Source organism: Topomyia yanbarensis, chromosome 3 (genome assembly GCF_030247195.1).
Source record: "Topomyia yanbarensis strain Yona2022 chromosome 3, ASM3024719v1, whole genome shotgun sequence".
Classification (NCBI taxonomy): domain Eukaryota; kingdom Metazoa; phylum Arthropoda; class Insecta; order Diptera; family Culicidae; genus Topomyia; species Topomyia yanbarensis.
Genome location: NC_080672.1, coordinates 250,032,360 through 250,287,055, shown reverse-complemented (window position 1 = coordinate 250,287,055; position 254,696 = coordinate 250,032,360). Strand labels below are relative to the sequence as shown.

Sequence of the window (254,696 nt, the reverse complement as noted above, 5' to 3'; positions counted from 1 at the left end):
TTCCACTTTGTCCTTTTTTATTTTACTACTCTTTCCTATGGTTGGCAAGGCTGGGTTATCGTGCGATATGAGGCCAAACTATGTCGTCATTCACCTCTATCCCTTACCTCCCGCTGCACAGAGGAGTATTTGACCCAAAAAGTTTGCCAAAGCGAAATCTTCAAACTCGTTCAATAGCTTCTAATCCAACATGACTGGTTTCCTGGATAGTTACAATACAATTTGGAAGCCTTGTTTGATTTATTTAATTTATTTACAACTAGCATGATCCGTCAGAGTTAGAATAAAATAAAAGCGATGAATTCTCGTCAAAAAATTCAAGATATTTACTTTCATTTAACTAATAACCAGTATTATCTGTCGGTTAGTCCTAAAGTATCTGCTAATTCCATTGGTTTGTATATTCGAAAATCGAAATTAACCACATATTTCAATGAATATGACAGTTATAATCGAGCTGAATATATTGTGCAATATTTCCCAAATATTTTGGTATTATAAGGTGATATTTATTTATGTTCTCACCATTTCTCACCTCAAATTTCAATATCATTAGATAAATCAGTTTCTGAATATGTGAATCAAGAGCAAAATTGCTACCACTTTTTGCCATTATGTGTTTAATAGGCTTTTTTACAAAACGATATATTATTTAGCTTCCTACCATTTATGTTTTGAACGAAATAGACGGAACACGAATCACGCGCAGCAAAACGGTCTCCTTTGCTCGAAACGACGCTTTCGAATCATTCGGGCACTGTTTCAGAAAGTTGGAACCGCACATGAAAATGCATACAAACATAATTTCGTGTGAAAACTACTTAGCACATCTTATTACACTGGTTTCCATTTATTACCGGATCTTTTTCGAATAATAAATTATATTAATCCTTTGGCCAGTTATTTGATACGAATACTCTTCTGTGTGCTGTGCCAACCGGGGTACAGGCCACTTTATGCCGTTTTTGCTTAAACTCGGGACTGGATCGGCTTTTATCCCCAACCGCTGTAAGCTCATTCCCTTCGACATATTGTCGGATTGGAGCCTGTTTCAGTTTCGTTTCGAGCGGGAGTGGCATTAGTGAAGATCGCCTACGATCTGTGGTTGTATTCGTCATGCAGAGTGGATCTTTCGGTACAGTTAATATTTATTTTGGGCAGCTCAAAATTATTTCTTGATTTTGTTTTGTAGGTTCGGTTTGTGTACAGCCGTTGATTAATATTTTTTCGCTTTTTCTAGTTTTCTTTCCTTAAAAATATTAGAGAATAAGAAAAATTTAGCGAGGCATTTTCTCGTTTTTTACCGTAACGGTTTCAGTAATATTAGTAAGCCCAGATCAAAAACGAAATTGCAACTAAGGGCGATCGTCGGCTGTCTGGAGTTCAAGTTGCGCTATTAAAATTTGCGGAAATCGATCGCGAACGTCTTTCGTGCTCAGTCTGCCTCCTCATCTCGTATAGATCAGAAGCCAAATAGCGCATCGCTTGCGAACAGCACACAAACAAAAAATACTATCCGCGCCGCGCCGTTCAAACGTGTACGTGTAACATATAGACACAGGAAAGTTCCGTTGCATCTAACTTCGAGTGAACTGAGTGAACAACAAAATAAATTTCGCCCATTACGGGAGAACACAATCGCGATTGATTTTTCGCAAACCCGTCTTAGACCTTCAGTGCGCGAGGTGGAAAAGTTGGTCAAGGTGAAAATGGAACTTGATCTTACAGAGGTTTCACACGTCCAGCTTCACCACACCAGGAATGTAGTACTAATAACGTTCAACTCCTTAGCCGAGGCAGAAAGCTTCGTAGCAAAGAACAACATGCAACATGACGTCGAATATGAAAACGTCAAAACCAAGATCCCCGTGTATATGGATCTCGATCTAACTGAAATAAAACTCCATGATCTGGCACCTCGTACTGGCACGGAATATATTAAAAGATTCATGTCGAAGTATGGAGAAGTGGAATCAGTCTCTAACGACACATGGAGAAACTTTTTCCCTGGCATTCTTAACGGTGTTCGGGTTGTGCGAATGCGATTGAACTAACCCATACCGTCTTATTTAACTTTCGAGGCCAGATCATCGCAAGGTGTTAACTACATACAAAGAACCCTTTGCACATGCCCTGGACAGACGCCCACGTGCCAGTTTTGTAACAAAACGGCACATTACGGAAAGCCATGTGCCAAAACAACTAAAGAAATTTCATCTACTACAACACACACCACCAAACAGCCTTGGACATCTACTGATACACCACAGACAGCCGGTCAAAAAATGCATGCCGCACAAATAATATTCCACGGTATCCCAAAGCCAATAGTTAACGTACGCAAGAAAGAAATAAACAAGAAGGAAGACAGCTATACCAGAGTCACACGAAAACACAAATAGCAACAAGAATCTAACAGCGACGAACAAAGCTCCAACGATGAAGACATGGACGTAAACACGAGCGAGGGAGAGGGCAGACGGACTGAGCAGCAAGCGACAGTAGGTAAACCTGAACATTGCTCACCACCAAGAAAGAAGATAAACACGAGAAGCAGAAAGAAGTGCGCCCAGAAAGGCAGCAATAATATTGGATTATTTGTTTACTATTATTTTATGAATTGTAATCTATTATCTTTGAATTGTATACGAAACCAAAAAGGCGAATGACCCTTGGGGTTAAAACCTTAATAAACAAACGACTTTCGTGCATATAGTTAAAATCATATTGAGGTCCTACTACCCAATTCTCAAACGATTATAGATACCAGACTAGCTTATAGTTTTAGCAATACTATCACAGCCGGCTGTTTGGAGTTCAAATTGCTTCAATTGCTTACACATTAATTGAGCTCCCACACAGCCGAGTAATCAGTAAATGTTCATACTGATACCTCGGAAAGTCTTATTTGTTCGCTGATTTTCAAGGAAATATTACTCGAATCTTTGTGAACAATTGTGGCTTTTACTGAAAAATAAATTTTCCGACTGCTCGGCGGTTTAAATCTCATCAGAAGTTGCAAAAAATATTGAGATTCGGCAGAAAAAATAGGTGTCTAGGGAGAAAGGAAAGACCCACGATGGACGGCTATCCTGAATTTAACACTAAACATAACAAAATATCTTTTTGCTCTGAGCATACCTGTACTCGAAAACTAACCATCCCATCGCATAAAACATTTTATTTAGTGGTCGCATTGCCTGCTTGTGGCGAATCCTAGACCTATACCTGTCCTTCAATCCAACTCCGTCATACCTATGGAAGCGTCACTGAGTCGGTAGCCTTCCTTAAGTAGGCATTACACCAACATTTCTTACCCTATCCTAAGTATCGGTGAAGCCGGTCGTAGCCGGCAATGACGATTCTCATGCTATTGGTTTACTGAACTCAAAAGAGGCAAAGTTCATTCCCGATCACTTATCTAAAAATCAATTTGAGTTAAACTATCTATAGACAACATGATAATCGTTAGTTTGAAATCTACGAATAGCACCGTGCTTCGCAATTCTACGCAAATCTTCTCTTACTACTCTTTCCTATTTATTTTGCACATACAGGGTGTTTGGTTCATGAGTAAGAATCTCTCGAGTTGAATTCATCGAACATAGTTTGCCTCAATTAATAATAATAATGTTGATGCCTAAAATAATAAAGAATGCGATTTTACAGGACTGGTCATCTATTTACTGTCATATTTGGAGTAAAAAATCGTTATACACATACCATCAAATCTCAACCGTTACAAAGTTATTGAACTTTTTGTGTAAAAAACTTATCTATCTTAAAATATCTCTAGCTTTAAAAGTATACTTTGTATTTTAAATCTTTTAGTTCCATTCAAAAAGTAAGAAAATTTCCTATTGAATGGTGTTCTCATATCTTTTAGTTATTTAGTTTTAATTACTTTTTAGTTGTAAAGTAGTTAAAAGTTAATGTTTTTGATGAGGTTTTTGTTAATTTTCTCAGAATAATGAATTATGATTGTAGCAATATCTATTATCCGAAAGTTGGGTTTGAGGACGGTTCATAATTTGTTCTTCTACATAATATTCCTATCTTATCTCCTTTCCTTGTTATTTCTCTTCTAAACTTTTCCTGTATCTGACTTGCAAGTTCTTAAAGGACTCTAATCTAAAAAATATGCTTTATATCGCCATTACCAGGGCTTCATTGGAAATCTTAGAAAATTTCCTTTCGATGTATGTACAGATATCTTTTAGTTAAGTGTACTACATGACTTTTCACTAGTAAAATAACTCAAAATTTGTGTTTTTTGGTGATTTTTGTAATTATTGTAATTATTAATCACCTAAATTTATCGTCACTATTGTTCATTTGGTGCCCCTTAATATTCTCTACAATTTGTTATTTAACACTTTATCCCTACCGCTTTTCATTTCGCTGCAATTTAATAGTTAACACAGTATGACCTCATCACAAATGCAGTGGGTTCGAAATCGTTGTTTTTGCATATGAAACAAGAAGATAAAAATAATTTTACTTCGAAACTAAAAGAGATAATTGAATGGAGTCAAAGGAAGAATTGTAGAACTTGCTGCGATGTATTAATTCCATGATAATAATGGTGAAGTTTACTATTTATTATTTCAAGAAAATAACGAAAATGCTAATAATAACACTAACTTTAAACTAATTAACTTCTAAAAGAATACTAAATTCACTTAACTGAAAGGTATTAATACATTTTTCTCTGCAAAATTTTCCTGGTTTTCGAATAAAAATAAGAAAAGGTACAATAAGTACCATACTTTTTCAATAAGAGCTAGTATTAGTGAATATGAGATTAAAATATCCAAGTTCAATAACCCAAACACATGAAAACAAGACAAGATAAGTGTATCATGTCAAAGAACAAATTATACAACTTTTCAAGACTAACAATTTGAATTATTAAAATAGCTTAACTATTAAGATTTTCGCGAAATGAACGAAAAGTCGATCAAAATTGTTAAATTTTAAATAAATTACTGTGAAAAGATTAATTAACCTCACTAGCTGAAACATTTGAGGATATTTTTCAGTAGAAAATTTTCTCACTTATCCAATGGATCCAAAAGATATGAAATACAAAGTATATTTTTTAAGTTAGAGCTATTTTAAGACAAATAAGTTTTTAACACAAAAAGTTCAATAACTTAGTAACGGTTGAGATTTCATGGTATGTGTAGAACAATTTGTTTCTCTAAATATGACAGTCAATCATCCCTCGAGAGGTTCTTAACCATGAACCAAACACCCTGTATAATAATTTTTATTCTCATATTCAGTTTTCGTCAACTTACGCTCTGTTTGCCGTCTGACAGGGAATGACGAAAGATTTCTTTAGTTTTACCGTCTGCCGTCCTTAACTACCAAATGTTGCCCACAAACCCTATCCCCTGAAATTCAAATACTCCAACGCTACCACATTTATTTCATCCCGCCTATGTACCTCTACATAACTGACCCTTCATCCATCCCTTTGACTACTTCCTGGTGCAACTACTACGATTTAGTCCGCTTTCTCTCTAGTTGTTTCATTGGTGTGAGGGCCGTGGGATGCCCATCTGGGAAAGATAAGTCATCTGAATTCCAGAGAAGCCATGCCTTACACCCACTACTCCACTCTAGCATCGGATAACCGCGTTTTCCTTAACCGATTGCTGCTGCACAATTACCACAGTTTTTTTCTAATGTATAATCACGCAGTACTTCATTAGATACCTATTTATGATACACTAAATCACCTCCGCTGAATCGATTCAATTGACAGACCGCGTATGTATTCGTACTTTGGAGACATTTCTTCGGCATTACAATATCTTTTTCATCTCATCGTACTGCCTACCGTGTGAACTAGACATGGGCAAAACGATTTAGTTTGGAGAGTGGAGATTCACTCACTAAACGGAATCGACGCTTTTGATAGATTCAGTGAATTGTTTCAAAACTTTGCAAAATGTTTGAGATGAAACGGGAAAAATGTATTTATTAGGCGTTTTGGGGGAGGGCGGGGGTGTTAAGGGTTTCAGCATGAAGAAAACACTTTATTTGCGATTTTTTATAGCAAATTGATCAAAAAGTACATTATAATGTATCATTTCAATTATATTACGTAATTTTTCTATGTAAAAATATCGACAAGCGACTCTGTGATGAAGCTTTTTGTAGAATACCTCTGGAAAAACACGGTGTTAACTGTCATTCAAAAACTACTGAACCGATTTATTTCAAACTTTGTACACACCTTCTATGTATGAGATATCTAATTGCTATTTTTCACGAAAAATTCCGCCATTTTCAGGATTGGTTTCTTCCTCGAAATTCCAACTATTATTAAATTTAAATTAGTTATGAGTTGACATTTTCTTCCGTGTAGACAAACAGAGCTCACGTGTTCATCGTGTTTGTTTATTTTAGTGTAATTCATAATCATAGCAAATTCATTCGGTCCTTTTTGGAGCTCGTTGAGTTTATAATAAATTGTCACTCCTTCAGTGAATCGCAGCTCTTTAAAAAAGAATTGCGATTCATTCGCTCTTTCTGAAGAGTCGATTCTTTTGACCGATTCACGATTCATTCGCCCATTTCTAGTGCGAACCTTTTCTTCTTGTATGTGTGATGTAATTTTTGAATGGCCTTATAAAAGGGTTTTATAGTCGTTTTTTGAATAAATGTTTGTGCATGCAAGATACAGCATGCGACAAATGGTTATCTCTGTATTTGATAGCGTTTGCTTTATAGATTCGAATGAATATGGCTTTGTCTGCGGAAATTTGCGGATTGAATTATTTCATACCAAAATGATGCTTTTTTGGCACTAAAACTTTCGATAACTCCACAGATATAAGAGATAGAAATAAACATGTGTAACAAAAATTGTGTATTTTCTTATGCCAAACAAAATCTTAGAGCATTTTGAAATTCTAAAAAATCACCCAGAAAAGCTATTTTGAAAAAACTGATTTTCAGGGGTGTATCATGGAAAACTCCACGAAAGTGTATTAAAATCGTAAGATAGATACATAGTGGCTTCAGCAAAGTTGTTTCCTATTATATCCCCTACAACTGAATACAGTTTTTTTTATTATTTTCAAAAATGACCAAACAAAAATTTGCTTCTCAGTTTTAGGGGGATTAATCACCAAACTAATACTTCAATAAGATGGGGAATACTTTATAGACAAACTTTGCTGAAGACACACTATAGCTCAAAAATCTTTTTTTCGTGGTCAAAACAATTTCGATCACGTTTTTGTCTATTTGGAAACACTGTGCGATGGAGCATAAAATTTAAATTTAATATAAATTTAGTAAAATGTGACTTATTTAGTATATTTTTCATATATAGTGCGACGGAATAACGAACAACGGTAAAAATAGAAGTGGAATGCACTGGGTATAATTGTAAAATAGTATTTATAAGAGCGGAAAATCCTTGTTTCACGGACCACGATAATTACTTTATTTATTTATTTATTTCCTTATCTTCGGTATACACCGTCCAGACGCATTTTAAAACTATATATTTCTTATTAATATCTTATATCTATGCTTGGAAACGTTAAAATCATACACTGAAGAAGCTTCGTTAAATCTGCGGCAACATCTTTCCAGTGGATTATTTTGTCCATATGAAGTACGGTGTCTAGGGATCCACAACAGAGTGGGGTTACGGAGAACACGAGGAGGCGCATACAAATTAACGCCCGAGAGAAGATCGGGACTGTCGATATTACCTGACAGCAAGTCGGAAACAAAAACTCTTTGCAGGAAGATACGGCGAGTCGCCAGAGTCTGCAGACCGAGTAGCATACATCTATCGGCATAAGGAGGCAACACAACTGGATCATTCCATGGAAGTTTTCTGAGGGCGAATCGCACAAAACATCTTTGTATACGCTCTAGTCGGTCAATTTGAACGGCATGGTATGGTGCCCACACTTGCACAGCATACTCCAGAACACTTCTGATCAGGGCACAGTAGAGTGCTTTTAGTGCGTAGAAATCATCGAAGTCCGCCGTGTTCCGCTTTAAAAAGCCCAGCATTCCGAAAGCCTTAGCAGTTGTCGCGGTGATATGGTCGGAAAAGCTCAACTTCCTATCGAAGAGCACTCCTAAGTCACGGATCGAGTCGACGCTTTCAATTGTTCTTCCTTTTAGGCTGTATTCATAACGTCCTGGAGTAAGCAAGCGTCCGAAACTGATTACTTTGCATTTATTAACGTTGACTTCCATTCCGTTAAGCGTGCACCATTCTTGAATAGTACAGATATCTTCTTGAAGCACAACGGCGTCAAGTGCAGAAGCGATAGTTCGGAAGATTTTGAGATCGTCCGCGTACAGCAATTTCCCTGACTTGATCCGACTACAGATATGTTGATACAGTGTTGATACACCGAGATAATGTGGGATGCAGCTGCATACGTGACGTTGTAGACCAGCTTTTCGAGAACTTTGGAGAGACAGTTTAATAATGAGATACCTCTGTAATTACATGAGAAGAGCACGTTATTGTTTATTTCTCAAGCTGCTATTGATAAACGGTTATCAAACTTTGACAGTGTATGTTTATTATGGCGGACTTCCGGCTAGTATTACCCTTTTCTACATATTTTCAGCAATTTTCGATATAAACAACGGGTGCATTTTGCCCCGAGGGTGCGTTTTACCCCATCTTCCCCTAATCCTATTACAAACTCGAATATGGTTGTTTTGATTGTAAAAATAAAATTTGTGTTGTTTGTGAGTGGGTCAAAGTTGTTTGAAAAATTGCAAAGAACGGAATTTCAACCCTTGCACCTGAAAATGACAGTTTAGGCGGCCAATAAGCTTCCCTAAAAATTTCAACTCATTTGGTACACTGGAAGTGGTTCCGCAAACGGCTCAAAGTTTGTATGGGAAAAATTGACCAAATGTATGGAGAAACGCATCGGTTTCACATCTTCAGATCTAGGTGGCGCTGTAATCGATCAATGTTTTCCGTGAGAAAAATTAAGAATCCAGTGACAGTGACAGTAAAATGCTCTGCAAACACCTTCTAGAGGAAAAGAGAATCTATTAATTTCAGCTACAATCTCTTAGGTCTGCTTATTCCGTGAGAATGTTCCGTGAAGGATTTTGGAGAGATGTGAAATTCTAAACTCACTTTCAAGCAACATTTTAAAATCCAAAACTTCCGGCTTAGATAAATTCTCTATAATATCAACAATATGGGTATTTTCAGAACGGAGTCGACGTGTGCATGACGGAAATCAACATCTGAAGCCATTTTCAGTGGCGGATCCAGGGGGAGGGTACTGGGGGTCCGGACTCCTCCACCACCGAAATTTTTTAACTTCTTGAGAAATTTTAAAATAGTTTCTATTTTAAATTTGTTCTAAATTCAAAATCATTCCAGACCAGATTCGACCACCAAAACTAATTTTAATTTAATGATGGGACCACATCCGAATTTTTTTTCTGGATCCGCTCCTGGCCATTTTAAAATCCAAGATGGCGACTTCCTGTTTATAAAAATTCTCTCTATTTTTCGGAAGATTTTGCGCCGCCAACTGTTCAAGATCACGTAGAATAACCTAATAAAAGCAGAATACATCAGTTTTATATACCTGAGCGCTACAGGGGAAAATTTTTGAATAAAACTGTTCTCCGTTGCAGAGCCCTTGATTATATAGTCTACTTTTCCGAAGACTTTATTTCGTTATGTGTTTCCACTCACGAGATATGACCCAATATCAAATTATAGGAAATTCTCCGGCACTCTAGCGCCACTCAGTGAAAGAAGTCTAAATTAAAATGTACTCCATCGGAAAGCCCTGGATCTTAAAATTTACTTTGTCGAAGCGTCCACCCCACTAAGTGTTTCCGATCATGAGATATGACCCAATATATAAGTTAACTATAGGTTATTTGCATATTCCCTAGCGCCACCTAATGGGATAATTCTGCATTGGTATGTTCTTAATCGGAAATCTCTTGACACTCTGATCCAGTTTGCCCTTCCAAATGGTCAGCATTTCGTGTTATTAAAAGTTTGAAATTTATGTGGTCATGTACCTCATGCAAATCGTGCGTTCATCGCAAGCCGCTTTTTTCACTTTCGACAGAGCCACCCTAACTACAACCCATGACACCCTCAACTGAGCGCTCTTATAACTTTGTCAGTTTTTGTTGGATTGACTTGCAGTCTTCTCGAGTCGATTTGTTGTTACAAGAGGATTGTTATTTTTCTCACGGAAAACATTGATCGATTACAGCGCCACCTAGATCTGAATATGTCAAACCGATGCGTTTCTCCATACATTTGGTCAATTTTTCCCACACAAACTTTGAGCCGTTTGCGGAACCACTTCCGGTGTACTAAGTGAGCTTAAATTTTCAGGAAAGCTTATCGGCCACCTAAACTGTCATTTTCAGGTGCAAGGTTTTGATTTCGAGATTTAAGGTATTTTGGGCCATGCTAATGAACATACTAAAGCATATTTTCGTATTTATAATAAAACTGAAAAAATTAAACAACGCAGGCTTGTAATTGTTCTTGGAAACCGTGAGCTGTATGAGAAGATAGCAGATGTGCAATGAAGTTTCCACTAGGGTTTATGCTATTTTTGTCCTCCTAATGATAAAAGTGAAGTGCGACGGATGATTCGAACTTTTGTTTCGTGGTACTGTTCGTATTTAGGTTGCGTTTTTTGCCCATTTGGATACATTTCCCCACGCGCTACGGTTTGTGACAGCAATCTTCTATCGTTTGTTGAGCTATTCTTGTCTATTATCTAGAATGTAGAAGCTATGAATAGCACGCGATTTTCTCGCTTGACCAAAATAAGCTTACATTGTGTGATTTAATAACAATTTTACTTAAATAAACAATCTCTAACCCATTAAAAGCGGCTAATTGATACCCTGTCTACAGAATATCTGAATATTTCATTCTAAGCATATCCCTTTTTATAAACTATGGTGAAGTGTGCATAACTTAATCGCGAAACGAAACTAATAATAAATATTATTTAATAATTAAATATGTTACATAGTTTAAGCATTACATGATTTATTATTCAAGTCATCATTTTGCACATATTCTCAATAGATGAATGAACATTAGCTTCGCATTTCTCTAAACTGGCGAAAGTGTCCCTTAGGGCAACAAGATTGTTATACTAATTTTTGCATAATTCACGTCTTCACGTGATTCTACTGTATTCACGGTTTGTGCTCGTGATAGCATCCATTTATACCATTGTTTCGGAATATCTTTCTGTGGTGAAAAATATATCATAAAAGGTACATGTACAAATAAAGCTTCAAATCATAAAACACCGTAGTTATCGTCTCTAGCAATCGACAGAGGTTGTTGTTCTCACGGCGACCGACGCGGCGGTTTCCTACCAACGAGCTCAAGGACTTTTCGGAATCGATTTGTTTCATTGGGAAAAGGTGCTTGCTGCTGTGATAATCGTCGCAAATAAATAATCACAGAAATTTGAACCTGGAAAATATATCTTTTCATATTATGCTTATCCTTCATTGAAAAACATCAGCAAGTTGCCAATCGATTTTCGGCTGGCTTTCATCGTTTATCAAACTTAAAACCTGTTTTTGTTGTTGAGGGTGCGTCAATGGAAAAACTATGTTGCTCAACATACACGTTCCACAGCAAAGTATCCTGACGTTTCGTTCAGAGCAGTGAGCACCCAAAATAACATTGTATAAAAGCTCACATGGTGATAAGCATTTTGCTTGAACTGCACAAGTTTTGTAACTTGTTTTAAAACTTTATCTTTTACTTGAATCTTGAATTGAGCAGTTTTTTTTTCTTCTGATTGCTACCCCACTAGACAGATTATGATTCGTTCTCCTAATCGTTATTTCTCAACTTGATTTATTTCCATGAGTTTAGCACCGTTATCGTGCTAGAAACTTAGACAAGATATACATTAGCAGAAATCCCATTTTGGCTAATGTCACGGATGAGTGTGTTCGGTATTGGTGACAAAGGACCACGTAACTTTCGTTGCTCCATTCACTGAGTAAGATGTAATAATCTATAAATGATACGACGAAATATGGAACAAGCATAGATTATCTTGATTTGTTATGCAAATTACATACGTTTTCCACTTCGCTGGATTATATCCTTGCCTGAGGCATCGGAATATAGCAGCATCATAAACTAAGAAGAGCTGAATCCCCAAACATTTCCAGTATACCAGCAGATTAGTCCAACAGTGATAATATGTAAATGTTGAAGTGGAATGATTCGTACAACGCTAATGGTTATTGCTCATATGCCGTTGTCCACATTGCGTCTTGGTGTCATTGTTAAGCGCACAGCTTAACTAATTATCTTTCTGCTGGTGGAGATTGACGTTTTCGTAATGATAGCATCTTCAGACATTTTAAAGGTAATGAGCAACCATACTATGTGGTAAATTGACCCCATCAACAAATAAGGGGAACACTCGTGATTTTACTTTCGGCTGTCGACAACATAGCTGATAACTACAATGTACCTAATAGTAAATATCATTTTGAAATTTATTCCAGTTTGAAGTCTAAAGGCAGAATATGATTTGTGAGTTTTCATCGGGACGGTATATTATCGTTTCTTTACGTGTGTCCAGCATTTTTATGCACTAGACTTGAGTCGATTATCTAGGGTCAATTGTACAAATAGTCGAATACTTCAGGAAAACGTTTGTTAAAAAATCGATGAAAAGATATACGGCGACGTTAATGTGTTAAGCGGAAGCTTTTAATCCTTATTTGATAGAAACAATACCAAGGTTGCTAATTAACAAATTTATTTATTTAAATCTGCTTTTACCACTATAGAAACACATGAACAAATAGCGGCGCAATTTCTAGTTTTGGTTCCTATTGTAGCAAATCCCATTGATTTCTTATGAGATGTGCAATTAAAGTGTGTCCCACATTTATACGTTCGCCTTACTTTTTCAAGATAACATTTTTCTATTTAAGCAAGCTACACCAAATTTTCAGCGTTTGTTTTAAAGCTTAAACAACGATGTTTTTCGAAATTTGGAAGTCCTGGTGCGTTTTGTTGGTTTGTTCCGGCAGTTTAAGTGAAAAAATACATTTATATGTTAACTCCACTTTTTTGGATAACTTTTTTTTATTCAAATATACTGCACCAGATTTTCAGCGTTTGTTTTAAAGCATAATGAAAAAAAAGTTATTCGAGCTGTCAAAAAATGGGTATTTTTTTGTTTCTAACAATGAGTACTTTTTATCCATTTCACAACTACTCGATGAGGTAATGTCAATGGGTATATTGATCTTGATAATGTGTGAAAAATCCTTAAGCATTATTTCAAGCGAGTTAACCTGCAAACTAAGGATCGTAGTGAAACCTGCAAATTATCGCCCTGCATCGGAGTCCGTGGCGGAAACGGAACATTTCAGCAATGCTCTGAAAACAACGTCTGTTTAGACTACTGAGGATGTTGAAAATATGCGCCAGTTCGGCATTTTTAGAGCAGCCAAAAGATCCAACCATCAAAAATATATCCAGTTGGTGGTTTTATTATGTTAAGTAGTTTTAGAATAGGATTTCTATCGAGATTCCCATACTTTTATGAGGAAACAATAATGTGATATGAATGTTATTTTGTTTTTTTTTTTAATTCAGAAATAATTCTATTGGCAGTATTTTTCATTCTGGCGCGAATTTCATGAATGGGTATTTTTTATGCATTTTGTTGTAACAGTTCTGCGAAAAATAATGGGTGAAATATACCCTGGTTGACGTACAAGGTCTGTACTCATTTATGGATACAAACGCTTTACCCATTTAATGGGTTATTCCACTTTTATTGAAAATGAGTAGTTTTCTACGCATTAATGGGTACTTGATTTTATCAGTGTATGTTGTACAGAGTACAACATACGTTGTACAGTTAACTCTCTCTATATCGATATTGAAGGGACCATCGACATAGGGACAGATCGACATATAGAACACAATGATTTTCTTTGAGACAACTTTTCCTTCAGGACATCATAATGCATACCGGGAAACAAAGATAGATGCTCGTATTGGGAGGAGTAGGGTAGTAGACGACGAGGTAAAGTGCACTCGGACTGCAAAACATCAAGTTTGCTGTTTGAGAAGGAATCCCTTATTTGCAGTTTATCATTCTGCCCCACATGTAGGGGAACATGGGGAGACTTGACCAAGTTTTCAGCTAAATCTGCATAAATCTCTAAAAGTTTTCAATCCTTCCAAAGTCATTGAGATATCATGTAAAAAGGTATTATTCGTGTTCATAATTTTTTGCGAAATTTTTAATTTACTTTTTCAAAAGTTATAAGAGTTTATCTGAGAAATCTTTTTTTTTTTTTGGTAAAGACTTGACCAAGGTCTGGGGAGACTTGACCAAGAGAATTTTGAAAAATCAGAACAAAAAATTATGACAAATAATACTGTAATCCTTTTTTTCCATATTGTCGAGGTCATCAGGTAGCAGTTAAAAATATAAAAGGGTTGCATTTCATAAATTTCGACTGTGTTTAATGCATTTCCTTTTAAGGATTAACTGTACTGCTTACATTGCATATTAACACGTCACGAAATCAGCCATATTACTACTAACTTTGTTCACTAGTACAAAAAGATATAGACTGTTGTTTGATGTGATTTTGTGTGACGTGATTACAACACTAACAGTAGGTACGACAGCATAGTAAATATCAGAAATTTATCTTTCTTCGGCTTATTGCCACTTGGTCATGTCCCCCCATAAAATCTTGGTCAAGTCTTCCCAACATTAGTTATTGCGTTCAATCCCGTGCAAATTTTAGTAATAACTATTTTAATGTTCCGATTTATGTAAAATCATTTCACTAAACATAAAGTAGTAAAAAATTATGTATGAGTACTTTAGAAGTAGTTATTAGGCGAGTAGATATGTCCATACACAGTTTGATACAAAATTACACCATTTAACGCAAATTTATTGAATACGGAATCTTTTCTATAAGGAAAGCATTTTTCATTCCAAACTTAAAATTAATACAAAAATATTTTTGAAATTTTTTTAAGGACCTAATAGAACACGTCATACCCAATAATAGAATTCTGCGCTTGGTCAAGTCTCTCCATGTTCCCCTAATTGAAATTGTTTTGACCACGAAAGAATGATTTCCGTGCCACAGATGGCTGCATTTAAAATATTTTTATAGGACGTTAAAGTTAAAATTTTGGACCTAAAAATGCATAATTTCTAGACAACCTCAATATATGCAGATTAAGATGAATTCGTTTTACAAAGTCTCGTAGGAAAACATATTGAATATCCACTTTACCTCAAATCATGTCTTTACTGCCCCTACATGCAGAATATTGTTATAGGATTTAGCGTCCTGATCTCCAATTTTCATTTCATTATGTATATGCTTTGAGATGTCGCGAGAGAAAAAAACACATCGAAATAGAGAGAGAATAATGCAGGCAAATATAAAGCTAGGTACATCGAGATAGGGAGATATCGAGATAGAGAAAATATCGACATAGAGAAGTTTTTGTACGTGCGATCTGAAGGGATCTACGAAATAATCGAGATAGAGAAAAATATCGACATAGAGAATATCGACATAGAGAGAGTTAACTGTATAACATTCCACTGACACAAACTTGAGGAGCTGGTGTTTCAGTTCGGTAACACAAAGTTCTTTCGTGAAATTTGAGGGTCGGCGTAATATTCCAATGCAATCGAATGTTTCCTCATTTGTAGTTAATCACATTAATTGTTTTGCTAACAAAACAGTTTCGGTTAAAAATCGTCGGGAATGTCACCCCTTTTGGACCCCAGACTTACCACATGTTCGCATTGCTATCATTTGATATTTATATTTCAATTTATTATATCTCGCGTGATTTCTGTCTCTGCTTTCGTATTCTTTAAGTTTTCACCGTGCGCCAGGCTCTAGGCCCGGGCATAAATAAACTTTCCTGAAAAGACCCAGCTTTCGACTTCCCGTTTAAAAACAATGATTGAACTATATGAGCTTCTTTCGGAACAAAGATAATCCGCTAAGTATTGTAAAGATTTTGAAAGAACTAACGCAGGCGTATCCAACAGTGACAGATATCCCGAAAGTTTATCTGGATGAATTCAGAATTGTGATATTCTGTCTAAAGCAAGCAAATGATGTTGTGGCGGCAAGACTTGTATGGAAAACTACCGTGTCTACATGCCCGCTCACAAAGTTGAGATGTAGGACGGTGGGGTCGCCGATTCGAAATTGTGCGTGGTTCTACTGAAGCAAGGGGCTGGCTGTTTCAAGGTTCCTTTTCTTCATTGAGCGAAAGTTGTTGAATGGGAATCGCACTGGATGGGACAACATGGGGTGTCCCTTCAAATTCGTATCGTGACCTTTGGTGTTTAATTACGTCTTCTTCGGCAGGAATCTTCTGCATGTTCGGCTATTTGAACCGAGAATCATGAGGATGACTTGCATTGCTGGGTGAGTCCATATGATCTATTCACATGCCCCGTGTACATGCAGCACCCTAGGAATCTATAGCGTTCCCTTTAAAGACGCACTAAGCACTCTTGCAAAAAAAAAACGAAGAAGAGCTACGTCGCCCACCACGACAAGTTATTATGCCCTCTTGGAAGAGAATTATTCTGACGATCCCCATGTGAGCATCAGTCAGTTCAAACAGCAGTTGGGGTTAGAAGCTTCCAAACAGATTTTTTTAACCCGAAAAAGTGGCAAATGACCCTAAGGATAAAACCTCTATAGTCAAAATAACAAAAAAAGATTTGACTATGCATAACTATGACTATGTATGAACTGGTAAAATTTTAAATATCGCTGTTTATTAACGTGTGATTTAACGTTGCCCAGAACTGCAGATATTGCTCAATGAATCAAAGTATTTACATTTGATTAGAGTTAGGTGTCGCGCTTTACTAATCAACTGGCCGAACGAAATGTTTGGTTTAGGTATTAATTTTTACATTGCGACGGAGTAATTTTTAAGACAAATCTTCATCCCGTATTGCGTCGATGTCGTGTCAATTTCGTAACTAGGTACATTCGTTCTGAAAACATTCCAATGTTATGCAGAATACATAGATACAAGGTTAGAAGTAAATTAATTGCGATGCATTCGAGAAGGATTGGAAAGATTGTGTACATCTTATCGAAGAGTATCATTCTTTTATAATACATGTATTTTTGTCCGGTTTATAATTGATTCCTTATTCCTTTGCATTGTTTTATTAATGTAGAACAGTTCATCAGTCATCATTTATCGGAGTAATAAGAAATCCTGCTGAAAAATAAATCTCTATTACTGTTACGTGTCCAGAGTCACATTAGCGCGCCTTTACTGTTACTTGTCCACGTTAGCACGCCTCTACTGTATGCAAGCCCCGACTGTTGCGCAACCCTGCAGATCGTGCGTAGCCTAGGTTGACAGTTGGTCATTGTCATAAAGCTGATGAGTCAGGAGGTACAAAAATCCGTGAGTAAGATTACGATAGGGTGTGAAGCAAGATAATATAAGATTATATGGAATTAATTACGCAATTAAGTATTGTAAGCCAGTGCACACAATTACAAGCAGTTCTAACCTGTAAGCCAGTGCACACAATTACAAGCAGTTCTAACCTAAATTACACAGCCAGATCGTGTTTCGCAGAGAACACACGCCATTGCAGATCAGTCAGCCTATTCACACGTTTTCAGATTTCGGATTCAGATTATTCACAAGCAGGGCACTAAACGAAAATAATAACGCGCTGCAACAGAAAACCCAACAGTTCGGTCGTTTTATTACTGCGTTATTATTTCGGAAAACCCACTTTTTTCCCCCGTTGGCAATTTCCAACATATTATTATTTTCGTTTATATACGATCAGTCAGAATAATCGGTCATGCCAAGTAAAACCTTACGGTCAAAACGGTCCGGCAAATCCGTGAAAGTGGTCGGTCCGAAAGATACAATCGGTGGTGTGCAAGCGGCGGTCACGGAAGATCCCGAAGAGTCCAATCCAGGTCGAACGTGTCAAGTGTGCCGTGGGGAAGATACGGATAGTGTGGTGAGGTGTGATGATTGCTTGAAATGGCATCATTTTGAATGTGTTGGTGTTACGCAGGAGATCGAGAATTACCCATGGAGTTGTGCCAAATGCGAAGCAGCAAAAGGAATCCAGGATACAAATTCGACTGACAGCGTCCCTCTTCACAGAGATGGTAATTCTACAAAGCAATTGTCCGAGCCGACTACAAAAACGTGTCTTTCAACGACTTCTCCAAAGCAGCATCTTTTATATAACGTCAAATCAGTTGACACCCTATTACCAGTTCAATCATCCGGAACAGTTAAATCGAGCTACCAGAGCAAGGAGAACCCATTTGCATCCGTAACATCGTTACAATGGGTGGTATCCAAGAACAACCCCCCGGAGAAAAATGCATCGAAAGCTCCATCAGTTGCATCTAGTCGTTCATCTCAAGCCTTGGCAAGATTGCAGCTACAGAAACTGGAAGATTTTCGAAATATCGAGCGACGTGAAGCAGAACAGCAACGAGTAATTGCAGCGGAAGAAATAAGAAAGGAAAAGGCATTCTTGGAACAGAAGTATCAATTGCTAGAGAAAGCGATGAATGACAACAGTTCAGTTAGCAGTGTTTCGGAAGATAAGGTAAAGAACTGGTTGGCAATTCCAAGTGAGCATGAGTACTCGTCAGATCCGGAAGTTGAAGAACAATTCAATCCGGACAGGCATTCTAGCAAGATACAACAAAGAAGTCTACCGAACTCGCGGATCGACAGCCACCACTCGTCGCTGTCAGAACCGAATCCTCCGGAACCATTTCCAGAACCGAGATCATTGTCATCGTATTCTATTGACCGGGAGGATGCATCGAATTTGACTTTCAAGCTAGATCATGGTTCGATCCCAAATGGTTTGACATCGGTTCCGATCATAGGACCCCCACGCAAAGTTTCGATTGCACGACACCCACGTTCGCATGTAAATTCGAAAGCTCTATTACCAGTACCAGGCGTGAATCCAACTCAGGAGAGTTTCTTCCCTCGATCTTCTCAACCATCACCAGCTTTTGTAACACAGACTGCCTTACCGATACCAGATCGTCAATTTCCACGATTCGATCCAAACCATGCTTACTCAGGTAAAAGGGATCCACAATCGATGCCGCAAAGGAATCAATTGAATTCAACCCCTCTGCAGTTCAGTGATGTCTACGACCATGAACAAGACGAACTTGATCCATTTTCAATTTCCCGGAAGCAATTAGTCGCTCGTCAAGCCATATCGAAAGACCTGCCACTGTTCTCTGGAAATCCCGAAGAATGGCCACTTTTTCTCTCCTCCTTTAACAGTACGACTGCCATGTGTGGATTTACTAACGAAGAAAACATCGTTCGTCTGCAACGAAGTCTAAAAGGCTGTGCCTATGAGGCGGTTAGATGTAGACTAATGCATCCGTCCAATGTCAACGGAATTATGTCTATGCTAAAGATGTTGTTCGGGCAACCGGAGGTGATCGTGAATTCGATGATGTCAAAGATTAACTCCCTTCCTGCGTTGAAAGAGGACAAATTGGAAACTCTTGTAGATTTCGCCGTTAGCGTAGAGAACTTTTGTGCGACAGTGGAAGCGTGTGGGCTCGAAGAATACTTTTACAATGTAACGTTTCTTCACCAACTCGTCAGCAAGCTGCCGTCATCAATAAAGCTTAACTGGGCACAATACAGACAGTCACTTCCGATGGTTAATCTACCATCCTTCAGCAGTTGGTTGTACTCGCTGGCAGAAGCTGCTAGTGCTGTCACCTTTCCAAGCTTCGGTTCTGAACCCAAATACGTTCGAAATGAGTCACGTGCAACCAAGAAAGGGAATCTGTACCTCAACACACATTCCGAAGGACACTCTGTAGAATATCGCTCAGCAGTGCCATCGAACGCGAAGATGGTATCCGAGAGCTGCCTGGTATGCAAAGGGAGTTGCAAATCAATCGCTAAATGCAATCGCTTCTTAGAGTTCTCTCGTGATTCGCGTTGGGCGACCGTTCGAGATCTAGGGTTATGTCGCAGATGTCTACGCCAACACAAAGGAGTATGTCAAGCCAAGTTATGCGGAAGAAATGGTTGCGAGCTCAAACACCACGAAACACTGCACAAGGACCAGAAGAGCGTCCCTTCAGATGCTTCTGCTAGTAACATGAACAAAACTCCGCCGACTCCGCATCATGTTTCACCGGAACAGAAACCTAGTTCATCGGAGCATGGATGTCACAGTCATCAAATTACATCTAGCCAGGTTCTATTTCGCTACTTACCGATCGTACTTCATGGAAAGTATGGTTCTATTCAAACGTTCGCCTTCTTGGATGACGGATCGGAACTCACACTACTCGACAATGAACTGGCAGATGAATTGCAACTCGAAGGAGAAATAACGCCATTGTGCTTACATTGGACGGGCGGAGAAAAACGTAGTGAAGATTGCTCAAGGAGCGTCGGGCTGGAAGTTTCAGCGAAACACAATCGTTTAAAAAAGTACAGTCTACAAGGTGTACGTACCGTAAAGGGGCTACTTCTCCCGCCACAAACACTCAACGTAGACGAACTTGTTTCACTGTATCCGCATCTTAAGGGTCTGCCAATCACTTCATATTATAAAATTCGACCAAGGATCATGATTGGCATAAAGGACCAACACCTGAGCTTGGTACAAAAGAGTCGTGAAGGTGCACTACACCAACCAATAGCTGTTAAAACCCGTCTGGGGTGGACAGTCTGCGGAGGAGGTAACCAAGAAAACACCGCAAACATGGTGCATTCAGTTTTCCACGTGTCCGCCCGTGAATCATCGACAGACGAGGAGCTACACAAAGCGATGAAGGAATACTTTACATTAGAAAGTTTGGGAGTTCCACAGCCAAAGAAGACTCTCCTCTCAATGGAAGAAGAGCGAGCTAAGTTCCTGCTTGAAACCCGCACAGTTTTCAAGGGAGACCGATACGAAACGGGTCTGCTGTGGCGCTACGAGAATGCTCGTCTACCAGATATCTATCCCATGGCTCTGCGCCGGCTGCAATACCTTAAAAGGCGAATGGAGAAGAATCCCCAACTCGCCGAAGCTCTCAATCAGAAGATTATCGATCTCGTTACAAAAGGATATGCCAGGATACTCTCAGATGTAGAGCTGAAAAAATCTTTTCCTCGGGTATGGTATTTGCCTATATTCCCGGTCACAAATATAAACAAACCCGGAAAAATTCGAATGGTTTGGGATGCGGCTGCAGCATCATACGGCGTCTCACTCAATTCATTCTTGTTGAAAGGTCCCGATCAGCTTAGTGATCTGTTCAACATATTGATCCAATTTCGTGAAGGAAGGATCGCACTCACGGCAGACGTGCGTGAAATGTTCCTGCAAGTACGCATGCGAGACGACGACCAACAATGCCAGCGTTTCCTTTGGTACCACGAGGTTGGGAAAATCGTTGTGTACGTTCTTCAGGTGATGACGTTTGGAGCTTGTTGCTCTCCTAGCAGTGCCCAGTTCATAAAGAACCTGAACGCCGAGCGTTTTAGGGCAGAGTATCCAGTTGCAGTTGAGGTGATCCAGAAGCGCCACTACGTCAACGATATGCTAGTTAGTGTTTGCACAGAACAGGAGGCGATTCAGCTCGCACAGCAAGTGAAACGAGTACATGCTGAGGGAGGATTCGAGATCCGCAATTGGATTAGTAACTCTAAACAGGTCGTGCATGCTTTAGAAGAGAAACAAACGGAAGAAAAGAACCTAGATCTGTCACCAGAGCTATCTACAGAAAAAGTGCTTGGTATGTGGTGGTGTACTGATTCGGATACTTTTACCTACAAAGATGGATGGAGTCGCTACGGTCGAGCGCTGTTGGAAGGTGAACTTCGTCCAACAAAAAGACAAATGCTACGCGTTCTCATGTCCATATACGATCCGCTTGGATTGATCGCCCATTTTCTCATGTACCTGAAAGTTCTGCTTCAAGAGGTCTGGCGCTCCGGAATCGACTGGGATGACCAAATCGATGATGTACTTCTCAAGAAATGGCACACGTGGCTACGAGTACTTCCACAAGTTGAACGAATCAGCCTTCCTAGGTGCTATCTGAGCCGAATTCCTTCTAGAAATGATGATGTCCAGCTCCACACCTTCGTAGACGCAGGAGATAACGGAATCGCAGCAGCCTGTTACTTACGTTTCCAAGGCAAAGACGGCGTTGTCGAATGCAAATTAGTCGCTGCAAAGACCAGGGTAGCACCATTAAAATATCTTTCAACTCCTAAACTAGAGCTCCAGGCAGCGCTAGTTGGAGCTCGACTCGCTCGCTCAGTTTTCGAAACCCTTGCGCTCCGGATCTCACGAAAAATCTTCTGGTCAGATTCACAGGATGTGCTTTGTTGGATCAAATCAGATCATCGCCGTTATTCGCAGTTTGTTTCATTTCGAGTCAGCGAGATCCTGGAAACAACAGAGATGAGTGAATGGAGATACGTCCCTACGGACTTGAACGTAGCAGACGACGGAACAAAATGGAAAGGTGTTCCCGATCTGACAGCTCAAGCAAGATGGTTCAACAGTCCCAAGTTTCTGTATCTGACGGAAAAATGTTGGCCGAATATTGTCAAAGGTCCGAAAATTACGGACCTAGAACTACGCCCGAGTGTGCTGACACACTTCGTCGGAACAGTGCCAGTGGTACAAGTTAAAGACTTCTCTACCTGGAACCGATTAGTCAAGGTTGTCGCTCTAGTTCACCGGTTTGCAAACAACTGCAAACTAAAGATGCAGAAAAAGTCAATCGCAACTGGACCCCTTTCCAATACCGAAATATTGTTCGCTTCATCTTTTGTAATTTGCCAAGCGCAGCAGGAATCCTTTCCTGATGAAATAGCTCTGCTTAGAGAAACGCGGCTGAAACCGGACCAGTTTTCAATGCCGATTCCTAAAACAAGTCCTATTCACCAAAAATCACCGTGGTTGGACCAGCACGCGATACTGAGGATGCGTGGCCGCATTGCCGCCTGTGAATATGCAACCGAAGACGCAAAACACCCAATTATACTTCCCCGTGACCACCATACCACCAGATTGATTATTGCACATTACCACCAAAAGTACCACCACCAAAATCACGAGACCGTTATCAACGAAGTTCGCCAGAAATATAGTGTTCCTAGGCTTCGAATGACCTATGCCAGAGTGAGGAAAGACTGTCAGCGCTGTAAGAACGATCGAACAGCTCCACGAGTGCCAATCATGGCTGACCTGCCACCAGCACGGCTGAATGCCTTCACACGCCCCTTCACGCATGTTGGCGTCGACTTTTTCGGCCCGTACGAGATCGTTGTCGGGCGAAGAGTGGAGAAGCGTTGGGGGATGCTCGCCACTTGCCTTACAATCCGTGCGATTCACATCGAAGTTGTGAGCTCTCTCAATACAGATTCGTGCATTATGGCACTGCGGAATTTCATCTCACGCAGGGGTCAACCTAGAACCTTCTACAGTGATCGTGGTACCAACTTCATTGGTGCAAGGCGTATAGTCAAGGAAGCAGAGCAGGATGTTGACGAATGTGAACTGATGAAGGAATTCACGGATGCGGAAACTAGTTGGGTATTCTTGCCGCCCTCTTCACCACACATGGGCGGGAGCTGGGAGCGCTTGATCGGCAGTGTCAAGAAAAATTTGATGATGACCCTTCAGAATCGGAAGTTAACGGACGAGGTACTTCGGAACCTGTTGGCAGAAGTCGAAAGCACAATCAATTCTCGACCTTTGACACATGTTCCCATAGACGATGATTCAGCGCCCGCCCTAACCCCCAACCACTTTTTGCTTGGTTCGTCCAACGGAGTAAAACCTCTTTGCACCATAGACGATACCGGGACCGTACTCCGCCAAAGCTGGCTGTTATCCCAGGTTCAAGCCAACAGATTTTGGAATCGGTGGATTACCGACTATCTACCAGAGATAACCCGCCGCACCAAGTGGTTCATTCAGACGAAACCGATCGAGATTGACGATGTGATAGTTATCGTGGACCCGAAGTCACCAAGGAATTGTTGGCCGAAAGGTAGAGTAATTAACGTTCAGCCGGGAAGAGATGGTCAACCCAGATCAGCAACAGTGAGGACCCCAACCGGCATTTATGAGCGTCCGGTGGCCAAGTTGGCCGTGCTAGACGTACGGCGCGGAGACGTGTAAACCGACCCGAAGGCAGCGTACCTGGGGGGACTGTTACGTGTCCAGAGTCACATTAGCGCGCCTTTACTGTTACTTGTCCACGTTAGCACGCCTCTACTGTATGCAAGCCCCGACTGTTGCGCAACCCTGCAGATCGTGCGTAGCCTAGGTTGACAGTTGGTCATTGTCATAAAGCTGATGAGTCAGGAGGTACAAAAATCCGTGAGTAAGATTACGATAGGGTGTGAAGCAAGATAATATAAGATTATATGGAATTAATTACGCAATTAAGTATTGTAAGCCAGTGCACACAATTACAAGCAGTTCTAACCTGTAAGCCAGTGCACACAATTACAAGCAGTTCTAACCTAAATTACACAGCCAGATCGTGTTTCGCAGAGAACACACGCCATTGCAGATCAGTCAGCCTATTCACACGTTTTCAGATTTCGGATTCAGATTATTCACAAGCAGGGCACTAAACGAAAATAATAACGCGCTGCAACAGAAAACCCAACAGTTCCGTCGTTTTATTACTGCGTTATTATTTCGGAAAATCCACTTTTTTCCCCCGTTGGCAATTTCCAACAATTACTATAAAAATAAATCTCTATTCTATCTATTACTATTTATGAATTCAGTTTTTAATTATTCCTAGCTTATCATTTGATGGGATGGAATGGAATAAAGCGGTGCAATTGTAGCTAGCTCCATAATTTCAAATAGATCCGATTCTTTTTTAGACTTTCTGATTAGCACTGCATGCCACTGAATTGAATATCCCAACCCAGTCAGGACAAATTGGAATAGTCAGCTAGTTCGACAGTGTCAAACTTCACTCAAAACAAAACAAATTGTTCTCAACAGGCACTCGAAAATTGCGGGCCGTGCTAATGAATTCAACTCCTAATTGTATTCGTATTTTTCCAAATTTATTTTTTTATAGGAATTTTCGAAATTCGGGTGTAAACAAACTACACTTTTTCAGTTGTGTTTGCTTTGATAGATTTCAGTTGCTCAGTTATTCTCTGTCAAATCATTGAGCAAATCAAGCAAAATACACATGGAAATGAGCTACAAAGGTAAGAAAATTTAAAAATGCGAACAATTTTACAATAAATGCTACCTTGCATAATTATCTGTATTTTGGAGCGAAAAAAAATGTAGCGTTGATAGATATGATACTTCTACAGCGAACTTAGAAATGCTCCATTAATTTAGTGAAGAGAAAAAAGTGTAGTAGCGATTTGAACTCAGCCAGGATTTTTGATGGGTTAAAACCCTACTGCTGCCTTAAGTGAAGAATGTATCCCACGTTCATCCGCTCGCCTTATTTTCTCAGAATAACGTTTTTTTCAAACATATCGCGCCAAATTTTCTGAGTTTATTTTAAAGCCGAGATTTCTCAAAATTTGGATACACAAATGCGTTTTGTTCGCTTGTAATGGAAAGTGAAAACGTTGTTTAGGTTTGGTACCTGTTGGGGAAGAAAATTACTTTTAGTTGGGGTTAGGTATGTTTTACATAAAATGTGTATGCAAAGTTTGAAAGAAATCGGTTAAGTAGTTTTTGAAGGGCAGGTAACACCGCAAATCAAGTTTTTTCAAGAGACGTTCTACAAAAAGCTACGTCACCGAGTCGTTTGTCGATATTTTTGCATAGAAAAATTACAGCGTGTTATTGAAATGATGCGCTAAAATGTAAAAAAGTTTTGAAAAATTTGCTTCACGCAAAGTTCTAAAAAAAGTGTTTTTTATGCTGAAACCTTTACCACCCTCTTAAAAATTACTTCAGTTTAAAATAAAAAACCACACTCTAGGAACAAAATTTAAAATACAATTAAAATAGTTAAGTTGTTGCTGTCAGCTTACATAAAATACTGTGACTGTCGGAGTCGCACAGGGAATGGAAAAGGAAAATGCGGAAAAAGAATAAAAGGGAATAAAAAAAGAAAAAAAAAACGAAGAGCTACTGAGTTCTGAGAGATAGGAAAGGTCTATTCCGGTGCAATCATTCGACGAAGCACATCATCAAAGTTTTTTTTGACAAAGTTTTTTAAAAGTGAGGGTTTACACAACAGTTATTCACCACGGATTAACCTTCCAACGATTCGGTGGAAAATAGAGACGAATCAGGTACGTTGGGTCGAATAAGACCAACCCAGACTTACAACAGCTAAAACAAAGTAGCAAGCTAACCTTCCTTTCCGCCACACCGTAGATCACTTCCTGCCTTCAATATCACCATCACGAGCAGCATCAACAGCAGTCGGCCGGCCGATATTCCCACTGTAAGTCGTTAGGGAATATATGATGATGTCCTGTGGGACTCCAGGATTGTTCGTAAACTGAGAAGAGACACAAGAGCCAAGCTACATACGTAGGACTCTATCACGTAAGTAAAAACTCAGGCATTTAACATAATTGTGCGGCGCACCCAACCTGGACATTTTCTTTAAAAGTATTCGATTAAGGGGTTATATACAAAGTTGGAACTCAAAAAATCGAAAATTATTTCATTGAATATTCTGAAAGTACATACTTTTGAAAATATCTGTGCGAAATTTCATCCAGATCGGAGCACTAGATTTTAAATTACAGCCGTTTGCAGCGCGCTGATTCTTCTACGAATGAAGTGGACACAAAACTTTAAACGCAATTATCTCGTAATGAAGTTTTTTGAAAAGTGCCGTTGCGGTGAACGTATCTCAAAAACTATTCATCCGATTTTCAAAACATTTTTTTTTAATTGTTTGAAATTACATTCTCGTGTACTTGAACGGTTCCTTTTTCATCAAAAATTTTTCGATTCCTTACAGTGAATTTTTGTTTAAAATTTTGAACACCACAAAACTCAATTTTTTGGTCAACATTTTTTTGCAAGAAAATTTTTTTTATTGGGAAACCAAGTTCAAGTACACCAAAATTTATTTTTCTTCAATAATTTTTTTAGTTTTTGGATTTCTGTTGAGCGGTTCGGCTGGGAGAGCGTTCACCGCAAACCAAAGAAACATGCTTCGGGCGATGAGCTATAACTCCGACAACCTTGAATATTTTTTAATTAAACTTGTTTTTTTTTCTATCTTTGATAGTGCTACCAACGAACAGTATTTTGCTTTTTCTAATAAAATTTGCATAAAACACTTTAAAAAAATCACGAACTTAGCTGAATATTTCACCACAACTTTGTATATAACCCCTTAATCGTTTCGGTCAAACGCGCTTTTAAGTCGGTATACACTGCATCAATTTGTGCACGTATCATGATATGACCCCCTGTCGTCACAAATCATGACAATATACAAATTTCCCCCATTTCTGGTTCAATTCCAATAATATTATCATCTTGGAGTAAGTATCGCAATAAGAAAATATCTACAAAGAGTTGCCATCTATGATCGAATAAATAAAATAAATACAACTTGTGTAAACATTTGCGTTGGAAACCTTGGGCCAACTTACCCGCATGTTCCAACTAGAGGTCTAGTGCAGACCATTTTTAAATCTCTGTTTGCTCAGTTGTAGATATAATTAAACTCAGCAGCACCCCCTGGTGGTTATATTTCAGTTTGTTTGATACTACTTTAACGCTCCATACGGACGTCTGTTCTCCATGGTTTGGCTATAACTACACAAAATTAACTCGGATCATTAACTGGAATAATTACAGCACAACATCACCTAAAATCAATGTCAAAAGTTTTGTTTAACGCATACATACGTTAGAGGCATTACCATCAAATAACAACCACCATGTTCGCTCATAACATGAGCTCACATTTAACAACACTTACTATTCGCTTCCGGTCAATGGCTAAGATAATCGCCGTGCAAATGTATTCAAAGTGCAAAATAACACATCCGTTGCACGTACCAGGATTGCAGAGTCATTTCGCATTCCATTAAGTGTAAGAGCATGTTTGATCATTATGCTGTTATGTTTCATTTAAACGACATTGAACTAAATGAGGACTAATATTCAGCATGTGCAAGGCACCAAAAGATGTTAGCAATATACTTGTTATTTATAATATGATTTGATAATAACCCAAATAAATATTTTTCGGATTCAATATGCATAGTTTTTTTTTGGTTCGAAACGAAGATGTTATCAATCCATGCTATATTTTCGTCACAATTTTCTTATCGTGCACCCGATTTTCGGGTTTGTGCGAAAAAATGACACACTTTCTCCCAAACAGTAACCGTTTTCTGGCATATTGATAACATAAATCTGCGGAAATTGCAGTCGTTTATTCAAATATCCCGAAGAAGCAATACTTAACTAGCCTTCCGGAAACTTTTCGCTTGCCGACCGACTGGTGCGAAAAAAGGAAGATGAAACATTTTCAACTTTCTCAGAAATCTGAACGGTTTCAGAACTACTCTTTTGGCACATCATCTGCTCAGTCTAGGGGAGTTTGTTTTGGGGACAGTTGAAGAAAGATAAGTGTACAATAAATTTCTATGAAATTGGGTAAGTTTCTCTTGGCCGCATAAATGAATGGATCTGTTTCCTCCACTCCCGCTATTAATACGTAGTCTAAGTAATCCAACCAGAAAATATAAGAAAAGGTACTCCTGTGCTGTCGTCGTAAAATTCCCTATATAACACAGGTTTCCAAAATTTTCCAACAATTCTGCCGAATCTTTCCGTTTTGCCTGGAAGAGAGCTCCATTAGTGTGACAACGCTTTAACAGAATATTTATTCAATATATGCTTATCGTAGAACCCCACAGGGCGACATAGAGTAGGTATACATTTCTTAGTCAGCGTTGTTTTTGTATGATGTTGAAATTGAAAACGAATTGAATCAGTTTCTGCTTACTGGAAACATCATTTAACGAGTTAAACAAAAGAGAGGTTAAGGGGTTTCAGGTGAGCAATATAGAGAAGTGTTCGAAATATACACACTAAAAAATCTGAATTTTATCATTGACCGTCAATATCAAGTCAATGATTGACGTAATTCCAAACTTGCCACAATCTAACAAACCGTAATTGACGAAATGACGAAATATAACCATCTTCTGTTTAATTTTACATTAATGTGCCATAAATTAACACCCTTCAACTTTTCAAACAAACGCCACATGTAGAGTAAAATTACGTGACTCGCAAAATTCTACGACATGTAAAACTAAAATCAAACGTAAAACTGTCATTTTTGATGCTCCTATATGTCATGGTCAGGAGATGTAAATTTAAACGATTTTTTATAGGTTTGTTAAATTGTAGGAACATGTTGGTCTGCAGAGTTGAATTTGACATTTATGTCGTATGTGCGCGCTCCGAGAGGAAAAGTTATATGGCTGCAGTCTATGGAAGCTTTGCACAGAATTGTTATTAATTAAAATCTAATTCAGTACATCGGAGATTTGATTTTGGTCTAATGTTTACAGAACTAATTTTGGTCCTATAAGGGTGGGTACCCTGCCTAAAATAGATGGGATGCGTATAAATTAGCATCAGAATTTTTGCTTTGTTTCGAAGAATGGTAAAATACTTCTGATTGAGCGCAACGCATTGAAGGCACTACAATTTGAGCTAATACGTTGAACAAAGAAGGCAAACACTGCTCTAATCAATGGTTTCAGATGGGTATCGCAGATTTTCTGCCAAGTGAGAATATGTCCACTTTGCTGTAAATTGGCACCGATTTACAGTAACGTGTGAATATTTCTTTGATTTACTATTGAGAATAGGGTTCCTAAAATCTAACAGCTATCGGATTCGAAGAAAATTGCATCACCAAGAAGATGTTAATTCCAAAAGCCCGTGAGACCTCGAAATAGAAGAAAAAAGTCTTCTTAGGGCCGATTTCTTCAAGCCACGTTTAATCGTACTGGTTAACCTGGCTCAAAAGTTAAGCGAGGGTGAAGAAATCGGCCATTAATGTGAGATACTGTTTTGAAGTTAATGCCATCAGAATTCTTGTTTGGCATATAAGACTTCTATTTCTCCCTAAGAAGAAAACCCTATGGTTAAAACCTCTGCAATAAGAAAAATGGATTAAGTAATTTCATGTTGCAGCTAGTTCTTGCGACGTCAACTGAAGCTGGGGTACTGAGTTTATAGGAGGCGGTGAGCTGTTGGTTAAAAAAATTCGAAGCTAGTGAACTCTTCGAGGATAGACCCATCAGAATAAAACATCTTACAGCAGTTGACTTCTCGGAATTTATTGTAACAAAAAATTGGAATCACTTGCGGGCGTGTGTGGTGCGGTATTCCACGAATCTCACCTTTCATGGATGTGTCGAAGAAAACAGTAGATTCGGATGTATCTACTAAATCAGAACGCTTGGGATTGTGAGAATTGCTGCATGTAGTCAAAATATAAGGACATAAAACGGGTCGGAGAATTAAGATCGACTAGCCCCTCAAAATTTTCAATCGCCAATATGTTCAAAATTTTGCATCGAATAAGCAATCGCTGTAGGAGCTCCCAAAATAGGTTTTTCAGTAGTAGAACACTCGACAGTGGATCGAGTGCATGCACCCCAAGCTTGTTCACACAATGTGCACAAAGAGCGAAATACACCGATGAAAGTAGAGCAGCACAAAAACGCTGCGATGTGCAGATCATTCACACAAAGAGAAACTTGAAAACGAAAACTAGAAAGATCTGTGCACCAATAGATGCACAATTTCACAAAAGGGTCACTTTGAAGAGACACTTTTTTGTGCCTCACCTCACTATCAAACAGGGAGGAAGGCGAATCAAACTACAATTCTCGACAAACATATGATTAGGGCTCAAAAGCCAACTGTCATAATTCACTTTGGGGAGAAATATCAGACGAACCGCCCAGCACAGCCGTTGATAGCAAATAAAAGACTCGTTGACTGCTATGCACCCAGTTTGGCTAATAACATTTTCTCCCGAATTTCTCCTCAAAGTGAATTCTGACATTTCGCTTCTGAGCCTTAGTCATATCGTACGAGAATTCAGATGAAGTTTGAACTGGTGATGAAATGAACACATTAAGGCTCAAGTTTTTTTTTCTTTGAGCAAGTGTTAGAATTGAACGCTTGGTAGTATGCGTAGGAAAAAATGTGTACAGCGGTGTGTGTATCCTATAAAGCATTCATTAAACTTTAAAAGAAGAAAATCAGTCGATTTATTAGATTATCAGGATTCAAATCATGCAAAATAGTTTGTGTAAAAACAATTGACCGGGCGGGATGGTGCTTTTGAAAAGTGGTTGTGGTTTTTCAGTGCGCAGTTGTGTTGCGTGCCCCGGGACAGTGTGGCGGTGTGACGAAAAATCACCGCCACTTTTTCAAAAGCACCATTCCACCCGGTCAATTGTTTTTCCACCAACTATTTTGCATGATTTGAATCCCGATAATCTAATAAATCGACTGATTTTTTTCTTTTGGAGTTTAATAAATGCTTTGTATGGATAAACCGGTGACAAAGTTGAACGCATTATTTCCAACGTATACTATCAAGCGTTCAATTCGCGTAGACGATCATCGAAAGTTCTTTGAACCTTAAGGTTCAAGTTACCTTTTTTGAGCATGTGTTAGATTTGAACGCTGGGTAGTATGGGTAGGAAAAATTGTGTTCAGCTTTGCCACCGGATTATCCATTTAAACCTTTTCAAAACTCTAAAAGAAGAATATCAGCCGATTTAATAGATCACAACGATTCAAATCATACAAAATAACTGCTGAAAAAACTATCGGTTTCGCTAAATGGCGCTTTTGAAAAAGTGGCTGTGATTTTTTGTCACACTACTACACCGTACTGGGGTACGCAACACAACTGCGCAATGAAAAAACCATAGCCACATTTTCAAAAGCACCATTCAGCTAAGCAGATAGTTTTTCCTGCAGGTATTTTGCATGAATTGAATCGTGATGATCTAATAAATCGACTGATATTCTTCTTTTAGAGTTTTGGAAAGGTTTAAATGGATAATCTGGTGGCAAAGCTGAACACAATTTTTCTTACGCACACTACCAAGCCTTGAGGTAACTTGAGCCTTAAGCAAAGTCATTATTTTCTAACTAATAAGTGATTGAGATACTACAATAACCTTATATGTTTCTTGTTAGGCATGTTTTGTGCATATTTGGTCAAAATACTTCGACATCAGTTCACATCGTGTCGCGATTGCAATCGGACGTCTTTTATTCCGTTACGTGTACACCGCGCATTGTAGATGAAATAGAAGAGAATATAAATGGTCCCAATTAGTATCATAATGTGTTGAAGTTTTGGGAAGTGAGTGAAGTGCTATGTGTAGTCCAAGTGATTTTGATGCTGGAAAAAATGAAGACAATATGAATTGTGCAAAGCGGATTTTCGGATGGCAATGCCCGGGCGAAGAGAAATTTCAACCCGAGCAGGAGTCATGGCTGGCTGTGGAGAGCGATACAAATACTATCGCAGACCTGGGTGAGCTTGTTCTGAGGGGAAGGGGTTTTCTCTTATTAAATAGGTTTCAACCACATGTAGCCTATATGTGTTAGTCAGGGATCAGGTTGTTTTTCAGTGCAGCCATCCCTGTATTTGTGCTAATATAAAGGGTGAATGTGTAGAGCCGTCGGCGTCGAAGCGTCGGAGAACGCACAAAACACAATGTAAAGTGATCGAACGTGTTCGCAGACGCTTCAGTTTGTCATCAGCCTAGTTTAATGTGCGTTGATAGGCGCGTATATAATTCACCTTAGTCATAACATTTTTAGTGTGCAGGTTTTCGATGTGAACAAATGTAATCCAAGACAACATAGCAAGAAGAGGAATTCATCCATCAAAATTCGCATGATTTATTTATCATGCGATCACACATAGATAGAACAGCAACACCTATTCCAGTTATATGTACTACTGGAAAACGCATACAGATAATTTTACATTGAGTTTCCAACTAGGTTTCTATTCATTTGTGTGTAAAGGCAAGAGATGCCAGGCTTTCGGGTTAGGTGGTCTTCGTTATAATACAACATTCAATTCTTCGATTTCTGATTGGATTTATTTAGAAGTCAACAAAACTGCAAGTTTACATATAGCAACAAAGTATGTACATTGTATTTATATTTTATATATGTATATTCTTCAGCAGTCTTACCGTGAGCATGAATAGGTTTATGCATTTGCGCGTATCGGTGTATACCTCAAACAGTAGGCCGGACGAACGGCGTGCAATTCAAGTATGCGGGTATGTATACATTGTACGGATGTGCTCGTGGTGAGATTTATCGTTGCCGGTGGAGATGGTGGGAGGGTGGTAGAAGACTGGTGCCATAGACCTATGTGTGCGTGCATACACGAGCGCAAAGCAGGAGGGAGCATGGTATTCGGTGTTTAATTAGGAAGACTGATCATCATCATAAAACAGTATGATTTCTCATATTATTGCATATGTATTTTGTTCTATAGCGGTATACGTGCACCGTACAGGAATGTAGCATCGATGTATTTTTTCCTTGCCATGGTATCGCTAGCGTTGACACATTTTGCCTTGCGCGTGTCTTTCGTCCGTGCTGGATGAGCGCGGTTAGCTTGGGTTCGGGTTTCTTCGTTTCCATGCATATACCTATACATTACAGCCACTATATTGCATGAGATACTGCGAAAGCCTGTTTTTATCAGCTCCTTTGGATGATAAAATGGCGATATTGACAGTAATATTCTATCGTATTATATTGTGTTGTATTATGTTATATTAAATTATACTGTGTTCTGTTATATTATATTATATGGTAGTTGATTACTTTGGGTGCTTCTTCCCTTGTAGATGGAGGATATGTTTTTCTTTTAGAAATATGTTGATTTAATGATGTAGATTCATAAAAAGTGGGCGGATGGAGGGAATTTCGGTGGTTCATTGGTTAGCTTAGGGAGTGCGTTGTGCCTGCTAGCCTTGCTCATAGAGTTGTTGTGCTCCCCAAGGTGGGGTTTTGGGTGGAGCTGGCTGATGCGGCTGTGCTGCAGAGACGAGTCCAGGAGTCCGGGGCGGCGGTGACAGAGGGTCCGCCGGACGAGTTGGCCGCGTGCTCGTCATCGGAAGCGCAATCCACACTGTGATCAACTCGTTTGCAGGACAAGTTCGTGGCCGCCTCGTCTGGCGGATCTGAACGGGGGAGGGGGGTGTGGGGGTGCCTGGAGTGAGCAATTGCCTATTATATTATATTATATTATATTATATTATATTATATTATATTATATTATATTATATTATATTATATTATATTATATTATATTATATTATATTATATTATATTGTATTATATTATGTTATATTATATTATATTATATTATATTATATTATATTATATTATATTATATTATATTATATTATATTATATTATATTATATTATATTATATTATATTATATTATATTATATTATATTATATTATATTATATTATATTATATTATATTATATTATATTATATTATATTATATTATATTATATTATATTATATTATATTATATTATATTATATTATATTATATTATATTATATTATATTATATTATATTATATTATATTATATTATATTATATTATATTATATTATATTATATTATAGTATATTGTATTATATTATATTATATTATATTATATTATATTATATTATATTATATTATATTATGTTATATTATGTTATATTATATTATATTATATTATAATGAAGAAATTATGTGAAGTTCTCTAGTAGTGTCTCGGCCAGTGATGCTTTACGCAAAGTAGTCAAGTATATTAAAGGTGGAGCCATTGGGCGACTAATTATGTTATTCTTTCCCAATAGTCCCATTACTGTTGCATAAATAAATTGTAATATATTATATCAATATATGTTGATGCATAAATAAGATTTTTTATATTACACTAACAACATATTTTTTCAGCTAAAGCGGTACCGTAATTTACAATATCTACATATACAGATCTTATTGATTACGTTGTATTATTATTCATATATGCAATCATAATTTTATGTTATGTAACCACATGCTAGATATATAAAATGTATAGAAATTGGGAGTTGATTCGCTTCAATCAGGACAGGAAGAGTGGAGTAGCCAGTCATGCTTGATCAAATTGTTGTGCTAGGACTGCTCAGTGCTATGGGCGGTGGTCCTGATACAATAGGTGGTAGTAACATACATCACATCACCATGGATCACATATATACAAACATTGACCTTTATATATACACAGATATTATTATATTACATCTATTACATATTATGTTGTGTTGTATTATATTGTATTATGTCATATTACATTGAATTATATTACATTAAGCTATATTATATTATATTATATTGTATTATATTATATTACATTGTATATTGATTGATATATATTGACATTATATGCATATGAAGTAAGGGGTGAGGAGGGTGCATCAGGGCATCATTGAAGTTACAACTGGACAATGAAGTGGAAGCCAATCAGAGTCAAGGAGGAAAAGTGTCCGTCGTTCGCGACAGATAAATTTCTCTCCAACAGTTGTAAACAATTTGACGCGCTCTTCTACAACAAACCATCTCGTGGAAAGCTTGACAAGTATTGCAAAATTCGTTATTCAATCTGCTGGATCTTACTGTTGTAAGGAGATTCTTTGATGCCCGCGGATACTGAGTAGGTGTATTTGCCTACGGGTCCGCCACCCCCCTTTGGCCCTTTATACAGCGGTATGCTGAACGCAGAATGGTAACGAAATTTGAGCGTACTGTTAAGTGGAGCCGCATGCAGAGCAAGGCTCAAGCTGGGATGGTGGCTACCTACATACATACATACATTTGGTCAAAATACTTCGACATAATCACATTTTTTCAAACATTATTCTTGAGTTTTAAACATGTCCAAAATGAGACATGTTAATAGCGTGTGGGTAAAATGAACAAGTGGTGATGGTAAAATGAACATCCTTTAGTGACCTGCGAAATGTCATGTATGTATGCAATGCTTACACGGTTAAATAAAACAACCTGCAGAATAAGTTCTTTTAACTTACTTTTGAGTTGTGTGGCTCTTTCGGACATATTAGTGTTGCCAAAAACAAAACGAGAGATTCGACTCAGTCGAGGTCTTCCGTGGAGGAAGGTACTTTTGAGTTGTTTGGGGTATACTTAAAATTAGGTAAATTCAACTTAAATTTGAGTATAAAAAACCTATCAATGAGTTGTAATTTTTGCCGTTGTTAAATGGAAACTACCTTCAACACGGTTTACCTAATTTTAAGTTCCCCCACGATACCACGAGATTGAGTTTAAGGAACTCAATTTTAGGTAGTTTTTCGTTTCCGTGTAGCGTTGGAAAGCATTTTCCGAGAAAAGCTGATGGCCCAGCGGATCATGAGCATTGCATACACACAGGGAATTTTGTAGGCAAAAAAACTTTCACGGAAAAATGGAATTTTCGTGACGTAATATTAAACAATTTACAATGCTGTGGCATCGAAAAACATCTACAAACATGGGGTTATCCTTGTGTGATTTAGCTTTTATGATCTGCTAGAGTCAGTGATGTACCAAATCGGGTTTTTATAATTTTGGGGAAAAAACCCAAGGTTTTTTCCCGGTTAAAACGTTTTTTTCGCGGGAAGATTGGGTTTTTTGCAATTTTTTGATATTTTGGTAATTGAACATTAATGTATTGTTATCCAAACATTTTTATTTTATTTATGAGCATTATTGTCATCAAGTTTTGCATGTATATGAATTTTGAATGGTTTTCCTCGATTGAATCATTGTTATAGCGGTGATCCAACATTTCTTTACAAATATTGTGGTTAAATAAGTGATGGTGCGAATGCACCTAAACGTACTAACTTTTTTCTACTGTTGCTGATGTAGTTGATGCCGAAAGAATTTGGATTGCGATTTGTAAGATTTCTGATTACTGTTCATACGATTGTCAAGGCCACTCCCTTTTTTGCATATTACTCACTTTTACTTTTCACCGAACTTAAAAAGTATTTTCTAAATTTTGTATGAATACCTACCTTATTTCGCTAAAAGTTTAGCAACCCTTAAAATGAGTAACAAGCAGAATAAAAGTAGTTTTGGCATCACACGATTATTCTAATTTTCACTAGTCAGAGTAACAATGACTATTGTTCCCAGTATTATATGAAACAAGTTGGAATATGAAATGGACCGAAATTAAAGTCGTAAAACCCGTTATAAATATACTAGAATGTGAAAATTGGATTTGAACTTCAAGTTTCAAAATCGGGCAGGAGCTTTTCGATTATGTCATATAGAATAAAAACCGTTAAAAAGTATATCCGGTTCTTACAAAGGACTTTTCTTTATCCAACTTTTAATCTTGAATCTAACGTTGTACGGAATTTCCTGTGAGCGAATTATACTGGAGGTTCATACTTGCCGACTTTTTCGGGTGAGAATATTCTAATCGATTCTCATGTTCAAGGATCTCTGTCCGATTTTTACGCTTGATGTTTAAATTCGATCTTTACATGCTAAGGTATCTGGAGTGGGTTCTACAAAGTATGTTTTATCCTTGCGACTTTTATTTTCGGTCTCTCAAATGTAAATGCAAGATTCTTTAACCATCCGGAAGTCGCGCTTATGGCCCACTGAACGAGCTGCCGCTGGTGCCCTAAGACGATTTCGCTAGATTTTCAGAGCAGCGTGCACTCAGTGCACTAGCGCAACTGCCCGGGTTAAAATGATTTGGGAAAAACCCGGTTAAAACCCAAAAATAAAAACCCGGGAAGATGGAATTTTTCCCATCGGTACATCACTGGCTGGAGTACAGTGAAGATATAGCAACTTGCGGTTTGCGTTCAATTATATAAGAATACAAAAGTTGGCTGAAAATTCTAACTGTCAACCTCGGCCTAAGGTATTCGATCCTAAGAGTCATTAAAAAAATTTTACCAAACAAAACCGCAATGATTTACTTACAAAACAGAAACCTAAATAGTGGTCGCAGGGGCAATGTTTCCTCAAACAAAAAAGCATTTGCAAGCATGGAACTTCAGTGCTTCTATTCAAGAACAATTTTTTTAAAAAATTTGTCACTGGTCGTATTGATGTTCTTCGATTTTGATGAAAATTTCAGCATTTGTTTGTGCATGTGGTCATATATGATCAAATATAAGAATCCGATTTTGTGGGGAAGTGGGGTAAAATGGACATTGAAAATGGAACGAATAAATAGGTCGAAATTTCAAAATCTCGATAACTCTGGTTTAACTCGGTGAAATCTATTTCTGTTTAGCTTTGCTGAACGGGGCTTTGGAATGGGTTGAAAATAGGATGTACCTTTTTGATATGTAATCGATACTTTGAATAGAATTCATATTTTACCTTCAAAAATGACTTTTTATAGCTCTTTGCAACAACCTAATTGAAGGTAGGTTTGTATAGATGTTTTTATAGTAAACTTAACACTATAAGCTGATTTTAAGATGTAATTTTATCGCAGTTCCTTTCCAACCAATTTTTCATCCAAAATTCTATCATTTTCAGATTCCTCAGATAATTCTACTCTATTTTGATGTATTATACACTTCTATTCAAAAACGCATTAGAGCACGCGATACAGAGCAACTTTAATTCAAGTCATAATTTTTTGACAAAACTCGTTCATTCTGTCTTCTTATTATTTCTGAAGCTATTGTTATGTGATTAAAATAGTTTTGGATAAACAAAATACAATGTGAAAAAATAGTTTGGTCAAATATCGCTCTTCAAAGGGGAATTTTCCGATCGCGCGAAATCCCAGATTTTTGGACAAAATATATAACTATAATACATCAACTTGGGATAGTCATCGGAAAAAAATTGAAAATGATAGAATTTTGTATGAAAAATTGGTTGGAAAGGAACCCCGATTAAAAATATATTTAAAAAACACGAAAAGTCCGAAAAAATATAGTATTTCGCAAAGTTCAAGTCACCCCAAAGAGTTATTACCACAAGCCTAAGTTTACTCTAAAATGTATCCATACAAACCTACTCTCAGTTGGGTTGTTGCAAAAAGCAGTATGGTTTTCAAAATTGTCATCTTTCGCGGTAGATAAATGAAGGCTTTTCAATGTATTGATTACATATCAAAAATGTTTATATTATTTTCAACCCCGACCAAAGCCCAGAAAAGCTAAACAGAAATAGATTTCATCAATTTATCAGGAATCAGGAATCAGAATATATTGGCTCAAATGGCACGTTCCCCGGACATAGTCGGGGATTTGTGCCTTGCCGTGTGTTTTCATCATTTCCTGAGCGGAAGGAAAGGACAAGGAGGTGTGGGGAAGTAGAATTGGAAGGGTGGGAAAAATAACAGCACAAAACAAAAATAAACAACAGGTAAGTTAAACTCACAAGTAGTTCAACTTGCCTGCGAATAAGCCTAAAGCTCTTTACCACATTGGATAAGAAACTTTAATATCTCTCTGAGTTTCAGTTGACCAAACATGGTTTCGTCTATATAAGGACGGCTGAAGACTCGAAATCGCAATTGCGCTACCGCTGGACAGTTGCATATCAGATGATATGAGGTTCCGTAGTCGGATTCACAAAGATCACATGAAAAAGACTCAGCGCGCTGAATAGTTGCCATGTGATAATTGAGTTTGCAGTGGCCGGTTAAAGCCCTGGTCAGCATGCCGCAGTGGAGCTTCGAAAAATGTAAGAGATTTTTCGAAACCACTGGGCATGGTTGTTCTAGAAACGCCTTTGTTTGGCGACACGTTTGTAGATTTCTCCAATAATTTCGGTGCTCGGACGAAGCCCAGGACCGTATTTTTTCCCTTATCCAACTTGTCGAAATTGGCAGCGCGGGCTCAGGACCAACGAAGTCAATCGCTGAACCTGCCCTGGCCAATTCGTCAGCCCATTCATTTCCAGTAATACCGCAATGTCCGGGCACCCAGACAAGGTAGATAGTGTTGACAATGCTTAGTTCTTCGATTTGGGTTCGGCACGCGATCACTAGCTTGGACCGGGATTTGTCTGAGCTAAGGGCCTTGATTGCAGCCTGACTATCGGAGCAGAAGTTTATAACTCTGCCGGACAAACTCAGTTGAAGGGCCGAGTTCCAATCTCATTTCACGACAGTAGACACCAGCACCGGCACGTCCCTCCATCAGAGAACCGTCAGTGTAACAAACCACTTGCGTTTGTTGTTGTCTTTCCATAAAGCCAGACAACCACTCCTCTCGAGAGGGAATCTTCACATGGAATGTCCTGTAAGGAAAACTACAAGTGAGTGTAATATTGCTGGGAGCAAGAATATCTTCACCCCATGTAACCATTTGTGACCACAATCGTGTATGACTGGTAGCAAGATCAACATGATTACTGTTCCAAAGCCCAGTAACCTGCAGTCTGTATGCACATGATAGTGCTTCTTGTTTTAAGTGTATGTGTAATGGTTTGATATTTAGAAGTGCCTCAAGAGCAGCAGTCGGAGTCGTGGTGAAAGCACCAGTCAACGCCATGAGCGCCATTCTTTGCAGATGGTTTAGCTTTGACTGGACTGTCACCACCTCTCCCCTCTGCCACCACACAAGGCATCCGTATGACAGTATTGGACGTACAATTGTCGTGTAAATCCAATAGATGTATTTAGGTTTGAGACCCCAGGTCTTTCCAAAAGTTCGTCTGCACTGCCCGAAGGCCATGCACGCTTTCTTGACTCTGAACTCAATGTGAGCAGACCAATTCAGTTTGGAATCCAATATGACTCCAACGTATTTGACTTGACCTGCACACAGTAGCTCAGAATCAAAGAACTGCAAGGGACGAACCCCGGTTGTTATTCGTTTCTTCGTGAAAAGAACCATTGAAGTTTTGCTTGGGTTAACTGAACTATCTTAACTTGTCGACACCACTGTTCGACAGCTCTTAATGCCTGTTGCATTAAGTCAAAGATTGTTCCGATGCAAAATCCAGTAATTAGTATTTGGTAATCGTCAGCAAACCCGTAGGTTGGAAATCCAAGCTCATTGAGTTTCTTCAACAAGCCGTCAGCTACTAAGTTCCATAACAAAGGTGACAGAACGCCGCCCTGAGGACAACCGCAAATACTCAACTTCCGTATCTCAGCCTGTCGCAGTGACGAGCAAAGTATGCGGTTACTAAGCATTGCGTTTATCCAACCTGAGATACATGCAGGTATCCCATGACCGCGCGTCGCTTCCAGAATAGACTGGAAGGACACATTGTCAAAAGCACCCTCAATATCTAGGAATACACCCAAGCTAGATTGCTTGAGCGAGAAGGCTTTCTCAATGTTGTAAACAACATCGTGAAGCAGAGTTATCGTGGATTTCCCACACTGATATGCATGTTGCATTTTGTGCAGTTGATATTCAACTAAACTAACGTTCCTGATGTGATGATCGATTATCCGTTCCAAAGCTTTCAGAAGAAAAGAACTTAAGCTGATTGGCCTAACACTCTTGGCTTCTTCATAGCTTGAGCGCCCCCCTTTGGGAATAAATCTAACAGTTATTTCTCGCCATGCTTTCGGGATATACCCGGTAGCAAGACTGGAAAGCAAAATCTTTTTCAAGACATGTTTAAGAATATCAAATCCCTTTTGCAGTAGCACGGGAAGTATTCCATCTTTTCCGGGTGATTTGTATGGAGCAAAGCTGTCAACTGCCCACTTGACCGATTCAGTGGAAACCAATGTGCGTGCTAACGCCCACGAGTCCGAATCACCAGAATGAGATCTGTGAACATTGTTCAACTCCGGATCGATACAACCTGGAAAGTGTGTGTCGAAGAGACAATTAAGAACATCTTTTTCGTCCGTCACATAAACACCATCTCTGGTTTTCAAGGAGTTCATCCGAAAATCATTCGATTTGGAGAGAATTTTATTTAATCTGCTAGCCTCTTTCAGACTAGAGACATTAGTGCATAGGCTTTGCCAGCCAGCCCGTTCTGCAGATCTAAGACATTTCTTATATGCACTACGAGCTGACCTGAAAGCCCTGGAGTCATCACGCTGACGCCGGTTCCAGGCTCTTCTCATAACTTTCTTCATTCTTTCAAGCTCAGCCCTCCACCAAGGGGTTCCCCTAGTCGATTTAACAGTACGAAGTGGACAAGCTTCTTCGTAGGATGCTAATATGAATGAGTTTGTCGTACCCACGACGTCATCTAAGTCGTCTAATTGACTAATTGTTGGAAAATATCCATGAAATTTAGTCGCCAAGTTTTCCAAAAAGAGGTCCCAGTTTGTAGATTTAGGATTACGATATGTCACCACATTGAAGGTGACATCAAAATGATCGAAAAATATATATTTATGATCGGATAGAGACGGTTCAGTTTCATTTGGAACCTGCCAATTTCCCAGTTCATGCAAAATTCTATCAGAGCAAAGTGTTATGTCTAACACCTCCTCCCTCCCAGACCTCGCAAAAGTTGGTCGGTTTCCCACATTCAGAATATGGAGATTTGTACTACTTATGTACTCCATTAGTTCAGAGCCTCTCAGATTGATGTCTAAGCTGCCCCAAATGATGTGATGAGCATTCGCATCACTGCCGACAATGAGCGGAAGCCCATTTCTGCTACAATATGATACAACGCTTTTGAAATCATCAGAAGGAGATGATTCGTTATGCGGTAGGTATGCTGAACAATATATATATATATATATATATATATATATATATATATATATATATATATATATATATTGTCTACGTTTCCGACAGTCAATGTAACTGTGACAACACAGATATCGCGAGTTGTGAGCTCCGATATGAGACACGCGTCAATAGCCTTATTTGCAAGAATGCAAGCACGATGCATTTCACGTGGGTTAGTCATGCCTGTCTTGTTGTAAGCAATGAAGGCAGTGTTAAGTAACTTTCCAAAATAGAAGTTTCCTTTATGGAAATACGGTTCTTGAACCAATGCTATGGAAGCTTTACCTTCCTGCATGAGTCGAGATAAATTCATAGTTGCTGTACGTTTATGTTGGAGATTGACTTGTGCTATTCTAACCATTGTTGATTAGAGAACCGTACATTTCATTTCCAAAACAAATTGCACAACAACTAGAGGACACCAAGCGAGTTGGGATGTTAACGCATTTAGCGAGCCATATCAGGTTTAAATGGGACATGATCATTTGATTCCCACGATTTGCGAAGAAAATAATGGTCCACTGTGTCAGAGATTCGCATAACACAGTAAGGGCAAAACCCAAAATGCTCCGTGCGCGACTGGCATATTTTAGACGTTCCAGTCATTAAGTCCTCGGCACGGAACTACACCTTGACTTAGGGTCTCCTACTTTCAGTCGCCTCCTACGACATGGCAGCAGGACTCCAGTGGCTCAATTCTAGGCCGGATACCACACGGCCTCTGGGCAGGTTCATCTGTACACATCGAAATTTGATAATCGAAACTCAAAAAAACTTCACCGAACTACCATCAGCCGAGAGTCTCAGCAAACCCCCAGCCAACAAAAATTCGGCAAAATTAAGTGGATCATCGGTGAAAAAATCGGTGTGTAGAGTGAACGTTCCGCTGCGTAATGCAGCATACTGGGGAGTTCGCCCGACTCTTCCCAGGCTCCGTTCGCCATTGAGAATGTTTTAAACCCCCTCAACAATTTCACCCATAGCACGGGTCGCATGACACTATGGAATTGGGGTTCCCTGTTTGGTAGATTTTTACCACTGAAACAGGTAGTCCGTAGTGTAATTCTTAGCCGGTTGAAACAACCACTACTGACACTACACGGCTTATCTAGGCTGTTCGATGAAAGAAGCTGACATTGAAGAACAGCTTCCATATTTAGATGGGCGACCAGCCGCAGAAGGAAGGAAGGAAGGATAACGGGAGGAGAGGGATTTGGGCTAAGCGCTTATTTAAAGGCGTCGCTGGCTCGCCTTGTCAGGGCTGCTTTAGGGCATGTGGTATTTAGGCCTAGAACGTATAGGGCCCACTACCTCGTCCTACCACACCCGCAGTCAGCCCCCGCTGCTGGTTCGGGTCGCGAATCACAACTAGTTGCTATCGCGATTAAGCATTATCCACCACCTATGACCCGCCCGGTTGCTTGCAGCTCAGCTTCCCATGTAGCGTTCCTCCACCACCACGGGGCCCGAACCCCGATTAAAAATATATTTAAAAAACACGAAAAGTCCGAAAAAATATAGTATTTCGCAAAGTTCAAGTCACCCCAAAGAGTTATTACCACAAGCCTAAGTTTACTCTAAAATGTATCCATACAAACCTACTCTCAGTTGGGTTGTTGCAAAAAGCAGTATGGTTTTCAAAATTGTCATCTTTCGCGGTAGATAAATGAAGGCTTTTCAATGTATTGATTACATATCAAAAATGTTTATATTATTTTCAACCCCGACCAAAGCCCAGAAAAGCTAAACAGAAATAGATTTCATCAATTTAAGCCAGAATTAAAGTGAATTTAAAATGTCGACTTATTTCTTCGGACTTATTTTCAATGCCCGTTTAGCCCCACTTTTCTTCTATCATCTATCAGTTAAAAGCGATTACAGTTACAAAATCGAATATAATTTATTTTCGAAACAGTTGCAAAACACTGCCTCACTGCCTGCCCAACACAACTTCGAATATTTGCAGATTGAACTATTCTCTGGCGACATCCTTTTGAAGAACGAATAATAATTTAAAAATGCTTCCTCGGTATTCCCGAATCCATGGATTGAAGAAACAAATTTCCAAGACGAGAAAAGCAGCAGATCCGGGATTCCCTGGAAATTAATTCCCGGGTTGGACACTCTATTGCGGATCAAGAAAGTTACTAATTACTATAACTTCTAGTAAATAAACTATTCATAATAAGGTTTCAAAGTAAAAAAAAATAGGTACGCTTTTATATGACAAATAATTGACCATCGTCCTAAATATAAATGTTATTTTTATCAAAGTTCTGGCCCAGCACCACATATAAGCCTCCTAAAGAATATTCAATTTTCCTTAAATAATGCATTGATTGATAAGCTTAGATATTTTATTTACAAAGTATTTGTATCTAATAATGCGATTGTCTGTCTGTCTAATGTGGAGTAGTATTCGCAATGTCCCCGAAATAACTCTGCTTTGAAGTACAATTTTCTTTAAAATTTTACAAGTTTGACTAATTGTACAAAGGTTTCTTTCAGAAAATACATAATATTACTGGATATGGTAAATTGCTACAAATCTCTTACAATCATTGTACCCTGTTGTATCCATGGCTCTGGTAGCTATGGATTTATTTAATATTAATCTCAGCAAACGAAAGAGAGTTATAAGAAACATCTTATCAGACTGCTAGGTGGATTAAAACGTTTTCAATACATTTTCTCTCTCAAAAAATTTAATATAATATTAATAAAACAAAATATTCATTTAACTAAACGTCAACGTCAAACTAGGTATTTCTTTGTACTATTGAATGTGAATCTAAGTTGTTGGATTTTAGTTGTCCAGCTGAACTTCTATCGTGGTGATCAACCTCTTCGGAAAATAGATTTCGAGGAAAGTGTCATAAATTTAAAAAACTGGTGAATGTTTTTTTGCTGAAAATTTTACAATTAAAATCTATATGATTAAAATCTATAACATTGATAACCTTTATGAAAATCCCAACTGAAGTTTTCTTAATTTTCCCAGACATATAACCCCTTAAGCAGTAATCAGAAGGAAATGAGTGCTCCTTGATTCTATTGGTTGATATTAAACAAACAAAAAAAATATTTTAACATAAAAAATGTAAGGATACCATTTTTGTGTTCAGTTTCAAATGGCGCATCGGTGGCCATCCTTATGTCGTCACGGATGTCAAAGTCCTTAATTTGTCACCAGGCGCATTTCTATTCTTTGATCTTGTATGAATCAGCTTGCGTTTGAATGACCTAGAATTACTACTCAACCTAGCCCTGTGATAATTTCAAAATTTCATCTGAAATATCTGAAATATAGATAGGAATCGCGAAACTTACAGTTTCAGATCAGAAGCGCCCAAACTAAGAATTGTTACAATCGTTTGAATTAAATTCATCGATTTTTGTTACTGTGGGAAATGAAAAGCAAACATCCTACAGTGGTACTTTTCGAATTGTCGAACCAGTCGGAACAAAGTGGAATTGAATGAAAATTGAAAAGGCGGGGCCGGCTGGACTTATTCTGCTCAGTTTTCTTAGGCCAGCGAAAAGGAAATGAAGAAGCGTACATTTTTAAACAGATACACGAAGAGCTTAAGATTTGTTGGCGGAATTTAATTCCGGGAAGCTATTTATTCAATGCTCGCAATAACTTATAATTCTGTTAAAATTTCGTAGGCCGATTAATCTAGGCTCAATTTTCCGGCAGTTATTTGGTGGAACCAATAAAATTTGAATGGAAGTAAATGGCATTACGCAAAGCAAATTACAATAGCACACGGGTCACGTGCTTCTCTCAAGATTAGTGATTGGTTGGTCTGTCTAGAATTTTAGAGAATAATTTTTAGAACGGTAAATATAACCTTTGCATCGTACCTGTAACTTTCGCTAAGTGATTTTCGATTATTTAAATACAATTACTTTTACGTTTTCGTTCCCTGCTAGCTTTAGGCGGTACATCGTTCGCATTGGAAGTTTTTTTTATTCCAGACGAGTTTTCTGTAGCGAGTTTCCTACAACTTAAGAAAGCTTTCAAGTAGCCCTTCGGGGTGAATAACAATGAGACTAGTGACAACATTAATTTTCATGAACAAATTTCGTGAGTTGAACAGTGCGGAATAATAATAGAGTGGACGTGCTAGAATCATAATTGAGGGCATAGGTCAATGATGCGACTTCGTAATTTGTCTGTTGGTCATTAAAAATCAATGAGCTTATTCCCACCGTATTCCTCCTATAGTCCTACCCTTTGGAAGCCATTGGTAATATTTCATCAAATCATCACTTTTTTGTTATGATATAGGAACGTCTTAGGAACGAAATACAGCTATTGGTACCAATTTAAAGGCATTACATTGGGTAAAGGGTGAGTAATTAACAAAATAGTGCGGTACCCTAGGTTAGCCTGGTGGGCTCACGCAAATTAACAAAGAAAATAAAGGGCGTTTTAAGAGTTTTTTTCAATTAGAGCTAGTTGACAAATGAGTTGACATACGATTGACGTTTTTTTTAATTATTTGAAAAGTACTTCTTAAAAAGCGATGCGCTTTGTACGCGAATAGATTTTTGACCCTATTACACATATAATGTTGGAGCCAACGTCGGGACACTGTCGAGAACTAGATATTCACAAACATTGTCATACATAATTCCTTTAATTTCAAAATAATGAAGTAAGTCATCCGGTTGTTGCATGATTGATGTTCGATAGACCAAGTTTAGTGTCAATCGACCGTCACTTGCGGTTTGATGCCTTGTAGCGATCATATCATAGGGAAATATTTTCATCAGTGGAAATTATTTGTATTGTTCTTGTCCGTCGTTTTTTCTATGCTCTCTATTATCGGTGGTAATATTTTCCAATTTATTGACGATGAAAAATTGTAGGGCTTTTGGTTCATCTGTTTGAATAATTAATTCACTTGAGTATCACAACTTTTGGGCACAACGTGAAAATATGGATTGGGTTGTATTCAGTTTTTTTATTTATTGACAGATTAAGGCCGAAGTGGCCTGTGCCGTATACAAAAGATTCCTCCATTCCACTCGGTCCATGGCCGCGCGTCGCCAGCCACGCAGTCTGCGAAGGGTCCGCAAGATTATCCTGCCACATCCTGCTAAGCCGAGCGATCTGCAGTTCCATGTTCCGAGTTTCCAATCGTGATCCTTTATTCGTCGCCTGGATCGTTGCCGATTGTTCTGGGTCGTATTCTCTTCTGTATTGTTCGTTATGTGGGTTTTTTAAGGGGCGGCTTATAGGGCCTACGCCAACCACCTGTCTCGCCGGTGGGCCATCGTGCCAGGACTGCTTAAGGTCCCACCTGGACACCAGGACAGGTTTACACCTTCCGAAGAAGGGTAACCCCCCCTTCCCTGTCAACATACGACCAAAGTTCCCACCGGGTTTGGTTACCCGATCTTCACTAAGGGTAGGCCAGGGCTAGGAGTTACTGGGCAGGAAGCTAAGGACCGCAAGTGGGGTCTATTTTATGCCTTCAGGTACAAGAGGCTTACGCACTGCCCAGTCATTGCCGACCGGGTTGTATTCAGTGGTCATATCATATTTGAAACCATTGAATTTTTTTTCATATTTGAAACCATTGAATTTTTAGTCGATCGGTTCTGGAGTTACAGGTTGAAGAGTGCGGTCACACCGCAAATTCTCATATAACCTGTTAACCATATGAAGTCCGAATGATGTATTACATATTCAGATACGTTCTACAATACTCAGATTTGCGAGGCTAGATCACTAATGACCAATCAAAGTAGATGTTGGACCCCCCCCCCCCATTTACTGCTCCCCTTTCCTCTCAACCCCTCCCAGTGTCACCGGCCCCCTCTTAAAGTAACCTCACAGCTGCATTCCCTTCATTCCCCCTCAAAATAATTTAGGTGGTTCGCGACGCATCCTCTTCCTCCCATTAATTATACCCCTTTCCTGCCCCACCACACTGCATTTCATAATATGACAACATTGAATTCACGTTGAATAGGCCAATTAAATATTATATTTTTGTTTATTTCTAGTGCCTCAGTGTAGACATGATTCTTATCAGATTCGTGACAGTCGTGCATTTATATATGGGGCATTCCACGCAAAATTTGCCACAATTTTTTTTTTGCCCGGATCAATTTTTTTCTTGGTTTAGTAGTCAAAAATATTCGCCACGTATTTTTTTTATTTCAACATAGTAGGCGAGACTTTCGAGATTTTTTGCGTTGAATTTCACCATTTGAAAAAAACCTACTTTTTTCAATCGCTCGTACTGTCAAAAGTAAATAAGATACCAAAAAGTGCCCAAGACACGAAATGTGCGCCTTTTTCCCCGCTTTCGGATGATGTATATAAAGACTTACTCAACGTATTAATTTCATGAACAATATTGAAAAGCTTAAACAAATAGGTTTTTTTCAAATTTGGACATGTTTTTTCTTTTTGCCTTTCTCATATAAAGAAAGGCTATGCAATCACTGTAAAAATCGACTTTTTAACCGAGGCCCGGAGGGCCGTGTATCATACACCATTCGATTCAGTTCGTCGAGATCGGCAAATGTCTGTGTGTGTGTATGTATGTGTGTGTATGTGTGTGTGTGTCATTTAAACTCACACAATTTTCTCAGAGATGGCTGAACCGATTTTCACAAACTTAGTTTCATCTGAAAGGTATAACGCTCCCATAAGCTGCTATTGAATTTTTAGTTGATCCGACTTCCGGTTCCGGAGTTACGGGTTGAAGAGTGCGGTCACACAGCAAATTCCCATATAAACTGGTACCACCATAATGTTCAAATGATGTAAAACATATTAAAATTGATGTAACATTACTTTAGTTTGCGGGTCTGGATCACTAATGATCAATCAAAGCAGCTTTGACCACATTGGCCACCTATGACGGTTCATGACGCCCTCGGGGAACCCGCCAAGTTCCTAAGCTAATATCACACCCATTCCACAATGAATTCTCTACCGATTTTTACGAACTTAATTTCAAATGAAAGATACAGTAATGCCATTGACTGCTGCTGAATTTCATTCGGTTCTGACTCTTGCTTCCGGAGTTACAGGGGTGTTAGTAAGGATACACTGGAATTTCCCATATAAATCGGTACAATCGTAATACCTCAGAGGCTAAAAACTATTGAAATGGTCACCAAATTACTTCTAATCGTAAATCTAGATAACTGATTGCCAATCAAACATTCTTTGAATATATTGTCCACTATCGACGATTCCGGAAGTCCGGAATTCCGGGCATATTCCACAATTAAAGTCACATCGGTTCATCGGTGATGACTGAACCGATTTTCTCAAACCAAGTCTCAAATAGAAGGCAAAATATGCAGTTGAGTATTGCGTAGCCGCCCCTTCTCCCCTCCCCCCCTCCCCGCCTTGCCCTTACACCTGCCTCCTTCATCACTCCCCTCTTCTTGGATCACCCTCACGCCCAGATTTCCTTCATCCACCCCGTATACCGAAATAAGATGAAGGATTTCTGACGCATCCTCCACTCCCACTCTACTAACTCCCCATTCCCTACACTTTCAAACCCTTTCCACCAACCTTTCCAAATTATAATCATATGAAGATAACATTGAACTCATGCTTATTAAGCTGATTAAATATTATTCTTTTGCCTTTCTTATATAGAAAGGTTATGCAATTGCTCCAAAAACCGACTTTCTAACCGAGGCCCGGAGGGCCGAGTCTCATATAACATTCGACTCAGTTCGCCGAGATCGCAAAATATCTGTGTGTATGTATGTGTGTATGTATGTGTGTATGTATGTATGTGTGTATGTGTATGTGTGTATGTATGTGTGTGTATGTGCGGATTTGTTAACAAAATGTCCACATCGGTTACTCGGAGATGGCTGAACCGATTTTTACAAACTAAGATTCAAATGAAATGTAATATTCCCATAGGTTGCTATTGAATTTCATTTTCAACCGACATCTTGTTCCGAATTACGAGTTGAAGAGTATGGTTACAAAACAAAATTTGTTGATTTTTCCAAATCAGTTTCTCGGAATTTTCTGAACCGATTTTGACAAACTTAATTTTAAATGAAAGGTCCATCAGCTGCTGTTGAATTTTGTGTGGATCCGAGTTCTGGTTCCTGAATTACAGGGTGATACGTACGATCACGCAGCAAATCCCGATTCTAACGAATTCTGCTATGAATGTAAAAAGGTGATTTTTTTCCAAAATGTAAACACAACTGTTGAATTTGTAGATCTAGGTCCCCAACAGTCATTCAAAGTCTCTTTGGCCACACTGGCCACCATCGACGGATCCGGAAGCATCCAAAGTCAGAATAACGGTTATATTGGTTTCTCGAAAATGGCTAGATTTGCTCAACTTAGTCTCAAATGAAAGGTGTTGCGTCCCCAGAAACTGGTATTAAATTCCATCTCCATCCGACTTCCAGCACCGGAGTTACGGGTTGTGGAGGTCGATCACATAGAAAACTCTGATTCAAACCGATACCGCGATGAATGCAAAAAGGTGCTCTTATATATACTTACCAAGTGTAATAAGAATGAAAGACATTTCCATAAAGTTATATTGTACGAACCAGCTATTAAATCATAGTTTGGAGAAATGAGAAAGGCACAATTGCACCTCTAGGTGGATTAAAACAGGTTTTTTTATTGTATAAAGTAGTAAAATCATTTTTCTTGATACCATAAAAATTTCGGAGTGGGCAATTAAATACTTACGGAGATATGAATGTTTCAATCGCGCCTTGCGCGCGAAAAACGTACCGTCACGGTCTTCGCTCGTACTCAGACTTGGCTGTATGAAGTTTTACACACCACTATTACTATTATTACTTTACTATTTATTGCATTTAGATGTATGCTTAATTCACTTTACTATTTATTGCATTTAAATGTATGTTTAATTTCAGATTTATATTGACTTAATCATTTAAAAGTGTCTTCGGAAGAAAAGATCTTCAAATTTAATTTGAAGTCCACGTTCGTATCAACATAGTGAAATGATTATGTTCCAGGTATGGTTTGGTATTTTTGGAAACAATTCTGTGGATTTTTCCCTGCTCTTGCATCAGAATAAATTGATTCGATTAGCACGTTTTCTGTGTTATTCTGAGATTTGAACTTGAAACATTGCGTAACAAAGAAGCTTTCCTTGCCACCTCGTACGACTTGCGGTCGAAATTTGATCATCATTGATCATTTGTAAACTTGCTCGACAAATAATGGCTTCGTCGCAAGCACCTTTTCCATGGGCTGTTGCGCGAAAATGCCACTGTGTGGGGTGAATGTAGTCAGATTTGTGGTGAAAAAAAAAATTAGTACAACATTTGACATTTTTAAAATGTTGACGAGCATCATCAGAAAAATAAATGCAAACTTTCAAGATTTTCAAAAAGAATGGAGTTAAGAGTACGACGCACAAACGACGCGTAACTAAACTGAAAACAAGATTTAAAAAGCGTCAGAAACTTAAAAAGCCTTCGTCCAACATTTTTGCGGAGCTGCAAGAATCTCTCTTCAGCAATCATTTATCGCCAGAATACAAATATCCCATATTAATCATTTTTAAAATTATCTCATACAACGACCCAACAACAATATTCCCAATCGTTTTATATTATAAAATCAACTACATAATTGAGTATAAAACAATGATAATCTTAAACAAACATAGCGCATTAGCTGTGCATGTTGTCCTTAAAGGGGGCGTCTGGTGTAAACTGCTTAAACCGAATGTGATTTTGGTTTACGATTTTGAAGGTAAGGCAACAATGGACCTCTTGTGTATTGTTAGGGTTTATTTATACATTCATTATGTACGAGAAAAATTGCAGTCACACAAAACCACACGAGCGTTCCAAGAGTAGACGTCCAACCATTTCCACGTCGAGGAACGCCATGGCGGATATGATAACTCTTGATAAAATTGTCTGAAACAGGAAATTCAATAAGATTTTTAAAATTTGGACTAGTAGTTACTCGATGAACCAAAAACAAAAAAATTATAAACTGGTTTGAATTTTGAAAAATAGCCTTATAAAATCCGAAAAATGTGATATTTTTAAGTAAAATTCACTCACTTTTCTTAAAAATTATGAGAGAAACTTTTTTTATTCAGTTTTCCGTGGTTCATCGACTGACTACACATATTATGTATCATCATAAAAAAAATCAAGTCAATCCGTTGAATAATTATTATTATTTATTTATATTTATTTCTAATAAATAATGAAGTTAATGCAAGTGCAAAATCTTATACAATCAACCCAAGTAGCAATTTTGGTTTTATAGCACACTACAAGTGCATTCTAAGCTTTAAGAAGGGCTTCAAAAGTATCATAAAACCTCAATTGTTACTAGGGAAGCCTGAGTACGAACGAAGTGCGTGGCGGTACGCTTTTCGCACGCAAGGCGCGATTTAAACATTCATATCTCCGTAAATATTGCCCACTCCCAAATTTTTATGGCATCAATAAAAATGATTTTACTACTTTATACAATAAAAAAAAGAAAAAAAATCATGTCCAAGTTTGAAAAAAACCTATTTGTTTTAAACTTTTCAATATTTTCCATGAAACCAATACGTTGAGTAAGCTGTAAAAAATGCACACATTTCATGTCTTGGGCACTTTTTGGTATCTTCTTTACTTTTGACAGTACGAGCGATTGAAAAAAGTAGGTTTTTTTTCAAATGATGAAATTCAACACAAAAAATCTCGAAAGTCTATTTTTGACTACTAAACCGAGAAAAATTGATCTGGGCAAAAAAAAATTGTGGCAAATTTTGCGTGGAATGCCCCATATGCTTATCTAGTGTAATAAGAATGTAAATTGAACGTAAATACCTGATTACGAATAAGTCATAGTTTGGATAAATGAGAAAGGCACAATTGCACCACTAGGTACATTAAAACAGCTTTTTCCTATGGGATAATACTTGTCCTAATCATAATATTGCACTTGAAGGTCGAAAAGTTGATTTAAAATCTAGATATGTTTGTAAGAGGAACATGGCGGCCTGTTGCACTGTTTGCTTTTGGAAGCAGTATGCGGTCATTCATGCAATGACGGTTGTTAATCTCTTAATGGTCGATTTCTTTATTCTCGCCGAGTTAAGCGAGGGTGAGTAAATGGACCCTAAATCGGATTAAACTAAAGCTCATATGTCGGGAAACTCGATTTATAATCGATTTCAAGTTGAATTGCATTGTACGTGGACATTTCGGCCAGAACAGTTGTCCCTGAAGGCGAGTGCCGCTCAAATACTTGCTATCAAATGCAGTGGCGGATCCAGGGGGAGGGTCCTGGAATCCGGACCCTCTCCCGAAATATTTTACATGTTGAGAAATTTTAAATTAGTTTCAAGTTTATATTAGTTTCAAACTCAAAATCATTCCAAGCCATATTTTAAAATCGAAATTTTGAACCCCTCCCGATTTTTTTTTCTGGATCCGCCCCTGATCAAATGACATTTTCTATCTAATTTATGTTTCTGAATTTTCGTTGAAAGTGCCATGTCTAGGCTAAGAAATATACGATTAAAAAGAAAACGGCGTACAGTGATGAAAAAACGAAAATCTTTGCACCAAGCATTTCAAAATTTAGAGCTATTACCAATTGCGCTCATTTCCACGAGACGGTGCAGGCGATGGCAAAACTACATTTTTTTTATTAAATTTATATTTGTGTCATTTGATTACACATTTCATTTTAATGAAAATCCCTAAATCGTTTTCAATTAAAATTTTGTTTCCTTGCCAAATGCTGCCTCCTGCATCCAAATTGTCTCACTGATATGTGTTTGTTGGTAACTGGTTTCAATGCGCAAAAGGCAAACACCAATATTTAAACACACTTCCAAAAATCAACATGAAGCATATATTATACCCACTCTGTAACATGTACTCATGTCCCCACAATTTGTTAAACTTTCTCGCCACTATGATTCCCTCAATCTACGGTTATTGTCGATGTTCTAGTTTAGGTGGGATGTTACCCTTCACATAAATTAATTATTTTGAACGCTAATTTGAATGCCATATCCACAATTCTACCGCAATGCTGTTGGATGTACGAGTAACATTGGCTTGCATTGAACGCTTTGGATTATTGGTAATTGATTTGGATTTGGTGGGTTAAGTGAGGTTGAATTGGAGCCTAATATTAGCTGGTAATATGCTGGTCACTCAATTAAATTTGGTAGAATTAAATAAATATTGTGTAATATTTTATATAGTTACAGTACGGTGTCTTTTATAAACAACTTTATTCGAAAATAATCGACATCTCTGAGACTTCGGGATATGAAAGAATGGGTTTTGCTCTTTCATAGGCGGTTAAGGGGGAGAGGGAGGGGGAGGGTTCCAGCGTGAAAAAAAAAACTTTTTTTGCGATTTTTTTAGAGCTTTGTTTTGTACATTATAGTGTATCATTTCAAAAACATGCTGTAATTTTTCTATGCAAAAATATCGACAAACGACTCGGTGACGAAGGTTTTTGTAGAACGTCTCTGGAAAAAACATGCTTTGCGGTGTTACCAGCCATTCAAAAACTACTTAACCGATTTCTTTCAAACTTTGCATGCACATTTTATGTTAAAAATACCTAATTCCTACGTTGAGTTTGTGAGGTAATTTTTCATTTAAGGGGGTGTTTACTTTTTGGAATGGCAGGTAATACCGCAAAACCATGTTTTCCAAAAGGTTCGTCACCGAGTCGTTTGTCGATATTTTTGCATAGAAAAAATACCGCATGTTATTGAAATGATACACCATAATTTACAAAAGTTTTGATCAATTTGCTTCAGACAAAATTCTAAAAAAATTTAAAAAAAAGTTTTTTTTTTCACGCTGAAACCCTTAACCGCTCCCCCTCCCACTTTCCTTAACTTGAAAGTAATTGGTCGTAGGGTTCAGAGCAACTTTTTTTTCTATGTCTACACAGCACATACCAAAAAAATCGGAATTTTATCTTTGACGTAATTCTAAACTTGGCACAAACCGTAATTGACGAAATTCAACCGTGTTCTGTTTAGATTTACAAGAAAGATGTTTTTTCCATGCGCAGTGTCATAAAAGTACACCCTTCAACATTTTAAACAAATGCCATATGTGGAGTAAAATTACGTGACTCATAAAATTCATCGACATGTTATCAATGCAAATGCATGCAAAATAAAATCAAATGTAAAACTATTTCATTTTTGATGCTAGTGTATATACACACACTCTTAGAAAAAATGAAAATTACATTTGACGTAAACAACGCAGCGACGTATTTTTCTGTCCGATAATAGGATTTTACATGCTATGAAATGTAAAATTGAATATTGTGACTCTTTAGATGTAAAACTCAGATTGAATGACCTAGAAAAAGCCGAACATCTCACATATTTACATGTAATAAAATGTTAATTTATGTGAATTGAGACGCTCCTTTTTTGCTGTGCATGCAAATCTGATGGATAATTTGGATATCTTCAACTTTGTTTACATCTACAAATTGTTCTGAAATTGTTCGGAAAAGTTGCTTTGAAATTTAACGAAACAATGTATGAGTTAGTTTCTCACGAGACCTAGTGGTTTGACAATCTATGTCCAGGCACTTATTTTATAGCTCTATGGAGTTGCGCAAACCGAATACGTACGATTACACTACTTAATGTGAAATATTTCATTTCTTAGTACATTAAATCAAATATATTTCTTTCGTACAGTTTAAGTATAACCAATTAATATCGAATGTTACACATTGAACCAAAGTGTCTTACTTATCAGGTGATTGTATTTGCAACGGGCGATCGAATCCGATTAAACGATGTTTGAGTATATCTAAAGAAAGGAGAAAACTAATAGCTGGGACTGTTTGAAATCTTTTTGGGGCAATATCAAACTTGCCAAATTTTAAAAACTTTTCGATTGTGTGCGTTAAAAATCCGGATCGGTGAAGAAAAATCAAGTTTTAGATAATATTGTCACATTTCTTGTATAGCACATGATTTCTAGTTTTATTTTGCCATTATTGAAACTTTCCTAAAGTTCATATATAAATATAGCGAATGCAGTGGTCTTAAGATAGGCTGAGTGGCAATGAATCACGTGGAATCAATAATCGTAAATAATAAATCTTCGTTCCGCTTTCTATCGATTCGCGTAAATTTGTTGCAAAGAAAGCTTTTGTCTTTGCGCAATGAAAGCACAGATTGATATCATGCAATCGCAAACATATTAGGTGTACAAATTCGCCTCAAACGTTGGACCTAAGCGAATGTTGTACAGTTCTTACAGAATCTAAATTAATACCTCACGCCAAAGTAACCTTGGGATAATTTGAAAATTATTTTAGGGTGCATAATTTGTTCATATACACCAACACCTGAACTATTTCCATTTCAAAGTTATGGGAACTTTTACATAAAACATAACTTTTTTAAACATTTTTATCTATGATTAGGGCACTTAACATTAAATACCGTTTCTGCCATATGACATATCACACTTTGTAGTGAAAATCACAAAAGAATGGCAAGTGCGATATTTTTTATACCATAAACATTTATTCAAAAAGTAATGTATTTTTAGAACACAGCATATATAATTTTCTAACGAACGAAGCGAGGGTCTGAAAGGTTTTTTTAAAGTTAAGTTAACGAAAAATCAAAATTTCTTATAAGATGAAAAGTACAAGACATTGAGCTCCAGTGAGGCTGACAAAATCGGGGGCTGATAAAATCGGGCCTTCACCGTATTGTAATAGATAGAGAGTATTCTAAGAAGTTTCTTATGGACGAGCCTAAAATGACTTTGTTTATACTTATTTGGAGTCAACGGGCGGCGTTGCCAGAAGTTCGGCTTGGTAGAAATCGAACTTACTCTCAAAATGATATCATATCGAAAGCGTCATCATTAAAGTTTTAAAATTTCGAAGAAGTTTTCCAACATAAAACAGCACATCTTCTGATACAATAATTCGACTAACTATTTCTCCTAGAAGTAATTATGGAGAATTAATACTTCAAAAACAAATATTAACAGGCTTCGTTTCTTTAGCAAATTTATTTATATTGTCATTTAGAACAACTTTGTTGAAGGTGTACTACGTGTAAGGAGTATATCAAGCTATTGAATGATATTTACGGAATATTCCTAAATCTAGTTTTTTAAATAACTTTTTAATTTTTTTAAATTTAACATGTAAATTATATAGTTTATGAATATTAGAAGAGATTGATAAACAGTAATATCATAATATTTTATTTTAAAAGTTTTTACAATAAAAACAATGCTAATTTGGAAATGCTGATTTTTTTCCATTTCCTGTAAAAAATGCAAAATGTGGGTTAGCCCCTTTTGGACGCCAGCCATTCATCTGTTAATATTTTAAATTAGTGTCAGTTTGAATGTCAAAGTGAATTTGACATGAGATTTTGACTTTCTGATGCTTTTTAGTAGAATAGCGGAAGTATTCGAGTTGTTATAAGTTGAAATGAAGGTTTTTCTCTAAAATAGCACATAAACCTCATAGACGTTTAAAAGCACATGCGCTAGTAGTGGTTCTTGACCGATAATCTAATCAACTTTGAAAGCCTTTCTTCGAAAATAAATAGGGCAGCACGGGCGGATATTTTTGTTTGCGTCGATCGTGGTTCTTTTATACGCTTTGGCTAGGGCATTTGACTACGGGTCAATGAGTTTGAAAAGATTCGCTAGCACTATTGATTGGGTTTGTTTTTCTTTTCAACTGTTTGTTCTTTCATTCGGACAAAGATAGTTTTCAAAAGCCAGCCGCATTTTGTGGACGGATTTATCTTTTTTCACAGACTAACAGACATAGCACTTAGCAAAAAGTCCTTAGTTTTATTCTGCTCATACTTGTACCAACTTTCACGGTATAAGACGGATATGGTGCTCAATATAATTGTTTTGCTTGATTATATATACGCCAACTTTGATACGTATTGACAGGCGAATCACGCTTTATTACAAAGTGTTCGCGACGTTTTTGGTCGTGATGGTGTAAGTAAGTTTCAATTTTTTGTAAGTGATAGGAAATGATAATACTACATCTGTTTGTCTGTATTTTTCATTAAGTTCGTTATAAATGAATATTGACAGAGAAAAAAAGAGGCCAACTTGATTTTCGTAGTCTGCTTTAGAGGTATGCCGCATTCGAATGCGCCCGATTTTTAATTTCTGTTTTCATCTAGCATTTAGTAAAAGGGGTTATATATCTATTTTGACAATAAAAATGCAATATTATTCCTTCTTTGATTCCAATGCATAAAATATTATTATCATCATCATCATCATCAATATCATATCATTGCTTCCAACCAAACATTTGCTCGTCGAATTCAGCAAAATTTTGCTGAATTTTTATCAGCTGAAAGGCTTAGCCATCCAGGTTAGCGAAAAGTTCAGAAATCTCAATTTCATTCACTTCACAGGTTGCCCGTACTGTTTATTGCACAGTTATAGGCGACATGCTAACGTATATGGTCAAGGCTTCTCTCTGTCACGTTACAAGTTTCCGCATATTTCATAAGATAAGTTTGCAAAAACGAAAAAATCAGATTTTATCACAATTGCTCATTATTAAAGTCTCTTAACCTCACATTTCTTCTGCAGAAAGTTATTTTCTATCGTGAACTGTTTTCGCTTTTAATACGTTTGTCACGTTAAGCAATTTTCGCAGTGAGTGTGGAGGTTGTGGTTGAGTGTGGAGTCTGTTCCGTTGGCCCCCAATTTTACGCGAACACAGTTTTAAGTTGAAGCTTGGAAAACAAAGAAGAGTTTGAAATATAGTTTTCCTGAATAATTTTTTTTCGATTTTATGGAGTATTATCAATAATCTGTCACGTTACAACCTACATCTGTCACGTAACAGTTGTGGATTTTTATTGAAACAAGAATATCGGTACAGTCGGAGACAAAACATCCTTGATCTGGGAACTGAGCTTTTATGGGAAATTTCATGTTTGTTTTGAAACACATATTTGTTTTTGATGAACAAACGTGAATCACTTATGAAAAGATCGTAATTTCGCGAAGTAACATTTTGTTTTAAAAGAAAATCCAAAATAACTTGAAAACAGTTACATTTTGAAGGACAATTTTTCATGCGTATTTTGAATTGAAAAAAACATTTTAAAATACATTCTATAACTAAATTATTTAAAGTTGTTGCAAATTAAATGAATTTTAGAAATATATTTAAAGTTTTTGTTATGAAATCTTTTGTAGCGATTTTCTACATAATGCAATTATATTTCAAACTGTTTTTATTTGAAATTGTATTTCGACTTGTTATGTTTTCGACGTTTGGTATTTGTGAATAGAAGAGCACATTTTCACTACTTGGTATTTTTGATGAAAGAAAAACAAAACATTTTGGAAAAAAAATTTCAGAGCATTTTGCTACGAAATGATATTTAGTATTAATATTATATAAGAAAATTATATTTATGACTGGAGAATTTATTAGTATTTAGAAGCATACTTTAAGTCGTTGTTAAAAATGCTTTCTTACTGATAGATTCATTATAATGCAATTACAGTTTTTACAGGCTTGCGTTAAAAAGAAAATCAATGTTTTTTTTTGTAATTGCATTGTTATACATTTTCATATTTATTTTTAATTGCCCACCACTTTCCCCCACACCAAAGAACTCATACAAGAGCCCCCTGGTAGTGGACGCAACTTGTCTCAGCCCATGAACAATGGCAACAAAAACAAACAAAACAAATAAAACAAACTGAGCTGAGACAGACATTTATTGATGTGCAATTAAGTTAAGATAATTAACTAATTAACTACTGTTTTTTTGAAAAAAATCATCAAAAATATGTATACAGAAGAATCAATTTCCTAGACCTCGCTATCGTATAGTTTCACTGTACAAATGGCGATATTCAAACAATATATTTTGAAAGTATTACATTCAAGATCTCACATGTCCTTATGAAATGTTACTCTCGAATAAAATGGTTTGTTTAACTGTGCAAAATACTTAGTCCCCCATACAGATGAAACGTAGAAAGTTTCATCAAAATCGAAAATGGTCAGCATTTTTGACGTTATTGAATCAATCTTGAGGGAATTGCTTTACAGCAGAAAATAACTGTCATGAACTTTACGGCTTTCGCAATACTGTTTCAAAACCAGACTCAAATTAGTAAGAAAAAAATGTAGGTTATGCATTGTATGCAAGCTGTTGAAGTTTTTCGAATTTTCGATCTGTCACGTATCTTCAGCAAAGTGGTAGAATATTATGTTTTGAATAACTTCGTCTAAGATACCACATACACCTAGACCTCATTTTTGCGACGAAAATGTTTTTTTTTGTTAATATAATCTAAAAATCAGTTTTTCGACATTTCCATGCTAAAAATCTTAATTGATTATTTTAATATGTTCGACAGACTGGCAGGTATCACTAAAATACAGCTTAGTGTTGAAGGAACTAATAACGTAGAATCAATATTTGAACTACTAAAACTATTTATCATAAAAATTTTTCCTGCTTTCATAATTTTTGTTTGTTTTTATAAGCACTTTCGAGCAGCCAAACTTTGACTATTCCGATACTTTATTATTTCAAGGATAAATTTAATATTATTATTGAGGGATTTCCCTTCCTATGATCATTCTCAGGGATAGACCGTTCCAACATCAAATTATGGTCTTGTCAAATTTTGGTCTTGTCAAACTGCAAATGACGTGAAAACCCAAGATGATACCTGATAAGGTATAAGCATACGTAAAGCGAGAGTTTTGGTTTTACAATTGGCAACATCTACATTGCGTAAATACTGATTCACTTCCCAAAAAAAGAGGTTATTAAAGCGAAATTAATTAAAACAATGTTTTGAATATAGAAACTAGTGCTTTCAGCCTTTTTGAGGTTCTCAAGGCGTTTGCCACCAATAATATTATTGTACGCACATGCATAAACCTTATGCAGATTATCTTGAATCTGTTTTGCGTTTGTCAAATCTGCCACTCTTCTTTTTCTTATCCGGACACGCTCTTCTTCCCTTTGGGGCAGACCCTCGAATATTACATAGAAACAAAATATTGTGGGACACATTGTTTGGGTGACCGTTCATGTACGACGGTTTATAACATAAAATGTGTTTATATTATTTTTAATTTATATACATTATTAGCTATTAACAAAATGTTATATTTTAAACGCATCTATAAGCATGTAGAACATACAAGAGTTGATCCATTACGGTTACAATATGGAAAAGTTAAAAATACAAATAATCTAATAAGCTTTTGGATATAAGGAAAATTTATTGCTAAATTGAATGTACTAACTCCAAGGCCAACTCTAAAGCTTCAGCGAGTTAAATCTTGAGGGTAATGGAATATATGTATGTATAAATTTGTAATCCTGCACTCGCCAGAAAGGGTCTAATTTGATTTAGGTCAAAATTAAAGCTTTGAAGAATTTAAAAGTAATGCGGATAGGTCTAGTCGCCTAAATGCTGTGTTTGCAGTTAGTTGTTTCTTCTATTTCTCTTCGGGTGAAGGCGATTTGCTACGAATGAAGCCAGCAAAATTATGTTTGTGTTTGCCAAAGGCATTAAGAAGCTTTTCCGGATGGTGGTTGAACTAAAAACAAGGCCATACTTTCCCTCAGGAGCACCTCTGATTGATTCGTTGAACAAGAAACCATGATAATGAAGATTGACGTTTTGCTGCGCATTTCCAGTTCCAAATTTATTCATTCACTAAAAGTTCGGTTCGAATGAATGACCTTCCCCATTTAGCTAATACAGAGCTTTTAAACAACAAATAAAACCGCCCTTTTCTACTGCCGCTGCAAGGATGAAGTTCCCCTAATATCCGAAAAGAAAAATTTAAATTTGAACATTTTTTTCAACCCATTGAAAGAGTTACTTACGGCTTTATTACAGCATTTTATTTTCTCTAAAAAAAATAAGAAGATTAATGCAAACAACTTTCACAAGTTTTAAGTTTAGGTTTAGGCGCGGTTGACGAGGTCAATTGAACCAATTCGTTATTGTATTTCTTGCTATCTTCGTTCCCTAGAAGCAAACAACAAAGTTATTGTCATGCTACAGTAGTGCTAGTCCTTCCGTTCGTTGATGTAGTAAACAACAGACAGAACACAATGAAATAGAAGAATATGAATTGTATTGACACAATCGGAACAGAGTTTAGGCCGTCGCCTACGAATACTCGTTTGCAACCCAGAGGGTGTGTCACTCATATCGTCAATGTTGAACTTTTCGAACATTTTTTGCCGCTTTGGGAAAGGCTTGATTGATACATAAAAGCGAATGTCGCGATGTTTTGTATATATAGGTGGTAAAAGTTGACGAGCGCTATCGTCTTACGATGAATAGTAGAACTGGTAACGCAGCCAACGCACAGTGTCGACAAGCTGGACAATATTTCAAAATTTGATTCCGGATTATTCATAATTCAATATCAATTCATCAAAAGGGCGAATGACATTTTTGTAAACAAACTTATTTCGCTCATCACTCCGCTGTCGAGTTGAATTTCATGAAAGATACACATGAATCAACATCTTTACCGTTGGTAGAATCATTTTCAAATATCTTCTGTATTGAAATTATAACCAATTAAGAGAAATCAGCAAAACAAAAGTTTGTTTACAAATCTTATTAGCTCTATTCAAAAGTTGATATGGAATTAAAATGTTATGTTTGTATACAAGTTGCTTAATCTTTTTTCATCAGAATATTATTTCTGTAACTGTTCAAAAGTGAAGTAGATAAGTAGACAATGAATCAACAAATGAAAAATAACTACTGTTATGCATAGGCGAATTTACATTTTCAGTAATGAATCATTCGGCAAATAGTTTCCGTTCGATTTATTCAACATGAGCCTTTATCATCACTCTGATGTGCACAATAAATAATAAAGTGTGAATGAATTTACATGTCCTAATGTAGTGAGTGTACGTTAGACTGGTTCAATTTTTGACTTTTAGCTCCACCAGACTCTACTGATTCCTGTTATGACCCTTAGTAATTGTACAAATTTTGGTGATCGGTTATGTCTACGGACCCTCCAAAAATTTCAAAGTTTATATGGAAATTAGTATGGAAAATAGGTTAAAATTGAAAATAAATTCTTAAAAAATCATCTTATCAATCAATTCATGGGAACACTATATATTTCTAAAGGTATTTTTTACTGAACACATTCGTGCAACATTGTAAGTTTGTGAAAATTCGCCGACAAAAGTTATTAAATAAAGAAGTAGTATGACTTCAAAACAAGTGGATTTTATTATTAATCATAGTAACCCTGTTTGAATAGCTCCATCGTAGTACAAGTGTAAACTAGACTTGCCAACCACTGCTCGCGTATGGTAGATGCAGCTATTCAAACAGGGTTGCTATGATTAATAATAAAATCCTCTTGTTTTGAAGTCATGCTGCTTCTTTAGTTAATAACTTTTTTAGCGAATTTTCAAAAACTCACAATGTTCCACGAATGTGTTCAGTAGAAGATTACCTTTAGAAATATATAGTGTTCTCATGAATTGATTGATGAGGTGATTTTTTAAGAATTTATTTTCATTAATTAAGATTTAATGACGTAGAGGTATTGTGTCATAAACGAGTTTACGATATTTTGACGGAGTTGCACTGCGTCATAACGTTTCAGTTTATAAGATCCCAAAAGGTGGTGCGTCCCTCTATGGCGGAATACCAAAACTCCCGCGGAATTTGACATGTAATTTTTTGCGGGATTTCACGTAAATTTAGGCGGAATTTCACGCGTAGTGTCACATGAAATTTAACGCGGAACTTCAAGTGAAATTTCACGCGTTTTTTCACATAAAATTTTACGTGAAATTTCACATGAAATTTCATGAGGAATTTTTTGTGAAATTTCATGAGGAAAATTAAAATTACTTGTGAAATTTTACGTGAAATTCCATGCGGAACTTGACGTGAAATTTTACGCACAATTTCACGTGAAATTTATCGCAGAATTTCACGTGAAATTTATCGCAGAATTTCACGTGAAATTTATCGCAGAATTTCACGTGAAATTTATCGCAGAATTTCACGTGAAATTTATCGCAGAATTTCACGTGAAATTTCACGCCGAAGTTCACGTTCAAGTTTACTAGAAATTAATTAGGGTAGCACCAGGTAATCTTAAACGGTGTCGCCAAGAAAAATAGAACGAGAACGAAAAAGGGAAAACAAAAAAGAATGAAAAGACTAGAAAGTGCATTGGACATTATAAGCCATTTTTCAAATAATGGGATTTTCTGAAACGATGGGTCTCAAATTCGCACAATTTGCGTTCTATATATTCATTTTTCAGTTCATTTCATAGATTTTATTCCATTTTATTTTATTTGGAAAATTGGACTCTAGTGAATGCTCAGTTCATTTCAATCAACATTCCGTTTATTCATTTTGTTTATTGAAGTTCATTTATCTATTTTATTCTATTCATTCTTTGGATTCATCCTGATAAGTTTATTTATTGTATCATTTTATTCATGTCATTCATTTAACTTATTTTATCCACTGTTGTCTTCTTATACATTTTATACATCATTTCATTATTCATTTTTTTCATTTTAATAATCTGACTAATTACTTTCAGCCATTATTTTTATTCATTTTATTAATTTTATTCCTCTCGTTTATTTTATTCATTTTATTCATTTAGTTATTTTAATTCAATTAATTCAATTTGTAAATATTATTAATTTTAAAATTTTGATGACTTTATTCATTTTATTCGTTTTGTTCATTTTATTCGTTGCATATATTTTTTTCATTTTATTAATTTTATTCGTTTTAATGGTTATGTTCAATCTTTCCTTGCATTTATTGCATCCGTGTGGTTAGTTTAAATATTCTATTAAGTTTATAACTTTTTTATAAATAGTGTTATTGTCAATTTGCTTCAAGGAGCTGAGCTAGTTCAATATATTTATTTAATGAATTTGATTTATTTGTTAATCATTCTACTCATTTCATTAATTTGATATTTTTGGCATATTAGTTTTTTGATTTAATTTGTTTTATTTATTTTTCGTAATTTATTCAGTTTATTCGAGGTTTTGTTTCATGTCACTGCTAGGTGGATTATGTCGATTTTAGAATATAACAGTGTAAAAAATTGATTTTTTGAATTCACATCTTTAACATGCTTGTCTTACCTCTCCCTCCCCTACCCTATGCTACCCGGATAGCATGCATGTAGCTTATAAGACCGGCATTTCAACCTGCTATCAATGTACATCCGATTGACTTATATCGTCTCTTTTTCCCAGGAAATTTTATTAGCATTTCACGTTTCACTCAAGCAGTAAAATTATAATTTTCGTGTAACATGCCCTTAGATAGCACATGACGCACAAAGCGATGGACGTGATGTTTTGTCAGAGAATATAAAAGAAAAACCTTATCCACCGCGGGGAGCATCTCAGTAAGAGGATGAAAATTAAATGTCGCTTTACCGGTTGGGATCCTGTTGTCTTAAGACAAGTGCCGGAATACCTATCCAATTTGTTTCCCTTGTTTACTTTAAATTACATAACGTGGATAATGGTGTATTACGACGCAATATTTACGGATGCAAGACGAGTTTCTTGACAAAATGTGTTTTTTTTTTAAATGAAGCCTAAGTTTTCTTCAGTGACGAGCCAGTCTGCCGCATTCTTGGGAAAAAATGAATGTAACGAAGCTGCCATCAGGGTTCGAAGAATGCATTTTGGCAGGCGATTGCGTTTTTGTGCCGCATGCTTTTTTGTTGGTGATAAGTTTTCTGTTTGTTGAATACAGTTGTTGAGCAAACTCTCAAATTTAAACTGGCAGACAGCAGGTTCCGAATAATAATACGAAAGTTGCTTCATTCATATCACGTTTACCCAGCTGAATCTGTTGGACTTGGAAATTATGGCTACGGCATTATTTTTCTGCTAACAACGTATTCATCTAACTTTGACCGCGGGATCCGCTGTGCCATATTTATACCTAAATGGTTTACATTGAAGCTTTTAACGTTGAATGAATCTGATAGTAGTATTTTGTACAGTCTATGTAATAATATTTGTAGTGAGGTAAGCTGAAAAAAGAAGGTGGTTAGTGAGCAATGAAGCTTTTTGTCTTTCTCATATAAAGAAAGGCTATGCAATCACTGTAAAAATCGACTTTTTAACCGAGACCCGGAGGGCCGAGTGTCATACACCATTTGATTCAGTTCGTCGAGATCGGCAAATGTCTGTGTGTGTATGTATGTGTGTGTGTATGTGTGTGTGTCATTTAAACTCACACAATTTCCTCAGAGATGGCTGAACCGATTTTCGCAAACTTAGTTTCATCTGAAAGGTATAACGCTCCCATAAGCTGCTATTGAATTTTTAGTTGATCCGACTTCCGGTTCCGGAGTTACGGGTTGAAGAGTGCGGTCACACAGCAAATTCCCATATAAAGAGGCACCACCATGATGTTCAAATGATGTAAAACATATTAAAATTGATGTAACATTACTCTAGTTTGCGGGTCTGGATCACTAATGATCAATCAAAGCAGCTTTGACCACATTGGCCACCTATGACGGTTCATGACGCCCCCGGGGAACCCGCCAAGTTCCTAAGCTAATATCACACCCATTCCACAACGAATTCTCTACCGATTTTTACAAACTTGATTTCAAATGAAAGATACAGTAATGCCATTGACTGCTGCTGAATTTCATTCGGTTCTGACTCTTGCTTCCGGAGTTACAGGGGTGTTAGTAAGGATACACTGGAATTTCCCATATAAATCGGTACAGTCGTAAAACCTCAGAGGCTAAAAACTATTGAAATGGTCACCAAATTACTTCTAATCGCAGATCTAGATAACTGATTGCCAATCAAACATTCTTTGAATATATTGTCCACTATCGACGATTCCGGAAGCCCGGAATTCCGGGCATATTCCACAATTAAAGTCACATCGGTTCATCGGTGATGACTGAACCGATTTTCTCAAATCAAGTCTCAAATGGAAGGCAAAATATGCAGTTGAGTATTGCGTCGCCGCCCCTTCCCCCCACCCTGCCTTGCCCTTACACAACCCTCCTTCATCAATCCCCTCCTCTTGGACCACCCTCACGCTCGCATTTCCTTCATCCACTCCGTATACCGAAATAAGATGAAGGATTTCTGACGCATCCTCCACTCCCACTCTACTAACTCCCCATTCCCTACACTTTCAAACCCTTTCCACCAACCTTTCCAAATTATAATCATATGAAGATAACATTGAACTCATGCTTATTAAGCTGATTAAATATTATTCTTTTGCCTTTCTTATATAGAAAGGGTATGCAATTGCTCCAAAAACCGACTTTCTAACCGAGGCCCGGAGGGCCGAGTCTCATATAACATTCGACTCAGTTTGCCGAGATCGCAAAATATCTGAGTATATGTATGTGTGTATGTATGTGTGTATGTGTGTATGTGTGTATGTGTGTATGTGAGGATTTGTTAACAAAATGTACACATCGGTTTCTCGAAGATGGCTGAACCGATTTTTACAAACTAAGATTCAAATGAAAGGTATAATATTGAATTTCATTTTCAACCGATATCTTGTTTCGGATTACGAGTTGAAGAGTATGGTTACAAAACAAAATTTGTTGATTTGTCCACATCGGTTTCTCGGAATTTTCTGAACTGATTTTGACAAACTTAATTTTAAATGAAAGTTCCATCAGCTGCTGTTGAATTTTGTGTGGATCCGAGTTCTGGTTCCTGAATTACAGGGTGATACGTACGATCACGCAGCAAATCCCGATTCTAACGAATTCTGCGATGAATGTAAAAAGGTGAAATTTTTTCCAAAATGTAAACACAACTGTTGAATTTGTAGATCTAGGTCACCAACAGTCATTCAAAGTCTCTTTGGCCACACTGGCCACCATCGACGGATCTGGAAGCATCCAAATTCAGAATAACAGTATATTGGTTTCTCGAAAATGGCTAGACCGATTTGATCAACTTAGTCTCAAATGAAAGGTGTTGCGTCCCCAGAAACTGATATTAAATTCCATCTCCATCCGACTTCCAGCTCCGGAGTTACGGGTTGTGGAGTGCGATCACATAGAAAACTCCGATTCAAACCGATACCGCGATGAATGCAAAAAGGTGCTCTTATATATACTTACCAAGTGTAATAAGAATGAAAGACATTTCCATAATGTTATATTGTACGAACCAGCTATTAAATCATAGTTTGGAGAAATGAGAAAGGCGCAATTGCACCTCTAGGTGGATTAAAACAGGTTTTCTTTTATCATATGGACAGGTTTGTTAAAATAATAAAGCTTTATAAATACTATATGCGCAAGTTGTTGATTCAACATCTTCTAGAAACATCCATTTCAGAGTATTATTTAACTCCAGAAATTTTGACGCGTTGAACGTGATTTTCGTACCCGCCAATCTTTTTGCGAAAGTTTACAATTTTAGTGCCTTTTTGTGTTAAATTAATTATTTTAGTGTATTCTGATAGATTCCTGGTTTTATTTTGAATGGGAAAGTGTTGTTAGTGTGTGCTAACAATATTGTAAGAAATAATAGTGAAACTAGTGTTTGCTAGCCGATCCGCATTTGAAGCATCAGTAAAGGTTTGACTGCAACGAACTCGGCTTATTGGAAACAGGTGAGACCGTTACCAACATTCTTTAGTTTTTGATAAAGTTGATTCATAACGTATGTAAAGGGATTTTTTTTTCTTTTGCGCAGAAAATATATGGTTTATCAAGCATGCAAACACTAAGTTTCAGCTTGATTGGAGAGGTTGGGCTTGTGCGACCAGCCCTGGCTGCTAATCCGTTATCGATCTGGACTAGCTGAAGTTACACAGGGAATCAGTAAATAATTATGCTTAGGGGGAGCGAAACATCTTTCAATGTGCAACTCCTGGTAATCCTAAAGCGTTTATTGATCAATACCGGCGATGGCAAGGCCCAAACGTCGATCGCGTAAGGAAACGGAAGGAATGTTAGTCCGATACTTTCATTTCAAGGAATTGATGCTTTTATTCAAAATGAATCTTTCAAGAACAAACCTAAGTTAGGGTGAAGTGCCTATTTTCACCATACTAAGGAGGGCGCCGCACTGATTTATTAATTACTCGGCCTACAAACTATGGAATGCGTACAAATTGGCTTCAACAGCTTTGCTTCGTTGTTAAGTACCATACATGCGCTGAAAACAGTGAAATTCTCGTGTTTATGCGCAAAGAAAACACGAATCGAGTGCTCCTATTGTTGCGCTACCATTTGACTCAATGCGTTAGACAAAGATGGCAGACACTGCTCTAACCAACGGCTTCAAATGGGTAGCGTGATAATAGAAACATAGCGATAATGGGCTCATCACCCTATCTAAATTTATTGTTGGGAGAAACAGTCAAAAACCGCTTTTAAGGAACCCCTACTAATTAATAGATGAATATCGCTTGTACAAACATATAGATAAATAGTACCTGTTTACGCACATTCAAGCGCTGTTGAGGTGTCGGATTTGTCTTTGTAGGGAAAACTGGTCGGTTGCGGCGGAGAAAAACGCGCGGGTTCGATTTTCACTATAACTACACGAATTACTAATTAACGACTGACATGTATATTAAGGTAAAGAACGTGCCTGAACTGCTGCGAGCTTCGGCTTTTATACTCCTGCTGTACCCTTTGATGACTGTAGATTGGTTCAACCGGAAATCCTTTTTTGGCCGGAAACACATACTGATGACGATGTATGACTGACAGAAAGGCAAATTATCATCACTACCACTATGCTACATCAATCTGATCTAAATGGCATGCCGATGGCGCTTATATTGTGGGTACAGTGAAACCCTATTACTGCGTTGATATGAAACTGGGCATAGGCGCAATCAGTATGCTTAATTAAGTTTTTCAAACTCAACCGTTACCCAAGGTTGCGGAAGAAAAACATTTTTGAAATGTTGAATAAAAAAATGTTTCTAGAAATGGTAGTACCCCCTTAAGAAAAGTGTAGGTGCTAGCCGATTTATAGGTATAATCAAACTTCAAGAAACTCAGCTGAACAACTAATCACAAAAACATCAACGAGAGTTAAAAATATTTGTATTCACCATTTTTCAGTTTGTGACAACGGTGCCTCTTACCCGCACATGCGGCATCTCTCCCGCAATGACCTTTTTTGAATGTTCGTGAAGATTTGATGATTTTTGTGTATTTTAGAAACTTGTCGCAATTGATAAAAATGATTTCATCAAATATTGAATAGTTTACTTTGATGCAGGATCGATTTTTAAAAATGTGCGGCATCTCTCCCCAAATTACCCTACTACTGTGCACTCCACAAGTATCACGGGAGGAGGAGACATTTGTTAGTAAGTCGTCGCTGTTGTGCTATCTTATGACAAGCGCCATTTTGCACATTTCGAGAAAAACGATTTTTAAAGTTTGAGATTCAATATCTTGAAGCCTATACAGTAATGTTTCGATTGTATCACTATGCGTTTATATCAATACTCGTTTATATCACCCTCGATTATATCACGGGTTTGTTTCGATTATATCACGCTTTTTGAAAAACAGACAAGGCACAATACTTTTTGATTCAATTAAGCCACATGCTGTGTCCTGGCACTTTTAGGATTTGTTTACAACTGATTTGCTTATTTACATGTAGGGTAATGAGCCAATTATTGGGTTTCGGACTATTTCGTTAAGGGTTTATATATGATGAGATCGGTCAAAAACTCTTAGTCTTATCTTAAAGTGTAGATTCATATGAATGCATCTGATATTTTTTTTAGAGGTCTAAGCAGTAGAAGCAAAGCTATAGCGCTGTTCATTCATGTCCCTTTACATGAACGGAGGGCGTTGCACGAAACTTTAAACGTGAATTATCTTGAAATCATGTTTTAACAAAAACGTTGTTGCAATGTCTAGGAGTGCCGAAATATCTTTCGGCCGATTCCAATTTTAGTTTTAAATTCCCATTTGCCGTGTCCTTGAGGAGCCGTCTGGTGTATTGGGTAAACAAATCGACATCTTTTTTATTCGGTTAATTGTTAGTTATCCGCAGGAAAATCTAACAAAATAATGAGAAAACCAAAATACGCACGATATGGTAGGTATGCCGAGATATGCATTTTCTGGTGAATTGATTACTTTTTCTTTTGAAAGGACAACATCAACAATTGGAGATGGGACTATTTCTATGGATGTGGAAACAACGGGAACTGAATCGTAGCCTCTTCGAATACACTGATTTTAATAGTCAATATTTGTCCAAAACCTTAACTTGCCAGATTCCTTCAAGTTTAACTTTGGGAGGTCCAACAACTTTATGAAACGGTAAAGTGAAGCTGTACGGGGAAAAATTATCCGCTTATGCCATATCGTTTGACCCAACGCGTTGAACAAAGATGACAGACGCTGTTCTAACCAACGGCTTCAAATGGGTAGTGTGATAATAGAAACATGGCAAAAATAGGCTCATTACCATACTATGATTTATTCTTTTTGACTAACTTTAACTTTTTATTACTTTTTGTTTATAGAAATACATGGGTTAATGCCTGAATGTAATTTTTTGTTTTGTTTTGAATATATCACGCTTCAAATATATCACGCCAAAATACAGACCGACCGTGATATAATCGAAACATTACTGTAAATGGTACAAACAATTCAAAGAAGACAATTAATGCTACAATATATTCTGTATTAATCTCTGAAATATTACGAAGATCGGTTGTCTATGTTGCGAGTTTTTACTATAAATGTAAACCAAAGTCGCACTCACACGTGTCATAAGCGTGTATTGATGACAAAATTTGTATGGCGTGTCATAATCGTGCATGGAAAATTTTCCATAGAAAAAAATCAACAATTATTAACTTTTATTGCATATTATAGGCGAACGTGTTCTATGCAATTTACCATAAAAACATGAAGCTGTTTGTCGAAGTGCGCTTGAATATTTCATTTTATACCACTGCGATGGCATATTGTATTGAACATAACACTCGGGGAGAATCGCGTCGACTAACAATCGAGCCACTATATGGAAGCAAAAAGCTATTATTTTCAGTATGTTACGATGTTGTTTGCTCCTTTTTGCTCCTTAACGAATTATTGAAGGTGGAAGTTACCCCAAAAAAAATCGTAAAATTTGGAATATCTTTTTAAATTCAACAGATAAGAATTAACTATGTTCGGCAAAAATATGTGTTTCGATACCGCAAACAACTTTGTGGAAGATTCCAAGAAGATACGAAAACGTCTAAAAAAGTTATCATGAAAAAACTAATTTTAAGGGGTCTTCCATATAATATGTTCAATAACTCGTAAACTATTAAAGCTAGATATATGATGTCTTCAACAATTTCTTTTATAATAGCATTTACTACAACTTTGTCGAAGACACAAAGTCTCTATCGTAATTAGTTCGGAAAATAAATTTCGTATATCACTTATAGATGATTTAATCACTGAACGGTATACTTCTGTGGATGCGCAATCATAAGAACAATAACTTCTCCGAACAAACTATACCTCTAAAGTCAACGGTTTAGACGCTATTAATTTTGAGCACGAAAACGACGTTTTAAAACACTGTGCTTTGTAGAATTTTTTTTTGACAAGTAATGTGGCATATCTAACTCAGTTTACTCCAAAATGGCGTTTGTCATAAGATAGCACAACAGCGACGAAGTATAGAAGTTGGATTGTACATCTTCTTTACTGACACCAGGGAGGTGAGTCCACTATTTGGACCAGATATCGATTTATCAAACTCATGGACTGGGGACCAACGGCTCCACTTTCCTTCCAATAGAAAGACGTAACCACAGATTTTTTTCAGCTCAAAAAAATATCAACGACCTCGGCTGGGATTGAACCCAGACCAACTGGAATGAGTGGCGGTCACGCTTACCACTCAACCACTGGCGCCCTCCTAAGTTGCAGCTTGATTGGTGTGTTAAAAATACTCTTATCTTGTGGTCCTGCAACCCAATTCTCAAACGATTATAGATATCAGACTAGGTCACAGTCTCAGCAATATTCCCACGGTCGGCTGTATGGAGTTCAAATTGCTGTAGTTTAGGGAAAAAGTAAATCACTCTCCATGGCAGGCTATCCAGAGTTCAAACACAAGAAAGACAAAACGAAATATCTATTTGCTCTGAGTATACGTGTACTAGGAGAAAAATGTTAAGAAAGTTTGAATTTACGTAAATGCATAAAGCGATGATTTCGTCACATCATACTTATAGTATTTTGGTAGTTCATTTATCAGTGAAATAAATAAGTATAAGCATATAAAAATGTATTGACAATTCGCGGAGTAATGGCTTTTTCCCCGAAACCCTTTTTGCCTTTCTCATATGTTATGCAATCACTCTGAAAAACGTCAACCTAATCCCGGCCCGGAGGGCCGATTGTCATATCCCATTCGACTCAGTTCGTCGAGATCGGAAAAGTCTGTATGTGTGTGTGTATATGTGTGTATGTGTGTATATGTGTTTCTTTTTTTAGAGAGCAGTAAAAAAATTTTCAGGAAAACCCTGAGTGGGGGAAAATGTACAAAAACCCCAATGTCTCAGGGAACGGGTTTGGGCTGCCATCACCCGACCCGCTAAAAACCACTGCTCTTGCCCAGAGCCTGATTCCTCCCCGGCACTACCTTACGGCATTACTTCGGGGAGGGGTTTTTATGTGCATAGCACACACTCTAATTCAACTACTTACTAGTTCGTTTCTTCCGCAGGGTTACAGCCCCACTCCTCTACACACCACCACCATCCACACCGACTGGCAAGTTCTGCATGGCAGTCGGAAAGCTGGCTGTGAGTCGAAGCTTAGTACTCTGTACAGTACAGTACAGTCTGGGCGGCAAACTTCAGACTGTCTAATTCCCCGAGCCCTTCGGCTCCCTTGTGCCAGTTAACACCGCAACTCCCTTCTTGCACCATTCAGCGCCGTTTACTCATTGAGCACTAGACTTGTTCGCGAACTACTCGGTCTAGTCCCCAACGATGGACCTAGCCTACTCCGACGGAGAATTCCCCGGCGAGAGAAGTTCTCCCGAAACCGAGCCAACCAACCAGATGTCGAGGTCAGTTCGGCGATTCCGGTGGAACAGGGCGTCCGGTTCGCTGATGCCCCGACGACCTGCGACTGGTGGTATTTCGTCGCGGTCTACTCAGTCTAGTCCTCGGCGGTGGATCTAGCTTACGCCGACGGAGAGTTCCCTGGCGAAGGAGGCTCTCCCGATACCGATTCTTCTTTTGTTTTAGCACCACAATTTCTTGAGCCCTTTGGCTTCCTCTCGTTCCGTTTCGCTCTACTTTCCCGATTCAGCTCCCGCCCTCACTTGTTCGCGAACTACTCAGTCTAGTCCCCAACAATGGACCTAGCCTATTCTCCTGCAACCGAGCGGTAGATTTCTCCTGATTCCGATGTTCGTTTTTGTGAGCCATTTAGCTCTCCGCGTCGTCCCGATCTACTCGATCTAGTCCCCGGCGGTGGATCTAGCCTACTCAACGGGCCATACAGTAGGTGCTGAGGTCTATCCGGCGATTCCGGTTGGAGCGTAGCTTCCGGTTCGCCAGCGCTCCAACGACCCACTGCTAGCTCTGCGACGCGGTCTGCTCGGTCTAATCCCCGGCGGTGGATCTAGCCTACTCACGAGCTACCCGGTAGGATGTCGAGGTCGGTTCAGCGATTCCGGTGAAGCTTGACGTCCGGTTTCCAGGCGCCCCGACGACCCAACTCGGTGCTACGTCACGTACTACTAAACTGGTCCCCGGCGGTGGACCTAGTCTACACAGTTGGAGAGTTCCCCGGTGGCGGAATTTCTCTCGAAACCCGATTTGTGGCTTCTTGCTGGTCTCTTCGCCACTTCCTCTGCAGCTCGGAGAGTATGCTCGAGACCACTCTGTCGACAGCGTCCCAGGTATGTTCGTCACGGCACATCTCTTTGACGATATTGTCCACTGTCATACCAGGTATACCCCTACGAACTTCTTCGAATCTAGGGCATTCGAAGACCACGTGTTCCGGTGTCTCCTGCACAGTCGCACACTCCGGGCAAAGGGGTGACGAAGCATGTCCAAACCGATGCAAGTACTTCCGGAAGCATCCTTGCCCGGACAAAAACTGTGTCAAATGGAAGTTCACCTCTCCATGCTTCCTATGTACCCAGGCCGATACATTTGGGATGAGTCGGTGGGTACTATACCTGTACTATACCTGTACCACACTAATATCAACCATACCCCAAACATAATATCAATTGACCCAACCTACGACGCCACATCGCATCTCAAACCGATAGTTTCCCACGACTCGAAAATCTTACATCGAACATGACGAAAACCATAGCACACGAAAATTACTGACAGCGCTTAAATAAATCAAACACTCAGACCATGAATTCCAAGCATAACACTTAGCCCCATTGACACAAAAACCCACTTCGTACAAAAGACAACATGTACAGTTGATGAAGAGTTTTAAACCGAAACTAAAAGTGTTTAATATAACCAAATCACATTCATACATAACACATGGCGACCGTGAGAAAAAAAACCTGTGATCAAAGAATAAAGGTGTAATTTTTTTTTGAGTAATGTGAAAGTAGTACGCGTGAAAAATGAAATAAAAGCACAATATGAAAAACCCACCAGACAATCAGTGATGTGAAGACTAGTAATGCACATACCAGTGGTTTAGGAATAGGACATCTCTTCCCCGTTGTCGTTTTTCGCAAAAAAAAACAACAAAATACCAAGTGATGAACATTCAAGACAATAAAAAAAGTGCAAAGTGCGAAAAATTTGTATAGATAATGGGTTGGTTTTCGGCAGACGAAATCGTTGCCATCAACACCTCTAACACTGAACAACACCAAAGTACTCAAAGTATTGCACTATGCGTCTTAGCAGTGGTAGCAGTAAGCTACGTGATAGCGAAAACAATAGCAAAAGTGCATAAGCACTATACCGAAAAGGTAGCGACGAGTGCCGCCAGAAGCGTCGCAATAGTTTAAAAAGAAAGTAATAAAGAAAAGTAGGGAACAGTGGACCATAAGGACAAAAATAAAGAAAAAACTTTTACAATGAAGTAGGGAACAGTGGTCCACAAGGACAAAAATAAAAGAAGAAAAAATTTTTTTAACGCGAACAAGAGCAATAACAAGAAGAGGATCTTCAACTACCGGAATATGGACGTCATCCCACAGGAGACTTGGGACTTAGTGGACGAGTTCTTGGAGTACGTGAAGACGACGAAAGGTAACGAAAAAAAATAAGGATCAAGAAAACTATATCTATATAAATAAAAAGAAGAGAAAAATGTAGTATAGTTAGTATAATAATTATATTAAATTATAGTAAATACGTTATTATTAGTAAATACATTATAATAAATAAAAGGAATTTCTAAGGTACAAGTGATGCTCCCTACCCAAAATTTTATATAAACTAGAGAAAATGTGAAAAAAAAAATTTTCAATAAAATTTTAATAATACTATCATATGTACTACTCAAAAAAACACACATTAAAATGATATAGTAAAAATACATTCTATTTAATTATCAAATTTTACTCAAATTATTCTCAAATTATAACAAACTACATAGTAAGTTTTATGGACAGATTAAAAGAAATCGAGAACCATATAAAACGTGAATATAAAAACATATATAAAAGTAAATATAGACCGAGGACACTCCACAGTATAGAACTGAAAAAACTCAGTTGGAGGAAATATACTTAGAATACAAGAAATTACTAAAAACCTTTGAACACAGAATAAAAGGGAAGAAATGGAATGAAGAAGTTGAGACATTCTCAGCCCTTCAAGTAATTTATAACAAAAGCTTAGACTTATTAAATAAAAGTCGTATAACCGACAAAGAATACGACAGTGATTCCAACATAACTAACAAAATAAAATTTAAAATCTTAGTTAAATTGATCTTATGGTACATTAAGTACAAAAACAAATAAAAATGGCATTTAACACCGAAACAGCGTCACACTTAGCACAGCTAATCCCAATGTACGATGGTAACCCAGAAGGAGTTAGATCGTTCGTGGATGCTGTCAAAGTAGCTGAAACAATAATACCAGCCGCAAACAAATTGGCTGCAATACAAATAATTATGACCAGAATGACGGGTAAAGCGAGAAATCTTTTTACCAATAATCCAATTGAATACGACGAACTAATAGCTAAAATCCAAACAAATTGTACAGAAAAAGGCAACTCGGACCTTGTGATCAGCGACATTAAAAACCTAAAACTAAAACCTTCAGAGGATATCAAAAACTACACAAAACAAATAGATAAACTAGCACAAAAACTCGCTGAAACATATGTACATGAAAACATCCCCGACGAAACAGCCAAGAAAATGGCAAGAAAACAGCGATCCAAGCACTTATCAATACCGCATCAAACAGAGAAACGAAAATGATGCTAAGAATGGGAAAATTCGATTCTCTAGAAGAAGCTATCAACCTCATGGTAGAAAACGAACAAACCGACAACAAAAACGAAAACCCAATTATATTACATGCCGGACGAATGGAAAGCCAAAATAATAATCGCTTCCCACGTAGATACCCTACAAATAATTACAATAACAGGTACCAACCCCAAAGGAACGAAAGATTCCAGCAAAACCCCCAGGGAAGATACCAATCAAGGTATCTCACTCCTGCCCAAAGAGGTTCATTTACAAACAATAGGAATTTCCACCAAATTCCAAATAATAATAGGAATTTCCACCAAATTTCAAATAACAGATATAACCCACCAAACTTTGATAACAGGCACAGATACACAATCCAGTATCAAAACCAGTATCAAAACTCTAACCTTAACACAAACAGGTACAACTGAAATGCCCAGATGTACTACACCAACGAATCACACCTCTCACAAACAACAGCAAACGATACGCAAAGACCACCAATTAACAACCAACAACTAGCAATATTACCAGCTAGCCCCAATACTAACCATTTTTTAGCCCCCCAGTAACAGGTGTCCACAGAAGTCGACCATGTGAACAATATAACCGAAAATAGCATAGAAACTTTAGGAATAACTAATACTACATTATGTTTCAACAATACACTTAAACTAAACCACGATTTTCATCTTGTAAACCCTAATTTGCCGATTCAAGCTGACGGAATTTTAGGCCGTGAATTTTTAGCCAATTATAAATGTATCATCGATTATGAATGTTGGATACTTACATTCAATATACAAAATATACAAATATCAATACCCATAGAAGATAATTTAAATAAAGGCTTCATGCTTCCTAGCCGTAGTGAAGTCATTAGAAGAATACCACATTTAAGAATTTCTGAGGATATGGTAGTACACTCCAAAGAAATTTGCCAAGGTGTTTTCTGTGGAAATTCAATAATATCCGCAACAAAACCATTTGTAAAATTTGTAAATACGAACAATTACCCAATATATATACCTTACACACAATTTAATCCTTCATTAAGACCTTTACGTGATTATTCTATATTAAGTACACGTAACAGCAATAATAATAATAATATTAATAAAAATAAAATTGATAATAGATGCAATTCTATTCTCAAGAACATTAATCTGGAACAAGTTCCGCCATATGCTAGAGACGAGTTTATAGAATTATTTAATAGATATCAAGATATCTTTTGCCTACCCCAAGAAGAGGTAACCCAAAATAATGTCTATTCTCAGAACATCACACTTAACGATAATATTCCTGTCTACATACCTAACTATAAAACAATTCACTCGCAATACGACGAAATCGATAAGCAAGTGAATAAAATGCTTCAAGATAAAATAATAGAGCCCTCGATATCTTCTTATAATTCACCAATTCTGCTTGTGCCCAAAAAATCGAACAATAATGACAAAAAATGGCGTCTAGTTGTCGATTTTGGACAACTGAACAAGAAAATTTTAGCAGACAAATTTCCATTACCAAGAAATGACGATATTCTAGACCAACTTGGTAGAGCCAAATATTTTACAACTCTAGATCTTATTTCAGGATTTCACCAAATACCCCTCGACGAAGAATCCAGAAAATTCACAGCATTTTCAACAAGAAGTGGACATTATCAGTTCACTAGATTGCCATTTGGACTGAATATAAGCCCAAACAGCTTTCAACGTATGATGACAATTGCCATGGCAGGCTTAACACCGGAATTAGCTTTCAGTTACATTGATGATATTGTAGTTATTGGATGCTCAATAAACCATCACCTTTCAAATTTACAACAAGTGTTTGAACGCTTGAGATACTATAATTTAAAACTCAACGCTCAAAAATGCAAATTTTTCAACACCGAAGTGATCTATCTTGGACATAAGATAACAGACCAAGGTATGTTACCCGACGACTTAAAATTTAGCACTATCCTGAATTACCCAATACCAACTAATCGTAATGAAGTTAGACGATTCGTAGCCTTTTGCAACTACCACAGAAAATTTGTACCAAATTTTTCCATAATAGCATACCCCTTGAACCAACTTCTTAAGAAAAACTCAACATTTGTATGGACAGAAAATTGCCAAAAAGCATTTATCACCTTAAAAAATTGTTTGCTATCACCTACAATACTACAATACCCAGATTTTTCAAAAGAATTTATACTGACGACAGATGCTTCAGACATAGGATGCGGAGCAGTTTTAGCTCAACAGACAGAACATGGAAATTTACCAGTGGCTTATGCCAGCAAAACTTTTGAAGCAGGAGAAATAAATAAACCTGTTATTTTGAAAGACTTAACAGCCATTCATTGGGCTATCAACTACTTTAAACCTTATTTATACGGCAGAAAATTTAAAGTACAGACAGACCACAGACCATTAGTTTATTTGTTCGGAATGAAAAACCCAACTTCTAAATTAACAAGAATGCGTCTTGACTTAGAAGAATATGACTTTACAATAGAATTTATCCCAGGCAAAGGAAACGTAGGACCCGATGCTTTATCGCGAATAGTGACAACATCGGATGAACTAAAAATATATTAAAAGTAACAACGAGGTCTATGACTCGTAAACCATTAAATAATCTAGCACAACAAGAAGGCGTACCGAAAGAGATTGATCACCTCTCGACGTACATGACCAACAACCCTTCAGAAACTAACACATTATTAGAACTAGAAACAAAAATCGATAAGAAAGAAATGACATTTATTATAAAGAAAAATGAGAAATACATCGCGCAAATTAAACAAGTATTAAACGGAAGTCAAACGTTAGAGTTTGCACTACAAAAATTAGAAGAAACATTGAAAAACATTAAACAGCAAAAAATCGCGCTATCTATTAACGACAAATTATTCCAAATGATATCAATTGAAAACTTTAAAATAATATCAAATGCACAAGTACGTTTGATAGAAATAATCTTATACAAACCACCAACATTAATAACGAAAAGTACAGAAATCAAGAAAATTCTACACGATTACCATAATACACCGACCGGAGGACACATAGGTCAATACAGACTATACTTACAACTAAGAGAAATATACAAATGGGACAAAATGAAACAAACAATAGCAGAATTTGTCCAAAACTGTGAACTATGTAAAAGAAACAAAGTAATAAAACACACGATAGAAAAACAAATTATCACAACAACTCCATCTCACCCATTTGAAGTAATATCAATAGATACTGTAGGCCCATTACCAAAAAGCAATAACAATAACCGATATGTAATTAGTATACAATGCGATTTAACAAAATATGTTGTATTTATACCAGTCGCAACAAAAGAAGCAAACGTAGTAGCCAAGGCACTAGTAAACGATTTTATATTACAATATGGTACATTTTCAGTGTTACGTTCAGACCAAGGTACCGAATACAATAACGAGATATTTGAGCAAATATGCAAAACATTGCAAATTAAACAAAGATTCAGTACAGCCTACCACCCACAGACAATTGGCACATTAGAAAGAAATCACAGATGTTTAAACGAGTATCTAAGATCCTTTATTAATGAACACCAAACTGACTGGGACGAATGGTTAAAATTTTACGCTTTCAATTATAATACAACCCCACATTCAGACCGTGGATTCACTCCCCATGAACTAGTTTTCGGAAACAAAGCTAAACTACCACAAGAAATCTTCGAGAAAGGAACCCAACCGGTATACAACTTCGAACACTACAATAACGAATTGAAATTTAAGTTACAAAAGATAAAGAGAACAGAAACAGCAGAAAATGATACAAACCCCATAGAATTGAAGATTAACGATACAGTTTATTTAAAAATAGAAAACAGAAAAAAATTAGACCCTTTCTATGAAGGACCCTATGTTGTAAAACAGATTTTAGACCCAAAAATAATGAATGCCAAAATAAAAAAACTAATAATAGTACACAAAAATAGACTAATTAAAACGTAATCATGTATAAAATCAAATCATATTGTTACAATTTACACATTAAGGAACCAAAGTTATTATAACACATACACCCTTAGCAACAAAATAACAAACAATCCCAACACAGCCACATCAAGCTATGACTTCTTTTCACTACGCAATACCTTGATCTTAAGGAGGATGGTGTACTATACCTGTACTATACCTGTACTATACCTGTACCACACCAATATCAACCATACCCCAAACATAATATCAATTGACCCAACCTACGACGCCACATCGCATCTCAAACCGATAGTTTCCCACGACTCGAAAATCTTACATCGAACATGACGAAAACCATAGCACACGAAAATTACTGACAGCGCTTAAATTATTCAAACACTCAGACCATGAATTCCAAGCATAACACTTAGTCCCATTGACACAAAAACCCACTTCGTACAAAAGACAACATGTACAGTTGATGAAGAGTTTTAAACCGAAACTAAAAGAGTTTAATATAACCAAATCACATTCATACATAACACACCACCTTCCTTCCTCCGCGTTGTCCCACTCCTGTTGCCATTTAGCCAACGAGTCCGCTCGAACCAGTCTCCTAGCGTTACGTGCATTTCTCAGCTGATAGCATTCCTCGTCCTCCGCCAGGGTAATGCAGATGGGGATCATCCCGGCGATAACGCATACTGCCTCCGACGATATTGTTCTGTAGGCACTTGCGACTCGTACGGCCATGTGTGTGTATGTATGTGTCAAATAATGTCACTCATTTTTCTCAGAGATGGCTGGACCGATTTGCCCAAACTTAGTCTCAAACGAAGGGTGCAACCTTCCTATCGGCTTCCTATCCTGCTATTGAATTTTGGATCGATCGGAATTCTGGTTCCGGAATTACGGGTTTAAGAGTGCGGCCACACAGAAATTTCTCATATAAACTATAGGAAAAAATTTAAAAATAGAATTTTTATTTTTGATGCTAAATGTCTTCAAGGTGCATGAAACGTCGAGATTTGATGCAAACTAGAAAAAAAAAATTTGACGACGATTCACTTTTTTGGATTTTGGCACATTTTTGCCTTTCTCATATAGAAAGGTTATGCAATCACTCTGAAAAACGTCAACGTAATCCCGGCCAATTTTTTTTGACTCGCATAAAGTTTCTGGATTTTAACAGGGGCGTAGTTGACGGTTTAAGGAGAGGGGTTACACCCCCCCCCCACTCTACTGTTCACTCCTCTCCCTTAAAAATCTCCTTAAATCACCCCTCAGACCACCACCCCATCCAGCCCTCATACCCTTCCCCATCAACCCCATCATCTTTGAACCACCACTATATCACAAAGCATACCAATTTAAGCTGGGGAGTCGTTCGTTCATGGGACTTTCGCCCTCCTCACATACCCAGCCCCGCATGACAAAATGAGTTAGCAAGCAGATAACATTGATCTAATGCTGATTAGGCTAATGAAGTACGATATTTTTTTGTTTCAAGTGTTTCACCGTCGACACGTAGCTCATTAAGTTCGTGGCTGGCAAGCCATTGTGTATAAGTGCAAAGTGTACTAAGAATGTAATGGACATTTCCACAATTATGTTGAACATAAAAAGCCTCCGTGTCATAGTTTAGAGAAAGAGAAAGGCACAATTGCACCGCTAGGTGGATTAAAACAGGTTTTTATTTAGGAGGTTTGCGGTGATCACGATTGAAGACCAACAGATCAACTAAAAGACCAAAAATCAAAAAATTCCTTTGGTATATGAGTATTCCTCCTACCTTAACGATTAGTTGAAGAAATAATAATTTTTCCTGCATTCGGAAACGTTTTTCCTGTTTTTAGCTTTAAAAATTGTATTAAAAAATTCTCATCCACAAAACAAAAATTTATGCATGAAAAAGGAATCGTTAAGGTACGAGAAAAATTAAATACATCAATTGAAAAAAAAAACGAAGTAAATCGGTTGAGTAGTTTTTCGGCAATCATGATCACGGAAAAACCATTTTTGGAAAAACAACATTTCAAGATAAGCGAAGTTAAAATTTCAAGTTATCTCTGCTCTTGGTAGACGAAGCGCACTTTGTAGCGTTATAGCTTTCGATCTATTTCCCGGATCTCTATGAAAATTGAAAAACATTTTCAAGAAGTTTTACTTTCAGATAAAGTAATAAAAAACGATTTTTACAACACTAAAAAGGTAGTCCTTAAGTAGGAGGAATGCCAATATTTCATCATGCTATTATTTACTGAGATCAAGTTCATTCCCGATCATTTATCTCACAAACAAGATAAGTTGAACCGCCTATAGGGCTACTTCCATAAATGATGCAGCCTGTTTTGCGTGATTTTAATACCCCCCCTCCCCAGTGTAGCATTTCGTCACTAACCTCTAAATACCCTCCCCCTGGTAATTACGTAGCTTGACGGTAAAACGATGTTAGTTAGATGAAACGGGTTAGATTGTCGTGGTATTAGGTAAATTCCTATTCCTCTTTAAAAAAGCTACGTAGCATGACGCCCTACCCCCTGCCATCACACATCATTACAAAATACAAAACTCCCCCCCCCCTCTCCCATATTAAGCTACGTCATTTATGGATGGGCCCTTGGCAACATGATAATCGTTAGTATGCAATCTACGAATAGCACCGTGTTTCGCAAAGCAACGTTAACATATATTATTTTCAATCCTTTATTTGTTAACATAAACCGACATCATCATGCAAACCCGGACCCCGAGCAATTGTTATTTTGGTTTGAGAGAACTTTCTTCTCTTGTATTTTTTTTTAAGAAGTAAAAAAAAATTATCTAAGAATATAGTTGGAAGCAGTAGTTTTTTTTTGTCAAGCCAGAATAAAAGCGAACACGAAATTATTGCGACACCGAAAATGTCATGCCAATTTTCTTATAATGTTTAAAATCAAACCAAAATTTTTGGGTAGACATATATTTACTTCAAAAATCAAAAGAAAAGTGTAAAATTGAACGCATTTTCGCTTGATGCCCTCCATAAAAGTCTTTACAGTGTCATCCGATACCAGTTTCTCAGTTTTTTTTTCCATTTTCTTAACATGTCCTTCTCGTCTTTGACTGTCTTCTTGCTCTTTCGAAGTTCCCGCTTCATCATTTCCCAGTACTGCTCCACCGGGCGCAGCTCCGGACAGTTTGGCGGATTCATGTCCTTTGGAACAAAATGGACAGAATTGGCCTCATACCACTCCAGGACACTTTTAGAATAGTGGTATGATGCCAAATCTGGCCAAAATAGCAAAGCTTCGTCGTGCTGCTGCAAGAACGGCAAAAGGCGCTTCTCGAGGCACTCAGATTTGTAGATCTCGCCATTTACTGTGCCCTTTGTCACGAAAGGCTCACTCCTCAGTCCGCAAGAGCAGATGGCCTGCCAAATGAGATATTTGGAGGCGAACTTCGACATTTTCTTCTTCTTAAATTTGTCGTCCACATAGAACTTGCTCTTGCCGGTGAAAAACTCTAACCCCGGAATTTGCTTAAAGTCGGCTTTTATATACGTTTCGTCGTCCATCACACAGCAGCCATATTTTGTCAGCATCTTCTCGTAGAGCTTCCGTGCCCGAGTTTTAGCCGTCGTTTGTTGCCGCTCATCGCGGTTTAGGAAGTTCTGTACCTTGTATGTATGTAGTCCAGCTCTCTTCTTTGCATACTGGACGTAGCTCTGCGACATGCCGATCTTTTTATCCAAATCACGGCTTGAGAAGTTGGGATTTGCTTTAATCATCCGCTTCACCTTTCCCTCCGTCTTTTTGTTCTTCGGTCCCGGTTTTCTTCCAGCTCCTTTGCCGTGGTCCAACGTCAACCGCTCCTGGAACCGCTTCAACACTCTGGAGATGGTTGAATGGTGAATGTTCAACATTTTTCCCAAGTGCCGGTGCGACAGGTCAGGAAATTCTAGGTGTTTGGGAAGAATTTGTTCTCTCGACTCGCGTTGGTTCACCTCCATTTTCGTTGAATCGAAAAACACGACATCGTGTTTGACAGCATGTAAACAATACACATCAATGAGAAAGTGTGCAAAATTTGGTTGATTTTTACCCAATGGTAAAAAAGTTGTGCCCTGTTGAATGTGTCGCAATAATTTCGTGTTCGCTCTTTATTTGCAACTTGAAATTTTGCCATGCAGTTTCGAGAATTTAATGGAATTCAATTTGACATGGCTCGAAGTGCATGCTTTTCCGGACTATTCATAGTAAATTTAAAGAAAATCTATTGTTGGTTTTTCGAATTGAGTACGTAGTTTCCTAGTGTATAGTTTTCCCTTGGGCAAGTTTTTTTACTCTCGAAAGGTTTATTTGACACGGCTCAATGCGTTAGCACTACTGAGCCGTGGACATTTTAAGGTTTTACAATAAGTAAAAATAAAAAAGTACTAAGAATGTCTGTCTGCCAGATCTTGTTGACGCAGTTTGCAGCTGCGTGTTGAGATCCTTTTCCTTGGCGGTGAACCCGTGTGGGGGTCATTCAGTCTGCCTTCTCTCGCGTTGTCCCTCTCGTCCATGTTATCATCGGTACTGCTTTCTCGCCTTTCACGATCAGAGGGTTCTTATTTGTTTCTTAAATAAAAAATTTGATTGAAAATTAAGTTGAATTCGATGCACTCATTGAGAGCATAAAAAATCATATGATTTCACATTTTCGTTCATGCTATGGTACATGTCATTTATTTTACAGTAATATTGGATTAAAAAGAAATTCAAGTGCATTGGTTTGCCGTTTAATGAAGCAGTAATTTTCAATCGACGTGTAAATTATAATAAAATTCGTTGAAAAAGCACGACAAGTTGTGTGTATTTGTGGTGGAACTTAATTTTACATTTATATTCATGCTTCAAATATGTGCATAAAAATAAATTTCAATTTAAAAAATATTTTTTTGTGTGTAGTTTTAATATAGTTACAAAATGTTTCGCTAGCTGTACAATTTCTCTAGTTAATTATTAAAAAATAACAATAATAATTAAATGTGTAATCCGCTAGTTTTAAGAAATTCAAAATGCGAAGGAAAGGAAAAAAATGGCTCCTTTACATTATAGTAAACGTAATACGTATCAAACAAACGAATTGAAAACAAAAGATGGGTGGGTAAAGTCTGACATAACCGGAGCGTCGTGACTACATTTCGAACATTTTAACAACTTTTAGCGCTAATATTTTGCTTGTTAAAGGGAAACACTAATGTAGAAAGTAGAAGATATATTTCGTCCTTTTCACCAGTACTTCACATGATTGGTCCAGTGGTTTAATTTGAAGTCTGCAGTACACAACACATGGCAAAATCATGTCATTCTGACCGAAGTCTACGGCACCCAACGATCATTAAATCCAGCACAAACTTAAAAGGTTCCTTTCCGAAACTCCATAATTATTATAAAGAATAATTTGAATGCATGGATGGCAGCGTTCGCTGTGTGATTAGCAGCGGTATTCCCAGGAGAATTGTACTGCGTAATAGGGGAGAGTGAGGACACTTGATCCTTGGAGATATTTGATTCCCCTTTCATATAGCATAATCTAAACACAAAAAGTTATCACAATTTAAAAAGAAAATGACATATTTGGTAGTTTATAATGTTTTGGAAAAGTTGTATTATTATTTTGAAAATATGGGTTAAAATTTATCTCGAAGATCATTTTACGATTTTTTTGAGCGATTGTATGGGTGCGTCGAACTAATTATTTATGAATATTTTCAACTACAATTACTTTATAAGGGCTTTTACCTAGAAAACACGTTTTTCGAATAAATAGTTACACAACTTCTACTAAAAACTAAATTTCAACTAATAACTAAATAGTCACACAACTTCTACAACAAACTAAAACTCCCTATCAATAACTCTCATACACACTTCCGAAATGTTTAGGAATAGAAATAATCACTTACATAAAGTATCTGACAGTATAAATTGGACTAAAATGTTCGTTTCGCGAACAAATTTTGATATAAGTTATTGAAAGTTGGAAAAGGCAGTCAAACAGCACTGGTTTACTGCAAATATCTGGCTTCATTTTCTCCTAGTGTTAAAGCTTATCGTGCATCTAAAAAGGTAATCTTATTAGTTATATTGTCAGGCTAGGTGGTTAGCTTAACTTTCGTTTCTATTAGCCATAGTGTGCTCTGTTTGTTTAGCCATTGTAGGAAGGAGATCAAGTTACCACACGTTATAACAAAAACTTCATTTTGACACGATTTTCAAAACTGTTCATATTACTGACAGGGCATGGTATTTGGATTTACACATTATTCACACCTCTTATAATTTGAATTGAATGCAAAATGACGATATTTGCAATCAAAGTTTTGATTTCATTAAAAAGTTATGTGAATTATGTGGGATCAAGTCTTCCCACTCTCCCCTACCCTTCTTCTAGCTTGGACGTTAACACATTCGGTTAAGGCTGGATCGTCGATGCGTGTTGACAACAGATCAGCAACAATTAGGGCTCTCGTAGCTAGAAAACCGGAAAGCATCGCACCAAGGAAGCTTTCTCAGAGAGAATCGCATGAATTTGTGTTGGATACCTTCGATTCGGTTGCAGCCAATTGTGTAGAGCGGGTTCCAGACCGTCGAGCAGTACTCCAGTGATGATCAAACTGGGGAACAGTACATGCTTTTGAAGCAGTATATATCGGTGAATGATTTGCTAGTACTGAAGATAAACCCTAGGTTACACGATGCTCGACCAATAAAATATGAAACGTGCGGTTTGAAAGTGAGCTTTGAATCTAACACCACTCCATGATCCTTCAGGGAACTTTCTCAGGTAATTTCCAGTCCTGATACATTGTAGTCAAAGGTAATTGTTTATTTTTTCTTAGAGAAAGTTATTGCAGAACGATTTTGGGGATTTAAAAGCATTCGATCGTTGCTGCATCAAATGCTACAGATGTTGAGTTGTTGCTGCAGGAAATGTGCATCCTCCAAATTCATAACACAGTTGAAGATTGTGAGGTCATCCGCGTACGACGCACAAAGGAATAACTGGAGTCGAATCCTGACCAAAACATTTTAAAGCTGCTCTTATTGTTATTATGCCTTAATATGAACTAAAAAGAGACAATAACTAGTCTTTGGCATCTATCCACCTACCAGTGCAGAGATCAATTTTCTACATCCTTTCGAATACCAGTATTTTCGTGGTGATTTTTGTGAAAACATTTGTTTTTCCAGTTTAAAAAAAGTTGATCAAAGGAAATGGGAGAAAAAAAGGGACGTCTGTGCACAATGTGCACATATTCATAGAGATACATTTTACCAAACATGGTACTTGGCCCTACAGAATTTCGGTGTACCTTAATTTAGTAAAATTTCAATATTTACGAAACGCTTCGAATTTGTGGATCGGTCATGCTCGGAAGAGTTTTAATGTATATTAGATAGCCCAGAATCTTGTTTTGTAATACTGATTCTGAAATTTTTTCGGATCTTGCCGTATAATGTAACTTTCTTATTATTAAAATTTGGAATAAAACGTTATAACAGTTGGTTATGTTCAAATACGTGTGTTATGATATTGTCTAATTTAACACAGTCATCATCACTAGAAAACGATTTTGGTAGATATATAATGAAAAACGATTGAAAACTCCTAAAAATATCACTTTTTTGCATCCATGCAAAATTTCTTTAATGAGTTTTGACTTACTCTTGCTTTTGGCTATTAAAAAGTATTACTAAATAGAATATCGAAAAAAAACATTTTGGTTATTGGACAGAAATTCATTCTAGCTACTCCTCTGTGCGACGTATTGACGTAAAACGCTAGAATATTTTATTTGAAAAAGGCCAAGAACAATGGTATTTAAAAAAAATTATCCGGTCCCATTCATAAACCTTTCACAAATGTATCAAACATTTCCTTCATTTATAAAACAATCGTGAAAAACAACATTTCACCTGCTGAGACTGTTCACCTCCTTTATCGAGCAAATGAATACCTCTCTTGATACATCTCTATTTGGTCGATGTTGAGTCAGACCGGACTAAGTCGCAAGATCTTAAAATTCTGAGATAATCTGAGCACTGGATAAAGAGTTTCTTTAGCTACATTCTATTTTTACCAGATTTGAAATATGTTGCAATAAGCCAGAATTATGGCAAAAATTCATATTATAACGTATAGGATGCTGCGATTCAAATTTTAAACTCGTTTTTCTCGAATCAATTTTATTATTTTCGCAATTATTTCAAGAGCAACTAATTTTGTCAGTCATTATTTTTTAAATCCTTGTGCAAAGAGACAGTTTAATTGATCTAGGTCCGATATACACATATATTACGTATGCTCCAACAAGTACCTAGCAGCACCCATTGTCGATTGTGAACATGAGCAGCCACTTTTCGTCAGCAGATTAGTTGAATTGTAATTGCCATCACGCTTCAACCGAGCTGCAGTAAAACGAGAAAATGTCAAGGATAGGAAATGATAGGAAAATTTGAATATCACGAATTACGGCCGGAGCTGGATGGTTGCTTCTTGTTTTCGATGCCAGCTGAGAACAGTGGAAAACGTGTACCGCTCAGAATGTATGTGCGTGAAGGGGGTGGAAGTTGGCTGTCGTATTTTCAACAGCTGGATTGCTTTGTGCACTGTTGTTACTATGCTGAAAATGTATTCCTACTTCATATGCACATCGGCGTGGCGATGGCTTCCTAGAACTGAAGATACAGCAATATGAACGATATGTTGGATGGCAATATTGGATAATTCTAGTCTTCAACCTCCCCGTTACTTCGGAACGGTTGCTTCTTTATTCTGGTTAGGGGCTTCGGCACGTTGGGCTCGTATGTCATTGATGTTTGAAAATGTGTAGTAGTTAAGTTTCAAAATAAATATTGTTCCTTCCACTTTCACTGTTGATCCTTGATATCGCTGCACGGCATGCATGTGCAATGTATTTTCATATTCCTGGTCGAATTGCTTCTTGGTCAGCGGCAGACATCAGGAGTTTTAGTATCGCTTCTTGGTCAGTGGCAGACATCAGGGGTTCCAGTATCTGAACTTGATGTTCTATGCTAACCTGTGAGCCTTTTCTTTGCACACTAAATTGCACATTGTGATACTGATCAACACTATCTATGTTTACTAAAATATAATGTTGTCCGTATTGGTCTCTCCGAGCGGACATATACCTTATGATGGTTAAAATAACAGATTTCAAGCAGTTAGATTATGAAGATATGATCGGCACAATTTTTAGAGTCTTAAAGTTAGGTCGTGAAAGGACGGCATCCGTCTCTAAGCATAAATGTTGCCTCATGCAGATTTTATAATAAACAATTGTCTTTATTCAAAACTTGCATTTCGTACGAATGTAGCGTCCTTTTTAAACCGATGAAAAATATGTATTTGACTGAGGATGCATGTACTTGAAAATACTGTGTTGTTCACGTCCAGCTGTTTCTAGATGGTTATTGTGTAAGGTATTAATATTAATTAATATAATATATCCAATGCGCTTCGCTTCTCATGTACAACAAGAGCCGACCAAATAGATATGATTATAAGGATCATTATCAATCACCTTTAGGGCATCAAGGGTTGCGAATTAATGATGTTGTAAAGGTGATACCAAGCTGAATAATCCTTTCGCCTGATCTCGTTACATATTCTCGTTAATCATATCGTGGAGTAAGAGTCTTCTTTTTATTGATGTGCATTCGTTTCGAGTGTTTCATTTCGCGAAAAAGTCATGTATATTTATATTTTTCCAAATAAATATATTCCCAATCATTATCTAATATTACACATTGAACTAAACCGTCTTGCTTATCAAATCATTTCGATCGAATCCGCTTTAATTTATTTGAGAAGATCTCGAGAAGACAGAAAACTGCGACCAAAGTTTAACTAATATCTGGAACTATTCTGAATCAGTATGAGACAATCTCAACCTAGAAAAATTGTAAAAACGTATCGATTAGGTGCGTTAAAAAACCCGGACCAATGCTGAAAAAACATGTATGATAGTCAAATTTAATGTAGGTATAGAACAAGCTTCTAGTTTTATATTGACTTTAATATTGCTGCTTAAATACATGTAATAATCTAGTGACATTATGGCATACATAGTGTCATAATCTAGTCATAAGCAGGGACGTCTTAAGACTAGTCGGGGCTCCTAGGCACTACTGGATGGAGGGGCCCCTATAGTTGAAAAAAATTTTCGTACTTCATGGTGCGTTTAAGGTTATTGTCGTAAATTAGAGTTTTTGTCTTAAATAAAATTGTCATAGATGCGCCTACCTTTCAACGCAGAACAATTTGAGTGAATAATAAAATTTCGTTTTCAATGTGAGAAAGTTAAGTTTTCCTCAATTTTCCAAAAAAATTCGTAATTTTTCTCGAAAAAGCAAATTACAAAATATGCATGAAACGCCATCTGCCTGCACTCACAAGTACAAAACACATCAAAAATGAAGTCATTGTTCCTTTAAACCACATCAGGACAATGAGATAGATACCAAATTTATTTGTTTTGGTATAAAACATGCTTTTGAATATCCAGGGCTTGAAACTCAAAATAGACCTATACTTTATTCGGTAAAATTTACCTAAAATAGTCAGTAGAACACCGTTAGGGGGCGCCACTAAGGGACTAGACATTTGACCCGTCATAATATATATGGACTTCTTTAATAATTGTAGCATATCTTTGGAAATGAGATTGGGAAATAAATAATGGTTTTTTTCAACGTCGTCCAAGTTTTTTGACCCACAGTGTATGTTTATTTTGACTTTGGTTTAAAGTGAGCTGATGGGATAAATCCAATTTTTTACTTTTCAAAGCAGTATTAAGTCGATTACCATGTTCTATAGCAAATGTAAACCCCACAACTAGTATTGATTGCGTCCAGACGCTGACTGCCGTAAGCCGATGCCAGAACTGAACGAATTTTGGTTTTGTGGTATACCATTAACATATTGCACTATAAATTTTGGCCGTTTGCAATCGAATAGGATTTATTTTATTGCTGTCCCTTGGAATGGTCAGAACGAAACTGTTTTTCTGTGATGTATTTCGCTTAACAGGTATTCACTGACTGCTTTTTTAGTTGTAACGATTTAGATGTAACGAATAACAAACCAATCAATTTGTTTTGTAGATTTAGGATTCATTTGCACTTTGTACAGCAATTGAATAGTTTAATTATAGAATAGGGTGATCATATTGGACGAGTTCAAACCCAGGACAGTCGAAAAGGAATCCGCTCCTCCCCCCTGTGATTTGTGTTTCGTTGATCACAATAAATCCGTGGTCACTGGGCCAGCTTAATCTTCCGGCAGTCGCGCTAGTGCACTGAGTGCACACTGCTTTGAAAATATAGCGAAATCGTCTTAGGGCACAAGCGGGTGCTCGTTCAGTGAGCCATTTCCGGAGGGTTAATATAAACTCCTAGAAATTTGTTATATTTGTAAATATTGCAAGTAAATGTGTAAGTGTGAAATAAATGTCATGTCTTCCGTGTTTACATGTTTGAAGGATGTATATTTCTTGTTTGGTAGTCTTCGGTTGGTGCCCGTCAGTATTTATTGATTTATTTAATTACTTGTTGTTTATTTATTTATTGAATTGTTATTTATTTTTTTATGCACTTGTTATTTATTTATTTATTCTATGTTTATTTTTTTATTCTATTTATTTAATCCATTGTTTAAATTATTTGTCAGATAGTTTATTTAAAATTTTTGTTGATACACAATATATTCAATAAAATACAATGTAAAGGTTATGATGCAACCAATCCGATCAAATAAATTTTTATCGGGGCATCAACCCATACATATTTGTAAATAATCAGCAAGAGGCAAGGAGAAGATAATAGGATTTCCTGGCGTCGAAAAGGAGAGCAGTTAGTAAAGTTCGGTCAAGGGAGTGACCCACGACAGTGTTGTTCCTTCATCACAATGGGATAGTGTATTTCACCCGCGATACAGAACGTTGAATTGGGATCTGAAAGATCCGAAGCACGTTCCGCCAGAATCACCACAAGATTGTTAATTTCTGGACGAATCAATCGAGTGGACCACAGTGTAGTGAAACCTGGCTCAGTGCTTTGGAAAAACAACTCACCGGAGTGACGCGAATGCTAATTTGGTCAAATGACGCCGTTATAAAACTGTTATAAAAGTGTTGTTTGGTCTGATGCAAAATTAAGACTAAACAAGAGACAAACCCCATTTGTTTGCGCACAGTCGCGCTCGAAAGTTTGTGTACACGGTACCACTCCCGGACTCTTAATCGAAACGCAGGCCACACGTTACACGACATAGTTGCCGCCGCAACTGGATCCCGACCGAAAGAAGCACCCGGTTTGAACCTCCGTCAGTTGTTCCTGGTCCAGCTCGTCGTCGCCTAGTCTCCGGAAACCCATCGAAATAGCAAGTCTACCAACGTTCGTCCTGGCCGCAACAATTTTCTCCACGAAGTGAAGTGAATGTATATTAGGATGTTTATGATATAACGATGTAATGTCCACTATATTGTTTATTTTTGTAAAGTTACTTATGTGTACCTTTAAATGCATTGAAAGAGTAAGTCCGTAATAATTCGTAGCACCCCCCAAAGGTTGAAGGTTGACATCTCTTCAGATTTATACACGAAATATATTCAGATCGTCTGCGAAAGACTAAACACACGTTATTGAAGTGAAACAGAAGCTTCAACGGTCCCAAGTAGCTTCAATGGACTGCTCCTGACGTAGGAATAAAGGTGCATGGCAATCTCCAACCATTATCTCTCGATCTGTGAGCTAGGGGCGAAAGCACTGCAACAACTACCGTTAATTCCAAATTTCTGTTTAGCGATTGGTGTATTGTGGTTGACTCTATCAAAAGCGGTATAGTTTGAGCGTACAACAACAAAATGTTGGTGAAACGTCTGCCGGTTCAATAACGAAAACATATTTGGAATCGATCAACAATCAAACAACAATGAAGTAAACATTCAAACTTTTACCCATTTTTTTCAATTAGTTATAATTAACTATAATAACCATATTTTCATTTTTTAAGTGTAGCATATAAATAAGAACTTTTGTACAATATATTTATGTAAATAAATGGCAATAAATGTTTAAAACCGCAACACGTATAAACACTCTAAATAATCAATGGACAAACATGGACTCACGCTTGAAGTCTGGTAGAAAACCCATCGATGACCGCATACAAATTCAAATCGCTATAACTTTCGATTCCGTCAATGAAATATTTTCAAATTTGTAGAGAATATACTTGAATACTATACCTTTCGAATGCCAAATAAGTAGATAAATATTTGTTTGTTTATGAAGATCAGACCAAATCTGTGGGTGTATGGCGGTAGCCTTATGAAAAGTGTCATAAAACTTCAAATCATCGATGGATCATTTTGAAATTCACTGAGAAGATGCTTGGATACTATATCTTTCGAATGCCGAATTGATGGTTATTTTTACATTTCTTAGAAAAGAAATGTATAGAATTCGCTCAAACTTTCAAGATTTTTTCCGAGGCCCGGAGGGTCGAGTCATATATACCAATCGACTTAGCTCGACGATTTGGGACAATATCTGTGTGTGTATGTAACGGACAAACTCTCATTCGTGTTTCTCAGCAATGGCTGAACCGATTTTATCCAAACAATTTTAAATGAAAGGCCTATCACCCAGACAGAACGCTACTAAATGGTTTTTGGTTCTGATGCTTATATTCCAAGATATGGATGTTTGAAGGTGCAAAAATCGTGTTTACTGCAGTTTTTTTTTTAAATTTGCTGCCGAAATTGACGCAACTAAACAATTTATATATTTTTAGAAAGCTTATACGAATACCTTTCGAATGAACTATATATTGTTAAAATCGGACTAGTATCAAAAGAGATATTTAACATTAAATGCGGACGAAAGATTTTTATCATTTCCCATAGCCAGAAATAAGACCAAAAACATTCAATGTATTATTAGCGCCAAAACGGATAATTTTAGGTCAATAGTATCTTCGAAGAATTTAAAGCATATAATATTCCCTTTCTTTTGGTATTATAATTTTGCTGATTAATCCCCATAAGAGTGAGATATTTTCACAAATTTTCTTAGATGTGATTGTATTAAAATAATGCCTTCAGCAAATTTGTAGCTTTTACTTTTGCGAATAACTTTACTGAAGACATGAAATACATATTTGGAATACTTTAAAAGTTATTGCTTGTTGTTTGTGGATTACCCTTCTTCGTCTATTTATTGTTCTATATAGTAATAATCCATTTGAATATTATTTCGATAAAACGAATTTCGTATTTCGTTTTTCTATCAGCAACCGCTAGAATAACCACCGTACAATTCCAAGTTGTCTAGATGAAACTTGATCACTTATCGGTGCAACAAATTTCATTTGCGCGAACCTTCTGAACCATCGGATCGATCTGAAACATATCTCGGAAAATGAAAAGCGAAATGAATAACTCCAAGCAATGGTGTAGCCAACAGGATGCTTTGGGGTTTAAACATCCCCCCCCATCACACACAAAAAATGATTGGATTGAAGTTAAATGCTGACTGATTCAATTCAATATTACAATGATAATTATCTGATCAGTACATTGATATCCTATTGTTTGAAACACCATGAGGACCTTTGAAAAATTGTGGGAATGCGATCCTGATCTGCAACTGATCTATTGGTCTAGATCTCACAGATGTCTAATAATATCAATATCAAATACTTGCCTAAAACATTCCAATAGAAACTCATTCCAGAGTTCTGAAATCAATCATAATCATAATTATAGGAAATTTTGAGTTCAGTTTTGAAGGGGTGTACTGTAATATGAATTAGGGTCTTTTTTATGGGAATCGAAACTGGAATTGCTTTTATGTCTATGAAACTTAGAGCTGCTCACCGAAAAATTGCATAACATTCAACATTTGCTGAAAATGTTTTTTTTTGGAATGCTTCGAGTTGAGACGAAAACGTTATAGAATTAATAACGAGAAAACATCCTTCCAAAAGTAGGGGAATTTATGAAAAATGGCGTTTTCCGTTCCGCCAATTTCGCAGGTTTAGTATCTTCGATGAATTTTTCAAACGTTAAACAGCACATTATTCGATAAAATAATTTTGGCGTTATATCCTCCAAGAAGTAGTTATGGCGAGCTCACAATATAAAGTTATTTTAGAAAAAAAAACTAGATTAAAGAACAATTCGTAAATATCATTTTATAACTCGATATACTCCATATACGTAGTATTCATGCCTACAATAAAGTTGTTTTAAATGAAAGTCTCTACAAATTCGCTAAAGACAGGAACTCTGTTACAATTTTTTGAAAAACTGATACTCCATAATTTTAAAACTTCAAAGATGTCGGTTTCGTAATTATGCCATTTGGACAGTAAGTCAGATTTTCGTCAAATCCCCACCAAACCGAATTTCTGACTACGCCGCTGACTCCAAGTAAGTAGAAACAAAGTCGTTCTACACTCGTCCACAAGAAATTTCTTCAAATACTGCCTATCTATTATAATACATTGAAGGCCCGATTTGATCAGTCCTCAATTTTGTCAGCCCGGTATGAAAATATGTTTGATGAGCTCAAAGAGTCGAACAAGACTGAATTCGGGTAAATTTTTTCTTCAGCACGTTTTCCTTATCTTAAACATGCAAGTATGCAGAAATAGCTAGCAGACCACATCAAGGGAGGAGAAGAATATTTTAACAGCTTCATTGTAAAGTCTTTACTGTACTTATCATTCACTGTGTCCAACATTAATAGGTACATCCCATTTTTTAGGGATATTTTTTAATTGCATCGAGCTATACCCATATTTTGGTAGTTTTCAATGGGTTATTTTATCGACTTCTTCCAAAATTTGACGACAAATCCCATTCGTGCAACAGTTTATGTTAAAAGGGAATGCTAAATCAATTGCTATACTTAAGGGTTTTTTAATGCGGATTGAGAAAATACAGGAATTGTCAACTTTTTTCTACACAATATCACAAAAGCTTATTAAACAACTTTCTCCAATAAGGTTGTGAAAAATATAAGAAGAGAGTGATAAGAGTTATAAGAAATGTCTCATCACACTGTGAGATGGATTAAAAGCGTTTTTTGTGTTAATGACGGTTTTAGGCACACCGTGATTAACGAAAACTCGAAAATACTTTTGCTTATCCTTTTTCAGTTTGGAACAACGGCTCGGCGTCTCACCCGCACAAGTGGCATCTCTCCCGAGTTGACCTTTTTTTTCTAAAATGATCGTGGAAATTTGATGAATTTTTTTCTCGTGACAAAACTGTTTTTCGTGTATTTTAGATACTTGCCGCAATTGATACAAATGATTTCATCAAATATTGTATGGTTTATTTTGATGCAGGATTGATTTTTAGAAATGCGCGGTACCTCTCCCAAAATTACTCTAAATTATCATCCAATTGTCGATTTGTTTGACGTGTGCTAACTTGGAATTTTTCTGAAATATTCGAGATTGTGATATCGGAAATATTCTTAACCGAAAGTGTATTTTATACTTCGCGTTGAATCAGAAATGATGATGAAATAGGGAGTTTTAAAAACTGTATGAGTTAAATTTACAGGTATCAAGCAAAAGTCTTAGTTTAACAATTAGTTTAGTACAATAGTGGGGAGTTGTTTTAGAAACTACTACATAACTTCAATTTTTTTGCTCAGACTATTTGAAAAAATGTGCAAATATTCTTAAAATTGCCCCTAGGTGGAATGTTTTTCCTGTATTTTATCTGTTTTGGGTACAATCAGTTCCCTTTATGGAAAATCAGTGAAATGTATTAGTACATAAAATTATCTAATTTACTGATAATTGTATAGGCATTTACCACAACAGTTCTATAATTGGTAGTTTTGAACTTCATCGATTACATCGGATCATATATCCTGAAGTAACTCAATCTTTAAAATCGGTAGTCCAGTTTGCTCTAGCTTGGCCAGATAAGGTTACTGTAACCGCACAAAGCAACAGATTTAAGATTTTTGTTTACTTCTACAATGTGCGAAAACAAAAACAATGCTTTGTATTCCTGCAATGGTAAACTACCCCCCCCCCCCCCGGTCCCCTCCCTGGATCCACCAGTGATGATGGATATAATATCCGAAGTGAGTTACAAGAAATGTATCCTCACACTGTTAAGTGGATTAAAAGCGTTTTATTGGGTTGTACTTGGAAATCATCTAATTCTAGTACCATCGTACAACACTTATATCGACACACGCGTATTTTGATTAAGACAGTCTGACACCGATGAAAAGCAAAATACAAGTACAGGTAAAGTAGAAGTATGTAGACAGATTTCAAATACTGTCATCGGGGGTTACTTTACGCCAAAATTAAAGAATGATGCTTCTAGTTCAAATTTAGCGTTATATTTTGACAAAAGCAAAACATAGTCTTATTCACTGGTTAAACACAAATATAAAAATTGGATATAGGTTTAAGAAAATGCTTGCAAGTAATCGTAGTAGGTCCTGAAACTGAAACTAATACTAATAAAATTATTAGATAAGAGGATATAGATTACGTGAAACTAACCTAGCAATATAATGCAATTATTTGTGTTTGTACTTTTTGCCCGTACTTTTGATTGTTTGGTAATTGGTGACCATATGTCCATTTTAACTAACTATATTACACAATCTGTATATTTGATCTAAAATTTACTCTCATTTTGGAATTTGATTCTAATTCAAAGTATATTTTTGTTAGCGTACTAGTTTGATCGTTTTGAAAAATAACAGTAATCGATAATTTGCAAGTTGTGTAGTGTAGTTGCAATTGAGCAAACATACAAAAACGCTATCGTTTCTAGAAGTATTTAAACTATGTGTATTGAAGCAATTTGTTGTGGAATTACAGAAAGAGCGGCGGGGACTAGTTCTGCAGTGTAGGCGAATGACCTTATGGTTAAAACTTTACTAAACAAAAAAGGCCTTAGTATATTGGAAATGGTTATCTCATAAAAGATGGATGAACTGAGCTGACTATTGAATATAACAGGACCATTCTCGTTTCTGCTGGAATAGCCTTTGCACTCCTGCACACAATTAAAACTACTTTTAGAAAAATACTAAAACAAGGTCGTCTTATTCATAAGGCTCTATGAAAAAGTATATCACGAAGAGTGTTTTTTCGCAGCTTACTGTTTTTCATTGTACGACTTATTGACTCTTCAAAACAAGGTTATTGGATGCTCAATCTTGATTTTACAAAAGTTCTCTTCACTGACTTTGGAGGTACTTCTGAAATATGTAAAACAAGAACAGTATCAAATTTGAAGTTGCGTGATCGTAGTTCTTGAGTGTAATGTACAAACGGTTATATTTTTGGCGTAAAGTAACCCCCGATGACGGTAGCTGCAGTTTGCAGCAGCAGTATTAGTTTCTCGCGATCAGATATATATGTATGTACTCAGGATTCTCAGGTATCTTTTAGCCAGAATAAACATTACACTAGCTCGGCTTAGATTTATAGCCTGTGGAACTTCCATCAATGATTTCTTCGTATGGTTACCGTGGATATCGAAACTATATTCTTTTATGCCCGTCTTCTCAAGAGCAATAGTAATTACTATAAGTTGTAATGCTACAACTTTGAAGTAGAGTTCACTTGACAAATGAGCAAGAAAGTCCTTTTACATCAATAGTTCTGTTTGGGTCCGCTATTTTTTTTTCTCCAGGTCTCAAGTGTTTTCATTCAATCCTCTCATTGCGCTTTTAATCAACGAAATTGAACCTTCCGCGATGTTTCTCGAAGTGGCAATATATCATAACATTTGTGCCGGTAGTCGAATACGTTGCTGGCTTTTATCATTCTGGAGCAAAAACATTTCCCATTTTGGCTCGCACGGTTGCTGTATCCTTTGCCTTTAGTAGGTGTAATCTTATATGAAACCGGCACTATCCCACTAATATAAAGGGATGGGGAGAAACGCAGGGAAAGTTTCACTCTGCAAAGGAATTGAAACAGTTGGATATGATACTCATTTCCCTGTGTTTTCGATGATATTGAATGGAATTTTTCGGTCTTTGTTCCTTTGCTGGCGATTTCTTCACACTTCCTCGCATTTTGAGTGTGAAGTCGAGCCTTGCATCCAGTTTATCGATGGCATAAATCAAAATGAAAGTATCTGGCGTTTATTCAAATACCGTTTTTAGTGTACGAAGCTCATGGCATGTGGAAGCTCTTTTGGATTGAATATGGTAATCTTATGTCACAAAACTCTCTCGGCAATACACTGTGGTATTAGATAGCACTGTTCCATCTTTGGACAGTCTGTGTATGGTGTAGTGAACAGAAAGATATGCCTAGATCCTTGAAATTATAACAACATTCCAGCTACAAGCGCACATTGCTGGAAAATTATTAACCTGTACTTGTAGGACAACCAATTTCATAAAGTGTCTAAATAACATTCTTACAACGCAATTTTGTAATATGTCAGAAATCAACAATACTGCGGATGGAGTAAGATTAATTACAAGCATATTCGCATGATACACAGAGTCAATCACCATAAGCTTTTACTCCACCAGGTTGTGATGGTGGATCTGATAGCAACATTAATCTTTATTACACCGTTTGAAAGTAGGGAAGATAAACGACAGGTTGTAGCTTCTCAGAAAACAGATATTCGCTGCACTTAAATTACATAAAAATGATTCTAATTAAGGCAATATTTGAGATACTCTGGTAGTACGACTGTATGCGTTCGTCTCACAAGACAATTGTGGTAGGTATATCGACTAAGAGGAATGTTTAGTATCAGTGAAATCGTACTGCCAACTGTCATGTACACAAAATATAGACAGCAATTTAAGATCCGCCTAGGGATAGTACAAAGGCTGTCCCTTTTGAAAACAGTTTAGAAGCTAGAAATTATGTTTGCTTTTTGGTAAAGAGGGTACATTATGAGCTATTAAACTGTCACATGTATATGGAACATGTTATCTTGCTTGACAACAATTTTCACCTGTTTTCAAATAAAGGAAGAGTGTTGTGAAAACGTCATTGGGTTTAGAATAAGCATATACTCTAGTAACCTTAAAGGAAACGAAAGAAAACTATTTGTGATATAATTCAGTCTTAATTATAAAACTACTGTTTGACATTATAAATAGTTTAAAGGAGGCCAGCATCCCAAACATTGTATATAATAAATAAAGTATTTTTTCACATTGTATTTTGATTATAGTCTCCTAAACTATCTTTGCGCACAGTAGCTTCGGATAGCTACGGAAACAATAAAAAGATCGAATGAACAAGTTTTCTGAAAAAATAGTTCTTGAATTATAGTTGCTCTGGACCACGTACCCTGATGTGTTCTTCATAGAAAAAAATTACGATCGTGCTGAACCCCAGATTTTATCGCAAAATATATGATTGAAGTTTGAATGAGAAATAAGTTGGAAAGCCTTGCACAATCATGGGAAAAATCGCATCACAAGCCGTTCGATCGCTATTCACAAGAAAGCTTGCTTCAGTTGTGATTTTATTAAACAGTTTTAGTCCATTTTCATATTGGCACAAATTAATAAATTCCTGGAAAATCATCTTCCGTTTACTGAATAACTAATAACTAAAAATTTTCGAAAGTGAAGATTTGATGCTCTGAGAATTTCATGTTTCATCGTTCGTTAGCAGTTTGCCCATCCAGCGACCTACTGTGAAGCCTTTTTAGTCTTTTCGCTTGGTGCGCTTTTCATGGTTTCTAGTGAGCAGCCCCGCACAATCATAGGAAAAATCGCATCACAAGCCGTTCGATCGCTATTCACAAGAAAGCTTGCTTCAGTTGTGATGCATTCAGTTTGTTTGGAAAGTGATGCATAGCAGCCTGGTCCTAAGTAACCCTCGCGAGCCAAAGCTATAACAACCAATTAAGAATCACATCCGTTGCTTTTTTCTTCTATCCTTTTCCAACGCGGATGGCTTCGTTCACGAAACTCTTTTCAAGCGGCTCGCTGTTTGCATAGGATTTTATTAAACAGTTTTAGTCCATTTTCATATTCGCACAAATTAATAAATTCCTGGAAAATCATCTTCCGCTTATTGAATAACTAATAACTAAAATTTTTCGAAAAAAAAAATTTGGTGCTCTGAGAATTTCAAGTTTCATCGTTCGTTAGCAGTTTGCCCATCCAGTGACCTACTGTGAAGCCTTTTTAGCCTTTTCGTTTGGTGCGCTATTCATGGTTTCTAGTGAGCACAACGTTTGGCTACCTTGTGATCCACAGTTAGCAACAGTCGCATTTCTAAGATGTGTCATAAAATGTTCAACTAATCTGAAATATTTTTTAGTACCCAAGTTAATTTAATCTTGCGGTGTATTTGTTCAGGTTAAAGAAAACCAACCAATTTTTGTCTTCACTTTCCCTATAAATAGTTTTCCATTTTAGTGTAGAACAGAGTCACTTGCGGAAACAAACTAAACATTACATTCTACTTGAAAAAGAAAATATTTGTGATCCTGGCAAAATTTGCAAAATAATTATATTATGCGAAAACTATAACAAATTTATATTCAAACCCTGCTTTCCTCTGAAGATGAGGGGCTATTCCTTCAAAACGTTTCACTAAGAAGAGTCATATGACCAAAACCCGAGAACTATATCAACTCCAATTTAATTCAATTCTATACTGAGCGTTTGCATATTCTTTAATTACACAAATCTTTGGGTATTTCAAATTGGGTAATATGCTTGTTTGAAGACAAAAATGTAGAAAAGAGACATCCACGTGCGCTTTTTAAGCTTTTCGTAACTCTACTGAATTTTTAATGAAACATATGCTCAAATGTGTCATTTGAAAGTTGAGAACACCTGTTTTGGGTTGACATTATTGAAAATGCATATTCATTGTATTGGAATGCACTTTTATGAAAAATAACGGATCAAATTCCAAAAATATCCACAAATTAGATCCCGGAAAAAATGGCACTTAAAGACCCCTGAACTATCGAACTATACTTGAATCCCAGTAAAAGGATGCTTTTAACTTATAGCGATGGTTTCAATTGCCAAAATTTGCCTAATGCTGAGAACGATTCAATTGAAGCTTCAATGCCAGAATTAGTACAGGCATTTGGCAATTCAATAGCCGTTTCGTTTGAGTGCTCCGTATTCTACACGTAAATTAGCGAGGATTACAATCACAGGACAGATAGTTGATCGTATTGAATTTATGTCATACATATTATTGTGTAACTAAAACTGATACTGAGTTGTACTGAAAACCCCAATATTTATTTTTCATGATCAATGTGATTAAAAGCATACTTATTGGCGAAAAAATATGACTTGTAATTTCAAGAATGTGAATCATTCCTTTGTTATGGTATTGTTTTGTGTAAGACTCATAAACCCATATCTCCAGAATGAGAATTCTGAACGAAACAATTCGTGATAAGGATGGGTGGAAAGAGACTGCATTGTAATCGACTGAATGTACGGCTTTTGTTCAGTAGACAATAATATATGATTGCCAACATAGCCTAGACACTTGATACTCTTTTCTATATACTTAAATGCAAATGAATACTATTTACAGGTGGCTTATCGCAGTTTACTATTTCCAATTACGCGTTAAAATACTGGACCCTAAAATTCTATTCTGTGCAAAAATCATTACTGTTACCAAAAAGACATAGGGTGATGTGCCTATTATGGCAGTAGAGCCTATTGTGACCCTATTTCGTACCCGTTGGTTTCGAACCAAGCATATGAGAAAATGACGCTATCGATTTGGCTAAAACAGGTGAGAAAAAATAAGCTCAAGTTATATTCTTTATTTGTTGTGCACATATGTATTTAGAACTATCCTCTAAATCCAACTTTTAATTAAAACAAAATCACCTTATTGAAATATCTACTAATCCGCCTCACTCACGTAGTGAACCGAAACTGGATGCGACGGCGCTTAGCAAAATAAACACTTACGAGCCAGCATTTACCGCCTCATATCTCGTTATTCCAGCACAAATATACTAAACATTGCACTGATACATACCTTTATTTTAGCTGGAGAACCTTTTTACGATAATTTCACTTTAAAATCACTCGTCAAACACTAGAATAGGCCTAGTGTTATAATAGGATAAAACTAAATACGAGGGTTCCTATTATTGGCATGTTTTGCTGATACACTACCACAATCAAAACCAACTTTTTGTATCCATCATACAGAAAAGAATTACCAGTGCGGCCAAACCAAAACATGAACTTGTAAATATAATGTAATGCAATTTCAGGTATAAGTAATCAATTACTTCAAGTTATTCAACTAATTGTTGATTGCAGATATTTTATTTTCATCTGCACATACAATTCGGATTGAGAGAAAGCAATGTGTGATGTGAAACTTGTCATTCCAGTTGCTAACCTTCGAATGGTTTTTTTTCTGCGTGCGCAATTCTGGGCACTCTTCTACTAACAGCTGATGAGTTTCATTGATGTGCGTGATGTTTACGTTTGTTTTGATCGGCTGAAAAAAGCAGAATGATTCGTTTTACAAATCACACGTTGGCGTCCATGATCTGGATACCTAGTTAGAATCGACGCAAATGGAATATGAGGCATTGCGTTTCAACTAGATTGTTTTTCGATGAGGTGGAAATTGGCACACCCATGAGGCGATAATTGGATCGTTGAGGTGGGAATAGATGCACAGAATGGAACATTTATTTTCATTTATGCTGAAAATTGAGGCAATTCTGCTAAATAAGCATATAGATGTTTAAGTAACAGTACACTGATACTTTATTCTGAGAAAGGTTATAGATAATATGGCTTCTTTTAAAGTTGTTCAAAAAATAGTGCGACCCTCTCCCTAATGGTGCCAAAATAGGCTCATCACCCTATTTTAATTCCAAGACAAATTTCCAGATTTCCTGATGACTGATTAATGACCATCCATAATGTAGAAACACCAGATAATCCCAAAACGCTGTCAATAAAAGAAGAACGAAAACGTGCTCTTTGCAATGGGATTTTCACAAACACTTCAGAATATTTTGAAGCAATGGTTTTGGAATTTGTGAAATTCGTTTTATTCATTTAACTATTTTTTTTAAATTTTATTCTTTTTTATTTATTTATTTATTTATTTCATCAATCGATGTAGACTACAGATTTACTTAATTACTAATGTGTATATTTCGTGAATTTAGTATAAATGAAGCAACTTCGGCTTTTACAGAATCATCCTCTTACGCGTTAGAATTTCTTTTGTGTATAAAATATTGTTTTAGTCAGAAGCCGATCCAGAAAAAAATTCGGAGGGGGTCCGAAATTTCGATTTTGAAATGTTCATTGCACAATACGTAATATGTAATACTTTCATTTAATTAAAATCAGTTTTGGTTGTCGAATCTGGTTTGGAATGAATTTGAATTTAGAACGAATTTTAAATAGAAACTATTTCAAAATTTCTCAAGAAGTTAAAAAATTTCGGAGGGGGTCCGGACCCCCAGGACCCTGCCCCTGGATCCGCCACTGGTTTTAGTCTCTACGTCTCTGGAAAAACGTGAATTCCGGTGTTACCTGCCAATCCAAAACTACTCAACCGATTTCTTTGAAACTTTGCACACACATTCTATGTAAAAAATATCTAACCCCTAAGTTGAGTTTTTGAGATAAATTTTCAATTAAGGAGTTGTTTTGCTCACTTTAAATAAAAATTACGATTTTTCACGAATGTGTATGCAAAGTTTGAATGAAATCGGTTAAGTAGTCTTTGAATGGCAGGTAACTTCGCAAATCATGTTTTTTCTACAAAAAGCTTCGTCACCGAGTCGTTTGTCGATATTTTTGCATAGAAAAATTACAGCATGCTATTGAAATAATCCACTATAATGTACAAAAGTTTTAATAAATTTGCTTCACGCAAAGTTCCAAAAAAATCGCAAAAAAGTGTTTTTTAGCACTGAATCCTGGATATGGTTTATTCGTGTGATGTCCCGGCTCATGCCCAAGCACCAACCACCAAGAAAAATAGAGCTTTTTGCTTCCTGTTTCACAAAACCATTGTATTTTCAAATTATCTGTTGACCTTTCCACGACCGCTTGAAGCTTAATTGAAAAATGTGGATGATGATGATGGTGATGGAGGTCCAGTTTTGATATTGATTTGTTGGAATATCCTCCAGAAGATGACCGGTTTCAGCGTGAAAGGAAGATGGGCCTTGTCCGCAGCTAACGAAAGACAAAGAATGACAGGACCGGTATTAATACGTATTGGAAAAGGATGGTTTTCTGTTGCGTGCCTGAATGACTTTGTATTATACGATGATTTCACATTTTGTGCTGATTGTCGTGGAATGATAGCCTAGATGAGTGGAGACGAGACCCTTTTTCTGAAATTACTATTTCTCGGTCGATCTAGTGGTCAGATTGGAATTGACGGTATCTGTGGATGGTAACAAACATGTGGGGAATGTCACTTTCTATTTATGCATTAAGTAGTACTTTTCGTGGCAGGATTGATAAACTAGGAAAGGTTTACACGGCAATTCCGCAGTATTTAAACTGCCCTATCATATTTCATGTTTATAAACAGTAATTCAAAATATGATTTTGAGATGCTTAATTATATGGAGTTAAAACTATCCATAGGTTATATGGAAAAACGTAATCATAACCACATCAACCGAGTACAGCACTTTTGATTCCATTTGGGGTCTCAAAAAACTGTGCAAAATTTGGGGTCGATGGATTTTGACCCAGCGTATCGCATTGCGTTTGAAATTTGTATGGAAATTAGTATGGGAAAACCTACTTTTTTGCACTTCCATTTCTACAGACTACAATTCTTACTGCAGTATGCAACTAATGCTGAACAACTTTCCCGATGGATGTATGGTGTTAGAATGTCTCTAAAACAAGTTATAGCTGTTCAAAGTTCGATAGTTGGAATTAAATGCGAAAAATCTTTTTTTTGCAATCACTGCCGGTATATTAATATTTCATATAACATACCGAAATAACATATATTTTTAACGACATTTAATTTGAAAGGGACTTAGAGGAGAAGTATATTATTCAATATTAAGAGCCATAGTACTCAAGGGAGAGCAAGAAGTTGAAGGAAGAAAGTTTGGAAAAGCCTGGAATATGTGGCAAGCCTGGAGTTTCCAGGCGACTTAACCCTTTGTCTGCTACCGCAGGAGTCAGGATCCTTTGGCATTAGAAATGCTAATTATCTGAGTCTGCGGCATGTCCGGACGAGCCTAAAAAGCATCCTATCAATTCATAATGCGTATTAAACTGAAATATAATCAATGCAATCCTCTGACATATCAACTCGTCATCAATTAATTTAGTCTGCATCTTTACTTCTACTGATATAAGTCAAGGCAGAGGGATACAGTATATTTCGTTTCTTTGTTACTATTATGCTTAGGACATTGTGCAAATGTTTTAAAATAATCCATCGGACAATATTTCATTTATTTCATTTATTTCGAGTTCTAGAATTTCTATATATTAAAGCCACTCCCTCCCCTCACTACGCCCTATTGGTCAACTACCTATGCGCGTGAAATTGAGGTAAGGCTTTTGAATAATTCGTCGTAACATAGCAATGTGGTAAATCTAAAATATATGAGGCTATTTTGCTATACTTTATGAAATATGATTGTAACACCAGCAGTGTTGGCAAATAAAATATTTTTGGCATTTAATTCGAACTATCGAACTTTGAACAGCTAGAACTTGCTCAAACTTCGTGTATAATTCAATCCGTAATTTTTATCTGAAACAAAAAAATTAAATTCTTTCTTATTCGGACGTCCGGGGATATTTTCGAAAGCACACTAAAAAAAATCATGTAAATATTACAGCCTCCAAAAATAACTCACTTGAGCTATGACACGTAGCTGCAAAATAACATACAAAAGCTTCTCTTGAGCGCGAATGCTTCGTGCATATTGAGCTGCGGCTCGTGCGTAGTGTAAACAGGTCTAATACGCCTCCCTTAAGCAAAAATATCTATATTTCAACGTTCGACACTATGATCTCCGCACCCAATACTCTAATTTATTGCTATATTATTTAGAAACTAGTTCCCGTTTCATGCTTTCAGTGTAATATGCCCCACAGCAGTCGATGAGGGTGTCCCACAACAATGGGTTATATGCCCCTATCGAATTATTGAAATTTTTATCATACTGAAAATAGGTCACACAATGTATGAAATCTCGATTTACTTTAAAAAAAATCAGTATTTCTGTTATTAAAAATACAAAATTGCTTAAATAGTTACTTTGTAGTTGTGGTAATGATGGGGCAATGCCATAGGAGCATACCATCCAGAACTTAGGGCGTTTTGGCCGGTGATGAACTTTTGTAAAGACATGAATTATTCTACACGCACACATGGTTTTAAGCCATGCGAAAAACTACGGTAAAAACTTTAATATTCTAATAAGCTACTCGAAATAGTTCTATCACATTCATCTCTTTCTAGTTGGCTGAAATGCTTATAGAAAAATAATGGGAAATTACATCGAAATAACTTTTGAAACTTTTGTGTATATTATTGTTTTGCAGCATACTAAAAATACCAAACTAACTTAGTACGTTGATTTTATGAAATGATACTGTTATCGGTCATTTTTACTTTTCAGATAATTTAGGAGTCCCTGGAATGCAAGAGACGCATTTTGCCCCGGTGGGGCGTATTAGGGACCATTAATAAATTACGTAACGCTTGTAGGGGGGGGGGGGGGGGTTCGACAAGTTGTTACATATTGTGACATAGGGGGGAGGGGGAGTAAGCTAGATCGTTACTTAACATGTTCTCACCGAAGAAATTTTTTTTTCAAGGAATTTGTTACGTAATAGGGGAGAGGGGGATAAAGAAATTTGTGACAATTTGTTTTATGGGGGGAGGGGGGAGTCAATTTTGGGCAATTTTTGCGTTACGTAATTTATGAATGGTCCCTTATACCCTTTAACATTATATGTGTAGAACGCAGTAAGTTTTCTCTTCTCATCGTCGTTTCGCACAAAATCGTGTAAAAATGAAATGTGCAGGCTGAAAGTTAGATTATTAGCGTGCAAGTCTCGAGAAAAATATTTGAATTTTCTATAGAGATACAAATTTAAACATATCGTCGCTGTTGTGCTATCTTATGACAAGCGCCATTTAGCACATTATATATATATATATATATATATATATATATATATATATATATATATATATATATATATATATATATATATATATATATATATATATATATATATATATATATATATATATATATATATATATATATATATATATATATATATATATATATATATATATATATATATATATATATATATATATATATATATATATATATATATATATATATATATATATATATATATATATATATATATATATATATATATATATATATATATATATATATATATATATATATATATATATATATATATATATATACAGGGTGTTTGGTTCATGGTTAAGAATCTCTCGGGGGGTGATAGACTGCCATATTTGGAGAAAAAAATTGTTCTACACATACCATCAAATCTCAACCGTTACAAAGTTATTGAACTTTTTGTGTAAAAAACTTATTTGTCTTAAAATACCTCTAACTTTAAAAGTATACTTTGTATTTTAAATGTTTCAGTTCCATTTGAAAGGTGAGAAAATTTCCTATTGAATGGTGTTCTCATATCTTTTAAGTAATTAGTTTTAATTACCTTTTAACTGTAAAGTAGTTAAAAGTTAGTGTTTTTGAGGAGGTTTTTGCTAATTTTCTCGAAATAATGAAGTATGATTATAGCAATATCCAGTATCCAAAAGTTGAGTTTTGGAACGATTCATAATTTGTTCTTGGACGTCATATTTCTATCTCTTCTCATTTCTTAGTAATTTCATTACTATACTTTTCCCGTAACCGACTTGCAAGTGCTTAAAAGACTCTTATCTAAAAAATATGCTTTATATCATTATTTACAAGATTTAATTGGAAAGCTGAGAAAATTTCCTATCAATGTATGTGCAAATGTCTTTTAGTTAAGTGTACTAAATGATTTTTTACTAACGAAATAACTCAAAATTTGTGTTTGTTTGGAGAGTTTTTTAATTATTCTAATTATTAATCAACAAAATTTATCGTTACTATTGTTCATTTGATGCCCCTTAATGTTCTCTATAACTTTTAATTTGACACTTTGTCTACATCTCTTTTCATTTTGCTGCTATTTAATAGTTAACACAGCATGAGCTCGCCACAAATGTAGTGGGTTCGAAATCGTTATTTTTGCATATGAAACGATGGGATAAAAACGATTTTGCGTCGAAACCGAAAGAGATAATTGAATGGAGTCAAAGAAAGAACTGTAGAGCTTGCTGAGATGCATTATTTCCATGATAATAATGGTGATGTTTATAATTTACTATTTTAAGAAAATTAACGGAAATGCTAATAATAGCACTAACTTTAAACTAATTTGCTTTTAAAAGAATAATAAATTCACTTAACTGAAAGGTATTAATACATTTTTCACTGTAAAATTTTCCTGGCTTTCGAATAAAAAGAAAAAAAAGTACAATAAGTGCCGTAATTTTTCAATTAGAGCTGGTACTAGTGAAAATAACATAAAAATATCCAAGTTGAATAACCCAAAATCATGAAAATAAGAAAAGGTAAGTGTATCATGTCAAAGAACAAATTATGCAGCTCATCACGACTAACAATCTGAATTATTAAAATGATGAGGTTAACTATTATGATTTTCATGAAATGAACGAAAAATCGTCTGAAATTGTTTAATTTTCAATAAATTACTTTGAAAAGGCTATTTAAACTCATTAACTGAAACATGTGAGGGCATCACTCAATGCGAAATTTTCTCACCTTTCGAATGGAACTAAAACATTTAAAATACAAAGTATACTTTTAAAGTTAGAGGTATTTAAAGACAAATAAGTTTTTTACACTAAAAGTTCAATAACTCTGTAACGGTTGAGATTTGATAGTATGTGTAGAACAATTTTTTTCTCCAAATATGGCAGTCTATCACCCCCCGAGAGATTCTTAACCATGAACCAAACACCCTGTATATATATATACAGGGTGTTTGGTTCATGGTTAAGAATCTCTCGGGGGGTGATACACTGCCATATTTGGAGAAAAAAATTGTTCTACACATACCATCAAATCTCAACCGTTACAGAATTATTGAACTTTTAGTCTAAAAAACTTATTTGTCTTAAAATACCTCTAACTTTAAAAGTATACTTCATATTTTGAATGTTTGAGTTCCATTCGAAAGGTGAGAAAATTTCGCATTGAGGCATGCCCTCACATGTTTCAGCTAATGAGTTTAAGTAGCCTTTTCAAAGTAATTTATTGAAAATTAAACAATTTTAAACGATTTTTCGTTCATTTCTTGAAAATCCTAATAGTTAACCTCATCATTTTAATAATTCAGATTGTTAGTCTTGATAAGCTGCTTAATTTGTTCTTTGACATGACACACTTACCTTTTCTTATTTTCATGATTTTGGGTTATTCTACTTGGATATTTTTATCTCCTTTTCACTAGTACCAGCTCTAATTGAAAAATTATGGCACTTATTGTACTTTTTTTCTTTTTATTCGAAAGCCAGGAAAATTTTACAGTGAAAAATGTATTAATACCTTTCAGTTAAGTGAATTTAGTATTCTTTTAAAAGTAAATTAGTTTAAAGTTAGTGCTATTATTAGCATTTTCGTTATTTTTTTTTAAATAGTAAATAATAAACATCACCATTATTATCATGGAAATAATGCATCTCAGCAAGTTCTACAGTTCTTTCTTTGACTCCATTCAATTATCTCTTTTGGCTTCGACGCAAAATCGTTTTTATCACATCGTTTCATATGCAAAATAACGATTTCGAACCCACTACATTTGTGGAGGGCCCATGCTGTGTTTACTATTAAATAGTAGCAAAATGAAAAGAGATATAGACAAAGTGTCTAATAAAAAGTTATAGAGAACATTAAGGGGCATCAAATGAACAATAGTAACGATAAATTTTGTTGATTAATAATTAGAATAATTAAAAAACTCTTCAAAAACACAAATTTTGAGTTATTTCGTTAGTAAAAAATCATTTAGTACACTTAACTAAAAGATATTTGTACATGCATTGAAAGGACATTTTCTCAGCTTTCCAATGAAATCTTGTAAATAACGATATAAAGCATATTTTTTAGATTAGAGTCTTTTAAGCACTTGCAAGTCGGTTACAGGAAAAGTATAGTAATGAAATTACAAAGAAATGAGAAGAGATAGAAATATGACGTCCAAGAACAAATTATGAATCGTCCTAAAACCCAACTTTTGGATAATGGATATTGCTATAATCATACTTCATTATTTAGAGAAAATTAGCAAAAACCTCCTCAAAAACACTAACTTTTAACTACTTTACAGCTAAAAGGTAATTAAAACTAATTATTTAAAAAATATGAGAACATCATTCAATAGGAAATTTTCTCACCTTTCGAATGGAACTGAAACATTTAAAATACAAAGTATACTTTTAAAGTTAGAGGTATTTTAAGACAAATAAGTTTTTTACACAAAAAGTTCAATAACTCTGTAACGGTTGAGATTTGATGGTATGTGTAGAACAATTTTTTCCTCCAAATATGGCAGTCTATCACCCCCCGAGAGATTCTTAACCATGAACCAAACACCCTGTATATATATATGTATATATATATATATATATATATATATATATATATATATATATATATATATATATATATATATATATATATATATATATATATATATATATATATATATATATATATATATATATATATATATATATATATATATATATATATATATATATATATATATATATATATATATATATATATATATATATATATATATATAAGTAATACTCTGATGTGTCAGAGTTTTATAAAAAAAATATTTATTCACTTATGATCGTTATGTTACAACTCACAGCTAAGACTAATTTAATTTTTCTATCAACTGCCTCTTATAAACTATGTTTAACCTAGTCAGCAATACCAAGTCTGCTCCAGTATCGTCCGATGTCCACGTTGTCCACGTTGGCCGCTTCCACGTTGGCATCGCGTGTGGCATTCAGCTGGCTCAGCATATCAGCGTTGCACCGATCGTTTGGATCGATTATGATCGGTCAGCGGATATGGTTGCGATGTCTGCTCTAGCTTCGGAAGGTTTCCTCGTAACGTCTCCCTCCTCAAGCATCAAGCGTCCTCGGTTGATTTTTCAGGAGTTCGAATCTCGGTATCGGAATGACTCGTGGTTTGTTTCTCTCTATTTTCTCTTCGGTTGTCTCTGCAGTTGGTTCGGTTGCTGTGTCTTCTAGTTGGGTTGTTGAAAACGATTCTGGAGACCTGTCAACTGTATGTTTTCCCGAATGTGGTTTTCTTCTATAGAGATAAGTGGAGAAACAAAGAATTGTTAGTACCAGGAGGATAGAGCCTCCTAATGTTACCCTGTTTTGTGTTTGGTGCAGTGATAGGTAGATTTCGCTGACTTCTTCCAAGTTGTGGATTCTGGTCATAACGTTTTCCTCTTCGCTGGTTATATTGCTTGCGATCTGAAGGTTTTTGCTGTATATTGGTATGAGATAATTGTCTTTATGGATTAGTTCCGGCTTCCCGTAGAATGTTAAATTGCTTATTTTGATTGTGCAATTTTCTATTTCGATTAGCAATTACTTTAGGTCCTCCGCATGAGTCAGACACTTCAATGTCGATGTTGGTGTCTATTAGGATGATACCTTTTAAGATTTCTTTGATTTGTGTGGTCTGTCTGACTCGAGAGACTCTGCATTTTGGGGCTTGATGTACAAGAAGGTTGAAGATGCATTCGTCTTCTAATGGGGAATTGTTACTGCAAATATCGCATTTTGTTGTTTGCGAGTATATGTGGTTTCTGTGTTTGGCTACCAGCTGAATGTGCGTATTGATGCGTGTTCCATTGAGATTGAGCGTATGAAGTTCCAGTAGATCGTAGTGTTTGTCGTCCAGTACGGGGATTTTTGTAAGGATGGCTACTTGGTTGTTGCTAATTCCTATGCTAGCTGTACAGTAACGAAAGATTTCGTCTACGTAATTTATCTTGATTCCTTGACTCCTAAGTTTGATATAAATGAAATTCTTTTCTTCTAAAGACAGTATGTTTTTGTTGATAAGATTGAGTTTAAAGAGTTCTATTTGATCTTCTATGTCGCCAATCAACTGGATTATCTCCTCTGTTTTCCAAATAAGATTTGTGAATTCTAAATCTGCTTTAATTCCTTGTGATGAATTAAATTCTCTGGCCATCTTTATATTAATTCTTTTCAGAATGGTTGTAATATTGTTTATTCTGTTTTGAAAAATCTCATTAATTTTAATTTGCATCATTTGATTTTTAGCGAGTTTGTTTTCTTGTTCTCCTAATATCCCTAGGCTTTGGTTTATAATATTCAAATCGTTGTTGTCTGGGTTTCCAGAGATAAATTTTATTGCTGTTCCTAGAGCGTCTACTAGTCCTCTCCTCCGTCTTCGTGGTAGAAGGCTATGAAGTTTATCTTTAGCTAACTGGATTTTGGCTTCAAGTGTGTTTTCTAAATGATCAATAATTTTAACGGATTTTCCTATTTTTTCAATATAATCGAGATTATTTTCGAGTGTTTTCAGGTCTATCTTGTGCACTATCCTATTATATCCTATTTTAATTCTGACTGAATCGATTTTTACTGCCAGTAGCCCATTACTGTTTGTTATTTCTTTATAGGTGGTAGCGTTTATCAGGTTGAGGTTGAGTGTAATTATTCTGTAAGATAAAAATAGATTTAATTTGTTCATTTTCTTAGTCGATTTCTATGGATCTTAACCTCGTTATTATCTTCGAAAGTTAGTTCATTGTCTTGTTTTACTTTTGATATTTTATACAGGTTTTTGTCTTTTGTTAGTCGTTGGGTTATTTTAACATATTTTTCATCCCCTGGATTTAATGATTTCGGTATTTGTTTGTTCTCGTATTTTTCCTCGTATCTGGCTTTTCGTTTATCTAGTTCGATTTTGGCTTTGGACTGGAGTTTATGGAAATTTTCAGTTATTTCTCCGGTGTTTGTTGTATTTAGGGTGCTAAAGATTAATTCTCGCGGTTTAGCTTTGGTTGATTCGTGAAAACTATTGTTATAGATATCGATCGCGACGTTTACGTGTTCTTTAAGTGTGAGATGGGTGAATTTGGTTTTTGTCGTTCTAAAAATCTCAATGAGCGTAGAATGAAATCGTTCTACTATTCCGTAAGCGTTTGAGTTGCTAGCGAAGTGTATTTCGATCCCGAGATCGTTCAAAAATCCAATGAAATCGATTGACCGGAAAGAAGGTTCTTGGTCGCTGACTATAGTGTTCGGTCTACCAAATTGGCGTATATGCTCAGTTATGGCGTTTTTCATGTCGATTATTGTTCTTGCTTGCAAATGAATTGCGTTTGCAAATTTAGAGAAGGAATCTACTATAGTTAACCACTTTTGACCTTGTAAGAAAAAGACGTCGATGTGGACTCTATCAAACGGGGTTTGGCCGAAAGTACTTTTTCTAATTAATTTTGGCGGTGATCTGTCATATTTTGCTTTTTTGCAAATATCACAGGTGCTTACGAAAATTTTAAGTTTTCTGTCGAGCTGTGGAAAAAAGAATTTTTGTAATATTTGGTTTTTATTTTCCTTTGTGCCTCTATGGCCATAGTAATGGGTTTCTCGGATAATTTCGTCCTGCTGGTCTTCCATCCTTATGTCTTCTAGTAGTAATTCTGAAATGAGAATCTTATGTGTTTTATTAATTGAAAAGTATTTTCTGTATGTTTCTTGAACCATTTGGATGAGTGAAATTGGCATTTTCAGACAGTTTGAACCTTTGGTGTTAAGAAAATTTTTGAAGATGTCAATTTATCTTTTTCTGTATAATCTTGTTTTGTTATTATGTGACGATGATACTTAGGAAAAATTTGTTCGTAGGATGTTATGTCTTTGGGACCAATTTTTAAAATTTAATATCTCTTCTGCGACAGATACTCCCGAACAAGCTCACAGAGCAAGAGACCGTGGATACTGTGATCTCCGGGTCGGCTTGCTACTGGGTAATCGGAGGGGCTTCGCGGAACAAGGTGGTGCACAAAACTATTGTATTTCTGGGATGTTTTATGGTTGGAAGTGGAAAAGCTAATTTACAGTAAAAAACGAAATTTATTTAGGTGTGGGTGTGTGTGGTGTGGTTTATTGGGCTATTGTACGGGTTCAATATGGGTAAGATTCCGTTGCGGTACGTACCGGTGCTGCTACGTTGCACGTGGTGTTCGATGCTTGCGAGCGCTCGCTGAAGATTCCGGACGATGCTCGTTGGGTTCGCTGTTGGGGCTGGTGGCACTGCTATGGCGTTCCAATACCCGTGGCTCGCGATGACGCCAGCGGATTGTGATGGCGGATGGGTGGCGTGGCGGGAAGGAAACTGTACGGCGTCTTCCTTCTTTGGCTCGATCGATGGGCCACGGACGATACCGTATTGGCTTCACCGAGAAGGGCCCTCCTTTACGCTTAGGGCACACTGCCCGAGGGTTCACAGGGCTCTGTGACACCTGTAGGCTAACTCTTTGACAGTTAGACTTCGGCAGATTCCTCTGCCTAGGCCGAAACGTGTGCAGTGAGGAATTCAATCGGTTACAAAAAAGGTCCTAAATGGGACATATAGCGAACGTGAGACATACAGTACCAGGATAGGTTCGATGGAGCCATTTACCTGAATGAACAGAAGAATTCTGGATCTCCAAGACGTCGGTTAAGTCCAGTCTCACAATTTAGAAATACTTTCCACTCACTTCTTATACACACGAACGCCGTTGTACTAATGACCGTGTACTTTCAATTTCCTCTTCCCTTACTACCGCCACCCACCATTGCTATTTCCATTCCAGGTGTAACCTATCACCACCCCTTTCAGGGGTGTATTTCTTCGTATTACAGTTTCGACCCATTCCAGCCCAATGTTTTTATTTACAATTATGTGTGATGTGTATTTGTCCCTACTATTTACATTTTATATATATATTTATTTATTTATTTTACTACTAACCCTACTAACATTAACATTAAGAAACACAACAGTTTAAAAAAATACAAAAATGCACATAAAAATCATCGGGACTTGTAACGACGGTTACACTATCCTCCCGCCCGGTAAAATAAATAATTAATCTATGATGAATTATTTATTTTAACCTAAACACTTCACAAAATAAACTAATGAAATTGAAAGACAAATGCCAATATAAAATGAAAGCTAATTAAACGACACGGAACAATATAAAAATGATTTGAAAAACTAGACATGAAACAACAGTTTAAGATCAACTGGCAATTATAGGTCAGATTTCCCTAGGAAATGTGCCATAATACAACACGTGTGATTTTATCCTGTATGTATACATGTAGATAGCACGAGCACAATTGCGGCGAAAACGATCAATCTAATTCATCCGTTAATCCATTTCATCTTCGAGCGATATCAGCAATGAAACGACAAAGGATGATTAGTTGAGCTTAGCACACGAACGCGACTATCTGTTATTCGGACAGATGGTAAAACAAAATGCAATTAGTTAAACAATTTCATCATATAAAAACAAATAGTTACACGATATGGACAATGCTTCTAACTGTGGTGAATCTGTGAGATAGGTAAGTAAATATTACTGTATCGTTAATCGTTAAGCTGATTTTATGATTATTTCCAGCATTATTCCATCAGGCGGCCGTCCTGACTGATATAGGAACAATAATGAGAACAAGCTAAATCTGATTAGATACGGGTACATTCTATTGCTATGGTAGGTAATCTTGCATGTTGAGCTGATACGGATTTCTAAAATTCTATAGGTGTAAATGGTATCATGATTCACGTGTTAGCACCGTTCTTTTGTATGGCGCCTATACAAAAGAACCTCCTGTTCTCTCTATCCTTCTACCTAAAAATTCTATCTGTGTGACGTCACTATTTCATAGTACTAATTTTGATTTATTTTCTCCTAGGTTCATTCCCCATTAGTGAGTGACTCCACTCAGAGGATTTTATCGGTTGCCGTGATAGTGCAAACTCTCAGAGAGGTTTCTAGCGAGAGAGGAAGTAAGCACTTTTCGCGTGAGGAACACTCTCAGAGTGAGATTATTCATCCGGCCTATGGTTCACGATGACTACAGTCTTTACTACGTTGCTATAATTGCTGCCATAATGCATCACATGTTGCAGTTGTAAACACTAGTCAGTCTTAAAAAAATTTCATTCTAACACCTTTTTATGTTTTAGGATCATCACCAGGGCGAAGGTCTGCAGCAGAGAAAACACCAAGATTCCTTCCCGCTTCATCTGCGACCTCGTATGAACTGGTCCCGCGTCTAGCTACGATAACGCACGGTGTGTACACAGGCCCATATTTGGCGTTGTACTTATCCACCGCTGATGACTGCTTGAAATTTCGCTTGTAGACCTTTTGCCCTATCTGGTAAGTCGAACAAAAACGTTTGTGTCTTAAATTATACACCCTGCTACTTTTGTCATGACTTTTCCTCAGGTTCTGTTCAACGATCTGAAACATCTTCTCATTGATCTCGCTACGTCTACCATCCCTTTCTTCCGCTGTAACGTCTGTCCCATCTCTATCTAGCTTATGTTCGTCACCTTTTGTGACGTTCTCATGACCATAGAGAATCCTGTACGGCGAAAAGCCAGTGGATGAATGAATGGTCGTGTTAAGCATTTCCTCGACCTCTGCAATTTTTGTGTCCCACAATCGTTGATCCTGCTGCATATAGGTTCTCAAACAGGCGTTGATGGTCCTATTAGCTCGCTCCACAGGATTAGACTGACTGTGGTGGCGTGAATTCGGCCAATGTTGGATTCCACGGCGTTTTAGAAGAGCCTGGAATTCCTTTCCTACAAATGTTGTGGCATTATCCGTGATGATGATTTCCGGAGTTCCAAAGCGCCTCAGCCAGTAATCCTCCACGATTCGGCATACTTCTTTACTCTCAATCCTTCTCATTGGTACCAGGAGTGTCCATTTAGAGAACAGGTCCATCATGACCATCAAATGACACTTTCCCTGCTTGCTGCGAGGAAGGCTCTGAATAAAGTCCATCGCCAAGATCTGGAAGGGTTTACTACTAAGCCTCTGGTTCCCCATCTCCGGAGCGGTTGCCAACGTTGATGGTTTGCACTGCTTGCATGTACTGCACGACTGCACGTAACGCTTTGTTTGTATGGCCATTTTCGGCCAGTAGTAGCGAATTTTTAGCTTGTGAATAGTTTTCTCATATCCAGGATGTAAGGATTGATCATGTTCTTGTTTTAAAACTTCTTCCCTTAGATCGTCTGGCAAGCATAACTTCCATTCATAGCGATAATCCATTACATCCGTGGGCGAGGATACAAATTTGAATAATTTGTCATTCTCGATTTTAAAATCGGCAAAATCTTCAGGGGTTTCCAGAACCTTCTGGTAGGTCTGGGAATACCAATCGTTTCGTGCCAACTCCACTGTTTCTACCGCGCGGGATAGGGCATCCGGAACCACGTTTTCGGACCCCTTGCGGTGCTTTATAATCATGTCGTGTTGTTGCAGCAACATGCTCCAACGACTCAGCTTGGATGACGGTTTCCATTTGGAGTTCATGATACATGATAATGCAGAGGAATCGGTGATCAATGAGAACCGAGTTCCTTCTACATATGGTCGAAATTTCTCGATGGCTTTCAAAGCTGCCACACCTGCTTTTTCCGCAGCTTTCCATGCTCTTTGCGACATGGTTAGCTTACGTGAAAAATAGGCAATTACGTGCTCCCTGCCATCAGTTTCCTGGATCAAAACACTCGCGATTGCCGTGTCACTTGCGTCAGTCTGGATCGTGAAGGGCCTCTCGAAGTCTGGACAAGCTAGTATCGGCGCTGTTATTAATTTTTCTTTGAGGGTGGAAAAAGCTTGCTCGGCTTCTTCGTCCCACCGTACAACTTTTGGCTTTCCCTTTAGCAAATTCGTTAAGGGGGCCGTCACTTCGCTAAATCCTTCTATAAAACGCCGATAGTAGTTCACCATCCCTAAAAAGCGCCTTAACGACCTGACCGACGTAGGACGTTCAAAATTTACTATGGCCTCAATCCGATCAGGGTTTGGCCTTAATCCTGTCTTCGACAGCACGAAACCCAAGTATGGTAGCTCTGGCACACCAAACTTAGATTTCTCCAAATTTATCGACAGATTGGCAGCACGTAATCGTCTAGCTACTTCTTTCAGACATCGGAGATGCTCCTCAAACGTGTTGCTTACAATGACAATGTCGTCAAGGTAAACAAACAAGTTTGGTTCCAAAGGAACTTGCCAAAAAGCCTTCGACAAGTCTATGGTTGATAAGTACTTTGAAGCCCCTAATCTCCCTAGTATTCGGTCCTGATGTGGAAGGGGGTAGGCGTCTCTCCGTGTCCTTAGATTCAATTTTCTGGCATCTATACACATCCTAACCTTTAGGCAATCTTTCCCGTCCTCTGAAACTCCCTTTTTCATTACTGGAACTATCAGAAGAGCCCAGTCGCTATTCGACCTTTCAACGACCCCTGATTCAATCCATTTATCCAATTCCTCATTCACGCTCTTCTGGACTTCCGGTGACCATGGATACGGATTCAGATGAACTGGATCTGTATTCTTAAAATCTTCCGTGAACTCTATCTTGTGGGTTATTAATGGTGTTACATCCAGTTTTTCACCCTCATGAAATACCTTAAACTCCTTTTTGACCTTTTCTAACTCAGTCTTCTGTTCTGCTGTTAATATTGTCTCTTCATCATCAACCTCTTCTTCCATTTCCTCAAACGATGCTATCTCCGAGCTAACTGACGGTTCAATGCTAAAAAGTTTCCAAAAATTCATCCCTAATATCAACCGACGACTCAGGGCAGGGGCAACGATAGTGGTAACAATCTTGGTTTGGCCGTTGAACGTGATTGGCGCATTAACGAATCCCTTGACTTCCAAGGCGGTTCCTCCTGCGGTCGTTAGCTTCAACTTGGTGGGTTGCAACTTTAGCTTTAGGTCGCGTAACAACTTTCCACTACCTATCCCTAAAACCGTCATTTGCGCACCACAATCCAGCAAACCTAACACCTTTACTCCCATCACGTCTACCTTCGCAAATGGCCGATTATCTCCATCTACTCGCAAAATTAACTCCCCCACTTCTGCCTTAGCCGGAACGAATTTGGTTGAAGGCTTTTTGGAACCATGCCGACGACCTCCTACGACGACATTTTGCAGTTTTTTGCGCAAAAGGGACACTTTTCCTTTGTATAATCATGAAAACCACAATTTGTACAAAAGACTTCCCTTTCCTTCAAGCATGAGCTAAAATGATGATAATTTCCGCGACAATTAAAGCAAACCGACCTGGCCGGAATTCTGTGTGCTGCTATTCGGCTCTCCAGAGTTCCCTTGCTGCTTCCTTGTTGCGGATCTTGCGTGGGAGGGTTCTGCTTCCCGTTTGTTTTGTTTTGTTGGGGCGAATCCTTCTTTGGACCCCAACACTCTTTTCTATTTCCACCAGGTCCTTCTTGTTTCGCGTTCCGCCAATCACCACTTTTTCCTGAGTCGCGATCTCTCCAGTTCCCACCAGAGTTTCTCGGCCCTCTATTAGACGAGTTGCCGACTATTTCGTGGACCTGGCTCGTTCTAGCGTTTTGTTCCGTGTCCTTTTTGTACAGGAACCAATTCGCTGAATCTAGCTTTCTTCCCCAAACCTTCAACATCCGTAACGATCGCACTCCTTTGACCAATAACGAGTTCTTGTAGTCAGACCTCAGGTTCCGAAATACTATGTCGAACTTTCTCTGCTCCGTTGGCGGAACTGCCATCTGATCAAAAATGTCTTTGATAGCGTTGTAGAAATCTTGAAACTTTTCTGATCGTCTTTGCCTTCGTTGTGCTGCTTGTTGTTCGTAATGGTAATCCATATCGGGGGGTTGGTATTCTAGCTTCAATTCTGTCACCAATTCCCTCCAGTTTCTAAACTCCTTGTTCTTTTTCCCCTCAATATACCAAGATCTGGCATCTCCGGAGAACAAGTGTATTGCTTCGCTAAACAAGGCGCGCTTGCCCAAGTTTTCAGCTTCTGCCATGAATTCCACCTCTGCTATAAATTTATTCAGGTTCCTACCATCATCTTTACCGTCGTAGCGCAATTTCCAATCCGATACCGGCCTTGGGTTTCGCTTCCGCCGCGTTCTTCTCTCATCATTTTCCTCCTGACTCTCTCTCGCGCTTTCACTAGAGTCCCTACACACTTTGTCTAAATCGCTTTCTACTTCACAAATGCTACCTTCCGAGGATGAACCTGAATCGTCCTTACTAAACTTCATTCTCTGCTTTTTTGGTTGAGCTCTGCTCTTAATTTCCCTCATCATCTTCTTCTTTTCATTGTTCTTCTTGCCTTCCTCAGTCTTACTTTTCATTTGCTTTCCTCTCGAATTTGCTGCCTGCATATTGGTTTCCACTCTATTGTCCAAGCCATTCAGCTTAGACGCAACGATCTTATCAATATGCACGATCAATCTATGGAAAAGATCCTCTGAGCTTTTTGATTTCCTTCCCAAAGTTGCTGGAGTAGAACTCATAGTTTTTGTTGATTTCCTATTCCCCAAAATAGAAACATCCCCTTCATCATCAGAATCGGTATTCTCTGTCTCAGGCTCTAGGACGCTTAATTTACTCATTTCATTCAGAATTCTTGCTTCTGTCTCCCTTGCCGCATCTGGGTCAGTAGACAACCATGAGAAGTATTCATTCAACAACATCATGGCTGTTTCTTCCAAGCCCATGGTATCAAATTTCTTCCTCAACCGCAGCAACCGAAAATACAAATGAACCAATCGTGTTTGCAACTGTGTCATCTCTGACTTCCTAGTTTTTCTATTTTCTAAAGCATACTGAATCTTAGCGAGTTTCTCATCAATCAGATGGAACTCTTCCTCACACTTTTCATCTTCTATTTCTCGTGTTTCAAAATTGTTAGTTTCTCGCTCGATTTTCATTGCTCTGCGTAACTTTCTTCTTTTAATATCTCTAGATTCACCACTAGTAAAATCTGCATTTCGTATGGCAAGTTCGTGCTCCAATTCATCGTCCAGAAGGTGATTTACATTCAGGGAGCGATATTGGAGCGAAAATTCAGAGTTCATCGTGTTTAATTTAACGGAAAATCAATAAAGTTTTTATTTCACAAATTAAAATGAGTTAAATTTGAATTAAGAAAGTAGTAGGATAAATAATAAATTAGAAATAATATAGTACAATTTAAGAAAATTAATTAATTGTAAGATCAATTTGATCGTTCGTGCTATCTTTTGTATATTTGTTATTGTATAGTGTAGTTTTTGGTTCATTCAGGACCTTTTAGAATTGTATTAGTGTAAGTATTTAGTGTTGGTGCGCCAAGTTTGTAGTTTCAGAATCCGGTTATCAAATCAAATTTTTACTGTTGCTTGTGCTAATCTCTTTATTCGCACTTTCCGAACACGATCCTAGACCAATGTCTGGCAATTTTCCTTGTCTACTTTGTTCTATGCTGCGATTGGATTGCTACACAATCAGAGGATCTGAATGTGTACTCTCCTACCGCCCTGTTAAAAATCCTTAGATTTTTACACTAATCGGACCTCCGATTACCTTTCACGAATTTACGTTGGTCGCCAAGTAATATCTCTTCTGCGACAGATACTCCCGAACAAGCTCACAGAGCAAGAGACCGTGGATACTGTGATCTCCGGGTCGGCTTGCTACTGGGTAATCGGAGGGGCTTCGCGGAACAAGGTGGTGCACAAAACTATTGTATTTCTGGGATGTTTTATGGTTGGAAGTGGAAAAGCTAATTTACAGTAAAAAACGAAATTTATTTAAATAAAAAAAAGCAAACTAGGTGTGGGTGTGTGTGGTGTGGTTTATTGGGCTATTGTACGGGTTCAATATGGGTAAGATTCCGTTGCGGTACGTACCGGTGCTGCTACGTTGCACGTGGTGTTCGATGCTTGCGAGCGCTCGCTGAAGATTCCGGACGATGCTCGTTGGGTTCGCTGTTGGGGCTGGTGGCACTGCTATGGCGTTCCAATACCCGTGGCTCGCGATGACGCCAGCGGATTGTGATGGCGGATGGGTGGCGTGGCGGGAAGGAAACTGTACGGCGTCTTCCTTCTTTGGCTCGATCGATGGGCCACGGACGATACCGTATTGGCTTCACCGAGAAGGGCCCTCCTTTACGCTTAGGGCACACTGCCCGAGGGTTCACAGGGCTCTGTGACACCTGTAGGCTAACTCTTTGACAGTTAGACTTCGGCAGATTCCTCTGCCTAGGCCGAAACGTGTGCAGTGAGGAATTCAATCGGTTACAAAAAAGGTCCTAAATGGGACATATAGCGAACGTGAGACATACAGTACCAGGATAGGTTCAATGGAGCCATTTACCTGAATGAACAGAAGAATTCTGGATCTCCAAGACGTCGGTTAAGTCCAGTCTCACAATTTAGAAATACTTTCCACTCACTTCTTATACACACGAACGCCGTTGTACTAATGACCGTGTACTTTCAATTTCCTCTTCCCTTACTACCGCCACCCACCATTGCTATTTCCATTCCAGGTGTAACCTATCACCACCCCTTTCAGGGGTGTATTTCTTCGTATTACAGTTTCGACCCATTCCAGCCCAATGTTTTTATTTACAATTATGTGTGATGTGTATTTGTCCCTACTATTTACATTTTATATATATATTTATTTATTTATTTTACTACTAACCCTACTAACATTAACATTAAGAAACACAACAGTTTAAAAAAATACAAAAATGCACATAAAAATCATCGGGACTTGTAACGACGGTTACAAATTATTTGGTTCCTAAAAGAATTAATGGATTTTTCAGTGCATGGTATAAAATAGTCGTCGCTCGTGTCTGCCGAATGAATTGTTTCCAGGTCGTCGCTTTCGCTTGAGGATGGTTCTACCTCTATGCTATATTGAGAGTTTGCGTTTATTGTCTGGTTTTCTATTGTAGGATTTATTCTTGAAAGAGCGTCGGCAACGACGTTTTGCTTACCGGGTTTGTACATAATTTCGTAGTCAAACTCGCCTAGATCAAGTTTCCAACGAACGATCTTACTGTTTGCGTTTGTTAGGGAATAGGTCAATGGTTGGTGATCCGTTACTAATTTAAATTTTCTCCCATTCAGATATGGTCGAAAATGTTTCACGGCCCACACGATTGCCAATAGCTCTTTTTCTGTAGTGCAATAGTTCTCTTCTGTTTTGCTTAGAGTACGTGAGGCGTATGCAATCGGTCTATCTTTGCCAATTGGTCCCTGGGAGAGAACGGCTCCTATAGCATAGTCGCTCGCATCTGTTGTTAATGTAAATTCTTTAGTAAAATCTGGGTACATTAACACAGGGTCCATTGAAAGAATCTTTTTGCATTTATGAAAACATTCTTCGATTTCGGTCGTTATTTTGAACTCAGTATCCTTCCTCAATAGTTTGGTCATTGGTTTTACCACTTTGGCAAAATCTTTTATAAACCTCCGGTAGTAGCCTAGTGTACCGAGAAATTGTCTAAGTTCTCTTTCACATTTTGGCATTGGCCAGATTTTTATGCTTTCGATTTTATCAGCGTTGGGTTTTACTCCGTCTTCTGACACGGTGTGCCCGAGAAATTGAACCTCTTTTCTGAAGAATTCGCATTTGTCTAGTTGAATCTTCAGACCAGCATCTTTCAGCTTTTTCATTACTCGAATCAGATCGTTTTGGTGCTCCTGCAGTGAACTAGAGAAAATGATAATGTCGTCCATGTAGACGAAACAACACACTCCTATTAGCTCGCGCAGTATGCAGTCCATTACTCGCTGAAAGGTGGCGGGTGCGTTTTTTAAGCCAAAAGGCATTCTGGTAAATTCGTATTTCCCTGAATTTACAGAAAACGCAGTTTTTTCGGTATCTTCTTCTGCTAATTGTATCTGGTGAAAACCTGACACTAAATCAATTGTTGAAAAATATCGAGCCCTACCTAATTTGTCCAGTATGTCTGTTATATCCGGAATCGGATATTTGTCGTTAATGGTTTTCTCGTTTAATTTTCGATAATCGATGACTAAACGAGATTTCTTTTGTCCGGATGCATCGGCTTTCTTCGGTACAATCCATACGGGGGAAGTGTATGGCGATATCGATTCTTTAATAATGCCGTCATTTAGCATCTTACGCACTTGCGTTTGGATTTCTTTTTCAAAAATTTGTGGATATTTATAGGATTTCGTGTATATTGGGATGTTGTCAGCGGTCCTGATATTATGTTTGATTTTATGGGTAAATGTGAGCTTTTCAGAATCTGTGTAGAGTATTTCTTTGTTCTGGTTAATGATGTATTTCAATGCCTTCTTTTCTTCTTCATTCATGTGGTCCTCTCGAAAATGATATTTCTGATTTTCTTCCTGGCTGAGTGGTTCTTGTAGCACTTGGTATTGGTCTGTCTTGATTTTTATTTCGTTTAGGTTAATTTCCAATGGTGTTTCAGAGTGGTTGTTCATTGCTAATATCGCTACTTTATTTGTGCTTCGATATAGCCCGGGTAGTATTGAAAATTTGCCTAGATGCAATTCGTTTTGAATGCAAAAGTCTCCATCTTTTATTGTCTGTACCGGAATATATTGAAAATTTTGCTCGGTTAGATTAATTTTATTTTGAAGTGGGAATCTTTTCTGCATAGTAAATTCCTTTCTACCAACTTTAAGTTTGTTTTTGGAAATGTCAATTTGTGCTTTGATGTCCCGTAATGACTCGTAACCAATTAGTCCGTCAAAAAAAATCGTGAAATTTGAATATGTAAAATTTTAATTTTTTCTTTATCTGAAAAATGTCAAATGAGGTTGATTTTTCGATATTGTGCGTGCCTTGTATGTTAGTTACTTGGATACCGGTTTCTGATTTGCAGTTTTCTAGATTTACGTGCATTGGCGAAATGTAATTTTTGTTCGCGCCTGTGTCGATCAAAAATTTCATTTCTCCTTTGCTAGTCATTATCGTTATATAAGGAATGAAATTGTTGTTGGCTATGGCCCTTGATTTTTTTCTTGAACTATTTGAAAATTTAGTTCGTCGGCTAGAAAATAGTCGTCGTCATCTGAATCTAACGTGAACTCTTCTTGTCGAGGGGTGTCATTTTCTGGCTCATGATGTTCGGTTTCTCCCTCGTGGTTGTTTAGATTCTGGGTTTTTGACCTCACTGTTCGCATCGAAACGTCTTCGTCTAGGTTTTGTCTATGCGATTTAAATTTTCCTGAGGGTCCAGGCTTGTTAAAGTTTTGGGGGTACCCTGCATTATAATTTTGGTTGTCTGCCGAATTTGAGTTTTGGTACGGTTTATTTGGTTTGTTAAAAGAGTTTGGCTTAGAGGTGGGGGCTGTTGACTTATTGCGAAGACTCCATATCAAGAAGACTGGCAACTCTGTCCAGAATCCGGAGACAGTAACAACAACGCCACTTGCGGGTAAAGGTGGTACTTTCCATAGTGATGCACACACACATATACATTTTTACATAAAGCTTCCTCCCTTCTTCCAATAGAGGCGCTGTAACCTCTGTCGCTTCTCGTTTGTATGGGGGAAGGAAAGAGATATCAGTCTTCTTGATATGGAGTCTTCGCTTATTGTCTAGCTTCATTCTGTACGCTGCATTAGCGTATTGTACAGTAATATTATATGCTTCTTCCAGCGACTCCGGCCGGTAGCTTCGCACATGCATGCTAAGCGTGTCGTTTAAACCGTCTATGAATCGGGTTACCGACATCAAACTGATTAAGGTGTTAATCGCTTTGGTGGAGGATTTATAGTCGTCCATCACGGCTGCGGTGCTTTTTATTGCTGTATCTATCGATTTGACTTTATTGTAAAATTCGCTAAGGGTCTTTTTCCCTTGGCGTACGTAAAAGAGTGACTGGATATGCGATGTTAAATCCCGTCTGTCTCCATAGGAATTAAGCAGCGCCTCTTTAATTGATTGCCAATCTTTTGGGTTGCCTGCTGCGATCAATACTTCTTTTGCTTCGCCTGTTATTTTATTTTTGATCGCTCTTATTATTTGTTCGTAATACGGTGATCCCGCGTAACTCTCAAACAAGTCGAGCGTGTTCTCAGTATCCTCAAGCCAAGCTTGAGTTTCTTTTTTATTTCCACTGAATGTGGCAAGATTTTTAATTGGGTCGGGAGTCCGGAAATTTAAGAATGGATCTTCCGCCCTATCGCGCATTGCATTAATTGTGTGCACTAACGCGTTTTGATTTTCCTTGAGCTCGCGGATTTGGTCCAACAGCTCTTGGGCGTTAACTTCTTGTGCCATGTTTCTATTTTTGTCAAACGTATTAGCACGTCTCATGCAATGTATCTAATTTCAATATACCGTAGTTTTTCAAATGTTCACTTTGAACCACTGATTAGTATTTGCTTAGTCACAATGTTAATTAATAAAAGGTTTTTGTTACTTACAGAAGAGCACTGTTGAGCTTCATCTGGAGTCCTAGTGCGCGTTGAGAGTTGAGGTCCGGTGGCGATCTTCAATTTGCAATCAGCGCGAATCGCTTGATATTCACTCAATGATGGCTTCTTGCCGGCTGATTGGTTGTTCTGTACACGAACTTAAATCTCTGATCTTTACGTTGAATTCTGAGAAGTCTTTTCAATTTATTTTCACTAAATTTCCACTTCACTCGCGAACCAACACCACTTTTTCCGAGACTGCGCCAGTAATACTCTGATGTGTCAGAGTTTTATAAAAAAATATTTATTCACTTATGATCGTTATGTTACAACTCACAGCTAAGACTAATTTAATTTTTCTATCAACTGCCTCTTATAAACTATGTTTAACCTAGTCAGCAATACCAAGTCTGCTCCAGTATCGTCCGATGTCCACGTTGTCCACGTTGGCCGCTTCCACGTTGGCATCGCGTGTGGCATTCAGCTGGCTCAGCATATCAGCGTTGCACCGATCGTTTGGATCGATTATGATCGGTCAGCGGATATGGTTGCGATGTCTGCTCTAGCTTCGGAAGGTTTCCTCGTAACGTATATATATATATATATATATATATATATATATATATATATATATATATATATATATATATATATATATATATATATATATATATATATATATATATATATATATATATATATATATATATATATATATATATATATATATATATATATATATATATATATATATATATATATATATATATATATATATATATATATATATATATATATATTCTGTATTAATCTCTCAAATATTACAAAGATCGGTTGACTATGTTGCGAGTTTTCACTATAAATGTAAACAAAATTCGCACTCATACGTGTCATAGGTGTGTATTGATGACAAAATTTGTATAGCGTGTCATAATCGTGCATGGAAAATTTTCCATAGAAAAAAAAATCAGCAATTATTAACTTTTATTCATATCTTTGGCTTCATTTGGTCTATGACCAATCGATGAGATGCAATTTGATGGAAATGAGTGAGGGAATCTAGAAAAAATAGTTATTTTTGGTCACAGTGTTGCCAAATATGCTACATTTCCACTTTAAAACTTAAATTGCATTTTTCTCACAATTCATGCATTTTTCTTTTGAAAATGATTATGCCATTGTGTTTCTCAGATAGTTTTACATATAAAAACATCCTTTACATCAAGATAATTTGAGCCAATCCTTAGACACAGTCATTTGAAGTAAAAAATTAAAAATTTCTCAGCGCGTTTCTCGCTATATCTAAGTAACCAAGCAGATTGTCAAAATTCTGTAAACGCCACTTTGTAGAGATTTTTCAGACAAATAATGTGGCATATCTAACTCAGTTTACCCCAAAATGGCGTTTGTCATAAGATAGCACAACAGCGACGATATATCATGGTTCCTTTTATGTGCACGATACATAGCACAAGTTGACTCGTGAAATAAAATTAAACGATAGTTTTGTCGGCGAAATTTTACAATACTCTGGAGTAAATTTTCACATATTTGTTCCCCTTTAAGGAGTCAAGAAAACATTAACACCAAGTTGCGTCTTTATCTGCCCTGCCTCGCAATTATCTTTACATATACCAGCTCTTCATACTTTCCAACATAATTTAGTAAATTTGGTGTGAACTTTTTAGCTCCATCAATTGGAATTATGCGAAAAATTTAAAATGGAAAAAAAATATTTTGGACCTAATGTTCTCTGATTGAGAGTACAATGCCTAGAGTTTTTGCGTGTCGGATTCTGCTCATCAATATCTACTACCAGACTTTCGACCTAGTAAGATTAGGATAGGTTTAAACTAGCACTAAAATTGGCACTAATTCGATGTTAAACCCAAAAAGTCATGCATCTTTCGTGACATATAAATAACTTGCTGGTCCCGAGTGACATCGAAAGAGTTGCAAAATGTTAGGTGCTGTGCATTCTCGTACAAAAAATTGATTCAATCCAAATTTTTATTTTTTCTTTGGAAATTTTTTGCATGGTACCAAGGATTTGGTTCTCGAATCAAATGACATTTCGGGTTCCGCGTTCTCACCAGCAAACAAGATCTTCTGTGCTTGGCTACCGAACTCGGAACCAGGAAGTTGTTTAGATTTATCGTCTAACCAAGTGCCAATTTTGGTGCTAGTTTTGATTTATCATCTAACTGGTCTAGTGCTAGTTACTGATGAAGGGAATCCGAAACGCAAATATTACTATTCAATGAGGAATAACTATTTGGGTAAAATTATAATACTTAAACATAGTAAATTATTTTGATAGAAAAGCACGAGCATTGCCCTAGTGAATCTGTAATTTAACCGTATGGTGTCCGTCTTTACCTTGAATCTTCTGTTCTGTCCGCCAAAGGATTGTTATACCAAGGCCATGCTAACAACATTGTGCACAAACTCAATGTCGACCGTTGGCTGGAGTACCGCTACATAACTCATTTTATAATATGTGTCCCGCTAGGGCCGATAGGGACAGTTTATTTTAATATTTTACGAAATTAATACAGAAACTAAAACTGCAAACTTGTTACGATGAATGTCAAATCCGAGGCGACTTCCATTTCCGACAGCGTACTCCGCTCCCAATTCGACTCATGTCCAAGGCCTATTTCCGACGAAATAGGCAGAAGGTCTTTAAAGAACTTCCCGATAATTTAATATCCTTTGTTTTCTTAATAAAACAGCACGAACCATGGTAAACGTATCCGGTTAAACTAAGAAACCACAGATCCGTGAATGATGAAGTGATGAAACCGCAAAACCGAGTAGTATTTTATTTATTTTTCTTTTCTATATCTTCTGACTTGATTCGATTCGTTCCTTGAAAGGCTGTGTGCCTAATAAATCGGAAACGTTTCATTTCCTCCTCCCGTTCTTCTGTTTTCTCTGTCAGTTAGAGCTCCACAGCCGATGTAGACCAAGTATATCCCGATCTGAAGAAAATGCCATTTAACCTAAATCTTTTGGCGATTTTTTCTTCTTCTTTTATCGAGGCCGGATTATTAAAACAATTTTTCTCGAAAGTCGCATTCTATTATAATGTTGATGTTTCTTTTTGTTCGGGATAGAGCACGATTAATCTGTTCCAGTATCAGTCTTGGCGCTATTCTGTTTTCAACATTGTATTTTTTATTCTGCAAACAAAGCTACGCTAGATCTTGTACCTGATATACAAAATCGTTAATTTAGTTCTGGACGTGATATGGTAGAATTGTCCGTAACCACATTGGTTGCTTTTCTCTGGAAACTAGGAATTTGGAATCGGTATTCACCAGCTTGGCGCCAACAGGCGAATGATTTTTCTTCCCTTCCGGGGATTGTCGATTCGCCGGAATTTCATACAAAGCAGTTATGTGGAGCAAAATTAAATATTTCGAACTGCATTCCAAGGAATACTGTACGATATTGTGAATGAATGAAGTCACGATGATGCTCGTTTCCAATGCAACAGTGTGCTCTGTTCGCGTTGGATTCGGCTTGCAGGATCCGTTGATTGGAAAGGACATGCGCTGTTATATTGTTTTGGTGTGAAAGGCATCCTTTCATGGCAGCTTCAACCATAGCAAAAATACAACAGTCAGTCCTTTTTCGATCGTTACTTGGTGTGCTTCTGTAACCGGATCGGGAAGTGAACCGAAACATAGCAGCTGCTGTTAGGAGCGGTTGGTGTCGTTCTGTGCCGATTATTGTGCGTGGTTCGATGGCGATTGGGGATGATCCATTTGTCGGATGGTAAGATGTAGCGATAAAATAAAACGAAACGGTGATTACTCGGCATGACTCGTTGGATTGCAGCTGGGATTGACCCTGCGGTAACTGGCTGAATGTGAAAGTGGTAGAAAGTGTAATGGAAAGAAGCACACACTTACCGGGAAATTTCAAATAGGGTGCCAAGTGATGATAACGAAGTGGGAAAAGTTTTACCGTTCCAAGCCTATCTCGTGGTGCAAATTGCTCGCTTTAGTGCCCCCAGAAGTGCAGACCGTGGTGATAAATTGGATTTGTGATGCTAGTTGTCAACGTTGCCACGACCGTTACTATCAACTAGATTTACAGTTTTGCGTAATTGGATAAACGTCAGCAACACTCAGTTTTGTTTGGTCAGAAAACCGGAAAAGTTCGCCATAACTGATTTAACGGGAATAGAATGAAAAGTAATGCATAAACCCCAACAGTATAATGGAGCAATAATTGGATGCGTTGTGAGAAAGTTTTATCTTATGTACTAACTGAATTAGGATAGTTATGGGGGGTATTTTGTGTGAAGTTTCTGGAGATTAAATTCTAGTGTCAAGTGGTTCAATTTATCAAACATGGTTTGTAATTAAATGGGTAGTCATACGAAGTGTTATATACTCATTTGTCTAACTTACACAAATGCATTAAATTGTTACAATTGCTATTGCCTGCAATTAGTCTTTAGTTGCAGCCGAATACGGAATGCTTGAAAGTAGGTAAATGGCATAAAGGTTTTTCTTGTAAGTAATCACAAAAGCTGCCAATCGCGGTACTACCTCTGAAAGAATACCAGCATTATTAGACGAGAAATTGAGATATATAAATATTTTCACTAATTTTTAGTGAAACTTGTTTACTTCTACCATTGCACAGTGTTTCGAAACAGGCAAAAACGTGATCGAAATTGTTTTGTCCACAAAAAAAAGATTTTAGTGTTATCCCAACAAACAATTTTGCTGGATAATGGCTTCAACAGTTCTTGTTCAGCTTATTCTCTCGAATCAAAGGCTTGTCAGCTTTCGTTGTTTGTTGGGATATTCACATATTCCCGAAATACTGGAATCCGGCAGATAGTTTTGATAATTAAATCTTTTGATGGCCAATTTTAGACGGGCAATACCCCGAAGTATACTTTTCATGTGATCTTGCTTACGAAATAATTATGTAACGATTCGAAATACTAGCACGTCGGTACACGAACGAGAGTGCGTATCGATCCGTTTTAGATACGTTGTAGTTCTAAGTTTTTTTTGTAAAGGCACTCTCTCAGAAATAGAAAAAGAATTTAGATATTAACTAACAACAATAATCTGCACCAAAACAAAACAAATCCTTGTTACTACATTACATTACAGAAATCCACCTTCTGTTCTCAGCACATTTCTCAAACGATTTTTCGATTTTTAGGTGGGGTAACACACCCTCGGGCCAAAACGCACCCCTTGCTTATATACAAAATTTTTGAAAATTTCTAGAAAAAGGTAACACCAGCCGGAAGTCCGCCATAATAAACATACACTATCAAAGTTTGATAATTGTTTGTCAATAGCAGCCCGAGACATAAACAAAAAACAATAACGTGCTCTTCTCATTCAATTATTGTGATTCGTGCAACATTTTCCGATTTCCCGCTCTTGTGGATGCTGTTTTACTATTATATCAGTGCATGATATAATAATTAAAAAGCATATTCTATTTTTAACGTTATTTCTTATTTTGTCACACTATATATGAAAAATCCTCCAAGAATTAGTTGTTGAGAGTCAATGGGGGCTGGAGTATGCCAATGGGATGGTAGCGTGAGCTGATGCTTTGGCATCATTGTATACGAATTGTAGTTTCGTAGAGAAAAAGAAAAACTCCAGCTCTCTGATGCAAGTGTTTACTGTCGTGCGAGAGAAAAAAATCAAAACGTGTTGCAAGTTTGTGTGAGGATACATATCGAAGCAAGTACCACATAGACATCTGCGAGGAGGCATGGAGAGGACCATAACGGCGGAATGCGGTGAGAGAATTCCAGTTGGAATATTTTTATTTAATTTGTCAAGCATGGCTTGCTTGGACTTGGATATATTTTTTGTGTGTTGCTTTTTTTCCTTACTCATACCTACGTCGTGTATATACAGGAGGAAGTGTGGCCAATTAGTATGTTTTCTGTTTGATTTTTTGTGTTGGGTATGTCTGCTGGTATCAGTACTACATTGTGACGGGTCGTATACCTTTAATTATCTAATTTCTACCATACATTGCGTCAATTTAATTTTTCTATTACATTATAATTACATCTCGACAAACATATGGTTGCGGCCTGGTGGACGACTGTCGGGGTCCGCTTTGAGTGGAGATTCCGGACGGGCCGTTATACGCCAATCACAGATGTTGGTAGTAAACGAAAGAGAAAAGTTTTCTCTTTCATAAACTGTTGTGAACTGTGTTCGACTAGTAACGGCTGGTCTGGAGTTTCCATTCGGGGTTGAATTTGGCGGTTGGCTTTTGGGCCGTAATCGTATGTTTGGGGATATATGCTTTAATAGTGACGAATAAGTGGTACTATTAACATAAGTGTGCGGTAGTTTTCGCAAATATACCTAGCATCCCTGCCGCGGAGCATGGTTCAGGGGGAGAGGTGAGCGGGGATATGGGAACAGATTGAGTTTTTATGCAGTTCACCTACACGAAGACATCGACCAGATTGGACAGATGGCGTATATTCTACCTGTATTGTCTTCGGCTTCGTCTACTGTGAATTTTGTGCGCTAAGCGTGTTCAGTCTATCCACTTGTTCGGAGCGTAATTGGTGTGTGTGCTTGAAGGAGCACTGATGGATGGGATGCGATGGTGGAGGAGTGGTGTGCGGTGTCGGCGGGTTGGGTTCCTCACTGTACGCTGAGAGACTCAGGTGGGGAGTGTGCGTGTTTTCTGTTTCCAACTCCTGTCTTCTGTTATGTATATATGTATAATTTTTTTTTGCATTTTGCGGCGGATTCCGCGGTAGCGGGTTTTGGGTCTGGATGGATCATGCGGGTTTGTGGCGGGGATGTTGTGGCGGGAGGCGAGTGTGGTCGAATTAGAGATATGCTGTCACTTGTACACAAGCTTATAATTTTTTTTTTTACCCCCCGCATCAGCTGAAAGTGATTGTGGAGGTTTTGCTGAGATCTCTTCGAGTACAGTATTTTGATTGGATCCCCAGTCTGTTTTCCACATCGGCGATGGAGTGGGGTGGAGGTTCACTCGACTTCACTTGCTGGGAAAGAGCTTAATCCAGCGTATCTCTCAGGTGCTTATTTGGCGTTGTGTTTATGTCAGACTCGTTTCGTGTGTGATGTTGAATGAGGCATATGTTGGCAGACAGACGGGCAGGCGAGCGGCGCCTGTAAATAGAGTATGTATAGTTAATGGCACTATTGCAGAGAAGGGCCAGTGGACAAAAAGTTGTTTTATCAGCATTCGGGAATGTTGAGCTGAGGATCGATGCATTGATGCACGTTGACAGGGGTCCTGGTTTTGCTGTGGTTTTGCGATGGATTCTGGGGGCGATGGTGCCAGTCTGTGCTTTCCATCGGTGATCGGCAGTGTGGGTCGGAGGGAGTCTATCGAGATTGTTGTGAAAGTGGGTGCCTCTTTGTGAGTCTGTGCATGTAGAGGTGTTAGTTAGGACTAATTAATGCATTGCTTGACATCTTCGGTTGCTTGCTGCAGGAATGAGCGTGAGGAGTGTTTGAGCGGGAGCTTCCGTGTTGGAGAGCCGAGTGGCTCTATGCAGAGTAGAGGTTGAGGGTAGTACATCCTAAAGCACGATTCGGGCGATGCATCGGCTTCCATTGACGTCAACCTAGCGTTACCGTTTCGTCAGGATGGGTTGAATGCGTTTCTCGTGTGCCCGTTCACACGTGCCATGCTGTTGATGTTGTGTGTGAGTGCCTCCATTTAGCTGCATGTGACTAGTCTTGACGTTCCGTACCGGTCACGAAAGCATGATGTGTCGTGTGAGTCGTGCTTGATAATGAGAAACAGAGAGTTCTTATGGACGGTGTATGTGTTGGTTCTTGGGAGCGATTGCTTACACACGGAGTAGAGAGTGATTGCGTGGTGTTGCATCGTTGCTGTTGGGTGACTCGCGGGTGGGAGCGTTCGGTGTGTGGGACTCTGACGAGAGGTGGATTGGTGTGTATGTGTATTGAATCGGTGCGTCGTGAGATAATTGAGCGCGAAATTAGAATAAAAAATATCAAACCCAATCTATCATCACTGGTGACCGGTTGATATTAGAAAGATAGCTGTCGAATTATTGTGATATTGTGATAATTTTGGAAAATGAGTCAGACGGAGAAGCAAAATATGCTTAAAATAGTGGACGTGAGCATGTATAATGCGCAAAAGATCAAAATTGTCAAGGTTCCAGGAGATGGTAACTGTTTTTTTTACGCGGTTGTCCAGCAAATCACTGGTAAATTGATAGTTTTAATAAATTATGGTTCGAATAATATATATCTATATGTATTTATATAAAAATCCGATAGGCTGGATGAAATTCGACAAAAAATTCCAAAAAAGAGCTCAGGAAGTAAGGGCTAACGTTGTAGCTTATATTCGTAGAAATATGGATTGCTTTAAGGAGATCGTGGAGGCGGAAATTGTGGCAGGCGCGGGCGGTCGTTTTGGCGGACCACCTGATGATGAAAAAATCGAAAAATTCCTGGAATGGCTGGAAGAGGATAAAGCCTGGGCGGGTACGGAATCGATAATGGCAGTAGGGAGGATGTTGCAATGTAATGTCAGGGTATACAACCCAATATACGCGCCAGTAGAGGTAGGTGGAGGTTGTGAGGAAAATAGAAAAACTATTGAGCTCTTTTTCAATGGAGTCGATCACTATGATAGCGTGGCAAATAATAGTAATGAGAAGGTAGAGGAGAAAAGAGAAGTGAATAGTGAAGATAACAGAAACAAGAACACAAAAGATAAAATTGTTGAAGAAGAGGTAGTAATGCAAAGAAGTACAGAGAAGAATGATAGCGTGGCAAATGATAGTAAGGAACAGGGAGAAGAGCAAAGAGAAGGGAATAGTGAAGATAACAGAAATAAGAACACAAAAGATAAATTTGTTGAAGAAGAGGTAATAATGCAAAGAAGTACAGAGAAGAACAAAAACGAAGAAGTTGAATTGAACAGGAAGGAAGGGAACCACAATGTTGGAAATGAGAAGAGAGATGCGATTTTTGTAGAAGAGAAAGAGAACAATGAGAATAATAAATGTTACTGGATTACAGAGGGGAATTTCAGGATTAAAGTGAGAGCAATGCTTCGAAGCAATTCAAGTTTTTTGTGGGCTGTTAGCCATCAGTTAAGTGGTATTAAACCATATGAAGAAGCATTCAAAGCATTGCCGGAAGCTTTACTAATTGATATTAATAATTATTTAGGTTGGAAAGAGGAAGAGAAAAATACGTTTCAAGTTGATACAGTTTTGTGGCGAACTCTGGCAAATATGATAGGAAAGACATTCGTTATTGTAAGCAAAGGAGAGGGAATATCAAGAATTGATCCAGAGGGAATGGAAGCTCAGAATGAAGAAATTAAATTGTTTGTCTATAAATATAACGGCGTGAAACAAGTAGATAGTATTGAAAATATGTTTGAGAAAAGAGTAATTAGTAAAAAGAAGGCCACTATAAAAAACCAACAAAACTGTTCGGATATTTTGAAACTAGCGTCACTTAACGTAAGAGGATGTTGCAGAAAAGAGAAAAGGGAGGAAATCGATGAAGAATTATATAATAATGGAATAACAATAGCAGTTTTGCAGGAGGCAAATGTAGATGGAGTAAAAATCGAAACTCAAAATTATGAATGGACTTTATCTGATAAAAAAAATACTACAAATAAATCTAGAGGCCTAGCTATATTGAGGAATAAAAATTCAAATATAACAATAGAAAAAACAATTAACATAAATAAAAACATAATGTCGACCTCGGTGAAAACTGAGTATAATGATGAACTGATTATAGTGAATGTGCACGCACCAAATGAAAGAGCTAACAGTTTCTATGCTGATCTAGGTAGTTATGTAAATGCGAATCCAAAAAAAGATAAAATGATTATAATAGGGGATTTCAACTCACAAATTGGAAGAAACGATTTAGATGAATGTGAAAAGGAATTGTTAGGTGAATTTATAGGGCACGAAATATCGAATGAAAACGGAGATTTTATGAAGATGTTTCTTAGAATGCACAATATGAAAGTGAGTTCAATGAATTTTGATAAAACACTGCTGACAACATGGACAAATGGAACTTCTGAATCCCAAATAGATCATGTTGTGAACAGAGTTGATCCAATGTTTGGAATAAAATTCATTCGGGCTTCCTGGACATCAATAAGAACTGATCACAAAATAATAATGGTAGGAATAACAAAAGGAAAAGGAACAGGGAAGCCAAATAAAACATCACTTAAAATCCAAATACAACCTAAAATGCTTCAAGAAGAGAGAACGCAAAAAAGATATCATCAACTTCTAAATAAACAAAACAAAATAAATATTGACAACTTGGATATAACAAAAGCGTACGGGTTATTAGTAGAAAAAGTTAACACTTGTGCAAAAGAAGTACTTATGAACAAAAAAATACCTATAACTCCCAAAAGAAAAGCTGCGCTGAAAGATCTTAGAAACGCACAAGAGAAACTGAAAAAAGCAAAAGAGGTAGGAATAGACATTGAATGGTATAGAAAGGAAATTAAAATAAAACGGCAACTCTACAAAGCAAAAATAAAAGAACACAAAGAAAAAGAAATAATTAAATTCTACAATGAGTTAGAGGATTTTGAAGTTGGAGAAAGAGTGAAACGTTCATACAACTATTTGAAACAGTTTACTAGAAGCAAAGCAAACAAAAACCCAATAATCCCAATGAAAAAATGGATAACAGAATTAGAAAATTCCTCTGGACAAACTTTAACAATACCCAATGATCCAGTTAAAGAAAAACTAACCGAACCTCCAACAAAAATCGAAATTAGGGAAATAATTCGAAATCTTACAAGTGGTAAAGCATCAGGCAAGGATGGAATTAAAAATGAATATCTTAAATATGCTAACGATGAACTAATAGAAGAATTATGGCTAATAATAAGGAAAGTATGGGAAACAAATGAAATACCGGACCAATGGAGAGAAGCTCTGCAGATACCTATACCCAAGAAGAAAGCCCCAAAAAATACTGCAGATTTCAGAAGAATAACACTGAGTAGCGTAGGGTATAAAATTTATACAACTTGGCTAGTTAGAAGATTAAAGGAATATTCTGGAGAACCGGGATATCATCAAGCAGCATTCGTTAATAATCGGTCAACTGATGATCAAATGTTTTACGTTAGAAGATATATGGAGGCATACTGGAATAGGGGAGAAACAGTGATCGTAGCATCATTAGATATAAAAAAAGCATTTGACATGGTGAATCTGGATTCAATACAGGAAATACTGTTTGAACTTGGAGTACCGCAACATATAATTAACAGAGTTAGACAGGCAATTAATTATGAGTTTACAAGTATTCTTTGGGAAGGCATAGAAACAGAGAAAAGAATGAAAGGAAAAGGCATTAAACAAGGTTGTCCAATGTCCCCATACATATTCACGTTAATAATCCAGAAAATTTTAAAAGAAGTTAAGGTTAAGTTTCCTTCATTAAATCTACTTGAATTGAATAATAAGCATTTACCTGTTTGTTTAGCTTTTGCAGATGACATATTAATAATAACGAAGTCAGTAAAAGAATTGGACAGCATTGTTAAATTATTAAAAGAAGAATTCAGGAAAGTAGGACTAGAGCTAAATCCAAGTAAAAGTGAAATTATTATTAGGGAACCTTCAACAAACAGAAAACTACCATTAACACTACTGATCGATGGAGACCAAATTAATGTTGTTAAAACGATGAGGTACTTGGGGACATATTTAACGGAAACTTTGGATAGAGCAAATACTACAAGAATTAGGTGTAGACAGGCAACAAATAGTGCAAAGATAGTGATAGAATTTATGAGAAAATTTAAACCAAGTTGGAAAATTGCCAAATTGATTTATATGACAGTGATTTCTCCAGCAATGACATACGGATTAAAAGGAGCAGCTTTATTAAAAAGAAACAGAAAATCAATAGCAAGGTACGAGATTCAAATAATAAAAGAATTATTAAAATATTCCAGAGATAGACCAAGAGGTAGGATTAAAGTATCAAAATTACTTAAAGGTAAAACAGCAGTGAACAGAATAAGAGTATTGCAGCTTAAATATTGGGCACATATTCAAAGAAGGGAAAGGGGGCATCCCCTAAAAATTGCTCAACGATTAGAATTTAAAGAAAGGAAAATAGGCAGACCAGCAAAAACTTGGAATAATACAATATTGGAAAATAAAGAAAAAATACCAGAATTATCAGAAACTGAATGGAAAATTTTGGCGAGAACAAAAAATAAATTTAACAGAAAGGTGGAAGAGATGTACAACAAAATAGGTAGTGAAGAAGATTCTTGCTCTGAAATTGAGGATACGTAGATAAATAGGAAATAGGGTATAATTATAAAAATGAATCAAAAGAACAAATAACTATTTTGTAGGGTAGAAAAGGAAAGTTAGAGAATCTGTTAAAGGAAAAGCTTAGTGGCGCGTATATTGGGCTGTATTGGGAGGGGTATAAACAGAATCGAAAAGATGCAGGGTTTTTTACCTAACATACTTGGTTTTCCCTGCCAATAAAAAAAAACAAATAATAAATAAATAAGAAACAACACAATTATTATTATTATTCGCAAATATTCCTTGATTATAATTATAAGAACACAGAGAAAAGTAAGGAGAAAACAAGATGATTACATACATATATGTACAAGTATGTGTGTAGATCTGTGTATGTGATATGTATGTATATGGGCAGGGCAATTGAAGCCATCCGTCTGAGGGACGTTCCGTCCGCTAGAGCGCCAAACATGCACTTTGTATCTCGTAAGATGGTCCAGGTTTCCGCAATTCCAACACATCATAGATATGTCCGGGTCCTTGCAAGCTTCTGCCAAATATCAAACACCTGAAGTAATTCTCCGCTTTTTTATTCACTCGAGAGGTGGCCCTCAATTGGCACCCAACCATAAGTTGCCCTACCTCAAGCGCCTTGTCAGCAGCAGACGACAAAAAAAAAAAATGAAAAAGTCATCCCTGTCTGAGCCCCACGTACTCCTTAGTTAACCGGATCGTCATGAGCAACTCGACCAGGTTAAAATGCAGCTTCAGTGCACCTTTTAGCTCGTTAACAGTCCTGATATCATCCTGGTCTATACACATTATCACTGTGTACGGGCTTAACGCTCTAACTTCTGCCCTTTCACCCAGTGATGTGGTAATAATCTCTTGTATAGTAGAGCTGTTCATCGTGGGGACCTCCTTCAACTCGAGTATATGTATGTAATTGTGTATATGTGTGTATGTATGTAAACATGTATTACAATGTGTATATGTATGTAGGTATTGTATATGTATGTGTGTATGAATGTATGTGTATATTTTTATGTGTACATGTGTGTATCTATGTATTTTTATTTTATGTGTATATGTGTGTATATGTACATAAAAATGTTCAAAAAAATGGTTGCATTATACAAGGGATTGTTTTGTAGTGCACATATATAATCTATTAATGTGAAAAACTAATACTTATGGATAGAAGTCAGATCTTCCTCCAATTACAGCTCCTTGGAGATCTCCGATGGAACAACTTACACAAGGCCAACGGGCAGTGACACCGGACTAGAAAAACGGAAGCGCTGAGGAAAATACGGAGTCTATCAGTTTGTTTGTTTTTTTTTTTTTTTTTTTTTTTTGTTACTATTTCCCCTTTTCTTTCTTAAATAAGCAGGAATTCAAGAAATGTGGATGAGAGTCAAAGGAGACATAAATGGGAGATAGGAATGAAGGTAGAAAACTGCAAAAATGGTAAGTTTTATAGTACATATGTGTTATATATATATACAAATTGAACCAATATACTAAATACGCGTCGATTTCCTGCTTAAATGGAATCGAAAGTTTTACTGTAATGTTGCAATCCAATTGATGCAAACATTACAGTAAGGCGGGGCTAGTTGATGGAATGATGACCTCGGAACATGTCTGGCTCTGTACACGAAATGGGTCATCGGAAAGTCAATTGAGCTAACACCTTCCTAAATCCGTGAACCAAGTTATTTGCATGAATGTCTAAATACATGCAAACATCTTTTTTCTGTAAATCACTACCAGCTAGTGGGAGATAGAAAGGTTAACACACACACACACACTATATATGAAAAATCCTCCAAATAAGCCACTTTTTGCTTTGTAGCTTTGCTGCATCGGGGGAAAATGATCTCTCTTCTCTGATCTTGTTATTTTTTTTATCGAAAACAGAAAAATCGTTCTGAAAACCTAATAATTACATAGCTTAAGACCATTTAACATGAAAACGCGACAGAAAACAAAACTACTTGCTTGTTCACCAAGCATTCTTCCCCGTTATTGCGGTGCATTTGCCCCATTTTTGTAGTGAATTATGCCCCGTTGTTGTGGCGTATTTTGCTCAGCCTATTTTTCAAAGATTTAATTTTTATTGATTTTGAAAAATTGGATTTTTTATATGTTTTGGAATATTTTGCAAAGCGTTATGATTGTGATTACACAGAAAAATGTTAGCTAAACGAGAGCAATGATTAAATCCTCCCAATTAATGTTCTATAGCTGAGTTATCTTCATATTTCCTTAGGGAGTGCGTTTTACTCCATCTTCCCCTACAGGATGATTGCAGAGCTAGTGGTATGATCCTAGTTTTCACTAAAAACCCTTCCTAGTTAGGACTCGCACATACGATTAGTGTGGAACCAGCAGCTTATCTGCTGAATCGCCAGACCAGATAATCTGCACCAGAAAATGCAATAGCCTGCAAACCCTTAATGATGACTGTTGCGTGAATGGCATATGTACCACAATCCATCTTTGACATTTACAATTTAAGTTATCAACAGATGATTGGACATTGTCCCATTGCGCAGCAACGCCTTAATTTATTTTATTACATTTGTAGTAAAATCCAGTGCACATTGTGAAAAGATGACTACCCTTTTCCAAACATGTTCGCAACCAATTAGTGAAAATATTCAGCTAATATCACTCAGCTGTCCGGTTATTCTATTCTATGCAGATTATGTGCCATGCTACAAATTTAATGAACCATTACTGAGATTTGTGCGGTGGACGTGGTATTATTTTTATTGTTATGGTAAAAGTTTCAACAACTTTTTCGTATGCAAAGAGCAGATATATTAATTGAAATTTTCGTTTTCAACACACCTCTATCGGGCAGTCGTGGAAGAGAATCGTTATACAGCTATTTGCTTTGATATTCTGCTCCAGAAATGGAATCATTTATAGATGACAAATAAAAACATTTTTTCTGTAGTAGGGTAACTGCTCCCTAATTCATCTTAGCTCCTCTATTCATCTCACCCATTTGAACACATTAGTTAGAACAGTATCTGCTATCTCTATTCAACGCATTAGCTCAAATGGTAGGATGAATAAGGGTACGTTGTACTCGACTTTTCACTTCGCACAAACACGAGCATTTCACATTTTCCAGGCAAAAATTTTAACTGTTCTGCTTCTTAGGAACGTAGCAAAGATGATGACACCTATTTAACCGCAATCCAGTCACTCTAAGTCGAGTTATCAACGAAATAGTGTGACATACTGACTAATGAGATGAATAAGGGCTCGTCTACCCTACTTTATTTTCATTTCCAGTAATGGATTCATTATATATATATATATATATATATATATATATATATATATATATATATATATATATATATATATATATATATATATATATATATATATATATATACATATATATATATATATATATATATATATATATATATATATATATATATATATATATATATATATATATATATATATATATATATATATATATATATATATATATATAATGGCTTTTATTTGTGTATTGACGTCACGATTGAGTACGAAAGTGTGAATAATTTTTACATTTTGTTTTTATGTGCCTGTTTGATTCATGGATTTTTTATTATTGAGTAATTATCGAATTATTGTATTTGATTCGGCACAGTACGGTGAATTTACTGCATTGATGTTTTTCAAGAGAGCGATCAAGGTTTGACAAAAAAATATCCCGGACGCTATTCGCATAGTGATCGAGAGAGTGCCGTCTCAGACATAAAAATGGCGAAATCCATATTGCGCGGTTATAGCCACCAAATGAGCTAACCCATTGTGGGAGAACAAATCATAATCTGTAAGCTACCATATGTACTTCAACACTCAGATCGACTGTGTCTGCGAAAAGTCGGCCATAGTGATGAATGCTTTAGTTCGAACCAAACCAACCAAACTACGTTGGGTCAAGCAGTAGCAAGAGGAGTAACTGACGTACGGAGGCCTTGTGTCTGAGTTGCAGCACTGTAGATTCTATTTATTCTATTTTAATAACTTTTTTAATATTGTCTATTTTTTCATTTTAACCAATTATCTTTTTTTAAATTTTGTTTATTTTATTCGTTCTTTTCGTTTTATTGATTTCATTACCCTCTGCATGCCCATGTTGTTTATAAACAACAACGTTTTGAAACAGTTTAGGTTAGGTTTAAGCGAAAATATCGGAAAAACAGAATGCGCTTAATGTCAATTATGTATGCTTAATTGCTTACCTTCATTTATAAATGCAAAATAATACATAGAACAGCAGAAAAAATTTTGTCCAGCGTTTTGGCATAGTTACCCCATAGTGCAACGTTCAAATAACCGCGAAGAACTTTTTCGATTCTACATTTGGCCACTGTGTATACCACCATAGTGTGGAAGATCGATCGCACGTGTTTGCGCCGAGTACCTCTTTGTTTCGTTTTAGTTAGAATCGGGGTGTTGTAAATCAAGCTAGTTATATTCTACGAAAAAGCTCTTGTAACGTTTCGCGCGAGGTCATATTAGACATAGATTGCTTTCGATGGTCTGGAGTACTTAGTCATTAAAATCAAAATAAGGTTTGGATGGCTACTGAGGGGATCAGGGGTTATCTTCCACATGCAATTTAGCTGTATCGGCTGCGCGCTGCGGGTAGAAATTCTGTTAATATTTCAACTAAATCGGTGCCTTACCAAGACTCTGGGAGGAATATATCTACATAGAAGCAATGATAAGCCTTTCCCTTTATTTCCAACTTGACAAGCAGTCGCTTCAATACCTGGTGTCGAGAGATGGTTAATTCGATTTAAAGCAGAGCACATTTGATCTGCAAAAGTACTCCTCCATAGGAATCTTCTAGATCCAAGCAAATCTTATTTAAATCGAAAAAGTGAAGGTATATTTCTGAAGAAAAACATGTTTTACGCAATGAAAATATGTCACACTTCAAAATATATATAAAAATTCGAAGGAATCAATTTTCGGGAGGATACTTCTGCAATTCCTCTGTAGTCAGATCCGTGGTCTAGTCCGATGAATTATCCATTCGATGAATTAGCCATCGAAACTATTTAGTAATCAACTGCTCAAAAAATGTTTTCTTTATAAAGAGAACAGTTACCAGCAGGCTTTTAAGGGGATCAGTATCAATAAAATTTGTGAAAATTTAATTCACGGAGTTAGAAACTCTACTACTCGATTAAATAGCTGTTTAAAAAAAGGGACATTTGATCATTATGCAATATTGGGTAAACATTTACGTGAAGGGCACAAATCCTAACAAATCCAAACATTATTAAGTTATGGTGTCCTTGGAAGAGTTTACTACTCCTTATTGGATCTTAAACTACAAAGTTCGGGAGCAACTAGTTTCGGCTTTGATGCAGCACGTCCAATGTTGTTACTTAATGTTGTTGGCATACTCACAGAGAGAGTATGGAACCCCTACGAGGTTATCTAAGGTAGGAAATATTTTTCCGCTTCCAAGATGGCCCCGTAAAAACATAAGATGTTACCTCTTGCGATCCAACAGAATCAATCCTGTAAGTTTTCAAGTGAGAAATATACTTCTAAAAGAACAGGTGGCAAAGCACTCTTTAACCTGTCTGCAAAAGAGCGCTTGAAACGTTCCTTTAGGGTGGCTTTTGTTTCTGTCCATAGCGTTATTTCACTTCCGGAAGTATGGTTTTTAAAATCAGCCAATACAGACCCTCGACAGATCCTCGCAAGTAAGATCTGTCTCAGAAACTACTTCATGTACATCAAAGTCGCAGACTGCTTGCTTCAGACTATCAACCGCAACGCGCAAGGGCCTAGGGCGAACCTTGCTGATTTCGATCATAGCCATAGGCGGCTCCAGCCGGATGGTAAAGGGGGGGGGGAGGTGGCACGCCTTCTTGAAAAAGATGTATTTGATGCACGATTTGGAAAATGAAATTTTGATGCTTGGAAACGCATTTCTCGACATACGTGGAGTGTGGCAAAGAACTTCTGAAATCAAACACGGAACATTTTTAAAATGTTCTTTAAGGAAGCCACTAAGGATGGAAATCTTTCTGGCTGAATAGGGGGGGGGGGGGTACGTGCCCCCCTCCCGTGCCTCCCCCTGGAGCCGCCAGTGGTCATAGCCGAATAGTATGCGTCATGTCCTGAGAAATGCTAATAATGTGTTTTATTTAGACCGAAAGGACACTATCCATGGTCCAGTGAAGTTATCAGTGTAAAGTATGAATCAGGGAGGACTATTTCCGTTACCCATGACGGAGTCAGAAGGATCACCATTTCGAGGAGGATTTCAAGAGCATACCGTACGGAAAATAATTGCTCCAGAAGTACGGTGAAGGGAACTGAAATAATGAACAATTGTTTGTTTTAGTTTGTCAATTTCTTCGTCAGTCACACTTTTTTCAAATTGCTGTAGGTATTCGACTTCAAGCCGACAAATAAGATGTAATGGACGTTGCAAGTACCGAGTTTCAACATAGGAACACATATTATGGAGACGCATGATATTTTAGTAATCCCAAGTACATCCTTCTTATTTCGGAATGTTACGTGAAATCTTTTAGTGGATTTAAAAAAAATGTACCGTCTAAAATTACTTTACGTTTAGTTGCTGAATATGATATTGACCCATTTAAGAAACATTACTTATCGGACACATCTTTCGTTAGAATACGTCATTAGTCAACTCACCCCACGGCAATTTTCCCTTCATATGAATGGCGCCTGAATGCACTGCGATCTTCCGTTGAACTGCCACTTTTGCCAACCGAGATGGCGTGAGTTGGCATGAAATGACTCATAATGAGCAATGTAATTTTATTTCTTTTGGACAACTCTTGACTTGAATCGAGTTTATTTCAATTATTTTCAACAATCACTAAGCGTGAGAAGTGACTGAGCAGATAAACAATGAAACTTTTTTTTATCTGCAGCACAATTTAGTAAAGTTTTTACTCGCTTTGAGCCAAAGCAAAGAACAAAACTTGGCCTTCTGAACTCCAGTAGAGGGTGGTGCTGGTGACACGAGGATGACTTATTTGAGAAGTGTAAGTAAGACGAAGTTTAAAAGTGTTTTTTTGCCTGGTAGAGAGTAGGATTTTGTCGTATGATGGATTGAATGCGATTGGATGCCATGCTGACAGCGTTAAGGAAGCAAAGAATGCTGAAACACTACCGCCTCTCACTGAAGAATATTTGGATGGTGTTTACTACCGCTATATGCATAACTGTCTCATGTGTTGTGGAGTTCTCTACTTACATGTGATAATTTTGACATATGCATATGCGGCTAAGCATCATACGACTGCATCCACAGCAAACAGTTAGCTATATGCTAAAAGCTGTTGTCAGGAAAACTTTCTTATTGATAACCCAAATACACTAAAAATTCTTTTTCTAGTTTAAAATGAGAAGCAGTTGATTGTTGATTTTCATAATAGTGAAAAGTGAGTAATTTATAAAAAGGGCATAATAACACGAATTAATTGTTTTCGGCGAAAAAAAATCCAAATAGTTCTGCATTTTGATTTAAAATGACAATTAGCATCATATTTTATGGTATAATTATAGTATTATCTGCCAATTTGCATGAAATTTAAAAACATGTTTGAATGTTAATATGTTTTTGAAAACGGTGCCTCAAAAAACTCCTACTTCCTTTTAAAAAATTGCTCTTGTGCCAAAACGATCTCATTGATAGTGGAAAATGTTTAGTTTTCCATGCCGGTGAAACGTGGAATGTTTCATCGGAATCGAAGATGGTGGATTACGAATTTAAAGATTTTCGGACGAATCTTCGTGGATTTCCTCTACAATTTTTTAGTCCATCGAACAAATCTTTTAAATAATATAATAATAAAGTTATAAATTTTGATAAAACTTCAAGTAAATATCAAGTGCAGAACATGCTAGTTTATGTAATTAAATGCTGCATTTTCAAATGTAAAAAAATATTCCAACAGTGATTCAAAAGCATTTAATCACTTCTAAAAAATTTCGCAACATTAGAGCTTTTATTGAAGAAAGTTGCTGATTCTTCTAATGATGACGAAACAAGTCACTGAAAAAAATCCAGTCCCGTAAGTTATTTACAAATAAAAAATTTATTTCACGAAACTAAATGTATCTTTAATCACTGACAAGATTTTTCGAAGAAACTTTGGAATTTAATTTCGAGAGATTTGATTTTATTTATTTATTTGGCTCGATTTAAGAGCTAATCTTCTACACAGGCATGTAGCCAGAGGAGGGTTAAGGGGCTAAAGTGCCCCTTCTCAAATTTTACAAAAATAAATTTAAGAAAAACGTGTTTTTCGGCGACATTTAACAAAATTTGTAGCTCGTTTGGTTTGAACGAATTATTGAAAAAAAAAATAATTAAAAGATGGATAGTTCCAACCACCAAAGACAATGGTTACGAAATTTAGTGTGTTTTATGCTTTTGCTCGAGCCAGTGTGAAGTAAACGATAAAAATAGTTACTTTTATGTTGAGTGCCTTGTCTGAAGAACATAAGAAACTGTTACTATAATTCTTGCTGTAGTAATCAGTTGAGATGAGTGAGTAGCAGAAGCAAGAAGTGGTGCTCTGGCCAAACCGAACATTGCTACTGTGGAACATTTCCGGAAGGTATAAATGGAGGTTAGACTCTCGGAAGCCGCCTTTATTCTACCATGTCAGGCATTTAGCGCTCATAGCGCTAAACAAATTAGTCCAGACGAAACCATTCATTTCGAGCAACTTAAAACACATGGTTGTGTGTTACAATGCTACAACTAAGATCCTCCTATACATGGACGATGAGAAAACAAATGTTCGGCTACAAGATCGGATACCGCTTACTTGCAGATTCATGGCACATTTGGTAAAATCCATTCCGAAGGGCACGTGTAGAAATTACTTCCCGGTATTTCAATTGGTGTTTATGTGCTGAGAATGTCGGTGGGCCGATCCATTTCCCTCTACCTGACCCTGCAGTACGAAACATTATGCAATAGTATCGTTACACAGAAAATTCTTTGCGCATATCAAGGACGAATCAATGCGTGCCAGTTCTGTGCGCCATACCTTGCTTGGAAACCGCTGGATATAAACATTTACAAAATTTGTGGCAGCTGCTCGGGTAACATTGACAACGGCAAAAGCTGCGTCAAGTACAACCACTTCCATCATTGAGGAATTCACACTCGTAAGAGCAAGAAGCAAGGAAGAAATCAGATATTAGCAAACATAATGGCAGCATGTACAATAGTGAGATATAAATGAAGGCACACTGTGTACTCTACACTCTTAGTATGAATACCAGGCATCACACACATTCAAGCGTGCTACACAAAAAATATTTCAAATTGTCTGAAAACGATAGAGCCGAGAAGGCAGTTTTTTGCGTAATTACGCAATATCATTTTTAATGAAACTTCATTTCATTTTTACGAGGAATTCGTTCCGTTCTAATAAACTGTAATCCGTAAAACCGTGACATCTTTAACATACGTGTAAAAGTAAAATTCATTTAAAAGTGAACATGTGAAAAAGTTGTAAAACATAAAACAATACACTCGTGTAATATTATCTTTGCTATTATGAAGAAAACCTACACAGTAGCAATAGAACTAAAGGTCATGATTTTGGTTTTCTCTTTCAATCGGATACCAATTGCTGCTAAATCACATATCAATCGATCAAAGAATTGATAGATAATGTCTACTTTCAATTTGTGCTCTTAGCCAATGTTCACTCGATACACTTAATGTTGCACCGGCAGTAGCACTTTAGTAGTTTTCTATCGTTTCCAAATAATGTCCATGCAAGCTGCGTGACAATACAGCGAACAGACATCAATAGACAAACGAGACTAAAATGTTGTGACTGGTTGAATCTATAAGCCAATAAGTTGGGATAAATTTTTCGATTTGATGTCAGTATGTGACAGTCTTTCGTTCTGTTTTTGCTCGTCTTGGAATAAAAGGAGAGAGATAATCTTAAATCAGAGGAAAAAAGAATCAACCAATGGAAATTCAAGACAACCTCTGCTATTTTTTGTATACACTCAAAACGAGTGCTTTCTGAATTGCGCTCTGATCTTCTCATTTCAGTTTTAATTCAATGACATTTTAGTTTTCGTTATCCGTGCAACTTTGAAGCGTTAGGTGCAATAACTTTAATTAGAATTATTTTCCAAATAGTGGTAAAACAATCCTGTAATTAAACAAGCTTCACAACTTTCTTCAAGAAGTCATACATCTCTTCCAAAGCTGATGATGATGGTAAAAAAAATCAAGAGCCAATTATTTTTATTCAGAAAGTAAGTGTCAATATATTTGTTTAACGAATTGACATACGTTTTGCAAAACCGGAACCGGATAATTTGATGTAATTTAAAAACAGACAACTATAAAAGGACGCCTCTTCGGCAAAGAAGAAGTAAGCGCGATGTGTTCTCTTCCATCTGTGATGCTGAAATTTTTAACCCTCCGGCACTCGCGCGAATGGCTCCGAATGAGCAGCCGCTGGTGCTGGAAGAAGAATTTCGCTAGAGTTTTGGAAGACGTGTTGTACAAAATACAACGGCGCGAGTGCCGAAGGGTTAAGTTCACTCATATTTATTATATTGGTGGTGTCAACAATGTTTTATTTAACAAATTTTGTCCAAATTAGAAACTTTGAGTAATAAGTGCTAAGTGATTTTCTTTAGAATATTAGTTCGTAAGCCCAATCATATAAAACATATCAATTTCATAAAAAAGAATTGAGATCTGTGAAAGAATCTATTTAAATAGATGAATAAATAGTTATTCTCCGGATTTCACATTGATATTTTCCTATCCATGGAGATAACCTTGACGCTGGTTTCGTCCCCCATCACGGCGGAACACGATTTGACTAGCAAATGCGTGTGAAGTTTCGTGAGACGGGTATTTTAGATATTTTTCTACTCGTCTTCTATATCTTGTAAACGGGTAGTCTAGAATACGTAGCAAGCACTCCTAAATACTTTGAACTCTTGAATATTCATTTTTGTAACTGGAGAAAATTATAATTTTAAATTAATAATAATAATATTAAAATTCAATTCGTCGATGCATTATAGCCTTGCTTGTAACAAATAACGTATTTTTAGAATTTTTAATGTCTATTGTCTTAGTTATGGAACTGTTTCCACTAAGAACTTTTCATAATTACATTCAGTTTCCAGTGACTATCTCAAGTCATCAGAATTAATACATTTATGCAATAATTTTAAAGCTCCTCCCGAAACCAAATCCTACACCTATAATATTCCCAAAAATTCAATTTTAAATGCTTTTTATAGAGCGTTACGCAATTTTCAGAAAAAAAGCTACGAATTTTCCAATTTCTTATATTCTATCTGATTAGAGCAACCGAATTAGATTTTTACATCGTCTGCGAACATATGAACAATCCTCCCGTCTATTTTCATTGGAAATTCGTTGATATAATGCAACGAAAATTCACCGAAAGAGTGAAAACAAGGGGTTATTTGCCCCATCTATAAGAAGGACGACAGGCTAGAATATGAGAACTATAGAGCGATCACCATACTCAATGCCGTCTACAAAGTGTTATTCCAGGTTATCTCTCGACGCCTATCACTAATGAGTTCGTGGGAAGGCCGGTTTTATCAATGGGCGCTCGACAACAGACCAGATCTTGAGCGTGCAGCAAATTCTCAAGAAATGTCGTGAATGCCAGGTCCCAACGCACCACCTGTTCGTCGATTTCAAGGCGGCATACGATAAGAATAATTTAAGCTACGATGGAGGGGGTGCAAAACTGTGTGAGGATATCCATTTAATGAGCTAATCTAATTTGATTTATGTATTTCAATAATTTGATGTATATTAATCATTCTATTCATTTTTTGAATTTGAAAACCTTTTTTCATCTTTCGCTCTATTTATTTATTTCGTTCGTTTTATTGGTTTTCTATAATTTATTCATTTTATTGGAGGTTTCATTCCTGCAGGACTAGAAACTGTCGTGTGGCCTACTTCGTATGAGCTCTGCAAACTAATAAATGATCCAGCAGTGATATATGTAAGAAATGTCTCATCTCACTGCTAGATGGATAAAGTTTTTTTTAAAGCGCCTATTTGTAGTTAACTTTTTATAACAAATCAAGGATAGGAGAAAATTCTTTTAGAATCTAATGTGATAGATAATCTTTTTGCATAAATTTCAAACCAATAATCACAAAAATCGGATGAAGAATGTAGATGGAATAAAGCAAAAAAAAAAGCAAAAATTGTAACTTGGTATATTTCGCACAATCATACTTTCGGCTGAAATAATCTTCTACACTTGATAGTTATCGTTTGTGTTGGGTACAGTCTTTTTTAGTTTGCACCCATCAGTAGTAACCTACCATGTCCCCAACCCAAAAACTCTGATATCGCATTTCATTGACTGCTGGACCCTAATGGAATTTAACTTTTACAACAAAAATACACACAGATTTCTCGTGGTGTAGCAACAAGGGGCTCTTAAATGAGTGTATCATTACTCGTGCCACCCCGTGTAGCGTTTGTTAACATAGACATTTGAATTTGTTTGTGGATTTTTTTATTGTACAACTAAGTGCTCTTTTTAAAATGTACAAATATTCGTTGGAAAAGTTTTGTTTTGTCTGTGGTGAGTACATATTTAACAATTGTTCCAGAAACCAATTGACTGCTTATAAACGGATGCGAAGCTAAATAATTTTTTTTTACATATGATCGACATATATTATATGTTTTTGGACAGGGCATCTCAAAAGGAATGGTTTAAACTACCAGAATAAGTATTTAAATTCATCGAAAAGCCAGAGGCAATTGAAAGTGTCCCTGGACCGCTTTTGAGACACGAACATTCTTGAAATTTGTAAGTAAGTGTAAGTCCACTACTCGGGTTCTTATTTGCCCGGCGGACCCTTCTTTTCAGGGCGGCCTAGGTGCCTCTACAGAATTTCGGATTGTCGTAACAATAAAAAGTAAACAAACAAATAAACTAAATTTACCAACTTTTATTTGCTGCGTCCACTCTCCCTGCACTGCTCGACACTCTGATAATTAATCGGCTGCTGCTGGGGACGTGCAGTATCTTCCGACTGGCCGGGTCAACAACGGCCGCGTTCTCCTTCGGTCGTATCTTTGTTGGCTGCTCCGGCAGCGGTCCTTTTTTTAGCTAGGGAGGTGAGCTTGACTCTTTTGTAGGAACCTCCCTAGCGACCGTGGTGATAAATCACTGGATCGTCTACTCGCCGTAAACGATCCCAGAAGTTACCGCAGTGCACTTCCCAGGTGGAACATTAGTCCACCCTGCTTCGTTCTCCTTGGCGTTTAGATATAGAGGAGAGCTAGGCTCGTTTGACTTATCCTCTATAGCAAGAACGGTCGCTGTTTGGTTCCTTGGGTTTTAGCCGGGGACGCGAGAATGCTCCTTAACTGTTAGCTGTCCCACTTAGGCGAACCAACACCACTTACACGAGTACCCGAACCATGGGTCCGCACTTTCCGACGGGGATTTTCACCGTCGCACACGCGCACTATACCGTACTGGTTATGGTGGCGGGAAACTGTCCCGAAAACAAACAAAACTGATCGGGCGTCTGATCGATGCCGTGGTCCGTCACTATCTTACCTTTTTACGATGGCCTCGATGCATAGCTGTCATCTCCCTTGCAGCATAACCACCAACCAATTCAACAGCAAAAGGAGAACGGTGACCTACATAAGCCCTATGTTATTTATACAGACATATGAAACATATTTTTCTACACCTATCTAGACCAACAAAATCGTTCACAAAAGCTAAAACAAAGAAAAATTATAAGAAAAAGGGAACGATCACAAAGAACATTGACCATCAAAAATGTATATAGGGTTTTTCAGTACAACTCAGTATCAGTTGTAGTTACAAAGTTATATGTATGACATAAATTCAGTGAGATCAACTATCTGTACAATGCATAAACTGTGATTGTAATCCTCGCTAATTTACGTGTAGAATACGGAGCACTCAAACGAAACGTCTATTGAATTGTCCAATACCTGTACTAATTCTGGCATTGAAGCTTCTATTGAAGCGTTCTCAGAATAAGGCAGATTTGAGCAATTGAAGCCATCGCTATAAGTTAAAAGCATCGTTTTACTGGGATGCAAGTATAGCTCGATGGTTCAGAGGACTTTAGACGCCATTTTTCCCGGGAATTTGATCCGTTATTTTTCATAAAAGTGCATTCCACTACAATGAATATGCATTTTCAATAATATCAACCCAAAACAGGTGTTCTCAATTTTCATATGGCACAATTGAGCATATGTTTCATTCAAAATTCAGTAGAGATACGAAAAGTTTAAAAAAGTACCCACGTGCACGTGCATGTCTCTTTTCAACATTTTTGTCTTCAATCAAACATATTACCCAGTTTGAAATACCCAAGGATTTCCTTAATTATAGTATTTACAAACCCCAGTATAGAATTGAATTAAATTGGAGTTGATATAGTTTTCGATTTTTGGTCATATCTCCTTAGTGCAACGTTTCGAAGGAATAGCCCTTCATCTTCAGAGGACAGCAGGGTTAGAACATAAATTATAGTTTTCTCATAATACAAATATTTCGCAAATTTTGCCAGGACCCCAAATATTTTCTTTTTAAAGTAGAATGTAATATTTAGTTTGTTTCCGCAAGTGGCACTGTTCTAAACTAAAATGGATAACTATTTATAGGGAAACAGAAGACAAAAATAGGTTTGTTTTCTTTAACCTGAACAAATACATTAACTTGGATACTAACAAATATTTCAGATTATTTGAAGATCTTATGACACATCTTAAAAATGGATTTGGAAATATCAGGATAGATCTGAGTTTTAACAGTTGCAACGAACACGATGGTGGAGAGATCGGGTCGGGAGGGGCGACAGGTGAGGAATGGTAAATGATGGTTAGTGCTGTGACATTTTTTTGCATATAGGGCGAAATTTTGATTCCTTACATCTTTATAATACAACTGATAATTTTTACGCCATCATTACTATAATATAAATCTTGCAAAAGATGATAAAGTTTTACTAGAATTTTGGTAATCAAAAACACAGTTGTTCTCGGTGATGCTACGAGTATAATATGAATATGAACTATGTTAGAAATCTATTTTCTCACTACTAGGGGGATTACTTGGTGATCGGTGCATCTATATACCATCCAACGTCTATCTCACGACTGAATGCAATGCCTAATCCAACGGATAAATCCTTCAACTCTGGACAAATTTTCACTTTGAAGTGAATTTACACATTGTTTTGTCTTTGAAGTAAATTTGCGTATTAATTTTTCAGAAATAGTTATTAAATTATCAAGTAAATTATCAAAATGTTTTCAGAATCGAATTCCTTGATTCACGCAGATGTGTTTACATACCCCGATATTCAAAATCAGTTTAGCTTTGCCCCTAAAACACCCGTCAAGTAATACTCTGTATGTAACGATCTCATTTTTAGTAAGTGAAAATTGGTAAGCGAGGAATAAAAATACAAAATGTATAATATCTCCGCCGTTCGTGAACGGATTTTAACAATCTATAGCTTGTTAGAAAGGTAATTTTACATATTTTTTAATTATGTGTATATAATACGATTGCATTGCCCTGTGTGAAAGTTATTTGCTAAAAACCCTTTGTGTTTTGATAACATCATCCATATCTCAGAAAGTAAACAACATATCGAAAAACAAAAATAATAGTGTCAAATGCCAACGCTAGGCCTTTCATTTGAAACTAATTTCGATAAAATCAGCGGTTGTTGGGTTGTTGAGATAATTACATGACATTAGTGCACGTATACGTATGTATATACCCACACACACACATACAGAAATTGTCCCTATTTGTCGAGCTGAGTCGATTGGTATATGAGACTCGGCCCTCCAGGCCTCTGAAAAGTTTTTCAAAGTTTGAGCGAATCCTATACATTTTTTTGTAAGAAATGTAAAAATGAATATTGTTTTCATGTTCAGCGATCCAAAATTAGGCTTGAAAATACTTTTTCTCACAGCTTCATTTTTTTAAACTAGATGAAAATTTTTGGGGTTCGTCCAATTACGAAGAAGTATAACTTATTAAGCATTTAAAGAAGAGACTTCGTGTATTCAGCAAAGATAATTCATAGCAGCAAATGACAAACCTTGCTATTTTTGTGAGTAGTTTCAAAACACTAGTGACCTCTACCCAGCCGTTTCCACGTGAACAACCAATCGCCATTTGAAACACTTAATTTTGAAAAATTGCCAAACCTCTTCGAAAATATACTATATAAGTAATTGTTGTAATATAGAAAGTTGTCCATTTTGATTATTCAAACCTCTTTCCGAAGCCTACCGAACATGGTGGAAGGATATTTAAAAATTGTATTAATGAATTTTCTTTGAAGGTTTCATCCACGAACAACTAGCAATAATGTTGTAGATATTAAAGATAAAGACTTTGTGTCTTCAGCATAGTTGTTGGGAAAAGCTTACTCTACAACATTGCCGAAGATTTAATATTTATATATGCACTTGCAAGAAAGTTGGTAAATATATCACACTTTAAGGGGGATACATCAATAAAATAATTACACCACATGAAAGCGCTCATAATGTCCAAAAATTCTTCCGAAGAAGTCGTTGACCTAAATTTAACGATTTAGGCATAATGGATCGCACGATTTTGACAAAAAAAACAATGTGCAATTCGTCACATACCTTAAGGGTTACACCTATAGAATTAAAAAAAAAATCGATTTTCTATTTATTAGTCTAAAATGTGCTTTAAGATGCTTTATACACACCTTAAATAAGTCGATTCTGAAGGCTGGCTGTCCGCGAAATAAAAGATTATCGAAAAGGCACGTAAGCAAAATAATTTGTTTTGTTTATTTCCCCTCAAAAATTAACGGTTCATATGCACCAAACAACGAAACGGAAAGAATTGTTTATTAGCCCTTTTCTTAATGAAAAAGAATATATTTAAAAACGGTCCAAAAACATCCCAACACCGAGAAAGGGATCAAAATAAACGTCACATATTCATCTGCTTTAAACAAAAGGGTTCACCCGCATGAACTATAAGCTAGCGTCGCGTCGAAAAGGGTTTATGGGAGAGGGCACAAAACCAGTGCGATGTTTCTAATGGTACCCAAACATTTATCTGCAAAAATCGTTCAAAATAATTTTTTTTTAAAATCTGGTATATTTTTCGGGAAAAAAATTTGTTAATTTAACACGGCATTACGTTGTTTGGTTCTTGTATCAAGCTCTAGTTCATAAATGGGAATTTAAAGTACGAGGTAATTTTTCAGACGCAATTTTCTCAAAATGAGAATATTGATATATTGACGTCGAAATGATTTTTGATCGCTTTGAAATTTTACAGCATACTTAAATTTGTTTTCTCCAGCGACGTACGTAGGAATTTTTTTTTTGTTTAACTTTATTAAATAATAATTTTGTGTCCATTTTGATGACATTTTCGGCGTTTCTACACTCAAAACTGCACCATTTCGCGACGGATCAAAATATCGATAAAATCCTACGTAAGTCGCTTACTATTGACACATGGAATCAGAAAAACTTTAGTTTTTGTCTCTAGGTCCAAAATTACGGGAGAAAGGTTTTCGGCCGTGGACCCCTTCCAAAAAAAACGCGCATGGGGAAAAATGCTGCACATCCACCATCTTGTGATGAAATTGCTCGAAAAAATTATTTTGTGTGATTCAATACTTATGTTTTAAATCTCATTTAACAAGATCTCGATTCACTTCTTTATTGCGTCAAGAAAAATTCTCGAAATATGCCTATTTTTTCGTGCTCTACAGTTGTGTAACCCCTTAATCATAGCTCTTTTATTCCTATGAACCGATCGATATCCTTAATGGAATCTAGGTAAAAATAGTATGGTAGAATTGGTGGCAAAAATTACCAGTGGTACAATCGACTTCCGAAAAATTTTAAAAGATTTGATAATAGTAATAGTTTTCAAGGAGTGTGTGATTTAATCAACTATTCGTCGCCCTGTATATATAAATTGTTATATTGCTATCGGGAATGATGGTAAGGCCACTCTTGCAACGATTCAACCAATATCTAAAATCTAGCGAGTGCTATCAGTCAACACACAATGAGCCATCAGAAACACAAATCACTCTACTCTTCCATTGAAAATTTCAAATCGTGGAACTTGTTAGCAGCTCTCTATCAGCCTCAGATAGTGATTCGTTATCTGTCAAATGCCACCACCAAAAACCAAGTTAACAGAAAATGAGAATCACCACTTCTGATTTTGAAGTACATGTATGTATGTATGTACCTACAAAAAGGAAGCATGAGTGCGTTTACAATCAATAAATCATCAATTCCTTACTACATATATGTCAGCGAATATGTGTTTGGCTTCCCACTGGAAATGTCTCGCATCACATTGCTATTTCTACCAAAAAAACCTTTAAAGTAGATTGTAAGGAAATTCTCCATTTAATACCAAATAGACAGATGGAGCGAAGGATAATTCCCATATTTTGCTGTTTCCTTGCTGTAGGTTGTGTGGTGGCATGGATGGATTAAAAGATCCGTGAATAGAATCAGAAAGCTTCTGATTTATAGGTTTATTTGAAAAGCTGACGGCAACGAGTAAGACGATTTCTCTTGGGGAAAAATTGCTTCAGGTCGTTTCATTGGTAGCTTTGTGTTTTTTGTTGTTGGAACGTCATAAATTGCCCTAGGAGTAATGTACGCAAATCATCCTGGGGGTGGCAATCATGCTGATGTTGACTTGCCGGATGTAAATGATGAATGTCATCATGCGAGAATAGTGACTGTGACAATACTTGTCTGGTGGTATGAGACCCCAAGTTATTGAACAGATTAGGATAAGCATTTCTTCCTTCTGGTATGAAATTAACAACTTGCTGTTTTGCATAACAACATCGAGTAATAAATTTGATATAATTTATAACGCGTTTCATAGTAGAATCGCAGTGAAATGGCAGTATTTGGGGGAGATGGCTATCTTTACGAGCGAAAGTGGAGAAAAGTTAATTTTGCCATGCAAATTTAGAAAGTGATGCGGAAGATCGGATTCAAAATTTATACAGCCATTTAAGACCACACCCTTATGATTGATACTTACCAAACCAAATAGTTTGATGACCCTCTTTTTCATCTATTTAGACCTTGTAAATAATATTGAAGGCCCTAATTTTATTAGACTGTTAGACTCCACAAAACCTATATTCGGGCTACTAAGATAAATTGTCTAAGGCCACACTAAAAGTAAAATAAATATAAATTATACCCCAAGAAAACTTTACTGTTTTACCATAACGTTTCCCGATCTAATTGAGTGAAAAAGAATCACGACTTGCTAAACGACTTTGCTTAGTGGTGCTGCTACGTGTCATAAGACCCACCGCCAGCCATGATGACTCTGTAGCTACATGTATGTTGAGCAAAAAGCGAACTGTTCGGTTTTTTCCCTAGAAATCATGAATCTTGTTTTTGTTATCTCTTGTCATGTATTTTATTTACATTCGCCGATTGCAGAAGCTTTGTCTCAAAGAAGAATGGTTCTTTTCTGGTACACGCCAATTTATGCCGTTACTTGTGTGTATAACGTACTAAACTCGTACGTATTTCAAGTATTTCGTGATATAGTTTCGCTGAGTAACAATGCCAATGAAATTTGAAGAAGATTTGCTGACGATAAAATGAGCCATACTATTTTGTTGCAAGTCGCTCGACTGGCCGTGGCAGCTAAAGCTGGTGGCTGCAAGATATAACCAGACTACAATAAATGTCGCATACGGCAGGGCACACAATTTCCAGAAACTGAGCACAACAGAAGCAGAACGAATGCTTTACCATAAAAACAAGAATAATCCGTCTATCTCATCCCCCGTAGGAGCTGGAGTGACCACGCAGCCAGTCAGTGGCCAGGATAAAATTAAAATGATAAAACAACTGGCAGTGGCTGTTGTTCGTGCTAGCACTGAAACAATATATTGTACCGTTAATCTAGCTTCGAGAAAGAGCTGAGAGAGTGCAACAGGAGTGCTATGAGGAGCTGAATCACATCGCATATTTTATAACACATTTGTTTAGTTATATGAAAATTAGAAGTTTGTGAAAAGTGAGATCCTCTCGGTATCCTGGAAGGAATCAGAATTTGCTGCAAGTTGAACACACATCGTAGTGAAGGGGGAACACCAAAGATTAAATTATGATAAACATTGTTTTCTTTTTGGGATTATCGAGAAACTTGAACTGCCTGTTCCGAGCCTGGATCTTCGCGTTGTACTTTCTTCAAGGAATCCCGTTCCTGCATACTGGTAAGTATCTCCGAGTTTAATATATAAATTTCATATTTACTGTGCGCCGTGGCTTATTGAATTTTTTGATTTATGGCTTTATAATGTTGTTTATCTTCTTGTATCCTGGCCGTAGGGAACTTGGGACAAAAAATTAAACGACTGTATTACAACAAGGCACGTGTCTCTCTTTATTACCGTGTTTTTATGCATCATATAGTTAAAGGGTTGTGATCTTGAATCTAGCGCTGAGAGTGATTTATATTCGTTCATATATGTATTGGCCTTGAATAACACATTAATCTAGATGTGAGACAGAATGGTAGCTGTACATGACATGACGGCCGGTAGGCTAGAAAAAATGACTTCATTATGTGTTTTTTCTATTTCTTTTTTAATTTATTGCTTGCTGTTGATTCTATCTCATGTATTGGGTTTATGTTTTATGTGGCGATAAAATTTATTCAACAAATCCAATTTTGTTTTAGAGGACATTTTGATTCTGTAAGTTTTAATTATCTCATAAACAATTAGATCTTCGAGCAGATTGCAATTCAAACGCAGTTACATATTAAGTGGTGTTTGAATATTTAACAGACAAAAGGGACTGTATCCCAGTTGACAGTAATGAAGGTGATATGAGCGATCCCAAAGGACAATTTGCAAACTTCTTTCCAGCGGCTGCATAAGACAGTGATTAATGCTGTCGTTTGCTATTTACGTTTCTGGTAGTTCTCCCTTTCTGATATTTAGCATAGTATTTGCAAGTCTTATTACCCAATTCAGATCCCTTTGGGAAAACCAGTCGTACTTGAATCTGCAGCCTGAAATCAATTAATATCCACTTAAGTTCCAGAAGCGTTTAGTGTAGTCATTAGAAAATTTAATACACATGAATTCACTGTCAAATATGTTTACGAATAGACTCGACCTTCTGCAAATCGACACATGCACATGTTTTCGATATAGGAGCATAGGCGAATCCAGACCGTGGTACAGAGCGGCGTTCTTTCTGACATAATGAGATTTTTTTCTGATTTATAGAAATAGTTTTAAATGTTAATTACACATAATTTTAGTTTAGAAGGGCTCACTTCAATATTTTGGCAGAAACGTAGAATGAGAATTTATTTAACAGAAATTATGCGAAGTACTCACTGAACTAGAGGCTAAAGCTAAGGAGAAAAAAAATTAGAAAAAATGCCTCGCGTCGCTTTTTTGTGGGAGTAAAAATGTAGAAATTGAATGAAATTATTAAGAAAAATAAACTAAATTAATGCAGAGATTAAAATAAGAAAATGAAAACCTGTTTTAATTCACCTAGTGCTGAAATTATAGTTTTCTCAATCATGAACACTAATATGTCACCGTTGTTTATATTCATTGTAAACTTTCAAATGTATATATTACATTTTTATTATACATGCTATGACAACTAACATAACATTGGAATTCTAAAATTTTGTAAAAGAAAAAGAGCCCATTCGAAAATTTTAACTATCAGAACCAGTAATCGGCGGCTTGAGACTTAGTTTGGTCGTCTTGATCAGCTGGTGACGGGGGTTAACGGGGTGCTAGGTGGGATATAAACTGATGCAACGCATAGGTTTCTTTCTTTGACCTGTATTTGATTGGCCACCACTTCAGCAGTTTCGAGTTGACTCTATAAGGGCAGTAACATTTTCGTATTCTCAAAAGTACTCCTCCACGATGATCGTCCCTATCAAGTCTAATAATATTGAATTGGCGTAAACTTAAAGTATGATTGTGGCGAAGCCATGTTTCAGAAATTGCGAAAATGTTACAATGTGCGTAGTGCAGAAGTTGCTTTAATGTGTCGACGCGAAGTTTAGTCGCGCTAACCTTAATAATTTCGCACACGCTAGTGAAATTGACAGTCAGGCTCACACTAAAGACCCTCGAGGGTTCTCTTTTTGACCGGAAATAGACTACGAATCGATCGCTTGAACGGTCATAGTATTGCTGAACACGCGGAACATTATGGTTGGGAACGACATTTTTGTTACCAGTACCATCAGTACCGGTACCAGAACCCGCTGCTACACTCGTACCAAAACCGTTACAATAACCCAAGGGAATCAAGGAAGGCAGCGGTAAGGAGGAATTTTGGTTAATGTGTTGAGTTTTCGGTTTTGTACCGGCTGGTTTAAACAAGGGAGTGACGTGATGATCCATGTCGTCCTCGTCAGACAATGGGACGGCAGGTATCACCGTCACCAAGAAAATTTATGAGCAAAAAGAAAAAATAATCAAAAATAAAATAAAACAAAGTTGAAGGAATAATAGAATAGGAGCTGGGAATTTAGCTTTTCTGCTGCTGATATAGCTATATATGTCGAACAAACGCAGACCGATTTATCACGTCTATCTCGTCCGAGATCAACCAAAGGATAAATTGAATAAAAAGTATAAGATGCATAAAACTAATAAAATAAAAAGGAATGAAATTTATGAGATAAATTTAATGAATAAAATAGGTATTAAATTGTAAAAGAATCAAAATAAATGCAAAAATGGAAATAAATAAAAAATAAAAGTTAAATTCAATGATATGACTAAAACCAATCAATTGAATAATATTAATAATGTGTTCAATATGAATAAAATATATAAAAATGAATGACATAGAAGTCTTTTTGTTCTATGAACCTAATAAAATGAATGAAATAAAAAAACTGAACTTAATAATTTAAATAAAATCATCGAAATAAATTGAAAACAAAATTATTTTATGGATAAAATAATTGAAATAAACGACATTGTTGAATGTTGTTACAGTACTGCTGATTGATTTTTATGAAGATCTGACATACGGTGTGGAAAAAAACTGCTTTTTTCGTTTGCGAATTTTGCGCATTCTCTGTGCAACCTTAAGAAGATTAAAAACAAAAGAACAAAAATAATATATAAATAGTAAATTGAATGGGTGAAATTACGAAAACGATTAAAAAGGAAAAATACATGGAATGAATAATATAAATGAAGTGAGATGAATGAGTTTAATTAACAAAATGAATTAAACGGGGAAAAATGAATTTAGGAACCTTTTTTTGAAGTGTCTCGAAATATCCGTGAAGTAGCTATTATTTGTGGATTGGATTATCAGTAACTGAGGTAGTGGCTAAATGAGGTATATACAATAAATATTCCAGTGGCTTCATAACATTCTTTTTTAAACTTCTCGTCTTGCATCGTTTATGGTGGCCCGAATAATTATTAGAAGAACCTGGATCGACTTATTTGGTTTAAATTATGCCTTCTGGTCATGGTTTGTTGTCAAAAATATTCATGCTGCGTTAAGTATGTCTTCAGCTTCAGAGCAAACTAGAGGCTCGAGTATAAATTAGATACAATCTTCACATAATCCAAAAAAGGTTTAAATTTACTCACAACGACTACAATATTTTTATCAAATAGAGTGTAATATTGAAATTATGTCCGAAAACGCTAGCTCTACACTAAAATAATCAAAAAATTAAACGAAAGCAGCTTAGGCATAAAATTTCATTTTGTCTTACATAAACTTACACAATTAATTTCTGTACAAATCCTATTAGATTAGCACGTGAAATATGTTGGATTGCTAGTAGTTTTTATGAAACAACTTCGTAAGTGGAAGAGAAACAGCGAGATGAACACCGCGAACATGAAAAGAGAGTATTCGGATATGATGGAAGATGATTAGTACCTGAGAGAGTACATGTAAAAATATGTATTATGATACTATTGGGTTCTTGCTGTGATACTTTCTCCTAGTAAGCCTACCGACTAACAAACTAACAGGCATAACATTCGAAACAAATTATTCGGCCGCTTAAACGCTCTTTCTTAAAATACTCTTAGTTTAAATAATTTAGTTGGGACTGTGGTCGCATATGCGATAATAGCGTTACTGATATAAGCGCAAGTATACGGAGGATAGACCACTAGTGAAAATAGGTTCCGTATCTGAGGCACAGCCCACTTGCAAATAAGTGTTTTGGACGGCTTTTACAAAGAGGAGCTAGTGTTCTGACAAAATTGGTAGATCGATATTTTTTGGAAAAAGTTCTTCATAGTCTGGTTGTCTGGATCTAAACCGCTTGTATCTCTAAATACTCGCTTTCCTGAGACCACAGATAGGTATTACATCGGGAAGAGTTGTGATCCTGCACTATTTTCTGGAGGACACCCCTTTACAGACATCCTCATAGATTTTTTAACCGACTTAAAACTATCCATTCATATCCCTTTGGTAATTAGTGCTGCCAACTTGCTGCTCGTTTACCCATTATCAGTGGAGTTTCTTCAAAATTCGTGAGCTCAAGGCATTAAATGTAACCTCGTCTTGACACGACTCAGTAACAACATTTTACACGCTAAATGAACCAATCTACCTTCGTGCTACTGCGAATCTGAGTCATACATAGACCACAAGATTTTCGGAAATACTTTTGTTGTACTAGATGGAATAAAATCTTTCTTTACTACTTTTAGCAATTTTGAATTATATTTTCAAGTTCAAGAGAAATATCAGCTACAATAGCAAACTTTTCCTACCCGCAAAAAGTGCAGCGTAAATGTTGGTCATTGCTTTCAACGTTGTTTAAATAACTCAAAATCATTACTTTTATAGTTATGGAAAGCTTTTGATTTATTTTTTCAGATCCATATTTTTAGATCTGGTATATAATAGAACAGGAATTTAGATCCAGGTGGAGATGCCATAATTCACCCTTAATATTATCAATTAAAACGACCCAGTCGGCGAAATAGCCTTCGACCGATTCACGAAACCACCTTCGGAGAAACGACATTCAGCGTAACGGTAATCAACTAAACGGCTCAAGCCCTTTTGTCTAAATCTTTTTAAAAAAAATTGTGTTGTAAACCAAGAAGTGATGAAAGGTAATCCGATTGCATTATGTAAATAAACTAGTAATAGTGATTGAAATATGAAAAATGCAGCTGTTCAATCGTCGCACCATGTTTCTTTTTTTCAAAGAAAGCTACAAAGGTATTAATAAAGTTACAAATTGTCTTTTAAGAGGTTACACCACTGTAGAATTTAAAAAAGAACTGAAAACTTTAACTGCGTTTTTCTCGAAACCACAATTTCTGGCTGGCCGGAAACGTAACTCGAACATATAATTTTTGATCGCTTTGAAATTTTTACAGTATATTCAAAATTAATTTCTCCAGCGAGGTAGGTAGGATTTTATTTTTTCAATGCTTAATTTTATTTAAATCGACAATTTTGTGACGATTTTTATGACATTTTCAGTGTGTTTTCACTAAAAAGAGCGCCATTTCACGAAAAATCAAAATGTCGAAAAAATCCTACGTATGTCCCTCGCTATTATTACAAGAAATCAGAAAAAAAAATTAGTTTTGAACTCTAGGTTTAAAATTACGGGACATAGGTTTCCGGCCGTGGACTTTTTCCAAAAAGACGCGTCTACGGGAAAAGGCAGCACGGCTGCCAAAAAATCTGACAGATTACTCTAAAAAAATATTTTTTGTGCTTCAAAACTAGTATTATACATTTCATTTGACAAGATCTCGATTCACCTCTTTGTTACGCCTAAAGAAATTCCTGAAATATGCCTATTTTTCCGTGTTCCGCAGTAGTGTAACCCCTTAACACAAAACCGACTGTTATGAATCCGGAATGATTCATCCATGAATTTCGTGCAATTGCTTTAATATTCCAAATATATCTGTCATGATGCATTTAAACTTGTTATGTATGCGAATCGGAAACAAATTTTCCCTATACATGATGCATAAATACACGTGTAATACAAGCTCCAGCACCATACGTAGCGACATGGATTTCGAACGAGGTAATCATTTAAATTGCAATCGGCAGCCTGCCCCGTTTCAATAATTCACTAGATGAATATGATTATCACATTTCAGCATGAATTTATTCACTAGGGTATTCGTCGTTGATGCGCGCGTAAATTCGTGCAACTCGCACGTAAATCTGCATTTTCGCGTCGTGGATGGTTGGCATCGGGGGGTTGTTCGTTGCAGGGTCTACAATCAGCTTGTTTTAATTTCCAGTCATTTCAACACCCCCAACAGTCACCCATAATTTTAGTTTAAGTGTGGAGCAAACGTGTATATCTGGCACAATCTCGCCTCGAATTATTCCTGGGGTATTTTGAAAGCACTGTTTGTGGGAATAAAAATGGGAGCCGTGTTGGAGGACACGATACCAGTCGTACATGCTATAAAAGTGAGATGGCTTTCACCATTTGACGATTATGTCGTCACTACCACGGTTGTGGGCACGAAAATAAAATTGTATTGAGCAGAGATTGTGCATAAAGTGGTGCACCAGCATGAGCTTACCCTCCAAAACAATCACCAATGTTACAATGAGGGACGTCCGTTCACGGATTTTATTTTGGAAGCTGGTGGTTGGGTACGGGCACGGCAAGCAATCATTTCGCAAGCCGCGTTGAAACGACAATATCGTAATTACATGCAAACGACATTGTTTCTGCAAAGTCAGTGGTGCGATGTTTCAAAAGAAGTGTAAGACGGTGGCAGCATTAAAAAAACGCGGAGGATCTGCATCGCTCTCTACTCCAAAACCGCCAAGCACTACTAGTCGGTAAGAGCTTTCGATTAAACTTGGAATGTGGCGTAACATAAAGTTTCCTCTCGCTTGACGGGTGATGGTTTTCTTCGCTGCCACCACTAAAGAGAGTTTTGGTGAAAACAAAAGGAAGGGACTGGAATTACATCTCGTTTTTGTCTTTCTCATATAAGAATGGCAACATAATCGCTTCAAAGCACAGCTTTTAAACGGAGACGCGGAACATACATGGGAGCGTATGTATATTTACGAATGAAACCAAAATGATCACAGCATTGGCTACACTAATAAGCGTAAACTGAATGAAAGGTGTAACCAAGGATGCAAAATGCCTACCATTTCCACGGCTGTAATTTTTCTGCCTACATTCTCATTTCTCTCTCGATGCTGCTGTCATTCGCTAGTGCAGGACGCCCAGCGCTGTACGGCTGCCTGTGTGTAAAGCAGTAACATGACAGAAAACTACTGTCCCCAGTACAGCCACCAGACGCGAGCGGTGCAGCTTCGTTTTCCTTATTTTACATTTTTTAATATTTTCAATCTTTTTAATATTTTTATTCAAAAATGACTACAATGAATGCGGCTCATTTACGCCACGGCCGGCATCAACGCTTTCGTGTGCGGGACTCTCCCTTTGACTATGCAGAGAAAAATGTACAAAGGGAGAGAACAAACTTTACTACGCCACACTCTCACCGAGCAGTCGGAGTACAGCAGCAAAACAAAAATGTATTCTACTGCTGTACGGCAAAATGTACTCGGTTTGACTACTGTTCTGGCAAGAGCTGTAGTGATGCGTCGCTGTAGCGGGCTGTACGGCTTGTGCAAATGTAAATATATCGAAAAAAATGTAGTTTATCGGTACCGTTGGCATCCCTGGGTGTAACATCCGTATGTGCGTTGTTTGCATCGAAATTCCGTTTCCGGGGATATTATTTTATGAGTATTTAGGCCTAGTATTAACCTTTTATATAATTCGATTCTACCATCATATCGAAATGTTTCGGAAAAAAATAATTTTCATAATTGGGTTAACTCCCAAGAGGTCTTGTTTCATTGTTAGGTTAATCGTTAACGCATCTTCATAAAATATAGTCTAATATTTCCATCCTAAACATTTTCTGGTCGAGTAAAATTGATTTAATATGTCAATAATTTAAAAAAAACAAGAAAAACGGACAAAGAGTTTTTGTGTATTTTGTTAAAAAATGGGGCAGAAGTTGACGCATTACTAGATGCATTTGTTTATTTATTTCTAAATTATTTGACACGGCTCAATGCGTTAGCACAACTGAGTCGTGGATCTTTCGCGTTTTTACAAGATGTAAAAATAAAAAAATAGTGCATCAAGTGCAAAGACTGGTTTCACCAAAAAAAAAAAAAATTTCGCTGTAGTGAGAAATTTTGCAATTTTTCTACTTAGGGTGAAATAAAGCATAGTACTTTCGCATAGGCCTGCTAAGTCAAGACAAGTTTCGGCTTCACTGTGTCTTATCGGCATAAACAGAACTTCTGCTCGGACGGGACATCACGTTTGATCAGTCGTTCGATTGAAACACAAAGTGTGTTTTAGTGTTAGGGATTTGCGTCAAGCCGGCGCTAATCTATACCGACAAATAGTTAATGTCGGTTTCTGATGAGACGAAGTCGAAACGCACCCGTGTTAAAAATATTTAAGTTACTGCCTGTTCGTTGGGCCTTGTTGACGCAGCTTGTTGCCAGGGTTGCCAAAATTAAATCTGTATTTTTGTCCTAAAAACATTTCATCTGTATTTACTCTTCGAAAAATGTGTGTCGATATCTGTAACGAATCAGTTGAGTTGTTTAACGTTTTGGTGGAATATCTATCGAAGATAATAATTCCTGTGGTTTAAATCAGTCAAGCAAGGACCTGTTTACATTTTCGTAAAAAAACACTACAAATCGTTATGATATTTTGCAGCCTTCTTTTAATGACGTTTGTTGATATATAATGTTATATACATTAAGTCGAACAATGTAGCTGTCGAATTTTCGGACAAAAAATTGAGAATTAACAAAGTCACAGAGCATTACGATTAACGTTTCTGGAAGTAGACTTCAGCCAGGCGTTTTCTGGGTGGCTAACCTGAGTGTGTTACAAACATTTACCTTTCAGAATGAGCGACACCTCTCAAAAGTGAAGATATATTTCAATCAGGCTGTGCATGCGGACGAAGTCGCCATAAATAATGACTTTTACTGTGAGCCGGGTTTACCAACACTGCCATTAAACTGTGAAGCAATGTTTGTCAACACGGCTCACAGTAAAAGTCATTTTTAAGTTGACTTCGTCAGCGTGCGCAGCCTAATATAGAGGGCTAAGCTGAGAGAGACACAGAGGAAGTATTACTGAAACAATCTGTATATTTGCACATAAAGATTCTTGGTCTGAAAATGCCTGAAAAATCTGTATAAATAGGGTAAGGTGGGGCAAATCCGACCCTTGGGTAAACCCGACCCCCCTCTGTTATCGAAAGTCGGAAGCACTTCGGGAATTGTTGTCATTGTTGTCGTGTAAAGCATCGAAAATAATCATAATGGTGGTATGACAGCATTTTATTAGTCTACATTGAGATGCTCAAACGACAATAAGTGTGTTTTTACAACTTTTGATTAGATTTTTGTGCATCATTGACCACAATAAATTTCTGATTGTCAAAGTGATTGCATAAAAAATGTAATTGTATTGGAATTCTTTGATTAAAGTCCTACAAAGTGCATAGATGAATTTAGTCCAACTTTTCCCATATTTTTTTTAATTGCATCGTAATGAAAAATGACGCGGCGGGGCAAATCCGACCTCTAAATAGTGGGGTAAATCAGACCGCTTTTTTGGTACGAAACTGTTCGTTTATCAAATTGAAATATATTTTTATTGCAATTATTTATTATTTTTTGCACAATGGTTCATAATTACAAATGAAAGACACAAAAATGTAATGAATATAGTATTCGTCGAGCAATTGCTCCGATAAAAATGGGAATATCTTCACGTGTTACGTGCTCGTGATTTTGACATTCCAAGATTGACATTGAATTTCATTTTCTTCATGTTACAATTCAATAACATAACATTTATTGATTTATCATTGAAAACCCATAAAATTTGGGTAATATCTGTACTAAATAAACCAAAAACATAGGCGGTCGGGTTTACCCCACCATTTTTGAAAACAGCAAAAATGAACGTTTTCGTAAAACGCTTGCGTCTTGAAATTTTCCCAAGGTACGAATAAAATGCTATAAATAGAAAGTTACCCAGAAGTCTAACCTTTAATTTGGTATATAAAACGACTTGATCCGATGTAAAATGAGCATTTTACAGCCAAAATTATTTACTAGGTCGGATTTACCCCACCTTACCCTACAGATTATTCTGTGTTTTTGGTAAACCTGCTTGTTGCTGCGTTTTTGAACTCTTGTTTTCGCTTTGAGATTGAGAATGACATTAGTCACTTCGATATTGAACATAGTGGTAGGCAAACGAAAATACACTAATAACGATATTTACATGTCGTTGTTCGAATATGTGGATTTATGAGCTAACGATGATATTGGAAGACTATAGGAAAATGAAAATGAAAATTGCAGTACTGTATGTGCACATATTTGCCGTGTTTTCTGCGTTCAAGTTGCAATTTCGTTATGTACACTGCTAGCATGTCATTTTGGGAAAATTAAAATGAAAATCGAATATTACCGATTTTAAATCAAAATGAGATTCAATATTCGTATTGTCATGCGAAAACGGAAGTTGCTACTTCTGTTACTCGCTTCCGTAGAATCGAAAGAAGAAGGGGCTTTGCCTTTATTGTTTTATTTTATATGTATTTAGTAACGAAGCAGGCAGTGAAAAGTCGAAACTGAATGCATTGACTTTGAATGAATATGAGAATTTTAGGCACAGCGTACCATAATTGTGCTGAAAATTTTTGCATATGAATAAAGCATCAATTATAAACTTTTGTACGTATTTCCGGTATCTAAAACTTCAATATAACTTGCGTCAATACCGAGATACAGCAGTCTGAAGCAAAAATTTGACAATGTCTCGCATTATAGATGAAGATAGTAACTTTTGGGGCAGTGTTGTCAAATATGCAATATTTCAAAAAAATACAAAAATTAATATTTTAGCAATATTATTTTAAAACTCAATGCCATTATGTACCTTAGACATTTTTACATGAAAAATATCTAAAACTTCAATATAACTTGAGTCAATCCCGAGATAAAGCAGTCTGAAGCAAAAATCTGAGAATGTCTCGTAATGTAGATGAAGATGGCGACTTCCGGTTTACCGGAATTTTCTAAAAGAAAATCAATATGCGCCTGTTTTGAACGGGCTTGATGAGTAGAAGCCAAATTGTTGTGGAATCTTATGACAAGCACACATTATTTAGCACATTTCGAACAAAATGATATTTTTAAAATTAAAATTGAATATCTTGCGGGAACGTGAATAGCGTAGTTGGTAAAACAATCAGCTCTCCAGAGTTCGAATCCTAACTCCGCACTTATGGTATAGTATTCCACTAAATCGGATGTCGCCATTTTGGTTTCCATAATGGTGCCAAACATCGATATCTGGCATCTACTCGTTAAATTTGTTCCAAAAATGACCATATTCATTGGGTTTTAGAGAATTCCACTAAACTCCATCCGCTTCGCCATCTTGCTTTTTAAAATGGCCTCAGACATCAATATTTTGTGTCTATTCGTCAAGCTCGTTCCAAAAACCATTCATATTGAATGTGTTTTAGAGAATTATACTAAGCTGAAGTCACCATCTCTGATGTCAAAATAACATCAGTCAACGACATTTGGCGTATACACATTAATCCTATTCCGAAAACACCCATATTATTGAAGTGCGGGTCGAAAGGAATCTCCAAGATCCCTCTTTTGCACTTTTCCAGAAACATTCTAACTTCAATGTAGTCAAAAGAACTTAGAATTAACGCAAAAACCGTGTGAATTGCGAAATTCGTGCAAAAAAAATTGTTCAAAAATCGAATCGACAAAAGTCTTTTGCTCTCAAAAGGACTTGCAATATTTTTGGTGAATCCGTGTTAATTGAAAAATTTACAATCATCACTTTTCCTAAAATCGTCTAAGTCTTTCGTATTCCCTGTAAGGTGGTTTTTGCACGGTTTTTGGAATTTGCACTTTTCTTAACTAGATACCGGGAGTAACGATTGTTTGCACGATTTTCGAATTACACGGTGTTTTTGCACGGATTTCAAAATTAACACAATTTTTACACTTTTCTTATACGATACGTATCCTCCTCGTACAATTCGTACTAATATAGTTGATTTTATTTTCGAAATATTTGTATTATTACCCACAAAGTACGCATTTTTTGCAGCCTAAAAAATCGTAAAATTCTAGCGAGAACTAAAGCATTCCAAAGGCCTTTAGTTAAATTGATCACTCCAGATTGTTTCGAAAAAATGCTTAAATGCTGCATAAACCTAATCTTAGCAATATGTGTAATAATGTGTTTCAATTATTCGTTTGTGAATATAAGAGAAATGCACAATTGCACTATAAGGGGGATAAGACAGACATTCGAGATAGTCTTGCATCGGTCAAGTAATTTCTGGAACAGACAAAGATGCCTAAAGCGTAAAAACAGGCGCTCATGAGGAAGAAATCATGTTCATTTATTATGTAACTAAAATAACAAACAACAAAATCTATTTGGCTCTTGAAATTTGGCAATGTACCCTGGAAACCAGTATGGGCGGAAAATTGCCAGATAGTCTAGAAACATTTCACCCAGATGTTTTTTGATGTTCTTTACGACTTCATTAGCAAGTTGCAATTGGCAGATGCTCATGCTGGATATTTAGGAATTTAAATAAGTGTTTTGCCCATCTGCTCAACAGTTTCTTCATGGTGGATAATGGATAAGAAGCAGCATTTTGCTATAGTCCATGCCTTCCAGTAATAATCCGGAGGTGCCCACTATCTTTTATTTCATTTCAACATTAAGTTAACTCTAACTTCTCTGGTATAGAAAAGACAAAAAAGGTTACGTCATCATGATCACATAAAAGTTTCCCTACATGCTGACATTCCCATTTGCTGATGATAATGAAATTCTTCCACATATCTTACAGCGCGCTATTGCATTTCCTGTTTCCTGTACTTTAAAACTCAGAATCTTGAATTGGCGTTTATAATTTCGAAAAGTATTTCCAATATTTCCACAATTAGTTTGGGTTCATCCTGATAAAGAAGAATTGCTTTCGGTTAAAGGGATTTTGTTCCGAATCTTGTTGACTGAAACACACCATCCTGGATTTTCCTGCAAAGGGCTGATGGGCAGTAGGAAGCTTTATTTTAATTTTTGACAGACTATTTTTCCAAAAAGATCCTGTTTTTCTGATCTTTTTGACAAGATTATGCAATTACATAATAGTTAACTTCCCAGATTGGTAGGCAAACTCTTTATTATTCAGTGGTTGCCTGCAGAGAATTTCGATTCTTATGTTCGAGTTCAATACCCTTTCCATACCTTTCAGAATAAAATACATATGGTTTGTTGGAGCTTTAGGCTGGTCAACATCACGTCTATCTGTTTTTAGTATAAACCCTATCTTTCCTCTAGCATACTAGTACGTACTCATCTCCCATCCAAAGTTTCGTACCAGATCTGGTAGAAAAGTTTTCAGTGCTTTTTGAATGAGTTCATCTTAATCCGGTGATTTGTAGGGTTTGCAAGGAGTTCTCGATATTGAACTGAAATTCCTACGAAGATAATATGCTATCACTTAGAAAAAATGAAATCTCTTCAATGGAGAAAAATTTAGGTAAAAAATATTTTTTCTCCACTAAGGGGAAGATTGTTTAAAGCTACATTTACGCGTGAAGGGTTCAAAACCTATAACTGAATCTCGACGGGAGCAAGCTTCATCCAGCGCTAGCTTCTTTTCATAACGAATAACTATTTCAAACACGACAGAATATGTAAAACAACAGTTTTCAAATTCCTCTCAATTGGATAAGTATCGACAATTGATGGACTGATAATAACCTATATTTTAATATTCTTCTTACTTTTCTATCTCAATTATGAAATTTTACTAAAATCATAAAATACACAAATTTATAGTAAAAATAGTAGTTAAATATTTTTACTTCACATGTTTCATCATTAGGGTGGTTGGGATAGATAATTAACAATATTTCCTAAGATAATAATGCTTCCTTAACTCAATAGTTCATTTTAAGTATTTCATATTGCCAGCTTTGGAAGGGTGGGTGTTAAAGTTTTTAGATATAATTTCAACGGTAAATGCCAACTTTTTTTTCTAGCCACTTCACAGTGCGTTGTGGGGAATATAGGCTGATGAAGCGGCAACCTCTACTATTGCAGACACTAGTTCTTTGGACTTTAGCTAAACTTTCTGTCCTTGGCCAAAATCAATCTCAAAATTCTGTCTCTCCAGTCCCTTTCAGGAGATAGTATCCATCTCCGGGGAGAGAATGGCTATAGTTCCAGTGTTCTTACAGTTGAGTTTCCTCCATGCACAGGTCGATAGTTGGATTAGTGGTTTATTATTCCGAGTATCGCGTCTTCAGCACTAAATGTCGGAAATATCTTACAACCGGGAACCCCTTCGGGACTTTAGGTTGCAACACAGTAATACAGTCAGGAGTATTCCAGTAGGCTTGCACTTCAAGCCAATTGACACTTTCTTTATCAGTGCCAAAGTGAAAGCAGTAAAAGGCCTTCTAGCTCGACCTGAGTATTGCGTTCTGGGCTTTGCCCCCTTTAGGTCCACCAGCAGTCTTAATGCTCCTATCCAAATCTGGCAAACTTATTCCGTGTTCAGATACCTATTGGGACAGTTATTGGATATAAACAATATTCTGGTATGAGAATATTGATTTATGAGAATCAATACAATACCTGAGATTCTCCTACAGAAAAGCAATAGTGCCGATTTCAAGTCTTCATACATAGTGGGTATGTAACTCTTTCGGGATATCCCGAAAATTTCAGAAAATACGTGACGTTAGAAACACAAATGAAAAACTTAATTTCAAACGCGGTTGCTGGCACATTGTCCCTCGCGATTTGGGGTCAAGTTCAAGACATCTGAAAATCAGGTAAACTAACGTCCGATCACAACCCCTATCGGCCAATTGTTTTTTGTGGGGGAGCCTTGTTTTCCTTTTTCATTTCTTGCTTAGGCACTTCAGTAGAATGCGAAAAAAAAATGAATTTTAGAAAACTCAACTGCCTCATCCCGGAATCGACCAGGAATGTCTGCTCCAAACTAGAACTAAATCTGTCAGGTCTAGCCCCGGGCCGACACAGTGTCGCCTAGCTAACCTATACCCCAAAATTTTAATTTGGATTTTTCATAATTTAACGTGTTTTTTGTAAACAGGTTGAATATTAAGTCTTGAGGACAAAAATTCGAAAGGAATTCAAAGGTGATAGATGGTGAATTCTGAAAAAGTGTATGCAGACCTACGATATTCAAATGAATATATCTTTTAGTCAAGATTCCGATTAGGGTCAAACTATTTTCATTTGAAAGGTCGTTCGCTGGATTTATGCTTACCATTAGATTTAGTCGATACAAGACTTTCTTCTTGCTCAGATAAGAAGAACAAATGATAAATCGTGCATTAAATCAAAGTTGTAGTGTTCAAAGTGGCTGTACTTTTTTGAAATAGTTCTGAAAAGTACTTTCCGAAAATGAATGTCTTGTTTTCGGCCCCTTTCTGCCCCGAAGTATGAAACAATGTGATTTTTTCACAATATGTCTGAACGGGACGCAGGGTAGTTTTTCATTATCCAAGGTTCGTAATTTATTTTCAAAATGTTTCTCAGCATTAACAACAATTGAATAAATGTTTATACCGCTAAAAAGTTACTACACCCAATTTTTGAAACTGAATTTTAAGATATAGTGCATTTTATATTCGTAAATGTTGAATTTTTGGAGACACGCTAAGTGCCAACATTTTGAAGCAAAATATAAACATAAAATATGAATTAAGCGTCACAAAAGTACTCGAATGTGAAGTTGAAATCAAATTCAGGCCACTTTTGAGGTTTTATCCGACTTTTGCATGGAAGATGATCACTGTGCTACATGCTATAGAGGAATTCCACGAAGGTCCGTCCGAAAATCTCTAAAATCGTGACCGACCAACTTAGATTCCGATAAAACTTTACAGGTTCAACCGGCATGGGAGACTAAATATTTTCTACATTCAATAAGATTATTTTGACTAAAGCGTAATTTTTTAAAAGAGCGTAAACGCTTATACGCGCAATAATTTCAATTTTTTTGTTCGATACAGTAAAACTATAGCTTTCAAACGGTTTACAATATCGCCTTGATGTCAATGGGAAAGTTATAGAAAATGTTATGGGCCTTACGAAAAACTAATTGTTGTCGACGGAGAAATGCGAGTAACTTCTGAAAAGGTCGTAATAAAACAAAATAATTGTGTTGTTAAAACAAAATTTAAAATATCTCAAGAACTACCACATTTCAGAATTTTTTTGTTATGAGCATTTTTATTTAAAATGATGTTTAGAATCATATTCAAAAATAAAATTGTACTTTTGACTGCAAATAGTGTGAATTATAAAAATTTGTCAAAAGTTGTTGTTAGGAAAACTTTTTTTTTAGCTTCTCCATGATCCAAATACACTAAAAAAGCTTCTTTTAGGTCTTTAAAACGATAAACATAAGACTTTTGACAATTTATGATGGGGTAACGCGAATAACTTTTAAAAAGGACATTATTACATGAATTAATTGTTTTTGTTGGAGCAAATTTCCAAATATCTCGAAAACTATCGAATTTTGGAAGATATTTTTTAAATGCATTTTGATTTAAAATGATACTTAGAATTATATTCTGTAATATAATTACAGTTTTATATGTCAATTACAGATATACCTCGATAGTACGTACCCTCGTTAGCACGTACCCTCGTTAGTACGTACCCTCGTTAGTACGTACCCTCGATAGTACGTACATTTTGCCTCGATAGTACGTACACCTACCAACAATTTTTTTTCGTTTGATTTTGTAAACTTCAACAAAATGCGACACATTTTATAGAAGATTCACGGGTTCCATGTTACTTCTGCATACTTTAGAGAGGTTATATCAAGGGTTCCGTGCTACTCAGAGTAGTTCTGCAAACTCAAGCAAAGTATTCCAAAGTTTAAGTAAACCACAAATGCATCATGAAATTCTACCTAGTATGAAAAGAATCCTACGAGCTTTAGGGACGTCCTACAAGTATCTTTAAAGTCTTAAAAATTTTTAGGAGCTTGCTAACTTACAAGGAAATCCTTAGAACTTAAGACAATTTGTACGATATTCCTATCATTCATAGTTTTTTGTCAAACATCAGAGAAGCTTAATGAGCTTTAAGGATGACAATTCGCCGGTTGTATAAAATTTAGGAAAGTACTTCAAACTTCAGAGAATTTTCATACACTCAAAGATTTTACATAAACAGCATAGTGTTCACGATATTCACTCATCTTTTACCAAACTTGGGGTAACACTGCGAACTTCAAAAAATTCTACGATTTTGATCGAAATCTTTAGAACTTCTGGAAAGTTAACGAAATTTCAAGAGTATTTAAAGGATTTATGGAAAAAAAATTCAAACATCAAGGGGTGTCTTCAAGCTTTACAATATTACTTCAAACAAATAAATTACAACGAACTTCAAGTAAATTTCTAAAACTCACAGTTAACTTCACAAAACTAGGAAAGTTTCACCAAAAACTTTTGCATGCTTTATGTACAGTGTCTCACAAGTATCAGAGAAGTATTACTAACTTCGAAATAACCGGTAAAATTCAAAGAAATTTTTCTGAAGACCAAAAATGATTTTAGTAACTTTTAAGGTATACTATCTAGAGCAATGAAAACACGATTTTTGCTAATTGATTTTTAAATATTATGCACATAAAATGTGAGTGCTGAATTCATTATATTCTAGGAGATACTAAGTTTTGAATGGAATGGGTAAGATACGGATCAAGTACGCCTAGCGAATTTGAGAGACTAATATGACTTACAGATCTGGACAAACACACGAGCCTTTTTTTCCTCTATACTTCTTTTGTGAAACTTGTGCGAGCAATTAAAGGAAGTATTCAACAGGTATGGTATGACAGGTAGGTATGACAATACCTTTGCACATCATATCCCAATGAGTTTTTAATGATTAAAAACTTTTTAGAGAGTTATGCAGGTTTAGCTGAAATCCTGGTCAAGTCTCCCCATGTTCCCCCATATCTATTGCCAATTAAAGTAATTTACTTCCAATATTTCAACTTACTGCTTTGAAAAATATGATACTTGGAAAATCTATTATGAAATACGTGATTTATTTACTATTCTTGAAACACATAGCAAAAATTCATGCTGAAAATCCAATGTACTGTCAAATGAGGTAAATTCAACCACAACTAGGCCTTAATACCTTTACGACAATATGAAAAAATGCTCTAATAGCAAGATGGTTAATACTAAAACGGTAACACGAAAAAATCCCTAAACGGCAATATCATCATATTCAAATCCTCTGTTTGTTGAACTCATGTGGAATATGACATTCTTCGCATTGTATCAATGCTTATACTATACATATTAAATTGGATCTTTCACAAATGTAAAGCATTCGGCTTGTCATTGTATTGCGCATCATGTAAAGCAAACATAATTTGGGGAAAGATGTCTTTTTTCACTACACGACATATTTTGTATTGGCAGATCGGTTCACACTAGACCAATATTAAAACAGTCAGACGACAAACCGACTCGGAATAGTAGAAGGCGGGGACGTAGCCAGCCATAAGGCTTGAAGGGAACGTACCCCCCCCCCAACATTAGAAATACATAACAAAAACATTTCAAAACCATATTTCGTGATGCTACTTGTTAAAATTTTCTTTGATTTTAACTACCAATAAGACCATTTTTAGAACACAGCTTACTAAAAAAATTGTATTCCGTTGTAATCTTGGGAATTTAGGCGGCTGTCTCAGTCAATTACAGTCGTGATTCGCTGGTTTGGCCACAGCCTTGTCCAACTATCGAATTTGATTCGCTAGTTGGACTGACTGACAAATGTCAAACACTCTCCAAAGGAGATGTTGGCAGTGTAAATGCATCTGTTCATTTTTCTAAACATTTTCAGATTGATTGTCAAAGTAAATTTGACACGAGATTTTGACGTTCAGATGCTTTTTAGTTGGACAATGATCCAACTAGCGGAGGTCCAACTAAAAAGCGGTCCAGTTAAAAAGTGTCCAACCAACGAATCACGACTGTATAATCAAAATGTTTTGGCCTTTGATGTTGGCCTTTATCAAGGGAAACTAGACATATTAGAAAATTGATTCGCTGGCTATAACATAGGCATATTCTGACGGGTTTACATTGTGAAAAAAAATTATCACTTACCTACTACGGTCTATCGATTTTTGTTAAAAAGTCACAATCAGACTCTGCGGTGTCCAATGGGGATTTTTTCTTAAATAACGACTGATTTGTTCTACATACAATGATAGTTGAAAATGAGAAAAGCTCATATGATCTGTCATTGCCCAAAAGTGTCAAACTATTTATCGCTATTTCACTCAAAAAATTTAAACGAATTTCAGTACATTGGGGGGCTATAGCCCACCCTAGACACCCCGTGCACACGCCAGTGCTCCTCGACGAGTTCAACGACAAACATTGGACTCAATACTGACGGTGCTATTTCACAATTCTTTCTTTGGTTTCGTTGGGCCAATTTCAGCCGTTAACCATGAATTCAATAATGTGTGCGATTAATTTGATCATGGTATTTCATCGATAATATTTAAATAAGGCAGACGCTACATTCAAGGACAATCATAAAAAACGAATAAATGTTTATTTGTATTTAAGTATTTCAGAATCTTATCGTTACTTGTAATTAATATTTTTCGGTATATTGTTCATTAAGATAATTTATCAAATGAATCATAAGCAAATAAATGAATGAACATGCAACGATACCCATTAAAGTACTCATGGTCCATATTTTGTAACATAAGGCCACATTGGATGTTCTGAGTTGATTGTTGTACTTATTGTATACTTCTTGCGATAGAGAGTGCTCAACGGTATTGATGGTTGCACCTTTCAAAAGACTCCATAATTCGACAAACATTGCTTTAACACAACAATCCCTTAGCGGGATTTGGACTTTCTGAGTTGACCTGGTGGTACGATCCAATTAAATTGCCATTGTAATAGCAGTCTAATATTTATTTTTTGATGTAGCAAATGGAGAAATTGTATTGATAATGAATGAGAAAGGTAGAATTGAACCAATGGGCGGATTAAGGAAAGTTTTTTTAGAAGAATAAATCTGTAACTAGATCTCTGCACAAAGCTTTAGATAGAATAGAAGTGGGACATATCTTGGTAGTTCGCTCAGTAAACTTGTCATCGAGTTTATAATGGTTAAATCACCAAGCAGTAGAAAAGTGCATATAAATGACATTCGAGCGATTCGGCTTCTATTTGCTGTTGCTGGAAATTATGCTGATTTTGAATGAGCTTTGGTTCTGTTTTCACATGCAAACAAGTTGCGGCTTGGACTGCCAAGTCAAGTCCAACCCATCAATGGGAAGCTGAACTGGCAATGCTATTGGTTACAACGTTTGTACACATTATGCATGAAGTGTCAGAGATGACAGTGAATAAATTATATTCTGTCGCTCGAAGCTGTTCTTTCGTGCATGTCAACTTCGATAATCCGGTCTTGGGTTGCCAGCAATTGCTCAAGGCTAACATAAAATACTGGTCGTCGACGTTGGGGTTCCCGAGAATGTGTGAAACGATGTCATGACGACAATTATAAGAATATGTAGGCAATGTGCAGACATGTCACGTAGTTCAAAACGTCTCGAATTGCACTCCTCATATTGCTTCCATATCCACATCCACATCTATATCCTCATCCGCATGCACAACAATTTATATTTGTTTTCTAAAAGGAAAACTGCCATCGGTTCCCCAAAGCAAAGTAACAGGAAGACAAGATGGAAAGACAGAACAGGCAAGGGTATGGATTTCACAGAAGGAAAAAATATTTTCTATGCCAATACGAAGAAGCAAAGAGCGCATGAAAATTAATAGACCAGAAAATAATAAATGGAGCAAAGTTTACTACCAACCGCAAAGTATAGAGCAAACACGTATGACTCGTTGTTAGTACCTCTTTTGCCGTCTGCGTGATTGAAGACTTGTCTATCTCATCTCTTAACCCGATTCTTCGAATTTCAATTAGAAAACCCAGCTTCGAACGCAATGACAGTCACCATCTATAATGAAATAAGTTTCAAGTTATCCATTTCGCAGATGAAACGAGTTCCTTCGTTAGTGTGTTACAACTAATTGTTGGCATTTGCACTATTAAAGTACTGTACAATCGCAGTAAAGTTTTCATACTACTTTGAAAGCCGATCGATTGAAATCTCTACCATTTTAGTTGTTTTTTGGGTTGATCATCCTTAGTCGAATAATAGATGAACATGGGGCAAAACGCACCACCGTGGCTAAATATACCCTTTGCTTTTATCTGGATTTTTATCAAACGTTGATTAAAATTACTGTGATACATACATTATGCTCAGTTGTCATGATGTATTTAATACTCACACGAGTGCATTTTGCGATTACAGAAGAAAATGCTGGTTAGAGGATATTACCATACCAATTAAATTTTCACAATGAATGTTATATAGCCATGTTATGGTAATATTTCCTTTTAACCTCAACTTCCCCTATCTCTCAAATCTTCCATGTGCCGAACCATAAACGCATAATCTGTGAACGAGGCCTACACATTTTTTGCAGCTTTTTATCATTGGTTTACCATACTCACTAACATAAGCTTCCATTTTTTATTCTCTTGCAGGAATGATTTCGTTCAAAGAAAACAGTGACATGATTTTTCGGACAGCATTTTTCCTGCTATCGCCGCACAATCCGAGCGAAAAGCTTACGCTGCACGCCAATGACAAAGAAAATAGTGATAATCAGAATAGTGTACCAAGTAGTGATAGTGCTGAAATCGATTCCGCCATGTTCGATTTCGACAGTGAGAGTGAAGATTTGCTCAAATACTATAAGACGCCAATGGAATTCGGGACGGTGAACTCTACGATAGTGACATCACAGGTCGGCTCGACTGCGCACATACCCTGCCGAATACATCACATCGGAGAGGGTGTGGTAAGTATCGACTAGGTTTGATTGTTTAATAAATAAATGTCGAAGTTGTTTCATTATAATTTGGTGAGACTGACACTTAACCACGAAAAGCGCTTACAGCAAGTGCCATTAGTCTATGCAATTAGCTTATTCCCGGTGAAATAATTGCGCACAAATTCGTTTTACGGTACTCGTTGCTTCAGCTTGCATAATTGTATTGTTCCATTGTATATATTTATATATATATATATATATATATATATATATATATATATATATATATATATATATATATATATATATATATATATATATATATATATATATATATATATATATATATATATATATATATATATATATATATATATATATATATATATATATATATATATATATATATATTTATTTCGATTATAGAGTTTTTAACCTTAGGGTCTTCCGCGTCCGGATTAGAAAGATCTCGTAAGAAAAATTTCCAACCCTCTGTCTGGGGATTGAACTTAGGTGAGCTACGTACAAGGCAATCGAATTACCGACTGCGCTAGCTCTCTTGTATCTAAACTATGTGAGCAAAAATATTTGTATTTGTATTTGTATCCTTAGTAAATTACGTTATGAAATCCTCTCTTAGTTCTCAGCTGATTCAGTACTTTCACGTCAAGAGAAACCTGATGCATTCCAGTCGTGATTTTCAACAACGTGAGAGAACCACCCGATATCCTGCACAACCCCTTGCGTTGCACAGTGGGGAAAAATGGACCCAAAACGCGACATTTTTTGAAAAGGCTGGATGTCGTTTACCAGGTAAAGTTTTTCTTATGTAAAAAGGGCTGAAAAATTGATTGCTAGTATTTACAATGACCGCACGGTACGCTATCATGCCCGTTTTGCCCCAATTCTCCTTTTCGTTTGAGTTAATTTTCAAAACTAAATATATAACTCTGAAGAAAGTTGGAAACGACTGACAAAAATTGATATTTCTTATGTAAAAAAGTCCAGAAAATCGGTTGAAGACATTTAGAATCATCTCACGAAACGTATACACCCATTTTACCCCAATTCTCCGCAAAACTAAAGTTTGAAGTTAATCCTGGCTTTATATTTAGGTAAAAGGCTATATGCGGCTGATCAAAAGTGATGATTGTTATGTATAAAAATCCAGGTTATCGTTTGAATATAGTTAGACTGGTCGCCCGAAACGTATGTACCCGTTTTACCCCAATTCTTCCCATAACTCAAGTATAAAGTCAAACCAGGCTCTACATTTCAGAAAGAGGCTGAATGCGGTTGATCAAAAGTAGTATTTCTTATGCAAAAAACTCTGGGAAATCGATTGAAGATAGTTAGAATGGCAGCACGAAACATGTGTACCCGTTTTACCCCAAATCTTCCCATATCTCAAGTGGAAAATTAAACCTGACTGTGCTTCTCGAAAAGAGGCTGAAGGTGGCTGATGAAAAGTAGTAATCCTTATATAGAAAAATCCGGGGAATCGGTTGAAGATAGTTGGAATGGCCGCACGAAACGTTTGTATCCGTTTTACCCCAATTATTTACATAATACAAGCGTGGTGATACACCTTACTCAATATTTCAGAAAGAAGCAGAAAACGGTCGATCAAAACTAATTTTTTTTATGCCAAATAATCCAGGAAATCGATTGAAGGTAGTACAAATGACCGGACAAAACACGTGTATCCGTTTTACCCCAACTTCTTCCCATAGCTCAAGTGTGAGGTTAAACCTAGCTCTGCTTCTCCGAATGAAGCTGAATGCGGATAATGAAACGTAGCAATTCCTATGTTAAAACTTCCAGGAAATCGAATGAAAATAGTTAGAATGACCGTACGAAACGTGTAGACCCGTTTTACCCCAATTCTTCACATAATGTATGTGTGAAGTTATACCTTACTCATTATTTCAGCAAGAGGCTGTAAGCGGCTCACCAAAGTAGTTTCTCTTGTGTAAATCAGTTCAGGGAATCGATTGAAAATACTTGGAATGACCGCACGAAATGTGTTGACCCGTTTTACCCCAATTCTGTCCCTTACACTTGTGTGAAATTATACTTACCCAACATTTCAGAAAGAGGCTGAAAGCGGCTGATAAAAAGTAATTTTTTATGTTAAATACTTCAGGGAATTTATGAAGGTAGCTAGAATATCCGCACGAAACATGTGTACCCGTATTACCCTAAGTTCCTCTGATAACTCAAATATGAAATGAAACCTGGCTGTACTTCTCCGAAAGAGGCTGACTGCAACTGATGAAAAATACTAATTCTATGTACTAAAAATTCGCGTTGAGCCTGTTTTTGAAAGGATGAGTAAGGTATAACTTCACACATACATTACGTGAAGAATTGGGGCAAAACGGGTATACACGTTTCGTGCGGTCATACTAGTTATCTCCAATCGACTCCCCGAATTTTTTTACCTAAGAATAGCTACTTTTCATCAGCCGCATTCAGCCTCTTCCCGAGAGGTACAGCCAGGTTTAACTTGACATGTGAGCTATGGGAGAAATTTGGGGTAAAACGGATACACATATTTTGTCCAGTCATTCGAACTATCTTCAATCAATTTCCTGGACTATTTAACATAAAAAAATTACTTTTAATCAGCCGGTTTCAGCCTGTTTCGGAAATAACGAGTAAGACATTACTTCACACATACATTATGTGAATAATTGGGGTAAAACAGATACAAATGTTTCGTGCGGTCATTCCAACTATCTCCAACTGATTCTCCGGATTTTTCTACATAAGAATTACTACTTTTCATCAGCCGCATTCAGCCTCTTTCCGAGAAGTACAGCCAGGTTTAAGCTCACACTTGAGCTATGGGAAGAAGTTGGGGTAAAACGGATACACGTGTTTTGACCGGTCATTCGAACTACCTTCAATCGATTTCCTGGATTATTTGGTATAAAAAAAATAGTTTTGATCAACCGCTTTCTGCTTCTTTCTGAAATATTGAGTAAGGTGTATCACCACGCTTGTATTATGTAAATAATTGGGGTAAAACGGATACAAACGTTTCGTGCGGCCATTCTAACTATCTTCAATCGATTTCCCAGAATTTTTTGCATAAGAAATATTACTTTTGATCAACCGCATTCAGCCTCTTTCTGAAATGTAGAGCCTGGTTTGACTTTATACTTGAGTTATGGGAAGAATTGGGGTAAAACTGGTACATACGTTTCGGGCGACCAGTCTAACTATATTCAAACGATAACCTGGATTTTTATACATAAGAATCATCACTTTTGATCAGCCGCATATAGCCTTTTACCGAAATATAAAGCCAGGATTAACTTCAAACTTTAGTTTTGCGGAGAATTGGGGTAAAATGGGTGTATACGTTTCGTGAGATGATTCCAAATGTCTTCAATAAATTTTCTGGACTTTTTCACATAAGAAATATCAATTTTTGTCAGCCGTTTCCGACTTTTTTTCGAGTTATATATTCAGTTTTGAAAGTAAACTCAAACGAAAAGGAGAATTGGGGCAAAACGGACATGATAGCGTACTTTACGGTCATTTTAAATACCTGCAATCGACTCCCCAGACATTTTTACATAAGAAGTATTCATCTTTGATTACAATACTTAGCCTTCTATCAAGCTATTGAGTAAAGTCGCGTTTTCGATACTTTTGTTCCCACTGTGCGTTGCCACGACTTGTGCAATTGTGAAAATAAAAAATCCAAATGCTGAAAATCGAAATTTTTTGTCGAAATATGTCTAAAAATAGTATGAAACATCAACGTCTAATGTCAAAACAAACGAAAACCTCTAAAAACAAATTTAATTTTTTTTAATTCCAAGGACTTAGAAATTTCGAAAAAAAAATCGAAGATCAAAAAATTTATTGTAATGCTTAATATTTTAAAAAAAATCTTGGCGAACTGGGCTGCTCCCAAGAACAAATAAAAAGATGGCAGGGATTTAAGGTTCCAACTGAATCATCGTGAAGAATTTTTTGAAAAAAATTATAACAGAACTTCACAGTTTAAAACCAAAGTTTTGTGAAATTAAAAAATCTTTCAGGTGAATATGAACATTTTTGATCGAATTTTCCCAACGAACTGGGAGCAGAACAAAGAAAAAGATGGCAGGGATTTAGGGTTTCAACTAAATCCAAATGCTTCATAATTATTTAGTTGGAACCCCAAATCCCTGCCATCATTTTATTTGTTCTGCTCCCAAGCCCAGTTCCCAAGCCAGTTAGTTGGGAAAATTCAATCGAAAATGCCCATTTTCATCTAAAAGTTATTTTTAAAATTTGGTTTTAAACTGTGAAATCCCATTTCAATTTTTTTCAAAAATTTCTTCACAATGATTTAGTTTGTAACACGTCAGGGTAACAATTTAGCACTAGGTGGAAATATACCTATTTTTGACTATACACTCCGTAGTGGGTATTTGTTTAACTAAAATTATGATCACCGCTGTTTTGTATCGTTCACGTTAAAGTTGTAAATTTTTGTTCATTTTCGTGTTTGTGAACGGTTATGTGCGTGCAGATAGGTGTAGAAAATTTTGTTTCACATTTGTGTATAATTAGCATAGGATTTAGTTAGGGTACCCACAAATTGAAATGCTCATAACTATGGCTTTCTTTAACCGATTTGGACATTTTTGTATTCAGGAACTCGTCCACTTTTTGATTCGGTAAAATTGAATTGGATGAATGGATCTGGTTCTTGGTAATCCGGATTTTCCGGAGTAAAGTTATATTTTATATTTATATTTTAATAATATCCTAACAATATGAGTATCAAAACTCTTCAAATTATCTCGGAATTCTGTTATTTGTTGTTACGGGACGCTATGGCAATTTGAAAAATGGAATTGGAATGGAATGGCCACTCACAGCCTCACGGGAACCTACTCCGAAATGCTTCTGGAAATCCGGATTCCCGGGAACCGAATGAAGTAACCCCATTCATTTTTACCAAGTCCAAAAGTGGATGAGTTCCTGAATCCAAAACTCCCAAAAGTATCAAAATCGGTTTGAAATTAGCTTAGTTATTGGCACGTCGGTCTGTTACGTAGTAAAAAACATCAGGAGCCCCTCTTCACTACCCCCCTTACTATATCAACAATTTTATTAACCCAAAAGCTTGACTTAGTGAAGTTCTAAGATGTCACAAAGTTTCAATTTCCAGCTATGGATAAAACATGGGAATTTCATTAATTGAATTTACCGCGTCGGATACATAACGGAACAGTCGAGCGTTTCGCCACTCTCCGACATATGAGTCCTTCAGTGGGAAGCGACCTTTCGCTCAACAGTTTTTGCTAGAGCTGAAAGATAACGCTTAGTGATTTTCAATGCCTGTGGGTCTTTGTTTGTTAACCATATTTTGTCCGAATGATACTGTTCTTATTTTTTGGGACTGTGCCAACGTAAGAACTCGATTCACACTCACAAAAACGCGACGCGAGACAGGACACAACACTTATTGTCCCTACTAACTATAACAAGGATTAAAAATTTACCTTTTGTCGAACGGTTTCAGACAACATCGAGGTCATCTACAGCACGATGTTCGATGTGGGTTGCACATCGTCCTGTAGATGGGCAACATCGAACCCGAACTGGTTGACAAAAGGTAAATTTTTAATCCTTTTTATAGTTTTTTATAGTTTTAGTGTTTAAGCATAGATTACATCAAGTTTACTTCATAACAACTATTACATGTTTATTAATATTCTGATCTGATTACTGATGCTGCAGAGTTTGTTGAAATTTAGCTACGATTTTGATTTTGTAAAATATATATTGACAGTTGCACAATAGTTAAAACCCAAAATTTTTACTGAAATCACTTTAGTTTGCAAAGTCGTGTTCGTGCTACACGTATGCATTAGGCACATACCATCAGCACAAACTCACACGTATTGATGAAATGATTTCCCATCACTGAATTCACCAATTCACAACTACAGTTCAACGAAACAAACATTTTGAGGTATTGTTATTATCATTACGTTGCGAAAAACTACCGATAACACGTGATGCGCTACACTTGATATTATTCATGCTTTGTACTGTACAGTGGAGTTATCGATATTAGTAATCGGAAAAATGTAAACAAATAGCATGTATACATTGCTGATTTTTGGCGATATGTCATGATGATGTTATCGCATTAACATTGTACATTAAGAATAGTGTTACATTAAATTAATGATACAATTCAAATAATTATAATAATATTAAAAGAATTGAAATAATGTAAATAATTTTGAAATTGAGGAAAAGAAAGATAGTTGATAGATCGGAATGAATAGTATGAACGTGAGACAAATCGTTTCAGAATTACTGGGCCACACTTTGAAAATTGTCCAAACCAGTACTGACTGCATGAATAGCTTTTGATCTGAAATTTCAATATAGAAATCCAACAATAAAATAACATTTCTCCTTCGACTGTTTTGTGGTACACTCCAGTATAAACCACTTGGTGTGTGCAAGAGCTCATTAAATCACCTTATCAATTAGCACTTTTTTCAATGAGTTAAAATCTCATTTAGATCACTTTGGATGGATATAATTTAATCGCCACCATGTGAATCGTGAGAATGTTTGACTATCCTTTCACTTCAGCTGGGGATTTTCTCCACAAAGTGTAGCTGAGCAATTTTTCTCTTAACCTGAGGGCTTTTTCCAATTTGCACAAAAACCACCGCTATACTTGCAGTGAGTGTGCAGTGCATGCAAAAACCCTTTAATTAAAATGTGTGCTCTAGGTCCCTGGGCATACTGAATAGAGGAAGAACCTTTCTGCTTCGTAATGCTGGCTTTGTGTTGTCTTCTTTTGTTATATGGTGACAAGTATTACAGGCAGCGGAAGAAGGTATTCTGCCATTGCCACTGGTAAATGAGCTGGCAGCTACATCCAACGACCGTAAACACCTTCCTGTATTCTTCTAACTTCCTCTGCTCGCCTAGCACGCTATTATCATTACGAGGCAGGTTTTGTACTCTTTCTCAAGTGTATAACGCAATCTTCCTTCTTTCGACCATAATAGAAAATAAAAGCGCACTAGTAACTCCCTGCGAAACGATCAACTTGAATATTTATTCTTATACTTTACATTATCCTTTACCACTGGACAAACTCACAGTAGCGATTTTTCTCGTTTCTTCCTCATCCCGTATCGAAGGTGTCATGGATCAGGCGGAAAGACTACCACCTACTCACCGTTGGGCTGACGACCTACAGTAGCGACGAACGATTCAGTGCCACACACCTGCAGAACTCCGAGGTTCTTACACAATGGCCGGAGCTAGGTAGCGAATATACACCTTCTTGAATATGTATTGCTTTACAATTGCAGGATTGGACGTTGCAGATAAAGTTCGTACAGGACCGCGACGCCGGATGGTACGAGTGCCAGGTTTCAACGCATCCACCGACGTCGATCTTCCTGGAGCTCCGGGTAGTAGGTAAGACTGCCGTAAACCATGTCATCTTTGCTGCTTTCTGTGATTTATTGTGCTGAGCCTAGCCTTTCTCTTTGCTTCTATATGCTCGGTGCAGTGGGATTTAGTTTTCAACAAAGCAGATGGAATGGGCTATAATAATGATTCGATGAGTTACTCCCGTCGGAAAGTGATAAAATATTTTGCAGTGGGGCAATATTTCAAAACTACCGTATGAAACGTTTATAGTTATCCGAAGACAATTCTTTTGTTATCATGTGCCACATCCCATGTTAAGTGTCGTTATTACTCAGAGCAGCTAATTTTCAATAGGTTTGTTTGTACCGTAAAACGGGGGAACATTGATCATTTTTTCTACACTTTTTCGAATAACTTTCTTCAATACAGGTAGATGTAACTATTTGCATTTTTAAAACAAGTACTGATACCCATAGTATGAAAACTTCCAAATTGCTTGGAAATTTATTTCGTTTTACTATAAAAATAAAATAAATTTGTTGTAAATTTTCAATCGTTGTTTTCAGGGTAACTTTGATCAGTAAAATAAGTGTATCGAAATGAGAAATAACGCTCCAAATGTTGTGTAAATCGCATATTTGCAGGCGATTTCATGGTCTGATTTTGTGACGTCTCGAGAGAGAAAAAAATTGCTTAGAAGGATACAGCTAACTTTTATCGAACTTTTTCAGGAAAATAGTCGAAATTAAATAGTTAACAATAAAAATCTCAATTTTATAAAATAAATTATTGGACAAAAATATTGACGGTTTCTAAGAAAATGATCAGTTCAGTTAAAGTTGATTGATTTCATTGATGTACAAGGAATTGTTTGAACAGATTGAAACAATGCATGAAAGTTGTATCATTTTCAATTTCAATTTGTGTTCATAAAGCTATATTAAATGACGAAATAATCATTGCTGGTAGATGCGGAACATGTTTGGAATATGGTTTATATTTTGTTTCGATGATTTTGTTAAAGAAAATCATCTTATCGTACGTCACTGAACAAAGTCACATTTGATCAAACTTACCCCGGTGATCAAAGATACTCCGTTTTACGGTATGCTTGAAAACGCATTTACGCGTACGGTTTTGTCATGAAAATCCCGCTAACTCGTATGTGAATGATTGAGGGAGGCTTTGAATTTGAATCATGGTTGGGGCAGGTTGAATTAAAATTGACATTTGAAAATGAAAATTCGCATCACTGATTATTACCAAAAGGTACAAAGACTTTGGGCGAATGACATGAACTAATCAAGCAATATAGTAGATCATGCAAAGGGAGAGACTATTTTTCCTTATGAAATGTTTTCTGGGTATTGTAAATTAGTGTTTGATAGTATATTATTTTCACATTTTTTTATTTTAGAAGAAATTGTGAAAACCTTTCTCGTTACACGGCTAATTTATTAGATCAGAGGACGAAATTGATTACGAATGGACGCTTAGGTGAACATGTATAGGCGCATACGGCTTTAAAATATTCAGTTATGTTAAGCCTTTATTTTGTTATTGGAGTTCACGTTGTTTCATTTATTTCTTAAATGTAGAAACTCTCGAAAACTATTGATGCATGGAATTTTTTACGAATAAATAAAGTTGTGATTTCGTATGAGTTGACTGGAAATTTTCTTTAAATATTTTTTTGACATTTGCCTTATGTATCCTGCAATAAGCAAAGCCAATTTGAAGCTTTCAGTTGGAAGTATGCTTTAGCATAAAACGTTATTAGAAGAAAATAATGCGTATTTATTGTAGTTACGAGTTATCGGATACATTGCACGGTGGTCCCCCCTTAGGCACAAATCCCCGACTACATACGGGGAACGTGCCATTTAAGCCAATATGTTCTGATTACCCCCCCCCCCCCCCTTGTACAATAACACCAAAAAAATTCAGCAAAAACTTGTTTTTATCTCGCGAATGATTATGGATATATGTTTTTTCATTGTTTCAACCTTAATTTTGCTAATAATGAAGTGATTTTTTAATATGTAGATGAATTCATGAGGTGGTTCGTTATTTACCGATAAGTTAAATAATATTGATAATTGATTGCTCGTCAGAATGTTTTTTGTCGAACTGTACTTATCAATATTAGTATTTTTATCAGGCAACGCTACTAAGAGCTATGTATTGGACGGGTTTTGGTGAATATGGAGTGCAGAAAGATGAGTATGTTTGTATATGTACAATTTAACTAAAAACATTGAATTTGGCTTTAACTAACTTTTCCCTCGATATCCCTCACAAATTTTTCTTTAAAATGATCTTCAAACTATTTAGTTCCACTTAAACTAGGCTTCAGCTGCGCAAGTCTGCGCCCAGAATGCCTGGAGAATTTAAGATGTTGTATATGTTTGACGAGTTAATACAAGACGAAAAAATTTCACATTTTAAAATTATATTATTTATTATCACTGCACTGCCCATGATCGCATATCAGTCCCATAAAGATAGGAAATCCCATAGAAAACTAGACAACTATGCGATCGTGAGTAGTGTATATCTTGAAATTATATAGCTTAATTATTATTTTAACAAAATTTCGGATTGTTACAACTTGAGTTATATTAATTTATTGGACGCTACTGTTTTAAACACAGTAAACATTAAAGTATTTATAGTAACAGTAAAGTATTTCAAACTTTAAGCAAGTCATAAATTCATTGTGAAACTCTAACAAGTATAAAAAAATCTGCAAACTTTTGGGACGCCCTACAAGTTTCAGGAATGTCTTTTATATTTTGGCAGACTGCTGACTTACAATGAGATCTTACTTCAGATAATTTGTACGACACTCATTAGTTATAGTTTGGTTTTGTCAAAATTCAGAGTATCTCAATGAATTTTAAGCATCTACGAAGGTCGTATGAAATTTGAGTAATACATTAAACTTTATATACTAACGATTTCTATAGAAAACGGAGTGTTCACGATTTTCACACATATTTTACCAACCTTGGGAAATTCTGCGACCTGAACATTTAGAAATATTACGGTTTCAGTAGTTTTTGTTAACGGCTATCGGTGATTCAGTCAAGCTGCTTCAAGGAAATCCTACGATATTAAGTAGAATCTTAAGAAACTCCGGAGAGTTTGCGAAGTGTCAAGAATATCCTAAGGAATGGAACCTTTTAAACATCAGGGGGTGTCTGCAAATTTTATAAAATTCTATCAAACTTAAAAAATGCCAAGTGCATTTCATGAAACTCACAATTAATCATGAATCAAATATACAAAAAAACAATTCCTTCTGCTTCAGGCAGATCAAAAAATTAGGAAAATCTTCAGGGAATTTATCTATGATTTTCAAGCAAGTCTTACGAATTTCAGAGATTCACTATAGTTCTAGAGTTTTAAAGAAGTGCTACGAACATCAATAAAATTCTACAAAATTCCTAATAAATTTGGCGAAATGCTCAAGACAATGCTACCAATTTCAAAGGAACTTACGGGACCAAGGAAATGTTTTTACACTCCATTTTCAACCATCCTGGTTGATGGAAACCATAACATTAAAGATTAAGTACTTGGTGATAGGACAGTTTATAACTAATAGGGTGATGAATTTAGTGATTAATATAATTTTTGTGAAGTTTCATTCTGTATTAAATATAAAAAGTAATATTTTGAATTTTATTTTTGTGATTCGATAGTACGTACGTTTCGATAGTACGTACGCTAAACGAAGCGAAGATGTACGTACTATCTAGGTATACTTGTACTTTTAGAAAATATAGTTAGGAAAGAAATCAATTCTTTTTTCGTAAACCATTGCTATTTATAGCGCCTGGGCATTTGATGCGAACCATGCATTAGATATTTCCAGGGAACCACTTTTCAGTCACACTCCACACACATATTTTATTAGATTGCATACCTCCAGTGAGAGCAAAGTTTTCCCCAAAAGTCGACGACGCCTTACAGGTCTATTGTCTACTGATCACTTTAACGAGTCTCTCTCCTGCGCGCTACATGCGTCCTTTTCAGCGGCTTTCAGCTCACTACACTGTTCTAACATATAACCAGTGCGAAATTAAGCTCCTAATCTGATTTTTCTCATCTGTTGCTCGTTGGCACTCCACATCGAACCAGTTTCCTCGTGTGTTATCCGATAATCATGTGACTGCTGAACTAATCGCCTTATGAACTTGGTGCTGCGTTGTGATCAGGCAATCTCAGGTTCCCCAAAACTTTTTGTCCTAAAGGCGGAATTATATATCTCATGCTTTCCAAGAAATAAGAAATTTAAACATATATCTTTTGGTATTTACCATTAAACTAAGATTACACTTGTAGCGTGCTATGAAACTTCAATTTTTACTAGGGTAGGAATAGGCTTAACATCTTCCAGACTATTTTTTTATTTTCTGCTGGTAGGAGTCGTGCTTAGGCAGTTACTACGAATTGCTCAAATCTACCATGTTTCACGGCAACAGCAAAGTCATCCCTCTTTACCATGAGAACCGACATCTTTCTATCTGTATATTCCAAATCCTTTCATAACTATTTTTTATACCTTTTCCTACTTCGTAATTTCTAGCTAATATAACCTCGTTAAAATGAAAAAAAAAAGGTTGAAGTAGAATATGTTGTTATCCAAAGAAATAACAGCTATTTAGTTCCAAAAGTTTTTCTAAGATTATATTACTGTTCAGTTTTAGAAAAAAGCTGAAAGTTTCTCTTGTTCTCGCTTTCAACGTAATACCTCCTGGAATCGCCATATATGCCTTTACCGACTGCATTAATCATTTGCAATAAAATGTTTATAATTTTTAGTCAAAGCAAAAAATTAAATTGATTACCAACAGTCTTGTATTTTTAAGTCGGTACCGAATCTTTGCTTCAGTTACCGCTTCCTCTCGCCCTCCTCCTTATCTTGTTATCAATAGAGTTTCCTTATTTCAACGAACTTGTGCCAACTAAAATAACATTGCTTTCTTAAACAAAATGAGATATGCAGTAAGTTTGACATGTTTCTCATATGTTCTCCACATTATAATAATACTTATTAAAATTTTTAAAAATTCTAGAGCATCATGTTTATTTATCTACAAGTTAGTTTTTATAATAATGTTCAATGTCAATGGGGAAGGAAAATCAATTGAAGCCTCCCTCAATCTCACCACAAGTTTCATCAAATTCCTAGTAGCGAACTACTGCAAGCAGCGGAAGAAAGCTTTTTTGGATTATACTAAAATGTTTGTACATCGAAAAGTAGTGCAAGGATTTCGCCTTATTCAATTTCCAATGCCTCAGTGTCTAGAAATGAGATCCGTTATCTTTTCTAGTAATCTTACATTTAAAAAGACAACATCCTGTAGCTGGGCAACACCGAGCCCGAAACCAGTCGCCGAAAAAGTAATTGTTTAGACCTTTTTATCCTTCGTAAGACCTTCCACAAAGTGCAAAATACAATACAGTTTTTAACAAAATTCAAAATACGAGAAATTCGCCAAATTGTGATTTTAGCAAAATGGAAATTGAACTCAAATTATTCTGGAATATAATCAATGGAAGGATTTAAAGGAAAAATAAAAAAATGTTTTGAAACAAAATTATAAAAATCAAGCATTCTATAATAAAATATTAAAGCATTTAGAATGTTTTAAATAATATTATTGTAAAAATATCGCTTCCTACCAATGCGTGTGCTCGTTACCGCAATCGTTAAATCGTTCACCATCCATCGAATGGTGGTACATGGGATGTGACACATGCTTGTCTGCCTGCCCCGTGTACCAACCAAACTTGTTAATATCGTTTTCCGGGATTTTTCTCTCCTTTTGTCACTACGGAGCACAGTGGACAAGAGCTATGAAAAACTGGTTAATTATTATTATTTCTCGAATATTTATTTTTTAGTCAATGTTGTGTTTTTGGAAAAGTTGGTGGACAAGAGAAGACCCTGACTTTTGTCATTAACATGCAGCAATGTAAACATAAGTGGGCTGCGTTTTGATCTTTGGTGCTGAAATGATTGAAATAGTTGCCGTTGTTATAGATTTTTGGAATTGGGTTTCGGAATTTCTGTTCTTGATTAAAATAGTGTTTTTTTGTGAATTTCGAAATTTTATGAAGAAGTAGGTCATCTAACTATAGTTTGTTAAAATCGGGCTATTAGCAAAAGAGATAATTAACATTAAATACGGAGGATGGATTATTACCGTTTTTCTAGAAATAAGACCAAAATTAATCAAAAATGCTCTTTCTTTTGATATTGTGTTTTCACAGATTAATCCCTCATAAATGAGATATTTTCATTAACTTTTTTAAGTGATTATATTGAAATTGTAACTTAAGCAAATTTATAGCGATGATAACAGGACATATTGTGTGTTTCATTTTAACCTATCACCGCTAAAAAAAGCCACCGAACAATTTCAAGTTGCCTGTATGCACCTTGATCGCTTATCAGTGTGCAAACTTGTATTTGCCAATACCTTCTGACAGCTAATTTTATAGCTTATGACCCTCAGATTGATCTATTTTATTCTAGTCTATGGGTCTCTGATATGGGAATATGGGACCATTGTGCGGAACGCCCAACAGCATATCACTAGCATCGATGATCTGATTGCGACCAATTGAAGATGATTTGGTAACGCCAAAACTGTCATCGTTACGAGACAGGCATTGAATATGAATAAAGAAGGGTCTACGTGCCAAAATAGAAACCTCACACCATCCAGTTGCCCTGCTTAGATCGAATGGAGGGCTAAAATCAAAACTCTATCGTGACGGTGCAAATGCAACGACTGCATTAAATCAGCACTGAATACGTTAAGAAATGCCTGTATTTGCCACTAATTGTTGGACATATTTGTAGTACAATTGGCGATAATACCTGAATGGTGATAATACTTCTATAACACGTAGTTTTAAACTTTATTCTTGAATTTAAGATATATCCGAAAAATTGAGGAAGGTGTGATTTTTTTTAAATATGTGCCATCCGGGGGTTACTTTACGCCAAAAATAGTACGTTTTGTATATTACACTCAAGCACTGCGATCACGCAACTTCAAATTTGAAACTGTTTGATGTTTTACATATGGCAGAAGTAGGATATAAAGAACTAAAAATTGGCGTAAAGTCGCCCCACGGGGGGGCTACTTTAAGCCAAAACAGTTTTTTTTCTAAATCATGTTAACTTCTTGATTTATTGTTATAGATTATAATCGTCATTTATGTGTGAATTCAAATGAATGTCGTGCTCGTAAAAATAAAAAGGTTATGTTCAAGAACTGCGTACCACGCATCCAATAATCTTGTTTTGGAGAGTCAATAAGTCCTACAATTAAAAACAAAAAGCCGAGAAAAAACGCTCTTAATAATATACTTTTTCATTGAGCCTTATGAATTTATTCCGGAGTAGTTGTATTCCGGAGTACAAAGGTTTTTCCAACAGAAATGCGAATGGTACTGTTATAGTTAAGGGTCAGGTCAGTTCATCCATCTTTAATGAGATATCCATTTCCAATATATTGATGACCTTTTTGTTTAGTAAGGTTTTAACCATAAGTTCATTCGCCTACACTGTAGAACTATTCCCCGCTGCTTATTCTGTCATTCCACGACAAATTTCTTCAATACACATAGTTTAAATATTTCTAGAAACGATAGCGTTCTTATATGTTAGCCTCCATTGCAACTGCACTACTCAACATGCAAATTATCGATTGCTGTTATTTTTCAAAACCAGTCAAACTAGTACGTCAATAAGAATCTGCTTTGAATTAGAATCAAATCCGTAGTAAATTTTTGATCAAGTATACAGATTGTGCAATATAGATTATTTACATTATATTTAATTATTTTACATTGCCAGGTTAATTTCACGTAATCTATATCCTCTTATCTAATAATTTGACGAGTATATCATCCTTTCTCAAGAGAATTTAAGTTACAATGCTTTTTGCATATATTTTATATTATAGCTTCATCGCCTACTACGTTTATTTACAATCATTTTCTTAAACCTTTTTCCATTTTTTATGTTTGTGTTGAACCAGTGAATAATACTATGTTTTGTTTTTGTCAAAATATAACGTTAAATTTGAACTAGAAGCTCAAGTATCATTCTTTAATTTTGGCGTAAAGTAGCCCCCGTGGCGTAAAGTAACCCCCGATGACGGTACTCATGATTTCATTACATCAAAGTGAATGAGCGTGCAATACAATCCGCAATTTAATTTCCCTATAGTCAAAAAATGGCAAATCCTGTGTGATCACTTCTCGATATTATGCCAAATGTCCGTTATGAATCCGCAAAAATAAAAATTATGCAAATGACCTTTATCCTGAAGATAAAATAAATTATACCACATGGCCGTTATGCCAAATGACTTCCAGTGTGATCAATTCTCAAAATTATACCAAATGACCATTATACCAAATGATTTTATTCCAAATGACTTTATGCCAAATAACTGGATGACAAATGAACCAGACACCTATTTTGACCATATTTGGAAGGGTGCCACACGCTTTCGTCAATTATTAAATTCATTCATTCAGCGTCTTTACTGTGTTCCAATATAATAACAAAAATGGCTTGAGAATAGTGAAATTCTTCCATTTGTTTGTTGCTTTCCAGAAATGCTCCTTGTTCTTGTCCTGTGAAATGTTTCCATGCAATTATTTAATGAGTTATGGTCATCCTTTGAAACTATATAATACTACAGAAAATACTTATTTTTTATCATTTTACAGAGTTGGATTGAAAAATAGAAAAGATGATCAAGTCTCTTCAGTCTCTCCTATATGAACGCTTAGTATATAATTGAATTAAATTGGAGTTGATGTAGTTTTCGATTTTTGATCACATAACGTAGTGCAACGTTTCGAAATAATAACCCTTCATCTTCAGAAGACAGCAGGGTTTGAACATAAATTAGTTATAGTTTTCTCATAATACAAACTGTTTCAAATCTTATCAGGACTAGAACAGACAGACAGACACAACAGCTCGAAAAAAATACTAAAAAAATCATAGCCCACGGTATGCTAGCGACATCTGTTCAACACATTGCACAAAATGTGATTCTGGTTACCATGGAAATTATTTTTTCAACCGAAATCCTGGCAACAATGCCCATACCGCTTGTCAACTGTAAGGTAGTAGAGGAAAGGTAGGACCATTGTTTCAGTTGTTAAATTTGAAGAGCGAAAAAAGCGACACGTACATCATTTTTCGATTGCATAATGATTGCTGTTGATAAATTCAAAGACTCCAGAGCTATGACTGAAAACCCAACACAACTCTTTATTGTTGGGGAAATTAAGCAACGCCAAATTTGTTTTTCTTTTTGATTGATTTTTGTCTCTAATTACTTTTCTTTCCCGCGAGCTTTTTTTGGAATCCCGGAGACATCAGGTACTCTTTGTTTTATTTTCCAGGCTAGCGTTTACTTTTACTATAAGAACAAGGCTATATGCAGCCTATTTTTAAAGAGTCGGCTGTGCTATCGAGGTCATCATTGAATGAAGATCGCAGAAACACAGCCTCTAAAATTTCCTTGACAATATCAGGACAATATTCGCATCAACAATTTCAAGTGAAAACTCATCATGTAGTCTATGAGAGAATTAAATTTTATAAAATTCTAAACTGATGGTTCGCCACTATGATTCTGCATACGAGTACATGGCGCTACTTTCCCTTTTAACGAAATTTTTGCTTCTATCTGAAGTGCAAAGTATCCTCGATGTGTTGGTCTTGTACGGAACTGTATCTTGACGCAACCTAAATATTTAATTATTATTATTCCCACGACCTAATGTTTCACCTCCTGTTGGGTTGCGATGGATCATCAAATATATCTAGATTGAATATGGTCTGAGCGTACCTTCAGTTTTCGTAGCTCCTGCACCCCGCCAACGTTGAATTTTCCGTCAGTTCCAGGGACCGACAAATTCGAATCCATTGGATAGATCCGGTTAAATTCGTTACATCGAAACAATAATACAGGAATACATTTCACATTTTTGAACCATTTTGTTTGTTCTGGTTTGCATAATATAAAAATGGCGGAAATGTTTTCGGGCAAGACGGTACAGGCGGCCACATTGTTCTAAGTATAAGTACCGTTGAATTTTTTCTTCGATAAAACCGACAAAACAAACGGATATGAAGAAGAAAAACAAACAAATAACGTAGTGGGCTTTTCTGTGGCCAGAGGTTTTGATTCGATTCAGTCATAATTAGTTTAATCGGTAGTTTCGAGATAAAAGTGTCCCTAAGTATTCGAATCGGAAGATCCGTGGTGAAGTTCGGTCTTTTCTCTCTTTTCATCCACAGAGCCGAAGCTCGTTATGATCTTTATGTTTATTTATTTTATGGGTCGCGGACGCCATGTTCAATTTGACGTGTATAAAACTAATACACTCAAAAGTGACGAATGATCCCACCTTTCTTTCCCTACATTTTGGTTTTCTGGTGCTTGCGGTAACGAAGTAACACATTATAGCTATGTCAAAATCGCTTCTCAAGCGCCATGCTCGGTAGATTATTATATTTCATAATTTAAATCGACTGTTTGTTCTGTGGGCGATGAAAATTCATCTCGTGTTACATCTGTTTGTCTGTGGATAAAGGTTAGTGCTGTGACATATTTTTTGCATATTGAGCGATATTTTGATTCCTTACATCCTTATTCTAAATAATGCGACTGGAATTTTTACGCCACAGCCAGTACAACTTACATCTTGCAAAAGAATTACTATTTTTTTTACTAAAATTTTGGGATTCTAAAATAAAGATGCTCTCGCTGATGCTACTAGTATAATCTAAATATATATGGATTATATTAGAAATTTCTTTTATTACTAGTAGGTTGATTACTTGAAGATCTGTGTATTCACTGACCACTACATCAATCTCACGACTGAACGGATTGCTTAATCCAACGGGAAAATAATCAACTCTGGACAAATTTTCACTTTGAAGTGAACTTATATATTGTTTAGTCTTTGAAGTGGACATACATATTAATTTTTGAGAAATATTTGATTCATTATTGAGTTGATTCACGAGTTAATTGTTTTCGAAATTGAATTCCATGAATCACGTGTGATGTATTTTTATACCCAGATATTCGAAATCGGTTTTGTTTTTCTCCAAAAAAAATAGTAATGAAATATGCTTTTTATGACGATCTCATTTGGTTGGTGTTAAGCCAGACCGAACTTAGCCGCAAAACCTTTAAAAATGAGATAAAGGTAGCACAGGATCAAGAATATTTTAGCCGCATCTGACTTACCAGATTTGGAATATGTTACAATTAGCAAGAATCAAGACAAATATTCATTTCAAATTATAACGTAAAGGATGCGGTGATTCGAACTTTAAACTCGTTTTTCTCGAAATCAATGCTATGTCACTTAGTCCGGAATTGAACGTAATTAGACGATGGCTTGTTAGAAAAGTATTTTCTAACCATTCTATTTCTATGCATATTAATACGACTTCATTGCTTTGTTCGAAAGTTGTTGCTTAAAACATATTATGTTTTGAGGAAATGATTAAAAATTCCAAAAAGTAAACAACAAATTCAAAAACAAAAATCATAGTGTCAAATTACTATGTTAGGCCTTTATTTTGAAACTAGTTTCGTTAAGATGAAATTAGTGCACATACACATTAATACATCATCCGAATTTGTCGAGTTGAGTAAATTGGTATATGAGACTTGGCCCTCTGATTCTCGGAAAAAGTTTTCAAAGTTTGAGAGAATCCTATGCATTTCTTTTGTAAGAAATGTAAATGTTTTAACAAAATATTCATATCAGTTATACTCTATGTGCCCTATATAAAAAATATTTATCTTCAAAATCGGTGATTTAATGTAAATTTCGGGGTCCACTTGATATGGTTGTTATATCATTAGCGAATATTTCATTCACCTGTGGTGTGGTGCATATTTTTTTTTGCTTCGGATATACCGATTTAAACATCTTCAATGTATTTCTCTGCAAATTCCTGAGTGAGTGGACAGAAAACACCATAGCTTTAACCAAGTCTTGAAAATTAGGGTCCTCCGTTCCAAAATAGTTCTCTCCATATCGATATGCGCTGGAGAAAATTTTATAGCCCTTATTGAATAGAATTTCCTATTAATTATAACATCTATCTTAAATTTAACGAAAACAAGCTACTACAATATGCCACAAGAGTGCCATTAACCGCAATTAATACTAAATTGATGGGTTCCGATAAAGTCTAGCGACATCTGCCTGGGAAACTGGCTTTCTACGATATAAGCTTTGCCTTGTAGAATGTCGGAGTGACTGAGTAGCACCAAGGGAAATAATGAACAAGTTTCAATGTTTCGCTGAGAACCGTGCCTCATCTAGTAGAGCCTGATAATGGGCTGGGTTTAACTAATGTGACAAAATACTGATCATGGTATCTAAGTAGTGGGTGCTTGGCCAAATTTTCATATTCTATCGAGCATGAAATATTAAAGATGGTCCTCCGTTATTAGTGTGGCATGTGTGATACCTATGAATTTTTAAACATAAATTACTAGTGCATTGTGTGAATTGTGCTCCATGCTGAAGGAGACTGCTCAGTGACACTAAATTCCTTGCAACAGCTGATGCCTACTCCCAGTATGGCTTCCAGAGGCCCATTTTTAATTAAACTCTTCCGAGTGTGATTTAACTTTTTTCATTATATTATAAAGTTAGCAAAAGCGTCATGGAGTAAATTGCTTTTTAGCTTCATTTTTGTTTCCCATCTTTCTGTGTCGCCTTTGAGAATTTCCAGAATCATTTTGCGATGGATGTCGCGGTGTTGCTTTTCCTTTTCACATCGACTGATTGCATTCACGTTGCAGAAGTATGAAAATAACGACGGTTCTGTGTGCAAAATCTCAGCAAAGAGCGTGCCGAATGAGGAAAATGACATGCATTATTTGCATACAGATGAACAAGAAGCCATTTTCCGGTAGTCACTTGATACGATAGTGTATTGATTGCCATGTGTTGCTTCAAAGTGGTTCGCTAGTTCAACTACATATCTTGCCAAACGAATAGATTGCAAATACCAGCAGATTAAATTATGCAATAGTGGCAGACGCATAGATTTTTGCACGAGAATGTGTCTATATCCACTGTTTTAAAATGGATAGTCTTGATTTCCATCCAATTAGTATGCTGTAATTCACATGAAACGTTGTATTATGCTAACTATTTCAGAATCGGAATGACTTCTCGATCTACTCGGTTCCGTATCTTGGACTGTGCATAGCGTGAAAATTAATCACTTGCAGCCCTAGGCAGTAATTTCGGATTCTCATCTCGTGGCCTACATCGTTGTTGCATAGCACAAACATTATTTTCTTACGACCTCAAATCGTATTTATTGTCATACTAAAATAAATACAAGCAATTGTACTTTCAAAACTAGGCCTTAGTGTTTTCGTGCATTTTAATAAAGACGACTGGTTTATAATAAAATGATAGTAAAATCCAACCCGGAAAAATAATGCCAGATGCATTGAAATCCTCTCCGTGGAGCATTTATGAGAAATATTTGATATATTATGCTTCATTACTTCAGACCAGACCAGCTCATCGAATATTGAATCAACATACGATAGAATATATAAAGTATATAAAACCCATATGGTCGAAAGATTTGGGTACTGATTATTTTTGCACGGCATCACGCGCAAACATTCATTTCCATTTCTGTTGACACTTGGCCATCTGGCAGTTAGCACATGCAATTGGCGATGTTAAATGGCAGCCCACAATAGTAGAGAAAAAGTATCGAAATGAATAGCATGAGCTTAGTGATTTTTATATGATTTTTAAAGTAGTCTTCCATTCAAAGAAACGCAGTTTTCTTTGTAAGGTTATTGAATTAATGAGTTTAATTGAAATTGAGTCCCTTGGGAGAAATACAACAGGTCGTATCGCATCGAGTGACGGCTCCGGGCAGGGCCAAGGGAGTGCAATGTGCCCCTCCCACTGTGCAACCAGAATATGTTTCAATAGAAAGGTGTTTGGAAATGCAATATTTTCATTTTTCGCTGGCTTATATGCTAATATTTTGAAAAAAAAAATCAACAACGCTTTAGGCTTTTATTCCTTTGTAGCTCTGGTATTAACGAACTTGAAACAACGAACTAACCGTTTGGTAATGCCACGGGAAAGGTGAAAGTCAAAGACATCAGAACAGTTGTTCAATAGGTGACATATACAAGAGAATGGCTTATTACAGCCGTAATTCAATAATAATTCTTTAAAAAGGGGCAAAAGAGATTTTTGAAACCAACTAGTTTTGCTCATTATTCAGCAGCCGAATTAAATTTTCCTGAAGAATGCACTTTAATTAACATCTTAACCCTTCGTAGAAGCAATTTCAAATGTTTTCTGTGTTGGAATTATGACAAATTAAGAGAAATCAACAAAACGAAAGTTTGTTTACAAATCTTATTAGCCCTTTTCAAATGTTTATAGGGAATCAGCCCTGGTATAGGGACGACGAAAGAATGAATGGGGTCGAAGGAAACGACGACGAAAGTTCAGGATCTGTAGGAGCCACTACAGTCGTTTAGTAGATCGTCAATGAAAGTTGCTTTTGAAGCATCCCTACGAACAGACTGAAGATCAAGATCATGTTTTACCGCCGGTGACGGCGGTAAAATATGATGATGAGATATGTTCTATCAATGACTATGCGGTAGACTTGGGTGCAACGCCCAACTTCTACTTAGCAGAAGGTTAAGGATTATTTTTATTTTCTTTCGATCATGTCCGTATGAGCCTGCCTAGTTCTAGTTTTCCGTACTCAGTTTATAACTGGTTCGCTCTATAATACCTATCCGTCTTTCATTTTCATTGCTTTCGTTTCTCTTAGTCTTAAATTTGCTGAAAATAGCCCACAATTTCGATACAGTAGAACCATGCGGCAATTAAAACATAGTAACACAGGATATACATGGAAAAGTTTTTCGTTTTGGTCAATTAACTAAACGATATCAGTACAGCGCTCGTATTAAAATGACCGGAAGCCTATGCTCCGTGCTCACCTTCAATTTATGTTTCACCCTTTAACCGAATGAGTGGACGGCAATACTTACAATCAGCCTTCGCGGTGTGAATCCAAGGAGTGTTATTTGTTATTTTCGAATTTCGGGTATTTTTTATATATTCATTTCTCAGCAGGAATAGGAGTCATGGTTCTTTGTCTTTGCACAATATTTAAACAACCAAAACAGATATACTAAAACAGATATACCGTCATTTTACGCCACGGGGGCTACTTTACTCCAAAATTAAAGAATGATACTTGAGTTTCTAGTTCAAATTTATCGTTATATTTTGACAAAAGCAAAAAATAGTACTATTCGCTGGTTCAACACAAATATATAAACAGGATTTTGGCTTAAGAAAATGCTTGCAAGTAATCGCAGTAGGCGATGAAACTGATGCATAAAATATTCGCTTAAAACATTGAAACTTAACTTCTCATGGAAAAGTGTGATATACTAATCAAATTATTAGATAAGAGGATATAGATTACGTGAAACTAGCTTAGCAATGTAATGCAATTGTTTGGGGCTTTGCTCAAGTATACATTACACAATTTGTATATTTGATCTAAAATTTCCTCTCATTTTGGGATTTGATTAAAATTCAAAGCAGATTTTTATTTGCGTCATAGTTTGGCTGTTTTGAAAAATAACAGTAATCGATAATTTACAAGTTGAGTTGCAATTAAAACGCTATCGTTTCTAGAAATATTTAAACTATGTGTATTGAATCAATTTGTTGATGAATGACAAAAAGCGCAGCGGGGAATAGTTCTGCAGTGTAGGCGAATGACCTTATGGTTGAAACCTTACTAAATAAAGAAAGGTCCTTAGTAGGTATATTGAAAATTGATTTTTCCATCAAAGATGGATGAGCTGACCTGACCATTAAATATAACAGTACCATTTGCGTTTTTTCGGAAAAGCCTTTGCACTCCTGCACACAATTAAAACTACTTTTAGAAAAATACTAAAACAAGATTGCCTAACTCATAAGGCTAAATGAATGGTCGAATTATAAAAATCTGTTTTAATCTACCTTGATATTAATTTCGCCCTTCTCAATGTAATGGTGGAAATGTATATTACATATTCAGTAGAAATCAGTGGCGGATCCAGGAGGAGAGCCAGAGAATTTCAAACTAGTTTCAATTTTAAAGTAGTTTCAAACTCAAAATCATTTCAAACAAAAGTTTCACTGGTTTTTATTAAATGCGGTTATTGCACATTACGTAATGTGTTCATTTTCAAATCGAAATTTCAAACCCGGCAGGAAATTTTATTATATTCTTTTTTATGGACTTAATTGTTGGTATTGTACCTCTAGAATAGTCTCTCGCAATATGGTGGCCACGCTGAACTTCTTTTGCCTTGAACTGCAATGCATTTTTGCTGTAAAATACGCAGATTGGGAGTGGGGTCATTTGTGGCGGAGGGTTGTCGATGTTTAGACTGATTACATCTTTCTATATGAGAAAGGCAAAAATGTTCCGAAGTCCAAAAAATTCAATTTCCGTCAATTTTTTTTGAGATCAATGTAAATTCGATTTTGAAATTTTCCTTTACTCCCCTATGAGAATTTTTCATTTATCAAGAACTAATTATTAGTTAGTTAATTAGTCAATGGGGTCTAGACTGGCAAATCCAAAAAAAATTGCACCCATTTTAATCGATTTTGCATCATTTTGATATCATGGTGATACCAGTTTATATGGGAATTGTATTCAATGTTCAGAGCTATAGTACTCAAGGGAGAGCAAGGAGTCGAAGGTAGAAAGATTAGAAAAGCGTGGAATACGACATCCACGCTTTTCTAATCTTTCTACCTTCGACTCCTTGCTCTCCCTTGAGTACTATAGCTCTGAACATTGAAAAATATACTTTACCTTCCAGTCCCTTGGTAATAAAATGTCGTTACAACAGTTAAAATTGACTCTAAAATGTCGTTAACATAAAATGGAAAAAAAGGTTATCAAACTCCTGGTGGATCACAGCCTCAACAGATTCTTGTCAATCTTTTAATATTTGCTTCGAGAGGTATAAAAAAATGTGCGCTGTTGGGGTAAAACCGACACCCTATGGTTAGGGTAAAACCGACACGCTGTTAAGATGGTTGTGTATACTTGCGATTCATTTCAAAATACTGGGGATCTTTGTGACACTTCAATTAGCCTATTAGAACACTATAGTATCAACAGAAATACTTTTATTGTGTTTATTTCTTGTAAGTCTCTTTAAAAATCAAAAATTGGAATTTTTGCTTATCTGATTCTATCGAAGCTGTTACTATTTCTGCAAAAAGCTCATCAAACCGAATTTCTAGTGTTCTCTTGGTTTGTCATAGACGAACTTTATCACAATGAGACAATGATCTTATGTATACCCCAATAGATCGGTGATGATCAGAGTCCGAAAAATCAAATCTGAAAAAAATAGTTTTACTAAGAAGTGTGTGTGTGTCACTTATAAGTGAATGAATCCAATTAGCAGAACGTAGAACGCTTGCAAATCTTCTCTTACGAAATAAAATGACACTGGAGGTTGCAATGATGTGCGCAAGGATTATTTGGAAATACTCATCAAAAAATAATCCTATAGCATAAAATATTCTTATTTATAGTACTACGCTTTCGAACTTTCTTCCCCTCACTACATGATGGATCAATAAAAAGCACACATTTGCATCATACATACTCACACTTTATTATTCGCGCATATATCTCATTTTTAATAAAGATAAAGATTTTAATAAAGTGGAGAGAAAATAAATTAAAGGGGGTGTCGATCTTACCCCTATAGGGTGGCGTTTTTACCCGCAGTGCCTACAAAAAGTAACTTTGTTTTCCAAGTTTTACAACCAATAATTTTTAATGAAATTAATTTTTTGAGGCGCTGAAAAAATTAAGTCTTGTTAAGAATTCTGCATAAAAACTATAATTTTATTGGTTTTGTGGCAACTTAGAAAAATTGTTAAGCTTAAGGTGTCAGTTTTAACCATAATTCCCCTACCAGTACTACCGGAACTAAGGGTTTGAGTACCGCGAAACCGGTCGAAGTCATACTTCTATGGCGGTAATTTCGTCGTAAGTTACTTCTGGTCGTATACGAGACAAGTAATGTCAAAATTTATTCACCGGCGTCATACAGATTGTTACGATTACAACATTCTTCCCTATCTGTTTCGAGCTGCATTTTGTGCCAGAACAGGTCCACAACCAAGTCAATTTATTCGATGTGGAAGCCAACATAAATCAGGCCAAACACCTGGGCAGTTTTGATTGGATTTGACAAGCTATTCCTACTTTTGGTGGCACCTTGATCATTTCGAAACGAAATCTCGAGCTGAATCAATTTAAATTGATAAATGTTCACTAATTTATTATCCCATCCGCATATTTACTGATTGTTGTTTTCCAAGAAGTTAAATCGACTTACAGTGGTAATATTAACAATTGTTCTTCTAAAGAATTCAATCGTTTCAGGATCGCATTCGAAGCGGTGGGAAAAGATTGACGACTGATCTTTGTCTTGAAAAGTGCCGGTAGGTGATTTTCGTGAGAAAATTCCTAAATTACAGAGCGGATGAAAAAGTACTTGAACCGTGCACAGCTGAGAATAGAAGAGTACGGTAAAGCAACATTATTTCCCGCATAATAGCACAGCTTGACTGGATGGCGCGGGAAAACAAATGACAAAAATTCCTCTGGGCGGCCTCAAACAAATAAATTACATTCATCGTGTATTCTGCAGGTTTTCAGATGCTGAAACAGAAGCGTGGAATGAAACGCACTATTAATTTTATTTAAATTTGATCATCATGCTTTTCATCATTGCTTTCAATGTTCGGGTTACCATAAAGGTTCGCACCACGTTGAAAATCTCGACCCGAATTCCCGTATGCCAGTACTCACGTATGCCTTCAGGTAATAGATTTTATCATTACGGTCACCGTAACTATGCAAACGAGGGCGCTATCCCTTTGAAGGGATCGACAATAAAACATTCAACTTTGTTCTGTTTTATTATTTCGTAATGATATTCTTTCAGTGTAAAAACAAAAACACGAGAAGCCGGTATCAAAGTGTCACGCTGATGAAAAATAGCAAAAAGTGGTTTGGCTGGCATCCAAAAACCGTACTAAAACGTCCGCAGGCCAAACGAAGCACAACAGGGTCCGACTTTGGCACAGAGAGCATTTTCGGAACCCATTGCTCGTAAGTCATCTCGGTGAAGTTGATACAAACCAACAAGCTAGACTCTGCCACGTTCAGTACTGTTTGGAGGTTCCGGTTACCGTGTACCGCGACTGAGTGCCACTGTTCATAATAGATTCGTAATTGCAAACGGAACATTTTTCTAGTTAATTATGTTACTTCGGTTCCACAGAGACTCACTGGCAAATGATTCTATGTCCACTGTACCTACTAGGCACGGGGCAGCTAGCAACTGCAAGTAAACATGTTGGGTATCTTCTTTTGTCGGTTGTGTAGCGCATAAAAAACTGCGTTATAACTGAGCTGTTTCGTTAATGGGAGTAAACGAAAGGAACCCGGAATACCACCAGGACTCCTAATCACTTGTTCAAGTTCACTATATCTTGAATCGTTAGTCATTAGGTTCATAACTGTACTTAGTTTTATTTATATATGAGCGACCGAAAATAAAAGTCGCAAGAACAGAACATGCTTCGTAAAACCCGTTTAAAATATATTAGAATATAAAAACCGGATATAAACTTCAAGCATAAAAATCGGACTGGGACATTCCTTTGTAAGAGTTAGACCTTTAGCAAACAAAAACGGAAAAGATTTATCCGATTCTTACCAAGTAGTTTTTGTTAGCCGACTTTTAATCTTGAACATCAAGATATACGGATGCTCCTACGAGCGATTTATTTATTTTTAAACGATTTGTAAAGTGGATGTTCATCCTTGCCGAGTTTTACGGGTGAGAACTTTGTAAGCGATTCATAAGCTGAAGGATTTCTAGCCGATTTTTATGCTTGAAGTTTATTTCCGATTTCTATATTCTAATATGTTTGAAACGGATTTTGCGAAGCATGTTCTATTCTTGCGACTTTTATTTTCGGTCGCTCATATAGTAAGTAATGAAAACGTTGTTTTCAAAATTGAAGACATTTTGGGAATAAAATTGGTCCCAAATATCTAATGGGACAAATTCTCATATATGACTACTACGATTATCATTGCAGTTTGGATAGGTATATTTGATCATTGACACATTTTCCGCCCACACTGACGCAGACTAAGTTTCTTGACACCAATCTCCATACCACGCCAGTAGGTTACGGGTTACCCAAGCCTTCAAAGAATATGGACACATATGGTTAGGTCGTCGCTGTTGTGCTATCTTATGACAAGCGCCATTTAGCACATTTCGAGAAAAACGATTTTTAAAGTTTGAGATTGAATATCTTGAAACTTATAAATGGTATAAACAATCCAAAGAAGACAATTGATGCTTCTATCTATTCTGCATTAATCTCTCAAATATTGCGAAGATCGGTTGACTATGTTGCGAGTTTTTACTATGAATGTAAACAAAAGTCGCACTCACACGTGTCATCAGGCACGTAGCCAGAGGGGGGGCTAGGGGGCTAAAGCCCCCCCCGAAAATTTTCAAAAATAAATTTAAGAAACAACATGTTTTTCGGTGACTCTTAAAAAAATTGTATCTTGTTTGGTTTCAACAAATTAATGCGAGAATTGTGAGGAAGATTGCTATTTCGAACCACCGAAGACAGCGGTCAGGATATCTACTCAGTATGCTGAGTGTGATAAAACAGTTCCCTTCATATTGTGTGACTCGTCGGAAGACAAACGAAACTGTTACTTTAATTCTTGCTGTGGGGATCTGTCGAATGATTGAGTCGCAGAAGCAAGAAGTAGTGCTCCAGCCAAATACGGAGGCTATTGACTTCAGGTCTTTTCGCATAAGATCGATCTTATGCGAAAAGACCTGAAGTCAATAGCCTCCGTATTTGGCTGGAGCAACATTAATGATGTGAAATATTTGCTGAAGGTGATTATGGAGGTTATGCTTACGAACATCGCCTTTAACGAGTTTAACCATGTCAGGCGTTCAGTGCTGATGCCATTTAACAAATTAGCCCAGGCGAAACCAGTCATTTTGCATAACAACTTGTAACATGTGGTTGATCCTCATATATATGGACGATGAGAAAATCAATGCTCGGCTACAAGATCTGATACCACTTACTTGCACCGTGGCTATTAAAAGATTCCTGTCACATTTGGAAAAAATGGTATTCATTATAAAGGACACATCTAGGAAGTATATTAAATGGTGTTTTTGTGGTGAAAATCTAGGTGAACAGACATATTTCCTCCAACCTGACCCTGCACGTAAAAACTGAATGCGATAGTATTATTTTACACATTATATCTTTGCATATACATAGTCTCCAAAACCATTTCCTGAGAAACAAACATTTGCCAAATTTTGGCTGCTGTTCGGATAATATTGAAGGCAAAAACTGCGTCTAGTATCTCAAAATCAACGGTCGGCACCATCATTGAGGAAGTCGACACTCGTGACCCGTCAGAAATTCGCGAACATGGACATGGCAGTAACCACTATGATGATAAGGAAGTGTACGAGATAGAAATGAACACCACCGCGACACTGTTGGTTAGGAAAAATATTTCTCAGCCTAGTAAATAGTTCTCCACATGCAATCGCTAGTTGTTCGCACGAGATCTGTAGGACAACCATTTACGTTTTATCACTTTCATTGTTCACATCATGGAAATATATTGAAGACACAAGGCTTCATTTAGCTAATGCATTGAACCGAATAAAATAAACGAAATATATAATAAAATTGCAGAAGTTTTATAGAAAAGTGAGCTCAAAAACTGTCCCAAAATGAGAACTTTATCGCTAGTGGTTGTGTCTAACAAAACTCAGATATTATGTTATATATTAGCCAGAATAAAGTTAGTTAAAGCATAAGCAGATTGAATTTCTGTAATAGGTTAGTGCACTGTACGCTTAGTAGAAACATCAGGCATCTCACTCAAGCGTGCTAGACAAAAACATTTCCGTTAGTTGATGACAATATAGTCGAGAAGACAGTTTCTGTTTTCGCGTCATTTTAATGCAATAGTATTTCTGTTGACACTCAATTTCATTTTATGCGGAGAATGCGGTCCGTATTTAAACATTATTAGTCCGCAAAGTAGTGATATTTTAAACAATCGAACAATAAGCAAGAAAAATGCCAAAAAATAAACAAGCCAAAAAGTGGTAAAACAGCGGTTTTTCTGAGGTGTTCATCAACCCAAGAATTGTATACCGTCGTATATTACTAATGTTGTTCACATACAGAAACGTACATAGTAGCGGTAGGACTATCTGTTGTGATTTTATCCTTACTTTTCAACGGATGTCAATAGATGCTAAACCACATATTAGTCAATCAATCATAATAAACTTAATGTTGTAAGCAGCAGCATTTCTGTCTCTTTCGATGGTTTCCAATTAATGTCCATGTAAGTCTAAAAACGACGTGACGATACAGTGAACAAACATCAGTAGCCTATCACGGATAGCGACTAAAATGTTGTAACTAGTTGAGTCTACAGTCAATAAATTGGGATTAATGTTTCGATTTCATGTTTTCGTTTTATTTGTGTTCGTTATGGAATAAAATGAGAGAGATGAGCAGAGGTCACGAAGAAAAAGAGAGAAAAAATAATAAATAAATTGAAATCGACCCAAGAGCAGCTGTTCTATATTTTCTGGGCACTCAACTACAGAACAACAGAAATCATCAAAGAAAGTTGGCCTTACACCTACGTTACTCTTCGACAGAGGTGAAGTAAGTGCGATGTATACCCGTCCATATGTCGGAATAAAGAGATGCTGAAATTATTGAGCTTGTTCATATTTATAATATTTCTTTTTTTTTCAATCTAAAATTTTATTTGAAACGGCTCAATGCGTTAGCACAACTGATCCGTGGGTCTTTTAATTTTTTTTACAATAAGTAAAAATAAAAAAATTCTAAGAATGTCGGTCTGCCATGATAAGCCTTGTTGACGCAGTTTGCTGCTGCGTGTTGAGATCTTTTTCCTTGGCGGTGAGGCCGCTTGGTGGTCATTCAGTCTGCCTTCTCTCGCGTTATCGTTCCCGTCCATGTCGTCATCGGTACTGCTTTCTTCCTGTTCACGATCAGAGGTTCTTATTTGTTTCTTGTTCTTATGGGTCGCTGTTGTATATCCGTCTTCATCGGTATTTGCTTCTTTATTGGCGATGCTAGTTGTTGGTTTGGGAGCGGTTGTCGTGGTCGTTGTACCTGCATTATTGGGTAATTGGATCGTTGTTTTAGGTTTATCTGAAGGTATCGGTGGCTGCTTGTTAGAGTTGGCTGTAGTAGATGAGTTTTGACTAGTTGCTTCGGCGCATGTTTTTCCGTAGTAGGCTGTATAGTTACAGAATTGGCATGTTGGGGTCTGCCCGGGATATGTAATTAGCGTTGTTTGCTTATAGGTCACGCCATCCTTCGGTGATTTGCATTCGATAGTCATGTAAGAAGGTATTGGTTTAGTCACTCGCATTCTCACAATACGAACGCCATTGGGAATGCCGGAGAAAAAAATTCTCCAGGTGTCATTCGTAATAGATTCTACTTCTCCATATTGCGACATGATTTGTTTGATGAAATCCTCCTTCGTGCGCGGGGCCAAATCATGGATACGCACGTCCACCATGTCGTTTTCCATATGCACGGGGATCTTGATTCTGGTGTTATTAAATTCGACCTCGTGTTGCATGTTGTTCTTTGCAATAAAGTTTTCGGCCTGTGCTAAGCTTCTAAACGTGATCAAAACACAGTTTTTACGTGATGTAGCTGAATGTAGGTAACTTCAGCGAGATTAAGCTCCATTTTCACTTTAACTAATTGTTCCACTTCCTTAACTGTTCGTGTTATCCCGTAGCACAGGCACTTTTGCTTCATTTGGCAAACTCATTTTACTCCGCAGCCGGGGGCAACGATACAATTTGTATGTGCACTGATATAGAACAATAGCTAGCTTGATTCACTGGTGCCTGTAGCCTGCTATAGCGTAGCATTTTTTTTTGCTTCTGCTTTTTGCGACATCAGAAGGTAGACCTTCTAGTTCTTTTGGTAATACATTTAACAAATTTCACGTACCGTCAAGTCCCCAGTTACCGTGCGTTTAGGTGGATTTGACGTGACTTCAAATCCTGTTTTTTTTATCAAAATGAAAACCGCCCTCATAGTCACCGTAAAAATACCTATCTAAATACGTCACAATTTAGAAATAATATAAAACTATTACCAACAAAACGAGAATAAGTAGTTGAGGACATTTGTTTGGCACCAGTGCACGTTATATGATCAACTTACGGTGTATTTAAAATTTTGATTCAACTTTAGTTGGAATGTTTCAATAAAACGATGAAACGAAAGGATTTGGGATGTGGATCTCTCCGATGGATTTAGGGAGCTAGTTCTTTAAATTTCGTGATTTTGAAACTGCACGGTGAACGACACATGCACGGCGACTGGCGATTTGAAGGAAAATTAGAAGATATTAGTAATCAGTGTTTTCATTCGATTTGTAGACAATTTTCTTTAATCAATTAAATTGTGGGCAGTTTCCTTCAGTTGATTTAATCATTTAAATTTATATTTTGATCCTATTGATTACCAAAAATCCTTCCTAACTGGGGTTCTAATCTACCCGACCAAGGCTAGTCTTGAAAATAGTTTCATTTAAATAGAATATATCAAAAAATTGTGTTATCATGATGCCTTGGAACTGGTAATACTCGCAGAACACCAGACAAAGAAAATAGAAGTTGAACCGTCTCTGCGCATCTACAAATCGCTTGCTAAATCAGAAGATTTTGTACGAATTTCGACATTCTCTTCGTTCGAACATTTTATGGATATTTTTCTACTCATTTCGGTTTAGCATCTTCTACGCCTTTTAAAGGTGTAGCTTGGAACACCTAGTGTTTTCCAGCACCGTCAAGCATTGTCATATTCGGTTAGCGCATAAACACTGTGAACTCTAGAATATACTTTGTTGTAACGAGAGTAAGTACTATAACCTTTCTTGTGACAATGAACATATTTTTAGGATTGTCTTTGATTTGGAATTGATTTCATTATGAACTTTTCAAAATTTAATTTAGTTTCTAGTGACTATATCAAATTGTCAGAATTAAAAGCTTTATGCAAATTTTTTTAAGCCCCTCCCGAAACAAAATCCTGGCTACGGGCCTGCGTGTCATAGGCGTGTATTGATGACAAAATTTATATGAAGTGTCATAATCGTGCATGGAAAATTTTCCATAGAAAATAATCATCAATTTTTAACTTTTATTCATATCTTTGCGTTCATATGGTCTATAAACAATTGGTGAAATGCATTTTGAAGGAAATGAGTCAGAAAATCTAGAAAAAATTGTTATTTTTGATTACAGTGTTGCCAAATATGCTTTATTTACAGTTTAAAACTAAAACTGTGTTTTTCTCACAACTCGTGTAATTTTCTTTTGTAAATGTTTATGCCATTGCGTTCCTTAGACATTTTCACACATAAAAACATCTAAAACTTCAATATAACTTGAGCAAATCTCTAGATACAGTGATTTGAAGCAAAAAACTCACAATTTCTCATCATGTTTCTCGCTATATCCAAGTAACCAAGTAGAATTTCAAAATTCTGAAAACGCCATTTTGTAGAGATTTTTCAAACAAGTAATGTGGCATATCTAACTCAGTTTACCCCAAAATGGCGTTTGTCATAAGATAGCACAACAGCGACGAGGTTGAAACTGAATGTTTGGCTGATTCTACAAGATTACCGTAACCGTCAATAGTGAAACAAAATAGTAGGGGCAAAATGTTCTCTTCCTTTCATATATTTGGCATTTGTCACATGTTGAGTAAAGTAGGGTAAAAGAGCGCTTAGGTAAAACGTGCGCATTGGTCTTTTTGAAGCATACAAGCATTAGAAACCGGCAGCCAGTATGGATTTGATATATAATTAGGTCAACTGATCTCCATGAAATATTTGATTATAGTGGCGTGAGGTTAGGAGATAAGTAATATTTTTCGCTGTTCGTTGTAATTTTAAGAATTAGAAATTCGCTGTTTGAATATATCACGATCTCCGAAACTATAATACCCTAAAATCTACAACCTATGGTCTTTTGTTAGAAATATTTGTTTTGATGAGAAATTCTGTAATTTTCGCTTCAATTAAAACAGGCAAAAAATTGCTGGAGGGCAAGAGTGCGCATTGTATATCCGCTCAAAAAAAGGTGTAAGGGAAGCTTTCTATGTAAAAATTTAACCAATTCTTCCATGAACTAACTTAGTATCCTACACATTTTTATCAACAATTCAAGTAGACTTTAAGTCGATGCCATATAAAGCTTTCAAAAAATTAATAACCAGATAACAATTTCCAAGCTAGACAGACTTGGATCCACCCGTACCTATCTGGACGTGAAATGACTACAAATTGAGGACAACACAACCTCACCATTTGCTGCAAGCTCTGGAGTTCCACAGAGCAGTCATCTTGGCCCATTCATATTTTTACTCTACCTGAATGACTTGAATTTTTCAATTGAGTGCATGAAACTATCGTTTGCTGATGACTTGAACCTATTCCATGTCATCAAAACACCCACCGATACCGAATTATTACAATCTCAGTTGGATATCTTCACAAATTGATGCAAGGTAAACAGGATGGAGTTGAATTCCGCTAAATGCTCAGTAATCTCCTTCACCCGCAAACACTACTAGTTCGACTGTAATATTCCACAGACTATCCTTAAACGAGAATTGTCTCTCAAGGACCTGGGAGTTCCACTGGACTCCAAACTGAATTTCAAGGAAACATAAACTACACTAATTCTAAAGCATCTAAACTCTATGGATTTATTTTTCGAGTATCTTGTCGATATACACTGCTTAAAAGCACTTTATTGTGCCTTGGTTCGCTCCACGCTCGAATGTGCAGCTGTCACCTGTTGGTTACCTTATTTTCAAAGCGACATTCAATCCAATCTATCCAACGTAAATTTGTCAGGTTCGCCCTTCGTCGTCTCCCGTGGAGGGATCCGTTAAACTTCCCGAGCTATCAGGATCGCTGTAAGCTTATCCACCTATATATTTTGCGTGTTCGTTGAGATGTTTCAAAAGTAACGTTTATCGCAGATCTACTGCAATCACATATCGAATGTTCTGATGTTTTGCAGATGTTAAATTTTGACATTCGTCGTCGTGCCCTTAATTGAATAAATTATATAACATCAATAAAACGAATGAAATTTAAAAAATAATAATGCAAAAATATTATTAAATTAATATAATGAGTATTCTAGATTAATTTAAATCAAATTAATAATATAAATTATTCAAATTAGTTCAGCTCAATAAATGAAAAATTAGAAAGGTTCAAATAAAACGAAAACGCGACACTAAACAGTACACAAAAGTATTGGTCATACAAACAAAAAAATTTAAACATCTTTTTGTTAATCGGTTTCCGGTTTCGGGCTCGATGTTGTCCATCTATAGGACGATGTCCGACCGATTACTTGAGTAGCGCACTATGCAACGTAAAAATATTGTACTGTATGGTGCTTTTGATATTGTTTACGTTTTCAGCTAGTGGGGTGTACGAGGGGGTGACTGAAAAAGTTAGACTCTTGTTTAGCAGATCGAGTTCTGCTTGTAACGGTTATGTGGACGAATTTATCGATGGTCAAGCATCAAATTATCGATGGTCAAACATCAAATAATTCATGAGCACCATTGCTTTTTACCGGTTGCTCAACTACGTCTAAATTACTAGAATCCATAACATTTACTTTGAATGCAATGGATAATGACAACCACATGAAAACCCTATACACCGATTTCAGTAAAGAATTTGACCGTAATGATATAGCACTACTTTTATTTAGGGTTACCAAATGGGCTGAGAGCGAAATAAGGACGTCTTGAATTTTGACCGAGGCTAAACAATTTTACTAATCTTTGACTAAAATGTGTTTGGTTGAGTGGAAATTGGATGATTCGAATTAGAGGACGAATCGTTTTGCCTTTCTCAATAGAAAGGTATTGCAATTGCTCTGAAAACCGACTTTTTAACGGAGGCCCGGAGGGCCGAGTGACATATACCATTCGATTCAGTTCGTTGAGTTCGGCAAATGTCTGTGTGTGTGTATGTATGTGTGTATGTATGTATGTGTGTGTGTATGTGTGTGTATGTGACCAAAAACGTCACTCATTTTTCTCAGAGATGGCTGAACCGATTTTGACAAACTTAGTCTCAAATGAAAGGTGCAACGTTCCCATAGGCTGCTATTGAATTTCTAATGGATCCGACTTCCGGTTCCGGAATTACAGGGTGATGAGTACGAACACGCAGAAAATGTCGATTTTAATAAATTCTGCAATGAATGTATAAAGGTGATTTTTTTTCCAAAATATGACCACAACTGCTTCGATTTGTAGTATTAGGTCACTAACATCCATTCAAAGTCTATTTGGCCACATTGGCCACCATCATCGGTTCCGGAAGCCCCGGCGGAAGTATCTAAATTCAGAATAACAGTCACATCGGTTTCTCGGAGATGGCTAGACCGATTCGACTAAAATTGGCCTCAAATGAAAGGTATTGCGTTCCCGTAAATGGCTATTTAATTTCATCCCGATCCGACTTCCGGTTCCGGAGTTACAGGTTGTGGCGTGCGATCACATAGCAAATTGTGATTCAAACCGATACTCCGATGAAAGCAAAAAAGGTAAAAATTTCGCTAAAATGTCTCTCAAACAACTTAAATTTGCTGTTCTAGGTCACCAACGGCCAACCAAACTTTCGTTGACTACATTAACCACCATAGACGGTTCCGGAAGTGCCCGGGAAAAGCGGCCATCTTTCAAAATTTACGAACTCACATCAGTTTCCCTGAAATGGTTGGGCCGATTTTCACAAACTTAGTCCCAAATGATAGCTATAATATCCCCATGGATGTCTATAAAATTTCATACGGATCGCTTATATGGTTCCGGACATATAGACTAAACCGTCCGGTCACATATGAAATTCCCATATAAGCCGGAACTCAAATTTTTTTTTCTAAGGGGGGACCTCATGAAATTTCAGAAATCGAATTCGTATTTTTGATGCCAAACATCTTTAAAATGCATGAAACGTCGAGATTTTATGTTATCTCGAAAATTTTTTTTTTATAAAAATCGACTTTTTGGGACTTTGACGATTTCGCACCTTTTTTCAGTTCAATATTACCGTGGCTGTTTTTTCTTTTTCAAAATTTTAGAACTCGAATAATGATTTATTTTCCTGTATATAGTTGTCATGTGATGTATAATAATAAAATGTAATATATGCATTTAAAAGTTTTTAATGAATATAAACAACGCACACATTCTCGTGATTCATGATTGAGAAAGGCACAATTGCACCGCTAGGTGGATTAAAATAGGTTTTTTTTTCTGTCAGCACTCAACAAGATGAAGAACATGAAAACTTTTTTTTTAACTTTTCTTCAAGCAATAAAATTAATCAATGCTTTTGAATCATAAATCTGAACATAGCTAATCAAAAGTACTATGAGGAAGTGTACAACTAAAATGGCGAGTGAAATATTTCATTCGCTTAAGTGAATTTAATATAACTGATTTCAAATGTACCATGGATTGAGATTAAAACTAAAGACATTTGAAGTAAAATTAAGGACGTTTTTCCAAATCAAAAAAATTCAGGACATGTCCTTTAAAATAAGGACGGTTGGTAACCCTACTTTTATTCAAACAGCAGAAAGTCGGCTTTGAACCAAGTCTTCTGGAATGGCTGAAATCACATTTAACGACAAATTTTCCGTTTCATAATTGTAGCTTCTGATCCAATATAAGTCACCTCTGTCATCCTCCAGGGTTCACTAAGTCATTAAGTTAGTGTCAGATTATGGTGAGAGGAACTCGAAACGTCTCTTCATGAACTAATTTAAAATTTTATGCGCCGAGCCGTCATGTAATATCTCGTATTTTTTTAGAAACGCCTTATAAAACAAATTATGCAAAAAAGTCCTCCAATGTTGCTCCAATATAACCAAAATTATGAAAAGTCCCTTACTATGTCCAGAAATAAATTAAAACTATCTTTAAACTGTAGAAATAATGAATAGCATGTAAGTGATCATTGTAAACTCATTTTTTGTAGTCTACATATATTTTACGCAATAAATAAATAAATAAAATTGATATTACAGTTCGATAGCTCACACAATAGTCGAAATAGGCATTCGATAAACTGATATTTTTGCAGACGGTGTAGAAACTTCCCCTAAAATTGATCATCAAAATGTTAAAAAATAAATGCACTAGAACCCTCCGAGAGAAAATTTCAAAGTTATGCTCAGAACGAAAGAAGAGAAGTTTTCGATTAGTGACTACTTCAGCGAAAATTATTTTTTTTGTGTAAATATTGTTCTACCAGAGACAACGCGTAATAGGATAGCTGTTCCCTTAATATTAGGTGCGGTTTTAAGTGCAAAAAGTGTCGCTGATGATCATAGCACCTGAAAGCAACTTTTCACCTTGGACATTTTGTCCCAAAATTTGGCAAATTATGGAATAGCGCCATGACAGTTTGGCTTGAAATTTTATGAAAACTAGTATAATTTTTGGATTTGGGTAAACGTTTAGTAAAATTTTGCGCGTTGGTAAACAGTTCTGTTGGTCTAGATGGGTGTAGAATTTTACTTCACAGGCTAACCGCAAAGAACCCAAGAGCACCAACCATTCTCGCTGTAGTGGATAAGCCGAAATAGCACTGCTCTCAACTACAGCGGAAGAGAAGAGTGAAAGACACTGCAGCGTCTTTCGGAATTCTTTGCGGGTTATTCGTTGCAAGGAGGTACCAACAAAGAAGCAAATCTCTCCTCATTGATCAATAGTTAAGAACCGAACCATGAGCAGGCAACATAGCACCAGAAGAATACGTTTGAAACAAATAAATTTAGTACTATAAAAATTTATTAATGTGTCGTCTTACTAGACCCGGAAAAATCGAGGTGAAACCCGGAGGCCCGGAGATTGCCCCCGAAAACCGCAGTCTCCAGGAGGGGTGGCAACCCTATCATTAGCGGTCAATTCTGTTAAACTCACCCACTAAACGAAATGGTGGCAGCAGCGCACCTAGTGGTGAAAACTCGCCCATTTTTGAATTTTTACACTTTGCTTATCGAGATAGGCGTGTGCTCTCAATGGTAGTAATATGAAATATTGGACTGACTAATAGGACTTTGGAAACTTGTTTTGTTTATTTGTTTATGTTTATTACCTTCACCAACAGGCCCCTTGGCCCCAATGGTGGTTGCTTAAACTAATTACATTTTAAAATTGCCAACATTTTCGCTATTATCGCATTCCGCGTCCGGTTGAAGTCAAAGGCCGTCGCCACACTGTTAAAAATTCGTTGGAGTCCGATAACAGCGCTCTGGCAACCATAGTTAGTTCTCCTGAACGGAACTCACAGAAGAGAGTTATTACGTAGAGCTCGAACGCGGGCTTGAAGATCCAGACGTCCGAGGATTGTAGGGCAATCCACTCTGGCAGAGAGTAAGTCCGAGACGAACAGGGCTCGAGAGCAGTCCCTCCGAATGCTGAGTGTATCGAGGTGTATTAGCTGGAAACGGTTTTCATAACTCGGCAGCTGAAATCTGTCTCGCCATGGGAGATGACGTTCTGGTAGTTTTAAAGAACATACCGTAGAAAAAGTCCAAGCCTATAAATAAGCTTCCTCAGAATTTCAAATCAAAAATAGCGGAACACCCCCTTTCTGCGAAACATGAACTATCTACAAACGGCATTACAATTCAATGACAGAATTCCAACTCATGAAAACTGGACGTAGCTAAAAGTTTCTTTATAAGAAACAGGCATATTCATTAGTAAACTGCTATCCCACTAACGGATTCTCGTGCCTTTTCAAATAACAACCTAATATTAAAAATAAACCCCGATCATGAAAATTGCTGTCAAGTAGGAGGTATAACACAACTTTTTAATAGTCTTAAATATTCCGCTAGAGTCCGCGTTCATATTTTAAAAGTTTATAGAACTCGATGAGTATTGTCGAGTGAGTAGAATTTTCGAGTTTCAATCACTGTCATTTTAATAAAATAAACCCTGAAGATATACCAAACAAAACTTCGACGAAAATAGCAAACTACAGGATAGAAACGTTGCACAGTGGGAAAAAAAAAGTATCGAAAACGCGACTTTACTCAATAGCTTGATAGAAGGCTAAGTGTTGTAATCAAAGATGAATACTTCTTATGTAAAAATGTCTGGGGAGTCGATTGCAGGTATTTAAAATGACCGTAAAGTACGCTATCATGTCCGTTTTGCCCCAATTCTCCTTTTCGTTTGAGTTTATTTTCAAAACTGAATATATAACTCGAAAAAAAGTCGGAAACGGCTGACAAAAATTGATATTTCTTATGTGAAAAAGTCCAGAAAATTTATTGAAGACATTTGGAATCATCTCACGAAACGTATACACCCATTTTACCCCAATTCTCCGCAAAACTAAAGTTTGAAGTTAATCCTGGCTTTATATTTCGGTAAAAGGCTATATGCGGCTGATCAAAAGTGATGATTCTTATTTATAAAAATCCAGGTTATCGTTTGAATATAGTTAGACTGGTCGCCCGAAACGTATGTACCCGTTTTACCCCAATTCTTCCCATAACTCAAGTATAAAGTCAAACCAGGCTCTACATTTCAGAAAGAGGCTGAATGCGGTTGATCAAAAGTAATATTTCTTATGCAAAAAATTCTGGGAAATCGATTGAAGATAGTTAGAATGGCCGCACGAAACGTTTGTATCCGTTTTACCCCAATTATTTACATAATACAAGCGTGGTGATACACCTTACTCAATATTTCAGAAAGAAGCAGAAAGCGGTTGATCAAAACTAATTTTTTTATACCAAATAATCCAGGAAATCGATTGAAGGTAGTTCGAATGACCGGTCAAAACACGTGTATCCGTTTTACCCCAACTTCTTCCCATAGCTCAAGTGTGAGGTTAAACCTGGCTGTACTTCTCGGAAAGAGGCTGAATGCGGCTGATGAAAAGTAGTAATTCTTATGTAGAAAAATCCGGAGAATCAGTTGAAGATAGTTGGAATGACCGCACGAAACATTTGTATCTGTTTTACCCCAATTATTCACATAATGTATGTGTGAAGTAATGTCTTACTCGTTATTTCCGAAACAGGCTGAAACCGGCTGATTAAAAGTAATTTTTTTATGTTAAATAGTCCAGGAAATTGATTGAAGATAGTTCGAATGACTGGACAAAATATGTGTATCCGTTTTACCCCAAATTTCTCCCATAGCTCACATGTCAAGTTAAACCTGGCTGTACCTCTCGGGAAGAGGCTGAATGCGGCTGATGAAAAGTAGCTATTCTGAGGTAAAAAAATTCGGGGAGTCGATTGGAGATAGCTAGTATGACCGCACGAAACGTGTATACCCGTTTTGCCCCAATTCTTCACGTAATGTATGTGTGAAGTTATACCTTACTCATCCTTTCAAAAACAGGCTCAACGCGAATTTTTAGTACATAGAATTAGTATTTTTCATCAGTTGCAGTCAGCCTCTTTCGGAGAAGTACAGCCAGGTTTCATTTCATATTTGAGTTATCAGAGGAACTTAGGGTAATACGGGTACACATGTTTCGTGCGGATATTCTAGCTACCTTCATAAATTCCCTGAAGTATTTAACATAAAAAAATTACTTTTTATCAGCCGCTTTCAGCCTCTTTCTGAAATGTTGGGTAAGTATAATTTCACACAAGTGTAAGGGACAGAATTGGGGTAAAACGGGTCAACACATTTCGTGCGGTCATTCCAAGTATTTTCAATCGATTCCCTGAACTGATTTACACAAGAGAAACTACTTTGGTGAGCCGCTTACAGCCTCTTGCTGAAATAATGAGTAAGGTATAACTTCACACATACATTATGTGAAGAATTGGGGTAAAACGGGTATACACGTTTCGTACGGTCATTCTAACTATTTTCATTCGATTTCCTGGAAGTTTTAACATAGGAATTGCTACGTTTCATTATCCGCATTCAGCTTCATTCGGAGAAGCAGAGCTAGGTTTAACCTCACACTTGAGCTATGGGAAGAAGTTGGGGTAAAACGGATACGCGTGTTTTGTCCGGTCATTTGTACTACCTTCAATCGATTTCCTGGATTATTTGGTATAAAAAAAATTAGTTTTGATCGACCGTTTTCTGCTTCTTTCTGAAATATTGAGTAAGGTGTATCACCACGCTTGTATTATGTAAATAATTGGGGTAAAACGGATACAAACGTTTCGTGCGGCCATTCCAACTATCTTCAACCGATTCCCCGGATTTTTCTATATAAGGATTACTACTTTTCATCAGCCACCTTCAGCCTCTTTTCGAGAAGCACAGTCAGGTTTAATTTTCCACTTGAGATATAGGAAGATTTGGGGTAAAACGGGTACACATGTTTCGTGCTGCCATTCTAACTATCTTCAATCGATTTCCCAGAGTTTTTTGCATAAGAAATACTACTTTTGATCAACCGCATTCAGCCTCTTTCTGAAATGTAGAGCCTGGTTTGACTTTATACTTGAGTTATGGGAAGAATTGGGGTAAAACGGGTACATACGTTTCGGGCGACCAGTCTAACTATATTCAAACGATAACCTGGATTTTTATACATAACAATCATCACTTTTGATCAGCCGCATATAGCCTTTTACCTAAATATAAAGCCAGGATTAACTTCAAACTTTAGTTTTGCGGAGAATTGGGGTAAAATGGGTGTATACGTTTCGTGAGATGATTCTAAATGTCTTCAACCGATTTTCTGGACTTTTTTACATAAGAAATATCAATTTTTGTCAGTCGTTTCCAACTTTCTTCAGAGTTATATATTTAGTTTTGAAAATTAACTCAAACGAAAAGGAGAATTGGGGCAAAACGGGCATGATAGCGTACCGTGCGGTCATTGTAAATACTAGCAATCAATTTTTCAGCCCTTTTTACATAAGAAAAACTTTACCTGGTAAACGACATCCAGCCTTTTCAAAAAATGTCGCGTTTTGGGTCCATTTTTTCCCACTGTGCGTTGGGTAGATAACAAACTAATGCCGTAATTCGTTTCTACCTGTCTTGAAAATTATTTAATTGATTTATTCAAAATTTTACTTTTATGGTTTCTAGGGTTCGTCGCGGTTGCGGTAATTACCGCAACCGCGCGGTATTTACCGCACCCGCATCGCAATATCTGCGGTGCGGTGAGACACTTTTTCCCGCTGATGCGGTGCGGGAATGAGCCTTTACCGCGCGGTTTTACTGAACCCGCACCGCAAAAAAATAATTGATAAAGTCTCACGTTTGCATTAAAAAGTGGATTAAAACTAGGACTTTAACCATTTGAGAAGGACGAAACTAGATTTATTGCCTTAGCAAATGCTTAGCAATAGCATTGTTAGAAAAACCCTCCTGTCAGAACGTTCGAGTTTTACTTTTCACCCTACAATAAGGCAACATAAAAAAACTTTGAATTGGCATAAATTCCATTGACTTGCTAATTAGTAGAGAAAAAATCGAAATATAATAAATATTCGACTTATCGCTACTTGATTTCTTACATTTTGGTTATTCTAAATTGATAAACAGACTGCTATTACGAAAGAAAATCTTGCTGTGTCCGAAATAATTTGACGCTATTATTTATACGACACATTTTGGACACTAGTTAGTTTATACTTCTAAGTAAAACTTCACAAACTAACAATTTCAAACACATAAAATCCAAATAGAGACAAAATTATTAGATCATTTAAAAACAATAAATTTGTGCTCCTAAATCCAATTTAAAAGTGCATCACTCCTCCCGATTCCTGTTGGAAATCGTGGAATTATGAATCGTTTTCGAGATCAATTTTTCAATTTGAATTTTGATTAATTTAAAGGAATTGGAGATAAACTAATTATGCTGGGACTTAAACACAATCCAAAGAATATTTTATCTTCATCAAACCAAACGAATTTGGAGCAATTAGCAGTAACGGAGACAAATGTATGAAAAGGGTCCAGAATAAGGATGGGTCCAAATTAAGCTGATTATTCTATCATTCATTCATCAACATTGTATTTCTATTTTCTTTGATTGCTGTGTAAATTCAATGTGAATTTTTCTGCAGTCAATTTTATTGGACTCTTTCTCAAAAAGTATGCTACATAACTTTTTTTGCGCACTTCCATTCAAATTTACGATCCTTTTCTACCAAATCAAGGCCTAATATTCTTCAGTTAAGACTATTTTTTAGCTTTTTTGAAGAAAAGTTCTTCGAAGTTAGTTTTTTATAGTGTATGGTATACATTTTTTTGTAATTCACAAAGTCATATTGTGACAAGTGTGAAAGTTAGCTCAGATGCCAAAATACCACATAGTTTGACTCCCGTCCACTTCAATTGAAATTTTTGTCATTGGCTCTTTGGGAAAATATTAGAGGAAAATACATTAAATACTATAACTTTCGAACTAGCCTTTAAAAAATTACAGTTCATGCATTTTTAAAGGGAGCAATCTTAGTATTTGAATGATAATACATCTGTTTCTTGAAAAATACGGAAATCAGATTTTTGGGATATTTTGTCCATGAAACCCCCTATTTTTAATAAAATTTCTGCTGTATGCTACAAATCATACATTTTTTGCAGTTTTTCTAATGTTCAATAATTCTGTACCGGTTTATACCGGACCCCTGATTAGATGTAATGTATAGAGCAATTTTTTTTCGTCAAATATGGCGTCGTGCTCATTGATGAAATACAATATGTTTTTATTTCACTGTAGGGGAGACTGAGGAGACTTGATTCCCGGGGAGACTTGATCCCATCATTGTAACTCAAAGGCGGATCAGAATACATTAGTCGAATATACTATAAAGTTGCGTAGTTTTATCTAAACATAAATTTCATTAACACAGAAAAAAGAAATTGGACTTTTGTGTAACCGAATTTTAACCGATTTAAAAAAAAGTCTCAGAAGAACTGATGAAGATTTATTTTTCAAATTTTCAAACTTTTATAAAATTGATAAAATCCTACATACTCTACTTTTGCATACAGAATTACAGGAGAATGTCAATTATATGAATACGTTATGATTGAGCTGATTCTTTTGTTCAACTATATTTTGACTAAAGTTTGCTGAAATAGATGCCATGGGTTCACTTGATCCCTTCAAATTCGTGGAGATTTGATCCCCTTCGCCATACTTCATACACACCACTGAAAATAACCAAATTCACACCAGAACAATTGAAGTCATTGTTGTCATAAAAAATGTCAAAAATGAACGCTTCATCGTAAAGAAACATAACTGTAATTGTTTACTACAGTATATGTAGCAACCATTCATCCCACATTTGACGTTCCTCAACCATAATAAAGACAGTTTTCAAATAATTGCACGGAGATTTTGGCAATTCGTAAAAAAATCAGGTGAGAGATGCGTAATATGTAGTAACAAAAATAACAATATCTAATCATAACAATTTAATCAATACTACGATCCATTTATAAAATTGATTGGGGTAATGTACCCGTTTTTGCCCTATTAAGAAGGGTACCTACATTATTACTACAATAATTTTATTATTTCAGCTTCTTTGATTTGTTATTAAGCTCCATTTTTTATTTCGATTATAGACGTTTTAACGTTAAGGTCATTCGCCTCTTATTAAGAGCCAATATAATAACAAAATTGTCTTGAGAATGGTGGAAATCTTCCGTTTGAGCGCAGCAAAATATCTAATCGAGTACCCCCATTATCGCAATACCATTTGAGTCAATGCCTTGAGCAAAGATGGCAGACGCTGCTCTAACCAAAGGCTTCAGATGGGTAGGATGATAGTAGAAACAGAGCAAAAATAGGCTTATTACCCTACATGCTCTTTTAAACACGTTTTCATAAAGGAATCAAGTGTCCCCAAATTAGGGATCGAGTCTCCACTAATTTAAGAATTTTCCATTTTTTTGTTGTTTTCCAGAAATGCTCATAGCTCATGTCCAGTATAATATTTCCATGTAATTTTTTTATGATTATTAGTCATCCCTAGAAACAATATAAAACTACAAAAAAATACATAGTTTTTTATCATTCCACGGAGTTGGACTGAAAAATAAAAAAGTGGATCAAGTCTCCTCAGTCTCCCCTATTGGAATATATGCGCTACTATATAGAACCTTAATTTTTTTTGGTGAAATTCCTTTAAGAATGAAAGGTGGTTTTTACTACGTAAATGCGGAAAACATCCATTTCATTTTCACATGTCAAAAACAATGAAAATATGAAAATTTAAAGAAAAAAATATGCAACTTCATTTCTTATTACATTTTTATGCCATTTTTTCAATTAACTGAAGAGTTGCTAAAATAAAAAATTTCCTATTACTGCAGTAGAACGTTTTTGAATGTATAATGTTTGCCTTCAAATGTACGGAGTTTTATTAATAGAAAATTCAAAAGTTGATTTTTTCATAAACATTACATTCTGAGGAGTCTCTTAAAGTTAAATTTCATGTGAAATGAACAAAACAAAACAAATGAAAAAATTTTCAACACCTTTTTTAAACATAAAAATTTTACCGCATTACCGCGCGGTGCGGTGCGGTAAATAAAGTGCGGTTGCGGTAAGCGGTGCGGTTTTCTATTTTTTTTGCGGTTGCGGTGCGGACAATCCATTTACCGCCCACATCCGCACCGCGACGAACCCTAATGGTTTCATCGAAGGCCTTAGTATAAAGGTACGCAAAGAGTGTGCAGAAAGTGAAGCTGAAAAAGTCTACCTATCGAGCAAAATTAGAATCCAACTTTGCTGCAGAGGTATCAGAGATGAATTCCAATTGTGCTCGATAGGTAGGTTTTTTTTGACTTCACTCTTTGCGCAACTATTCTCTATTGACTGTGGGTTTCATGATTCACATTTCCAATTACGACAGAAAATCGGATTTTACTTCGAAAAAAATCCGTTCTGTGAATTATTATAATTTGCATGACTTGCAAGTTGCAACCGGTAGTGATGAGCAAGTTACAAGGAAATTTCTGTTTTAGATGCCATGTGTAACCATTATTGATATTCGAAGCAACTCTCAATCATCCGCTTCCTAGCAAACAAAAGCAAATGATACCTTTATCCTATAGCAATACTTTCAACAATCAAATCATCCATCTGCTATATTGGAAGCTAAATGTGAAATGTAAAAGTGTTTCCTGCAGAAGAGAACAGTGTTACGTTAGATGCCATTTTGCCTGAAACTTACTGATAGTATCAGATTATTCAATGTAAGCTGGATTAAACGGATATTGAAAACTGCTAAATAAACTAGACACCACGAATAGAGTTCGTATGTTTCATCGGTTGGGTGCGATTATATTCAATAAAAAGTAACCGTCGGATAAATTCCCGACAGCAAACGAAGAATATTTTCAATGATTGTTCGTTATTAGTCATATTATTAAACAAATGGTAAACCTTATCAATTTTTCAAATTTAAATTGCGTGCTTATGTTATCATAACCTAATTAAAATCGGGTTTCCCGCCTATTTTGTATAATGGTTATGGAGCAAAGCACTCTATTTAACTGACTCAATTTGACATAATATTCCATTACACACGAGTCGGTTGCAAACTCTTTCTCGATTGTCAGTTAATGATCGTAACACGAGCGACCTGGGATTGGGCATGAGCTGCTCTGAGATCCGAAACAAACGGTGAAATACTGCAAATTGATTTTAGCCCGACTTTACGGTTAATAAAAAAATCTGAAATCTCAGCCCGGATTAGATAACGTTTCGGCACATGGTGCCACACAGGAAGGATTTACGACGCAGAAAAACAGCGAATCTGTTGGGAATGTCTAGAAGAAATTTGTATTTATGCGCTATAATCAGTTTATTGGCTGTATTTCGGTAAACGACTAAGCTGAATGTTGTATTTGCTTGGATTGTGTTTTCTTGCATATCGCACATGCCGTTCGTTTGTCAACGAATTCTTGCAGTAGACATCCTGGTAGCATCCGGCCCTGCGAGTTATCGAGATCGTGCGGATGTCGTATGTAGGGGGAATTGTGGGAAAAACCGACACTGTGGGTAAAACCGACACCCCACAACTTTGCCTAGAAATCAATTTTTATTCATTTCATAATGATACATTATTATTAGTACGTTTATGTAGAGCATTTGAATAAAAATTGGATTTACGTTAGTGCGCCGAATGTCAGAAAAATAAACAAAACATACGACAGCAGCGTTCATACTCGTCTGGATGTAAAATTTCGTTGGTAGATTTTAAGGTTTTAACCGAACAAAAGCTTTTCAAATCACCCCATTTTTCAGTACCTATTATTATCGGCCTTTCCTATGATCAATTAGATGCATTGAAGACGAGTTTGAGAAATTCAATATTTTTAATTGCTTTTATAAAAAAATGTGCGCTGTTGGGGTAAAACCGACACCCTTTGGTTAGGGTAAAACCGACACACTGTTAAGATGGTTGTGTTTACTTGCGATTCATTACAAAAGGCTGGGGATCTTTGTGACATTTCAATTACACTATTAGCACACTATAGTAATAGCTGAAATACACAGAAATACTTTTATTGTGTTTATTTCTTATAAGTCTCTTTAAAAATCAAAAATTGGAATTTTTGATTATCTAATTCTATCGAAGCTTTTGCTATTTCTCCAGAAAGCTCATCAAACCCAATTTGTAGTGTTTTCTTGGTTTGTCATAGACGAACTTTATCACAATGAGACAATGATATTATGTATACCCCAATAGATCGTTGATAATCAGAGTCCGAAAAATCAAATCTGAAAAAGATAGTTTTACTAAGAAATGTGTGTGTGTCACTTATAAGTGAATGAATCCAATTAGCAGAACGTAGAACGCTTGCAAATCTTCTCTTACGAAATAAAATGACACTGGAAGTTGCAATGATGTGCGCAAGGATTATTTGGAAATACTCATATCAATAAATAATCCTATAGCATAAAATACTCTTATTTATAATACTACGCTTTCGAACTTTCTTCCCCTCACTACATGATGAAGCAATAAAAAGCACATATTTTGCATCATACATACTCACACTTTATTAATCACGCATATATCTAATTTTTAATAAAGATAAAGATTTTAATAAAGTGGAGAGAAAATAAATTAAAGGGGGTGTCGATCTTACCCCTATAGGGTGTCGGTTTTACCCGCAGTGCCTACAAAAAGTCACTTTGTTTTCCAAGTTTTACAACCAATAATTTTTAATGAAATTAATTTTTCGAAGCGCTGAAAAAATTAAGTCTTGTTAAGAATTTTCTGAAGAAGAATTGTGCATTAAAATTATAATTTTATTGGTTTTGTGGCAACTTAGAAAAAGTGTTAAGCTTAAGGTGTCGGTTTTAACCATAATTCCCCTACAACTAGAGCGCGACACGATTGACTTTGAGAGGCAATCTGTGCTAACGGAATAATAATGTCCCCAACGAAAGGCACTGCTGGCGGAAGGAGACCGTCTGGTATGAGTATCATTTTAATGCCGCGGGGAAGTAAATGGAAGAGATAGAGTCAGATAGTGAATTGGACCGAAAATGTTTTATATCCTATTCTTATGACACATTCACTATTTATTAATCATATTCTGTATTTGCTTTTATTTTCTCACCCAACTCGCTTGCCTTGGATTTCGCAGAGGCCCGTGCAGAGATAGTCGGACCACAAGTGAAGTACTTAACACCTGATTCGATGCTGAAATTGATATGCCGTGTCGTACAGAGCACCGAAGCATCCGCTTTCATATTTTGGTATCACAATAACCGAATGATAAACTACGATGTAGATAGAGGCATTAATGTTTCCACCGAGGCAGGTTAGTATGAATAAAATATGTATTTACATCTTTGCTTATTTGCAGAATTGTATCACCTCGACGATAAAATTAGGTTCCCGCACTCAACATAAGCGGCATCATCATACTGATTAGATTATACCATTATGTTATTTTTTTCAATTTGTTTACTCGAAAAGGGTAGCTTCAGCTATTATGGTCATTTTAGTAGCATTAGTGTCTATAAATTTAAGACTGCACAGAAAAAAATATTTTTGTGATTGTAAATTTATTTTCAGGCACATATTTGGGGCATGAATATACATGTAAAATTAAGTTCCACCACAAGTACACACGACTTGTCGTGCTTTCTTCAACGAATTTTATTGTAATTTTACACGTTCATTGAAAATTACGGTTTCATTAAACGGAAAACCAATGCACTTTAATGTATTTTAATCCAATATTGCTGTTAAATGAATGACATGTAATATCATACGAATGAAAGTGTAAAATTGTATGCTTTTTGATGCGCCAATTGTGTGCATTGATTTTAGCTTAATTTTCAATCAAATTTTTTATTTAAGCTTCGTTAGTTTACTTTTGTATTGATTTACATGTCGTTTAAATTTCATTATTTTTGGTGTGTGTTATTTGTAGAAATGCCATAGTCGGTAACTTTTCAGTATAATGGTTTTTGAAGCCCTTTTTGCTTTTGATCAGTGGGATCTGGTTTTTTGAAGAATTCTATCATACACACTGAAATAGCTTCTTCAGCTTTGGAAATCCACGTGAGAAAGCATTGGCTACTGCATCAACGATAATAAGTTACCATTAGCAACAGCAGCAACACTACCTCGCCAACTATCTCTCGGAAGGTTGAACGCGTGACCGCGCACCTATGATGTTACTTGTGACAGCACGAAGAAGATCATTCCAGGAACAGTCTGGTTTCACATGTTGCTCAGTTCCGAGGCTAGATATAGCTCCGCTGCTGCTGCAGGGAACGCAATCAAATCTACTCGTGTGCCGCTTTGTCTATTGGCAAAAGCAAAATTTCGTTCTTTCTATCTTATGTGTGAAACGTGAACAATGAGTCACGACAAAACGTCCAGTAAAGCCGAGTATTGAAGGTGAATATGAAACTCAACGTAGCAGAAGTTGCGACTGTACAATTTCACCTTCTACGTCATACGGTACTGGTTATGTTCAAAACTACTATCAAACAAGAAACATTTACTTCGCAGAGCAACATGAAACGTCGTCGATTTAGAGTTGTCTTCCATCTAGGTAGGAGCGAAACCAGCGCAATAGTTGTCCATAAATACCGATTTTGTCCAGCTTCGCTATTGCGATATCATGGTTGATTTTGTCGAAGGCCGTAGATAGATCCATGTAAATAGTATCGATTTGCAATCCGTCAGCAAATCCATCGAATACGAATGTTGCGAACCTGAGCACGTTGGTCGTTGTCGATCGTTTAGGCATAAAACCGTGTTGTTCGTCTGCAATGTAGTGTTTGCATTGAAAGAAAATAGGATCTAAAACAACCAGCCCGAATAATTTTGATACGGCACTTAAACACGAGATTCCCCGATAATTATCAATGTTCGATTTGTTCCCTTTTTGGTGAGCAGGAAACATGTGCGCTGCTTTCCAGCAGGAAGGAAATGTTCCACTAGTAAGTGATAACACGAAGACTCGCCGAAGTAGTTTAAAAAGCCCTCTGATGTACTCTTTAAGGTTGCACAGAGAATGCGTAAAATTCGCAAACGAAAAAAGCAGTTTTTTTCCACACCGTATGTCAGATCTTCATAAAAATCAATCAGCAGTACAGTAACAACATTCTACATACGCTGATTGATTTTTATGAAGATCTGACATACGGTGTGGAAAAAAACTGCTTTTTTCGTTTGCGAATTTTACGCATTCTCTGTGCAACCTTAACAAAAATCGAGGGAACGTCATCAGCGCCTGGGGAGTTCGATGCTTTCAGCTTGGAATTTGCTGCAAGAATGACAGCATTATCGACGCAATTTTGGTTCGTTCGTCCTAAACAAGGAGTTAGATTGGCGGCGGCAGCGACTTATTGTGATGGAAGGCTCTCGTCGAAAAAAAAACCCTTGCAAATTTGTCAGAGAACAGTTAGCGAATTTCCTTAGTTTCGGAACCTAAAATTCCATTAAATGACATACAAGAGAGTAAGCCGGATTCTTTTCGTTGCTCGTTCACATACCTTCAAAACGACTTGGGTTTAGATTTCAGTTGACGCTCGACGTCTGTGCGTCTGCTTTGCTGTTTGTATTCGTGTTTGAGTTGGAAGTAGTGATTTCGTACAGAAAGTGTCTTATGATTCGAGAATTTTTTAAATGCAACTCGCTTGGCTTGGTTTTTGACGTAGGACTACGTCTTTGTTTTCGATATAGGGGTGCACGTCGCAAATTCTACCAAAATGGTATGTAACGAAAAGTGGTCCAATTTTAAACGCATAAAATTCAGTCATCTCACGATAAATTTTCAAATTTTTTGCGCATATCGCCCCGAAATACTTCTAAGAATAGATTCCAATAGATAAACCCAAAGATTTTTGATATCATGGCATTAAAAATTTAAATAATGAACAACCTAGTCAAAATATCGCGCATTTACATACAGAAGTTAGCGCTTCCCTAGTCCAGCACGACAGATTTGTGTACCTAGCGCGCTACGCTTCTATGAATGACGTCATCATCGACTATTCAAACGGACGGATTTCGCCGAACACGCTCAGTTGCTTGTTGAGCGGCAGGCGAAGCAGATCACTGCGCTGTGTGTTTTCACAGCCAGTGTAGCTGAGTTAGAAGTCCGTTACACTGCCTGTGGAGGTACGCTACCCAGTGACTGCGACTGAGCTTGTCAGTTCAAACACTATGCTATCTTTTGTGTTGTGCTCGTTTCCAGCGCAGTTTTATGTGTAATTATTCGTACACAAAATAGTTTTTAAATGCGAGCTCCATTTGCAAACACGGTTAACATAGTGTCGCGGTATTAGTTGTCTCTTTCGCTCTACCCATCATCATCAGCGTTCATTCATTTTGCTTTGTGCGCTTGGGTTTAATGTTTGAGGCGAATGTGTAGGTGGGTAGATCTAATTTGTTACTAAAGTGCATAACGAAAGTTTATTATTTACGTTCGATCAATTCATTGATTCATTTCCCCATCACGTGATTTATTTCCACTCAGCCTATAGTATTTTGATTCTACTAATAGGTACATACTGCAAAGCCTATTTATGAATGAATACACTGCCACTTGAAAAACCGTTGCAAAAACGCATCTTGTCCATATATAAAATTGTTTTCGATTCTTGTATATTTATAGTTTCGATATATTATATTCGCTATATTGCTATATACGTACTTTAGGAAAGTTACAATAATGGCAAAATATAGCTAGAATGCTTGATCTATACATGAAATGTGATTATATTGCCTAAAATTTGATTTTTCTTCACTGGTTCGGGTTTTTTACCACACGCAATCGAAAAGTTTTTACAAGCTAATCTTATGCTATAAAGATTTAGTTCCAGATTTTAGTTCGGTCACAGTTTTCTTTCTTCTTTCTTCAGACCTTCTTAAATAAGTTTAATCGGATTCGATCACCTACTACAAATGAAATGATCTGATAACCAAGAAGGTTTGGTTCAATATGTAATATTCGATGTTGATTGGTTGTGATTAAACCATACGTAAGAAATATGTTTGATTTATTATTACTATAAATGTACTAAGAAAATAAATATTTTACATTAAGTAGTATAGTCCTACATCTACAGCTCGTGCAACCCCATAGGGCTGCCCCTTGTAGTTTTATCATTTGAGAACGGTTGATTGCGAGAGAGGGTGTCGATTGGTACTAATTGTTCATTTTGGCACATGACGGTCGATTAGGTAGTTAAGAGTATTAGAAATCGTTATCGATGCTTCGTTCGCGTCGTCGTTGTTACGATTTTTATCCTAGTTTACGATCAACAGTGTGCAAACGATGCTGCCTTAGTCAGCGTTTTTAAAATCGTAGACGATGGAGCTTGCGACGCCTTCAAAATTCGTTCCTAGGTTACTAGCGAGTCCATGAAGTAGTGGGGGATAATGACGCACATGCTGGATCAAAGGAGCAGGCGCCGTACAGCAGTACGGAGCGTAATCCTGGGCACTTACAAAGCAGTAATCAAATGTTCGTCCATTCTCGTTTATGACAATGTTGAAAGTTGAAGAATTGCGCTGCTGTAACCATCCAGAATAGAACTGGCATTGTTGATAAGCGCAGAATTTTCGATATCCATTACTCACCACCACGTCAAGCCAGGTAAGTTGAAGTTGCCCAGTATAACAATATCTTCAGACGGGGCAACGATCGAGGTGATGAAAGAAACAGACGAAAGATGTACATCGATCAGGTCGAAAATACACGGCACACAGTAACAGATTGCGATCGGCAAGTTTCACTGATATCCACACTTGCTCGAAGCTCGCCCTCTGGTTATCACTTGGGCTTTTATACCATGGCGAACGGCGACAATCACACCACCACCTGATGTCTTGTGGCTGTTGAGGGCGTTGCGGTCACAGCGGTGGACATCGAATTTTGAATCTGGCGAGACAGAGTATGATTGTCGAGCCACGTCTCGGTCAAGGCGATGAAATCATAACAGCAGCTCGCGGTCGCGAGTAAACAGCTGTCCGTTGATGAATTTAAGCCACAAACACTCTGGTAGTAAACGTGGATGTTTTTGGAGGACGGGTCATGTTCAGCAGAGAGCGAAGCCATGTTGTTGCTTTCAACGTGTAGGAAGATCCTTTCGTAAAACCCACGAACAATGTTAGAATGGCTCACGGTCGCTTGGTCAGTTGTGCTGGAGTATTCGAGGCATCCCGAATCAAATCCGTCGCGTCCCTGAATATGACGATTGTCGTCGACAAGAGAAATGGTTGACATCTGGTCACAAGATGTCGGAGTAAAAGGCAAATTACTGGAAGTGAAGAATACATCAACGCTTGAAGTGTTCGGATCAGATGTATACTTGCCATTTATGGCGGGTTTGAAGACCCTTTCATCCATCACACACACAGGACCGGGACAACTGATGGTCGCTGGCTGCAATTGCTCAACTGTGCCGGGGGGATCGATTGCTTCCATAGTGCCAACTGCGGTGCGTTCCAGTTCGCGTTGAACCCCGATGGCGCGATGCGGAGTGCAGGAATGGGGCAATAGTAGCGTATGGCGAGAATCAGACAATGAGCTAAAAGCGAGATTGGGTTCAAACGTTGTTTCATTACAATTTGTATAATACTTGCCAAGAAAGGCGGCTTGGAAGACCCCTATTTCACCCACACATACAGAACCGGGATGACTGCTGAACGCTGGCGGCAAGGGTTCCGCTGTAGATTGAGGGCTTTCATAGTACCAACTACGTTGTGTCTCAGTATGCGATCAGCCTCGACACTCCTTCACAATGGCGGTGTAGCTTGATATAGTAGCATTGTCAATCGTTGCGGAGTCCTCTGTAGGGTCGTTGATGGGCCGGGGTGCATTAGTGGAGTACATGCAACTTCTCGAGGAGCAGGAAAATCAGTCGGCAGGCACCAAACGTTCTATAAACGGCTATCCCTGAACATTATGCCTTGCGGCCATGTGTCTGGGTTAAGAGCTGCATTTCGGTTGGATTGGGTGTACTCTAACTTTGGAGGATATGAAGTTCAAATTACTGACGTATGTGCTGTTTTAAAAAGCGGACTAACCTTTATCTCCTCGTTGTAATTTGGTCCTTCTTTGAACATTTTTTCGACAGTCTTCTTGCTAAGGTTGGGATGAAAGAGGGAAAGATACAACCAGAGCAACAGCTTGGGAGGTGGAACTGTGACAATATTATTTTTATCGAATAGCTTTTGACCACAAACAAGGATATTGCTCGGATCAGGGCCATCCTCGCGACGATGTTTCTGAGGTGGTACCGGAATTTGGCCGGACTGGAGTAGCTGTTAAAACCTTCCTTTGCTGGTTATTTTTGGATAACTCGGCCTTTAGTTCAGTACAGACGTCATCCGTTTTGCCAGCGATAGCAGAGACAACACATCCAAGCGGTGTTGGGAAAGCGAGAAAACTTCATCAGGTTGACATTCATTGCACATCCAAAATAAATCTTTTTCGCACAGTGATCGCATGCACCTGCCATAATGCATGCAGATCTAAGAAAGCAGACAATGGGATATAAATGGCGCTGCGTCCGTTGGAGATTTTGGCGGTTAAGTCGCAGAAGTTCACTCGATTGCGTTCTTCGCTGGTTTTTTCACAACACAAAAGCAAACGGGACAAACTTTTACACTACACAATAACAACGTTAAAAACAAAATTCCCTGTCGACTTAAACGATAAACAACGATAAAACTTCACGAATCTCTTCAAAAATTAAAAATAGCTGGAGCGATTGATGTAAACAACTAATCGGTAAGAATACACTGAACTAAAAAAAAATTATGCCATATATTCGCGACGCGGCCGGGCCGAATTTCATATAGTCGAGCAAAGCATTTTCAATGCAAAAATCGCGCTATATTCCATTTTAACAGTTTTACGACCAAACATCAAACCTGACCCACTTCTGCGTGTTCTATTGCACCTTCTTTCGATTTACTGGGCTGGTTTGCGCGCACATATCTTTGATGTAGTATTTGTGGAAGCATTGAAAGCATACTTTCGAAATTGCAATAGCAATATAACGCATCACAAAAACCTAGAAATTGTATGCTTCGAAAACAACGAGATTATTGAAACTTCACTGCGTTCATTGACTGATAAATGATACAGTTTCTCATGAATATTTTATCATTTTCAGATTTCCACTATTCGGAGCTCACCATCAATCACGCCACAAAGGAACGTTCCGGGAATTATACATGTGTACCGAGCAACTCCCAGCCAGCCAGCGTCGTGGTGCACATATTTAAAGGTGAGAGTTTTCGCGCCATAACGGGACGGTTTGGTTCAATAATTTTTCCTCTCGATTTTCAGGCGACCACCCCGCTGCAATGTACCACGAACATCGCAGTTCCTCCACGATACCATACCGAGATAAAAGGCTGTTTGAGCTGGTGTTATGTATTATAGTTCTGTTCTGTACGGCACTAGTTTTTTGAAAACTCACTGCAATGAAAGCAGGTTCATTTCCATTCAGTCGGAGAGGAGAGCATGATAGCGCCGCAAAATGGTTAAAGTTTTGGCAGATGTGCAACAAAACCTTGTTCTGGATCATCATCCAGTCGTCAAAATGAGAAAATCGTTGAAATTGCGTTCAGTTCATTTAGTAAATATGAAATTCAACGCATAATAGTTTATAAGTTATGAAAACAGCGTTGAAGCTCAGTTTGGTATGATAGAACATTTCAACAGGCAGACTGTTCTTGCAAATACGCAAGATGTTTAGTATATGTTGTTTTTGATTTTATAAATAAATGTTTTATAATAACAAATTTTATATTTTAATTGAATTTAACTCTACTTACTTTTTAAAGTATAATTCTACTTACTTTTAAACCCTGTCATGGTCATGGAAAATATGACTAACCGTTGATAAGAACAATATTAGGGTGACCATATCGAACGATTAAAAACCAGAATAGTCGCAAGGGGACTCTGCCTTCTCGTCGATGCAAAGTCAACTCTTGCTCGAATATACGTGGCAGTTTTTAGCACTACATGTACAGCAGAAAGATCAACAATATCAGGTGCTCTTCAATGATATTTGTTTATTTTGAAGAAAATGTGGGTACCTGTAAATCTCTTTCTGTCTCTCTCTCTCTCTCTCTCTCTCTCTCTCTCTCTCTCTCTCTCTCTCTCTCTCTCTCGTGAGGTAGGATCGAAACAACTAAAAAAATATTATTGATTTAAAATATTTGCCTTTTAGCGATTGTTATATGATGGTTCGATTTACCAAATGCGGTAGATTGGTTGTTGGTTGAGCGCGACATTCTTTACTCTTTATTATGTAAGATATTTGAGGATGTTTGAAACATAAGGTAAGTCGTTGCAAAACGTCCAGGTGTCAAGCCATGTTGATCATCACTAAGGTCTTGCTGTGAGTGAGCCTTACGAGGTTCCATAATGACCAGCTCGAAAAACTTCGAGACAGCTCTCAATGAAGTTATTCGATAGTTATTGACGTATATCCTAATTCCCTGTTTATGGACTCGTAACATGTTCGTGAACTTCCAGAAATCCATCTTGAGATGAAAATACGCCACTGGTAAAATATGCTCATAAGATGGGAATAAGAAAACTTCAATGTAACTTTTTAAAAGCTGCTGCGAAATTCGCTGGGTCCAGGATTGAAAATCGATTTAAACAAAGAATAAACTCATATCGTTTCGTCAACATTGATAGCGCTCAGAATTTGGTCCACGATAAGATGTGTTTACGTTGCGACCAGAATGAACCAAGCGAAGATTTGTTTTGCCTTGGAAAATAAAAACCAGAACAAATCAAGCATTTATCTCAAAGTCTCAGGACACCAGGACAGTCTACTAAAACCAGGACATGTCCGGGGAAACCAGTACGTCTGATCTCCTTAAACAGCATCGTATTACCAGACAAAGACTTCTGCTACAACCGATCTCAAGGGATTTAAGGGGTTATATACAAAGTTGGAACTCAAAAAATAAAAAAAAATTATTAAATATTCTGCAAGTACATACTTTTGAAAATAGCTGCCAAATTTCATCTAGATTGGAGCACTAGAATTTAAATTACAGCCGTTTGCAGCGCGCTTTTACGAATGAAGTGGACACAAAAATTTAAACGCAATTATCTCGGAATGAAGTTTTTTTTTGAAAAGTATCATTGCGGTGAACGTGATGTCTCAAAAACCATTCATCCGATCTTCAATTTTTTTTTTGAGTTGTTTGTATTTACATTCTCGTGTACTTGAACGGTTCCTTTTTGCCTTTCTCAATAGAAAGGTATTGCAATTGCTCTGAAAACCGACTTTTTAACGGAGGCCCGGAGGGCCGAGTGACATATACCATTCGATTCAGTTCGTCGAGTTCGGCAAATGTCTGTGTGTGTATGTATGTGTGTATGTATGTATGTGTGTATGTATGTGTGTGTATGTGACCAAAAATGTCACTCATTTTTCTCAGAGATGGCTGAACCGATTTTGACAAACTTAGTCTCAAATGAAAGGTGCAACGTTCCCATAGGCTGCTATTGAATTTCTAATGGATCCGACTTCCGGTTCCGGAATTACAGGGAGATAAGTACGAACACGCAGAAAATGTTGATTTTAATAAATTCTGCAATGAATGTATAAAGGTGAAAAAATTTCTAAAATATGACCACAACTGCTTCGATTTGTAGTATTAGGTCACTAACATCCATTCAAAGTCTATTTGGCCACATTGGCCACCATCCTCGGTTCCGGAAGCCCCGGCGGAAGCATCTAAATTCAGAATAACAGTCACATCGGGTTCTCGGAGATGGCTAGACCGATTCGACTAAACTTGGCCTCAAATGAAAGGTATTGCGGCCCCGTAAATGGCTATTTAATTTCCTCCCGATCCGACTTCCGGTTCCGGAGTTACAGGTTGTGGCGTGCGATCACATAGCAAATTGTGATTCAAACCGATACTCCGATGACAGCAAAAAAGGTAAAAATTTCGCTAAAATGTCTCTCAAACAACTTAAATTTGCTGTTCTAGGTCACCGACGGCCAACCAAACTTTCGTTGAATACATTAACCACCATAGACGGTTCCGGAAGTGCCCGGGAAAAGCGGCCATTTTTCAAAATTTACGAACTCACATCAGTTTCCCGGAAATGGTTGGGCCAATTTTCATAAACTTAGTCCCAAATGATAGCTATAATATCCCCATAGATGTCTATAAAATTTCGTACGGATCGCTTATATGGTTCCGGAAATATAGACTAAACAGTCCGGTCACATATGAAATTTCCATATAAGCCGGAACTCAAATTTTTTTTCAAAGGGGGGACCTCATGAAATTTCAGAAATCGAATTCGTATTTTTGATGCCAAACATCTTTAAAATGCATGAAACATCGAGATTTTATGTTATCTCGAAATTTTTTTTTTATAAAAATCGACTTTTTGGGACTTTGCCGATTTCGCACCTTTTTTCAGTTCAATATTACCGTGGCTGTTTTTTCTTTTTCAAAATTTTAGAACTCGAATAATGATTTATTTTCCTGTATATAGTTGTCATGTGATGTATAATAATAAAATGTAATATATGCATTTAAAAGTTTTTAATGAATATAAACAACGCACACATTCTCGTGATTCATGATTGAGAAAGGCACAATTGCACCGCTAGGTGGATTAAAATAGGTTTTTATAAATTAAAATTAGATTCTTTCTAATGAATTTTCGTTTAAAATTTTGAATTACACAAAACTAAACTTTTTGGCCAACATTTTTCTTTTTGTAAGGAAAAATTTTTGTATTGGAAAACCGATCCGTTCAAATACACCACAATACATTTTTCTTTAATAATCTTTTTAGTTTTTGGATTTTAGTTGAGCGGTTGGAGACCGTTCATCGCAAGCATCTGCCAAAAACACGCTTCGGGGGATGGACCATATCTCCGACAACCTTGAATATTTTTTTTAATTCAACTTGTTTTTTCCTCGATAGTGCTACTAACGAACTATCTTTCGATTTTTCAAATGAAATTTTCATAAAACACTTTTAAAAAATCACGAGCTTAGCTTACTTTTTCACCACAACTTTGTATATAGCCCTTTAAGAATGAAAAAAATGTTTCCAAGACAACCACAATTTCTAGAAAAAAATTTTTTTTTGAATGAATATTGCTCATAAAAATAATCATAAAAGCGAATTTAGTCCACCTATCAATGTGGTGAGACATTTATTATGAGTCAGGTGAAAGACCTAGATTCTGTACACTTTAAGAGTCTCGAATGGAGAAATGTGCTTTACTGCAGAAGAAAAAAATTGCAATAGGGCTTTAATAACATTGCGAGCCCTTTTTTGTTTATTTTTTCTTTCGGTTAGGCCAGTACAAATATTTTTTGAAAATTATGTCCAAGCACAATTTTTTTTCTAAAGGGGGAAGGAGCAAACAAAAGGGTGATGGTGACCGAACTGAATATTTATTTATTGAAGTTCGTGTTAATAACGATAAATTTCTTCTAGGTGTAGTCTATTCTCCTCCAGAGGTCGATTGCTCTAATATCCTTGATCAGAAACTCTCCGAATTGTCACTTGATTATGAAAAGATTGTTGTGACAGGTGATTTTAATAGAAATTTGAAAAAAGTTAGCACCAAAACTGCTCGTCTCTGTGAAGTTCTAGATAATTTTGGCTTATTTTGCATTAACAATGAACCTACCCGCTTTTATCCCGGTGGAAGTTCATTATTAGACCTATTGATAACAAATGACATAAACTTTGTTCTGAATTTTAACCAAGTGTCAGCCTCTGGTTTCTCCCATCATGATATGATTTTTGCATCTCTGAATATAACTCGCAACAGTAACAACCGTTCTAACATGTATAGAGACTATAATCGAATCAATTTTCTGGCTTTACAAGACGCCTTGAATATTATAAATTGGTCTTTACTTTATAGTATAACCGATTCTGATTTATCTCTCGATTTCTTCAATAGTCATATTGTTCAACTCTATGATAGCTTCGTACCATTGCGAGCTCCTCGACCTAAATCCAATGCTCCATGGTTCAATAACGAAATCTTGAATGCAATGATTGCCAGAGATACTGCATATCGCCTATGGACTTCTAGTAAAAGAATTGTTGACCAGGTCCAGTTCAAAAGACTTCGTAATAAAGTAACTCAACTCGTTAATAAAGCTAAATTGAACTATATGACCTCTAATTTAGAATCATCTAATTCAAGTAAAGAGCTTTGGATGAAACTCAAAAATCTAAACGTTACTGGTGGCACGAAGAACTGTGCAAAGTTCGATAACACTGCAGACGAAATTAACGCATTTTTTGGTGACAACTTTACACAAGATCCTGAACCTGAATCTATACCACCATCAAATTCTAATGGTTTTCTATTCACGCCGTGCAATGAGCTGGAAGTCTCTAATGCTATTTTTTCGATAACTTCAAATGCCATCGGTATGGATAATATCCCACTAAGGTTTATAAAGGTTTACCGTATATCCTCACCCCAATAACGTACCTTTTCAATTTATTAATTTCAACTGCTAAATTTCCTCGAGCATGGAAGACCGCTAAAATAATTCCGATACGAAAAACACCTGCCGGATCTAGCTTGAATAATCTCCGTCCAATCGGCATTTTATGTTCACTGTCCAAAGCATTTGAAGTTATTTTGAAAACTCAAGTGCAAGTCTATATTCAACGGTTTAATCTCCTCAGTCCTTACCAGTCTGGTTTCAGATCTGGACACAGTACCACCTCGGCGCTTCTTAAAGTACATGATGATATACACCAGTGTATCGACAAAAAAGGTGTTGCCTTTTTGCTTTTGATAGATTTCTCTAAAGCTTTTGATAGAGTATCTCACGTCAAATTGCTTCGGAAACTATCATATCAGTTTGGTTTCAGTCGTGATGCTGTTTCTCTCATCAAGTCATATTTGAATTCACGTACACAAGCAGTAGAAATAGGTGGAAGTCTATCAAGTCCAATTAACATTTTATCAGGCGTACCTCAGGGATCTGTTTTAGGACCGCTCTTATTCTCGTTGTTCATAAACGATTTACCTTCAGTTCTAAAATTCTGCATAATTCATATGTTCGCAGATGATGTACAACTGTACATCTGCTCAACTGATTCCAACTTAGAGGACTTAGTCACACTTATCAATTCGGATTTAAAAAACCTGTTTTAATCCACCTAGAGGTGCAATTGTGCCTTTCTCATTTCTCCAAACAATGATACAATAGCTGGTTCGTACAGTATAACATTATGGAAATGTCTTTCATTCTTATTACACTTGGTAAGTATATATAAGAGCGCCTTTTTGCATTCATCGCGGTATCGGTTTGAATAGGAGTTTTCTATGTGATCGCACTCCACAACCCGTAACTCCGGAGCCGGAAGTCGGATGGAGATGGAATTTAATATCAGTTTCCGGGGACGCAACACCTTTCATTTGAGACTAAGTTGATCAAATCGGTCTAGCCATTTTCGAGAAACCAATATAACCGTTATTCTGAATTTGGATACTTCAGGATCCGTCGATGGTGGCCAGTGTGACCAAAGAGCCTTTGAATGACTGTTAAGGGCCTAGATCTACAAATTCAACAGTTGTGTACATTTTGGAAAAAATTTCGCCTTTTTACATCCATCGCAGAATTCGTTAGAATCGGGATTTGCTGCGTGATCGTACGTATCACCCTGTAATTCAGGAACCAGAACTCGGATCTACACAAAATTCAACAGCAGCTGATGGACCTTTCATTTAAAATTAAGTTTGTCAAAATCGGTTCAGAAAATTTCGAGAAACCGATGTGGACAAATCAACAAATTTTGTTTTGTAACCATACTCTTCAACTCGTAATCCGGAACAAGATGTCGGTTGAAAATGAAATTCAATAGCAACCTATGGGAATATTATACCTTTCATTTGAATCTTAGTTTGTAAAAATCGGTTCAGCCATCTCCGAGAAACCGATGTGGACAAATCCGCACATACACATACATACATACATACATACATACATACACACATACATACACACACACATACATACACACAGATATTTTGCGATCTCGGCGAATTGAGTCGAATGATATATGAGACTCGGCACTCCGGGCCTCGGTTAGAAAGTCGGTTTTTGGAGCAATTGCATAACCTTTCTATATAAGAAAGGCAAAAGAATAATATTTAATTAGCTTAATAAGCATGAGTTCAATGTTATCTTCATGTGATTATAATTTTGAAAGGTTGGTGGAATGGGTTTGAACATGTAGGGAATGGGGGGTTAGTAGAGTGGGAGTGGAGGATGCGTCAAAAATCCTTCATCTTATTTCGGTATACGGGGTGGATGAAGGAAAAGCGGGCGTGAGGGTGGTCTAAGAGGAGAGGAGTGATGAAGGAGGGAGGCGGAAGGGCAAGGCGGGGGGAGGGGCGGCGACGCAATACTCAACTGCATATTTTGCCTTCCATTTGAGACTTGGTTTGAGAAAATCGGTTCAGTCATCACCGATGAACCGATGTGACTTTAATTGTGGAATATGCCCGGAATTCCGGAATCGTCGATAGTGGACAATATATTCAAAGAATATTTGATTGGCTATCAGTGATCTAGATCTGCGATTAGAAGTAATTTGGTGACCATTTCAATAGTTTTTAGCCTCTGAGGTATTACGATTGAACCGATTTATATGGGAAATTCCAGTGTATCCTTACTAACACCCCTGTAACTCCGGAAGCAAGAGTCAGAACCGAATGAAATTCAGCAGCAGTCAATGGTATTACTGTATCTTTCATTTGAAATCAAGTTTGTAAAAATCGGTAGAGAATTCGTTGTGTAATGGGTGTGATATTAGTTTAGGAACTTGGCGGGTTCCCCGGGGGCGTCAAGAACCGTCATAGGTGGCCAATGTGGTCAAAGCTGCTTTGATTGATCATTAATGATGCAGACCCGCAAACTAGAGTAATGTTACATCAATTTTAATATGTTTTACATCATTTGAACATCATGGTGGTACCAGTTTATATGGGAATTTGCTGTGTGACCGCACTCTTCAACCCGTAACTCCGGAACCGAAAGTCGGATCAACTAAAAATTCAATAGCAGCTTATGGGAGCGTTATACCTTTCAGATGAAACTAAGTTTGCGAAAATCGGTTCAGCCATCTCTGAGAAAATTGTGTGAGTTTAAATGACACACACATATACACACACATACACACACACATACATACACACAGACATTTGCCGATCTCGACGAACTGAATCGAATGGTGTATGACACTCGGCCCTCCGGGCCTCGGTTAAAAAGTCGATTTTTACAGTGATTGCATAGCCTTTCTTTATATGAGAAAGGCAAAACATTTTGGATTGGTCCTCGAGTAATCTGCTTCCCATTAATTCGTCGAAAACTAAAGTCATGTGTATTTCCAGAAGGCAGATTCGTACCGTTGTACCAGATATAATTATCCACAATGAAAAAAATAGAATACGTTGCCAAAGCTCGCAATCTAGGTGTGATATTCCAATCGATCCTTGAATGGGACTCTCAAATAAATGTTCAGTGTGGGCGCATCTATGCAGGATTGCGACACTTGAGACTTACAGCGGGAATGCTTCATGTTTCTACCAAACTTAAGCTGTTTAAATCACTTCTGTTACCCTATTTTTCTTGTGGTTTGGAATTGATTTTGAATGCTTCAGCTGCTTCTTATAATCGATTAAGAGTATCTTTGAACCATTGTGTTCGATGGGTTTACAATCTATCTAGATTTGCTAGCGTAACCCACTTACAGCGGCAACTGTTGGGATGTTCTTTTTATAGCTTTTTCCAATATCGATGCTATGTCACTTTATATAATATTATACATAATGGTCCAAACTACCTCCTTGACAAGTTGCAACCTTTCAGAAGCACTAGAGTCCGCCACTTTGCTCTTATACCTCATAACTCTTCTCATTACAACGGCACTTTTTTCGTTCGTGCAATTATCCAGTGGAATCTGCTTCCAATCCGAATAAAATCTCTCGATTCAATAGCAAGATTCCGTCGTGAATGTATGGCCTGGCTAAATGAAGGGAACTAACTCGAGTGAAATGAGCGACAAATAGTGGAATAGGGTTCACATGTCTGTTTTTAGTTTATAGTTTACAAATATTTTTTTTTATTTAGTATGAAAAAGATTGTGGTGTGAGCAACGTGTAAACCGATTGTAGAAATTTTATAAGGGTGATCCCTTACTCTGCAAGTACAATGAAATACAAATACAAATACAAATACAAATACAAATACAAATACAAATACAAATACAAATACAAATATAAATACAAATACAAATACAAATACAAATACAAATACAAAACAAATACAAATACAAATACAAATACAAATACAAATACAAATACAAATGACAAATACAAATACAAATACAAATACAAATACAAATACAAATACAAATACAAATACAAATACAAATACAATACAAATACAAATACAAATACAAATACAAATACAAATACAAATACAAATACAAATACAAATACAAACAAATACAAATACAAATACAAATACAAATACAAATACAAATACAAATACAAATACAAATACAAATACAAATACAAATACAAATACAAATACAAATACAAATACAAATACAAATACAAATACAAATACAAATACAAATACAAATACAAATACAAATACAAATACAAATACAAAATACAAATACAAATACAAATACAAATACAAATACAAATACAAATACAAATACAAATACAAATACAAATACAAATACAAATACAAATACAAATACAAATACAAATACAAATACAAATACAAATACAAATACAAATACAAATACAAATACAAATACAAATACAAATACAAATACAAATACAAATACAAATACAAATACAAATACAAATACAAATACAATACAAATACAAATACAAATACAAATACAAATACAAATACAAATACAAATACAATACAAATACAAATACAAATACAAATACAAATACAAATACAAATACAAAATACAAATACAAATACAAATACAAATACAAATACAAATACAAATACAATACAATACAAATACAAATACAAATACAAATACAAATACAAATACAAATACAAATACAAATACAAATACAAATACAAATACAAATACAAATACAAATACAAATACAAATACAAATACAAATACAAATACAAATACAAATACAAATACAAATACAAATACAAATACAAATACAAATACAAATACAAAACAAATACAAATACAAATACAAATACAAATACAAATACAAATACAAATACAAATACAAATACAAATACAAATAAAATACAAATACAAATACAAATACAAATACAAATACAAATACAATACAAATACAAATACAAATACAAATACAAATACAACAATACAAATACAAATACAAATACAAAACAAATACAAATACAAATACAAATACAAATACAAATACAAATACAAATACAAATACAAATACAAATACAAATACAAATACAAATAAATACAAATACAAATACAAATACAAATACAAATCAAATACAAATACAAATACAATACAAATACAAATACAAATACAAATACAAAACAAATACAAATACAAATACAAATACAAATACAAATACAAATACAAATACAAATACAAATACAAATACAAATACAAATACAAATACAAATACAAATACAAATACAAATACAAATACAAATACAAATACAAATACAAATACAAATACAAATACAAATACAAATACAAATACAAATACAAATACAAATACAAATACAAATACAAATACAAATACAAATACAAATACAAATACAAATACAAATACAAATACAAATACAAATACAAATACAAATACAAATACAAATACAAATACAAATAATACAAATACAAATACAAATACAAATACAAATACAAATACAAATACAAATACAAATACAAATACAAATACAAATACAAATACAAATACAAATACAAATACAAATACAAATACAAATACAAATACAAATACAAATACAAATACAAATACAAATACAAATACAAATACAAATACAAATACAAATACAAATACAAATACAAATACAAATACAAATACAAATACAAATACAAATACAAATACAAATACAAATACAAATACAAATACAAATACAAATACAAATACAAATACAACTACAAATACAAATACAAATACAAATACAAATACAAATACAAATACAAATACAAATACAAATACAAATACAAATACAAATACAAATACAAATACAAATACAAATACAAATACAAATACAAATACAAATACAAATACAAAATACAAATACAAATACAAATACAAATACAAATACAAATACAAATACAAATACAAATACAAATTACAAATACAAATACAAATACAAATACAAATACAAATACAAATACAAATACAAATACAAATACAAATACAAATACAAATACAAATACAAATACAAATACAAATACAAATACAAATACAAATACAAATACAAATACAAAATACAAATACAAATACAAATACAAATACAAATACAAATACAAATACAAATACAAATACAAATACAAATACAAATACAAATACAAATACAAATACAAATACAAATACAAATACAAATACAAATACAAATACAAATACAAATACAAATACAAATACAAATACAAATACAAATACAAATACAAATACAAATACAAATACAAATACAAATACAAATACAAATACAAATACAAATACAAATACAAATACAAATACAAATACAAATACAAATACAATACAAATACAAATACAAATACAAATACAAATACAAATACAAATACAAATACAATACAAATACAAATACAAATACAAATACAAATACAAATACAAATACAAATACAAATACAAATACAAATACAAATACAAATACAAATACAAATACAAATACAAATACAAATACAAATACAAATACAAATACAAAATACAAATACAAATACAAATACAAATACAAATACAAATACAAATCAATACAAATACAAATACAAATACCAAATACAAATACAAATACAAATACAAATACAAATACAAATACAAATACAAATACAAATACAAATACAAATACAAATACAAATACAAATACAAATACAAATACAAATACAAATACAAATACAAATACAAATACAAATACAAATACAATACAAATACAAATACAAATACAAATACAAATACAAATACAAATACAAATACAAATACAAATACAAATACAAATACAAATACAAATACAAATACAAATACAAATACAAATACAAATACAAATACAAATACAAATACAAATACAAATACAAATACAAATACAAATACAAATACAAATACAATACAAATACAAATACAAATACAAATACAAATACAAATACAAATACAAATACAAATACAAATACAAATACAAATACAAATACAAATACAAATACAAATACAAATACAAATACAAATACAAATACAAATACAAATACAAATACAAATACAAATACAAATACAAATACAAATACAAATACAAATACAAATACAAATACAAATACAAATACAAATACAAATACAAATACAAATACAAATACAAATACAAATACAAATACAAATACAAATACAAATACAAATCAAATACAAATACAAATACAAATACAAATACAATACAAATACAAATACAAATACAAATACAAATACAAATACAAATACAAATACAATACAATACAAATACAAATACAAATACAAATACAAATACAAATACAAATACAAATACAAATACAAATACAAAATACAAATACAAATACAAATACAAATACAAATACAAATACAAATACAAATACAAATACAAATACAAATACAAATACAAATACAAATACAAATACAAATACAAATACAAATACAAATACAAATACAAATACAAATACAAATACAAATACAAATACAAATACAAATACAAATACAAATACAAATACAAATACAAATACAAATACAAATACAAATACAAATACAAATACAAATAAATACAAATACAAATACAAATACAAATACAAATACAAATACAAATACAAATACAAATACAAATACAAATACAAATACAAATACAAATACAAATACAAATACAAATACAATACAAATACAAATACAAATACAAATAACAAATACAAATACAAATACAAATACAAATACAAATACAAATACAAATACAAATACAAATACAAATACAAATACAAATACAAATACAAATACAAATACAAATACAAATACAAATACAAATACAAATACAAATACAAATACAAATACAAATACAAATACAAATACAAATACAAATACAAATACAAATACAAATACAAATACAAATACAAATACAAATACAAATACAAATACAAATACAAATACAAATACAAATACAAATACAAATACAAATACAAAACAATACAAATACAAATACAAATACAAATACAAATACAAATACAAATACAAATACAAATACAAATACAAATACAAATACAAATACAAATACAAATACAAATACAAATACAAATACAAATACAAATACACAAATACAAATACAAATACAAATACAAATACAAATACAAATACAAATACAAATACAAATACAAATACAAATACAAATACAAATACAAATACAAATACAAATACAAATACAAATACAAATACAAATACAAATACAAATACAAATACAAATACAAATACAAATACAAATACAAATACAAATACAAATACAAATACAAATACAAATACAAATACAAATACAATACAAATACAAATACAAATACAAATACAAATACAAATAC

At 36.3% G+C, this 254,696-nt stretch overlaps 2 protein-coding genes across 5 annotated transcripts; both read left to right on the top strand.

The window, feature by feature from the left end:
- The first annotated feature begins 17,915 nt into the window (after window positions 1–17,915).
- LOC131687861 (uncharacterized) lies at window positions 17,916–24,266 on the top strand. The gene has a single exon (XM_058971948.1). It carries the CDS (start codon window positions 17,916–17,918, stop codon window positions 24,264–24,266), a length of 6,351 nt encoding a protein of 2,116 aa, XP_058827931.1.
- Window positions 24,267–133,672: 109,406 nt separating this feature from the next.
- Window positions 133,673–241,647, top strand: LOC131689104 (lachesin-like). 4 transcript variants are annotated; one of them, XM_058973920.1, is made up of 8 exons: window positions 133,673–133,811; window positions 162,312–162,738; window positions 184,314–184,630; window positions 191,788–191,889; window positions 191,962–192,070; window positions 234,008–234,184; window positions 241,014–241,127; window positions 241,190–241,647. In XM_058973920.1, exons 2-8 carry the CDS (start codon window positions 162,630–162,632, stop codon window positions 241,312–241,314), a joined length of 1,053 nt encoding a protein of 350 aa, XP_058829903.1. In that variant the 5' UTR covers window positions 133,673–133,811; window positions 162,312–162,629; the 3' UTR covers window positions 241,315–241,647. The 4 variants fall into 4 exon arrangements, with proteins under 4 accessions (XP_058829903.1, XP_058829906.1, XP_058829905.1 ...); XM_058973922.1 differs by having other exon boundaries at window positions 133,676–134,233; XM_058973919.1 differs by having other exon boundaries at window positions 133,676–134,281.
- Window positions 241,648–254,696: the final 13,049 nt, after the last annotated feature.

What these genes read in the sequence shown, in the direction of transcription:
- LOC131687861 (XM_058971948.1), top strand. Translation starts at nt 17,916, where the DNA reads ATGCCAAGTAAAACCTTACGGTCAAAACGGTCCGGCAAATCCGTGAAA.
- LOC131689104 (XM_058973920.1), top strand. Translation starts at nt 162,630, where the DNA reads ATGATAAACATTGTTTTCTTTTTGGGATTATCGAGAAACTTGAACTGC. An exon ending in CACACCTGCAGAACTCCGAG is followed by an intron (nt 191,890 to 191,961) that starts GTTCTTACACAA and finishes TTACAATTGCAG; the next exon opens with GATTGGACGTTGCAGATAAA. An exon ending in TAATGTTTCCACCGAGGCAG is followed by an intron (nt 234,185 to 241,013) that starts GTTAGTATGAAT and finishes TATCATTTTCAG; the next exon opens with ATTTCCACTATTCGGAGCTC.